The 263,347-nt window shown below is 38.8% G+C and overlaps 15 protein-coding genes and 2 long non-coding RNA genes across 28 annotated transcripts; 9 read left to right on the top strand and 8 right to left on the bottom strand.

Annotated features, from left to right (window-relative positions):
- Positions 1 to 79,287: 79,287 nt before the first annotated feature.
- LOC114151500 (uncharacterized) lies at positions 79,288 to 80,437 on the top strand. The gene is made up of 2 exons (XR_003596950.1): positions 79,288 to 79,803; positions 79,878 to 80,437. It is a non-coding gene; the product is annotated as an uncharacterized LOC114151500 (long non-coding RNA).
- A 350-nt stretch (positions 80,438 to 80,787) lies between these two features.
- On the top strand, positions 80,788 to 92,794 carry LOC114151019 (tripartite motif-containing protein 29-like). Its single transcript, XM_028027897.1, has 2 exons — positions 80,788 to 80,803; positions 90,807 to 92,794. Exons 1-2 carry the CDS (start codon positions 80,788 to 80,790, stop codon positions 91,769 to 91,771), a joined length of 981 nt encoding a protein of 326 aa, XP_027883698.1. The 3' UTR covers positions 91,772 to 92,794.
- Positions 92,795 to 93,668: 874 nt separating this feature from the next.
- Positions 93,669 to 101,784, bottom strand: LOC114151499 (GTP-binding protein Di-Ras1-like). 3 transcript variants are annotated; one of them, XM_028028758.1, is made up of 4 exons: positions 101,534 to 101,784; positions 96,385 to 96,541; positions 96,037 to 96,207; positions 93,669 to 94,883 (listed from the first exon to the last, which is right to left on the bottom strand). In XM_028028758.1, exons 2-4 carry the CDS (start codon positions 96,520 to 96,522, stop codon positions 94,593 to 94,595), a joined length of 600 nt encoding a protein of 199 aa, XP_027884559.1. In that variant the 5' UTR covers positions 96,523 to 96,541; positions 101,534 to 101,784; the 3' UTR covers positions 93,669 to 94,592. The 3 variants fall into 3 exon arrangements, with proteins under 3 accessions (XP_027884559.1, XP_027884557.1, XP_027884558.1); XM_028028756.1 differs by having other exon boundaries at positions 96,385 to 96,569; positions 101,534 to 101,783; XM_028028757.1 differs by lacking the exon at positions 101,534 to 101,784 and adding an exon at positions 101,359 to 101,517 and having other exon boundaries at positions 96,385 to 96,569.
- A 1,934-nt stretch (positions 101,785 to 103,718) lies between these two features.
- Positions 103,719 to 137,541, top strand: apc2 (APC regulator of WNT signaling pathway 2). The gene is made up of 14 exons (XM_028027588.1): positions 103,719 to 103,858; positions 112,063 to 112,224; positions 113,777 to 113,867; positions 115,478 to 115,856; positions 116,811 to 116,910; positions 116,990 to 117,097; positions 117,949 to 118,023; positions 125,493 to 125,591; positions 126,186 to 126,597; positions 126,782 to 126,880; positions 127,006 to 127,145; positions 127,541 to 127,735; positions 127,865 to 128,079; positions 128,189 to 137,541. Exons 2-14 carry the CDS (start codon positions 112,084 to 112,086, stop codon positions 133,716 to 133,718), a joined length of 7,584 nt encoding a protein of 2,527 aa, XP_027883389.1. The 5' UTR covers positions 103,719 to 103,858; positions 112,063 to 112,083; the 3' UTR covers positions 133,719 to 137,541.
- LOC114150860 (tripartite motif-containing protein 16-like) lies at positions 118,613 to 124,141 on the bottom strand. Of its 2 annotated transcripts, none has more exons than XM_028027589.1 (5): positions 123,029 to 124,141; positions 120,863 to 121,613; positions 120,559 to 120,673; positions 120,400 to 120,437; positions 118,613 to 119,448 (listed from the first exon to the last, which is right to left on the bottom strand). In XM_028027589.1, exons 2-5 carry the CDS (start codon positions 121,524 to 121,526, stop codon positions 118,889 to 118,891), a joined length of 1,377 nt encoding a protein of 458 aa, XP_027883390.1. In that variant the 5' UTR covers positions 121,527 to 121,613; positions 123,029 to 124,141; the 3' UTR covers positions 118,613 to 118,888. The 2 variants fall into 2 exon arrangements, with proteins under 2 accessions (XP_027883390.1, XP_027883392.1); XM_028027591.1 differs by having other exon boundaries at positions 120,863 to 121,609.
- Positions 137,542 to 138,101: 560 nt separating the features above from the next.
- Positions 138,102 to 139,909, top strand: c9h19orf25 (chromosome 9 C19orf25 homolog). The gene is made up of 3 exons (XM_028028944.1): positions 138,102 to 138,268; positions 138,727 to 138,905; positions 139,482 to 139,909. Exons 2-3 carry the CDS (start codon positions 138,764 to 138,766, stop codon positions 139,661 to 139,663), a joined length of 324 nt encoding a protein of 107 aa, XP_027884745.1. The 5' UTR covers positions 138,102 to 138,268; positions 138,727 to 138,763; the 3' UTR covers positions 139,664 to 139,909.
- Positions 139,910 to 141,093: 1,184 nt separating this feature from the next.
- reep6 (receptor accessory protein 6) lies at positions 141,094 to 150,125 on the bottom strand. 3 transcript variants are annotated; one of them, XM_028028941.1, is made up of 7 exons: positions 149,969 to 150,125; positions 145,645 to 145,738; positions 144,241 to 144,379; positions 143,141 to 143,309; positions 142,929 to 143,065; positions 142,297 to 142,319; positions 141,094 to 141,380 (listed from the first exon to the last, which is right to left on the bottom strand). In XM_028028941.1, the coding sequence occupies exons 1-6, from the start codon at positions 150,099 to 150,101 to the stop codon at positions 142,305 to 142,307; spliced, it is 687 nt and encodes a 228-aa protein (XP_027884742.1). In that variant the 5' UTR covers positions 150,102 to 150,125; the 3' UTR covers positions 141,094 to 141,380; positions 142,297 to 142,304. The 3 variants fall into 3 exon arrangements, with proteins under 3 accessions (XP_027884742.1, XP_027884744.1, XP_027884743.1); XM_028028943.1 differs by lacking the exon at positions 149,969 to 150,125 and adding an exon at positions 146,838 to 147,021; XM_028028942.1 differs by lacking the exon at positions 142,297 to 142,319.
- LOC114151615 (interferon-induced protein with tetratricopeptide repeats 5-like) lies at positions 145,575 to 153,931 on the top strand. Of its 2 annotated transcripts, XR_003596971.1 has the most exons (3): positions 145,575 to 145,712; positions 150,012 to 150,177; positions 152,469 to 152,599. XR_003596971.1 is itself a non-coding variant. In XM_028028939.1 (2 exons), the coding sequence occupies exons 1-2, from the start codon at positions 151,606 to 151,608 to the stop codon at positions 153,775 to 153,777; spliced, it is 1,383 nt and encodes a 460-aa protein (XP_027884740.1). In that variant the 5' UTR covers positions 150,572 to 151,605; the 3' UTR covers positions 153,778 to 153,931. The 2 variants fall into 2 exon arrangements, 1 of the variants encoding a protein (XP_027884740.1); XM_028028939.1 differs by lacking the exons at positions 145,575 to 145,712; positions 150,012 to 150,177 and adding an exon at positions 150,572 to 151,679 and having other exon boundaries at positions 152,469 to 153,931.
- A 360-nt stretch (positions 153,932 to 154,291) lies between these two features.
- On the bottom strand, positions 154,292 to 158,566 carry gpx7 (glutathione peroxidase 7). The gene is made up of 3 exons (XM_028026688.1): positions 158,320 to 158,566; positions 156,531 to 156,792; positions 154,292 to 155,100 (listed from the first exon to the last, which is right to left on the bottom strand). The coding sequence occupies exons 1-3, from the start codon at positions 158,473 to 158,475 to the stop codon at positions 154,937 to 154,939; spliced, it is 582 nt and encodes a 193-aa protein (XP_027882489.1). The 5' UTR covers positions 158,476 to 158,566; the 3' UTR covers positions 154,292 to 154,936.
- A 1,886-nt stretch (positions 158,567 to 160,452) lies between these two features.
- Positions 160,453 to 178,804, top strand: tut4 (terminal uridylyl transferase 4). Its single transcript, XM_028027980.1, has 30 exons — positions 160,453 to 160,599; positions 162,479 to 162,894; positions 163,490 to 163,632; positions 164,149 to 164,265; positions 164,811 to 164,988; positions 165,078 to 165,166; positions 165,299 to 165,350; positions 166,091 to 166,160; positions 166,239 to 166,365; positions 166,997 to 167,116; positions 167,440 to 167,634; positions 168,604 to 168,778; positions 168,851 to 169,236; positions 169,967 to 170,117; positions 170,193 to 170,279; positions 170,878 to 170,981; positions 171,063 to 171,120; positions 171,198 to 171,301; positions 171,398 to 171,487; positions 172,025 to 172,138; positions 172,212 to 172,289; positions 172,790 to 172,967; positions 173,044 to 173,091; positions 174,475 to 174,557; positions 174,635 to 174,750; positions 175,688 to 175,842; positions 176,568 to 176,665; positions 176,980 to 177,484; positions 178,034 to 178,204; positions 178,287 to 178,804. Exons 2-30 carry the CDS (start codon positions 162,513 to 162,515, stop codon positions 178,373 to 178,375), a joined length of 4,263 nt encoding a protein of 1,420 aa, XP_027883781.1. The 5' UTR covers positions 160,453 to 160,599; positions 162,479 to 162,512; the 3' UTR covers positions 178,376 to 178,804.
- An 11,649-nt stretch (positions 178,805 to 190,453) lies between these two features.
- Positions 190,454 to 196,997, top strand: LOC114150435 (uncharacterized). The gene is made up of 3 exons (XM_028026828.1): positions 190,454 to 191,310; positions 193,395 to 193,448; positions 195,956 to 196,997. The coding sequence occupies exons 1-3, from the start codon at positions 190,917 to 190,919 to the stop codon at positions 196,186 to 196,188; spliced, it is 681 nt and encodes a 226-aa protein (XP_027882629.1). The 5' UTR covers positions 190,454 to 190,916; the 3' UTR covers positions 196,189 to 196,997.
- Positions 196,998 to 198,528: 1,531 nt separating this feature from the next.
- Positions 198,529 to 214,103, bottom strand: comp (cartilage oligomeric matrix protein). Its single transcript, XM_028028914.1, has 19 exons — positions 213,935 to 214,103; positions 210,815 to 210,888; positions 210,549 to 210,600; positions 208,886 to 209,034; positions 208,175 to 208,312; positions 206,835 to 206,912; positions 205,965 to 206,117; positions 205,785 to 205,889; positions 205,583 to 205,690; positions 205,347 to 205,506; positions 204,324 to 204,442; positions 203,208 to 203,260; positions 202,926 to 203,119; positions 201,999 to 202,177; positions 201,864 to 201,912; positions 201,085 to 201,281; positions 200,313 to 200,485; positions 199,402 to 199,541; positions 198,529 to 198,679 (listed from the first exon to the last, which is right to left on the bottom strand). The coding sequence occupies exons 1-19, from the start codon at positions 213,999 to 214,001 to the stop codon at positions 198,621 to 198,623; spliced, it is 2,247 nt and encodes a 748-aa protein (XP_027884715.1). The 5' UTR covers positions 214,002 to 214,103; the 3' UTR covers positions 198,529 to 198,620.
- Positions 199,452 to 212,791, top strand: LOC114151599 (uncharacterized). 2 transcript variants are annotated; one of them, XR_003596966.1, is made up of 5 exons: positions 199,452 to 199,574; positions 205,550 to 205,676; positions 205,795 to 205,859; positions 208,189 to 208,354; positions 212,603 to 212,791. It is a non-coding gene; the product is annotated as an uncharacterized LOC114151599 (long non-coding RNA). The 2 variants fall into 2 exon arrangements; XR_003596967.1 differs by lacking the exon at positions 208,189 to 208,354.
- Positions 214,104 to 216,138: 2,035 nt separating the features above from the next.
- tmem38a (transmembrane protein 38A) lies at positions 216,139 to 227,536 on the bottom strand. Its single transcript, XM_028028790.1, has 6 exons — positions 227,142 to 227,536; positions 221,708 to 221,864; positions 220,463 to 220,647; positions 219,369 to 219,456; positions 217,424 to 217,541; positions 216,139 to 216,717 (listed from the first exon to the last, which is right to left on the bottom strand). Exons 1-6 carry the CDS (start codon positions 227,266 to 227,268, stop codon positions 216,511 to 216,513), a joined length of 882 nt encoding a protein of 293 aa, XP_027884591.1. The 5' UTR covers positions 227,269 to 227,536; the 3' UTR covers positions 216,139 to 216,510.
- Positions 227,537 to 228,736: 1,200 nt separating this feature from the next.
- Positions 228,737 to 230,811, top strand: smim7 (small integral membrane protein 7). The gene is made up of 5 exons (XM_028026687.1): positions 228,737 to 228,879; positions 229,080 to 229,121; positions 229,215 to 229,267; positions 229,402 to 229,492; positions 230,331 to 230,811. The coding sequence occupies exons 1-5, from the start codon at positions 228,854 to 228,856 to the stop codon at positions 230,344 to 230,346; spliced, it is 228 nt and encodes a 75-aa protein (XP_027882488.1). The 5' UTR covers positions 228,737 to 228,853; the 3' UTR covers positions 230,347 to 230,811.
- A 693-nt stretch (positions 230,812 to 231,504) lies between these two features.
- On the bottom strand, positions 231,505 to 248,815 carry LOC114151463 (FYN-binding protein 1). 2 transcript variants are annotated; one of them, XM_028028685.1, is made up of 16 exons: positions 248,143 to 248,815; positions 241,677 to 242,232; positions 240,479 to 240,581; positions 239,898 to 239,953; positions 239,767 to 239,804; positions 239,116 to 239,165; positions 238,655 to 238,787; positions 237,118 to 237,280; positions 235,207 to 235,360; positions 235,093 to 235,109; positions 234,653 to 234,713; positions 233,467 to 233,509; positions 233,212 to 233,374; positions 232,948 to 232,981; positions 232,144 to 232,181; positions 231,505 to 232,041 (listed from the first exon to the last, which is right to left on the bottom strand). In XM_028028685.1, the coding sequence occupies exons 1-16, from the start codon at positions 248,143 to 248,145 to the stop codon at positions 232,004 to 232,006; spliced, it is 1,650 nt and encodes a 549-aa protein (XP_027884486.1). In that variant the 5' UTR covers positions 248,146 to 248,815; the 3' UTR covers positions 231,505 to 232,003. The 2 variants fall into 2 exon arrangements, with proteins under 2 accessions (XP_027884486.1, XP_027884487.1); XM_028028686.1 differs by having other exon boundaries at positions 239,116 to 239,162.
- Positions 248,816 to 248,913: 98 nt separating this feature from the next.
- Positions 248,914 to 262,848, bottom strand: LOC114151464 (disabled homolog 2-like). Of its 4 annotated transcripts, none has more exons than XM_028028687.1 (11): positions 262,686 to 262,848; positions 261,268 to 261,506; positions 261,044 to 261,182; positions 258,987 to 259,120; positions 257,980 to 258,078; positions 256,417 to 256,548; positions 255,610 to 255,699; positions 255,477 to 255,524; positions 254,824 to 254,901; positions 254,474 to 254,567; positions 248,914 to 249,628 (listed from the first exon to the last, which is right to left on the bottom strand). In XM_028028687.1, exons 2-11 carry the CDS (start codon positions 261,280 to 261,282, stop codon positions 249,300 to 249,302), a joined length of 1,158 nt encoding a protein of 385 aa, XP_027884488.1. In that variant the 5' UTR covers positions 261,283 to 261,506; positions 262,686 to 262,848; the 3' UTR covers positions 248,914 to 249,299. The 4 variants fall into 4 exon arrangements, with proteins under 4 accessions (XP_027884488.1, XP_027884489.1, XP_027884491.1 ...); XM_028028688.1 differs by having other exon boundaries at positions 254,474 to 254,564; positions 262,686 to 262,847; XM_028028690.1 differs by having other exon boundaries at positions 254,824 to 254,886; positions 262,686 to 262,847.
- Positions 262,849 to 263,347: the final 499 nt, after the last annotated feature.

The following is a 263,347-nucleotide window of genomic DNA, read 5'->3' as shown; positions in this document are numbered from 1 at the left end:
GTTTGGTCAGTTGATCTTACTACTGTCTGTGCTGTACAATGGCTGCTGGAAAAGAAAAAGTGTTATGCTGTTGACTTACCAACCAGAAACCACATTCCACATTCTGGTTGGTTGTGCACGAGGCTCCACTTCTGCTTTTCAAAGATGTACGGTTGTATAATTGTGCATTTGTTTTCAGGCATTTTTCACGAGTGTGAATGTTGTGCAAAAAAACCCAAAAAACAAAACACAGAGACTTATCCTAACCCAGGGGGGTCCAAAGGCCCGGCGTCCTGCGTGTTTTAATTCTCTCCCTGGTTTAACACACCTGGATCCAATCATGGCTTGTTAGAGGCCTTAGGAGAATACTGACATGCTGAGAAGGTTGTTACTTCCACCATAACAGGTCACCATTAGAGAAGACTGCGAATGAACTGATGTTCCACACAACAACAAACATCTGACGAACAAACGGTTCTAATGTCGTGAAGCTACCGGAGACGTTTGGTGAGGCAAACATCAGGTGACATAAAAGTAAAACCTGCAGCTGTGAGCGTCTAACGTACTGAAACTTCCTGACAGGGATCTGAAGATGGAGCAAATCTGAATTTCAAAATAAGACAAACATTTTCATGCCAAAAAACCTCTTAATTAGTCTCAGAGAGAGGAATGGCCGAGTCAGTCACCTGGATGAAATATTTGAAAATTGATGAACAGCAAGAACGTAAAAACTCCAGATTTGACTAAAAATGTGTTAAATTCTCACCTGAGCAGAGAAAGGAATCATTTCACAGCATGAAAATATTTTCCAAGCTGATGTTTGTGTTAATTAAAGGTCAGATTTGGTTGCATCTCACTGAAAGTTGTCTGTTTTTGCTCGGATGTCCTGAAAACAGGTTTTATTATTCTCGGCTCTTCAGCTTTTCCAACGTGACATTTAGAATCTTTGATTGAAGCGACGCCTCAGACAGTGAAACCTGTCAGAAACCTGACTCACTCTCTGCCTCTGACAGCAAAAACAAAGGAACATTTCTGTAAAAATGACTCCATTTCTGCTGCTCGTCTGCTTTTCTGCCTTTGTTTCTTCGAAGCAGAAATCACAGAGCCGCTTCCCTCCACCTGAGCTGCTCAGTCACTTCTCACCCTGCAAACATGAAGCAAACATGAAGCAAACCTTCGCGAGGCCTTCAGGCGCAGCGCTGAGTCAGGGCCGACGCAGTACTTCACTTTCTCACCCAGAGGCTGACTCAGAGCGCTGATGGACGGATTTACATCTCTCTGCTGTGAATCAGACCGAGCTTCACCTTTCAGTCACTGCAGAGACAAACGAGCGAGGCGGCAACCGAATGTCGAACCCTGCCGTGGGATTTTAATCACTTTGGTTGTGAAACGCTGCGACTGTCGCTGCTGATGTGTTTTTGTTTGCATGCTCAGCTCCAGGAGGATTCTGGGAAGTTAACCAGCATGAACAATTCAGTCTTGGCTGGTGATTATAAACTGCTGCAGTCAAATCATTTCCAGATGATAAAAATTCAGTTTAGAAAAAGAAACATTGTTTTCTGTGCTAATTCATAAAGTTTTTGTAATTTAACAATGTGTTTGCATCCCTACAATGGGGTTAAGTTTGGAGTTTAACAGTTTATTCATGCAGTTATGTTAAGGAATCAATATCCTAATTATACGGGGTTTATTAGTTTGTGGTTATTTATTGCTCATGCAGGGTTCGAACCGAGAAGCTGTTGCTGCAACGCAACGTTTTGGAAAAGCAGGATGAAATTTTAGATTAATCTAAAATTAAAAAAAAAAAAATTCTCACAGATCTTCAACTTTTGGAGCCTACAAGTTTCAAAGATTTTCCTAAAAATAATTCTGAGATTAATTTTAAATTTTCCTTTTTAATTTTTTTTTCTTGCAAATTTTCAACTTTTTAACTCAGAAAATTCTAGAAAATATAAGTTTTTGCCTGGAAATCTTTTTTCTAACTAGAAAGGTCCTAATACTCGTGTGAAAGCTGTGGAGTTCAGGAAGTGGACTACAGCGCAGGGCATTCTGGGTAAATGCAAATAAATCAAACATGCTAGCCTAGCGCTAGCAGGAGAAATGACTCATGGTCTTTTACCAAAGACAAAAGAGAAATCCAGCTAAAATTTGATCCCATTCCATTTTTGCTTACATTTGGTGAAGAAGGAAGTTGCGTTAAGTGTCTTCTGAGGTTTTTGTGTCGCTTCCTTCAGTGGTTTTTGCCACAGTGCCCCCACAGGCCAGGAGGGGAAAAGGCTTTTACTCTGTGAGGAAGACAGAAAGAGCTGAAATGATGCAGTTTTGGTCCCAAATCAAAAACATTTTCTTCATGAAATGCAAACAGAAATGGAGTAACGTCAGATATTAGAGGTTGGAGGATTTCTCTTTTGTCTTTAGCAAAAGACCGACAGCCAATTCTCATGCCAGCGTTAGCGTTAAGTGTTTGTTTTGGTTGTATTCACCCAGAATGCCTGGGGCTGTAGTCCACTTCCTGCTTTTGGAGCGATCTCCTGTCTGCTCGGCATTCAAACCGAACCAGAGTTCACTTCAGCCGAACCCAGAACGACGTTTGTAGGCGGATCAGAACTGGAACGAAAGTCCGGTTCGTTCCTCCATAAACGAACCGGAATTTCTACAGACGGACTGGAGTTTGATTAAATCGGACTGAACAGAGGTGATGTGAACGAACCCTAACTGAGTCAGATCAGCTTTCATTGTGCAAACAGATAATATTTATAGGTATTCCTTGTTATCAGGCCATTCAGATGATAATATCTGGAAGCTAAATGATGGCCAGCTGGAACTCATCCATATTGACTGGAAGCAGTCATGCATTTGCTGCATTGTTGTTGCAGAAAGCTGCAGAGTTTTATCACCTTGCATGAAAACGTGATCATAATGTCTTCCCTCTCGGTTGTTTGAGGACACGTTTTTATTTTCCTGTTGTCAAACCTTGAAATCTCAGCAGAACTTCTTCTTCTTCTGGGATCATTAAAAAACTTTTTTTCTCCTGAAGAAAGTTGGAGTTGTTGTGTAACCGTCTGGCGGAGAACATCTGCCGTCTGCCCAGATGTTGGAGTTGTTTACGTGATTAAAGCTCAGATCCTGTCTGGTTCTGTGTTGTGTCTGTCCGGCCCGGTTCTGCCTTCTCTGACTCATCGGGTCTTTGCTGAACTCTCACTATAAGCCTGAGTCACAGAAAAACTTTGTGCCTGAGTTGTTTTCAGGAAGTCCTGAAGTGTTACGGCCCACCGGGAAGGAAAGAGGGAAGTCCTGTTTGGACTGCAGCTTCAGTTGACCTGAATATTTTGGGTTTCCGAGTCTCAGATATATGAAAATAGAAGCTGCTGACAAAGTTTGCATACTGTTTTCATGTCTCAGTGTCTGAACAAGAATCTAGACTATGACTCAGTTTTTCCACATTTTCTGCAGTTTTGAACTTTTCTGCTCAGAAAGACATGTTTCCTTTTTCTTCCTTTGTTGTGTTTTATCCAGGTTTTACTTTTTTCTCTTTATAGCTGCTCCTTCTCATGAAGGCAGTGTGCAGCGCTAACCAAAAGGATAGCATGATGCTAAAGCTCTGTACTGTATTGATCATTTTGCTCATTTGACCAGAAATCATGCAGGATATCAGTAAATTATTAACAGTTTTTGGTTTAATACACTCTGTAGTTCTGCAGTGATGTGTGGAAAAAAATAAGAATTTCATAGTAATAAAAATTGCAACATAAAACACATTGTTACCAAAAGCAGCACAAAATGATCCAAATTAACGAGCAACTGAGTAACTTTACAAACCCAACAGAGTGTGTTTGTATTTCTGCGTTGAAAGACGACAGACTGATGAGCAGCGATGGGCTGCAGCTGCTGGCAGGAAGGATCTGCCGTAACGCTGCTGCTGCGTTTCCGTTACAAATGTGTTCAAAACTTTGTCTGTAATCTGTTGCGGCGTAAAGAAACATAAATAAAATCACACGTGAAAAAGTTTGTTCACATGATAAATAAAACATGAAGAGCCTCAACCAACTACTTCCTGTCGTCGTCTTCTTCATGGTTTCTGCCAGTGGTAACATCCTGTTGATCCTGTGACTCGTGTGACAGGAAAAAAGTTTTTCCTTTCCAGTTTTGCAAAATAAACCAATTTAGATGTTTTTTTTTTTAAAATTAGTATTTCCATAAAATAGATTTTCAAAATGTCAAATTGTGCAATTATGTGGTGAAAGATGTGTGTGTGTGTGTGTGTGTGTGTGTGTGTGTGTGTGTGTGTGTGTGGTGACTCGTCCCGGGTGCAGCTGCAGAGAGCCCTGGGCAGGAAGCCAAGTTGAAGCGTTTGCAGTTTTCCACTGTGGGTCTTTAATTGTTGCATTTATTAAATTTCTAATAAATGCAACATTATTATTTTTCTGTCTCATTGAAATTAATGTCGTCATCATTTCTAGATATCTTGAATTACATGATGTTAACGATGTTTGTGTAAAATAAAAAGCTTTAAATAAGTCCTGAATTAATCCACGTTATGACCTGGAGCTCCTTCTGAGCACAAATATCAGTCAGAGGTCAGAGGTCAGCCAGTGCAGAAAGTTTCCACCGGAGGCGCAGTGAAACCGTCCCGGTCCTGCTGCAGCAACCGAGACGTTTTGATTCAGTCTTTATGCAAATTAGATGCAAAACTCAAATGAAAAACCTCAGCAGTTAAAACTGACAAATAAATCTTTTAATCATGATTAAATTTAAATGAGATCAATAATTTTCATTTGCATGATTGATCGTTTGGGGTTTTGGTCTCAGCTAGTCCAATTCTTCATTGTTCATTTTATTTGTTTTGGATATTTAAAATGTCTTCCAGTTCCAGTGTTAAATACTGGTTACAATTTAAAGTGCAGAAATCTCTGACAATGTGTTTTTCCATTATTACCACCATCTTGGTTTAAAATATTATATCATCGTTTATCGTGATAAAGCCGAACAATTTATCGTCCAGCTGCAGAAATGAATTTGAAACATTTCAGTTGTTTTAGTAGGAAACATTTCTTGCACAGAACAAGTGGATTAGCTGAGGCCCTGACCCAGTAAGAGCTGAACTGGATCAACTGACAGAAATGGTTTTATTAAACTCTGCACCTATCGTACAACGATGTGGTCGTTTGTTCCAGCTCTGCTCCACAATGGCTCCGCCCGTCTGCGCTTAAATCAAGCTGCTCTGGCTCCAGACGTGTGGTAAACCCAAACTCCAGACTTTAATCCGTCGCTGCAGAAACCGGAGGGGGACCACACAGACGCTGCAGACCGGATTCACACAGTCTGACTCCTACACAGCATTTACAGACAGTGATTCAGGCGTCTGAGAGGTGTTTCCACCGGCAGACTTCTCCCAGGAATCATTTGCTTTAACAGATATTTTAATCTCCAGTCTGCTCAGTTTTCCCTCCTGCTTTTTTTCTGTCTCAGTCTCAGTCTGGGTGTCTCTCTGCAGATCTCCCTTCAGGCCTGTTAAACTGTGTGCAAACCAAACATCAAACACACTTTCCACATCACAGTTTGCACAGTTCATCAAGCAGCAGAGCCTCTATATGAACGATTCTCTGTTCCTCAAAGAGCTGCTGGTGCTGCTGCAGCAGCTGCTGGTGTTTCTGCTGCTGCATGACGGTTTTCTGGGTGTTGGCCCTGCCATGCATTCCTGCGTCCCGAGCAGCCGGACAGGAATGAGAGGAACGCAGCAGACATGTGACAACGCTGACAGCGCAGGACTGTCTGCATCAACGTTGCATCAGACCGTTTATGATCCGCAGATCAGCAGCCGACAAAAAAACTGCCTCAGATCAGAAATCTATGTAGCCTGCGTTATATTTTGGGTTCATTCATTTCAATTCCTGTGAACGGTAAAAAAGAAAAAAGAAAAAAAGAGTTAAGATGTTTAAAAATGTTTAAAAAGCAATTTCCAAACACTAGTAATATTTCTATGTCAAATGCCTTTGTTATGTACAATTTTGTATTTTATTTCTGTATTTAATAATTGCCAAATTATTTTACTAGTTTCTAATTGGTTAAGAATACTGATCCTTGTTGCGCAATTGGAAGGGGAGGAAAAAAAGAGAGAGTTCGGCGGAGGGAGGTGAAGGAGACAGTCTGCTGGGTTGTTCCTCCCAGTTAGCATATGCTAAGCTAAAACTTTCCCAGCTAAGGAAAGGCAGCTGCAGTCAAGTGTTCGGCCAGGACATTTATGAAAGCAGTGGACTTTGGTTATGTGCGGTAGGACACTTTTCCTCTGTTTTATTTAAGAAGTCGCAGCTTGGACTGTTGTGAAAACTGACGCGACACACGTGAGAGCACGCTAAGTTAAAAGACGGTGAGGAGGGTTGGCTACCGCGTCGGGGAGCTACACGACTGCTGTTCTTTGTGAACTTAGAGGTGAGAATTGTCTTGGACACCGGAGGAGTTGTGGTTTCGTTTGGAAAAGGCGACCGAGATCGACTACACGGTGGGGACCGGGAGATTCAGTGCTGCGGGAGTCCATGCAGGAGGCGCGTGCGGAGCCACGAGCCACGACAGGTCCACGCTGTGAGCACGTGAGCGCTCTACTCTTCACTTCTAAACTCAACGAGTCAGGTACCGAGTCCATTTCTTTTGTTTGCTCATTGAGTGAAGCGGCCAGTGTTTAAGTTTCCAGGCCCCAACGCACTCAAGCGGCGTTCAGGCCTGCAACGGGTACTTTTTTGGGTCATTTTAGTTATTATAAAGCCGGCATAGCTTAGGATTTGCTAATGACTCTGATGATTTTGTTTGTTGTATTTGTTTGTTAATGCCCTGAAAGTGACTGATGTACACCGAGGGTTTGATTTTTGAACTTTAAAGGGAAACTTTAGTTGTAAGGTTTTGAGTTAATTCACATTCCTTATTGACTGTACATTGCTTTAAAGGTAATTTGAGTTATTTTAAGTTGTGCCCATTCCTTCGAATGTGTTTATGGTTTATTTACAAATGTAAGATATTTCATTTTACTAAATTCAGGGTAATTTCATTTGAAATATATTTTCATAGTAAAAAGAAGAAAGACATTTACTGTTTCAATTCATTATTTTATTAACAGATTCTATAAGGGAACTCATAACTAATCCGATAATAACTACTACAGATTATCACCTTTTAATGATAGCAACTCAGGGCACCCGTAGATCATAACTCATGCTCAACAACCCATTACTCCTGCTCCTGCTGAAGACTTTTCAGTCAAGTTGCAACGGTTTCTATCGTCAGAGGGAAAGACATTTGCCGATATTCAAAGCATGTCTTCCACTGATTAGTCAGTCTTGCGTGCCATGGTCGATGTGGTCAGCCGCACTACCAGAAGTCAAACTGAGAGCCATGGATACCGCCGCTTGCGGATTTTCTCTGGTATCACTCCCACCCCAGCTGGAGAAGAAACTTTAGAATATTGGCTAGAACAGGCGACATTGATGGTTCAAGAGAGTGAACTCACTGAACAAGAGAAGAGGCGACGAATCCTAGAGGGTTTGAGAGGGCCTGCTCTCGAAATTGTCAAGTCACTACGCCTCAGTAAGCCAGGAGCCACAGCCCAAGAGTTTCTTGATGCAATGGACAGCGCATTTGGTTCTGCTGAGTCTGCTGAAGATCTGTACTTTTCTTTCCGGCTCATACAGCAGAGGTCTGGTGAGAAGCTGTCAGACTATGTTCGCCGAATTGAACCTTTTCTGGCCAAAGTGGTGAAGAAAGGAGGGGTCTCAGCTAATGAAAGAGACAAAGTGCGTGTTGAACAGTTGCTTCGTGGTGCAATTGACTCAGACTTGATGTTGCTTCAGCTACGCCTGAAGGAGAGACGTAGTAAACCTCCCAGCTTTCTTGACTTACTGTCTGAAATCAGAACAGAAGAAGAATACCAGCAAACACGAAAGAAGGTGAATGCACGTATTCGGAATGTTGCTGCTAGTAAAGACTCAGTTGATGATGATGTGGGCATAGAGGTGCTAAGGGCTGATTTTAAAGCTTTGAAAACTCAAGTATTTGAAATGAGTAAGAGCTCGGCAAATGAAGGAGATAGGGCTCCTGCACCTATGCTAAGTCCGAGTCACCCAGGCAATGATAAGTCGGAGGCTGCTGCTTTACGAAAGAAAGTTAAAAGATTAAGCAAAAAGTTGAAGTCCAAAGGAGGAAATACAATTGACCCTTCGGCTACGGTAGCCGCTATCGGGACTAAGAGCCTAAGTCAAGGTTCTAGGCCAGCACAAAGTCCTGGAGGTGGTGAGCGTTTCTGCTACAGATGTGGAGAAGATGGCCATATCGCCACTCAGTGTTCATCTCCTAAGAATGAAAAAAAAGTCATAAAGAGACTCATAGCTTCGCTTAACAAAGCAAAAGGCAAGCAATTGAACGAGAGCAATCCAAACAGTGAGACCATCAACTGCTTCTCTAAAAAGCAGGAAGTATGCACAAACGCAAATGCCCCGCTTCCTAAAGGTCTCATTGGTCCACCATCTACAGTACAAGTGAGAGTGAACGGTAACCCATGTACAGCCATATTGGATAGTGGGTCCCAAGTAACTATAATTTTCCAGGAATTCTACGAGAAGCACTTGTCAGATATACCCATACAACCAGTGTCTGGATTGGCCATTTGGGGACTAAGTGATACAAGCTATCCCTACTCAGGATACGTTGTAGTTGACATGCAGTTCCCAAAGGAGCTGACTGGAAAGTCAGAGACATTGTCAGTGTTGGCACTGATTTGCCCTGGGCCTAACACACCAGATCAGGTCCCAGTGATCCTAGGCACGAACGCTAATTTGTTCCACAGACTTGCTGACTTGTGTGGTCATCCAAAGAGTGAGGCTTTAGCCCGTGTCTTGAGAATCAATAACACCAGACAGAAGAGAGAATTGGTACTGCCTAACGCCAATGACACAAACACTGATGATTCCGTGGGTTTAGTGAAGTACATGGGCCCTAATGACTTGACACTCACCCCACGGGAGAGTCGCTGTATACCATGTCAACTGGACCTCACGCAGCCAGTACCTAAAGGTATAATCGTGGTGGAGACGAGTGAAACTGTAGCATTACCGTACGGAGTGATGTTCCAGCCTGTAGTTGCTCCCGCTTCTGCCATTGATCCCAACTGCTTCTCTCTGTTGATTCAGAACGAGACCAGGAAGGAGATTACAATACCTCGAGGTACCCCGCTAGGTACAGTTCAGTCAGCTGATTTGGCCAGACCTATTGTGAAAAGTCAAAACACTGGAGAACTGGATCCGAGTTTGATAGACTTTGGGGATTCGCCTATCCCCAATGAATGGAAAGAGAGACTTAAGGGAAAACTCTGTTGTCGACGCAATGTGTTCTCAGTCCATGAATGGGACGTTGGCTTAGCCAAAGGCGTTGAGCACAACATTCGTCTAACTGATCCCCGTCCATTCCGTGAAAGATCCAGACGCCTGGCGCCTGCGGACATAGAGGACGTGCGTAAACATCTCCGAGAGCTGTTAGACGCTGGAGTGATACAGGAGTCAAGGAGTCCATACGCTTCGCCTATTGTGGTAGCACGAAAGAAGAATGGAAACGTGCGTATGTGCATAGACTATAGGACTCTGAATAGCAAGACAATACCAGACCAATACACCACACCACGCATCGATGACGCATTGGATTGTTTAACAGGAAGTCGATGGTTCTCTGTCTTAGACCTACGTAGTGGTTATTACCAAATCGCAATGGCAGAACAAGACAAAGACAAGACCGCATTCATTTGTCCTCTTGGCTTCTACCAGTTCGAGCGTATGCCCCAAGGAGTGATGGGAGCTCCGGCGACGTTTCAACGTCTAATGGAGAAGGCCGTTGGAGACATGAACTTGCTACAAGTCCTTGTTTATCTTGATGACTTAATTGTGTTTGGTGCTACGCTGGAAGAACATGAGGAGAGACTCATGAAAGTTCTAGACCGTCTTGAGGAGGTAGGCCTAAAAGTGTCTTTGGACAAATGCCAGTTCTGTCAGCCCAGAGTCAAGTATGTTGGCCATATCGTCTCTGCTGATGGGATTGCGGCAGATCCAGCTAAGGTCGAAGCTGTAACCCAGTGGCCACAGCCTACTGACCTTAAGTCACTGAGGTCATTCCTCGGTTTCTGTGGTTATTACCGCAGATTTGTGGCAAACTACTCCTCAATCGTTAAGCCCTTGACAGACCTAACCAAAGGGTATCCTCCAGTGAGGAAAGGCAAGAAGCCTACAATCACAAAAGGTCATCAGTACTTCAAGGAAGCTGAACCTTTTGGATCACAATGGACTGATACATGCACAAAAGCATTTCGTGACATTATCAGATGCCTTACCAATGCGCCTGTGTTAGCGTTCGCAGATCCTAACAAGCACTATGTGTTGCATACCGACGCTAGTCTCAAAGGGTTAGGAGCAGTCTTACACCAGGTTTATCCTGAAGGTCTCCGTCCTGTTGCATTTGCCAGCAGAGGATTGACTGCCGCTGAGCAGAAGTATCACATCCACCAGCTCGAGTTTCTAGCACTCAAGTGGGCGGTGGTAGACAAATTTCATGATTACCTATATGGTGTGAGATTCACGGTAATGACTGACAATAATCCGCTCACATATGTGCTGACAACTGGGAAACTCAACGCAACAGGTCACAGGTGGCTTGCAGCACTAGTCATGTATGACTTCGAAGTCAAGTATCACCCTGGAAAGGTGAACATTGGCGCTGACTTACTCTCACGTAACTGGTCTGATGTTGAAGCAGAACCCTGGAAGAAACTGTGCCAGGATGATGTAAAAACACTTTGTAGTCAAGTGCGTGCACAAGGTGTATGTATGGCTGAAAGACTGGGAGTTCCTGTAGAGGGTATTCCTGAGCTTTACTGTTTTGCAACCCACCTGAATGTTGGACAACTAGAACGGTTAACCCCTGAAGACTTGCAAAGGGCCCAGCTCAAAGATCCTGTCCTCAAAATAGCAAGGGAGGCCTTGAACACAGGTCGATGGCCTTCTCATGTTACTGATGCAGATGTTTCTTTGCTGAAACGACAGAGTACCAAACTGAAGATTGAAGACGGATTACTCTACCGAGTGAAAATCAAAGCTTCTGGTAAACAACACCGCCAGCTGCTTTTACCCGAAGAGTTCAGAATACAGGTGTGTCGTGCATTGCATGATGACATGGGACATTTGGGGGTAGAGAGGATTGTAGAACTAATGAGAGAAAGGTTCTACTGGCCGAAGATGAGTCACACTGTTGCAACGTACATAAGCAACTGTGGGAAGTGTGTCACGTGGAAGAGTCCATGTCCACGAACTGCTCCATTACACCAGATCACTTCTGCAGGACCTATGGAACTTGTATGTATCGATTTTCTCTCACTAGAGGCAGACTCCAGTGGAGTTACTAACATTCTCGTGGTGACCGATCATTTCAGTCGCTATGCGCAAGCATACCCGACTAGAGATCAACGAGCAGTCACTGTTGCGAAGGTATTGGTCGAAAGGTTCTTCGTTCACTATGGTCTTCCAGCTCGAATTCATTCGGACCAAGGGCGGGACTTCGAGAGCCGGTTGATTCAGGAGCTTCTGAAAACCTTGGGAATCCGTAAGTCACGGACGACACCCTATCATCCGCAGGGCGACCCACAACCGGAGCTCTTTAACAGGACGCTGTTATCTATGCTGGGAACCTTGAGAGATACCCACAAACGGCAGTGGAGTCGTCATGTGAGTCAGTTAGTACATGCGTACAACAGTACCAAGAATGATGCTACAGGGTTTTCACCCTACTACATCATGTTTGGCAGAGAGGCCAGATTGCCAATTGATGTATGTTTTGGTACTGATGACCAAGAACCAGTTAGTTATTCACGCTACGTGGAAGATCTCAAAAGAGACTTAAAGAGTGCTTACGAGTTAGCTACCAAGTCTGCAACTCGAGTTCATGTGAGAAACAAGAGGAATTATGAGAGAGCTCTACGCAATCAAGCCTTAGTCAAGGGTGATCGAGTGTTCTTGAAGAACTTGGGGTTGCAGGGGAAACATAAGTTGCAGAGTAGATGGAACTCTTTACCCTATGTGATCATGGAAAAGCTCCCTGATTTGCCTGTCTACAGGGTGAAGCCTGAGAGTGGGATGGGGAAGCTGAGAACTATTCACAGGGACAATATTTTGCCTATTGGAAGTTTGGTGAGGATTTCTGAGGACTCAGATGTTCAACCGCAAACCACAAGACCGGTGACTAGGAGTCAGAGGAAGTCAAGGACACGTCAACCACATGGTGCAAGGTCTCAAGACAATGTAGGTTATTCGCTGGATGAGGTGTCTAGTGATTCTGAGTCTGAATATCAGCCTATGTTCAGATGGAGGTCCGAACCTGAAGATCTTGAAGATCCTGTCGCAGAAAGAGATTGTGAGTGTGAAGTACAGAACACTGCTGTGCAGGACAGTGCATCTGATCATGATGAAGAGACTGAACATGATGTGATGTCAGAAGCCATTGCAGACTCTAGCGATGGTGAAATTGATGCTTCCGATGAGGTAGAGACGCCTGCTGAACTAGCAGGTAGTGCAGAGCTTGAAAGACCTTCTCCTGTTAGGATGGCTGAGGAAGTCCGACCTCAGAGAAATTCCCTTAGACGTGAGAAGAGGTCTATTAGGCCTGTTGTCAGACTGACTTATGATGAGGTGGGGAAGCCTAGAGACCAGCCTTTGACTATAGTACATAGGGGTGTAGTCATAAAGATTGGTTAAGGGACTTTTTGTTTCACTTTTCTGTGTTATTGAAATTATGTTTTCATTCATGTTCATGGGAATTAGGTTTCATAGGGACATGTAAACCGTTTGAGTGGGGGAGAGTGTAGCCTGCGTTATATTTTGGGTTCATTCATTTCAATTCCTGTGAACGGTAAAAAAGAAAAAAGAAAAAAAGAGTTAAGATGTTTAAAAATGTTTAAAAAGCAATTTCCAAACACTAGTAATATTTCTATGTCAAATGCCTTTGTTATGTACAATTTTGTATTTTATTTCTGTATTTAATAATTGCCAAATTATTTTACTAGTTTCTAATTGGTTAAGAATACTGATCCTTGTTGCGCAATTGGAAGGGGAGGAAAAAAAGAGAGAGTTCGACGGAGGGAGGTGAAGGAGACAGTCTGCTGGGTTGTTCCTCCCAGTTAGCATATGCTAAGCTAAAATTTTCCCAGCTAAGGAAAGGCAGCTGCAGTCAAGTGTTCGGCCAGGACATTTATGAAAGCAGTGGACTTTGGTTATGTGCGGTGGGACACTTTTCCTCTGTTTTATTTAAGAAGTCGCAGCTTGGACTGTTGTGAAAACTGACGCGACACACGTGAGAGCACGCTAAGTTAAAAGACGGTGAGGAGGGTTGGCTACCGCGTCGGGGAGCTACACGACTGCTGTTCTTTGTGAACTTAGAGGTGAGAATTGTCTTGGACACCGGAGGAGTTGTGGTTTCGTTTGGAAAAGGCGACCGAGATCGACTACACGGTGGGGACCGGGAGATTCAGTGCTGCGGGAGTCCATGCAGGAGGCGCGTGCGGAGCCACGAGCCACGACAGGTCCACGCTGTGAGCACGTGAGCGCTCTACTCTTCACTTCTAAACTCAACGAGTCAGGTACCGAGTCCATTTCTTTTGTTTGCTCATTGAGTGAAGCGGCCAGTGTTTAAGTTTCCAGGCCCCAACGCACTCAAGCGGCGTTCAGGCCTGCAACGGGTACTTTTTTGGGTCATTTTAGTTATTATAAAGCCGGCATAGCTTAGGATTTGCTAATGACTCTGATGATTTTGTTTGTTGTATTTGTTTGTTAATGCCCTGAAAGTGACTGATGTACACCGAGGGTTTGATTTTTGAACTTTAAAGGGAAACTTTAGTTGTAAGGTTTTGAGTTAATTCACATTCCTTATTGACTGTACATTGCTTTAAAGGTAATTTGAGTTATTTTAAGTTGTGCCCATTCCTTCGAATGTGTTTATGGTTTATTTACAAATGTAAGATATTTCATTTTACTAAATTCAGGGTAATTTCATTTGAAATATATTTTCATAGTAAAAAGAAGAAAGACATTTACTGTTTCAATTCATTATTTTATTAACAGATTCTATAAGGGAACTCATAACTAATCCGATAATAACTACTACAGATTATCACCTTTTAATGATAGCAACTCAGGGCGCCCGTATTTGGTTATTTTACATGGTTTTGGACGTTTAGCCAGTAATGTAGGCAAAGGGGCGCTACATCTATTTTACAAGAGTTACGTTATTCACGATAATATTGTTAGCAACAGTAATTATCTTCCCAAACTTTAGCACGTTAGCATTAGCATCCTATGAATACCGTGATGGTTTAGCACCGTAGTGTTAGCAGAACTTGCGTTTAAGATTAGCGCTCCGCGGTTAGCGCAGCTAGCACTGCCCACTGTGTGAATGATCTTCCTCTGAGCTGCAGTTCGTCCAGCAGACGAAGGTTTTCAGGCTAAACGTTCCTCCTACGTTGTGAAAATCGACATGTTGAAATGTACGGCAAGTCCATTAACTTTAGATGGAAACTTGATCCTTAATATTTGAACACACTAATGTTGGTATTGCAGCCAAATTGTGTTTATTTTGATCATTTCTGCTCTCCTCTCTTCTTTTTCAATAACAAGAGTCCAAAGTGTGGCCTGGGGGCCGTTTGTGGCCCTTAAAATGACTTTGATCGGCCCCTGACTACAAGTCAATGAAAGTAAAAATTTTACTTTCTATAACAGAATAGAAAGTAAATGTTGACCAAGACATTTTTAATTGATTTGTTTTCCAGTCTGAAAATGTTTTTATCACTCTGCAGACGGAGAGGAAGACGTGAAGACAGGATTGGTCAGAGACGTTTCCCTGGGGGTCACGGAGGTCACGTCTCACCCTCCTCTTCCTCCTCGTCCTCCTCGTCCTCCTGGAAGCAGCAGCTGTCTCTGCGTCCTCCTGCCTCCGTCTCTCAGGTTTTTCTGAACTTGTCGTGTTTGTGTGATGCTCAGGCTGAGCCGATGCTGCAGCTGTTCGCTGGCGCCCCACTCCGTTTCATCTGAGCGTCCGCCATGTTTCAGCTGAATGCTTCAGGTTGGGCATTTTCATCTGGATTCTGGTTCTGGATGACGGATCTTGCAGCTGACCCGGCGGATCCTCTCTGCAGCTGCTGACCGGCCGCAGGATAGATTCACACCTCCAACCCCCGAGAAACGGCAAACAGACGACACACTTCACCTCCCAGTGACCCGCAAATAAAGACGCCGCGTCTTTAAAATGCTCCGGACTCGTTCTGGTTTAGATTTATTTTTAATCTCCATCTGGTCCAAAATGTACAAACATGAAATCTTTATTCAAATAAATGAAAACCCAACAACAGATCCAGAAAACATTTCTGTTTTTGTGTCATCTTAGAGTTAACAGAAAAATATTCAACATTTTTAAACTCAATCAAGGCAACAAAATAAAAACCCAAAATACAGAAACAAACATAAACTAAAGAAAATAAATGGGGAAAAACAAGTTATAAAAATCACAAACAAACAGTTTTTCTGAGTAAAATGATCACATCATTAAATAGGAGGAAGAAAATGAAATAAAATTAGATAAAACATGGAAAAAATGATCAACTGTATAATAAGATTTACTACAGAGTTTTAGAGCCACACTAATAAAAATCACACTTTTTAATTCATTTTAACTGTATGAGAATAAGGTCAAAATAATACAAAAATTAAAATTAAGAATGACATTAGATTATCACAATGAAGTGATAATATTTGAGTTAAAACAGGAATAAAGTTGTAATATTACAATTTTATTCTTGAATTAATTCAACTTTATTCTGGTCATTTAATTAATTTTCTTCTGATTTTTAATTCTCCATTGTAACGTTTAGACAGAACTGGAGGAAATTGTTTCAGTGGAGTCGGTGTGTGTCGGTGTGTGTGGGTGTGTGTGGGGCCTCGGCCGCGCTCGGGCCTCACAGAGGTCACAGGGGTCATGGTGCCTGTTCTCAGGGTCATGACCTCCTCATGTTCGGACTCCAACATGTGGTCGTTTACCTGAGGAGGTGAGAAACGGTCCTTTACTGCAGAGGTCGCGACCTCCCAGAACTCCCAGTATGCTGACCGCGCACCCAGCAGTCAGCTGTCTGCGTTTAACACACACACACACGCACACACACGCACACACACACACACACACACGCATGCACACGCAGATGGAGCTGTCATCTGTGACATGCAGAGGCTTGAAAAAATTGAAAAAATAGAAATTAGGAGAATGAAGGGAACCAGTACAAACAGTTTTTCTTCACTGGTAGAACTGGCGGAGCAGGAAAACGTTTCTGTCCGTTTCTCTTCTCTTTACGACGTGAAATAAAACGTTTCAGTCGGTGGATTCGGCGGCTTCACTCTGTTGACTCTGCGCTGGTTTTGGCCAATCTGCATTAAAACCAGAAGCGTTAATAAGCGTTTTGCGGCTCAGACGTGTGTTTTGCTGCAGACACTGCTGGGAGGGAAACGCTGACTCAGCGCCAGACTACAGAGCACCTGAAGAAGACGGTCATTAGCTTTAGCTGCAGCTCAGGTGAAGCTACCTGAGCCGTCTGCAGGCGAAGCCGTTCATTTCCTCATGATGGGATAAAAATATCAGCTCAATTGTTCAGTGGAAGGAAGAACTGCATCCATCTCAATGTGTTTTAGGATGATTTTTAAATTACTGATTTTGTAGCAGGTTAAAATAAAAAAAAAGTTTAAAGTTAAAGTTTGTGATCATAACTTTCCAAAAAAGAGATATTTCAAATACAAATGCAAGTATTTTAATTTGATTGCTTGTATTGCTTGAATCACCTGTTTAGTTTTTTCAGTGCAGAATAAAAATAAAGTCAGAATTTTTGTGATTTGAAGGAAAACATTATTATTATTATTTTTATTATTATTTTTATTATTATTATTTTTATTATTATTTGGACACATGCAGGCCGGAAAGTGCAGAAAATGTTTTTGTTTTGTTAAAAAGCAGCATGGGTTCATGAAAGTTGATCATCAGATTCATCTGAATTATTTCTTTCATCATTTGGACCTTTAAGGTGCAGAAATGTTTTATTACGTTCATGTTTTTTCATGTTTGTGATTCATTTGGGGATTTTAACTCTTCCTGCTCTCTCTGGTTTCGCTTCAGCTCGGTTCTGGTCCCGCATCCTGCGCTCCGGGCCTCCGGCTGGCGTCACACCGCGCTGGCATTTGGACCGGGGCTATTTACAGCCACACGGCTCGGTTCTGACTCAGGGTTCGGTTCTGCAGGAGTGTTTGCGCGAGTGTGTGGGTCGGTGGTTCGGCCTGTTTACGTCTGTCGGCTGAAATCCACAGAGAGAGAGAGAGAGAGAGGGAGAGAGAGATGAAAGTGGATGAGTCACAGCGAGCTGAGCATGTGTTCATCTGTTCATGTGTTCATGACTTCACATGTTCATGTGTTCATGTGTTCACATGTTCATGTGTTCATGTGTTCACACAGCAGGGCAGGCGGCACAGTTCGGTCTGCTCCACCGTGTGGAAGGCTGCAGGACCACTGAAAAAAATAATTTTATAATTATTATAAAGTATTTCTGCTCTAAACTGAGTAAAATTTCTGGATTTTCCACCCATTGAATGACGTTTATTCTCAGAATTTTGATGTTAATTTTAGAATTATAAGATTAAATTAAGAATTTTGGGTAAAAAAAAAGTCAAAATTCTAGAAAAATGTAAAAATCTCTAAAAGTCGATTCTGAGGGGAAAAACAGTTTGAACTGAGACTAAAGTCAAAATTCTGACTTAAATCAATCAAATCAATTTGTAAAATCAGTAAATATTTACATTGTGTCTTTAAAGGACTGTTCTGTTCTGTTCTGTTCTGGATCCAGTTCTGTTCTGTTCTGGTTTGGATCCAGTTCTGTTCTGTTCTGGTTTGGATCCTGTTCTGTTCTGTTCTGGTTTGGATCCTGTTCTGTTCTGTTCTGGTTTGGATCCAGTTCTGTTCTGTTCTGGTTTGGATCCTGTTCTGTTCTGTTCTGGTTTGGATCCTGTTCTGTTCTGTTCTGGTTCGGATCCTGTTTTGTTCTGTTCTGGATCCAGTTCTGTTCTGTTCTGGTTTGGATCCAGTTCTGTTCTGTTCTGGTTTGGATCCTGTTCTGTTCTGTTCTGGTTTGGATCCTGTTCTGTTCTGTTCTGGTTTGGATCCTGTTCTGTTCTGTTCTGGTTTGGATCCTGTTCTGTTCTGTTCTGGATCCAGTTCTGTTCTGTTCTGGTTTGGATCCAGTTCTGTTCTGTTCTGGTTTGGATCCTGTTCTGTTCTGTTCTGGTTTGGATCCTGTTCTGTTCTGTTCTGGTTCGGATCCTGTTTTGTTCTGTTCTGGATCCAGTTCTGTTCTGTTCTGGTTTGGATCCAGTTCTGTTCTGTTCTGGTTTGGATCCTGTTTTGTTCTGTTCTGGATCCAGTTCTGTTCTGTTCTGGTTTGGATCCTGTTCTGTTCTGTTCTGGTTCGGATCCTGTTCTGTTCTGTTCTGGATCCTGTTCCCGGGTCGAGGGCAGGTCCAGGTTTCCTCTGAGGGAACAGGCGTTGCTCCAGACTCTCTGTTCTGCACATTGTCTCCTCTCTCTGCTGGGACTCGCCTCGTCATGTGACTTTTCACAACGTGCCAAGTGTTTCGGCGCTAATGAAGCGCGGAGAGGCGGCGTGACGGCGTGACGCCGCTGCACGCAAAGCCTTTGTGATCCAGCCGCGGCTTTCATCTGACTCGCCGAAACGGCGGGAGAAATGTCAGACGTTACGATGCTGCCTGAATGTTTCTGAGTCACACGGTTCATGTTGAGCTGCTTAAAAATGTTGATATGTTGGATTTAAAACGCCTGATTAAATCTGTTTAGTCTGACAGCAGGAATGATGTGATGCCACCTCACGTGTTGATGCTATTCAAACGATTAATTGTGATTATTGAAATAATCATCAGTTAATTTAGTAGTAAAATTGTCAGAACTCCTTAAATGGCGGATTTGGTTCAAATAATACAACAACATCTCCACCTTCTGCATCATTAATCAAAAATAATCTCCAGATTATTCTTACGCTCTTTGATAATAAGTAGAAACATTTTATTATTTTACTTTTTTTCTCTTGCTGCTTTACTACAAACGATCAAAGTTCACTAAACCGATCCTGTTACTGCATTTCAGGCAAGAACATTTTTATCCTCTTATTTAAATGAATTCTGCATTTATTTGCATTTTCTTACATATTTCTAATATTATATAATATAAGCCTCAGTGGTTAAGTTAGGAAGAATATGAATTTATTTAATCCGATTAATCAATCAGTTACTAAAATAATCAATAGCTGCAGCACAAATTAAAACAAGGAGAAATGAAATAAAATCATCTTTTTGATAAAGTTTTATACTGAAAGTATTTTGAAAACTGCGAGTACTTACTTTTTTACTCTGAAGTAACTTCTTGAATGGCTACTTTTTATTGTACTTCAGTAAAAATATGTTGAAGTATTTCTACTCTACTTTGCTCCTGCATTCCTGAAGGTTTTCTCCAATAAACATTTTTACTTGGACTCAGTAAGAAATGTGTAATGTTGCACATTAGCATCTTTTTTCTGTTACAGTTTGTAGTTTTTAAAACCTAAGAGCATTCAATCTGACAGTCACATGTGGGATTCCCCAAGGCTCCATCCTAGGACCCTCATCTATACGCTCCTATTAGCTCAGGTTGTAACAGGAAATATGATTAGTTACCATGGCTACACCAATGTTACACAGCTCTACATTGTGATGTCACCAGGTGACCTTTGACCCCATCCAATCACTGAACAGTTGAACAGTTAAATGTGTGGATGTGTCAAAACTTTCTCCAGCTGAACAAAAACAAAACTGAAGTTATTATCTTTGGACCTAAAGAGGAACGATCTAGAGTTATAGATCTAGAGTCAGCTTCAGTTCTTCCAGCTGGAGACTAGACATCAGGCTGACCTCTGACCTCTGACCCAAACCTTCAGAGCCACATAAAGCCGGTTCCAAAGTGGAACTTCTAGCAGCTGCAGAACATTTCCAGGACCAGAGGACTGAAGTCTCAGATCAGAGAAACTCCTCCAGGCTTTAGTTTCTCTTTAGTGGCTCTGATTCCTGCAGCAGAAATCGATCCTCCAGCTGCAGCTGATCCAGAACGCTGCTGCTGGAGTTCTGACTAAAACCAGGAGGATGGAGCACATCACACAGTTTATAAATCACTGAACGGCTTAAAGATCTGCTGCTGCTGCTGCTGCTGGATCAACCTCAGACCTCTCTGGTCTTCTGGTTCTGCATCTAGAACCAAACATGTAGAAGCTGCTTTCAGCTTCTATACACCACAAATTTGGAACAAACTTCCAGAAAACTGAAAAGCAGCTGAAACACTGAGTTCCTTTAAAGCAGGACCAAACCTGTTAGAGCTGCTTTTGAAACATTTTGATGTTTTACGAAGGTAAAATGTTTCGTTTCAATTGTTGATTTTTGTTTTTAGAAACACTTTAACTGCCTTATTACTGAAATGTTTGATACAAACAAACTTTGATTGATTGATTGATTGATTGATCAGCTACCAATCTATAGTTGAGATAACCACAGATCGAAGAACTGGATGGTCAAGTTGATCAGTTTAGTCGGTGCTTTCATGGACTGCAGCAGTAGAGTAGTTGTTCCAGATGAAGACGGTTATTAAAATGTGTTTGTTTTGCGCTCTGGCTGTGGTTTCGTTTGGGGAAGGGGCTCTGCGCTGCGGTTCGATCCCCGCCCTGTGGCACGGCGGCAGCGTGCAGGGAGTGTCTGTGGCTCGGCTCTTAACGGGGCTGCAGTGAGTCTGGGAGCTGCAGCGCTGCTCTGGGGAGGGGAGGTCTGCAGCGTGGGTGGGGGCCTCCTGGTGGTTTCTTGGGGGTCTTTATGAGACTATTTTTAGCTTCGCTCCCTTTAATGTCCAACCAGCAGAAAGCGCAGAAACAGAAGCTGGCTGTGTGGCTGCAGACCCTAAGTAGGGGTTTGATCTAATAGACATTAGATGGATAAAGGCTCGCTGGGATCTGGTGGCTTTCTTCTGGATCATTGTCCTGTTGGTGACCCGGTTGGGCCGAGAATCAGCTGGAGAACAGATGGACTCACATTCGACTCCAGAGTACAGAGGAGTTCATGATCGAATCAAAACCTGCAAGGAGTTCAAGTCCTGCAAAAATCAAGTCATCAACCCTCCGTTTGTAGCTTCCTTATTTTTTTAACCCTTCAGGGTCAACAAAATGTGACAATGCTAGCAAGACAGGCTACAGCTAAAACCACACAACTTAAAGCTGCAGGCAGCAGCTTTAATAAAAGATGTTTTACATATTTGATGAAACCATCTAGGAAACCATCTAATCACTCCTTGGTGTGGCACTGCGAGTGGTAGCAGTCATTTAGCAGCAAGTACATGTAGTTGATTGACAGCGCTAAGCCCCGCCTCCTGGCTCTGATTGGTTGTTTTTGATGCATTTCTTCAGACGGCAGCAGCAGCTCAGGGAGGAGATGATCTTTTCTCAGATTATCTGTTTCATATTATACTGACATGGTGACAGTTTCAACTATTATGTACCAAACATTTTAATAAAAGTTACATACTGCACATTTAAGGTGAGCCAAACCAATAAAAAACAATGACTGCAAGGAAAAAAACAATCCTCTAAATGCCAATAAATAATCAGAGTCTGGACTGTTCATGACTTTCATGATGCGAAAACTAAAGCTGATTTTATGATGAACAAATTCTAGCCAGCTAAGAGGCAATTATCCGAGACTAGCTAGCATAAAACGGTATTACACCAACACAAATCCTGCCCACAACGCCAACAAATGCACCAGTTTACTCTTTGATCGTTTTTCTTCTTCCTTCATTTTTTGTGCTTCGGTTTCTCTGTGCCACTGAACTTCGTTTGGACGCCATTTGCTGGTTTACTTTTCGGTAATGATTGCTAGCTGTGAGTCAGTCTGTCATTAGCCGCTACGCGCATAACAGTTCAGTCTGTCTAATATGACCTTATCATGGCAAAAATACATCAGTCTTTGCAGTTTATTTTATTTATATCCAATGTTTATTTTGTAAACATATAAAACCTGTTTGGAGCCCCCTGCTGGTCAGGAGGGCTCTAAGCATGCACCTAGTTTGCCTACAGCTAGAAACGGCCCTGCCTCCGCCATCTTGGTTGACAGCTGACGTGTTATTTCTGCTAGCATGTCGTGTTTAGTTTCCTCCAAACATGGAGGATCCTCTCTACTGGATGGAGCTCCAGAGGTCAACCTGTAGTTCTGCAGAGTTTTCCTGATTGTCCTGCTAACTGAGATCTGGAGAGTTTGGGTTGGAGCTCATGGTCTGAATTTGCTGGGTCGTCCTCTACTAGAAGAGTGAGATTTTTTAGGTTTAGAATCTTAAATTATATTTACAAACTAAAAAACATTCAGATAAGCACTTCCTGGGTCTGATTGAAATGTCATCAGTGGAACAGGAAGCGGTGTCGGTCCTCTGGCATGTGACCTCTGGACTCTTCTTGACCTCCTGCTGATCCTCCTGCAGGCCAGGAGCTGCTGCTGGTGGTCTCACAGTAAACCGTTAATTATGGGTCAAAGGTCAGGAGGAGCTTTTTACACCTGATCTGATGACTCAGGTAGAGTGACAACAAGCTCTGCCTCACACAGATCGCCTCTCTGCAGGTTACAGTCTTGGAATCATGTTGACTAAAGGTGCATTTACACAAAATGCTGCATTCAGATGTGATTGTAACTTTCTGCATCAGTCAACAGATTCATCTGGTGGCTGCCTTTAAAAAGTTAGAAGAACTCTAAAGTGGCACCACAAACTACATGACAGTTATAATTCTTTTGCATGTTTTTGTTCTTCCATTTTTGTCTCTACTGCTTCTAAAAATAGGCCAAGCACTTTAAAAAAAACCACCCTGCTGTTTTCTGGGTATAAGTTGATATTTTTGGTGTCTGGAAAATGAGCTGTTTCAAAAACCTCCAGATTATGACATCACAATCAGACTTCCAGCACAGTTGGTCAACTGGTTTTACCGCTGTATACGCTATACAATGGCTGCTGGAAAACACAAGAGTTTTGATGTTAATTCACCATCCAAAAAGCACATTTGGTGGGTTTGTGGGAGCCTCCACTTCTGCTTTTCAAAGATGTACGGTTGTATAATTGTGCATCAGTTTGCAGTCATTTTCACATGTATGAAGTGTAAACGTTGAGCTGGGGGCGTGGCCAGCAGCACCTTATTTTCTAAAACAGTTCAGTAAACAGAACGGACAAACTAAAATCTCATTACTTTAGAAAAACAAACATGTTTTGTATAAACACCTTTAATATGTGCTGACAGACTTAAAGCTCCAACTCTGGCTCCATGTTTGATGTTATAAACGATCTCCATCCAATCAGAAGGTGCCTTTAAATACTGACTGCTTAGACCGACTCAAGAGAACCACACTTACTAAATGAGATGCATTATGATGCAGAACTTTTCAATGTTTTAAGGTTGATAAATCTGATAAAAACCTAAACTACTGATGGTTTTGGGAACAATAAAACGCAGCTGCTGGACTTTTAAAAGCAAAAAGGTTCCAAGAAAACTGGGATGTTAGTCTAAACTGGTTCCCAGTCCAGTTCAAGCACTGGTCTCTCACAGACAGAGGGGCTGATGGTAGTTTTCACCCTGCAGACCACACACACGCACACACACACACACACACACACACACACACACACACACACACACACACACACACACACACACACACACACACTCTCTCTCTCTCTCTCTCTCTCTCTCTTTCCTTCAGGCCTCACAGCTTCCAGAACCAGTAAAAAAAAGAACCGAACTGGACTCAGAACCAGGAAGCTTGTTTCTGCGTTTAACGGGTCAGAAAACACCGACGGACCCGACCCCTCCGTTCCAGACCAGGAAACCCCAAACAACGCTCTGTTGCCATGAGAGACGCCTCCCTGCTGCTGTCCTGGTAATCCAAGAAGTAGGCGATCATTTGAAGTAAACAATTCCTAAATATCGATGATTTCGTTCCCTTTGGGATTAATAAAGTATGTTGAATTTCAAAAGCTACTAGTGGCAGATTATTTCAGTTATTACATTAAAAGTCCTATTTTTTTAATGATGCACAGAAAATGCATAATAACACAGCTAACGCTAACATCTGAAAGATAAACAAGATGAATATAATTTCCAGGCTTGTTTACTGCAAAAACACAAACTCTTACAAAGTATTTCTGTTTAGTTTCCAGGTAAAATATCTTTGTACTCTTGAAATAAGACAGAACTAATTTACAAGTAACTTTCTAGGAATCTTGTTTTAAGTCCATAATAATTTAATATTAATAAAACAAAGTTCTAGTTCCACTGAGATTATTGCAAGTGGAACAACTTCTTTTTTAAAATCAAGATTAAGGATTTATTCACTTAAAACAAACTCCTGCATGTTGCTTAAAAGTTACTTGTAAGTTAGTTTTGTCTTATTTCAAGTGTAATAAGATACTTTCAGTAGAAACTGGATCAAATATGTTTGGTCTGGTAGGATTTTGTGTTTTTGCAGTAAAATCCACAATCAGCTCATAAAAAGCGACTCTTTATCTTTGGTCAGTTCAATGTTGTAGGTGTGCTGGTTCTGTGACACCGGGCCTAATTAAACCATTTGGACCCAAACAAACAGCACTGGTTGCTGCAGTGATCCCAGGAGGCCGCTCTGTGACCCGAGCCTCCCTTAGTTACTGTCGCTACGCCGGTCAAACACACCGCCTCCTCCTGCAGGTCAGACACCGTTCTGACCCCAAAACCCGGATTCAGATCAAGCAAAGTCACCAGAAATGAACATGGAGTCACTCAGAAACAACCACTGCTGCTGCAGCTGCTGCTGCAGCTGCTGCTCCTGCTGCTGCTGCTGCAGCTGCCGCTGCTGCAGCTTTCCTTGGAAACTGAGGGTTGGGGAGGCTTTCCTTTGTGTTTCTGGCTGGTTCTCCCACTGAGGAGCCATATAAGGAGAGGAGCTGCTGCAGCAGCACGCTGTGCTGCAGATAACGGGCCGTTTTACTGGAAACATCCACAGTGAGAGACGCAGGAAGCGGCAGGAGCTCAAACACGACAGGAATGTTGGGAATGTCAGGAACGAGTGAGAAATCCCCCTGAGTCACGGTTCCATGTTCTCACCAACACAGATCAGTAAAACTCAGACTGAATGGGGAAAATATTTTCACTGAAATTAATAAAAGCAAAAATTAATGAGGGAAAAACCATATAATGCTTTTATAAAACTAAAACACACTGAAATTACAGATTTAATATCCTTTGTTTTCATGTTTATGGATCTATTTATTAGCTTTTCTCATGTCTATAAAAACTGCATCATGACTCCATTAAATGTTTGTTTACTTCAGGAACATTTTATATTTTAAATTAAAACATTATGCAAAAACATTTTACATACATTTTAATCACCTCCAAGTTATTCTAACATTCATTCTCATGATTTCTGTTACGGTCTTGCGCAGGATATTATTATTAATTGTTACCTAATTAGTTTTCTATTGTTTTTAATAATTATAAATTCTGTTTCTGTTCTCTAATCTAAGCAGCCAGTATGTAAACCTGAAGCAGACTTCAGTAATATTTTTACTTTTCTTAGTGGTTTTTAGTATTTGTACAGGTTTTTAAGGCATTTTTAGTCTGTGAAAACTTTTTATGCCTGAATAATAAGTTAAATTTATCTTTTGATTCGGTTCGTTCTGAAAGCCATTTCTGTAAAAACAATAACAGCTCTTAGTTCTGCTGGCCCTCAGTACCAGCATTTAATGATTTACCTCGCTGCAGCTTGTTTTGTGTTCCTAGGAGTGTGTGTGCAAACAGATTTATGATCCTCACCATAAATATATTCACTCAGGTACATTCACAACAATAACATGAGCAGCAGGAACAGGACGTCACCTGGCTGCAGGCCACGCCAACCCGGCAACACAAACCGCCTGAGCCTGAAAGGTCAGACACCCACAGTGACCTTTTCTCCGCTTTCCATGTTGTGCTGAAACTCGAACCTGAGGACGGGTCGTCCTGGAAAGCCGCCGCCGCCGCCGCCGCCGCATGTCAGGCAGGATTCCGGAGCGCACAGGACGACCCGCTGGCGTCCAGCAGGAAGAGCCGCCTCCCTGGCTGTTAGCTGTCCTGCCTGCCAGTATGAAACTTATTTAGGACAAAGTTTACGTTCTTCACAGTTTGACGCAAAACAAAATCCTGTCAGACCGAACGGAGAATTGACTGCATTCAAAGGTTTTAACACTAAAGTTGCTTCACTTCCTCATTCTTTACTAAACTACTTAAATATTTAAAAATAACGACAATGTTTTGATATTTTTTGTTAATTAAAGTCAACTTACGTAGATATAAATCCCCAAACTAGTGGGTGTTTTTATCTAGAGCATTAGCAAACCTCTGCTAATTTTTCGTATAGCACTTTAGCATCCATCCATCCATCCATTTTCTGTTCACCCTTGTCCCTAATGGGGTCGGGAGGGTTGCTGGTGCCCATCTCCAGCTACGTTCCGGGCGAGAGGCGGGGTACACCCTGGACAGGTCGCCAGTCTGTCGCAAGCACTTTAGCATTTTTACTAATTTTGAAAACGTTTAGCACACTTAGCTTAACCTGAATTATTTCTGGATGAATTATAAATCATGTATTTACTTGGTTGTTTTGTAAACTTTCAGTTGAATAAAGTTCAACATCTGAGTTGAAGTTTTGGTTACTGCAGTGGTTCCCAAACTGTGGGGCGCGCCCTCTAGAGGAGGCGCAGTGCCATTGCAGGGGGGGGCGCAGGAAGCGGTTTGGATGAATGAAAAAAAAAACAAGAAAAACAGTTAAACAAAAGTGGTTTGTTTTGTTGCAACCTGAAGTGTGAAATAAATGATGAGCCCAGTTGATTTTTCTTTGGGGGGGATTTTATTGTAGTCCATAGGGGGGCCCAGAAGATCTTTGGGAACCACTGGGTTACCGCCTGTTAAGAATTCAAGTATTTAGACATGTGTATGCTCTTATTTTGAAGGGGTTGAAGACTCGAGTCCTGTTTCCTGTCCTCGCTTGCTCACTCCTTTTTTTCTTATCATTACAAAGAAGAAACATACAGGAACAAAATAAAACATGAACAGTAGAGAACAAGCTTTAGCGTTAGCTTCACTAAATAACCTGCTGGTGTAGCGCCTTAGCGTTAGCAGAACAAACATTTATGATTAGTGCTTCAGGGTTAGCACAGTTAGCTTTTTAATTAGCTGTCCCCACCACTGTGTCCAGTTGAAATTGGCAAAGGTTTTATATATATATATATATATATATTCCAAGTAAGAAAATTAATTTAATTGTGATGTTTTTTGTTTTGACCTACTCAGCAATACATTAAACTTGGAATATCTTAATGAGTAAAATTAGACAAACCTATAATTACAGGTCTGAAACAGTTTTAGATGTTTGCCTTAACAAAAGAAAAACTGAAAAATTGAATGTTTCTTATTTCTGATCTATAATTGACAGCATATACCTAAAAGACAACTGCAAAAAAAAAACCAAAGTGGGTATTTACTATTGCATGTCTGCTTTAGAGTTTATGCCACCTTTTTTATTGCTTGTTTTTCTAAAATGCTGTCACATCCCAGTCAGGAGCCTTGCAGGGCGTTGCATCAGAGCAGGAGTTTTCCTCAGAAGCCCTCCGCCCTCCTTGGTATTCGGAGCCGTTAAAATGAAACCCACTCCCACTCGGTCTGTGATTTTTCCCGCCTCGCTCTCGGCTGTCCGTTATTTTCTGTCCGTTGCTTTCTGTCCCTCCCTGCAGCTCGGCGCTGCCCTTTTCCTTTCTCTTTGGAAAAACAACAGTTTTCCGCGGCGCTGAGCGTTTTCCCTGCGTATTCCTGTTGCATCACTGCAGCAGGGCAAAGCCGCTCTCACCTCTTACATGAGATCAGAGTCGCAGCCAAAACATGTGACCCTGCGGGCCTCAGCGCTCCGACTAATAATAAACAGTCTGCACTGATTTGGTAATTCTCAGGTCAGAAGACGTAAAACGTTCAAGCTGAAACTAGACGACGTTTTCATCCTATTTCCACGTAGCTGCAGAGTGTTTATGTCAGTAAACACGTTTGAATTGAACCAACTGCTAAATAAAAGTTATACAAGAGAATTTTACTGCAGATCTTCACCTACAACAGGGGTCTCAAACTCCAGTCCTGGGGGCCCGCTGTCCTGCAACGTGTAGATGAGCCTCTGCTGCTGCACCTGAACAGAATAATTAGGTCATTAAGGCTCAGAGATCTACCTGATCTACACCAGGAGGAGGAATGAAGCCGTTTCATTCCAGTGTTTTGTATCTGTGGCTCATCTAAAGACTGCAGGACTGCGGCCCTCGAGTTTGTTGTAGGTCAGGGGTCTCAAACTGGAGACCAACAACAAACTTTTAATGTCAATAGATGCGTTTACATTGATAACAAAAAGTTTCAATTTGACATTTTGTAAATAAATTTGCGGATTTAACTTAAAACTCACTTTTTCATCCAAAAGGTTATTGTTTTTTTTTGTAAAACTGCAATGAAAACACCTTTTTGCATCATAGAGTCACATAACCAGCAACAGGATGTTATTACTGGTGGAAATAATGAAGAAGTAGACAACAGGAAGTGGTTTGGAGGACGATGGCACTGCGTGTTTTTTAATTATTTATTTCGTGAACAAACATATTCACATGTGATTTCAGTTGTGTGTTTTATTTAATGGAAAGAGTTGTTTTTCTTTTATAGATTCATTTCTAATGGAAACAGATGCTGAGGCTTCCACTGAAACCCGACTTGTTCTTTTCCTATTTGAGGCGTTAAATAATCATCATGAAATCCTCTCCATTCATATCAGTTGGTAAACGGCCAACGTTTAAACCTGTTTAATAGCTTTGTGGTGTAAAAACTAGTAATTATCTGTGGTGTTCCTCCAGGTTCAGTCCTCGGCCTCCTTTTGTTCTGTAGGAACACGTCTCTTCTTATTGTTGTTATTATGCATTTTTATTTTTATGCAGATGATATAAATCTGTTCATGTACATAAAGGTTACACATCCAACCAGCTTTAGGATTTTTATAGCTCTTTAATTCAATGATATTCACTCAGTGATAATCGTTTTGTCTCCCGAACATCTTTAAAAATTTAAATTCTGTTTAGTTTTACAGGTTTAAGGCAGAACCAAAGTGAAAACAGGAGATTAGGATGATCATAGTGTGTTTCTTTAATAAACAATAACTGAGAACTTACAGGAGAAACAGGAATGGGAATGGATGGTATCATATTGTGCGTCTAATGAAGCACAAGAGAGAACTACCGGGGTGGAGGTGGGTGATGTGATTGTGATTGGCTGCCGGTGAGGCAGTCAGGTGATGGGGAACACCTGTGGGAGGAAACAAAACCCAGCAGGCTGGAGGAACTGATGAAGAGAGACAAACCATCAAATCTAAATAACAGAAGATTAGAAACTAAACGTACAAAGGAATAAATGTGAATGAAATGACCTGTAGTGGAAAAACAAAGAAACACAAACAAATGAAACTCAGATCCTAAAAAATGACTTGAGCTTAAATCTGGAAACATTCCTGCAAGTTAAATCTGTTCAGTCTTAACTGATCCATTAGTCTCTAAACTCACTGCAGCGTTAAAAGCCTAAAAATGTTCAACACAAATCCAGAATGAAAACCATGTTCCCATGTTTACGATGAGGCTGACCGTAACCGTGGCAACCACATGCTTCTTATGTTGACCAAATGCTGGAAGCTGCAACAGAAGAGCAGATGCATTTTTGTTGGAATTTCTTTGTTTTGATTTGGAAAGAGAAAAACTTTTGAATGAAGAATGTAATGATTAGAGTGTTACCTAAAATCAGCTACTTCCTGTTTTATTTCCGCAGGCTAAACGGCTAAATGGAGATGAATCATGTTGGAATGAAGCGAATGTTTCTTTGAGCTGCGATGCTGTGATGGATTCAGCTGCACAGTATCCCTAGAAACAAAAACAATCCGTCGTCCTCCTACCACTTCCTGTCGTCTTCTTCTGCGTTTCCTTGAGTAGTAACATCCGGCTGTTGACCATGTGACTTGTGTGATGCCAAAAAAACCTTTTTACTGCAGAAACTTTTACTCAAAAATGTAGAGTTTTTTCAAAAGAGGCGCTTTTAAGTGCATTTATTTGCATAATTTAAATTTGCAGCATTTCCTGCACCATCCTCTTATACTTCTGTGCCGCATTGATTTCCTATTTGTTCAGATTCTCCAAGTCCATCGTAACTCCTTCCCTTGGTTTTCAGGAGCTTTTTCAGCCTGAAATCTCCCATTTAAACCCAGGAACATGTTTAACTGCCTGATGAAATCTGACTCAAAGCTGCTCGTTTTGGGGAAAGTTTGAGGTTTATCCAAATGATCTAAAATTCATCCTGCACGCATAAATTAGTAACTGTAAACTCATCCCCTGTCAGGCTGATAAAAGAGGCTTTGCACTGTTTCCAGTGAGAAAATCTCCTTTGTTTTTCCTTTGTCTACAACTTAAATCACGATTTCAGAAAGAAGCCCACAGTTGTTTAATGTCTCCTGATTATGGCCTGCGGGAGCCACAAGCGCCGGCACGTCACGTCTCTGCTCAGGCACTCGGTGTTCTGAGCAGTTTATCAGTAGCAGAGTTATACAACTAATTTAAGACGGAAACTGGATCTGCAACTGCAGAAAACGGATGGCGGACTCTGGGTGTGGCACAAGATGCTGGAAAAAAACAAGAAGTTTACTTCAATTAAACAGAAACACAGCGTTCCTTACAGCTTCTTGCTTTTACACTGGAAAATCTGAAAGTTTTAATGCTGCTTGTTGATACAAAACCCAAACAAACAAAACAAATGCAACAGAAAAACACACATTTTGAGAAAACACTTCTGTTGACTCATACAAAGAAAAACGAGAAGCAGAACACAGAACGTGAAATAAAACACGCCAGGCCTTACGACAAACAGGAAGCAGACATTATAATAAATAAAATATTCAGTCTTATACGTTAATCTCTTGGAAATAGTGAATGAAAATAGCTCAATTTCCTTAATCAAAACTGTAAAATAAAAGTGCGAAGATGATGAAAATTAGCATTTGTGAAAATGAAATTTGCCAAATATAATTACATTAATCACCAATTTTCCAACCAAATAGTGAACATGTAGGATGAACATTAAAATTATAAATTTATTACATTGTTTCCAAACAAATGTCAGTATAAAATGCTGCAAACTCGCAGCACAAAGCAGAAGTCCTCCAGACCACCAGGGGGCGTCGAACAAATGGGACCAAAACGTGAGAAAAGGCAATTTAATGGGACGTCCAGAAGAAAGTTGGAGGAAGAAAGAAATGCTAAGTTATACTTTTTACAATATTATGCAACAGCAGCATATTTACATTGGTAGTTTTAGCGACTCCACACACCCCCCCAGTGGTCTGGAGGATTTCAGTTTTGTGGAGAGTTTCATATTTTTTGCTTTTCGTAACATTTTCCCTTTTGGTTGCATCGATTTGTTTAATTGATTGTATGTTTTTCTTTTATTTTCAGTGATTTTTCTGTTGCTTTTTTTGTATGTTTTAAAGTTTGAGTCAATCACATGTTTGCATTGCATTTTACCTTTTTCAGTTTGTTTCCCTACATCTCTCATAACGTCCCATCAAAACCCTGAACCTGTTTGAAACGCTCTGATGGGATGGCGTGTAACTGCAGAAACAAAACCAAAGTGGCTAAAATAAGTTAAAAATGAAAAAAAACAGACATCAAAATAGGAAACTACAGTCAAAATAATAGAATAAAACTGTATTTTTTGTCTATTTGTGCAAAAATGAGACATGAAATTGGTACTATGTGACTAAAAAGCACATATTGCCCCTTTAAAATGAAAAACTATCATGTGATAGTTAATTTTTAAGCTTAAACTATAAATGTTTTTGAAGGCGTGTTTTTAGTTTAACTAAAATATTAATGCAGCTGCAGTTTTTCACTTTGAGATTTTGTGTTTGGTGGATATAAGTGAACATGATGCTGTTTTTGTTCCCTTGGGAAGCGTCACTGCTGCTGTTTCTGTCTGCGTCTGCAGGGATTTGCAGACGGGCGGCAGCTGGTCCACCGAGGACCAGCTGACCCTGATGGGGGCCGAGGAGTTTGGGGGCCCAATTAGGAAGCAATCATGTGTTTTTAATCAAGCAGGCAGCGTCGGCGTGCTGACGACAGCTTGCAGAACGGACTCTGCAGCGTGTTTGTGCTGGAGACGCATTTCTCTGCAGCTCTGAGGAAGAAGCAAACGCTGCTTTTGTTTTTCAGCCTTTCACTCGTCTTACCATCTGCTGCCAACAGAAACACTGAACTAAATGAACGAAATTTCCTCAGCGATATTTCATCTGAACGTTTCAAGAGGTTAAAAACAAACCAAAGATTAGCTTATGGTTTAGTCAGAGGCAGACAAACATGTTACTGAGTGAGAGCAGCACTACTTCAACGTATTTTACTCAACTAGAAGAAAAAAGTAAAAGATACAAGAAATTACGCAAGAGTATAAAAGTTTACTCAGGTACAACCTTGGTTGTTAAAACGTCGTCTATCAAAATGTAAGGAAAGTTTGGTATGAAAGTAATTCATATAAATAACATAATTACACCATAAAATAATTTCTGGATCAGTTTCTTTCAGCATAAATTTTAACAAAAACTGGATGTTTTTTTCATCCAGTGGGAAAATAAAAACTTTTACTCCAGTAAGAATAAAAGGTACAGCAAAGTAAAAATATGGCTAAAAGTTTATTTTGTTCTGAAACGTTACTCCAGTTAAATGAAAATAGTTATTTTCTAGCAAAATTTAGACTTTTCAAACTGATAAATTTCCTTGTTTCTTCTAGAAATTTTCTAAAATCTGAAATTTTCTGAGTTTTTAAAAAAACATTTTTTTAGAAAGTTTACTTTTTTTTGCTCCAGTATGCCATTCAGAACTATGGTTCTGGTTCTGGTTCTGGTCTGCTCTGCATCCCCAGGACCAGAACCAAACAGCATTCAGTTTCTATGCACCACAAATCTGGAACAAACTTCCAGAAAATTGATGAAACTCTGATTTTGTTTACAGTAAATTAACATTTTTCAAAGTTGTTTTTTAACCATAATAAATAAAACATTGACCAACATATTTGCTGTGCTGATGATAAATATGATGCTTGTTTCTGGTTTCAGTTGGTGACGCTTTGATGTCTTTCCATGAAGCACTTTAATCGTTTTGTTCCTGAAATGTGCTGCACCAATAAACTTAAAGGGAAGTAAGGAAACCTCAGTGAAGGAAACCTGGTGTGAACTGAACCATCTGATAAATTTGTGTTTCTGCAGAAACAGCTGCAGTTTCTGATGAAAGTCGTTTTCCTCCATGATGACGTCAGATCCAGAGGTTAGTGCTTCGGCTGCTTCCTGGAAAAAGAAAAAGTGATCCGTGTCTTTAAGAAGACAGACACTAAAAACAATCAAACTCCACATTTAACATCTCAAATGCTTTTTTAATTATGTCGGAGAAACGATTCAGACGTTTCAGACTTTCTAAAGTCCAGTTTCTGAAGCCTGTGAGACACCAAACGTCTGTCTCATCTCATAATGTCTTCCTGTCTTTGTCCGGGTCAGAACCGAGCTCCACGATCTTTCCTCAAACTCCATCCAGACGTTTATTGTTGTCCCGCCGCGAAGGCAGACGACCTCGGTCGCAGCCTTCCTCACATGGAATCAGCTCACACAATAGGCTTTGTCCTGGAAACAGAGGACACTTCCTGTCCTCCTTCATGTCTTTACGGTCCGCTCTCTGCAGGACAAACAGGACAAAAGTCCAAACGCCTCCAGGGAGACAATGGCTGACTGCATCGCTGAATCATTTCGGTCTGAAAAAATGTTCTGAACCTTCCCAGCATTGTTTTAGTCCCACCTGCATTCAGAACCACTCCTCTGTTTCAATATTCCACTGTTGTCTAAAAAACACAACTTCATTAAAGAAACAAAATTCTAATCACATCTGAATAAGTTTGTTCATTATAAAACATCTTCCGACCACTTCCTGTCATCTTCTTTGTCGTTTCCTACAGTAGTAATGTCCAGTTGTTGATCATGTAACTCATTTGTGTTTCCATTGCAGTTTTGCAAAATAAATAAATTTTGATACAGCTGAATAATCACACCACTGCACTGCAAAAACTTTATATCAAAAAAGTGTTGTTTTTTTTCAACATTGGTAAATTTCCATTCAGCAAATTTGTTTTTGAATTTTCAATTTGCACAATTTTAAGGTCGAACCAGCTGAAACAAACATTTCTATTACAAATGCACACAAAACTTTGTCAACATTCCACTATTGCTGAAAAAACTATTTTGCATTTCCTTCCTTAAACAGATTAGGAAAGATCTGTGGCCTATACAAAACATGCTCTTTGTATTTCTTGCACAAAATAATGAGATTTCAGTCTGTTTAGGGTCTCTGTCACTTTAAATGCTGGTAAGCTGCTGTTGCCCCCCCCCCCCCCCCCCCCACCTCAACGTTTATACTTGTACATGGAAATGACTGCAAAACGATGCACAATTATTCAAAAGCACATCTTTGAAAAGCAGAAGTGGACGCTCCTGCACAGCCAACAAAAATGCAGCAAGTGGTTTCTGAATGTCAACAACAAAACTCTTGTCTCTTCCAGCAGCCATTGCACAGCACAGACAGCATGAAAACCAGCTGACCAAACATATTGGTTGCTAGGTAACAAGTGAAACTCTGCTGGGGTTGCTAGGTAACGGGGCAGTGCCTGCTAAGTTGTGACGTTAACATTTGGAAGGCTTTCCAGACAATTAAAAAATGAGCTTAAATATGAATGTAAAATGTGAATTTTGCATAATCGCCTTTCAGCTGCTGTTGTCAGACCCGGTGAGGTTGACGTAACCAAATGTTGCTCAAAGACACGCAGATTGACAGAGTGGAGAAAAACAGAAACAACTTCCTGGTTGACTTCAGGTTTTGTTTGCTTGTGTAAAACTGACAGGATTCCATGTTGTGCCCTTTGACCCCAGAGATTCCCTGGTGATTTCCCTCTCCATAACCAGGCGATCCAGAGAAAGACCCACGTTTGCATGTATTTGCATGGAAATCCCAGGGTGTGGGTGTCTGTGAAACCGACAGTTTGGTTTTAATAAGAAGCAGATGGAAGAAAATTGGGAAGTTAAAACATCAGATGAGCGTTGGGGTTTTATAGTTTAGACATTTTTCTGCATATCTGAACACAGAGCTCGCTCTGCAGCCCGACGTTTCCCCGCAGGCCTGCAGGACCCGGATCAGGAGGTTCTGCTGGTTTCTGGAAGGTCAGAATCATGAGGATCATCACAAACGTTTCCACACACCAAACAAACCCGACCGTCACCCGCCTTCTGCTGCTGTCACACCTACGGCCCTGTGAGGTCATCACACCTGCGGAGGCGTTTACAGACACCTGGGCTACCGGCGCCGCTCACCTGGTTTCACAACAGGCTTCATCTTCAGCAGAGCTGCTGCTCAAACCAAACATCCCAAAGTATTAACTAACCGCATTATTACAAGAATAAAATCATATGAAAAGAATAAAGTCATAGTATTAATAGAATAAATTCTAAATAATTTGAGAAAAAAGTCATAGTATAAAAGTAGTTATACTATGACTTTATTCTCATAATATTATGACTTTATTCTGATATTACTTTGACTTTATTCTGATAATACTATGACTTTATTCTTGAAATTTCTTTGTTTTATCTTTTTTTTCTTATATGGTCCTAATACTCTGCCATAGATTTCAACTCCATTTATAAGCAACTTTACATTATTGTATTTCCAGAAATCGCGTAAATTTGTTTTGTTCATATAATGATAGATTATAATCAAACCACTTTATAACCCAGTTAGGTCTCTCTCTACCATATTCTTTCCAGAAACAAAAAGTTTAAATGTCTAAACACTGAACACTGTAAAGGAAGAACCACATTTTACAGCTTAAAAGTTGGGACTTTGTGTTAATAATGAAGCCTGCTCTAAAACTTTTGCCCATTTTTCTGCCTCTGTGTGTTTTTGTTACCACCCAGCAGAAGTATGTCATGTCTTGCACTTGGAGCAACAGCTGCGCAGAATAACAACATGGCGCTGACCCCGGCGAGCTAAAAATAGACACCAACGTCTGTTCCGCTAAAAACACTAGCTTAGCCTGAGCTAACATGCTAACAGCGGGGCGTGAAGACATTCAGACCGGCTGAGTCACGGATGCTTCAGCTGCCGAGGCTGGCAGGGAGAAACCTGGAAGGTGGCATTTAGGTCGAACTGCTAAAGGTCAAAGGTTAGGAAACTCCAAAAGCCTCTGTGAGTCACTGATGAAAACGATGCTAACCTGAAGCAACATGAACATAATCATTAACAGAGGCGGTACGCAAAAGTTACACTCAATTAAGAGTAGCACCAATTTAACATGTTTTCAGTAAAGTGAAAGTAAAAAGTAAACGTCCAAGGAATTACTCATTAAGAGTAAAAAGGTATTCAGTAAAAACTCCACTCACGGACCGAGTAACTGATCAAATATCAATCATTTAATATTTAAAAATTACATCATTATATGGACCAAAATGTAAAACTAAGTGACAAATCTGTTATTTTAAAGACAAAAACTAAAAGGTAGAGCGTGCTAAAAACACTCGTAAAGACAGATTTTTTTCAAAAAAGTTACTCAAGTAAATATAATTGTGTAAATGTAACTAATTATTACCCAACTCTGTCAATAAAGTGAAATTTAGATTTAATTTGTTAAAATGTCACAAGAATTAAAGAAAACAGAAAAGATACGAAGCATAAAAACCAAAACTTTCATATGCAGTTCAAAGGAGAGGAAGACAAAGCTTATTAAATATGTAGTGAAAACATACAAATATGAAGAAAAAAAATTTAACTTTAATTTTGATGCTTCCAGAGGATTTAGGACACCTGCAGTCCAAACTGTGGCCCGGGGGCCATTTGTGGCCCTTGGACTGATTTTGTGCAGCCCCAACTGTAACTGAAGAATGATCCGAATTTCACCCATCCAGCACAGATGGTAGATTCAGATGGAAACCTTTTATCTTTCCTTTTATAATAAGAACGACTTTTACTGACAATTACTTTATTTAATTTATTAAACTCAGCTAAATGTAGCAAGTAATTTGAAAGAAAGACACAAACCCTGTTTTGTACTCTGAATAAATTTGTTCATCTTTCAGTGCAAAATCTGTTTTAGGTTTTGGATCTTCAGTAAACATTGTTTTCCTCAAAAAATAAAAAATAAAATAACCTGACCACTTTAATTGATTGATTTTATTCCTTTTTATTTCCCTGAGTTTGAATAGAAAATTAGCAGCCAGGTGCTTCTGATTAAATGTAGCTCGTGAACTGATTGAGCTACAGCTAACGAGCTCGCCGTGGTTACGCATAGTTATCAGCGTTACCACGGCGATAAAAGCAGACCTTTTGGAGGTTTACAGCTCTTCTTGGTGTGTGTGTGTGTGTCCGTGGGTGTGTGTGTATGTGTGTGTGTGGGGGTGTGTGTGTGTGTGTGTGTGTGCGTGTGTGTGTGTTAACAACAAGAAGGACAGAAAGCAGCAGTACCTGTCAGGATTGTTGGTTGTTTGAATCCAAATTCAGAACCACTTTATTGATCTCAAAGGGAAACTAAATGTTGTAACTCAGAGTTGCTGATGGCCGTGGGCAGAAAGAATCTCCTGTAGCAGTCTGTTACAGTGAATTTGAAGACGCCTCTGACTGAAGTCTCAGACATCATGAATGTGATGACATTTGTTTTTCTGTTGTCATATTTCTGTTCAGTCTGTTAGTTTATTATTTATTTATTTCTTGTGCTTCGTTTTTGTTTGGTTTTCGTATTTCCTGTTTGTTTAAAACTCCTCACAGCTGCAACCTGTTAGCCAATCAGCTTTCACGCTTCGTTTCTCTTCATGTTTACGACCCAGATTGTTTACTGTAAGTTTTGTTTATCATTTATTATTATTATTTTTCAACTTCAGTCGCTACCTATGGTTGTTTGGCATTTTGGTCACACACACACACACACACACACGCGACAATAACATCATTAATATGAAAAGGGTTGGGAGGTAATTTTCCAAGCTGTCGTGGAAAACACGTAAAACAAATCTGTTGATTCGTTCTTTGGTTTTTCACGTAATCAGAATTTTTTTGTTTCAAATCTAAATAAGAAAAATTCAGACTGCAAAAAAAAGAAAATGCTACATTCATGTTTGTTTTTGTCTTTCATTAATTAAAATGGTAAAAGCAAAGTAAAGCTTTATTTTGACTTTGTGCTCCATGTGGGAAAGAGCAAGTCTCAGATATTAGCATCTTGTTTCTCCAATTCAGGCTGAAATAAGATTATTAACATCAGGCCATAATTTCTGACTCCTTATCGGAGAAATGGGATTTTAATTGTTTCTTATTAATGGAAAAACCACAATTACTAAATAGATTTTTTTAACATGAGCTGAATATCAAAGGTTTTGTGCTCATTTGCAAACCGACATCTTTGAGTCATTTTTCTTTAGATTCTTCTTCTTCTGTTTCATTACATATTAAAAGATTATTTTGCAAGCAAAAATCAAACATTTTTATATTTAGGTTTTAAAACTGGACAAAAACACTTATTTTATTTCTGATTTAGTTTTGACAGGAAAAGCCAAAGACAACAGTGATTAGCTAAATTATTTATGCCAATTTCATGTATTTCTTGTTACAGACTTTGTTTGAAGTGACGTTGTGTTTTTGTCGCAGTTCAGATTCCTCTTTTCTAAGACAAGCTTCTCCGATTTGAGACAAATTATTTTAGATCTGTGCAGAACCAGAAGTTCTGAACCCGTCAGTGAAACAGAGGGAAGTGAATCGGTTCTTCTTCCTCATTAAACTCTGCCGCTGCACCATCTCACACACTGCAACAATTTAAATCACATCTTCTCTCATAAATCACTTCACAAATTATCTTTGATTTGATTTTCACAGTCATTGCAGTGTGTGTGTGTGTGTGTGTGTGTGTGTGTGTGTGTGTGTGTGTGTGTGTGTGTGTGCGTGTGTGTGTCGCTGCCTCTGAGCACCGGTGAAATTCCTGGCTGTATTTCTGGCTGTTTGTCGCTGAATCATGACGAAAAGAGCTGCTGGTTTTACTCCTTTCCGTTTTCTGCGCCACCTTGTTGCCATGGTTACGGACAAACCTAACCTGGTACGTTTTTGATGAATGAGTGTAGATTAAACACTCACACACACACACACACACACTGAGGTTAATTAAAGCGCTCGTTAGGATCAGTTTAAAGAGAGTCGTCTCGCTCAACTTTCTGGTTCCAGTTTACGGACCGGTCCGCACTTCTTAAAGTTACAGTTCCTAAAAAAATGCTACCAAGAAATGAGATTTTAAACAGAAAAATAAAATTACACTGGAAATGGTTGAAACTAGCTAAATCTCAGCTTTTGTGTTTTTTCATAGTCGAATACAAACTGGACCCAAAAATCAGACCAAAGGCTGAAATGATTAACCAGATTATTAATCGAGATTAATTAATTAATTATTAATTCACTGATTATTGAAATATTCATCATCTAATTTATTAACCGATTAATAGTTAACCGGAGTAAAGTATTGAGATGTAATTAGAGTAAAACTGAACAGAAACTTTCCACATTTTGCTGTTAAGGTTTGGTTTGTTCTTCTCCAGCAGATTTTGCTTCACTTGGTTGAAAATAAAAACATCTCATATGAAACATCTTTTGTTTTGGTTTTTTATTGAAAGAAGCTGATTCAGCAAAATTTTCTTTTGCCTGATTTTATTATTCTTTTGGTTCTTATATGAATTATTGTCACTTTTTCTTAAAATACCAACATGTCCATGTAACTTTATATTTTGGTCCATCTGATTATGTCATTTTTAAATATTAATTGATAATTTGATCAGTTTCTCAGTAAACCTTTTACCAAATACTTTTTACTTTTACTTGAGTAACAATATGTTGAAGTAGTACTACTCATACTTCAGTATAGTTTGGGTTGTTTTCCAGTCTAAGAGAACATTCATTAGTTATTTTGTCACTTGTTGCCTAATTTGCATCCAGTTTGTTTCCATTTTTAGCGCAGGAGTTGAAAACAGCTGCAGGGCTGATTGGTTCAGACAATCCTTTGTCTGCTCACACACACACACACACACACACACACACACGCAAACACAGACCAGGACTGATGAGGCTGCATGTGACTCCGTGACTAACCAATCACATGCGTTGCGTCATGTCAGCGCCGTGTCCCGTTTGCAGAGTGGGTCATCTGAACATTCGCCCCGCTGAAGGTCCAGTCACATGACTTCAAAAGACCCATTCACATGAGAAAACACCCTGATTTCATTCTGACAGTTTGTTTTCAGTGTGACAGAACCGAGTTTACGGCTCAGATCCTGGAAACGCCTCGCAGTTTCAGTCTGATTAAAGTCGCCCTGCATGTTTACAGGAAGGAGAAAACAAGTTTCTGTTCACTGACCAACGTGGGCAAATGAACGACCTGAAACCTCAGCAGGAGAGTCTTTCTGATTTGAAACAAGGAAATTATTTATCTGTAAAAAGAGCAGATCGACGTCCCTGAAGGGAAACTGGAGGAAAGCTACATCACACAGTAAAGCATGGTGGTGGCTGCATCATGCTGTGGGGGACAAAACCAAAAGATTTACATCTGCATCTTCAGCTCAAGCTGCTTCTGCAGATTATTTTCACTTTATGGGGGTGAAAATAAAATGTTTGCCACACTTTTCAGATGTTTATTTATAAAACTTTATCTGTATCGTTTGGCTTCAACGTCAAAATGATGAACTACTTGGTCTATCAGCAAAAATCCCAGTAAAACACAACGAAGTCTGAATATTTTCACACTTAAAGTGAAGAAAAATTAGAAACGAGATTTGATTCAAAAGTAGCAGAACTGGAAGAAATGGCGTTCTTCCAGTTCAAACACGAAGAAATTTACTTTTCTTGGTATCAAATGTTTCACCAAGTGACTTATCATGTTGGGTTAGTGATATTTACAGAAAACCTTTACTAGCTTATTTTAATACCGTCTGCTCCAAATGTTGTAGGGCCATTATAAATAGACAAAAAGAGCTAGTTTATGCCAAAAAACTCAGAAATTTTAAAATTAATCTTAATAACTTCCTGGAAAAGACAAGGAACCTTCTGAGTATGAAAAGTTTCACATTTGCTTGAAAAAAAAAGAGTTAATTTCAGAACTTTTCCAGAAAAAACTTGGAAATGTCTGAGTTTTGAAAATCAAAAGTTATTTCACTTTTTATCTAGAATATTTCTGAGATTAATCTAAACATTTCTGAGTTTTTTCTAGAAATTTCAGACAAATCTCAAAATTTCCTTCTTTTTTTCAAGCAATTTTTTTTTAGGTAATTTTCTCATTTTCTTCTATCTACAATGGCCCTGATACACATAAGCACAAATATAACAAAATTCTTTGCAAATATTTCTAAATTCGCACCACAAAAACTGTGATTCTGATTGTAAAAACAATCTCAAAATTCTGGAGTGACTGATCAATGTGAGAAGATGTTCATCATGATTTAATTTGAAGTATTTTAAGTTCAGAGGCAGCTATTTATGGCTACAACAGCCCTAACCTGCTATTGTAGACTTTTGTACTGTATTGAAGAATAGCAGCTAGTTTCCAGTTTGTTTTTGGATCATTTATTTTCAGTAATAAGAACAGAATTTGGGTCACTTTCTTCCAAAATGTTTTCTATTTTTAAGACAGTTCTGGTGCATGTTTTCAGTAAAAGTCTCTGAATAAACATGGTTTTACCTTTTGTTAAAGCTTGCTATAAAATACTTTATGTTCTACTTTACATTTCCATTATAAGAAAACTACAAATTAAAAGTCTCCTTCTGCATCTACAGGAAAAATTTGTATCATTTTTGAGTTACAGTTGGGGGCCGCACAAAATCAATCCAAGGGCTTCAAATGGCCCACGGGCCTCACTTTGGACACCCCTGCTGTGTGTTTATGACCTGAGGTGAGTGGCTGTCACGCTGTGACCTTTCAGATAAAAGTAAAGCCAAAAACCAGTTGGCTTTAACATCATAACCACGGGAACAAAGACGGAGTCTTGTGTCTGTCCGAGTCACGGAACCATGTGACTGCGGCCCATTAGCCTGGTTACTGTAACACTCGGCTCAGTGTTCACAGGGCAACACGCATGTTCGGGGATCACATGACGCCTCCTCCATGTTGGGCTCAGTGCCTCGGCGCTCAATGAGGCCGTTGAGCGCAGCGACGCCCCCACAGAGCCGCCCTTTATCCCGCCGGGCCGATCCCGGGTCAGCAGCGGCGCCATTTCCCTCCGAAAACAAACCGGGGTGGAGGGAGGCCCGTTGCTAGGCAACGCCGCCCCACAGAGGACCCGCTAATCAGACGGCTGACCTAACGGTGCCTGTGTTAAAAACACCAGAACAGCAGAAGTTCGGTCCTGCAGAGTTAGTAACTAGTTACATTTTACTCCATTACATTTACTGGAGTAACCTTTTGAGTATTTTCAGAGTATTTCTTCTACTGTACGTTTTACTTTTACTTAAGTAATTTTTTTATGAAGTATCTCTCTCACTTGAGTAAAATTTCTGGATTCTTTACCCACTGAATGAAGAAGAAAAATTCACCAGACACAGACCTGCAGTTTTTGTTAAAGTTTCATAAGTTTCATCTTAAAAATCTAAATTTTCTTTTGTCTGATTTTGTTATTTTCTGTTACTTATATGAATTATTGTCATTTTGATCCTTTCACCTTCTCTTTGTATTTTGATCTGTCTGGTGATGTAATTTTTAAATATTAAATGATTGATAATTTGATCAGTTACTCAGTACTAGACTAGACTTTTTACCAAATACTTTTTACACTTACTTTTTGGATGGCTACTTTTTTCTTGAAGTAGTGCTACTCTTACTTGAGTATAATTTCTGGCTACTCTACTCTGAGTTTCACTGATGTTTTCTGCAAAGTTCAGGTTTTTTCCTGATTTTCTATTTTTAGGTCAGAAAACCTTTGAGACAGGCGTCACACTCAGGCTATCTAACAAGGACCTTTTATTTGCTGAGCTTGGAAAAGCTGAAACTGCCTGTTTTACTACAGTTGTTGCTGTTACCGTGGCAACATTCCTACATGAGCGATGCTAAAGTCTGATTGGAGACCAAAGCTGCAACATTTGTTACATTTGTGGTTTTCTTTCACACTCTAAACAAACACAGTGAATATACAAAACCTTACTAAGTAATTTTACTCTAGTTTGTAGTGGAAATATCTTAGACAAAACTAAAAAAGACAAAACTAAGTTACAATAACTTCGAAGCAAGATACATGAGCTTATTTTGAGTAAATAATTCCTTAATATTCCGGGCAGATTATTTCACTGATACCATGAACATGAAGAAAGATTAGCTCTTTTGGTCGACTGGCGTTCACACCCACCCAAACGAACTGTTCTTTCTAGAAAAACGGACTGAAGTTTGATTAAAGCAGACTAAACAGGGCCGGTGTGAATGCAGCCTAAGTCAGGCGTCACTCTATCCAAGGAGAAACTTTTATTTTATGAGGTTACATGTTTTTCTACAGTTACCACATCAGCAATGTTAAAACCTTAAGAGTAAATTAGTAAAAAGCTGCTTTTTAGCAGGCAGCAGATAGGTTTCCAGCAGCGTGCCGTTTCAGTGTGATAGAGCCAAAATAACTAGGGTGTGTTTGTTGTTACACATCAAAGGAAAAGTGGTGTCTCACTAAACTAGAAACCTCTAAAAAACCTTGTAAAATCTGCAGGAGGGGAACTTTATAGTCTGAGAGTTTCTGTTTAAATTTAAAATCAAGAAAGAAATTCAATTTGTTTGTTTTAGTAATCATAGGATAAGATGGAGCCTTGCCATATGATCTGTATATATTTTACTTCCAAGCGGCTTCTGTTTTACAGTGTTTTCCCACCTGATAGTCCAGTAGATTCGATTCCACTGGAGACCAAAGTTGCTCCATCTCCAGCTGCTGTGGTTCTTTCTTTCTGCTGAGTCAAACCAACCAGACCATGTGAGCAACCTGTTCCCCCCCTGGCCTGTGGGGGCGCTGCACCAAGAACCACTGAAGGAAACAACACAAAAACCACAGAAGAAAACACTGAGTGCAACGTCCTTCTTCAAGAAATGGAAACCAAAATTTAGTGGGGTTAGATTTCTGTAGGATTTCTCTTTCGTCTGTGGTGAAAGACCATGAGCCATATCTCTTGATAGCGCTAGGCTAACATGTTTATCTAGGTTGTATTTACCCAGAATGCCCTGCGCTGTAGTCCATTTGGAGCGGTCTCGACATTCGAACCGCAGCAGGCTTCACTTCAACTTCACCTTTCCTTGGAGAAAGTGCAACAAAGTAAAGACCTGATGTGCTAACTCAGTGCTGCAAATGAAGTCAATTTAAATGAATCATGTTTTGTAAGAAATAAGGCTGGTCACCAGGTAGGCTGAGTGTAAAAACGACTCCATTTAGTCCATGAATGGACAGAGCCTGAGGTTTAAAGCTGCAATTCACCTGAAATCTGTGGAAAACCAGAAACAAAGTGTCTGTGATATTTGGGCTTGTTCTGCAGCCGCCAGAGTCAAACCTCAGACTCGGTTCCTAGAAGTGAGCGTTTGGAGCGAAGCGTTCTGTTTGGAATAAATCCCGGCTCCTTCAGCCTTCAGTGGGGCTGCAGGATGGCGCAGAGAGAGTGTTTATGCGTGCTTTGGTCTGAACGGGGGGCTCAGCTCAGGGATTTCTAAGAAACCCACATGGGTGAGGGTTCAGAGATTTCCTACTCTGCAGCAGAAAGCTTTCTGCTCGCCCAGCTGCACGCCGCTTCAGTTTACACTGAGATGTTCAAATACACGTTTGAAGGTCTGAGATAAAGCAGAAGGACATCAGTTATCTTGTGTAAGGTTCAAAATGTTCTGCATGTTCAGAGAAAAACTCCTGACGCTTCATGTTTCTGCACATCAAAGCTAAATGTTTTGATTGTTCAGCTGCAGAGACGTTTCTGTGCTTCAGGCTGAGAAGAACAAAAGAGACACAAAGCAAAGTTCATCCTGCACTGCAAAACCTAAACCACCAAGTAGTTTTATCTAGTTCCTGCTGAAATAAGACAAGACTAACTAAAAAGTAACTTTTCTGCAGGATTGTTTTACGTTAATAATTTCTTAACATTGATGAAAAGGTATTACTGTAGTTCCATTGGCTGATTATTTTACTGAAAATACATTTTTTCCATATTTTTAGTGAAATAATCTGCCAGTGAAACTTGTAATTTTTCATCAATATTAATGAAATATTTACTTAAAACAATCGGCTGTTTTCTGCAGAAAAGTTATTTGTAAGTTAGTTTTGTCTTATTTCTAGTGTAATATGATATCTGAACTAGAAACTAGATGAAACAATACTTAATAAGACTTTGTGTTTTTGCAGTGTATTTAGCTTAGCTCTTAAATGAACAGCCTGTTTGCTCCAAAGTGGGGTTCTGTGGAGTAGTTGTGTTGAGTCAATACCTTACCTGGTAACTAAACCTCCAATCAACCTTTTCTTTGCAGGTAAAGGGTTACTATTGTCAGGTTAATATGCAAATGTAAACATCTTTGTTTAAGTTTGTTTAATTCTGCAGCATTTCACATGATAAAAAAATAATCTTCTCAGTGTTGGATCAGTGACGGACACGTTCAGTCACTGGGAGTTTCTCCAGGATTAGTCGTCGCTCAGACAGGAAGCGCCCATATAAGGAAGCTGCTGTAACCTGGACGTCAACTGAACGACACGTATTCAGGAAAGTCTAATAGAGAAACAACTCTGCATATTTATCTCCTCTAATGTCTGCAGAATGCTTGAACTTTTAGCACAAATAAGGAAATGAGATCAACTGCTTTCTAAAAAAATGTCCTGGTTTTTACAAACACTTTGCAGGATGTTGAGATAGAGTAAGAGGGAGGAGTTTTTAAGAAATCATAATCTGACAATTTTTTTTTATGTTTTAAAAGGAGAAAGTTTCTCGTTTTTGATGCGATGTTGAACTTTTCTACTGCTGCTGAAACTCTTCTGCAGAAAAGACTGACATCTCTGTAATTCATCATTTAAATTTGTGATTTTGTGGAAAATGAAAGAAAAACATTACAAATATGTCAAAACTGTCAATATTTCACTAATGTCAAAATTTTTGCAATTGCAGTTTTTCCATTAAATAAGAAACATAATTAAAATCACATTTGAATAAGTTTATTAACATGATAAGCCTTAACAAACATGCAGTGACATCATCCTTCAACTACTTCCTGTTGACTTCTTCTTCATGGTTTCCACCAGTAGTAACATCCGGTTGTTGATCATGTGACTTGTGATGCAGATAAAGTGTTTCCATTGCAGCTTTGCAAAATAACTTATCCTGTGTTTTTTATTGTTTCTATTTTCTCCAGACTCTTATTAATGCAATAGGAGAAAAACTCTAAGTAAAGTTTGAAAACAAACTAAATTAAATTGGGAAATAAATCCATTTTGATACGACCATGAAAGCCACCTCATCATAAAAAACAAGTTTTTTTAAAGTTGCCGTGTTTCCATTTATTTTCAAAATGTCAAATTGCTCAATCTTATGGTCAATGAAAGTGCAGGAGGCCGGAGCATCAATCTCTTCATTTTCCTCAGTTTCTCGCAGGTGGAAACATTTTGCAGCTTCTCTTCCTCCAACGTTTAAAGGAAAGTAAAACGACTCCAGGAAGCTGAAAGTCTGCCTGTAAGCAAACCGTGTTCCTGTAAACACTCCGACTCGTTTATGTTACATAACCAGGAATGGTTACTTATCAGAGCTTCATGAATGAGGACACACTCTCTCATGGGGCGCCTTGTGTGTGTGACAAAGGAACCAGCGCCTTCTTCCTCTTCACTTTCCCTAAACTGGACAAAAAGCTGCTGTGGTGTCGCCTGTCCGCCTGCCAGACACCGGCCGCGCCTCGAGCCTTCCAGGCAGGAGGAGGCCTCAGCTGACCTGCTTCCAGAAAACCTGCTGGAAAACACACACCTGCATTACAGCAAGCAGAAAACACACACCCTTCTGCTTCCTGCAGCACAGCTTTATCTGATGCAAGTGCAAAATGTGAAAACTATCAGGTGAAGAAAAGCAAAAAAAGAAAGCAAAGATGCACAAAATGCAACTTGTGCATGAGCCAGATATCTAATTAATGATGCAACAAAGTCAGTTTGGTTGTTTCTCTCACTTAGCAGAGGGTCCATAAATATGTCCTGCTCTGTAAACGAATGCTGCTGCACTGAATCAGAAGTTAAAGAGCCACAGAACTCAGATTCACATAAAACATTTAAACCAGGGGTGTCCAAAGTGTGGCCCGGGAGCCATTTGTGGCCCAGAAAATGATATTATCTGGCCCCTGGCCATTAGGGACACAAGGTCATAGGGACATTTTAATGTCCAGAAGGACATGAAAAAATAGAAAACAGTTAATGACCAAACACATTTGGAGATTGTCAGTTTCTCTTAATGAGGCAACAGTCAGAAGGCCTTTTGTTTTGGATCTTTATTGATACACTGCAAAAACATAAAATCCTAACAAGTATGCTTGATTACTTTCTAGTTTCAAGTATCTTATAGAATAGAATAGAATAGAATAGAATAGAATAGAATTACTTTATTCATTACTTCGCAGATACAGCATAGAGACAAGACTCTTGACACTTTTGGATACTCTGCCTATAGAAGGCAGGACGGATGGTGATTACATTGACCTTTGACCCCATATCTGAATGTCTGGACATTCAAAATGACTCAACTCCCATTTTTTCCACATCTTGAATCTTAAATGCTTTGATTTCCTGCCCTCTGATTGGCTGATCCCCTGCTGTTTCTACCAGGCCAGAGAGCAGGTGTGCCTAATAAAGTGGCCGGGTGTGTAAATGTTTCTGAAGGTTTCTCCTGTGTTTGGACTCAGTGACTGACGGAGCAGCTGCTGACCCTCTGAGGTGACCGTCAGCCAACGCCGCCTGCCTCTGTTTCCATGCCGATGACGCGCAGTCGCAGTCTGCTGAGGTCAGTCTGCTGAGGTCAGTCTGCTGAGGTCAGTCTGCGGGTCGTCGTGAACCGCCGTCACCACCTGACCCCCGGCTGACGGCAGCGCCCTCCGCCCTGGCTCTGGCTGTTTCCTTACAGTCTGCTCTGACTCAACGCTCCAGAGACTTGAGCTGCTCTGGTTTTCCGTGGAATCCCCTCCCGTCCCTCCGGACCCGTCAACAGAATCGTAGCTGCGGCCAGATCTGGACTTTTAGCTCACGCTGCACTGACTGGATCAGAAAACTCACATTTACAGTCAGATATTTACTGTATCTGGGCCTTTAAGGTGATTTAAGGTTCAGTGAATTACTGTAAAAATGTGGATAAAACACTGAAAAACACAAATTCTTCATTAGCAGTTTTGGTCTAATTATAATTCCTCTGCCTCATTATTTCACCTAAAACATGGAAAAATGTTTTGTTATCAATGAAATAATCTGCCAGTAGAACTGAAGTTTTTCATTAATATGAATGTAAGTTAGTTTTTCTTATTTAAAGTTTACTAAAATATTTACAGTAAAAACTAAACCAAAATACTTGGTAAGATTTTGTGTTTTTGCAGTGAACAAACCTGGAAATTACATTTTGTTTATGTTTCAGATTCTGGTCTCCTTTCCTGCTGATGACACAGTTATTATATATAACTGTGTTATTATACATATAACTGTGTTATTATATATAACTGTGTTATTATACATATAACTGTGTTATTATATATAACTGTGTTATTATACATATAACTGTGTTATTATATATAACTGTGTTATTATACATATAACTGTGTTATTATATATAACTGTGTTATTATATATATAACTGTGTTATTATATATAACTGTGTTATTATACATATAACTGTGTTATTATATATAACTGTGTTATTATACATATAACTGTGTTATTATATATAACTGTGTTATTATATATAACTGTGTTATTATATATAACTGTTATTATACATATAACTGTGTTATTATATATAACTGTGTTATTATACATATAACTGTGTTATTATATATAACTGTGTTATTATACATATAACTGTGTTATATATATAACTGTGTTATTATACATATAACTGTGTTATTATATATAACTGTGTTATTATATATAACTGTGTTATTATACATATAACTGTGTTATATATATAACTGTGTTATTATACATATAACTGTGTTATTATATATAACTGTGTTATTATACATATAACTGTGTTATTATATATAACTGTGTTATTATACATATAACTGTGTTATTATATATAACTGTGTTATATATATAACTGTGTTATTATACATATAACTGTGTTATTATATATAACTGTGTTATTATACATATAACTGTGTTATTATATATAACTGTGTTATTATACATATAACTGTGTTATTATACATATAACTGTGTTATTATACATATAACTGTGTTATTATATATATAACTGTGTTATTATATATATAACTGTGTTATTATACATATAACTGTGTTATTATATATAACTGTGTTATTATACATATAACTGTGTTATTATACATATAACTGTGTTATTATACATATAACTGTGTTATTATATATAACTGTGTTATTATACATATAACTGTGTTATTATATATAACTGTGTTATTATACATATAACTGTGTTATTATATATAACTGTGTTATATATATAACTGTGTTATTATACATATAACTGTGTTATTATATATAACTGTGTTATTTTACATATAACTGTGTTATTATATATAACTGTGTTATTATACATATAACTGTGTTATTATACATATAACTGTGTTATTATACATATAACTGTGTTATTATATATAACTGTGTTATTATACATATAACTGTGTTATTATATATAACTGTGTTATTATACATATAACTGTGTTATTATATATAACTGTGTTATTATACATATAACTGTGTTATTATACATATAACTGTGTTATTATACATATAACTGTGTTATTATATATATAACTGTGTTATTATAAATATAACTGTGTTATTATATATATAACTGTGTTATTATATATATAACTGTGTTATTATAAATATAACTGTGTTATTATATATATAACTGTGTTATTATACATATAACTGTGTTATTATACATATAACTGTGTTATTATACATACCTGTATATAATAACACAGTTAGTAAGAAAACAAGACATTTTTCAAACAAGACATTATGAGTGAAATAAGTACTAAGAGATTATTTATTTAAAACAAGCTCATAAATCTTGCCGAAAAGTTATTTATAAGTTAGTTTTGTCTAATGTTAAGTGTATTAATGTATTGGAACTAAAGACCAGACAAAATGTACTGAAGATTTAGTATTTTTTCATTGTTGCTGCTTAAACCATATAATATTTACCCAGAAGTTTAAAATGTTGTTTTCTTCCATGTGATGCAAAACTTCACAAATACCTGCATGATGCTGGGTTTTCACTTTCTCCTTTCCCTGGAGTTTTTGCAGAATGAAGTCATGTTTTAAAATATAGTCTGACATCAGCTGAGAAGAGTGAAGCAACACACACACACACACACACACACACACACACACACACACACACACACACACACACACACACACACACACAGGCAGCTGGGTCAGATGATGTGTTTACTGGAAGAGACCATGGCTCTGATTGAAACGCAGATGGTTCTGATCTCATGTGATCAGTGACTCAGCAGCTGGAGGTGACATCACCGTCCTCCTTCACACCGCCGCTCTGATTGGTCGAGTCAAACTGAGCCGGGCTCAGCCAGCCAATCGGAGCGGGTGGAGTGAGAGGGCGGGGCCAGCGAGGCAGAGAGGGAAAAGGCTGACGTGACGTCACCGTCGGCGGGTTGTGTGTGAGAAAACAACGCAGTCAGTTTACTGAGGCTTGTTTCCGTCCTGCAGCAGGACTTTCTGCTGTCAGGCTGAGCTGAGCTGCTTTACTGTAAACTCCTGTCTCAGTAAAATGTGAAATGTTGGGGGAAAACGGGATTGTTTATCTTTATTTAATCCCCTGTGTTGCAGGAAGGATTCTAAAACTTTTATATCTGCTTCAAAACTTATTGAAAAGAATATTGATGATCCAATTCAGGTTGAATCTGACAGACTCAAAACTGCAGCGTCTGTTTCACTTTCAGCTGCTGTGAGAACCAAACGTTTTGAAAAACCTGTTCCCCTCCTCACCTATGGGGGCGCTGCACCAAGAACCACTGAAGGAAACAACATGAAAAAATGTGAGGGCAACTTCATTCTTCACAAAATGTAAACAAACATGGAGTCGCTTCAGACTTTAGTGATTATTTGTCTTCTGTAAAAAGAAATTCTCCTGCTAGTGCTAGCCTAGCACGTTTATTTTAGCTGTTTTTACCCAGAATGCCCTGCGCTGTGCTCCACTTCATGCTTTTGGATCGGTCTCTGGTCCACTTGGCGTTCTCATACTGATTCGAATCAAACCACAGTTCATTTCAACCAAATAGAGACCGGGTTTTGTAGATGGACCAGAGTTCAGTTCCTTGGACCGGTTGTGCGTTCACACCTCCCCAAACAAACCGGGCCTTCTAGTCAGACGGACTGGAGTTGGATTAAAGCAACTAAACAGGGCTGGTGTGAACTCACCCTTTAGCAGTCTTTTTAAAAGTGACCTGGCTGCAGAGAAGATTTTAAAAAAGCAAAAGCATTATGAATCATACATTTTTAATGACATTTTTTTAAATCAGAAAATTCAGTCAGTTTTTCAATCATCATCATAAGATTTATAACTTATCCAAATGTTAATGCTCATCTTTGTGATTGACTGCCGGTCAAATTCATCAAGCTACTTTTCTCCTCAGCTAGCAGAGCAAGTGCAAAATGACCATGTTGTGTCAAGATCAAATGAACCGTCCAGCAGCCCAAACAAAACCAGAAGGTACCACGCCAAACAAATGAAATTATTATTGAACAGTGAATCAGAGGGACAAAAACATTTATTCTGTAACATTGTCTGTGGTTCTGCACAGGGGCTCCTCATCCAGAAGCCGGTGCTGTTTGGGGGCCGTCACATGGAAAGGTTTGGGAACCTCTGCTCTAAACTTTACTGCCATAAATATTCCTCAGGTCTCAGAACTTTGTAACTGACAGCCATCTTGGCATGCAGTTGCTATGACAACAATAAACAAGCCACACTCTCTCGACTTGTTCCTGTCTAACTTATAAACAATAAAAGTGCATTAAAGCTATCTGAGTACTCTACCCACCTAAATGTAATACTGAGGTACATATCAGTGATATACAGTACTTACTGAAGAACTAGCAAAATTAGCTTAGCTAACAGTTTTTAGCTGCAAGCTAAGAGACATGTAGCCTCAGTTTATGTTACTACATGTACTTGTGTGCTGGTCACCAGAACTTTGTTCACACGAAGAGTTCGTATGTCTTTTAGAAATCTGTTTAAACACTGATTGTATGATCCATGGAGTTCAGGCCGCGAAGCTCCTCCATGTTGTTCGCACTCTTCAAGTTCACTAAGTGATTAGATTCAAATTCAAAAATACTTTATTGATCTCGAAGGGAAATAACTGTATCGTAGTCTGAGATCAGAGGCAGCTTGTCCACATCGTCTGACTTGTTTACATTCTCCGTCTCATCCGGGTCGATCCCGACATTTTGTTCATGTATCTTTCTCTTGCACGTTGATCAAGAGTGTCCACTTATTTTCTTTCTGTCAACATGGGTTCACTATGCATTGCGTATGCGTTTGCCTACCAAGATGGTAGAATCTCTCCCAGTCCAGACTTGTGGGATCGATGCGTTTTACAGCTAACTGAGCGTTTTTAACTCTTCCTGCTGGGGTGCAGTTTCCTCTCCTCTGTGAGGTAAAACCTGTTAATGCTCCTAACTGCAGGTTATTTGCTGAAATGAATTTTGCGCTGTGAACGCAGTCAGCTGTGGGGACACTCCCACAGTCAGTTCCCAGGCCTCTCTCTCTCTCCAGCCTTTCCCACTGTCTCTGTCGGTGTCTCTCGCCCTCCTCTCCCTTCTTTCTCACACTCGTCCCCCTCTACCTCCTCTCTGTCCGGTCATGTGACACCGGGCACCCTGCCGGCTCTCAGGCACAAACACGTACACACACACAGCGGTGTTGGGTTTCTGCATCAGTGGAGTGTTTGTTGTGTGAAGAGCTCAGCGACACTTTACTGCTGGGAAACTGGAAGCAGCTCGACGTGACGGAGGATTATTTGTAGTTCTTTGCTGCAGTAAATCAGCCTAATCACACAGGAATCCTGCAGACACAGGGGTTAGACTCCGCTGGCAGACAAGTCCAGATATTCGGTTATGGTTTTACAATTTTCACTGGCAAAAAAAAAAGCAATTGCAAATGGTCGTGTTAGCTTGTTTTCTGATGATTCAGTTTAAAAAAGAACGAGAACGTCTCGTCGGGGAGGGCAGACGGAGAAATGCTCTCTGGAAATAAAAATTATGGAATATGATGGATGAATGGATGAATGGATGAATGGAGTGACTGTTTTTGCTAATACAGCCGTGACTTCCACTTCTTCAAGTCGTGCTAATATGGAAATAACTCACCTGGTTGTTTCCTCTGACACCGGAGCAGAGTTAAAAACAAACAGGTCTAGATGCTAACCAGTTGTTTTTCTACATGCTAAGCTGCATTCTGCCGCTAATGATCAGGTTCATATCTTCTCCATAATGAAATATTTGATTTCATCTTATTAACCTGACTTAGTTTGATTCATCTTCTAACCTTGTAAAGTTACTTATGACTGGAGGTTTCAATCCATCGCTGTCATCAAAGGGTTCATGATAAAGTTTAGTTTGTATCTTATCACCACTTTTACACTAAATAAAATCAATGATTTTATGATCAACCAACTGAAGATTTACAGTAGTTAACACCCATTGTTTGTTTTCACGCCCGTCGTGGCAGAGCGTCGCTCCACGTGCAAAAGGTCCATGCAGAAGATTCTAGTTTGTTTGGTTGTGTGATTTCTTTATGGAGTACAAACAGATTATTTTACTGTAATCTGTACAGTGGCTCCAGAGGAAAGAGCTGCATGGTTTATCAGAAACAATTATAAAAAGTTGACATAATTTCTGCTGGAAGTTTTTCCCACAGAAAACAAAAGCAGCAGGTTGATGGTGATTTGAAGGATTTTGCTCCTTTTGAGGGATTTAAATGTTGCTTTTTGAGCTTTAGGCGAGGAAAGAGAATAAAAACACAGTAATGAGTACAGATTACATACAGACTGTAGCTGCTCTCACTGGGGCTTTGCTTATGATACATTATGTTTGCAGACATAATGATAGAAGAACAGTTCCCTGTGTCTTTGTTGGGATCACAGTGTTCTGGATAAGGTGTCGGTTTTCCTTCGGGACTGGAGCTTCAGGAGGCGAAACCTGTGGACCGGGTCCAGGATCAGGACAAACCAGTTGGACAGAGAGGACGAAGACGTCTGCTTCCATCTGCAGACGTGGTGGGATGTTAAAACTGGGATCTGTTTTAACTTGTGGCTGGGAAAAGGTTTCTCTGGGCTACAGAAAAGCATTGTGCATTAAGGGTGGGGCTCCTAATTTGAAGATATCTTCTGGGTTTGTCTAATTTCTGCAACCTTTTCCCACAGTGGTTTGCAGGGAGTGCTGGATGAGCTCAGCTAATGGGAACGCAGATCAGTTAGAGAATCTGCCCAGTATGAGACCAGCAGGATGCTGGGAAATAAAAACTGCAGGAACCTGAAGGATCCTGGTGAAAAAAAAACTCCAGAAGAGTGTTCATCACACCACAGTTCACCACAGAGTGACCCCAAACTTCACTCCAGCAAACACACACTGGGAGCACTGGGAGCGATGGGAAGTTCACATGAATCCAAGAGGAAACGGCAACTCAGCGCCCTGGGAAGGAGCCAGTTAATAACAGAGTTCACAGATCCTGCAAACATATTTTGGGTTCCCTCTCCTTCTGTTTGGGAGAGAACGCTCACAATTAATCATCTGAAACAATTAAACCAGGTCCTGCAATGGTTTGAGTGGAAAGTTTCCAAAAAATCACCAGTTTGTTCTCTAATGCTGATCAATTAAACATGCTCTGCAGCCAAAACATGGAAAATATGTCAATACTAGACAGAAAAACTAAAGTCTGGAAGGAAATAAAGGAGAAGTTGATGGTAAGTCAACAAAACGGACATTTGAACAGCAGCGGTCAGAAATGTTCTCATTACGGAGCTGAGGAAGACGAGTGTGTCACAAAGAGACGAAGAACCGGACCCAGCTGCAGGGAGATAAAAATGAAACAGTTTACTAATAAAATAAGAAAAACCAAAAACTCCAGGAGAAACTGAGCTGCAGCTGGATCTGAAGGAGACGGACTGACAGACGGGTTCCGGTCCAGTTCACATGCAGTAGGTCTGCCAGGCCCATTGGTGGCGCTGTAACTTTATCACAGAACGATGCAAAAACGTTTTGCTGCTAATTTTCTTTTATTGTTTGCTAACATCTAATTGTATGGATAAAATACAGCAGCTATTCAATCAAAGGTAACTAATTACATTTACTAGAGTAAGTTTTTAGGAGAATGTAATTTCATGAATAATTTTTCTGAACCATACTTTTTATTTTTACTTGAGTAATGTAATGTTGAATTATTGCTGCTCTTAGGAACTCAGGATTAAAGATGGAGGAAAATGTTTTGACCCAAATGTCTCACTTAGCTTAGTGCTAAAGTGAGACTTCCTGTTATTTTCTGTGAGCCTTTTGTGCCGTTTGGAGGTCAAGACTGGAAACGTTAAATACTTTGACCTGTTTTTACATATTTCACCTATTGTAGCTGCTCATTTTATACGTTTTATGTAGAAAACATGATTTGGAAATTTGATTCTTCTGCTTAAATTGGTCATTTTCTAATTATATGTATGATTTTTGTAGTGTTTAAAATATCAGAATTTGCACAAAACTTTATATTTTAATCTGTAGATGGCAGATACAAATATAAATCTAATGGCAGATTTTTATCTGCCATTAGATTATTTATTTCTAAATCATTTTTATGCTACAATTTTAGCATACTCTGCCCTCTTCTGTTTTTAGTTATAATCAAAGTTTATTAATAAAGTATATTCACAACAACCTCAGCTGACCAGACTGATATTTAAAAAAATAAGAAATAAAAATAGTTTTATTAAAAAATATCTAATAAACTTGTCAGTAAAATACCAATAAAATAATCATAAAATATATAAATGCACCAATTTAAATGACACTGAGATCAATTCTCCTGCAGCTGCTTATGTTCCTTATTTTTCCATCAAATCGATATTTGTATGAATGTTTTTGTGAAAGAGAAAGTGTAGCCATGGTAACGCAGGTACGCTACGTTGCCCCGGTGTTTCCGCCTCCATGTTGACCATATAAGGAGTTCCGTCCGAGCTGCGGGCTCCTTATAATCACTTAACTACGGAGAAGGAAACAGTGAAAATGAGTTGAATGGAGGTCTGAAGAGGAGCGGGAAATGTCAGGCAGGTGAGTGGGATGGTAACACCCCCCCCCCCCCCCCACACACACACACACACACACACCAAGTTAAAATCAAAATGAAGAGCAGAGCTGCTGGAGGCTGGAACTGCTCACCTACACAAAGCGCGGGAAGAGAGAACAATGACGGCTGGAGGTGATGAGGAAGAGGAGGAGAGGGAGGAAGAGGAGGAGGTGTTAAATTATTCCTGCTGCAAGTTTGATCTCCAGATGCAGCCGGTTGATCATCTTATTGATCATTTTCTGGTTTTAATGGAAACTGACACCAACTTCCATCAGTGAATGAGAAACTTCTGAAGTGATTCGTCTTTTAAAGGAACCGCCTGCTGAACGTTTCTGAAATCTAACAGCAACAAAATGTTTTCCTTCTCAATCAGTTTGATTCACTTTGTTTGAAGGTGTTTGCATCATAAACATGAGTTTTCATAAATGTTTATCACTGTTGCATGAAGTCAGTCAGTAAATTATGACACTTTTAATGCAAAGTTAACATTATTAACAGACTTTTAATGCAACTTTGCTTTAACATATAATTTACCAACGGCGTTTTTACAAAGCTAAATATTCTCACTAATAATGAACCTGAACAGACTTAATGAAATGACGCTTCATTCATTTGTTCCCGGATGTTTCCTGATCGTCGTAAACGATTATAATCATAATAATTATAACTCAGACAAAATCTGGTTTTTCAACAACATAAACTGAAAAAACACAAAATGTCAACAAGTATTTATGGTCTGGTTTTTAGTGCAAATGTCTCAGTACATCTAAAATAAGACAAAACTAACTTACAAATAACTTTTATGCAAGAAATAAGAGCTTGTTTAAGTCAATAATTCCTTATTACTGATGGAAGAGTTATTGTTATTAGTGAAATAATCTGCCAGTGGAGATAGTATTTTTCATCAGTTTTAAAGAATTACTTACTTAAAACAAGAACTTGTATCTGCCTGAAAAGTTACATATAAGTTATTTTTTCTCAGTTCTTAAAACAAGCTGTAATATTTTCCTGAAAAGTTACATATAAGTTCGTTTTTCTCATTTTAAGTTTATTAAGATATTTGAACTAATATCTAGACCAAAATACTTGGTAAGATTTTATGTTTTTGCAGTGAACAAAGCCTGGAAATTAAATTCATCCTGTTTATTTTTTAGAATTTGGCGTCTTTTTATGCTGATGACGAAGTTATTACACATTTATTTATATTTTTCCCATGGTGAAGATCTGGTAGTTCTTCACCAATATTATTGACCTAAAACAAGCTCTTATATCTGGTACCACATGACTTGGTAAGATTCAGTGTTTTTACAGTGTAAGGGCCGACAGATATGAACTGATATTATTTTCCAGCTGACCTTTGACCTTGCTAAAATCAAACCAGTCATTCTGCTGTTGTGAATGGCATGCTGCTGTTTTTGTTCCAGAGTGAAGCTCAGGTCAGAGGTCATGTTGTCAGGACGTTCTCCTGCTCTGATTCGTCGATCCCTCTCAGTTCCTCCCTCAGTCTGATCTGATCGCCTATATGGGACCTTATATGTTCAAAGATGACCGCAAAGCGCAGCTCGCATGAACAGATATGACTGATCAGAGCGTGATCAGCGCAGCAGGGTGTGTGTGTGTGTGTGTGTGTGTGTGTGTGTGTGTGTCCGGCCGGCCCGATGGGCTCTGCAGCCAGAGGAAGCTTCATTCAGGTAAACGCCGCCTGAACTGTTTGCTTCGCTCAAGTTTCTGCCTGTCAGCCTGATGCTGTTTCTGCAGAGCTGCTTATCTGTGGAGCTAAACTGTAACAGCTCCCAGCTGACAGCTCCGAGAAACACACACACACACACACACACACTTTACTCCCGCCTGCCTGGGTGTGTGTGTGTGTGTGTGTTCTGCTGGTTAATGTGTTGCTGGGACTGTGAGCAGAAGGAGGAAACGTTTTCCACGAAAAGGCTGAAGGCTTAATGAGAACTAACAGAAAGTCAGGAGCAGCAGAGAGGCCCAGTCAGATGGTTACACACACACACACACACACACACACACACACACACACACACACACACACACACACACACACACACACACACACACCTGTATTCTTAGCATTTCTGTTTTTAGAAAATCACACTCCGTTCTTTTAAAGGATCAACAAATTATTTTCTGCTCCATCAATAAATGTCGCATGACGACGCGACTCTCAGCTCATCAGACAAAACTCAGTTCAGTGAGTTTCAGTAAAGTTTCATTAAACTAACTTTCTACTTTTTATCAGAGCTGCTGTATGTAATTTTTATAAAAAATGTTTTTTACATATTTGTTGAAGATGGAGCTACGTCCATCCACAGGTTGCCATGGAGATTAAAGGATTTATCAAACATACATGAAAGAATCAAAGCAACAATCCAGGTTTGTTTTTAATGAGGGAATAAAGTTAAAACAGGATGAAAGAAGCAGCAGCTGCACATTTTCTCATCCATCTTCCTCATATTTTCTGTGGACTTTCAATCTGACCATTTCAGAGGAATTCATTTATTTTATCTTGTGTTTTCTGCAGAGTTTGAATCCCAACCTGGAGTCTGATCGTCTCCCAGCATGCACTGCTTCTCTCCAACAGTCCAGAAACGTGACTGTTGGGTTGACTGGTGTCTTTAATGCATCCTCACATATGAATGTGCACAGCTGGTTGCTTTGACTTAGTTTTCCTGACAAACCTTTCCAGAAGTTTAAACTCTGCATGGCCTGATACAAGGACTGGAGCGAAATGAGAGAAAAAAGCAAAGTCCACAGAAAAACATCTAGAAAGTCTCAAAATGAGCCTCAAGACTTTTCAAAACTACCAACAAAACTTGGATAGATTGAGGGAAACTAGAAAGAAAGAAACATTAATCCAGCAGATGAACATTTAGAGCATTCATTTCGTTAAAAGGTTTTAATGGGAAGTTATTTGTCTTTAAATGCAGGCAGAAGTCAGTAAATAAATGAAATGAATCAGTCTTGGTAAAAGCTGGCATCCAGAGCCGGGGGGCGTCCCAGACGTCACTCTGCCCTCCCCGTCTGAGACCCGCCTGCCGACCGCAGCTGAAACTGAGAGCTGGCGAACGCAGCCCGAAGCGCCGCGTCTGCAGAGTAGGAGGAAAGAGTGAAGTTTCACTTTGTGACGCAGCTGCTTTCTCTGTCATGGAAGAAACGCTGCCTGTCCGCAGGGGTTCCCCAAGGCGCAGAGCGCAGACCCCAGCCCTTTGTAAAGTCTGATTTTATCTGCTTTATCATTTAATTTGACGCAGATCAATTTATGACGACTCTGTGGAGACTTGAGGGGGGCAGAGGAGTAAACCTCAGATCCTCAAGACAAGCAAGAGACATTTTCTTTCTCTGGTTTGCAGTCGGTTCGTCTTGGTTCATCGTGTTTATACTTTACTAACATTTTCTAAGTTCACCAAACGGCACATGCAGACATGGAGAAAGAAAACAGTGAGGTTCATTTACTACTAGATTTCACTCATCATCATTTCTTCTTCTCCTTAAAAGCAGAACTGAGCTGATTGTTGCAACGGCAATCAGCAGTTTCCTCACATGAGCAACTATTGCCAAGCATCAGTGGAAAATGTTTAACAATCTAATGTCCAGTTAGTCCTAAACATGTTTGAATTTTAATGAAGTTGGAAAGTGTTGGATTAGTGCATTAATCAGATTAAAAGCTTAAATGTGTAAAACATTTTTTGCAGTTGAAACAAAATGTTGTAAAAATAAACAGACACATTTTGAATAAAAGTCAGACTGAACTTGTTTTTGGTCGGTTACGATCAATAAAATTATTTATATTTGCTAAATGCCAGAAGATTTTGTGTATTGTGTTTAATTTGTTTAGATTGTTTCAGTTTAATAAATATTTATTACTCCTATAAATATTGGCTCAATGATTTATTGATCATTTTATGTTTTTAAATGCCAAACAAAGTTATCAAAATTGGCGGATGTTTTTGTCGATGTTTGGTTCTCTGCGGTGTTGGAGAAAAACATTTAAAAAGATAACATTTTCTTATATCTTAGTTTGTGGACATTTATAGAATATTATCACAACACATATTAAAATAATATACAGGTATTATTGATTTGAATCAGTTTTTTTAGCTAACTTGTTTTTATCTCCTTAGTTGTGCTGAAAAAGTTTGAAAACTTTGTTTGAAAAGTTTCTGACTTCAGCGTTTGCAGAAATGTCTGAATCCTGGAGCCGGAAAGCAGAGCTGGACTTCCAGCTAAAAACATGGCTGACGTGTTTTTGCATATCTTTTTCTTTACTCCAAATCTAAAGCAATAAAATGCAAATCAGTTCAGCTGAAATTCCTCCAGTGATATGAGGAGCTGATAAAAGTCGTGCATGTAGCGGCTGCTGAGCTGCTGCTGCTACTGCTGCTGGAGCTGCAGCACCAGCTGCATCATGAAGCTGCTGCATCATGAAGTGGACCCAGTGTTTTATTTTTATGAGTGCAAACAGAAAGCATGATTAGAGGGCCGTAAATCACTGGAAGATCTGGGAAGTTCCTGTCCGGGTCAAGGCCCAAACATTTCTTCACGTTCAGCTAAACGTTTGCATTCAGAGCAGCGTGATAATAATCTGCAGTTGTGGAACAAAACGCTCTGAGGACGATGACAGACAGACAGACAAGCTTCTGATTGCTCAGAGTTTTCAAATTTGTGTTTCAGCTTCTTTAAAGTCGAACTTTTTCACACAAACGAAACGAGAAGCTCTCAGCTGACAGCAGGAACAGAGACGTCATGTGAAAACAGATGGACAGACAGACAGACAGAAGGGGAGGAAGAGGAGGGGGAGACGCATTTTATGTCCGTCCTGCAGGGGGCGACACCATCAGCAAGACAAAATGTGACCATATAAGGACAGAGACGCAGGAAGCAGGATTCTCTGCGGAGTCATGTTAGAGAGATGCTCTCGGAAAACCGACACACACACACACACACACACACACACACACACACACACACACACACACTTGCACTGTGTCCTAGATAGCATTTCTTCTTTCTGTGTAATCCAGTTTATCTGCTGTTTCAGGTTTTGGTTCTGTAAATATTTGTTCTTTTTGGTATAAACTAGTTGTGTTTTGTGGGCTGAAGCAGCCTGGACTCATTCAGCTGAACTTCCAGCAGGTGGATTTTACTGCATTATCAGTTTAGGCCAACAGCAGGAGGCTGGATTAACATAAACTAACACATTATCTGTTTGGTTTCAAGCAATTTGATTCAAATGGATCTAGAAAGACGATGATACCAAATAAAATGAAACATTGAGTCTCAGTGGGGAGTCCAGGTGCTGCAGCATCAAGGTGAATAAATAAACAGATAAAATATGAAAGACAGTAAAACAGTAAAAACAAATTTACAACATAAGGAAAATAACACTGTGCAGTTAAACATATCATGCTTAGGTTAAAACAAAAGTGCAACTGGATGCAATAAAGTTTTATTAGTTCAAAATCATCAGCTGCACAAAATCATATTTTTGGAGATTTTTCTTTTGACAAGGAAATGAGCAAAACTTTATTTTTATTTTGATCTACAAGAATTTATACATTTATTTCCTACAGATATCTAATCACTTTATTCTTTCAATTAATACACTGCCTGGCCAAAAAAAAGTCGCCACCTGGATTTAACTAAGCAAATAGGTACAAGCCTCCTATTGGATAAGTACTGCATAGGCGATTATCTTTCAGCTGGCAACAAGTTATTTAACCCCAGCTGATGCAATGAGTAACTCCTCATTTCTTAAACAACCATGGCAAAAGACACATCCTGTGGTCGTGGAAAAGACGTTAGTCTGTTTAAGAAGGGTCAAATCATTGGCATGCATCAAGCAGAGAAAACATCTAAGGAGATTGCAGAAACTACTAGAATTGGGTTAAGAACTGTCCAACGCATCATTAAAAACTGGAAGGATGGTGGGGAACCATCGTCTTCCAGGAAGAAATGTGGTTGGAAAAAAATCCTGAATGATCATGATCGGCGATTACTTAAATGTTTGGTCAAATCAAATCGAAGAAAAACAACAGCAGAACTCAGGAGTATGTTTAATTGTGAACGCAAAAGCATTTCCACACGCACAATGCGAAGGGAACTCAAGGGGTTGGGATTGAACAGCTGTGTAGCCGTAAGAAAACCTCTAATAAGTAAGGCTAACCAGAAAAAAAGGCTTCAGTTTCCTAGGGAGCATAAAGATTGGACTCTGGAGGAATGGAAGAGGGTCATGTGGTCTGATGAGTCCAGATTTACCCTGTTCCAGAGTGATGGGCGCATCAGGGTAAGAAGAGAGGCAGGTGAAGTGATGCACCCATCATGCCTAGTGCCTACTGTACAAGCCTGTGGGGGCAGTGCTATGATCTGGGGTTGCTGCAGTTGGTCAGGTCTAGGTTCAGCAACATTGTGTGCCCAAAGAATGAGGTCAGCTGACTACCTGAATATACTGAATGACCAGGTTATTCCATCAATGGATTTTGTCTTCCCAAATGGAACGGGCATATTCCAAGATGACAATGCCAGGATTCATCAGGCTCACATTGTGAAAGAGTGGTTCAGGGAGCATGAGACATCTTTTTCACACATGGATTGGCCACCACAGAGTCCAGACCTTAACCCCATTGAGAATCTTTGGGATGTGCTGGAGAAGGCTTTGTTCAGTGGTCAGACTCTCCCATCATCAATACAAGATCTTGGTGAAAGATTAATGCAACACTGGATGGAAATAAATCTTGTGACACTGCAGAAGCTTATTGAAACAATGCCACAGCGAATGCAGGCTGTAATCAAAGCTAAAGGCGGTCCAAGAAAATATTAGAGAGTGTGACCATTTTTTGGTGGCGACTTCTTTTTTGGCCAGGCAGTGTATATTGAACACTAAGACATTAAACAAATCACAGTAAAGTTGGTTTAATTCTTTATATTTCCAAATTTTAACTGAACCTCTGGACCCTGCTGCACCGACCCGGTTCATTCTTTGTGAAACTGTCATGAAATGGAGGTTTTGACCCAGAGTGTAGAGATAATGTTGGTTAAATGATGAAGGTCACAGAAATCCAGGCAGCACAGCTGAGCAATAAGCAAGGAGATCCGACTCTGGCAGCGACTGGACCGAACACGACTGGACCGAACACGACTGACTGGACCGAACACGACTGGACCGAACACGACTGGACCAAACACGACTGGACCGAAGACGAGACACAGACAGCCAGGGAGCAGCGACATGTGGGATAAAATCCACAGGGAGACAATCAGGGGAAACCAGCTGGGAACAATCAGGGTTGGACACAACAGGAACTAAACACAGAGAAAACCAAATCCTCACAGAAATATTGCAACACGGTAAATATTTATTCTGAAAAGCCACATAAGGTAGAAAATGTCTTTATTCTAATTCCATATTTCAGGTCCTGGTTTCTGGTTTAGCCTTGCAGAGATCAGCATTGACGGTTTTTCTTTACTTCCAGGATGTTTGTTGTAATAAAACCCAAACTTCTTGTTGCAGCTGCATCTCTTCCCCATTTTAGTTCTGATCTGTTTGCAATGTTCCGTTGGTCTGTGCGATGGATCCTGAATGATGCCACAACTTCAATGTTTCCAGCATGTTTAAATTTCAGATTCAATATCTTCACCTGCTGCTGTAAAGGTAAGCTGAGTGAGTCGGGTCGGTGATGTTCTGATCAACGCTGCAGGAAAACCCGGCCTTCAGTCTGACGATGCAGACGCGCCGCAGACGGCGCCTCCTCAGACGTCACCTTCATCCTCCGTTACTTCACTGCTGAGCTCCGACCGCAGCAGGAACTGAAACCGTCTCACAAACCGGATGCGTTTTCTTTTGCTTTGGTTGAGTTTCTTTTGGTAGACGTGAATTATCTTCCAGCTAGCGCCATCCTCAGGTTAAATGAGTTATCTTAAGTCCATTCTGTGTTTATTCTTTGTTTTGAAAGAGATCCATGTTATACAGTATGCAGATGACACTCAGTGGTACGTTGATGTACAACTCTGTGCTCTACTGTGAAAACAAACTGCATGATGCATTTATCTTTTTGTTTTCTAGGAGTTTCAATCTTTTATTTTCAGAACTGATGGCCAAACATTCATCTTAAATCTGCTCCTGGAATTAATTTCCAGTCTTGTTCTTCATAGCATGTAAACTTCAGGCAGATAAAAACTATTTCATGGAGGAAACCCTGAAACACGAGAGCTGATTCTCGCCGTGCCGCTTCGGTTGTTGTGGTGAAGCTGCATGACTGTCGTTTTCCTCCTTGGCTGCTTATGAAACAGAAACTATCACCCACAGTCAGAAATCCTCCTCCGCTTGCTGTCAGCTCCGTCCTGCGGCTTCTCCTCGCTGTCATGGTTCGCCATCCGTCGGCGTGGCGACCGAGTGCTCCTCCTGTCTGCACATTATAAAAGTTTTAAGTAACGACAACACGTTTTGTGGTTTTCTGCTGCAAGTTTCTGATGTTTAAACTTCTACTAGTAAACTAGTTTACTAGTAAACTCTGAATTCAAAGCCTTGTGTGTGTGTGATTAGGATAAAACATGGTGGTTGCCAAGGCAACAGAGGAGGATACCGGCCAAAAGGACAAACGATAAAAGCAGAATATTCAGAGTGTGATTCATCAGTGATTTCATTGAGAGAGCAGCAGGATGGTGGTTTGTAATAGTAATAGTGTGAATAAAACAAACATTTCTAACACCAATCCTCTTTTCAATCCATTAGAGGCTGTTTTAGTCAGAAAATCAGCAATAATACTCTTTTTTCATTTTCTCCCTGGAAACAGAACCTGGTAAATAACGCCAGGTCTTTACAGGATCTGAACGGTTTGACTGGATCAGTCAGAGACTGGATCAGTCAGAAACTGGTCAGTCAGAGACTCTGCTGTTTGTTATTAACATTGTTCCATAAATGACTCTGATCTGTGGCAAGAAACTAATCCGTTTAAAAACTGCCTGCATTCTGTCAGAAACGGGGATCAAACCTCCGGTCCGCAGCTTGTTGGTTTGGACGGATCGTGATGTTGAGGTGCAGCGAACTCAGAGAGCTGAAGGTGTATGTAAATATCTGAGCCTTTTGTTTAATTTGGATTAGAAAAAAATCCAGAAAAGTTGAATGGTGAACAGTTATTCTAATTAACATCAGAAGTGCACAAAGGAGCGTGATCACAGAAGGGTTTGGGTAGCAAATAAAAATCTAAAAATCTTTCCCACCAATCATCTCCTTCGGTTTCAGAGTGATGTCAGCAGGCCCAGGGCGGCCATCTTGTTTGAGAAGCATGTTTTACAGCTTCTATTTATTTAAACTTTGAATTAAGATCAACTATATAACAAAATATAACAGCCAGATTAAGATTTATTTCTTTTTCATTACTAAAATAAAGTTAGAATATTACAAGAGTTACAGAAATATGAGTAAAGTTTTAATAGGTGAATGAAGTTATGGAAACTCCAACACAAAATAACAAAAGCATTAATTATCCAAGCTTTTATTGTTAAAGCAGCTTTTTCTCATATTTTAAATTGTTCTTCTAGTAAACTTGTGTCTTTTTTCTGCTAATATTGTGATTATATTCCTGTAGTTTTGTCCTGATACTCCATCGTACAACTCATTGAGCCACTTTTTGAAAATGTTTTCTGTCATTTCTAATTTCATTAAGAAAAGAAAGTGAGAGAAAAACTGAAGATTGGAAATTGGTTCTGGTCTGAAAAGGTTTATGTTTAGCGCAGCCTGAGTTTGTCCTGGTTTGTTGCTGAATATTCGCTCCGTTTTTCAGATCATCATCAGAGGCAGGTGTGAAGCAGTGAGAACCTCTCACCTCTGGGAGCAGACACTGTGAGGTCAGAGGTCAGCTTTAACTACCGGGTTCACGACCTCGAGCCAAAAACCTCAGCTGGTCGCCAGCATGGAGGCCGGGAACCAAACCGAGTTCAAGGCCTGGAGCTGGAGTTTAATCCAGCAGCAGAAACTCAGGAACTCGTCCCAGACAGAAACTTTGTTTATATTCTGCTGATGTTGAAAACATTCTCACAATTGCAGTGTCACTATTAAACAAAAAACACAATTAAAATCACGCCTGAATAAGTTTCTTCACGCGATAAGTTATTTAAAAAACATGCTGCATCATCATCCTGTTACCACTTCCTGTCATCTTCTTCTTTGTCGTTTCCGCCAGTAGTAGCATCCTGTTGTTGTAAAAACTTTTTTACACTGTTTTAAACTTTTTTTTAAAAACTCTTCTTGCTTAAAAAAATTTTATTTTGTTTTTTTGTTTGTTTTTCTAAGCAAATGTTCATAATTCCAATTTGTTTAATTTTAAGGTCAATAAAAGCAGAGCTGGTGAAAGAACTGCACCAGACAATGTGTTACTTTTTGAGTTAGATAAGAAACTAATCAGTTATCAGAGAGGTTTAACTTTTCTGTCCCCACTTCAGAGAAATGCTGCCGGCTCGATCTGTGTTCTTCTTCTGCAGCGTTGAGCTGTGGGAGGCTCGGCGTTCCCAGAAGGAGCCGGACGCTCCGATCCACAGCAGAGACCAGGAGCGGGAATCTGAGCGCACATTTCAACTGCTGCACATCAGTAATTACAGAACCCAGGATGCAGCGGCTCCGAGCCGGGAGGCAGCAGTGAACGCAGCACCGACCACACTCATCTGACTTCAAAACTGAACTTCTGCTCCGACTACAAATTACAAAAAGGTCAAATAAACAGACTGAAGGTTCCAGGAAAGTAAGGAATTGTCCTCTGTGTCTTTAAAAAAGACGACCTTTAAAGGTCTGACCGTGGCTGCTTGTGGTCGCAGACTGAACCTCTGCTTGGTGTTTAAAGGAACAGGAGCAGAGAGACGATCAGGACAGGAGGAGGAACGATACGGACCCGATCCATATTTTTTTGCCTTTTTAAATCTGCTGTGCTGCAGATTTTAGATGCAACACGTCTGAATCAACGGAGCATCTGAGACCTGAAAACCTCCATGGCTGCAGACCTGCATGTGTTTATTTACTACTAAAACATCACTTAAAAAAGCTAATTTTTAATTTAAATTATATTTAATACATTTGTAGCTCAGGAAGTTTCAACACTTGATGACTTTTTGATTCAGATGATTTTCTGGATCATTTGTGTGCAGATGGGATTGTTATTATTACTGGATGTTTTTTCCCAGGCGTCGCCATGGAGAGGTCAGGTCGCCCCGCCCACCCCGGCCACAGGGGGCGTCAGGCTGAGCTGGTGTCAGACTTTCACACCTGACCAGCTGGAATCCAGCAGAGCAACAAGTTCATCCAAACTGCGGCTGCAGCGACAGAAAACGCAAACAATTCATTTTTATTAAAATCTGAGATGAACTGCAGAGTGGAGATAATCTGAGTCATTTTAGACGATAATGACATTAGAGTCAATTAATCACTGCTGAAGTAATGAGCCAGAGTGATTTAACGCACTGCAAAAACACAAAAGCTCACCACTTTATTCTCCAGTTCAAATATCTCAGTGCACTTCAGATAAAAAAATAACTTTTCAGCAAGATATAGGAGCGTGTTTTCTGTCAATAATTTCTTAATATTGATTAATTGGTAGATAAGTTCACTTATAACAAGACATTTTTCCCATAAGTTAAAAAATCAATCAATCAATATTAAGTAATTATTTTCTTAAAACAAGCTCCTTCATCATGCTTAGACATTATAATAACTTATTTTTGTCTGGTTTAATGTTCACTGATATTTTTGTACTGGAAACCAGAAATTCTTGGTCAGGTTTTGTTTTCCAGATTTCTTCCGTCTCGTTGAGTCGAGCGGTTTGAGGTCTGAGGAAGGTTTGTTCTCGGCGTGTGAGGAGAGCTTGAGGCGGCGCTGACCCGAACGCCCGGGCCGGGCCGCTGTTTGTGTGGTGAGAGGGAGGAAAACGAGGCGGCGTGACTTCTGACCCCCCGCTGGTGGAGGCCAGGTCAGGCGTGAAGTTCTCACACTGTCCTCCTGCAGCTTCACGCCTCCGGCACACACACACACACACACACACACACACACACACACACACACACACACACACACGGGTTTCATCAGGTTCTGAACCTGCAGGTGGAGGCGGGTCGGCCGCTCCAAACCTCACAACCTTCACAGACCCAGTTTGACCCGTTTCCAGCTCAGATCTAACAAGTAGTTTGTTTTTCCTGGTTTTTATTTTTCTCCTCGCTGTGAAAGCAAAACAAACATCAAGTAACAGAGAAGTTTTAAATGTACCAAATCTAAATAAATGAAAGTGGAGGAGTTTTTCCTTGACTTGAAATGAACTTCTGTATTTCAGGTAGACGTAAAATAAAAACGCTTAAAGGCAAATCTAAATGACAAAGATTGGATTTTTCTAAATGGAGACGGAGACGAGAGTCACTCTGCGTCCTGAAAACATTCAGAAGACGGAAACATGCGACTGGTCGTCTACAACTAAATAAATACAGCCAGCCAGCAGCGCAGGGCGGGTCAAAGGATCAGCATTTCCATCTCCATGGCAATGACTCACTTCAGCCTCATCAGCTCTCCCACCGAGTTTACTCCCTCCTCATCAGCTGACGTGAAGCAAAGCAGTGAGTAAAAGCTCCAGTAGGAGAGGCAGTGGGAGGAGAGGCAGCAGCAGCCGTGGCTCCCAGTGCAACCAGTAAGCTGCAGGCGGTGGGACCAGTGGCTGAATGAACCCTTTCACACATTAAAGGTGTGAAAACAACCAGCAACCAGCAACTGACCCACCGAGTCAGACAATAAACCCACTTCACGCCTCTGAGGAGGCCTGGGGGGGAGTTTAGTGAGGAATTACATGAGAGAGAAAAGAAAATAATAAAGAAATCAGACATAAAAAGCTGCAAACTGATAAATATTTCACATGAAGGCTGACAGGCGCAAATGTGCAGCAAACAGCAAGAATATGACGGGTTAAAAGTGACACAGCAAATAAATGGATCATTAAATAGTTACATTTATTCAACAAATGATTTATTAAAGATGCCATTAAATCATTAATCAACTCAAATCATTTCATGAAGCAAACTCAAAACACACAAATGCAAAAAAAAAACAAATTCAACAGTAAAACACTAAAAAAATAAAAAAAGTAAAAACCAAGAACCAACAAAACAAATACTTAAAGAAATGTTTTAACCACAGGAAAAAGAAGCAAAACGCAAAATGCTGCAAGAACAACAGTGAACACAAAACTGAAAATGGAAGTCCTCCAGGCCACCAGGGGGAGTCGATCAACACACCATATGGGACCAAATCTCAGTAAACATGTTATGTCATGATTTAAGGCAATATGTATAACATTATAAAACTGCAGTATATTAATGAAGGTAACATTAACTGCTCTAGACTCCCCCTGGTGGTCTGGAGGACCAGACAATATCTCAAACTGACTTCAAACTATTGTTAGTTTTTAAATTCAATGCATCTATTTAGCCTCAGTTCATCACACACATTACCTACAGGACACTTTAACAGACAAACAGAAGTTTGAACAGAATTTTAATAAAGAAATAATTTAACTCTTTAACACCAAAGCCTCAAAATGTCATTTCTGCCAGTTTTATCTATAAAAAATAAAATAAAAATGTCCATAATGGTTTCACCAAAAAGTCAATACGTGGCATTTTGTTTACAATTTACAGGACGATAAACGCAGTGGAGGACACTGCTAACTAAAGCGCTACAGCATCATAGTATTAGCAGAAGCTAATGCTAATGTGCTAAAGTACTAAATTCACAATTTATATAAGTGAATGCTTGCATGTATTTGTTGAGTTAACTGATCTTCTTGTCTGTATTGAACCTCATTTGTTCAATAAAGTTTCTTGACAAAAAAAGATGGAAGGACAGGAAATGGAATTGCTGCGTAAACAGACTTCAGCCACTTCAAAATAAGAGCCTTTCTCACGATTGTTTTTAATAAATTCATGCAAAGTAGTTTGAAGTTTGAACAAAAATCCGTGTTAATGAATCAAAATGAAACGTTTGGAAGAGAAGCTGATCGAAAGCTGTTTATTTTCTCTGCTCTGTTTGCCGTTTCCTTCAGGTACTTTCTCTTTGTGTTTTTCTCTTCCAGTGATTTGTTTATGAGAGCTTTCCAGGAGCCTTCATGTCCTCCCTCCGGCCTCCATGTTTGATCACTTTCTCTTTATTATTTCCTCATTATCCTCCCGTTTCCCACAGCCTGGCTCACCAGCAGCCTCCCTCGTTTACGTCCTCTCCTCCCTCTTTTGTGCAAACACAGTGATGACCTCCTCCTCCTGCTGACGTTAGAGGGAATAAATCTAACGCCATGAAACAAACCAATACGCAGCGAGGGAGGAGTGTTTGTGTGGGGAGCTGGGAGGAAGAGGAGGAAGAGGAGGAGAAGCTGTCTGGATGGTTTGGAAATGAATTCAGTCCAAGGACCTTTGATGGGAATTTTATTTTCCCGTCGAGATTTTTTTCCTGAGAAATTCGTGAGAAAAACATCAACAGCAGATTCCTCCCTCACTTTTCCCTCCAGGATTCATTTATCTTGGACTGACACTAAAATCTGTAAACAGTTTTCCCCGAAAGCAACTCTAGCTTATGATGTTTATCTACATTTTGGGGGATGTTGATGTTAATTCTGCTTTAGCCGCCAAATCCACTGTGTGTGTTGAGCAGCAGAGGACAGGATTTGGTAAATGTGAACATTGAACATTTAAATGGAGAAGGAAATTACTTGGTTGGGAAGAAATTGCTTGATCAGAATGAAATCAGTCAGTTTTAGGAAGAGAAACGACTGAAGCATTTTAGGTTTGCATAAAGCTGAGTGGTGAAGATTTTCAATTCTCCCATGTCAGCTGGTTGCATGATGTTTCACAGCAAGGTTTCAGAAAACTGGACTTCTGTTCTTGCCCCAGTTTCTGATGTTTTTATGACACCAGCTGAGTTTCTGTTACAAATAAAACTTTGTAGACATTTCACTAAAGTCAGAAAAACACAAGTGTGTTGTTTCCATTACAAAAAGAGAAACAATTAAAATCACACATGAATAAGTTTATTCACGCGACAAATCATTAAAAACATCATCCTCCTTCCACTTCCTGTCGTCTTCTTCGTCATTTCTGCCAGTAGTAACTTCCTGTTGTTGATCACGACTTTTGGGATGTGAAAAAAGGGTTTCCATTTGAGTTTAATTTTGATTCAGCCACAAAAATAAAACATCTCAGCCTCGCTGAGTTTTCTTTGTTTCCATTAAGTGAGTTTATTTTTGTAATTCCAAATTGCGCCGTTATGTTGTCAGTGGAAACTCAGCCGGTCTGAACAGCACAAGTCTGATTCCTTTTCAAGTCACTTTTCATATTTGGTCTGAAACTGGAAGCGTCTTCGATATTTTTTAAAGCGACCAACATCTCAGCAGTCATGCTGCTCTTATTCCTAATTTACCATTTTTGGACACTTTTGCTCAACAGGAATCAGGAAATGGTGGAGAAAATGTTGTCAAAAAGAAGAAAAAAAGGGAAGATGCAGATTAGCCGTGTTCTTATTTAACTGGTTTGGAGAGAATTAACATCTGAGCCAGCAGAGGATGGAGAAGTTCACCATGTAAGAATTTATTCACCAAATATGTTTTCACCCTGAGTATCAGGGCTGAGCTGAGAAACTATTAAAAAATTAAACTACGAGAATAGAGTTGTTGTATTATGACCTTATTGTAGTAATGTTATTTCATATTATTTTTTCTTAGTTTGGCTCCAATACGTTTATCGTATCATTTCCCCTTTTAAGTATTAAACCTTTAAAAGTTGAAAACTAAATCAACCAAAGCAGAAAAATATTGTAGGGGGAGGAAATTTCACACCCCAAAAACGGCAGATTCTGTCTTTTTCCAGTCAAAGTTGCTCTGCATGAATGTGAGTTTTGTGAAAACAGCAGAGGGCAGTCGGGTCGGCGAGAAAAACCACCTGCAGAGCGTGGAAACATCCAAATACCAGAAATATTTTCCATTGTTGTTGTTCTGCAGCATCACGCTGCAGCACATCAGCTGCTCAGCCTAAGAGTCTGCAGAGACGCAGCGCTGGTTCGACCCAGATGAGCTTCCTCTGGGTCGCACGGTTTCACGTTTCAGCTCAAAACAACCAGGATTTACAGCTAAATCTAAAACTAAAAGCATAAAACAGAAAAACTGCATCAAAAATTAAGTATGACTGTATAACCAGCAAAACCCACCTGTTTATTTGAAATGTAATCAATTACAAATTTATTGATGGAACCTGACTGAATGCTGTGTTTTGATTATTGATTCTATGTTGCTTTGTGTTTCTGTGTTTGTAATGATGTAAAGCACTTTGAAATGTCTTGCTGCTGAAATGTTCTATACAAATAAAATTTGATTGATTGATTGATTGATTGATTGATTGATGCAGCAAGTGGTTTCTGGATGGTAAGTCAACAACAAAACATTTCCAGCAGCCACTGTACAGCGCATACAGCAGTAAAACCAGCTAACCAAATGTGCTGGAATTCAGCTTGGATTGCTAGGTAACGGGCCAAGCTTTGGCTGGGGTTCCTAGGTAACAGGTGGAACTCTGCTTGGGTTGCTAGGTAACAGGGAAGTTCCAAATGGTTTTAACTTAACAATTGTGAGGTTTTTGAAACGGCTCATTTTCCAAACACCAAAAAAACTTATTCAAAAACAACATCTGGGTGTTTTTTTAAGTGCTGGGTCTGTTTTTAGATGCAGAAGGACAGAGCTCCTTTAAAATTTACAAGTTCTTGCTTTTCTGCCACACAATGACAATTATTTTTTGTCAAAATCTCCCACAAAAACTTTCTAACAACCTGCCAAATGTTATGAAAAGCAGCTCAAATTCCAGTAATCCACCTAAAATCTGTTTTTCCAGCCCAATGTGTTCAAAAGAAGCCCAACTGGACAGAAACCCGCCCAACCTGGCAACACGGATTGGTTTGCCTGCTTCATACTTGGCCACCAAGCAGCCAATCAGAGAGCAAGCAGCATGTAAGTGGAGTAAACAGACATGATGACATCAGCTCAGACGGAGACGATAAACGTCCTACTACAGAATCCAAATGCAGATCAAACCCGCCAAGCTGCTTCGCTTCCTTACATGGAGACGCTTCCTCATCCTGCAGAGATCATTCCAGGTCCTCAAGGTCACATCTGAATCACCTGATAAGCCCCAGATCCACAAATAAAACTCATGACGATACACAGATTCCAGAGTGAACCGCTTGTTTTCCAGCAGATTGTTTGGCTGCACAAAACTGCAGATTATTTTTAGCTTCTGAATTTATCCAGGGAGTAAAAACCTACGACGGCTTATTGGGACATTGTACATACATTTTAAAGAGAGAAAAAACATTTTGAGGATAATCCCAGCAGGTTTTTACTTTGTCTTTTTACTTTCCCAGCTCAGAAATTTCTGTGATTTTTTTCTTGAATATTTATGAGATTAATTAAAATTTTTCTGACTTTTTTATATCAATTCTTTTTTATTAATTTTGGAGTTCAGAAATGGTTATTTTTTTCTAGAACATTTCTAAAATTAATCTCAATATTGTGTGATTTAAATTTTTTTTTTAAATCTCCAAGTTTTTGGGGGGGGGGAAATTTGGAGATTAATCTAAAAATGTCTTCAGTGGCTGCAGGGCGCGGTCGTAAACAACAACAGGGAAATCCTGTGTATCAGTGAGAACAGGAATGTGCAAACAGGTTAGGAAATGTAAGTAAAAGCAAAAGGTGACGGCTTCATTCCTGCATGTTGTTCTGCACATTCCAGCCGTTGCCAACAGATCTTTTATTTTGGACTCTCTGTTCTGTAAAGGCATGCCTGTACATGTTCCTACTGCGCAGGAACAAGGTCATCTGGGAGCAGCAGCCGTTTCCTTTCTGCAGACGCCACATATTTAACATTCCTGTTTGCTTCACGCTCTCTTTGTTGAGCCTGAATGTCTGCAGAACCGAAACCGTCCTACATAATTTATCCCGCTTCAGTCCAGCTCGACTTGTAAAGCCTGAACACCTTTTCCCGGCGGCTGCAGAAATGCGAGCCATCGCCGGTGAGTCACTGTGAAACCACTTCCAGCTGGAGGGCGGCGGCTAATCAGAACATCACAATAAAAAAGCCTTTTATTCAGGGAGAACACAGAGATCCTGAGCTGTTCTGATTCAAACACACCCAGTTGGGCAGGTGAGAAGCTTTTCTCACTTCAATGAATAACCTGTGTTGTTCTTAATGTCTGTGCTGAGCTGATGAGTGGCTCTCATCTCATCCCCACATTAACATGCTGATTAAACTCTGCAGCAGCCTGAGCTGAAGCGTTTCTGCAGCCAATTGGAAACAAACCGTCTCAGTCCAACATGAGAAACGGCACCGCTCAGCTAATGAGGTGACGCTGCACAGGTCTGGAGTTAACAAACGTTCTGCACAACATCTGAGTCCAAAATTAAACGGTTTTATGAATTTAAGTGTCCAAAAAGTTGCAAAGCTAACATGCACAGCTCACTTCAGCTCTGGCAGGAAATGGCTTTAATAACGCCACTATTCGGTGCAGTAAACTCGTTTTTTACAATTCTTTTCAACTTTTCCCTGCCAGGTCAGGCTTCCTTTATCTTATTATAGATATATTAATCTTTATATTGAAAGATATGTAAGAAACAAAACAAAAAACTGAAACGCAGGTGTCAATTTAAAAAGAAAAATCACGTAGGAAGAAAAAGATGACAGCAAAGTCTCCAGCTGCAGTGTAAATTTACAAACTGAAGATTTATTTAGTGGCTTATCCAGTCAGAAACAGAAAGACAGGAGAAATGTTGAGTTGCAGCAGTGTAATTCCTCACATAGATTCAGGCAGTATTTAGACATTTGATATAATTGCTGCTCCACTTCTGACCAGCATTGTTACTCTGATGGGCTTAAAAGAAAAAAGTGCTTCAGTTGAGGCTAATTATAGTGAGAAAACATACAGAAGGATATTTGGATGTAGCTGCAACTGATTCGCTTAATCTGCTGACATCAGTAGATGATCCTCAATTAAAGAAAACACAAAAAATCAGCAGGAAACAGACTTTTTTTTTTTATGAAAAAAAATCTATCCTCTTTGTCATTTATTGTGGTATAAATTATCAAAAGTACTCCGTCTTATTTTTCTAGTTACACAAAGGTCAACATATTACCATAAGAGAGGCATTTTATATTTAAAATAATCAGTTTTTAATTCATAAACTAGAAAGTTTGTCAGAAAGCTGCATCTCAAAAGGCTGTCCTTGTTTTGACAGTATGCAGAAAAGCAGGCTGTGATTTATTTATGCTTCATGCTTTCTACGTATTGTTTTCTGACCCAGATAAGATGATGAGTGTGAACTAATATTTACTGCCGATAGTAGCACATAAATCTCAGGTCAGATTAGCAAAGCTTCCTCAGTTCCACCTGGATGTTAGGTTTTGTTCAGGTACTTAAAACCCTCAGATTTACTAAAACCTGCCTCACAAAAGGAGGAGTCACAGTATTCCAGTGTTTTTTTTTACTAAATATACTGAAGTCGACACTAAATAAATAACTAACATAGAAAAGTGAATGTAGAAGTGTTTTATGGTTTGATGCAAATAAACCAAACTAAGAACCTGTCATGTCTGCTGACGGGAAAACGAGGACAAACCCAGTAAGAGCAGCAGCCTGGTGTAAACAGGAACGACCAGGTGTTTCCAATCAGCGGCCAACTCCTTCCCATTTCCACTTCACCTGAGAGACGAAGTGAAACGTTACGGCAGGAAAAGGCCGGCATCCGGCCCTGCTGGCTGCCGAGGCAGACAACACGAGTCGGGGTATGCTAGGTGAACCGCAGCAAGTTCTGCACAATAAAAACAACTAAAAGCTGCTCAGGGTTTGAGTTTAGTGGAAACATCCCATCTGGTTGGAGACGTTCTGATTAGTGGGGTGGAAATAGATATTAAAGGGGCAGTATCATTTATTTCCAGGCATGTAGTGCCACTTCATAGCACAATCAAGTAACTATGTTACCTTCAGTTGTTGTGAAAAATATACATATAATTGACTTAAAAGAAATTTGACATGAAATTGGGCCTCTGTCTCTTTAAGAAGCTCCTGTTCGGTCAGAGACTCCACCTTCAGGAAGTCATAATTTTTTTACCACAGTTTTGATTGACCACACAATTGCACAAATTGGAGTTATGAAAACAAATTTGCTTAATGGAAAGTCAACAATTTCAAACAAAAAAAAATCTAATTGAAACATTTTTGCGCTAAAATGAGGTTGATTTTTTCAGCTGCATTAAAATTATTCTATTTTGCAAAACTGCAAATGGAAACAAGTCATGTGATCAACAACGGATTGTTACTACTGGCAGAGACGATGAAGAAGACAACAGGAAGTGGGAGGAGGATGACAGCGCTGCAGGTTTCTCAATGACATCACATGAACAAACTTATTCACGAGTGATTTTAATTGCTTTTCTAATTTGATGCAACAATGAGCAGAATAATTGCATAATTTTGCACACATTTTTAATGGAGATGTAGAAACTGAAAAGTAGTTTGTAAAATGAGTCATACTTCCACCAGGTGTTTGCTAACTGCTGCTGCCGCTAGTCTAGAGGAGCTGAATGGGTCTGTGAGGTTCGGTTGGAGAAACGTTTCTGCAAACAGAATGGTTGCCATGGAGATTAAAGGATTTCTCAAAAGAATCAAAGCAACACTAATAACCAGGTTTTTATCATTATTTCTGAATAGTTTAATCATTGCACTGTAAATATTTTGTCTGTTTTCTGTCGAGCTTTGCTCTGTTTAAATGTCTGTGTTGTATTTTCATGATTGCATTTAAAATTAAAATCATCTTAATTGTTGCTAAAGTGTCTTAATGTTTTCCTGTTTTGCATCGTTGCAAGATTCAGTTCTCTGCTCCACGTCCATCTGCTACCGAAGGCTGATGACTCAGAGCGTTGTCACAAAGCAGAGGTCATGCTCTGCGTGTGTGTGTGTGTGTGTGTGGGTGTGTGTGTGTGTGTGTGTGGTAAGGCCTTTATATGTGTAGCTCAGATGCTGAGGAGGAGTGTGTGGGAGTCACCAGGAGGAGGATTATCTGAGGAAGAGACTGAGATACTTTATGTATTCATGTGAAATATTTGTTGAATTATTATTATTTGTTGAAATTTTTAGATCTTTAAAGTTTAAGAACAGCATCACAACTTTTCTAAAAAGTTTGAATATTGTTGATAAAGTAAATTAGTTTTCATTCTTTTTTCTGTCGCTGAGCCAGAAGTGAAGGTCCTGCAGAGTTCAGCAAACTAATATTGTTTAAACCTTAAAGAGAGCAGAAACGTTTTCACTTCTGTTGAATCAGAACGGCCAAAACGAGCTCTGAAGGTTAAAATAAGAGTTGTAACAAAAAGCAGATGTTGGCGCTCCTCTGCCAGCTAAAACAAGGCAAACCCCGTTTTATACAACATTTATCGGCTCCACTTTACCAGTTTCAGCTCCACCATCACAGTCAGTTTCACAGAGTCATTTTCCCACAGCAGCAGCAGCAGAAGAAGAAGAACGGGGCGGCAGGAAGTCAGGCGGGGTTTCCCCTCTGAAGTTTCTGTCCTCTGCCTGAAATCCTGGTTTCTCCATGAACAGAAACGAATCTGCAGGAAGCTGAACGACAGCAGGAGGAAATACTGAGAAAGCTGCAGGACGTATTTATGGTCCTGAACCGTTTCTCTCTGAATTTATGTGAGGAAGAGGTTATATGATGCCTTTTTATGAGGTACAGCATGGACCCCCGGTAACAGAGTAGCCAAAAATGATACCCACGTCAGAGTAACTCTACTTCAACATATTCTAACTAAAGTAACAGTAAAAAGTACAGCATAGTAAAAATACTACAATAAGTGGTACACGAGGATGATTGACAGCGATAAGAACCTCCTCCTAGCTCTGATTGGTTGTTTATGAATGGAAGCGTTGCATTTCTGCAGATGGCAGTAGAACCACAGGAGATACAGGATCAGATGTTAACATCGTATGAGTCCCAGTACTGAACGAGATTCTAGATCGGTTGTTGGTGACAGTGTGCAGATCTATTCAGTCTACTTCTATGATTTGTGCTCTGATGTCATGCTTTATTATTTATTTCACATTATATGTAAAATTCATAATTGCCCTTTCTGAACCATTTGAAGCTAAATTTATTGCTGTTTATTTTTCCGTTGTTTTCGTCAGTTTCAGTTTCATTATTTATTTCGACTTTGGCTGTTAAATTCTTAACTGCGCTGAACAAATTAAAGCTGTTTCTACATGTTTGACCAAACTGTTTGCTGTTGGTGTGTTTAAGTGAGCTGTGCTACTGCAGAGTTTTCATTCATGTTTAACATTTATTTAAAATATAAAGAAATGTTTCAAGTCTTTTCAGCTGTTTTTCTGTATCATATCGGCTGATATTAAAGCTCAGATATCGGTAGTGAAAAAGTGGATCGGTGCATCGCTAGTAGAGGAACTCGATATTTTACTGTTTGACATTGTGAATAAATATGTAAAAAAAACATATTATTTATGAAGCATTTTACAAAGAGCAGCTTTAAAGCCTTTTAATGTAGATTTCTAATGTTTCTCTGTCTTCCTGTCAGCTGTTCTCCTGAAGTTTATTGTTGTTTCATCATTACGTTCTTTGACCTTGACCTTCCTCTGAGGTTGTTCAACTTGTGTGACTTCTTGTTTACTGAACTCGGAGAACAGAGAGTTTCTGCCCTGCAGCAGCAGCGTTTCTTTCTGCTGCTCGGTTCTTGGAAACGCTTCGCTGAAGTGTGACCAAGTCCATCAGAAACTCGACCTTCTCCGGTTCCTTTTCCCGCTAACGCACCAAGAGAGCGATCCCAGACCAGACTGCAGCTCTCACTTTTCCCGGGAACGTAAGAAAGCCGCTTCATAATCTGCTCCAGTTTTTTCACTTCCGACTCACCTCCGGCGCTGACGCCTCCTGCAGGAATGTGTGGCGGTGATCCCGGGCGGCGCTCCAGCTCCGATCAGCAGCAACGTGACCTGGTACGGATTGTGCAGGAAACACATCGACGTCCTCTAAACAAAACGCTGCATCATGAGAAGGCGACAGGCTGCAACAGGTTCAACCTGCAAGAGCGAAAACATGAGGAACACGGTGACCATAAACACAAACTGGAGAACATTTTAAGGGATGCCAGGAATCTGGAGTTATCATATCTGCTGCAGTTTGTTCTGCAAGAATCAAAGAACACAGAAAAGCATCGACTCGTTGTTCTGATAGGAACGTTTCTGACTGAACTGAGCCTCTTCTGCTCTTTCATATCTGTTTATTGTAAGTGAAACTACAAATCACTCTGAAAGTGATTCGATTGATAAAAACTGTAATCCTGGTCCTGTTTTTATCTTGGTTGTACAAATTGTTGCTCCTCATCAACATTGTTTGGTTTGGGCAAGAACTTCTCCTGCTCTACTTCCTCCAAAGATTGTTTTCATGTTCAGTTATTTTCTGAAGTTCTCAGAACAACAAAAAGATGCTTCAGTTAATTTCAGGAGTTTTGTTGCATCCACACAAGGTCAGAACCTGCATGCTGCCTCTCACAGGTGACAAACCCTGAAATAATTTCAAATATTTTCCAGCCTTTAATGTGGGATGTTTTCCTCAGTTCTACCAAAAAACAAGCAAATCTGTTCAGACATGAAATGTAGGGAAAAAAGCTGCAAACATCTGGTTGCTTAAGTCAACAAATCTAAAATTATTTACTAACCAACCTACTGATTCAGTTCAGTGTCAGCATTTAATATAAAATTTTAACAATTAATAGAAAGTTCAGCTTTAGAAGAAGAAACTTGCTGAAATCTGGTAATTTACATTATTTAGCTTAGAGGTCTTCAACATGGGGGTTGCGGCAGGTAAGAGGGTCGCAGAGGTACCGTAGCGGGGTCGAGAGATTTCTGATTAATTAGCCTTTTTTGTTTCAGCTAACTTTTCAGTACAACTTAAAGGGGAAGCAAAGAGAATTTATATGAAATCAGTCATTTCCATTCATCGACACGCTGATGATGAAAATGATCGTTTGTGTTTGTTGATTTAAAGAAACGTGTGTAAACAGCTGTCTGAGGCAAACTTAGAAACAAATGCTAAAGTTAGCAAAAATCAACAGCATGTGGGCTATCATAGCATGTTTACTGACATGGACTTACTGCAAGAGGCTTTTCATAAAAATGAGCTAAAATGCTAATGTTATCTGAAAACGTGAACATTTGCACAGTAACATAAAGATTGAACCCTAAATAAACTATTTACACACAAAAATCTGTGGATTTGGGCATCAGACACACTATAAATATGTCCGCCGCGCGTGTTATTGTTATTTCAAGTAAATAGAAAGTACAGAGCCACATTCCTAACTTCAGATTAGAAACTGTATCTGCAGTGCAGACAGGTCAATTCTGCAGCAGTGACAGCTACTGTTTATTAAAACACCAACTGCAGCGCTGCTCAGGTACTGGCAAGGCCTGGGTTCTCAGGAATGTTTGCATGCAATCACTGATGCACTAATTGTCAACACAGATTAACCGGCAAACATCAAGGTTACCAAAGCTCACACTATTCCAGCTGGGAAGGAAGTAGTTTTGTTTTTTTAAAGTATAAATGTGATTAGTCACTGTGCAAGGTGGGCAAAACACGATGAGTTTACTGCCATGTCTGCTGCTAACAGAGCAAAACCCCAGATGGTAAAATCAGGATTCGTTTAAGTAGAGACCGACTGCAGGGCAGCAGCAGCAGAAGGTGCTGAGAGGCAGAAATTATAGGAAAAACATCAGAGATGACACATCAAAATGCCTGTCTGAGAGCAGAAAATGGGGCAAAAGTCAGCGAGTGATTCCGGTAGAAGAAGAAGAAAACAGCATGACTCAGCAAATATCCTGCTCTCACACACAAAACACACCCTGATTGGAGGTTTGCAGGAGAAAAAAAGGTCTGCTGAGAACACAGCTGATCTGAGGTCCAGTTTTAATGTGCATCATGTTGTTGGATCAAATACCAGCTCTAACGCATCGGAAGCATAAACACAAACTGTTCCAGATCAACTGCAGAATAACATTCCTATCTGTCCGTATTTCCTATAAATGCTTTCCACGTAGTGAATGCAAAAGTGCTAAAAATACACCGTGACTCAAATGATGGAGAAAGCAAGACGTGTCATTTTGGAAGCATCGGCGTCTAAATCGGAGCTGTGAGTAAAACTAGACGAGAGAAAGTCTGAGATTTACAGACAGTGAGGAGGGCAGTGAAGCAGACACGTGACTCAGGTTGTCTGTCTGTGACTCACGCAATCCCATCAAAACAACCTGCAACTCACGCTGCTGCACATCTGTGGTCTCACTGCGCCCCCTGCTGCACAGAAACAGAACTGCAGGTTGATCTGTGGCGCCATCTGGTGGTCAACCACAGGAACTCATCTTCCCAGCTCACAGACACTGACTTGTTGCTTGATTTAAAATAAAAAACAGATTAAACGATCATTTCTCTTCTTTAAGAAATGTTGGAAATTTTCTCAAAGTAAAATTTTGTCATTTTGCTTCATAATGTGCCTTTAGAGTGGCTGTTTTTAAATAAATAGCATCCTGACTGTTTTATTTGGTCTTTATAGAGTTTGATAAAATATCATGTTAGTTGTGTAGATAAAAATAAAAAGTTTAGATTTTTTATTTTTATTTTTTTACAATTTTTAATTTAAAAAAAGATCATATTTTTCCTCGATAACTTCCAAATTGACAGTTTTAGTAAAATGTTGATCAGACCAATTTGTTTGTAATAAAATATTGTGCCATATTAGTCCTGAACATAAAAATAAAACATTTAGATTTATGTTTTTAAGTTTTTTTTAGTAAATAAAGAAAGAAATCAAACTTTTGTTACCCTCAATTACTACCTACTCTTTTATCTGTGCACTAAATATCAAATAATCCTTCATGTTTCCATCATGTTTCCTTCATGTTTTCATCATGTTTCCTTCATGTTTCCATCATGTTTCCATCATGTTTCCTTCATGTTTCCTTCATGTTTCCATCATGTTTCCTTCATGTTTTCATCATGTTTCCTTCATGTTTTCATCATGTTTCCTTCATGTTTCCATCATGTTTCCTTCATGTTTTCATCATGTTTCCTTCATGTTTCCATCATGTTTCCATCATGTTTCCTTCATGTTTCCTTCATGTTTCCATCATGTTTCCTTCATGTTTTCATCATGTTTTCATCATGTTTCCATCATGTTTCCTTCATGTTTTCATCATGTTTCCTTCATGTTTCCATCATGTTTCCTTCATGTTTTCATCATGTTTCCTTCATGTTTCCATCATGTTTCCTTCATGTTTCCATCATGTTTCCTTCATGTTTTCATCATGTTTCCATCATGTTTCCTTCATGTTTCCATCATGTTTCCTTCATGTTTCCATCATGTTTCCTTCATGTTTTCATCATGTTTCCTTCATGTTTCCATCATGTTTCCTTCATGTTTTCATCATGTTTCCTTCATGTTTTCATCATGTTTCCTTCATGTTTCCATCATGTTTCCTTCATGTTTCCATCATGTTTCCTTCATGTTTCCTTCATGTTTCCATCATGTTTCCTTCATGTTTTCATCATGTTTTCATCATGTTTCCTTCATGTTTTCATCATGTTTTCATCATGTTTCCATCATGTTTCCTTCATGTTTCCATCATGTTTCCTTCATGTTTTCATCATGTTTTCATCATGTTTTCATCATGTTTCCTTCATGTTTCCATCATGTTTCCTTCATGTTTCCATCATGTTTCCTTCATGTTTTCATCATGTTTCCATCATGTTTCCTTCATGTTTCCATCATGTTTCCATCATGTTTTCATCATGTTTCCATCATGTTTCCTTCATGTTTCCATCATGTTTCCTTCATGTTTCCATCATGTTTTCATCATGTTTTCATCATGTTTCCTTCATGTTTCCATCATGTTTCCTTCATGTTTCCATCATGTTTCCTTCATGTTTTCATCATGTTTCCATCATGTTTCCTTCATGTTTCCATCATGTTTCCATCATGTTTTCATCATGTTTCCATCATGTTTCCTTCATGTTTCCATCATGTTTCCTTCATGTTTTCATCATGTTTCCTTCATGTTTTCATCATGTTTCCTTCATGTTTCCATCATGTTTCCTTCATGTTTTCATCATGTTTCCTTCATGTTTCCATCATGTTTCCATCATGTTTCCATCATGTTTCCTTCATGTTTCCTTCATGTTTCCATCATGTTTTCATCATGTTTTCATCATGTTTCCATCATGTTTCCTTCATGTTTTCATCATGTTTCCTTCATGTTTCCATCATGTTTCCTTCATGTTTTCATCATGTTTCCTTCATGTTTCCATCATGTTTCCTTCATGTTTCCATCATGTTTCCATCATGTTTCCTTCATGTTTCCATCATGTTTCCTTCATGTTTTCATCATGTTTCCTTCATGTTTCCATCATGTTTCCTTCATGTTTTCATCATGTTTCCTTCATGTTTCCATCATGTTTCCTTCATGTTTCCATCATGTTTCCTTCATGTTTTCATCATGTTTCCTTCATGTTTCCATCATGTTTCCTTCATGTTTTCATCGTGTTTCCTTCATGTTTTCATCATGTTTCCTTCATGTTTCCATCATGTTTCCTTCATGTTTCCATCATGTTTCCTTCATGTTTCCTTCATGTTTCCATCATGTTTCCTTCATGTTTTCATCATGTTTTCATCATGTTTCCTTCATGTTTTCATCATGTTTCCTTCATGTTTTCATCATGTTTCCTTCATGTTTTCATCATGTTTCCTTCATGTTTCCTTCATGTTTTCATCATGTTTTCATCATGTTTTCATCATGTTTCCTTCATGTTTTCATCATGTTTCCTTCATGTTTCCATCATGTTTCCTTCATGTTTTCATCATGTTTCCTTCATGTTTTCATCATGTTTCCATCATGTTTCCTTCATGTTTCCATCATGTTTCCTTCATGTTTCCATCATGTTTCCTTCATGTTTTCATCATGTTTTCATCATGTTTCCATCATGTTTCCTTCATGTTTCCATCATGTTTCCTTCATGTTTTCATCATGTTTTCATCATGTTTCCTTCATGTTTCCATCATGTTTCCTTCATGTTTCCATCATGTTTCCTTCATGTTTCCATCATGTTTCCTTCATGTTTTCATCATGTTTCCATCATGTTTCCTTCATGTTTCCATCATGTTTCCATCATGTTTTCATCATGTTTTCATCATGTTTCCATCATGTTTCCTTCATGTTTCCTTCATGTTTCCATCATGTTTCCTTCATGTTTTCATCATGTTTTCATCATGTTTCCTTCATGTTTCCATCATGTTTCCTTCATGTTTTCATCATGTTTTCATCATGTTTCCTTCATGTTTCCATCATGTTTCCTTCATGTTTTCATCATGTTTTCATCATGTTTTCATCATGTTTCCTTCATGTTTCCATCATGTTTCCTTCATGTTTTCATCATGTTTCCTTCATGTTTCCTTCATGTTTCCTTCATGTTTCCTTCATGTTTTCATCATGTTTCCTTCATGTTTCCTTCATGTTTCCTTCATGTTTTCATCATGTTTCCTTCATGTTTCCTTCATGTTTCCATCATGTTTCCTTCATGTTTTCATCATGTTTCCTTCATGTTTTCATCATGTTTCCTTCATGTTTCCATCAGCTGCTGCAGCCTCTGATGAGTCATTCTCTTTGTCTGCTTTTAGGGGAAAAACTGAACTTCATCACGAGATGCAGCCACATTAATATCATGAAAAGATGACTCAGCAGCTGACAGCAAAGAACCCCCCCCAAAAAACGATGTGATGAATCGTGATGCTGCATGCAAAACACACACACACACGCCCACACACACACACACACACACACTTCCCGGAAACAGTGAGGAGGAGGAGGAGATGCTCGTACATCCCTGACTTCCCGGCAGTCAGACCCTCAGGAGATGCTTTGCACCACTTCCACAGAGCAAGCTGATTGGCTGCTGGGGAGCCTGAGCTGAGGGCCAATCAGAGAGGAGTTTCTTGGTCCATCAGGCGATGGGGGAATGAGAAGGATGGAGACTTCCCGTAACAGAAGGGAGGCAGCAGGATAGCGTCTGTTTGTGTAATGAAACCAGCTGTTTGGTTTAAATGTGGGAGATGAAGAGTTGGCTGAGTTATCAACCTGCAGCTCGGACATCATGCTCTCCATGAAAGCTAATCTTTATCCTGATGCAAACCTGAGAAACAACAAGTTAGCCAAAGGCAGAACAGAAAAGGTTGATATCTGGACGACTCTCTGTCCAAACAGCGGAAAGTCCTGCAGAGGGTTTTACATCCAGCATGTCAGCTTTAAATAAATACTTTAACTGATTCAGCTGCAAAGGATCTAAAGACGGTTTGATGTCGGGATGAGTTCTCAGATCCCTAACTGGAAATAAATGAGAACTTCACTGAGATTCTCGGGTCAAACAGCCAGAAAACATTCCCTCCTGTCCCTCAATGGCTGCGTTTCCATCACAAATGTTCGTAAAACTTTGTCAGTATTTCGCTAATGTCGAAAAAACACTATTTTGCAATTGCAGTTTTTCCATTAAATAAGAAACTAAACGTAAGTTTGTCCACACAGTAAATCATTAAAAAACATGAAGCATCATTATCCTACAACTACTTCCTGTAGTCTTCTTCTTCTTCTTTGTCGCTTCCGCCAGTAGTAACATCCAGTTGTTTATCATGTGACTTGTGTGATGCGAAAAAGTATTTAATTGTGTTTTGCGAAATAAACCAATTTCAATACGGTCATTCGACCGGCAAAACTAAAACGTTTTTTTTCAAAATTGCTGTGTTTCCAATAAGCAAATTTATTTTCAAAATCTCAAATTGTGCAATTATATGTGCAAAGGAAACTCACCTAATGATGTGAAAATTTATCTTATTTCTTCTATTTTTAGTTTTTGTCAGTCTTTATGTTTCAGATTATCAAACAGATACACATATCAGACAAAAATAACCCAAATAAATACAAGATGTAGTTATTAAATGATGATTTGGAAAGCCACAGCCTTGATGGATTGACGTCACAACTTTAAAAGCATTTAGCTCACGTAGCTTAACTTAAATTAAAGTGTACAGATAAATTCCAAATCGCTAATTTATCTTTTGTACATTTTCAGTTGAATAAAGTTCAACATCTGTGCTGCGTTAGCAATACTCGACAACAGGTATAAAACTAAAACTGTGAGTGAAAGGTCTGTTCTAAAGGATCACTTCCTGTAGCGCTAATGAGCAGCTAAGAATGAAATAACTGCTTATAAATTATAGAGAATGATTTATTACTTTGTAGCACAACATAATAAGTCATTGAAGTTAGCACTTTAGCATTAGCTTCCACCAAATACAATGTTGGTGTAGCATGTTAGCAGAGCTAATGTTTAGTGATCTGGAGTTAACATAACTAGCTTTTCAGCTAGCAAGCCCACCTCTGACCCGAGGGATTAATATGTGAACATTTCCTATCCAATAACTGAATATTTTCCTCCAGAACATAAATAGAGTGAGAAGAAACACCTTCTTATTTCAGGATTCCTCTGTAGATTTTAGCAGAGGAAATTGATCAGATCTATTTATTTATGGTGATTAGCGATATTAAAAACACCATCTAGCCTAAAAGAGAAAGTAAAAACCTGCTCCAGTTTTAACTGGGTTATAGAGGGCTGTTTTGAAGGTTTGTTGTCTCTGGGAGAAACGTACCTGCAGCTCGGTTGCTCTGACGTCACCTCCGTGTGACTCAGTCTGTTGATCTTGGACACCGTCTCTCTTTGTTGTCCAAGATCTGTTTGAGTTCAGCGTTCAGGGCAGCCATCTGAACACAAACAGGGACAAACATGAATCACATCCGACTCCTGCTCAGGCCTTCAAACCCTGTTTTATACCTGTAGCGGTCGAATCACTATCTGCAGGTTGGATCCATTAACTTCCTGTCAGCGCCCCCCAGTGGACAGTTTGGTGACCATCCTGGTTATTTGGACCAAGTTCACCCGAACAGGGACACATTTTATTCTGAACTTTGAACAGATTCCCTGCACATCTTCCTGCTTATCAACACATTGTTCTGTTCCTACAAACTCCAGCACTAACAAACCGGTTTTGTCTCAACAACAACAATTTCCTACAAAAAATATGGAGCTAAATTGGGGTCATAAAGTTTGTTCAAAAGAAAAAACAGATGAAACTGAAAAAATAGATTTGAAACTGAAAAAATGTTACAAAACTCAAGAAAAAAAATTCAAAGCTACTTTTCAGATTTAAGGATTTTTTTCAGCTTCTGATTTCTTTTTAAATTTCTTTTGAACAAACTTTATGGCCCCAATTTGGCTCAAAAAACAATAAAAATGTTATTAAAAGTTAGATTAGTTCTGGAACAGCATAATTAATGAAGTCTTGAGAAACCATACAGCAAATCCATATGGCCATCATATATTTAGCAAACATTAAGTCAAAATGAAAATTTGTTTACCTGAATATCCGATTAGTAAATAATAATTAAACCATGGATTTAATGTGTCAATATAATCTTTAAATGAACTCAATCAGGACTGAAAGTGAGAAGTTTTATATGTAATAATGAGTATTTTGACAAAAATATTGTAAAACAGCTGTACAATTTGGCTAAGGTTCTCTTTTATTTCATAATATACTAAAATATATTCAACTATATATATTATATATATTCTTCCATATATGTAAAATAATTATTACTGTTGCTCTGTTTGGTTTTCAAGAGGTTAGAAAATCTTGGAAGTCTATGCAGAAAACAAATCCCTTAAATGTATTAAAATGTTGCCTAGATTAAAATCTTATTTACTTGAAACGACCTGCAGCTGATTATTTGGATGCAGTTTGAAAAAATCTCAGCACACAAACCGGAGAGTCGCACTATCTGTCCTCTAGGGGGCAGCAAACAGACGGACGGACCAAACTTCCACCCAATAAACTAAATTAATCAGAATCAGATGAAAAAGCTTGTATTTTGCAGGTTTATCCTCATTCTTTCAGACGGAAAACGGTTTATAATTTTCTTTATTTATAATATCCGTTGCACTTTATGTTCCTATTGAAAAATAAACCAGCAAAAAGGGAAGAAAGCAAACAAGAAATATTTAATTTTCTAACTTTTACTGCAAATCCAACAATTATTTAAAAAAATAAATTCTACAGCAATAAAGTCTTTCAAACATCCATTTGTCTGTAACGATGAAGTGGAGATAAAATTCCTGAAATAAATAAGACTTTTCAATAATATTCTAATTTGTTGAAAGGGTCTGTATGAACGGGATTAGAATTCAAATTAAAGCGACATATTTTATGTCTAATTGTCCCCACTCTCAATGAAAGGTTTGTGAAATTTGCATAAAAGCAGCAAAAGTTCAGAAAGCCTGGAAAACAGCTGACTGAGTTGTAATGCCATAAGTTATCCAGAAGATGGCAACAAACTGGCGTGTTGGTCTGAGTCTGGGTTTAACAGCGGACTGGAGAAGGTCCTGCACTATTTACTGGTGTAAATGTTTGAATTTGATAATGGTCATATACATTAATCAGTGGGTAAGATGATGAAAAAAACATATAAACTATGCTGTATCAGTTTTTAAACATAACAATCTCACCAGATCAGAGAAAATACAAAACCTGCCCAGAAAAGTGGTAGGAAAGGATATTACAGTGGGGGAAAAAAACGCTGTAAAATACACAATAAATTAAGATATTCAGAAATACAGTCCAGTTTGTAGAATTATTTTTAAGCCAAACATATTGGAAAAAGTTTTTAAAAATAGTCAAATCTTTTAGATTTGAAAGGAAGTATTATACTGTATTCTGTATGCTGGTCAATGGGAAATCATTGACCAGCTAACAGCAATTAGCAATTCAACTGCAGAAACCTTGAAGTGTTTTTTTTTTTAACATTACATATGTTTTTCTGACTTGGGACCTAAAATTCCTAATTTCCTGATTAAAAAAACAAGTTACAGTTAAACAGCTTTGTTAATTTTAGCTTATAAGGTAAATTAAGCAGATAAGTTAGCTAAACAGATGAGTTAGCTAAACAGCTAAGATAAGTTAGCTAAACAGATGAGTTAGCTTTTTGGAATGTCATGATTCTTTTTCTGCTGAACTTGACAAACACCTTAAGGAGTTATGATGTTGTACTATTCCATTAAACCGTATTTAGCATTACATACTGTCTCTATACACAGTAGGAGTCACGCTGATGTGATTTGATTTCCCCTGGGATCAATAAAGTATTTCTGAACTTGAATTTATTCACTGAATCAGAAATCATTTAGAAAGACCTTGTTAATCTTACAAAGGCTGCTGAAGGTGAGTCTATTATACTGGTGGAAACTGATAAATATGACTTGAACACTGATATAATTGCATCATTTACTGCTTCAGCTTCAGACTCTGCCTCAGTACATAAGCAAGTACAGGCCTTCCCTTCCCCTGAAGTCAGGCCATGGTGACGCTGAGGGTTTCTGGGGAAATGTTGCTGAATAAATGTTGAAAGTCTTTAATGACAACAACACTTCTATAGAAAGAATTAGAGAGTTTTTGGCATCAACACACTGACTGACTGATTTAGGTTTAATAAAAAGAACAAAACTACATTTCATAGTTCAGAAATGGGACAATATCAAAGCTGGGGCTCACTATAAAGTTTTTAAATGTTGCCATATTGAAAAATCACATTGTTTTGGCTCAGCGTTATAAGAATTAGAGCATATTTATTTTCGTTCTTTTATACACAGCATTGTTGGCATTCAAGCAAGTTGCTGAAGTATACAGTATAAGGGCTATAAAGTAACACAGATAAGGAGAAGATTACAAGCGAATCCACAGCTGCCCTCAGTGCAGGAAAACTTTCATACCAAGGCCTGTCCTACAGAAGAACACCATGCTAGCAGCTTTAGTGGAGCAGCTGAAGAACGTGGAACTCCAAGCTGCTCCTGCTGATCACTGCTATGCTGGACATGCAGACGTGGCCTGTGATTTCTGCACTGGAAGAAAACTGAAAGCCATCAAGTCCTGTTTAATCTGTTTGGCCTCTTATTGTGAGAAACACCTTCAGCCTCATTATGATTCAGAGACATTTAAGAAACACAAGCTGGTGGAGCCGTCCAAGAACCTTCAGGAGAACATCTGCTCTCAGCATGATGAGGTGATGAAGTTGTTCTGCCGCACTGATCAGAAGTGTATCTGTCTCATTTGTTTACTGGATGAACATAAAGGTCACGACACAGTGTCAGCTGCAGCAGAAAGGACTGAGAGGCAGAGAGAGCTGGAGGTGAGACGAGGAAACATCCAGCAGAGAATCCAGGACAGAGAGAAAGATGTGAAGCTGCTTCAACAGGAGGTGGAGGCCATCAATCACTCTGCTGATAAAACAGTGGAGGACAGTGAGAAGATCTTCACTGAGCTGATCCGTCTCCTCCAGAAAAGAAGCTCTGATGTGAAGCGGCAGATCAGATCCCAGCAGGAAACTGAAGTGAGTCGAGTCAAAGATGTTCAGGAGAAGCTGGAGCAGGAGATCACTGAGCTGAAGAGGAAAGACGCTGAGCTGGAGCAGCTCTCACACACAGAGGATCACAGCCAGTTTCTCCTCAACTACCCCTCACTGCCAGCACTCAGTGAGTCTACACACTCATCCAGCATCAACATCCGTCCTCTGAGACACTTTGAGGACGTGGCAGCAGCTGTGTCAGAGCTCAGAGAGAAACTACAGGACGTCCTGAGAGACTCATGGACAAACATCTCACTGATGGAACTGAAGATGATTTAATAACAGAACCAGAACCAAAGACCAGAGCTGGATTCTTAAAATATTCATGTGAAATCACTATGGATCCAAACACAGCAGACAGATATCTGGTACTATCAGAGGGGAACAGGAAGGTGGCAGTGATGCATCAACTTCAGTCTTATTCTAGTGATCCAGGCAGATTCATTAAAAAGCCTCAGGTTCTGAGCAGAGAGAGTCTGACTGGACGATGTTACTGGGAGGTGGATTGCACTGACAGTTTATGTAGCCGTTGGATACCAAAATATGAGCAGAGCAGGAGATGGGGATGAATGTTTATTTGGAGGTAATGACAAATCTTGGGCTCTATACTGTTCCTTAAGCAGTTTTTATTTTGGTCAAAACAACATCTGGACCTCCATCTCAGGTTAGGTTTCTGTGTCAGTTGAGTCTCTGTGTTGTCCTGTCTACCCCTTGAGTGATCCCAGCTGTGTCCTGTTCCCTTGATTACTCCCTGTGTATTTAATCCCACTGTATCTATGTTCCCTCGTCTATTCTGTCTGAAGTCGACTTTATTCTCAGTTGCTACCAGTGTGAGTTTTTTGCCTCTGCTCACCTGTGCTGCCTGGATTTGTGTGTTATTCTTCATTAGATCATCATTTACTCTTCATATCTGGGTCCATCTCATCTACCTCACCTCCACATATGGTGACGGTTTCATAGGGCTGTCTATGGCCGAGCCCCGGGCTGGGGCTCATAGCCTGCGGTTTTTACAGAAGCCTGAAGCAGCTAGCTTGGAAACCGACCCGTACCTGCTCCATCCTGACATGTTGATCAAATTACCGACTTTGCCTGAATTCACACCACATGATTTATATCACCGTCATAAACAGCGGTTCCCCTTAAACCGGAGCAGCCTTAAAAACGTACAAAACACAAGATGCTAACCTAGCATGTTTTTCCAAACATGCTAGGCTACGGTGCGGCACTGTTTCCATGGTTACTGATAGTTAGACGTTTACCTTTGCCATAATGCAATATTTGACATTTTTCTAATCTAACTAATAAATGATATGAACGTTAATCTTCTTACCTTGGAAAACGTGTTCGCTGCAAACCCGCCATTGCACCGAGGGCTGCTGATTTACGGCTGCTCTCCAACGCCATCAGTTAAAAGTTATAAAATAAAATGACAAGTTTGGTTTTCACCCTTGTCTGTTTGCGCAGCAACCGGTGACCATTTTTACAGTGAAATCGACTAAATAAAAGCGATATTAGAACACCGCATGTGCGTTTTTTACGGCATTTACAGGAGCCGTAAATGCCACGGTGGAGTAGCTCTTCTGCCAGATCAGCATACGCGGTGAGTACGCATGCGCATTAAGAGGTCCGCGACATTTAGAGGAGCATACGCGACAAGAAACGACAAAAATAAGTCAATAACTTGTTTTCAATGGTAACTAGATGGATATACATGCATTGTCGTGATTTCAAAGTGTATTTAAAGCAGGATCTAGCTGTATCTTCAGTCAACTACAAAACACACGCCGAATATAAAACTCTCTTCCTGTTCCGTGAAGATGATCTGACTAGCTGAAAGCTAAGTCGGGATGTCATACAGCTGTTAATAACAAAGTGTCTGACGATCTAACTTCTACTCGTGATGTTATGTTGCTTATTAAATAAAAACATGTGCTAATGACAGATACAGCCGTCAGTTTGTGCTACTACTGTCTGACTACATATGGTGATGTGACAGAACACAGGCCGAGGTTTGAGAGTGACGTCATGTGCAAAGTTAGAAAGCATGTAAAGTTTCTTTACAAAAAAAAAAGTTTCTTTACAAACACAGAACATGAGGACAGGAAGTGAAGCTGCTGCATAAGACGTCAAAATAAGAGCATGACTATTAGAAACCTTAAGAGTGGATAACCAAAACTTCAACACAGACGCTGACCTTTATTCAACTGAAAGTTTACAAAACAGCCAAGTAAATTCATTCTTCTGGAAAACTTTATTTAGGAGAAGCTAAGTGTGCTAGATGTTTTCAAACACTAAACAAAAGAATTAGCTCGGCTATTAGCGCATTAGCGGTTATAGCTGTGCCCACCACTTGAGGACTGAAACTCCAATCCAAGGGAACTATTCCTGAACTGTTAGGTCCATCTCTGTTTCGGCAAAGCCAGATCAAATAATCAGTTCCTTAGCGAGGATTTGCAGAACTTGGAACCATGTTGATCAGGCGATGCACCTGTTTTATTCAGGTCTTAAAGTTCTGAGAGATAAATCAGAACTAGCAGGTCCAATCTCAAAAACAAAAAAAATAATAGAACAGAAATGTGTAAATCTCTGATGACACTTTTCCCAGATCCACACCAACAAAAACTTGTTATAGATACTACAGGACCTTTCTGCCAACAGGTGACCTTTGGCCTTCCAACCTTCAGCCTCTGGTCCCAGAAACGGTTATTAATGTGTTGCATCAGAATTCCCAGACTTCCTCCAGGATACCAGCAGCCAGAGAAGAGATACAAGCGTAGAAATGGTCAGTAATGAGTCCGCTGCAGCTCCGGCCTTCATGTTGAGGTGCATGCTGTAAAACCGACGGACTGACTCTGCCGTTACGGTCAGAAGGGAAGGAAAACACCAGATTGTTTAATCCTAAAGTATTTCCAGGTCCAGGAACGTTTAGAAACAGAAACGTTGGCGTTGTGGGTCCTTAAGGTCCAGATTTCCTGCTGTTGTTAGCAGTGGAGCTCATATGTACAGATCAGAGACCCAGTCCGGTCCAGGCCCGGCGTGAATGTTCCAGGCGTTTTGTTCGTCTGGGGCAGAGAGGCGGACTGCCAGCACCTCCCTCGCCCTACATGACGCTGCACTTCCCCTTCAGCTTGTCGGCTCGTTTCTGTTTCCCTGAGCGCTTCCCGTCGATGCTCAGGCTCATGTCCCGCTTCTTCTCCAGCGCCAGCAGCTCCTGGAACAGCTCCTTCACGTTGCTGTTCGTCTTCGCCGACGTCTCCATGAAAGCGCATTTCCAGGAAGTGGCCTGAGCCTCGCCCACCTTGGTCTCCACCTCGCGCTGGGCCGTCTCGTCGCTCTTGTTGCCCACGAGCATGATGGGAATGGACTCCACGCTCCCTTTGATGGCCAGAATCTGCAGATTAATCAGTTACTTATAAGTACAGTAGGTCTAAACATTGCTGTCTGCAGGCCTGTCACGATAAAATGTCCCAGAAATTATTGCGATAAACGATAATATTGTTGTTTTGAGACTATTTTCAAGTAACATAATGGTAATAATGGCATAATAATACATTCTCAAAGCTCAATAAACTTTAAATTCTAATGAATATTTAACACTGGAACTGGAAGACATTTAAAATATCCAAAATAAATCAATAAAACAACAGAAACAATAAATTAAAATTGTAAAGTCTCTGTTAACAAAACTGTCCTGCAAAAATAATGGCTGGTTGAGACCAAAACATCAGAATAAAGATTTTTATCATCTAGTTTTTGGTAAAAAGAGAGAAAAGGGAAAAATGATAATTATTGAGCCTGTATTAATTATCGCTACTAATGGATTTATGGCTTATTGCGATAGGCCTATTAATGAACCACATTAAATATTGCCCACTTTTAATACGAACACATTTTAATTGAAAAACAAATATACACTTGAAGTGAAAAAATGGAAAACTATAAAACAAATTGTAAAAAAATGTAGACTCATTATTATTCATTAAAGCACTTTTTAGTTAAATTTCAACATCTAGTCCTCCACAAATACATTTCTGTGGCAGTAGGATTTTTCTGGCATTTGTGTTTGGATTTTAAAAGTATCACAACATTGAAAATGATCCATTAGGAGTTTTATGATCTTAACTGTTGATTGGAAACAACAGTTTTTGATTCAACGCTGCAGAATCTAATATTCTGTTATCAACGCTTGGGGATTGTGGGGGCCTTCACTCCTTATGGACTAGTGAAATGTTGGTTAATCTATAATCAAGGTACTATTAAAACTACTTAGATATCAACCTAGTGGTCGAAGTGTGAACTACACCTGATTCATGGAAGTGAACATGTGAAAATGTGGTGAATTTTCACAAATAAATTCAGTAATTAATCTTAATCCTGAGCTTAAAACATATATTAATACTAATACTAATGTTTTCTACAACTGATATATCAAAATAAACAACATGTAACCACATTTCTAGAAGTTATTTTAGTTTTGGGTTTGAGGCTTTTTTGCGACACCAGGCTTCTCAGCCTCCTGCTCCTCAGAAGGGGCGCAGACGGACCTGTTGGTAGATGGGTTTGAGCTCCTCCAGGGACTGGCGGCTGGTGATGGAATAGACCAGGATAAAGGCGTGACCTTTGGAGATGGAGAGCCGCTGCATGGCGGGGAACTGGTGACTTCCTGTCGTGTCAGTGATCTGCAGCGTGCAGACGCTCTTGTCGCAGCTGATCACCTGCAGAGACGACAGACATCCACTTCATTCAGGTCACAATCTGGGTCAGCGGTTCAGTTTCTGCATGTCTTCATTCTTTTTAGCCAAATATGTTTTGGCCAAACATGAAGACATGATGTTTTGCCTCCTAGGAGACGTTTTTCCTGAACAATCAAGAATGACTTGTTTGTGTCTCACCTGTCTGTAGGTGTCCTCCACCGTGGGGATGTAGGTGTCCCTGAAGGTGCCTTTAACAAACCGAAGAACGAGCGAACTCTTCCCCACCCCGCCTGCTCCGAACACCACCACCCGGTAGTCGTTGCTCTGCTCAGGCATCCTGGGAGCTGAAGTCCTCCTGCCTCACCAAAACAATCACCTGTATGCTGATGAGCCCAGAACACGACCGGAAATACTTCATTATGTAAATGTTGCTTTAAAGGGAACCTATTGTGCAAAATTCACATTTTGTGCATTTTTATACTTCCATTTGGGTCTCATCTGCTTCTAAAACAGTCCTAGTGCTTAAAAAACCGGCATCTGGAGAGAGAGCCATTTCCAAAACCTCAATCTATGAACACTGCACGGTTGCCTAGCAACCAAAGCACATTTACTCAGCTGGTTTTACTGTTGTATGCGCTGTACAATGGCTGCTGGAAGAGAGAAAGTGCTATGTTGTTGACTTCCCATCCACTCTTGTTGGTTACGCAGGAGGCTCCACTTCTGCTTTTCAATGATGTACGGTTGTATAATTGTACATCTGTTTGCAGCCATTTTCACATGAAAACATTGAGTTGTGGGTGTGGCCAGCAGAGCCAGAGCCCCTGAAACAACTGAACTCTCATTACGTAATAATGATTTTGAGCAAAAAATGTAATGAACAGGCTTTGTATAGGCCATAAACCGATCCTAACCTGTTGAAGGAAGCTTAACGAAGAAATTATTTAACTTTCTTTATGAACTTAGAAAAGTATTTACCCTTCTCAAACACTTTTTCACATGACAACAAGAGATTTTCATTTTATGTGAAAAACCAACACAAAGTATCTAACTGAAGTAAGAGGAAAACCTTTGATGGTTTTCATTATTTTCACAAACAAAAACCAAGAACTACTGAAAGAAACGACATGAAAACCTCTGAAAAAGAAACGGAGCCAAACTTCCTTCTACACGAAACGTAAACAAAAATGACGTCGGATTTTAGTGGTTGTTGGATTTTTCTCTTGTTTTAGTTAAAACACCACCAGCCATTTCTCCTGCTAGCATTAGGCTAGCGTGTTTGCTTTGGTTGTATTTACCCAGAATGCCCTGCGAGTGTTTGACTAGAGTGGCCTAGTCAAAGCCCAAATCTAAATCCTTCTGAGAATATGCGGTGAGAAAGGAAACCAGAAAGTCTGGATGACAGGAATCCATTCAGAACCCGGTCCAGTTGGAGCCGGGTTCGGTGCTTCCGGTCAGTCCAGGGTCTCCTGCTCTGACGTCACCAACCGCCTTATCTGCTACACACGCGCACGCGCACCTCCCCTCCCCTTTACGCACACACACATACGCACCTGCCTCTTGATAGCATTTGTTTACAGCAGCATTACTGTGTGTGTGTGTGTGTGTGTGTGTGTGTGTGTGTGTGTGTGTGTGTGTGTGTGTGTGTCTGAGAGAGAGACAGAGAGAGGGTCTCCATGGTTACTGCCCTCCGAGGAGGCACTGAAGGCGACGGAGATGAACTGCAGAGAGATTTATGCACCGAGAGAGCAGCGCAAACATTTCATCACCAGCAGGGCCGTTGCCGTGGTTACCCGCCTGCCCCCACACCGCCTGATGTCACTTCCTGTGCGGAGGCAGGCGGCGGGGGAAACACCGGAGGAGGAGAACCGGCAGCGCCGGAGCTGCGGACTCACATCCAGCTCAGCCCAGCCGGACCTCCCGGGATTAACGTTCACATACAACCCGATGATTTTAATAATACATTTATTTTTAACACAAACAAAAGTTATGAAACATCAAATGTCACTAAAGTAAAATTAAATCCAATGGTTTACTCGACAGTTTAATAATAAAAACAAAGTCAATTAAAATCTTTGCAAATCGATAATATATTGTAAAAAAAAAATAAATTAAATAGAATAAATGATAAGATACTTTAACATCAGAGGTCGGCAGAGTACCCAAGAACTGTAAAAAGTAGAAGTAGCATTACTTCAACATATTTTTAATCAAGTAAAAGTAAAATCAGTCAAGAATAAAAAAGTATTTGGTAAAAAAAAAAGTACTGAGTAACTGATCAAATTATTAATAATTTCATATTTAAAAATTACATCATCAGATTGACCAAAATATAAAGTTAACTGTAAATGTTGGTATTTAAAAGATTAAAATGAAAATAATTTATATAAACAATAAAATCAGGCAAAAAAAAAGTTTCCAGATCATTTTCTTTCAATAAGAAATGTCTGAAACAAAAATGTATTAAATTAAAAATGCAAAAATTAATTTTAGTTACTTATTTTTCAGTTTTACTTGTTTGATAATAAACCAAAATTGTATCCATCCATCCATCCATCCATTTTCCGTTCACCCTTGTCCCTAATGGGGTCGGGAGGGTTGCTGGTGCCCATCTCCAGCTACGTTCCGGGCGAGAGGCGGGGTACACCCTGGACAGGTCGCCAGTCTGTCGCAGGGCAACACAGAGACATACAGGACAAACAACCATGCACACACACACTCACACCTAGGGAGAATTTAGAGAAACCAATTGACCTGACAGTCATGTTTTTGGACTGTGGGAGGAAGCCGGAGTACCCGGAGAGAACCCACGCACGCACAGGGAGAACATGCAAACTCCATGCAGAAAGACCCCGGCCGGGAATCGAACCCAGGACCTTCTTGCTGCAAGGCAACAGTGCTACCAACTGCGCCACTGTGCAGCCCCCAAAATTGTATGAATTATATAAATCCTTAAAGGCCCTTAACATAACAAACTTTGCCTTTTTAAAAGACAATCAGATATTTTCTAAATTTATTTGGCCAAATTTTTAATGTTTTTGGTTTGTGGTCGGGGGGCCGATCAAAATCATTGGAAGGGCCACAAATGGCCCCCAGGCCACACTTTGAACATCCAGAAACTTTAGTCAGGTAAAAGGAAACAGTACAGCGTAGTAAAAATACTCCTAAACGTAATCTTTCCCAAAAAGTTCCTGAAGTAACTGAGTGAATGAAACTACATGACTGTTTAACATCAAAGAACATCTGAGAAAACACAACAACTGAAGAACAGACAATTTTAGGTCATGTCACAGCGTCTCCATGTGATTTGAGTCCATACTTTGACTAGGCCCTTCCAGAAGGTGCTTTATTTTCTTTAACCCTTTCAGCGTTGCACTCATTGTGTCTCAGAACGACTGCTGATAGGAAATCCAACCAGTTTGAATCTTTTTGGAGAAGGGATGTGAAATCATACAGAAATGTTGGTTTAATTTGGGTTTTAAAAGGTTAAAAACAATCGTCTTCTTTTGTAAATTGTTTCTTTTTGGTTACGGGTTTTAAATTTATCAAAGTCAGAACTGGTTTAATAAAAATCTGAGACTTTTATCTCTTAAATTTCTCACTAAAGTGAAGGCTTTGAAGTTATTATACAGCTCCAGACAGCAGCCTAACAGGAAACATATTCACAGCTTATTAATAGAACAAAATAATTAGCACAAGTTATGTAATTTCCCGGCTCTCTAAAATGAGACGGGACACAAACAGCAGACAGTTCAGTCTCTCTCAGACTGGAAGCTGCTGAAAAAATCTAACATTTTTATGTGTTTGGGGTCCTGGAATGAGGCAGTCTGGACGTTTTCTGGCAGCTGGAGGGAATAACGGTTCTTTTCTTCTTTAGATGTGACCTATTATGCTTCCTTGAACAGGGTAGGGCATGTTTATGGCTTATATAAACATTTTTTTACCTTTGTGGCTCAAAATTGTTTTTAGATAATGAGATTTTAGCTGTTTTTTTTGTCACTTTAAATCCAAATAAGCTGCTGCTGGCCACGACCCCAGCTCAACGGTTACACTCACGCATGAAAATGGCTGCAAATAGATGTGCAATTTTACAACCGCGTATCTTTGAAAAGCAGAAGCGGGGCCTCCTGCATAACCAACCAGAATGCAGCAAGTGGTTTCTGGATGGTGGGTAAACAACAAATTACTTTGTCTTTTCCAGCAGCTGTTGTACAGTGCATACCAGCTGACCTAACATGCTGGAGCTCAGGTTGGGTTGCTAGGTAACGGTGCAGTGCTCATCTCATCTCATGTGACTTTAAAGGAGCAGTGTTATGTATTTTCCAGGCATATTTTAGCACAATCAAGTAATTATGTTAACAATAGTTGCCGTAAAAATTTATATTTACAACACAAATATGACTTGATATAAATTTGACTTTGTAATGTAAAATCTTGAAATTGGGCCTCTGTCTCTTTAAGAAGCTCCTGCTCTTTCTGAAGCTCCGCCTCCAGGAAGTCACCCCAACATGGCTTCTCTATTTACTGCGTTTTAACCAGTGTTGTTCTGAGAAGCAGCTCCTATAACGAGCTCAGCTAATTGCTGCTGGCTAGTCTGAAGGAGCTGAGTGGGGGAGGAACGTTGACTCCAAGGCGGGGCTTATTTTTGATGACAGAATAACATTATAATATATTATAATATTAAACACAATAATATTTTTGAAAGTTCTACATTTTTACAAGAGTGTAAAATAGCAAATTATCTTTTCTGTTACACAGAAAAATGTTTCATTTTTTATTATTGATGTGTAAAGGCTTCAAAGAAGATTCTTCATATTTTTATTTTCCAACTCCGGTTTACGTAAAGTGACGTAATTAGCACGGAATGATTAACAAAAAGGTAAATTTTCATTTTCAATGATGAGTGGCTAATTTGAATGAAACTGAAGGTATTCCACAGTCACTGCAGTTGCCTTCACACACGCACGCACACACACACACACACACACACATGCACACACGCGCGCGCACATAGCAGCTGCTTTGTTCTCGGTTTCAATCAGCTGCAGCTCACCGGCCTCATTATCTCCTTACATCATGTTAATCCGTGTGACTGCGCGCCATAGTAAGGAGGCCCGTGCACGCGCCCAGCTGGACACGTGCACCCACTCCCATTACATAAACACGCACACGCACCCACAGGACACGCACGAGACCGGTTCGAGACCGAGCCGGGTTTCAGATCCAATCCGGCCGCGGAGCTCCGTCCACCGGGCGCTGGCGGTCCCTCTGGCCGGGGATGGTGGCTGGATTTCGGGTGCGTGTCTGTGCGGCGCGGCCGCCGGTGTGGGTGTGATGGTTGCGGACTCACCGTGCGTGTCACCGCTGGATCCTGCGGGATTCTCCTCCTCTAGGCTCTGTGTGTGGGTCTGCAGGGTTCGGTTGGTTCGGAGCGTCTGTGAGCATCCCGGATCCTCCGCCTTCTGACTCACATCCCCACCATCATCATCACCATCACCATCATCATCACCATCATCACCATCATCACCGCCAGACCCGCTGCTGGTCGCTTCACTCCAACCCTCCTCTTCCTCCTCTTCCTCCTCCTACTCTCTGCTCCATCACCTCCTCCTCCTGGAAAACACAAGAAATAAGTTCGGCTGGGATTCTTTGGGTTTACTTCCAAAATAAAAGCCTTTTTTAAAAGTTACGTATGAAATAGAATAACATAAAATAAAACAATAGACACACAAAAAAATAATGAGAAAGTGATTTAAGACAACACAGAATAAAAACAATAAGTGTTATCACACAGTAAAAATCAAATAAATGTGCAAAAATTACACATTATTATTATTATTTATTTTTAATATTATTATACAGAACTATTGTATTAATATAATAATATTATAATTATATTATTTAAATAATTATATTATTTTATTCTTATTATTTTTATATTATTATGTTATTTTAATAATATAATTGTCATATTATTACAATAATATAATAATTAGTGATGTGTGCAAGGAACAAAAATATCCTCAAAATCAGAATATAATTACAGAGAACACGGAGTTTTGTACAACAACAAATTAAAACAGAATTTAAAAAATTGTTTCATAATAAATACAAAGAAGAATAAAATTCCTAAAATAAGATCGTTGATAAGAACTTAAACAGGACTCATTTTATGGATCTGACGTTACAGAATAACTTGATTAAAAGTTCAAATAAACTGGAAAAAAATAAAAATAAAATAAACATAAATGAGTCCTGTGTTTTTGACTTTTATTTTGAAGGCTGTGCGCTGCTGCCAACCGGAAGTCTCACTTTCACCATCCTCCTCTTTCTTGACAAAAATATATTTTTCCTTCACACCTTCACCTCAGTCAGCGTCAGCCAGACACGTCAGCAGGAGAAAAAATAGGAGAGCAAAATTATGAAACACATGAATCACAGAGATAAAAAAATAAAAACAACTGAAAGAGTTTTGTTCTCTAAATAAACAAATAATTCACTAACATCTGATGTTTCACATGAACTGATCTTTTGGTTAAATTAAGCGACGTTCTGCACATCTTTATTATTTATTTATCATTATTATTATTTAGAACTCCCAAATTCGCACAAACAGACGATAAATGAATCAAATAATAAAATAGAAAATTCTTATAAAAGCAAGTTTATTTTGTAAAAGTGCAAAAAAAATTAAAAATAGTTTGATTTTTGTATCAATAGTGCTACAATTTGATGTTGTACGTTTAATAAAATTTTGATTAATAATTGACATACTTTTCAAAGATTATTCAACTAAATAGAATAATTTGAATAAAAATAAAGACACATATATATGACTGATCGTGAATAGGTGTCAATAAACCTTCAGATTAGGAATAATCTGAATCCTTTCTCGTCCTCTAGTGGTGACAATGCAGAACTACAAGAGCTAAAGAACAGACAATAAACCCTCTTAGACTGCAGTCAGAAAAAGTCCAGTTTAAAGTTTAAAAATTACATCTGCATGAAGCACAAGACCTATTAGAAATGTCAATTTCAACGATGTCATAAAAGACAGAAAAATGTATTCCTTAACGTTTGAGACTGTCAGTCTCAAACGTTATTGTGAATCTTTTAGATTCAAAATAACTATAATTTTCCTTTTGAATGGTTTAAAATAAAACAGTATTAATAGTGGAAATAAAACAACATTACAAAACATTAATAATAAAAATTCAGTGAAAGTTACAAGAAATGTAAAAATCAAAAACAAAAATGTAACAAAAACAATTATTAACCCCAACAGGTATTTATAAAACGGCTTTTCAATGTGAGATAAACATTTTCCAGAAGAGTGTGTTTCACCATTTCCGCCACCAGGTGGCACTATTGAATGCCAGTACGTTGGACTGCAACACTTCAGTTCCCCCTGGTGGCGGGGACGTGACATTGCAATGATTTTTTTTTTTAAACAGCAGGTTGCTTTAAACGTTTTAAGGCAAAAATGATCCGATTTTTAAAAATCCGACTATATTTTTTATGCTTTTTGTGATATTTAGACATAATTGTATCAGATTATTTTAGTGAATAGCAGATTAAATAAATCCCCCCTCCCTTTCCACCCTTTCTTCATCCCTCCTCTTCTTCGCTCTCCTCCTCTTCGTCATTGATCTTCAGCTCTTTTTGGAGTCATGAGGTAAGGACAGACCGCTCCTCGTTTCCTTTCATTTCTCTCTCCTTTCCCTTTGAATTCCGCTTTTCTTTCTTGGTTCGGAACAATCCAGGTGGGCTCGGTTCAGTTCTCCTCCCTGAGGCGGTTCCGACATGAACTGAATTTGTTAAAACATTTGATTCGCACATTTAACGTGAAATTGTTTTCCTTAAATAAACGGGAGGAAAATGGATTCCGGATCCCGTTATTTAGTAAATTGCGGGTTTTTCCAGAGAGACGCGGGTTCGACCTGGTTTTCTCCTTCATGCGGGATGAAGGAGGGATGGATGATGGAGGGATGGATGAAGGAGGGATGGATGATGGAGGGATGGATGATGGAGGAGCTCATGAATCATAGATGTCGTCAGAAAAAAATCGCAGTAGCAGCTAAAATTAGGTCAAATATCCGACGCAGCTATAAGAGCAAAATTTGCCGATTCTCATCCGGTTCCGGTCGGATTCTGTTCGGTTTCAGGTTTTATCCACCTTCAGGTCACATTGAGCTGAATGCGGAATCAGGCCGGGTTTTTCCGGCTGGCTGGTCATATTCAGCCCCTGCCGTCTGTGCCTGGCGGTACTGGTCGGACTGGGTTCACTGGTCCGTTCTGCTGGTTAATCCTGAGTAATTCTGCTGCTGATTGTCGTTTCACTGCTGCAGATTAAAGCTTTGTGTGCAGGTTTTATGATTAATGTGGTTTTACGGGCCTTTAGTTTAATGCTGCTGTTTATTTGTTGCGCTAAATAACAGATTTGTTCGCTGCTTCAACTCTTTTCTTATAGATTTGTGATTATTTCTGTAAAATAAATGTAAAATTTCCTCAAAACTTGCTCATATTTTGCATTTTTATGATGAGCTTAGCGTCCATTTTAACATCATAAATCAATGCAGATGATTCCAAATTTAATTCGTTAAATTTTTCACTTAAATATTTTCATAAATATAATCTGAATTTAGATTTTTAAATATGATTAACTTATTTTCCGGGCGGGTCTTTGAGCAATGAAAGCAGAAATAAAGAGTCCATCATGCGCTTCTCCGGCTTTAGGGGGCGCTACTGAGCATCACTTTGCTCCATTTGCAACAATAAAGAGTCACAGCAGCAGAAAGAGGCCCAAGCATTAAATACACTGAAGTTTGCAAATCTTTACAAAAGCTGCTGCCACTTTCTTGAAGAAAAGGCAAAAAATAAATCAGTAAGCAGAATATTTTTCAATTAATTGAAAATCAATCAAATTAACTGTGATTAATCAATGATTGAAATAATCGTTACTAATTTAGCAATGGATTGACCGGAGTGTAGAGAATTAAAAAAGCAATTTGCTGAAAGAACAACACAGTTAGAGCAGTAATTAAGACAAAACTGTACAAAAATATAAACATTTTAATCTAAAAGGAATAAAAACGTTTTTTGTTTTGTAAATATGTTCTACCCAGAACTCCTCAGTTTTAGCTTCACGCAGTTCAGATTCGGTAACATTAAAAAATCTTTTCTATCCTGTTATTAATCAGTTAATCCACAAAATAATCAACAAATCAGCCAATCAAATGGAAAAAAGTTATGAGATTTTCACATTAATGTTAGATTCACTATTGAATGAAAATTCATCAGAATGTGGAATTTTTTATCAGATTAATTGTGAAAATAATTGATTACTGAAATAATTGTCGTCACTGTATTTTTCACCAAAAGACGTGGATTTTAACTATTTTGCTGACGGTCTACTACTTTACTTTATTCTGATTTACTCTTTGCTAACAGCTGGAATTCAATAGGAAGAAATGTAAATGTTTTGTTCAGGAATCTTTTGGTTTTAATCTGCAGTTTGAATCGAAAAAACACCAGAATCTGATCAGGTTCTGCAGAAGGTTTGATGGAGGTGGAGGGCGTGGCAGTCGACAGCTGCTTCTGTTTTCTCCACAAATATCAGGAAATAAATAAATGTTCAGTCAGAACTGAGCTGATCGACTGCATGTGGGAGAAATGGGGCCGGGAGCAGAGCTGATCAGACTCGGTGCGTCTGGAGGGGAAAAAGCTACAAACAGACAAAATAACATCCTAAAACATCAGACTGAGCATCAATTATAAATATTTCTGCTCAGGGTCTTATTGCTACGACTCATCTGCCTCTCTGCTGACAGGATTTCTGTTTTCTGTTGATGTTAGAAATCGATATCCTGCAGAAGCTTCAGGCTAACAGAGACAAAGTGATTCACCGAATGCTAACAGGACGAAATGAAATCAAAATACAGGCAAACATGATGATTCTAAAAGTTTATTTCAGAATCAAAATCAGCTTTTTTTCACCAACTTTAAGGTCTTTTTATGCTTAAATGATTCACAAGTCATATTTTTTTGTGGATTCTGGTCAGATTTAGTCTGGAAATCTCTAAAAAGTAGACAAAGATCCAACTCTGCTTGTCACTGTCACAAACATTCCTGGATGATAAAATGTCCCAAAGTTACTGTGATGAACGACAAAACTGTTGTTGTTGTTTGGAGACCATTTTCAAGAAATATAATGGTAATAATAATGCAAGAATTCACTCTTTACGATCAATAAACTTTAAATTATGATGAAAATTTAACACTGGAACTAGAAGACGTTTCAAATATCCAACAAAAATAATCAAAACAACAAATAAAATGAATTATGAAGTTTCTCTAAACTAAATTATACTCCAAAAAAGGATCTAGTTGAGACCAAAGAACCAGACTGAAGACTTTAATCATCCAGTTTTTGGTAGAAAGAGAAAAACAATAAATCATGCAAATGGAAATTATTGAGCTGGTTTTAATTTTTAGTAAAGCTATATTCTAACAGTGGCTTTAATTTATGGGAATAAAACAGTTTCATTCACATACAAAAGTGATTTTCTTTATTTTATTGAGTTTATAAAGTGGAAACTTATGTTGAATTATCCAGTGAGAAGAAGTGCAGTAGGTTGGAGACCCATCAATCCGGCACCCAGTGGAGGGATTTGGAAGCATTCTGTCGTGAAGTAAACTGAAGTACAAACTGTGACAAAACCTTCAGTTCAAAACACCAAAACTCTGGCAGCGTTCAGGTAGATGTTGTAATTTCTGTTCTGGTTCTGATCCGTGTTGATACTCTGAGGTTTACTAGCATGTTCCTCCCATAACAGTCTCACCAGACCAGCTATGCAAGTCTCACTTTTCTCCACATAATCAGTTCAAGTTGATAGTTTAGCGCTGTCACAAGGTAAACTGGTACCTGATAAACATTATGCTCACAAACAACACCAGTGTTTGCCTAAGTGCTCTGGCTGTTTACTCCCTGCTTTAGCTAACAGCCAAGTGGTTTTTTCAGTGTTGAGGGTTAAAAAGTGTATATATATATATATATATATATATATATATATATATATATATATATATATATATATATATATATAACTTACTTTTAAAGTCTATTTTATGATTTTCTTTCACCTTACACACTTTTAGTTTCCCTTAAGCTGCACTAAAAGCAATAGGAATGAAGACTGCGGCAGATTTTTATAACGTTTATGACTTTTATGACTCTATAACATAATGAGAACTATAAAGTGGTTAAAAGACAAAAACTAATAATCTGGAGGGAGCTGAGAGAACTCCAAATATTCAGACGTCGTTGTTCACACATCATGCTTCAGAAAATGAACATTTCTCTCTGGACTGTAAAAATGTTACATAACTGTCATATAAAGTGTGTCACCTCTGACCTTTAATCATCGTCCCTCCGGCCATTTGGGAGCTAGAAGGTCTGATCGGTGGTGTTGAATGGTTAGATAACAAGGAAGAGTTTTTAATGTGATGTTTCTGCATGACTGCTCACCGCCACAGCAGCTTCCAGTCAATCATTTCCATTTCCATCCGTTCCCTTCATGATTCAGCCGCTTTTTACTGTCTGACCTACAATATTATGATGCTACTGTTTATTATTTTTGAGGAAGGAGAGAGTTAGCAGTATAAATATTTTACTATGACTTACAATGTGGTCACAGTACATGATAGGCACTATCTCATAATGTGTGATTTCTATATTTCTGTAATAGTCATAATATTTGAGGACTGATGATACTTTTTATTCTTTGTCCGACTTTTTCTTTATTCTTATTTTGGCATTCTCCGCGTCTTCCGTTGTTGGCGTCGCATTGTGTTAAAATGAGACAGCGCCGCAGTATACGGTGGTCACAGAATATGGTGTAACACCGGAAGTTGCCTGCGCTGTAATCAAACATATTTCACAAGAGCCGAGCCGAACGAGGCGGCTGTTAATGTTAATTTAACATCTGGAAGAGTTACCAACACGGACTGAACGGCTTCGTTCACTAAAACTACAGGCTGACTACAACTCTAAAAGCAGCGCAGAAAATCGACGTCATCGTTCATAACCTCTCCTTCTGTTCGCTGATTGGCCCAGTAGAAATTCTGCCGGGAAGAATACAAATAATTAAGAGGAAGCCCAGACTGATTTTATTCTAGAAGATCGTAAAGGCCAGGCTAATACAAAGGCAAGCAGAAGTCTATAATGTAATGTCTATAAATATAGATTAGCAAAATAAACCCAAAAACCTATACATTACCCAGTGAAATAAAGCTACTTCCGGTGGGAACCGGAAGTAATACCCATAATCGTTTCCACACTAACCCAGATACGCCTCCCGGGAACACGGTGGATATGAGGCTAGTGCTACGAGAGAAAGACGCTATGCTAACAAGACAGCTAGCTTGACGTCTGGGAAGTCTGGTAAAAGTTCACGTCCACACATAGTTAGAATTTATTTGGAGGACATATTTCATCTAAATAGCATAATAAATATAAACATGTATTTTGTTTACTATCAGGGTAATCGACTAGAAGCCCAATAAGAGCCGTTTGTAAAGTTACACAGTAAGAAATTGATAGCAATATTTAGTTTTTAGCCTGTCATAAAGAAAAAAGGATGTTAAATTATCAGTCTTATTTTCACCAGTTTACTCATATATTAGAAATATTACAGTTCCAAACAAAATATTTAATTAGCAAGAAATATTTTAACGAACTAAGTAGTTAGCTTGCAAATTCAATATTTAGTTAGAGACCTAGATATTTAGTTCCCAAATAAAAATTTTATTCTGAGCTAAATAGTTAGTAGACATTTATTTTTCAAAAATAGCTAATTTGCATATTTGCTAAATATTTAGCTCGGACCTAAAGATGCTAAATATTTAGTTAGCAAGCTAAATATTTACCTAAATACTTTGTTTGGATAATAAATACTTTGAAACTACATATTTAGTCAAAATAAATACATAATTTGGAGCTAAATATTCAGTTTGTAGACTAACTAAATATTAAGCTCAACATTAAACATTTAGTTGAAAACTAACTAGTTTGTAACTTAAATATTTAGTTTCGAACTAATCAAGTTTTTATTTGAGCGGATTTGCAAAGAAAGGCAATGACCAGGCTAAGCAAACACAGGAGGAAGCGTGGGTTAGCTGCTGCAGATATCATAACTAATATTGTCCAGATATGAGGCTGTGAGATGCTGCATAATAAGCAGGATAGCTCATATTTCTGAGCTTGACATCTCAGAAATATGGTAAAAACTGACAGACCCACATGGTTAAAAATGTTTGGAGGATAGATTACATCCTGTAGAGGTAAATAAGATACTAAATGTGAAAAGTCGACCTGAAGCTGCAGCTCCTGTCAGGTTTCTTTTTAAGTTAGATGTATTACCCGCCTGCATTGCTGCTGTAAAGCCATGATCCATAACATTAAAAACTTGCGGTGGAACGGCGCCTTTAAATACGGTTTGTGACTCAGAAGGTCAGAGGAGTCACATGAATGCCTGGAGCGCTGGAGTGGTGCAAGCTGCAGTGTGGCGCAGTCTGCTAGCAGCTAGCCCAGACTCAGATCACACTTCTTTCTTTACTTAAACCAATCATCAATAAAACAGATCAACAAAAAATCAACACACATACACACATTCATAAATACAACATAAGGATCAGTCATTTTTGCTACTAGTTCAAAAAGAAGTGAGAAGTTTACACTTTATACTTTTGAGTTACTTTCCAAAGTAATAGTGTATAATTACTTACCAATACAATCAATACCTTACATCAAAAAGATAATTTTTTATACATATTTTTATGCTGTTATTATCTGAATTATCTAACAATATCCTGTACTATTACAAGATATTAAACATGTTTATGAAAATAGAATTTTTTAAAATCATTTTCTAGGTTTATATCTTTTATTTTCCTCCTATTTTCTACTGTAAAAATATATTTTAATATCAAATTTATTTAGATTTATTTGATCATTTTCATTCTTTCTTTTAAGTCTTCATGCGTTTGTCCAAAGAGTGTGGCTCTCCCCCTCCTGCTGCTCCGCCTCCTCATCCTCCCATCCTCCATCTCTCCTCTGTGTCCTCCCACGAGAATGCTTGGTTACCGTGGCAACTGCATCCAAAGTGGGAGATCAAGAGGAGTAATAGGAAAATGGCGCCACATCAGTGGGTTTAAGGCTGTCATTTGACTTCATTCTGTCTGCTGCTGCTTGCTTTTCTCTTAGACCTGCAGCTCCTTACTGGGATGTTATTGGGTCATACTGGGTGATACTGGGGTGATACTGGGCATGAATATGTTCAGATTTCTGGTGTTTCTGAGTGGGTGTGCTGCAGTGTTCAGTGTTTTCACAGCTGCAGCACCAGTTAATCTTTTTTATCCTGTCAGCAGATTACAGCGCCTCTCCTTTCATGTCTTTGTTTTCAGATTAAATTTATTCTCAATTTTTTCTGGGTTTTCTCTCCACCTCAGTGTAAGTGCTGACTCAGGATCAGTGTTAGTCCTCTAGGAAAAGCTGGTTATTCTCAGCTTTTTGCAGGTTAGATTCCAGTTTTGTTTTGTTTTTTTCATATCTGCCACTCAGACATTTTTGTTTCCATTTTAGCTCAGAATCAACACATTTTATGCTGTGAATCAAATAAGATTCTAACCTTTGATTGTTCCTTTAATTATGAACGCTTTGCAGCGACTGCAGCTCTGTGTGTGTGTGTGTGTGTGTGTGTGTGTGGGGGGGGGGGGGGGGGGGGGGGCTGGCTTGATATATACTTGTCGCCATAGTAATGAGACAAGGGATGCCGCCCTGTTGCCATGGCGATGGTGAACATCAATATATCTGAGTTCTTTGATGGAGGACTTAAAAGACACACACACAGACACACACCAGCTGAGCTCTGCAGTGTTAGGCACCCACATGGTAACAACTCTCATTCATAAGGGGAATTTTCACACGTTTACTTTGTTTTTAATGGAGATGCAAGAAAATTACAGCGTAAAATGGAGCAACTTGACATTAAATGAGACAAAACGTTTCATGTTTCCTGCAGGCCACAGAGACGCATTATCCTCAGTGAAACAAATATTTAGTTTACAAACTAAATATTTAACTCTGAACTAAATACTAGAGACACTTCGTTCCAAAGTAAACATTTACTTTCCAAACTAACTCATCTGGATATTAGCTAAATATTGAGCTAACTAGTTGGTTAGCTTGCCAACTAACTGCAGCTAGTTGCTGCCAGCTAACTAACTTTGCAAATTACTTTCCAAACTAAATATTTAGCTTGCTAACTACCTAAATGGCTAGCTAGTTAATTAGCTTGCGAACTAATGCTTTAGCTAACTATCTGCCAAGTTGGTTAGCTTGCTAGCAAGCTAGTTATTTAGCTAATAAACTAGTTAGATAGTTAGCAAGCTAAATATTTAGGTCTGAACTAAATATTTAGTTTGGAAAAGATATATCTACTCTGGAACTATTTTGATTGCCTTATTATTGATTGCTTTGTTTCAGCAGACCTATGATACACATAGACAGAAAAAAGAACAAATACATTTAGTATAAAATCCATTAAACATTTAATATTTAGTTAAACTAAATATTTAATTCACAAGCTAAATGTTTAGTTTGTAACCCAGATATTTAGCTTGTAAAATAAATATTTAGTTAAGAACTATTGACTTTAGAAGTGTATGAATAACATGATGAAAATGACTTTAAATAATGAAAACACTGAACGCTACTGTTAGTTGTTCACTGTGTAACTTTGCAAACGGCCAGTGATGAGCTGTTTGTCTAAAGCTTTTGTTCTGCATGTGTAAACCTGCCATGTTGCTGTTGTCCTGCAGGGGGCGCTGCAGTGGGTGAACATGGCCAACGCTGTGGTTTCCTATGACCATCTGGCCCTGCAGGTGGAGGTTCTCCGCAAGGAGAACTCCCACCTGCGGAGGGAGCTGGAGGACAACTCGCACCACCTGTGCAAACTGGAGACGGAGACGTTTGGCATGAAGGTGAGTCGACCAGCTGCTGCACCGCAGAGACTCACTGAGAATCATTCAGTCACAGTTTAAATAATCTAAACTAGTGACAAGCAGGTTTTCCTCGATTCTGACTGATTATCAGATGAAATACTGAAAAACAAACAAAAACTTAATAGAACAGAAATATCCTTGATACGTCGATTCACACAAAAAACATAAAAGTTACAGTATATCAGTGCAGTGCAGAAAAACAGATGCAATAAGAGAGAAATGATTTTATTTAAAAATTAGTAAAAACAGAATAAATGTTTGTGAAAATGCCAGCAGGGATACAAACATTTATTGATTTTGATATGAAGTCTGCCAGCTGCTGGGAGGAAGGATCTCCTGATTTTCTCCTTTGTGCACCAAGGGAGCTGCAGTCTGTCTAGGGCCAGGGGTCAGAGGTCATCATAGAACAGCCTGTTCCCTGACTGTTGTGACTTCAGGAAGAATCAGATTTAAGTTGAAATGAAGAGAGTCTTCTGATTTCTGCTGGGTTCAAACTAGTGACCATCAGGGTCAAGCTACTAAAAAAATTAGAAATAAGTCGGAATAATACGAGAAAAGAAAATCATAATACGAGAATGAAGTCATAATTTTATAAAAAATAAAGTCATCAACAAAAATCATTATAATGTGAGAATGAAGCTGTAATAATATGAGAAAAATCTGTAATATTACAAGAATAAAGTCAGAATAACATCATATGACAGTAAGTCAAAATAATACAAGAACAAAGTTGTAATAATACAACAAATAAAATCATAATGTTTCAAGAATAAAGTAATATTATTTAAATAAAGTCGTATGGTAGTAAGTCAAAATAATAAGAGAATAACATTGTAACAATATAAAAGTCATAAAACATAATAATAGTATGAGAAAAAAATTGTAGTATTAGTGGAAGAAAGTAGGAGTTTAATGGTAATAATTGAAAAAGTTAAAATCAGGAATGTTGAGCATCTTGGGATGTTATGTTTTGTATCGGCTTTACAAATAAGGAAATATTTCATCTTTTAAAAAATCAGCATCAAATTATTATCAGCAGTAGCTGCAAATCTGTGTTCAGTTCAAATTGAACACAGATTCTTATGTAAGTTTTCTAGATATTAAATGAAATCAGAAAATCAGAAAATAGTTTCAGTCAGTAAAATCATCTCAGTTCATCTGAACACTTTCAGCTTCAAGCAACTCAAAACCTCAAAGTCTTCCTGAGATTTATTTAAATTTGCACATATTTACTTCACAAATTAAACAAAAACATAGAATTAAAGAAATAATAAAGTAATCTATAAAAGCAGCCGTTAGTCCTGCAGCTCCAGTCACACCAGCATGCATGTGCGCAGTCACGTGTGCAGATGTTGAGCAGCTGGATTATCCAGCTTCGGTTTATCAGTCAGGATGTGCAGCAGGAAGATGGACTGATTCCATCTGATGAATAAAAACCTGTTTTTATGGATGGTTGATGCCAGGACTTTGTGTTTTAGCCAGATTAGTAAATATTTTAATACTAGTAATATTTTCCTCCGTTTGGATGCAGGAGATGCTGAAGCAGCTGCAGAGCAAACTGGAGCAAGAAGCAGGAAACCTGGCTTCATCCGGGAGAACCGACGTGCTGCACCAACTCAAAGGTAACGACATTTATCCTCATTAAACACGCCACGAACACACCACAAACACGCCATAAACACACCATAAACACGCCACAAACACGCCATAAACACGCCACAAACACACCATAAATACACCACAAACATGCCATAAATACACCATAAACACGCCACAAACACACCACAAACACGCCATAAACACACCATAAACACACCATAAACACGCCACAAACACGCCATAAATACACCATAAACACGCCACAAACACACCACAAACACGCCATAAACACGCCACAAACACGCCATAAATACACCACAAACATGCCATAAATACACCATAAACACGCCACAAACACACCACAAACACGCCATAAACACACCATAAACACGCCACAAACACACCACAAACACGCCATAAACACACCATAAACACGCCACAAACACGCCATAAATACGCCATAAACACACCATAAACACGCCACAAACACGCCATAAACACATCATAAACAGCAGAAACAGTGAGAACTCCTCCGGGACCGCTCTTCATTTCAACAGGAAGGGATTGACTCGTCCAGCTAATCTGATTGGCTGCCTCGTTATGACTCGGTCCAATTAAATCATCTGAACCTGAATCCAGTTAAGCTGAGCAGAGATTAAAAGCAGAGCGCTGTTTTCTGTCTGACGTAATTGGAAAGAAATAATCAGATAAATTAAACTAATGCAGCAACTGAGTTGAGTTTATAATTAAAGGGAATAAAAAGCAGCTGTTGTAACTAAACAGAAGAAATATTTTAGGAAAATACTTAAATTCAAACAACCAAAACGTACCAAAGACCGAGAAATAAAATTTGTTTTATTAAAAGAGTATAAAGTATTTAACTCCAGACATTATCTAGAGAGATCAAATCATTGGTTTTGTTTGTTTTCATCATCCTCACCAAAAATATGGGATATTTATTTAGAAATATTGATATAATGTTCTGATCTCCTGTTAGCTTGTGTCTGAAAGTCCTATCAGTTTTACAGTTGGGTTGTAACTAGTTACGTTTACTCAATTCCATTTTCTTGAGAAACTTATTTGAAAAAATTTACTTTTAAGAGTATTTTTACTACACGGTACTTTGAGTAATTTTATTGTGAAGTATTTTTACTCTTACTTGAGTAAAATTTATGGATTTCCTAACCACTGAAAAGCAAACATGTTTTATCCAAAACTTCACCAGACAGACCTGCAGATTAGTTAAAAGTTTCAGAAGTTTTTTATTGAAAGAAACTGATTTGGAAACATTTTATTTTGCCTGATTTTGTTACTTTTTGTAACTTACGTGAATTATTGTCAATTTTGTCCTTAAAATGCAAAATTTCCACGTAACTTTATGTTTTGGTCCCTCTGATGATGTCATTTTTAAATATTAAATGATTGATAATTTGATCAGTTATTCAGTACTTGAGTAGACTTTGTACCAAATACTATTTTACTTTACTTGAGTAAAGATATGTTGAAGTAGTGATATTCTTATTGAGTAAAGTTTTTGGGAACTCTACCAGCCTCTGGAATTAGCTAATGCTAAAAATAATTTCTCCAAATGGAGATAAAGGCATGGTTCCTCAGTCTTCTCCTCGTTCTTTAGAGCTCTACATGGATCTCACCAACTACTACGAGCTCAAACACCAACCTCACAACCTGAGGCTTCTGGCTTCTGGTCTGGGCGGCGCGGGCATGAGGGGCGTCGCTGGCGCCGGGCCGGCTTTGAGTGGCAGCTTGGATCTAGAGGATCACTTGGCTCTGCCTTCGTCCTCCTGCTGCTCCTCCTCCTCCTCTATGGCTGCCGTGAACCGAGCCAGGAGCCCGCTCCGAGCGGCGTCTCGCCAAGGCATGGTGTCCGGCGGGGAGACCGCCATCATGCTGCCTAATCACTTCCTGGACGGAGCTCCGCCCCAGACGGCGGAGATCTGTGTAGGAGACGGGCGGCTGGGCGACCATCACTTTGAGGAGCTGTACAAAGAAAGGTCAGGAAATCAACAAAAATATATCACACTTGTTTATTTTTCTCACTAAAATCTTAAATAGAAATAACCTAATATGATCACATGTCATAATAACAAATGTTTTTGGACGACAAATTGTCTCAGAAGTTATTCAGATAAACAATAATAATCCTGCTTTGAGACCATTTTCAAGTAATATATTGGTAATGGCATAATAATAATGGAAGAACATTTAACACTGAAACAGGAAGAGATTTTAAATAACCAAAATACATAAACAAAACAACAAAAACAGCAAATAAAATAAATTATGAAATCTCTAAACAAAACTTCCTTCAAGCTTCTAGTTAGCATCACAACATGTTAGCAACAAATGAAATCTGGAAAATTAAAAAATAAAAATTAAAGATGGGAGATAATAAAAATAGTGTGATTGAGTGATTAGATGCATAAATTTGTTGTAAATTACATAATTTTGTAGCATCTGAGGAGTTTAGACATAATATGGTTTTATGCAATCTGGCTACGCAGTTAGCATAGCAGCCTGTTACTAGCTAGCGAGTAAAAGCGCTTAATTAGATCAAATAACAGAATATGGAGAATATGGAGTATAAAAACAAAAACAACATCTGAGTGATTGACTATAAAATTAAAAAGTTAGTGGTTGGAAAACACAGGTTATTCACTAAGTAGCTAGCACGTAATAACTTTAACTATCCAAAACTGAAGAGACAAACTGGGATCAACTGAAAAGCTGACTGAAAAATTTACACGTACATAATCTACGTAACTTAAAAATAAAGTACATTTTAACTAGTTAACTAGAGAACTCCATTAGTAGCAAGCATAACATTTTTCAATAGCTAATGAAAATCAGTAAACGACATACTGTAAGCATCGTCTCAGTTCCTGTTTAAAGGTTTTATTGAATTATTACATGAAAAAGAGGCTAACAGTGGGATTTTGATCCTATAGGAACTTTTTGCTGGGAGAAATTGACCGAGAGGAGCGGGAACGCCTGGAGGTGCTCTCACATACGTGTCACAGGCTGGCACAGCTGCCGCGCATCGATGAGGTGAGAACGAAACATAACGTGGAGATCGCAGCTTCCTTACCGTCTTTAGTTAACCTCTGACCTCTGTGTGCTGCTGAAGATTTCCTTTCAGTTAGATTTAATCCGACAGAATTTGGAGGACAAAGTGCATCGGTCTCTGATGGCAGAGCGCTACTTAGCAAGCAACGAGATGGTGCACAGGACTCAGGTGAGGCCGCTGGCAGCTGCACTAATTAGAATAACAGAAAGGATTAACAGGTGTAATAAAAATGGAAATAAGGACATTTTATTTCTGCTGTCTGTGGGTTCCTTTAAGCTCTGGCTGCCTATAGATGACAGAAACGCTCCTTTTGTTGTCTTACAACCACCATCAATAGTTTGATCTTTTGTTCATTATTTCATGTTTATTTTTAAAAAATGAGGCATTATATTTTAATTGACATTTACATGCAAATGCTTGAGATAAAAGTGACTAATTTCCATTCCTTGTCCCATTGGCAGGTTGATGTATATGATGTTTAATAATAAGAAGAAGAAGAAGAAGAAAAAGCAGCTTTAGACTGCTGCACAAAATAACTCCTCATGAAGGAGAAAAGGAGGAATTAAACTATTGTTTTCAATTAGTAGTCTATAACGGTTCAATAATTTTCACTTTAAATTGATAAGTTGAATAGAGTCAGCATAACAGCGCTAAAAATAGAGTTAGGCAAGGTAAAGCTATGCTATGCTAAACAGGCTAATCATGTGACTAGAAAAATTAGCTTGTGTCCTAAACCTAAACAAATCTACTGCATAGTTTTAACATGATAAATATATAAAATAAAATAAATAATTTTACTATTCAAGTTTTGTCCTGTTACTGCTCATTGTAATCTATGACTTTAGTGCATTTAGATTAAATTGTCATTTTGGTGTGCCCCCTAGTTGTTCCCCTGCCTGGCCCCCTTGAGAAAAATAATCTAGATACGCCCCTGTAGATGACACAGTTTGTGTCAACAGTGAAAGTTGCTGGTATAAACAGCATTTTTAAGCTGTTTCAATACGGTTTATGTGTTGCAGATGCGAGCAGCTCGCCTGGAGCAGCTGGAAAAAGAGCTGCATGAGGCCAGAGGGGGTCAGGAGAGCCAGCTGCCGGTGAGACGGGCTGCACACACCAACACACACCAACACGAAACAGCACAGAAAGGGGTACAAAACAGAAACATAGGGTTGGGCCTTCTTTATCTGTGACCTATTATGCTTCTTTGAACAGGTTAGGCTAGAACTATGGGCAATACCAAACAGGCTCATTACATTTTCTGCACAAAATCCTTCTTTTGAGATTATGAGATTGTTTGGGGGCTTCTTGTCTCTTTAAATTCAAATAAGCTGCTTCTAACCAGCTGACCAAACGTGCTGGAGCTCCTCTTGGGTTGCGCAGGTGACGGGCGGAATTCTGCTGGGGTTGCTAGGTGACGGGCGGAACTCTGCTGGGGTTGCTAGGTGACGGGCGGAACTCTGCTGGGGTTGCTAGGTGATGGGCGGAACTCTGCTGGGGTTGCTAGGTAACAGGGCATTGGCTGCTGATTTATGAAGTTCCAATCGGAAGGTTTTTGAAACAGGTCGTTTACAGATGCCAGAAAACATTAACTTATCACCGTAAAGCATCTGGTGGTTTTCTAAGCACTTGTGCTGCTTTTAGAAGCAGTAGAAACCCAGTTGGAAGAACAAAAACATGTAAATGTGAAGTTTGAATAATAGGTACCGGCTTTATAAAGATTTGCATGAGGAGGGTACCATGTAAACACGACAGAATTCATTAATTACACTTAAATATTAAATTTTTATAGAGTTCATTTAGTCTTTGTCATGAAATCTTTCTAAAGTAACACTTCCTTGGTTCATACATATTGTGTCCTTCATGAGAAGATGTCGGTTAATGCCCGCATCATTCACTCAGCCGCAGCAGAAGACTGACAGTTTGGAAATCGTCAGCAGTCCTTCAGTCGCACCGTTAGTCTCACTTCAGAAGACGTTCCCAGCACAGCTCCACCTGACACAGAGTCACCGAGCCGTCGCTGGCCCACACCCAGAACCCGGGGTACAGCGGCTCCGTGAAGGTGCAGGTAAAGGTGTGCAGGTGAACCATCGCATCCTTGGAAACGCAGAAAAACGAGAGCGTCCCCTCTGGGCAGTTGAGGTAAACGCCGACCCTGTTGCTGAAGGGTTCAGGCGAGCAGGACTGGAATCTCTTGTTGTTGTGGCACGGCGTGTAGAACCCGTTGGAGCACTCCAGACTCCAGGACCGCTGGTTGTGACCCAGCAGGCAGCTCGCCGTGTCTCCGTCTCTGGAGATGTTGTTGTAAGTAACGCCGATGTCGGCGCCGCCGCTCCATGATACCTCCCAGTAAGCCAGGTCCAGCAGCCCCTCTCTGCACAGAACCTGGGGGCATTGCTCGAACCGCTCCGGGTGCTCCGCACGCTGAACTGTCAACCAGTCTCGACTTGCCTTTCGGTTGCCATCAGCTAAGCGAAGCTCTGAGTTGGCCGTGTTGGGGTCAAAGGTCAGATAAATCGCAGCTGTTGGTAAAACAATGACAAAAACATTTGATGAGTCTCAGATGGCAGGTAAACAACATGGAGCCGGATTTTACACCAGGCCTTCTTCATTCTAACACATTTGATGTTTGGTGTGAGATACCAAGTATTTTTTAAGTGAAAATAAAAGTGTAGAGTAGTCTAAATAAAGTCATAATTCACTTTGTGAAAGTCTAAGTGAAAACCCAAATATTTTGTAATTTTTATTATGTTAAGTGTTTACATTTATCTGACTTAATTCCCAGTTACAACTCAACTCTGCTAGAAAGTAACTTGTAAGCTTTCAGAAGGCAGATCTAACTGAGAAGGCTAACTAAAAACCTAGATATGCTAACGCTAAAGCACTACAATATGGTATTTAGTGGAAACTAATGCTAATGCTTCATCTCTAGAAAGTAAGCTGTAAGATCTGTGAAGGCAGGGCTTACTAAAAAGTTAGTCACTCTAACGCTAAATTGCTATATCAACATGGTGTTTAGTGGGAGCTAATGCTAAAGCGCTAACTTCGAATATAAACGTATAACTACTCAAAGAATTATTAACAGTTGAAATCCAAAACGTCCACACAGATGTTGAAGTTTATTCAGCTGACAGTTTATAAAACAGCCAAGTGAATTAACGCTTTAGAATTTGTCTGGAAATACAAATTTAGAGAACTCTAAGTACTCTTTCAAAGTTAGCAATAACGCTGAAGGGCTAATGTTGCTCTGGTGTTAGCAGAAGTGTCCCCACCACAGTGTAAAGTTAAGCTGTGAGATCTGGAAATGAACCTGCATGTTTCTGAAACGTTACCTTTCAGTTCTGTGACATGAATCAAGTCTGAACTAAAGTCAAACTGTATGCAGATGACACTGTGAGGTCTATTGAAAGAAGGAAATAAAGAGAGAAGATTGTAAGTTAAAAAAGAAGCATATAAAATCCATCTTAACTTACAGTTTTTCAGAGACCAGAAGTCTTCTGTTGGCTGATGACTGCAAAATAAGGGAGTAAAAACTTCAGATTACACCTGTTAAATGGGGTCTCATAAATGTTCACTGCATAGGTTTTCATTTCCATTCGGCAATAAACTAAACGTGACTTGCTTTAACTGACCTCAGGTTGGTTCTTAGAGGGATTAAACTGACTTCAGAGGACAGAACCTTTTCTAAAGGTTCATTTTCTTCTTTTTCTTCGTTCTCCCAGATTCTAGTTAGACTTTTTTCAGGAGCTGCAAAAAAACAGCGTTCCACACATTTAACAGAAGTGCAGACAGGTTTCAGAAACAGACAGGTTTCAGAAACACAGCCTGTAGGTCACATATAGGAGGTAACTTATCTATTAAGTGTCTGTTGTTTTTACAGAGATAATACAGCAGAGTTGATGATTTTATGTTTTGCTGATGGATTCAGAGCCATACCTGCTGCTGATGCAAACAGCTTCTCACTTTGTGGTTCTGGAGTCTTTGTCTTCTCGGTTCTCTTCTCTGAACCACAATCGGTCACCTGACTGACCCTGGATTTATCCAGACAGTTTATCGGGTCGTTAGATTTCTGTGTGTTTTCAGTTTCTTTGTTTTGTTTTGTTGGATTTATTTCTAAGTCTGCTTTGCTCTTTTTAGCCTGATTTGTTTGAGCCGTCTTCAGGAGAGGGTTCTCCCTCCTGAACAGACTCTTTGGCGTTTCATCTGGTCTCTCTCCTCTTGAGGCTTTTGTCCTGGGGTTGTTCCTGGAATCTTCCTTCTTTTCCACGTTCTTGTTCTCTCGATCTCTCGAAGGACCAAACCTGAAAACGTTGGAGAGTTCCTCTTTCAGGAGTGTCAGAGGGCCGCTACTCTTCTCCGCTGATTGGCTCGGTTTGGGATCCGAGTCTTTGTCCTTGAACATTTTCTTCATTTCCTCTTTAATCTGGTTGAAGTCCTCTTTGATGAGAGTCAGAGGATTGAACGCTGGTTTTGCTGTTTGAGTCGTTTTAGGGAAATCCTTTCCCTGCTCGTCTTTACCTTTCAGCTCCTTTGGCCCGATGTCGTCATCCTCCCGTGTTTCAGGCCGCTTCACCGCTGGCGGTTCTTTAGGAACACTCATTTTCCTCAGTGTGCTTCAGGCTTTAATTTTCTGATTTTCAACATGTTCCGATGTGCCTTGAAATCTGAATTCAGCATGGAGACCTATCTAACGGAAAATATGTGGAAATAGTGATTAACAGTGATTGTAAGTTGAAAGATACTATTTTACTGCGTTGAATATTTCAGTAATTAAGTTAAAGCAGCCTGATACACAATGCAAAACGGAAAATCTTACCAAGTATTTCTGGTTTAGTTTCTAGTCCAAATATCTTAGTACACTTGAAATAAGACAAAACTGACTTACAGGTACATTTTCAGCAGGAAATAGGATCTTGTTATAAGTTAATAAATTCTTAATATTGTTGTTTTTTTGTTTTTTTAAAGAGTACTTGTCCCATTGGCAGATTATTTAACAAATACATTTTTCCATGTTGAGTGAAATAATCTGCTGGTGAAACTAGAACTTTTTCATCAATATTAAGGGATTATTTACATAAAACAAGCGCCTGTTTCTTGCTGAAAATGTACTTTTAAGTTTTGATTATTTATAAAAAATTGTTAGCTTTGGATAGGCTAGTCACCTTCTAACTTCCTCTGCTATCCATTAGCACAGGTAGGCTAGCATTAGCATCGGCTAGGCTAGCTTTGAATGGCCACTCACCACTTGTACATTTTTCGTTAAAGAAAAATTTCTCAGGAAAAATGGTTGACATGCAATATCTGTAGGTGACTTTAGATGAATTCATGTTAAAAATAGAAACTTCTCCAACTTGTTTAATTATACAATGTGACATAAATGAATATTTATTGTTTTCAATAGTATAATTTAATTACCACTATTACTTCATTTTATATTTTATTTCCAATCTTATTGTTTTATAATTTTTCTTGTTCATTTAATATTTTTATATGTATGTTTTTAATGTATTTATATTAGTATGATTTGTTTTTGACAGTTTACTGTAATCCAATGAGTCATGAATCATAAACATAATGTGGAGCTGATGTTGCCCTCCATCTTTAATTAGCGCTTCTTTTAAAATGTCAACACTTAAGACTCTTCAAACATGGACTAAATTGTTTATTGTCTATTTAGTAGGTAAATATAAAATAGTTTTTGCTTATAATTGAGAAAAATGCTAAGAATGTTGTTGCTCCTGGAGTTCTTTCAAATTGAATGAGTTTGGACACCACTGCTGTAAATACTTTATCAGAAATAACCAAACAGATCAAGTATTTGCCAGGATTTGAGGCCATTTCATAAAAAGTAAGTCTATTTTTTAAATCACCTTGTACTGTATAAAGTCTAAAACATGTTGCTGATCATATCACAGTGTGACGTAACTTTAATAATCCATTCTACCAGCATAGCACCATGAAACTAAAAAATACCCCATGACATAATGAAACTGGGAAGCTGGCAGCAGAAGGTGTGTTCAGGGTTTTCCGTAAACCTCTGATCGTGTTCAGGCTTGTTCAGAGTTCAATTTCATCTACAGTAGGAGATCATCAGATACTCACCGCTGCCTCAGTCGCATTTTTCCCTCATCCTTCATTTAAAAACCAAACAACAACAGATCCGGCCTCAGAAAGGAACCAGCGTCTCCCTCAGAAACTTTCTGTCACTCGGCTCATCCTGCTGCCGTCCGACCTGTTTGACTCCATATTTCATTCACCGGAGGACGTGATTGGCTACAGGAAGCAGCAGTTCTGGTTTCTGCTTTGAAAAGAAGGAAAATCCAACATATGTTTGGGTCAGGGCCGGGCTTAACTCCTGAAGGGCCCCGGGCAGTTTCAGTAGGACGGTCCCTTTGGGTCCCGAATCATACGGAGAAATCTGATCAGTTTCAGTAAGAAAACAATAACTCCAGTCAGTTACTTTTTACATTTTTACATGTGAAACATGTTTCTATAGAAGCAGATATGCAACATTTCCTGATTTTCAGCATGGTTTTAGTTCCACATTCTTGATGAAAATTATTAACGTCTGAACTTGTTCTAATGTCCAAGACATTAGATTGGAGATTGGAGACTGGAACTAATTAGAACTGTTTTTTTTTAAACTGTTGTTAATTAGAAACTTTATTTGTTTCCTTTTTTACAGTTAAAATGATGCAACCTGTGTTGCATCCAATTTAATCTCTTTCTGCTCCTAGATTTCTTAATAATGTTTTGTAGATATTAAAAATCCCAAAGGTCTATGCCTTTACAGCAGCATGCAGCAAGCCAATAAAAGTAAAGATGCATTGCTAAAAAATAATATTCATATGGAGGATGGTTGCTGTCAAAATGGGCAATTAAAAGTTTGTTTATTTGATTTTCTGATGGTTTAAAAGGAGTGGCCCAAACAGAACTGCTTACAGAAATATGTTCTGCTTGGTCAAAGTAGTTAAGAATGATAGCAACAGATCCGCTTTCTCCATTACATTTTAAAATTGAAAGATCTCTTCATTTATTTACAAGTCTAGTATTAAAGGGGCAATATTATGAGTTTTCCAGGCACAGAGTGACATTTTATAGCAAATAAAGTAACTGTCACCTTCAATTATTATCAAAATGCTCTAGCAAATATGACTTAAAGAAATTTAACTTCCCAATTAAACGCCTTGAAATTGGGCCTCTGTCTCTTTAAAAACACCTGCTCTTTCTGAAGCTCCACCTACAGGAAGTTATCACAACATGGCTTCTCTATTAAGCCAGTTAAATGTTAAACGTTTTTACATTTAACGTTTAAAAGTTAAACGTTTTTACGCTGGTAAAAACGTTTAACTACATTTAACAACTGGTAAAAACGTTTTTACCAGCGTTGCTCTGAGCAGCAGCTCCTATAATGAGCTCAGCAGCCCCACCAGGTGTTTGCTAATTTCTGCTGACTAGTCTGAAGGATCTGAGTGGGGGAGGAGCTGCGATTCGAAGGCGGAGCTAGACTCATTCATTCATTCATTTGAAGTGCTACATTCATGAATGAGTCAAAGCAACACTCCAGGTTTGTTTTTGATGAAGGAATAGCATTATAACATGATGGAAAGATAAAAGAAGTCAATTTTACATGATACTGCCCCTTTAAGACCGAGGCTGTGGACCAGCGATCAGCGTTCTGCCTGGTTTCGCTTCCAAAACGTAACGCTAAATTTCAGCATAAAGAAAATTTCAGTTTATCTCCGTCTTCTGTCACAGACAGACGGACAGACAGACGGAGCCGGTCGGGGCAGCAGCTCCGCTCGTCGGCCTCCATTTTGTCGGCTCCTCGCCGCTTCCTGCTGCTGCAGCTCGTATTCTAATGGGGCCCGTTTGGATCGGAGCCACGGCGGATTCAACGCCAAACATCCACGTTTCCTTTGTTAAACAGGAGGAGAACACACAAACAGCTCTGCTCTTTGTTCATCTGCAGCTCTCGCTTTACACACGCTTCACAGCCGGAGGCGTTGCCATGGTGACGGGATGCAGAGAAGACGGGGTGAAGGCTTTGATATAAATCTCTTGAGGATGTCAGGCTGTGCATCCAAATGAAGTTGTGTTTTATTCCCGTCTGGAGCTGCTCTTTGGTCCTGAAGAAATGCGTTTTTTTGGCACACGGGTCTAAATGTCTGGATGTGAATCAGATTCACACAAAGATCTTAAAAATCTGCACCAGGATTAGCATGCAGGTGGTAAATCAAACATTTTACAGCATGTTTCTGTTCTCTTACAAACCCAGACACAAATATGTAGAAACTAGGTATTTTCAGGCCACATTAATCTGCAGATTTGAGCTATCAGATTTATAAAAACACACAACTCAAACTGGAATTAGTGTATTTACCTATTTTGAGTTTGTTTGTTTTTTGCATCAGTACCTTTCTTTTTAATAAAGTCCTGCAGTCTGTGGAGCCGCAGCAGCGACAGTTTCAATAAAACCTCTAAACCTCTTACAAGCAGAACTGTGACAGCAGTGAAACTGGGTCAGAGATTGTCTCACACTTTCTTCTTCCCTTTTCATGTGCAGCTGTCTGGAGCTGAGAAGCCCCCTGCTGGGGAACCAGAGAACAGCGGCTCTTCATCGGCTGCAGCCGCAGGAGCTGAAGCTGCAGACGGAGGCAGCAAGGTAACAACTCCTCGCTCACATTCAGGGTTTCCACCATTAAAGAGTCAGAAATACTGAACATATACACACAACAAAGGTTCTCATCAATTCATATTACCTCAACATTTAACCAGACACACAAATCTCTTTAGAGTAAAATGTTTTAATGGCTTTGTTGATTAATAGAAAATATCTTTAAAATCTACTTTTTTTGCTAGCTTTCCATCATGTTACATTGTTATTCCATCATCAGAAACATACATGGAGTGTTGCTTTGATTCTTTCATGCATGTCTGAGAAATCCTTTAATCTCCATGGCAACCACAAATCTAATTTTATTTTATTTAACCTTTATTTTACCAGAATAAAATGTGATTGAGACTAAAAGGCTCTTTTTCAAGGTAGTCCTGGTCAAGAAGCAGCAACAAACTCAACAGTTGTTTAGTTAATCAAACTCTGTTTGTCTAGAAAGTCCGGTTTGTTTCGGGAGGTGTGAATGCGTAATCGACTCTGATGCAGACCAAAAAAGCGAACTCTGTAACGCACCTGATTACAGTCACCAGCCCGTTTCTCTGTGCATCTCCAGTTTTCACTTTGTTTACGTTTCCTCCTCAGGTGGAGATGGTGTTCTGGCTGCTCTCCATGCTGGCGAACAGGGACAAGGACGAGATGTCCCGGACTCTCCTGGCCCTGTCCAGCTCTCAGGACAGCTGCATCGCCATGAGGAAATCCGGCTGTGTCCCCTTGCTGGTTCAGATCTTGCATGAAGTTCCCAGTGGAGTTCCTGATGGAGTTCCTGGGGAGACGACAGGCGGCGCCGCCTCAACCGGCTGCAGCCGAGACACCAAATCCAGAGCGAGCGCCGCCCTGCACAACATCATCTTCTCACAGCAGGACGAAGGCCAGGCCCACCGGGAGATGAAGGTCCTGCACATGCTGGAGCAGATCCGGACCTACTGCGACAGCGGCTGGGACTGGCTCGAGAGTCATGCCATGACGCCTTCACCTGGAGGCACCAAAACGTCTGGTGAGCCTAAAATACACACAAGTTAATGGAATTCAGATGCTCCAGTGAGACTAGTAGGACTTGATACAGAAAATACTCCAATCAGGGTGTCTGATTAGAGCACACTCCCTTTTTATGTATTTGATCCCACAAAGTTTTGATTTGGTTTAAGCTTACCTCCTTTAACTTTTTCTGTGATGTGCAGATATTCCTGAACCTGTGGACCCGCAGATCTGTCAGGCCATGTGTGCCATCATGAAGATGTCCTTTGAAGAAGAGTACAGACGCGCCATGAATGAATTAGGTTTGTGCCTTATTTTCTCATTCTTAGCATCTGGGAGAGAATAGAGGACTTATTCTAGCACTAAGCTAGCTTGATAGTTTAAGTTGTTGTGAGTTTTGGGTTCAGAGTGTGTTGTTCTTCCCCAGGTTGTCTTCAGGTGGTGGCAGATCTCATCCACCTTGAGCAGGAAATGTATGGCATGCAGAACGACCCCATCAACATGGCTCTGCGCCGCTACGCTGGGATGGGCCTCACCAACCTCACCTTTGGTGACGTCGTCAATAAGGTACGGTCAAACAGTGGAGGCAGGATCCAATACATCCTAGACTACATGGGTCTGAAGGGTTTCTAACCCAAAAGGACACAGGTCATCCATTTTATCTGTAAGAAAACAGACCTGGAGAGAATTTGACTTTAGTTTAAATGTGGAAAAATGGAGTCCAGAGAAATATTTGTCTCTCAAGACTTTATTCCCTATCTCTATCCACTGAGTCTGATTTCAGTAAGCAAACTTATGGTAAAATATTTATACTTGGGAGTGCTAATTTGAGTAAAGTAAAGAATTTGGCCATGAGAACTGTGTACAAACCTTAAAAGTTTAAGCAGTACAGTAGTGTTTAGCATATCAGAAGCATTAGCTTGTCTGTTACTCATGTCTGCTCCCTCATCGTCCTCCTGCAGGCCACCCTGTGTTCGAGGAAGAGCTGCCTCCAGGCTCTGGTGGCCCAGCTGTCCTCAGACAGCGAGGAGCTTCATCAGGTGGTCTCCAGCGTCATGAGGAACCTGTCCTGGAGGGCCGACATCAGCACCAAGAGAGTTCTGAGAGACATCAGCTGTGTGTCTGCACTCATGACCTGTGCCCTGCAGGCAACCAAGGTACAGAAAACTAAACTGGTGAAATACAGGTATTGAAATGGAAACTTAATCTGCAGAAAATGGAGCCAAGGGTTTAACATTTACTGAAGATTCCTGCTCTTGTGTTGAGAAAAATATGCTTCTCTACAGGAGTCAACTCTGAAGAGTGTCCTCAGTGCTTTGTGGAACCTGTCAGCCCACAACATTGATAACAAAGTGGCGATCTGTTCAGTTGACGGATCCCTGGGTTTCCTGGTCAGCACACTGACATACCGCTGTCAGACCAACTCGCTCGCCATCATCGAAAGTGGAGGGGGAATTCTCCGAAATGTGTCAAGTCTGATCGCCACACGAGAGGACTACAGGTGGGTGAAGTTCTGTATTCTGATACAGTAAAACACATTTTATGCTATATTTCCCTTCATTATCCATACAAATATAAGCTGAAGTATGTCTGTTTTTCTTCCTGTGCAGACAAATCCTGCGGGATCACAACTGTCTCCAGACTCTTCTGGCGCACCTGCGCTCTCACAGCTTAACCATAGTGAGCAATGCCTGCGGGACTCTCTGGAACCTTTCAGCCAGGAGTCCCAAAGACCAGGAGCTGCTGTGGGATCTCGGGGCGGTTAGCATGCTGCGCAACCTCATCCACTCTAAGCACAAGATGATCGCCATGGGTAGCGCTGCAGCTTTGAGGAACCTCCTCACCAATCGACCTTTGAAATACAAAGACACTGCGGTGCTGTCCCCTGGCTCTTGTGTGCCCTCCCTCTATATGAGGAAACAGAAAGCTTTTGAGGCTGAGCTGAATGCCAAACACCTCGCTGAGACCTTTGATACACTTGAGAAACAGAGTTCCAAGCATTTGAGCTTCAACAAACCTCTTAGGCACATTGAGAGTCTGGCGAAGGATTATGCCTCTGATTCTGGTTGCTTTGATGATGATGAAGCCCCCAATAACTCCAACAGCTTGGACACTGGTAGCTTCTCTATGCTGCCAATGTATCTCACCAACTCCAACTTTGTGCAAAATCAGCCCCATAGGAGAGATAATGAACCTGAGAGGGATACAGACTTGCCTCAGATTGTTGAGAAGAAACATGCTCCTCCTGATGACGTGGTCTCTGCTGCAGCAGAGAAACTAGCAAAGAAGATTACCAACACGGTGGCAAAAATTGACAGACTTGTCGATGACATCACCATGCACACATCCTCTGAGGACAGTTTTAGCCTCAGCTCTGAGGACCACCTGGCAGACTGGCCTTATGGACAGGATGAGCTTAACGAAGCCAGAGCAAATTCATGCTCCCCCTGCCGTCTGTCCGATGTGAGCAGCTTAGCCTACAGAGAACGCCTCAGCAGAGCCCACGCCCTTCTACGCCTCAAAACCGCCCACACAAGTGTGTCAACAGACAGCCTGAACAGTGGCAGCACCAGTGACGGATACTGTGGTAGCAAAGACCAGGTGGGACTTGTTCCAAAGGCTCAAGCAATCCAACAACAACGACCCAACCAACTTGACCTCAAAGTGGCTCATCAGGAACATCTCAATGTAGGACAGAGCGTTCTGAATCAGACTAACCAGCAGGATATTCCAGAGAGAGATTCTGTGGATAATAAAGTTATGGACAATGTGGAGCTCGGCAACACAGATATCGACAAGAATCAAGAACAACCAGTACAAACACCTGTCAGTGTGTCCACTAAAATATCCTCTGATGTAAGCATGACATCGATTAAACTTTCTCCTAGTTATCAACAGGTCCCACTCATCCAGAGTGTGGCAAAATTTGGAGTCGCAAAGACGGCCATCAATGTTCAGGCCGCCCAAGCGATGAGGAGGCAAGCATGGGTACCCACTGTACTGACTGGTGGAAGTATTACAAAATTTGCTCCAATGAATTCCACCAGAAGTCCAACCGTGGGAACGATGGAAACAGTCCAGAAATATTCTGTGGAAAACACTCCAATCTGCTTCTCACGATGCAGTTCACTGTCCTCACTCTCTTCTGGTGACGGCGGGCTAGATGGACAAAGTGAGAATGAGCTGGAGAGTGACTCGTCTTTAGAAATAATTGAGGTGGATGATGGCGAAGAAGTGAAGAAAGAGCAAGAAGATGAAACTTTAGAAGATCTGAGCGACAGTCAGCTGCTGATGACAGACTCAAAAACCCTCCCCGTCAAAGAGAAAGATCCCATTGAGATATCTCGTACTCCCAAAAAGGAAAAGGTGTTCCTTAGGGGTGCTTCACCTGCTATAAATGAAGACAGATCTCCATCAAGCTCTTCTGAGAACTATATCCATGATACACCCCTTGTTCTAAGCCGCTGTAGCTCTGTCAGTTCACTGGGCAGTTTTGAGTCTCCTTCTATTGCCAGTTCAATCCAAAGTGATCCATGCAGTGAGATGATTGATGGAACAATAAGCCCCAGTGATCTTCCAGACAGCCCAGGACAAACTATGCCTCCTAGTCGCAGTAAAACCCCCTGCTGTGTCGAGTCAAATGTACCAGAGACACAGACCACAGGGATGCCAGGACAGTGGGAAAACAGCCTGCGGAAGTTCATAGAGATCACAGATTCCAAGGAGAGGTTTAACCTTCCCGACCTGGAAACCATGATATATTTTACGGTTGAGAAACCCACAGAAAATTTCTCTTGTGCTTCCAGCTTAAGTGCTTTGCCTCTACACGAGCACTACATCCAGAAAGACGTGGAGTTGAAATTAACCCCACTACTCCAGCAAAATGATGAGAATCTCCCATACCCTGATGAAGATGAGGAAGGATTTGACAACGGGGAACGATACAGCGAGGGCAACTCAGAAGAAGACATAGAAATTCTGAAAGAATGCATCAACTCAGCGATGCCATCAAAGTTTAGAAAAGTAAGATCATCCCTGGTGACTGCCATTCCCTCCAACGTACTCAACTCCCAGATCCGAAAACCAATACAACTACAATTTAACATGCTTCCAAATGGCAAAACCCAAATTTGTCCTAGAAGGAGAAATATATACCCACAAAAAGACTTGAAGTTGGACGATTCTTCCTTCACCGACTCTGCAGAGGGAACACCTATTAACTTCTCTAGTACAACATCTTTAAGTGATGAAACTCTTCAGTATCCTCTAAAGAACAGGGGGGCTAAAGACTGCACAGCTAAAGGCCTGAGCAAACAGGAAGTGATGGACAATGATGCAAAGAGGATTGAAGACTTGCGGATATTTTCACACTTCCACAAACCACACGGGGCAACTTACCCACCGGAAATCCAAATGAGCCGAACCACCAAACATGTCATTCCCACTCAGAAGTTGCTGATGCAGAGCAAAGAGGTAGCTGACCGAGTAGCCAGCCTAAAAAATCGGGAGCGATCTCCAAATCAACAGAGGAGGCAACAAGGTCAAGGCTCCTACAGGAAGTTTGACCTGCCAGTTATAAAACAAAACAAAGAAATCAATGTCAACTCCAGAACACAAAAAGAAAACAAAATGTTTCGACAAATGATACATTCTTCAGAGGATAGTATCGATTTCTATGGTGACAACAATGAAGAAGTAATCAAACGAACAAGCAGAAAACAGATGAAGGAGGCAGCTAGAAGCACTCTCTCCCGAAGCATGACAAACATAGGCAGGATAGATAACTCCCAAGGAAAGCCCAGAGGTTTTCTGAGATTAAAACAAAATCTTTTACGGGATGAATCCCTGGCATGTTACTCACTCAGCTCCTCCGTCAGTTCACTCAGTGATGCCGAATTTGAGGAACATAAAGCAAAAGCACAGCAAATGTGGTACAAAAACAGACACAATAAAACCCTCAATATGGCACAGCAAACAAAGGCTGTTACTTTGCACTGTCAGTATGAAGAACAAAGCTCACCGAGCTCAGTGAGCATGGACTCAGAGGATGACCTCCTCCAGAAGTGCATAACATCTGCCATGCCCAAGCAGAGGCGAAAAATGGCTGCCAGGAAGAAAAAAACAGAAAACACTCATAAACACAAGGACTCTGACAGATGGGACATGGATGAAGAAATGGATAGTGATGATACGGGATGGGATAACGATTCAGACCTCAACAGTGTTGAGTGGAGAGCCATACAGGAAGGAGCTAACTGTGTTGTCACTGGACTGCAAGCCTCAAAATCTCAAGAGCCATCGTCCGAAGAGACGGAGTCAATTCTGTCTTTCATGTCCACATCTAGCTTTACACCTAAAGAAAAGAAATTTGCAAAAGAGAAAAAGGCTAATAAACCTTTAGACTTTGCACAACGCAAGCCAGTTCCCAACTTACCAGTTGTGTTTAGAGGCAGGACAGTGATCTATACACCACAGCAAGCGACGGCTCCATCTCAAAGACCTCCGCCCAGAAAAATGCCAAGCAAGACAGATGCTCCAAAGAATCCAAACCTTGCCCAACACAGGTCAAAGAGCCTTCACAGACTCGGCCAGCCCCAGGACATGGAGCTGTCTCTTCCAAAAAGGAGCTCTACTCCACCTCCAAGGATACCAAAAAGCTCATCCTCTGGATCATCACAGAGCTCCACACCATCCAAGCAGTCACAGAAGAAAACAGTGTCCCCAACTCAGACAGGTAAACCAATCCAGAAAAAGACTACCTCGTCAAGTAGTAGCTCACCAGCCAGTAGCCCTCCTGAAAGAAAAGGACGTTCTCCTGTTCTTAATAAAAATGAGAAATCTCCCCCACCAAAAACTCAGAAGTCACCTGTCCGAATACCTTTTATGCAGAATTCAACCCGGCAGCCCCGACCTTTGTCACCACTGGTAACTAACCAAACTTCACCCAAACAGATTAACGGGAAAAGAGTGTCACCAGCCAACCGATTTGATATGGTTAGGATGACGTCTGTCCATTCGAGCAGTGGTGAATCCGATCGAAATGGATTTCTGAGGCAGCTGACTTTTATTAAGGAATCAAGGACACCATTTAGACGTGATGGCTCTCCTCACAATACACCTAGATCACAAAATGGATCCCCTCGAAGGGCAGCTCCTGGAGCTACAGCTGTCTTCCTGTGCTCATCACGCTGCCAGGAGCTAAAGGTAGCAGTGCAAGCCCCAAAAAGGGTGCAGGTAAAAGATCCTGGAAAAGTTCAGCAAGTCCAAAAGCCAGCCCCTGGTCTTCAAAAGCAGACCACAACTTTGTCAAGAGCAACATCGAGCGAAAGAGATCTATCTGGAAGACGGCCAGCCCGCAGAACTAGTTCGGAAAGTCCTTGCAGGGTAGCCCAGCGAAGTGCTACTGGCAGAATCTCTGGGGTCAGGCACCAACAAGAACAAGATACCTTTAAGCGCCATGCTTCATCACCAAGCATAAATATATTGAGTCGTGTTACCAGCCGTTCTTCGCTACGTTCATCATCCTCTGATTCAAGTGGAAGAGCAAAAAGCGAGGATGACACAAAGAAGAAAGGACAGAGATCCACATCGCGGCGTAATACTGGAGTTACCTGGAGGAGAATCAGGGATGAAGATGTACCTCAGATATTGAAAAGCACGCTGCCCACCAATGCGTTACCACTGGTGCCTTCTCCTGATGGGGAAAAACCAAAACTACCTGCTCTACCAGGAAAACTGCCAACAGTTGTACTTGCATCTCGCAAGACAACGGACGCCACAGTCCAGACAGAAGATTTATCCAATGACAAGACTAACTCAAGTACTTCTCCAGCAGCTGAAACAGCTCCAGTGATCTCTGAGGAAGAGGCCAGACTGGCTCTCCTTAGAAAATTTACTGCTGTCTCTGGGAGTAACCATCAGGATGCAGATTCAGATGGTTCACTAAAGAGCCTCAGCACTACCGGAACATCAGACAGCCATGTTGGCGGAGTTGTCACTTTCCGCCAGGGATCCTGGAGCAAGGCTGCCAGAGTCACTCCATTTAATTACATCCCCAGCCCCATGGCTTGCTGCCTGGAAGACCCGCAAAGCCAGACAGCAACAATGACTGAAAAGGCTGGGGGGAAAATTGAACTGTAGGGTATTTGGTGGATACCAAACAGCATGAATGACTGCAGACTTAAGCTCAGCATCCTATATGGACATAAGTGTGCTAGTCCTATACCTCGATTATTGACCCTTTCTCCTATCCCATTCATTCCCTTCAAAGTTTTCTCTCTTTCTGAACAACTGATCAGATCTTCCATTTGTCGTTGCTAAAGAGTTGGATGTATGCATGGAGACAGAGTGGCCCGATTTGACCACCAAAAACTTTTCGTGATGCCCTTCAGAGAACATCTATCCAGGATATCGCATCTTTTTATACTTTTTTGTATTTGTAGATTAATCATTGCCTGGTAGAAATGTAGTCAAAGCATAAAAGACAATGAACTGTATTCCAGCACATAAGTCACAAACTGTTTCTTGGAAACAATCGAATTGAACAACATTATGCAACATTTTCAAGAAACTGCTCAGCTGGACTTTTGGCTAAGAAGGTTCAAATTGTGGTGGACTGTAGATGACTACAGATTCTCATCACATACACAAACAAACACACAATGACTTGTAAAGTCCTTTTTACGCACTAAAAATCAGAGCTTTGGATCCTTGCTTTACCACTTGACAACAAAGATGCTTCAAGACCATTAGACTTATGGAAGTCATTTGTGATGAGACATTTCTTCAAATAATGTATCACTACTTTTATTTGTATGCAAGCTGTACACAGGCGGATATTACAATGCTATTCTCGTCTTATGAATTTGTGGAATCAACCTTGTATGCAGGCGACTTAACATTGCCATGGTTTTTAGAAACAATTAAACATTATAAAAGGAGGCATAGTGCATTGTGACAGGTTCAAATGTGATTTAAGGACAATTACAACTTCTGTTTTTGAGGTATAACAAAATCTGTTTAAAAATTAGCTTTTGCCCTAATATTTTAGAATAGGTTCTCGCCTTATAAATACAAAGAGTTGGTTTCACAGTATTGGCATACATTGATCTTACGTCTTTGTATTGCACAATAGCTGTATTTACCAGTCATTTCAAAGCCACATTGTTGCTGGGATCAATAATTAACCTTGAAACTCCAAAATCTAAATTCTGATTTCAGTAGTATGATGTAGAGTAGCCAATGCACATCTCTTTATTTCTGCTTAGATTGGACTTCGATGATGACCATTTTAATTCAAACTAGTTTCCTACCACAAATGTTCTCAATGCTGCAACAGTAGTATCGGTTTCTGTTGCATTCTACAATCCTGTTTCTGATTTAGTATTGTACATAACACATCAGGTATACAGAAACCCTCTGGTGAGTGTTAACCGCTGACAGCATGCTCATATATTCACTGTGTACACACAGATGTAGACATTGTTGGTACTGAATAATGCTATGATGTAATTCAAAAGGAAGGATTTTTCAGTCCAATGCCATCTGTGTTTTTGTGACGCAAAAACGTGTAACAATGCAAACTGTGAATTGATGAACAACGCAGCCACATGCATCTGTTAATGCATTGAGATGTTTGATTTTGCTGATAGTCAGGTACTGTTTGCTATTGAGTGAGTCAAGAATATGTTATCAGTGGTGGTTTGGATTTTAGCACAGGAGAAGGTACAAAGTTAAGACTGCACAGTAAGCAGAAACTTCTTAGGTTGGACAATATCAGACATTTAATTTGTTTTTTCAGTCACCAGCCTCTGAAGTCAAGTGACTACCCCCTCTTGAAATACTGCGTTCTGGAAACTCACCTGACACAAATGAAGTCGTGTTTGTATATCAAATAACCATGGTGCGTATACTCTGCTGTGCTCTTTCCCTTGCGCCTGTTCTCCATCTCACTCTGCAGTGCACCAATGCAGAAGCTTAAGTACGCTACTTCAGGTTTCTCCAACCCTAGTCCCCAAGAGCTGCTGTCCTGCAGATTTTAGATGCAAGCCTGCTCAAATACACCTGGATGAAATGAAAGGCTCACTACCAGGCCTTTTCCAAACTTGATGCCATATTGAAGAGATAATTCAATTATTTGAATCCCTTGTGTTGCACCAGGGATTCATCCAAAATCTCCCAAAGGACTAGAGTTGGAGACCTCTGAGCTAGCATATTTAGGCTAATGATTCATTGGACTATACGTTCCCTAGGATGGACATTGCTATAAATAGGTTTTCAGTTAGTATAGCAATGATATTAGCTAGCATATTTAGGCTAATGACTCACTTACTACACAATCCCAAGACTAAGCATTGCCATAGACAGGCTTATGCCTTAAAGCAACACTAATGACTGTTTGGGCTCACATTCAACAGTATTACACCTTCCACATGCTAAAAAACATTTCCATCAATATTAGCATATTAATACTACAGCTAGCAAAGGATTCACTGGCTGACACTCTCAGTAGCCTTGAGGTTGTCATGATCAGAATGCTAAGGCTAATGAAACAGTGAAGTACACACTCCTACATTCTTTGTGTTGTGTGTGGGTAAAATTCGAAGCGAAAGTGTGAAATAATGTGACTGAAGTAATCGTTTGTGTTTATGCAGACATGATTAGCGTTGTTTCTAAAAAGTTTCCATCGTCTAACCTATGCATTTTTGTCTTTCCAAAACGCTGTTACCATGTCAACAAAAAGCCAAAATGTAACAAAGTATTTGCGTTTTACTGTCCTGATGTTGTTGTGTAAAGCGGTCGTCAGACTCACATCAGCTTGCATCACAATTAGCTGCCAATTTGTATTCTGAGGCTGAAACCTACAAAATCTTCCACAGTTTAGGACACGTAAGCTACAAGTACGTCATATAACCACTGCTGACTTTGTTATGGTCTAACTTTGTACCCACTGCAGGTCTTTTGGTGGTCTTCACAGGAGTTCTTTCTGCAACTCTGTACATGTTAATATCTGCTTAAATGTGTTGCTGTAAAAGTAGCGATAGGTGGTGAAGATTATAAAGACAATGAATATTCTCTGTAGTTGTACTTTTCCTCTTTCATGTGTGCTTGTAGAGGTCGATGGAGTTAATCTACATTAAGGGGCTGTTATAATAAAACCACCATGTTGTACTTCTGTAGCATTAATTAAAAAGGCTGTGTAACCTCCTACTTTTATCCCCAACAGACTTTTAAAGACCTACAGGTTTTGTTATTCTTAAATCCTCTCTTATCAGTGTCAAGAGTCAGCGTTTCAAGAAGCAAAATTGTAGAAAGAAGAAGTAAGAATGTCTGGATTACAATTATTATTCTAACACATCACAGGCAAAACAGCGCACACAAGTCTAGTTCTGTATAAGAATAATTTGGTGTAAAATCTGCTGCCTGCCCTTCATTTGCAGGTTTATATACTAAATATCTTCTGCAGATTGGAAAGGCATGAAACCCAAGACATTCAGTTGTTTTAGCGTATATATTAAACAATTATCCAGTAGTAAGATTGGTTGCCATAGCAATTTTAGGAACACAAGTCTGGCTTTTGCTCTTGCTTAATTTCAGACCAACAGAAAAATCCTCAAAATCTGAAATAATTTCCAAGCAACCAAAATTCCCGTAGCTGTAGGCTTCAGAATTATATTTGTCAGCTGCAGCTAAGCAGCTAGTATTGAAAAGACAATAAAGGCTGGAGAATCAACTCTGTTTGGGTTCTTCTGACCTTTTCTTCACCAACACCAACGGCCGTCTCGTTCAAAAGAGACGGCCTTTGGTCTAAGACCAGTTCGTAGCTGAGCTGCATTAAACTTTCTCAGTCTTCACCTGAACTGGGTCTCAGAAGCTTCACAGTGCCATGATAAACATGCAAAATAACAGAAGCGTGTTGTTGTAAATGTCTTCATTCCAATAAGAAGTGATGTGATTCCTTAAACTGCTGCATTGTCTTTATTTTAAAAGTGTCAACGTGACACTACTGGCTTTCTTGTACCAATAGATGCTGTCCAGAGAAGACCAGGAACACCCTTCAAATGCTACAGTTTTGAAGATGCTCTGACGCAGTCATCTAGTCATCACATTGTCTTAATAGCTAATATATCCCACCTATTAACAGCTGCCAAGATAAAAAGAATATTTTACTTCACCTGTCAATGGTCATTATGATATGCCTAATCAGCGCAAAGGAATGTTTTAAAGAAGCAAAGATATTGGTGCGAAGTGATCTTTTATTTGAAAAAATCAGAAGAGAACTTCAAGAAGATTTTAATGGCGTTTGGCCAAAAACAAAATGGGTCATTACTGCCAACAGCTAGTAAGGGTGTGAATCAAGATAAGAGGCTCAAAAACAAACAAATAAAAGTTTTATTCTTTTAAGTAAACCGGTTAACTTCAATACAAAAATCTGTTTTTTTCTCTTGTGATTTAATCGGTTTCTGACATCATGGCAGACATCCTCACCTTCTTGTTCACCGTACCAGTGACGTGGCGTGTGACGCCATGACGCACGGCTGGTTACCCTTGGCTTCCGGTGACGTGGTTGCTAACTTGTGTTGATGTATTTTTCTCGTTTTTCTGTATAAGAAAGTGGGAAAGTACGCCGTTGACGGAGTGAGCCAGACCCGAAACGAGTCGAAAAGCTTCCACAATAAACATAAACCTCGGTAAGCTCTGAAAAACATGGCTTGTTGTGGCGGTTTACAACGTAAACCAGAACCTCAATCAATTATTTCCAGAATTAAGCTATAATTTGTTGTTACCTAACGTAACGTTAATTAACGACACACAAAGTATCTCACAATACATTTTACTTCGTTGTAAACCATTCGGCTGAATATTTATCTTTTTAGCTTGTATAGATTTTCGTGTTTTAGCGGTTTAAATGGATAATATATTGCTGCAGGGGTGATATGTTTCCCTGGATATATTTTTGTTTAACAAACTCTGGCTTAAAATGATGTAGTATCTTGGTTATATTTGATATAAATAATTACTTTAAGACTTTAAAAATTATTCAGACTTCCTTATTCTGCAGAATAAAGAGAAAAATAGATCATTTTGATAATCAGGTTTACTGGAGCTGGAGGCACGGCTCTGTTTTCTAACTTCTTTATTCCTTCAGTATTTCAGGTGGAGAAAGTGTAGCATTGCTTGTGGAAATGAATATTGGCTCTAAAACTAAGAAACGGGTGGTTCTACCCAGCCGACCCGAGCTCCCCACTATGGGTCAGCTTCTGGAGGACATCCACAAAGCTGCTCCTGATGACCCGGTTTTCAGCATCCTGGAGAAAACCGAGCAGAGTGAGTCCACACCGGAGACAAGTTGGTTCATATTCCCATCACCTGTTCCATTACTCCCCTTTAAAAACATTTAATTTTTTTAATTAAACTGGACCTCTTAACAGAAATAAGAGGACATGTATCAAATTCTTTTTTTAAACATTTCTGCAACAACACGATTGTTTTGCTTTTGTTTCTGAAGAAATCCAACATCATTAATTCCCCAATCAGACAAGATAAAGAAAAGAGGATTTCACTCTCCACGGGAAAAGAAAACTGGATTTATCCGCCATGAAAGAAATGGGAAGACAGTTTTGAACTAATAATTCTGAGAATAAAAGTCATAAGATATGAAAGTTATAATTTCAAACTGCGCATCTTGTGATTATGACTTTAAAACTCAATTTTAATGCTCATAACTACAACTTTTATACTTTTAATTATTGCTTTAAATCTTGTGATAATGAATTATACTTAATTGTGACATGCTCATAAGTATGTCACATATATTTAGAACATGCACTTTATTAACAGAACAAAAGTTCTGTGTGTTTGGATCCGACCCGCTGACCAGACGTTTGGACGTTCTGTGTTTAGCTTCGTCCCAGCCGGCGGACAGCGAGGCGGAGCTGCGGTTCCAGCAGAGCCGCCGCTATTTGGATCTGAACGGCCGACTGGAGGAGGCGCTGGGTCGGCTGCAGAAACAGAGGGAGGCGCTGCAGACGGCCGGGGGACAGCTGGACAGGACGGTGGAGGAGGTCAAAGGTCAAGTCTGCTGACTCAGCACATCCCAAAGAGACGCTTCTTCTTCTCTTTAACTGAACTCTGCTACTGGAAACCCAGACAGACAGTGATGGCTGACCTTTGACCTCACCTGCAATCCCGCTTCATGGTCCCTGAATGTTTCTGATCATGAAAAGTGTTGCGATCTAAAGTCAGCAGTTTGACCGCGAAAATAAATGAGAAAATGTGCAGAAATAAAAATCAGAGTGGAAAGTAAAAGTGAGAATAAAAGAAAATATTAATTAGTTTGTTATTTTGTATATTGTGCAAAATTGTGTTATATTTGTTTTTGTGCAAAGCTTTATTCTTTATGTTTTTTTAAATAAATGTAAAACATAAAGCAGTGCATGTTTATTTCATTTTATTTCAAGGATAACCTCTTGAGATGTTTTTGTGGGGGTCCTTACAAAAACATAAATATTAAAGCAAAAAATAATAAAATAAAACGGTTGATGAAAATAAATAATATTCAGGTACCCAAACCTTTTCTCATGTGTAGATGTTCGCCCTCATTTATTTAAACCCTTAATCACAAATTAATATTTCATTTCACTCAAAGTGAAACTGAACTTTTTTTCCTCTAAATTGAGGGAAAGGAAACAAGACAAGCTTCAACTCTGACATTTGGTTAAGAAAGTGGAGTATTAAGGTTTCCAGTTGAACAAAATGTTCACATTTTCAACATGTATTCATTTGCAGAAACTGATCTGATCAAACTTAATTATTCCTGTGTTCGTAAATGTTCAATTTTTCCCCGTCCGCCATTTTTCCTGCTGCACCTAAAATATTTCTGTATTTCTGTGTCGTGTTGGCAAAAGTTAGCATCTCTATTTTCTATCGATGGAGTGAAATCATCAGTGCAGATATGACCGGGTTGCTCTTCTTCTACCCACCAGTAGATGGTGATGTAAAATTATCAATGAATAAGTTGCTCAGAAAATTCCATTCTATTCTATATTAACAACCCCTGGAGGAAAACTGGATCCTCATTTCACTTTTCCTTTCTTAAATTCTTTAAATATTAATAAATTGTATTTATTTAAAAACAACAAATTTCATATATATATTTAACAAAAAATTACTTTCTAAAAAAAGAAGTGATTTCACTGTAGCAACTCTAAAGTTTTATTTTGTGAGACTAAATAGAAAAAATGTGTCTTTGGTGTAGAAAAAGTTTTTAGTTTATTCCCAGAAATTTTTACTTTCTTCAAAAAATAAACTAACAGAGTTCAATGAATGGATGAGGCAAAGTTTGTTTTTCAGTAAAAAGGTCCTGGATGCCTCTGTGGTCTGACTTACAGTAAAAATAAAAGCAGAAAAAGTGTCAAATAAATTGACAGCATTTCAGAGGCAAATAAGAAACAGAAATTCAAAGTGAACTGGTTCATTTTTGTAGATTCAGTTCTGTAATCTGAACTGTTAGAACCTCCAGTCACAGGATTTTATTTTTTATTTTTTCCTGAACTTGTTTTGACATTTAGCTCGTAGATCAGACAGCAGCTTCCAGTATCTGTCTGATTTTCTAAAGACAATAAATGATCTCCAAATCATAAATTCAGATTAAATACATCACCGTTCTTCAAAAATATGGCCTTATAACCGAGTCTCTGTGACATAAGGAGCACTTTCTGTTTGGATCATTCAGGATAAAAACATCTCTGCTCCTCTTCCTCGGCGGAGCATCTTCCTCTTCCTCTGCTGCTATCTGAACAACTGTTAAACACAAACAAGAAATTTTGAGTTATTTTGTGGATTTTAAAAAATGTTTCTCATCAAGTGTTTACTAGAGGGAAAAACAGCCGACACAAACATATCGCTGTTTTCTAAACTACTGTTACCTAAAGGAGGTTTTTCTATTTTACTAGCATGAAAGTCAAATTTTAAAATACTTTAAAATTTGAACAGGGCTTTTCGGAAATGTAAAATAATCCAGGAAAGGAAGTGCGGACGTTCACCAAGCGTCTATAACCTGTTCATTCATCCAGCCTCCAGGGGGCGCTGTTTTAAAAGTGCGTGGTTCCCAAAGTCAGCGCTAGCTTGACATAGCACAGAACAGTCTGCGGTCGGTTTTCAAGTTAAAACTTGATGAAAACTTGATATGAAGTTATCAAATTCAAAGGTGAGTTGCTTGACACTCAGGTTGTTTGGATCCTTTGTTGAGGATTGTTAATTTTACCGCTAGGAGTTGTTTTTAGGTCCCGTTTGTGTCGATTTTATAACACCGTCACCGGACGGAACTCCATAGTGGAATGTGGTTATTTTTAATACATTGTCTATAAAATTCTGTAACTTCTTGAAATAGGACTAGTATTTATTTCAGTTGATACTCAGTTAATGTTTTAAGTTAAATAATTCGGCTAAACTGCCATTGATCAGTTTATTTATTTTTAGGGTGTTTTTGTCATGCTAATGCTAATCAATGAAATGCCTATGATGCCTGCCCTTGTTTTCTGTGACCAGTTGGGTGGATTTGGAGTTACGATCTACAGAGGAGAAATAAATGTTTTCAGGAGGAGGAAGGAAGTCCGTAGCTCAACATCAATAGAGAAGAAAACTACTCTGTTATTAAACCAGTTCTTTTCTTTTTTTATCACAACACAGGATCTTTACCAACAACCGGCTCACTTACCAATCTGCTCACCCAAGAAAAGGCTGCAACAGGCGACAAACACGTCGGGATTAGAAGATTCACGCAAAAAAAAGGTCCTACAGGTTGGTTGAGCAGTTCTACAGTCAGTACCAAACCCTGCAGGAGTAAAATCTACCAACCCAAACCACAAGCATGTAGGACACCACAGCAGGCCCATTGGAAAAAAATCTTTGAAATTTGCCAGAAAAAAACCCTCTAAAATATTTAGATTAATCTCTAAAATTAAAAAAATAATACAAATTTATAAGTTTCACAAGTTGAACATTTTTCTTGAAACTCAACTTTTTCAGGAAAAACTTGTACAGTTTTAAATTTCAAAAGTTGAGCATTTTTGACTTTTGAAAATCTCTGAGATTAACCTAAAATCCTCTGAGGTTTTTCTAGCAAATATTAAAATTTTCAAGCTCAGAAGTTTCCAAGTCTTTTCTAGAAAATTTCTCAGATTAATCCTAAACTTTTTTTGTACATTCTACGAATGTATTTTTTCTACAGTGGCCCTATAAACCTGTTCTCCTGCACTGAAGGAACTGTTCTCTGTTTTTCTGAAGCATCATTCCACCATAGCAGCTGTTTAAATCTGAGGAAGGAAGTCAGGAAACACATTTTCTTACCCTTCGTTCTTCTTCGCTCGGAGCAACTTTAGCGTTGGACGTTTCTCCGGTTAAACTTGGTAAACTCTTCGGTTCAGGCGGGGCGACCGGCGGCATTGGTGTCACCAGAGTTTTGTTCTTCACCAGAGTGGATAGAACTCAAGAAGAAGAAGAAGAAGAAGTGTTAGCTTCCTGAAACAGGAGCGCCTGGGTTTCTACTGGTGCTGGGTTACCTTCTCTGGTGAGGTTCTCGGCGGCGCTCATGGCCTTCCCGCTCAGGTCGCTCACCATGTTGTCCACCGTGGCCTCATGCCGGAGGAAGACGGGCCGAACCACTTTGTTGTAAATGATCTGGGAGCCATTCCACGATATCGGAGCCATGCACCACAACAGGAACAAACACTGGAAACAAACACCAGGAAAACATCCAGAACCATTTCCCACACTTTGTTGAATTTTACATTTATTCCCGAAAAGATACAACTGATACGACGCCACCTGCCAATCATTCCAGTGGGTTTGTCAGAAACTGACCAGTCGGTGGTCGCTATTTAAGTATATGCCCCTTATCTGGAGGAACCGAACCTCTGGCAACGTTGCCAGAGTTCGTTATTGCTAACGCTGTAACGGACAGAGTTCATTAGGAAAAAAAGGTCCATGTGGAACATGCAGCCTTTACCCAGAGCATTTAGAGTGTGGAATACAATTTATTACATTTCCAGAACCCAAATGGAGTCTGGAATAAATGGATCAAGGCCTGCAGCCGACCTCATGTCCTGTCCAATGAAACTGGTCAACAGCAACTACCACATGTTAGTCAGCATGAAGGTAACTGGCAGTTAACATCCAATGTTTTGTCAAAACTACACTTATTTATTGTCAAATCAAAGACCAATAATGCTCTGTGGCAGCATGAAAACTTGTGCTGCAGTAACTGCAGATTTATATTTAAGAAACTTTTTATTCTAATGTTTATTTTTAAGCATTTTCCTGGAGGCAGATTTTCACGAGCTGCTATTATTTAACCCGACGCAGCGTTCACACTAACACCCAACGAGACTTTCTGCTCCTCATTCTTCCTCTTGCTGAGAAAAACTCTGATTTTAACGATGATTTCTCCATTGTTTCCTGCCATCAGCCTCGCAGACCTGATGTACGACTCTGAGAAATGTTTTGCCTCAGTGTTGGCTGATAAGGCAAAAATAAGTCAGAAATGCTTCTGGTATCGCATAGAGTTCCTCTACCTCTGCCATCATAACTGTCTGTTTGTCGGAGGTCTGGGGCCGGCGTCATGTCAATTTTTGTTTTTTGAAAACTCTGGGTGTGTCCTCACCTTAAATGCGTAGTAAAACGGGAACCAGTAAAGAAAAATGTCGGAGAAGAACTCGCCCAGGCTGAAGACGCCGTACACCACCCAGTAGGTCAGCCATTTTGTGTCGTCTTCTTTGCAGGGACTTTCAATGGCTTTGATTCTGCAGAAAACCAGAACTTAAGTTCCAACTGAGACAGGACTGGAAACAACAGGCAGAAAATGAAGAAAACTTTCCACATCCGTTTCTGATTGACAAAAAATTATGTTTGACGTTTTCTATCAAATCCTGCAGATTTTATCCGATAAAATACAGATTTACCAAAAACGTTCAGTTGATATTCATTAGGAAAACCAACTGCAGTGAATAAATTGGACCAGATCAAAGGTAAGGTTTAATCACAGACACATTAATAACGGTATATTCATCCTGTAAAATGAATAACTGAAGTTTATTTCTGTTATTTCCTCTGACGGATTAACAGAGCCAGATGAAGAAAAAGATTTTCATTACAAGAATAAAGTTTTACATCAATAAAGTTTAAATAATATGAGAATAAAGTTGCAATAATACATGAATAAAGCAATATTACCAGAATAGTTGTAATAATATGAGAATAACATAAGATTACAATATTAAAGTCACAATAATATGAGAATAGTTGCACTGACTTTGATTTTATATTATTTAGACTTTGTTCTCATCACTTTATTCTGGTAATATTACATTTTGTATTACAAATTTATTCTTATATTGTTTTGACTTTATTGTCTTATTATTTCAGCTTTGTTTTTATATTATTTTGACTTGTATTACAACTCGTAATATTACAACCTTGTCATATTACGAGTTTTTGTCGTACGGCTTTATTCTGGTAATATTATTTTACATATTGCTTCTCGTATTACAACTTCATTCTTGCAGTTTTCAACTTTTTGGTCAGACATTTTTATTGTCGTATTACGACTTTATTCTCATATTATTTCAGCTGTGTTATGAGTCTATGAACATTTAATACTGAAACTGGAAAACATTTTAAATATCCAAAATGAATAAACAAGAAGCAACAAATAAATGAATTATGAAATCTCTGTAAACAAAACTGCCCTTCAAAATAAGGGCTGGTTGAGACCAAAACACCAGAATGAAAATCTTCTAAACAAATCATCCAGTTTTTGGTAGAAGGAGAGAAAATTAAAAAAAAATGATTGAGCTTGTTTTATTGCTAAACATTATAACTTTATTCTTATAATAAAACTTTTTTTCTTAGCCTGGCTCAAGTACTCTGCCATAAGATCTTATAATATAATATTCTAACATAAATTTAGTTTTTAAAACATACATCTGCTAATATTATTCACTTCTATATGCTTTCATTCCCACATGTTGTTGGAGCATCAACAGAAAAACGGAGGAATAAAACTCACGAATAATAAGCCGGATAGACGAAGCCGATCAGGTTGCAGAGCAGCGAAGCTCCATATCCATAAATCAGGTAAAGTCCAGTCAGCGAGACGGCGCCTGGACAGACACATCCAGTTTATATCACAACCATTCACAGCAAATTACGTCTGGAGACACATTACAAAAAAAACAGGAACTTTTCAGGGAATAAAGCCGAACTGCAGCAAGTCAAAATAAGAATAAAGTCATATTACCAGAATAAACTATAATAAGAGAATAAAATTGTATGACAAGTCATAATTCTATAATAAAGTTATAATAACATGAAAATAAGCTCATGATGAAAATAGTCATAATACAAGAATAATTTTAATAGTTCAGAAATAAAGTCATGAAAATGAAGCCAAACGACAAAGTTGTAATAATAATATAGAAAAGCAATAATAGAAAAACAGTCATATTAGAGTAAAGTACCAATAAGAATCAGACACAATAAAAAGTTATACTGTAAGAAAAAAAGTTGGAATAATATGAGCAAAATGTCGTGTGACAAACTCAGTAATACGAGAATAAACAAATGTCTTATTTGAAAGATAATTTTCTAGCGGGACGTAATCTTTGAGTTTAAGAGCATCAAGTAAAAAAATATTTAGTAAAACATTTACTCAAGTCCTGAGTAACTTTAATATTTAAAATTTACATCATCAGATGAACCAAAATATAAAATTAAGTGGATTTTTTTTTATTTTAAAGACCAAAATAACAATAATTCATATAAATAACAAAATCAAGCAAAAAAAAAAAAGAGTTTCCAAATCAGTTTCTTTTAATAAAAAAGTTATCAAACTTTAACAGAACCTGCAGGTGTGTGTCTGTTTGGTGAATTTCTGGTTCAAATGTTTGTTTTTCATTCAGTGGGTAGAAAATCCACAGAGTAGCAAAACTTCAAGTAACTGTAGAAATACTTCCTAATAAAAGTAAAAAGTAGTGAAAGGTACATTAAAAAAAAGTTACTCATGTAAATGTAAGTAGTTAGAACCCAACTCTGCACATTTACAAAACAACACAGAACATGGAGTGAGAGATTAGTATTTTAATCTCGGGTTGTGTTATTGCGGGATGATTTCATGTTAGTTTAGAGACTTTTTGTTAAATATAAAGTGACTCTGAGGCTGAAACAGTTTTAGAAACTCCGTCCCACCATAAATCCTCCTACCTCTGATCAGCTTACGCTGCTGTTCAGTCATGGAGGCCGTCCTGCTCTGCTGCCGGGATAATCTGCCTCCGCGTCAGCGCCCGGAGCGGGAGCAGCGGCCGCCTGGCACCGGTGACGTCATCGCTGCGTCACCGCCACGCTGCTGCCTGCTTACTGGTGTTTCCCTCGGCGGCCCGGCCTTAAAGGCTTTTATTTCAATTAGGGCTGCCATTATTTTAGTAATCGAAAATTAGATTTTTGAGTTAACCACTGAAGCCATTTTTTTAAATTAAACATTAGAAATTCACTAAAAGATGCAAATAAACAATTCAACTTTTAAATAAGAAACATTTTAATCCCTAAAATGAAACAATATTTCTGTAATCTAGTGTTTCTCAAACTTTTAACTCATTTAACAAACACTAAACTAACTTTAAATTACCCTGCAATAACAACATCTTAATCCGACCTGAAGTGGAAATATTCGCCTCTTAACTCACTTATTGTTATGAACTCAGGATGTTTTGAGCTTTTTACAGTTTCTGAAAGTTCAATTCTAAGCTTTCCAATTATGTCGAACACATAGAAATAAAAAAATAATCTATTTACTACCAAGTGTGTGCATTAGTGACATTTTAGGTCCATTTGTAATTTAGAAGCACAAAAACATAAAGATGTGTATTTATCTAATGTATTTAATCGTGTTTAATTAAATAAAAGTAACGATAGCTGTTTTAACAGTCCTTTGGTAAGCTAGCTGTAGCGCTGCTGTTCTGACGATCTGAGCTACCGCATCAGATTTTCCTACAGTAGCACGGATAGATGGCTAAGTCTGTCTGTCGGTGCTACCCGTCTAAAACTGCTACCGTCATGTTTACAAACAGAAACTACAGCAGGTTGTTATTGTTATATATATTGGATAACATTATTCGAGTGACGGGACTGAAGTGGAAGCTTAGCAGTTATGGTTAGCTTAGCATTGGAACAATTTATATCCATGACGAAACCACAAGAAGATCACTTCCTTCATCTGAATATCCTACCTGTTTAAAATGAAAAGCTGTAGATGTTTGACCTAATCCTTTATTAGAATATAATACCTGTTAAAATATATTTTAAACACAAAGGTGTTTGTAAGAATAAAACAGTATCCGACAGGGGAAACGGGTTTTTATTGGAATTAAATTAAACACAGACTAATACAGATCACCGCAACTCTTTTTTGCATATTAATACGTTGTATGACAGACTTTATCAAATGCAGCCACAATGTGTCACCGAACTGCGAAGGTCATTGTGTTCCTGAAATGATAGGATATGATTAATATACACTAATATTACACTAATATTACACAGCTTCAGTCCCACATCTATTTAGCAAAGTTTAATAATAAAAAAAGAGTGTAATTAAACTAAAATATTTTGAAATATAGGGACAAAATAGCCCAAAACAACATATTTTGTCCTGATTAACCACCAAACTATGACTTGTTTACAGTAGCAACGACTTTGCAGACGGCAAACTAAAGCCATTTATAAATAAATGTATAAGCTACCTGTCATGTAAAGTAAAGACATGAAGTAATACAGCAGCTTAATGACAGCCAAGTATAAAATAAATTAAATAAAGCTTACCGTAAACTTCGATGAAATAAAACACATGAAACAAAACTTCCACAGGTAGGACGGATTTATAAGAAATCTGCTGAGTAATCAGTATGTGATGTAGCATCGACGTGCGCATGCGCATTGCTGCAAGGAAGGACGGGTTTAAGGGTAGCGCAGATAAACAGAACAACGCACTTTTTCTTTTGGACTTTTTTTACTTTGACTGCAAATAAACGGTCGTTTACATGCAGTACCCTGCTCACCACCAGGGGGCGCAGTCTCAGAAAGACCGCCCTAAAGGCTTCACTTTTAATTTCAGTTAGGATTATTACGATCATTTTAGTTATCGATTAATCAGGGGTTTTTTTTAAAGTATATTAGACCAATTTTTCAATTAACTACTTTAGGCTCTTTTATACAATATTAGAAATTCATAAAAGATGCAAATAAACAATTCAACTCTTTTTAAAATAAACATTTTACAATAAAGCTCCCCTTGTAGAAAGCTAATAAATACTTCATAGTTATGTTATTAATTAAGCTCTTAATACTTTCTAAATAATTAATAACTGTTTATTATGCATTAATTAAAGGTGAGAAGGAGACCAAATCTACTGGTTTCTTGTCAAATAATGAGCCAGATCTATATATTTAATCTAGAGTTGCTATACTAAACATTTCAGATACATTGAGAGAACAATAAGCAATTGTATATTTTTTACCATACAGTCAAATTCTCACCCTTACTTAATGCATAATAAACAGTTATTAATGCTTTATAAATTCTTTATAGTTGACTTAATAACATTTATAAACTAGTTATTAGCTGTCTGCAAGGGGAGCCTTATTGTAACGTGATGCTGAAACATTTTATTGCCTAAAATGTAATAACATCATTCCTTTAGTGCTTCATAATTAACAGCTAAAAACACTTTGAACGTCAACATGTGAAAAACTGAATTTTTCTGTTTGACTGAACGTCAATGCAGTGCAAGGTTGATTTGTTTGTTTTTATTTATTTAACCGTTTAATTATTGGGAATTAATAGGTGCTTAATAGAACATGTAGGTGAAGCTAAAACTGTTTGTATTGTAGTTTCTTAGCTCTACCTTTTGATTTGCTCTTGAATGATAATTTTTTTTTTGCACTTTCTTTAACTAGGAAAAATTGACACAGATCATGCTAATATGATATTAAAGTATTTATAAACTGTCCAAATTTTGTCCTGCCACAAATCTACAAAAACTGCTGAAGCTCAGAAGTTTGACGATACAGTAAACTAAATAAAAAGTGTTGGTATCGGCAATACTTGGTATCGGATCAATACCAAAATAAGCATCCACCTAGCATGCTTATTTAGCATGTAGCCCAACTAGCAGGCTGAGTTGTAAAGTGTCTTCCTGAAGTCGGTTCAGAAACACTGGATTTCAAACCGTCTAACCTGCTGTTTGACGTGTTCAGGTTCCGGTTTTCCTGCGCCTAACGAACCGTAATACAGAACCGTCAGCTGAACAGACCAGATTACTGAATCGTTTCTGGTTTACCGAGGGCGATGACCTTCTTCTTGATTCCCGTCTTCTCCTCCAGCTTCCCCAGAACATCCGTCACCACGTTCTTCTCGTTGAGAAACTTTTCTGCTCGGTCCTTGATGGAAGCGAAGACGTTCCACAGCCCCATTATTCCTCAGTGACCCGGAGGCGGCCGAAAGCGGAGAGATAATCCTCTGACAGAAGCAATCTGATTTAATCAAGAGGTAAAGCTCTGCTGCAGGGAGGTGGAGCGCCTGGGCGTTGGCAAATAAACTCAAAAGAGAGACCCGTTTCTTTAATCAGACTTTTTAATTTTGAAGAAATTAAAACCAGTTTCAGATTAGTTTGTGCAGCAGGATAAGTCTGCAAGTGGCTCTTTGGGCTTTCCACAGTAAAAAATTAATAGTTATGATTAAAAATTCAAGAGAACCAGATAATAACTAATTCAGGTTTTGCATTTAATTTAATTTCCACAAAGAATGACACTAAATGTAATTTTAGATCTGTTTCCTGTCCAATGCATGAAAAGACATTATTCCTCTTTTTACTAAATTTTATATTTCTTTATTTTAAATCCTAAAAGTAGAAAAAAACTGTGGATTTTTAATAACTATAGTAATAATTTCCTACTGTAGATATTTATCTAAAATTATAAGTTGTCTTTTTTTCAAAATGTGACATTTGCCTGACAGTAAAACTGGCTCTTTAGATTACAGTAGATTTTTATTTTTTATTTCTTTAATATTAAGGTTGATAACCTTCCCACATGCTAAGTAATCTAGCATACACCTTAGTTATCATGTAGCATCTAGCATAGTTATTTTGTTGGATTAGCATTTAGCTTTGACAGCTTTTGCTTGTAACAAATTCATCATGCTTAATATTTCATTAATAATATCATGGTGAGTTAGCATGTCCAAAGTTATATCTCCTCGATAGCATGTAGCATGAAGAGCTAGCATAATTTGCCTAGTCACTATGTGGTAAAGTTAGCTTACTTAATTAGCATTTAGCATACATAGCATTCTTCTTTGTGACAGAATAAGGTCACTATGCCTGCTTTGCATGTGCTATGGTGTACGGTGCTGAGTTAGCATGTCAAAGTTATGTTAGCATAAAAAACATGCTTAATTAGCATGTAGTAGATTTATAACACTTAAGCATTTAGCTAGGTTATCAGGGTTAGTCAACATAGCTAGCTGGAAAACTACAGAGCTGAATATGAACGTTTGACCTTGAATTATCTGAGCACAGTGGATCCGTTTATTTAGGGAAATCAAATTATTTCTGTTGAATTTGATTTTATGGTGCACCTTTTCCTGTTGGACTAAAAATAACATCTTTTTGCTCTGATTCATATTTCTATGAAATATTAAAGTGAACTGTGGTGATGTCATTTAGAGCTGACACAGAGAGGACTTTGAACCGGGCATTTACAGCTCTGCTTGAACTTTGACCTTTCATGTCAAAATGACTCGATACGTTCGTTCGTTCCAGGATAAAAACTGTTCAGTCAGATTTCATTCTTCGTTAAACTCAGCAGCTTCCTGTAGCATCAGATCAGTGCTGAGTTAGTTTCTCGTTCATTAGAAAAGAGAAACGTCTCGACCAGTGAGACTTTATTTACAGGAAATTAAACATTACTGGTTTTTATGGTGCCGCGCCTGAAGAGCAGAACAGAAAGATCCAGAAAGCCACAGAATCCGGACAACGGCTGCAGGATGAGGTCCGTTCCCTGAAACACTTTCAGATTTTTGCTTTTTCTCGTTTCTTCGTAAGGATTTCTCTTTCCCTCTTTGCTCATCTATACTACCTCATATCAGGGCCATTTTATATTGAACATGTATATTTCTGCCAAAAAGCTCAGAAATGTTAAGATTAATCTCAGGAATTTTCCAGAAGTAAAATTTTGAGATTTCTGAGCTTTTTGAGCTCAGAAATGTTGATTTTTCTAGAAAACCTGAAATTTTTTCACCATTTTTTTCTAGTAGATTTCTTCTGTCTGAATATTTTTTACTTTAGAAACTCAGATAATTTCCACTTTTTTTCTAGTAGATTTCTTCTGTCTGAATATTTTTTACTTTAGAAACTCAGATAATTTCCACTTTTTTTCTAGAAATTTTTAGATTAATCTCAGATTTTGTCTCACAATTTTCAACATTACTAACTCAGATATTTTCTGGGTTATTTTCTAGAAAATTTCTGAGATTAATCTCCAAATTTCAGATTTTTTTCCCCAATTTTCAACGTTTTGAGCTCAGAATTTTTCTTTTTTTTTTTAGAGTAACGTCAAAATTTCTGAGATTTTTCTAATTATCAAATTTTTGATTTTGAAATTTTGTATTTTCCACTTTTTTGAGAAAATTTTAGTTTTTTTGGCAGAAATTTCTTTTTTCTCTTCTTATAGGCCATTGTACATTCATCCCTCTGCTGCTCTTCATCCTCCTTTTTCTTCCTTTTCTCTTATTTTGTTCTTCTCAGTTCTGTAGTTTTAAACCTTTCATCGATCTTCCAGCGCCTTTCGGACTCCGTCACAGCTGGAACCTGACCTGGAATCCCACCTGGAGTCTCTGGAGTGCCACTTCACGTGGGATCTGGACCTCAGCAGGTCCAAGCTGCTGTGTCTCCGGGATGCGCTGGAGGACATCGGTCCAGAGTTGGGCTACTGCTGGCTGGGCCACATCTACAACCTGCAGGGCTTCGTCCACCATCAGCTGGGCCTCCTGGAAGACGCTCGGCGTTTCCTCTGCAGGGCGGCTGAGACTTTCCGCCAGCTGAGGAACACCGTCTCAGACGAAGGCCCCTGGTTGGTGGTGAACTACGGGAACATGGCCTGGCTGCACCACCGGCTAGGGGAGTGGGCGCGTAGCGGAGAGTACTTATCGAAGGTTGGAGCTCTGATGACGGAGTACCCGTCTCCGTCTGCAGACGATCCGCACCCGGAGATCTGCGCCGAGAAAGCCTGGACTCTGATGAAGTTCAATCAGAAGCTGCTGGCTGTAGATTATTTCCAGAAAGCCATCAGGATGCAACCAGACATGGTGGAGTGGCACACCAGCCGGGTGCTAGCGTTGGTCGAAGCCTCAAAAAAACAAAACCTGGACTCTGACATCCTGGAGAAGGTGAAGATCGCCAAACAGCACGACCCGGAGAACTTGTACCTCGTTGCTCTCTACCTGGAAGCCCAAGCTCAGAAAGGAGCAAGGATTCACGATGAAGCACAAAAACTGGCGAGGAAAGTGCTAGCAAAGCCGGTTAGCAGTTACAGCGGCGTGACACCGTTGCTAAGGCTCTACCGGACCCACGTCTCCATGGACGAAGCTGTTGATTTAGCAGAAGAGACTCTGGAGAGACAACCCAACTCGCGATACATCAAGAAATGTGCCGCAATCTGCTACAAAAGGAAAGTCTTTTCCCAAAGTAACAAGCACCTGGATCGCAGCCTAATGGACAGAGCAATCAGTCTTCACAAACAAACCATCGCTCTCTACCCTCACTCCTCCCTTAAGATGCAGATATCTTTGGCAAACATGTATGTGAAATCAAACCAGCGAGTTGAAGCCGAAGATGCGTTCAAGGAGCTGCTGAGAAGAAACTTGGATCCCGAAGAGGAGCAGATGGTTTGCAGCTTCTATGCTAAATATCTGCAGTACAGCCAGAAGGAGAGGAAGAAGTCTGTCCGGTTCTACATGAGGGCAGCAGCGATTCCTCACCACAGCTTCTACCGGGACGACAGCATCAGGCGGCTGGAGAGGATGAGCGAAGAGAAACGGCAGCCGATGAGCGGAGACATAGAAGACTTCCTGGTTCATTTGTCCATCTGAAAGCCTGAAGTAGTGAGAGATTCTGCCATTTTATAACATAGTCAAGTAACAATGTAACCTTCAAATGTCATAAAAATGTTACATATATAAAAGATGACTTTAAAGAAATTTTATTTCATAATGTAACACCTTAAAATTGGGCCTCTGTCTCTTTAAGAAGCTCCTGCTCTTTCTGAAGCTCCGCCTCCAGAAGGAGCTTACACGTTTTACCAGCGTTGCTCTGAGCAGCAGCTCCTATAATGAGCTCAGCAGCTCCACCAGGTGTTTGCTAATTGCTGCTGGCTAGTCTGAAGGAGCTGAGTGGGGGAGGAGCTTTGCCTCATAGGTGGGGGTAAGTCCACCCAGGCGTTTTGCACAGTTGAATGGTTGCCACGGAGATAAAAGGATTTCTCAAACATGCACGAAGGAATCAAAGCAACACTCCAGGTGTGTTTTTGATGATGGAAAAACATCATAACATGATGAAAAGTTTAAAACTGTCAATTTTATGTCATTAATAAAATGGTCCATTACATAAGATTTGCATTTTGTGCATTTTTATTCTTCCATTTGGATCTCAGTTGCTTAAAAAACAAGTATAAAAAAAACACCCAGACTGTTTTGGAAATAAATTCATGTTTTTTTTTAAATGAGCCGTTTCAAAAACCTCCTCATTTGTTGAGCCACAATTGACGGGCACCGTTACCTAGCAACCACCGCGGAATTCCACTCGTTGCCTAGCAACCCAGGCTGAGCTCCAGCACCTTCGGTCAGATACATCCATAAATCTGACGCTGAATGGATATAAAAGGACTTTGCACTAATTTGATGGTTAAATAACAGATTAAAAAGTAAATATCTGTTATTGAGCTCATTTATTTTTTCATTTATTTAGCAGGAAAAGGGTTTCTGAATTGAAAACGTTGCTTTTTGTCAATGTAGTCTTCAATTAAATTGCGATTAATGAAAGACTCTGCAGTCGAGTCCCAGCTACCAGTGAATCACAGTGAAAGTTTATTAAAAAACAAGCTCTTTGGTTCAAAAGTGTTCCTGAAAACATCCGATTTTTTATTTAAAGAGTGAATGGTGTTGGATCAGTGCGCTCAGAAAGTAGCCGGAGCTGCTGCGGATAAAAGTGGAAATGTAAAACTTGTGTTCAGTTCATGGAGGAAACGAAGAGCTAAAGCTCTTCCTTCTTCTTCAGGATTATCTGCCGCACCATGTCGGCGATCTTCGGCCGGATCTCCGTGACGGGAACCTTCGGGCCCCAGGCGTCCACCACTCTGCCATCAACGTCGATGAGGAACTTCCAGAAGTTCCAGTCAGGCTCTTTTCCGGACACGTCTGCACAGAAAGAGACTTTTAAAACATTTCCTGCTTTTCTTTGTAACGAGGAAAAACACTGAAAATATTTAGATTCCAAAGAAACGAGACGTTGGTCGCTCCACATCGGACTTTAAACAATTATTTTAGTAATTTATTGATTATTCTGACAATTAAGCAAATAGAAAAGTATTCCATTTGTTAGTAAATAAAGTCAGTATAACAAAAGAGAAAATGCTATTAAAAAATATTTATTTATTGCTTAAAATACAATTAAAATATCACTTAGTTGGGAAGTATTTATTTTTATGTGCAAACATTTCATTTTTCAAAATTAACACTTATTTTTTTACATGAAGCAATATTTTTTATATGATAATTTATTTTCAGTCTGAAGTTTGAAGTATGAAAACGCTTTTCTTTTATGAGCTAGCTGTTTCTAATCTGAAATGATTTTTTTCTCAAGAGAGAAAATGGAGCAGGAAGATATTAAATATGTCAGAATATGAGGTCAGACATTTGGGAGTTTTTTAACTGATAGTCTAAAGTAATGTATCGGGATCGTTCAACTGCAGTTAATTAATCGGCTTGAATCGGGATCGGACACAATGTTTACATATGTAAACGTAAACAAAAGGGGAAAAAACTTTAATTTCTGCCAAAAACCTCAGAAATTTGTAGATTAATTTCAGAAAATTTCTGGAACAATTAAGGATATTTATGTTTGAAAAGCCAAAATTTTGCTAAAAATACAGAAATTTTGAGGTGATTATCAGAAATATTCTAGAAAAAACAGGAATATTTTTGTTTCAAAAGTCTAACACTTTTTACTTTTGAAATGCCAAAATTTCCAAGTTTATTTCCCAAAAATGTCTGAGATTAATCTCAAATTTTCAGAGTTTTTTTCAAGCAGATTTTTGACATTTGAAACAGAGAAATGTACAAGGTTCCTTCTCGAAAATTTTTGAGATTAATCTAAATACCCGAGTCTCTCTAGAAAATTTTTAACTTCTGAAAATCTGAAGTTTTTTTCTAAAGGATCTCTGAGATTATTTGGTTTAATTTTACTCATTTTTCTTCCTTACTGTATCTAAACTGGCCCAAATACAGTCATATTTACAAACTTTGTTGGATTTTTCTTTTTGTAATTTTTTTCCAGATTATTGTTATTTTATTAGGGCTGATCTAATATCTAACGTTTCCTGCTGAGGCATTGTGAAACACCAACTCTGTTTTTTACGCACTGAGTTGTTTGTCTCTTTCTGAGCGTCGCTTTGCTAACTTCCGTAGCTGCTAACAGCAGTTAGCATTGTCAACATTACCGGGTCAAAACGTTCCGCAACAAAAAATACAAATCATCCGCCTGGAACTCATGGCGTTAAGTGATGAAACATAATTAATCGAAGCTTTGATCAAAAATCGATGTCCTGGAATCGATACTCGGGACTCACCTGCCAGGTGTTTGTAGACATTGTTGGCTCCTGTTCCAACCACGGCGATTTTGCTGAATAGCGGGAAGGAGACTCCGTACACGGTTCGCACGAAGCTGTCGATGTCCTTGTCGCTGCCGGGCTCCTGCTGGCCGAACTGGTTGCAGGGGAAAGCCAGGACGTTGAAGTGAAACGGACCGAAGTCCCGCTGCAGCTGCTGCAGGTCTCGGTAGTGCTGGTCGGTGAAACCGCACTCGCTGGCGACGTTCACCACCAGAGACACCTGAGTCCGCAGAGACACCAAATCAGTTACCAATGTAAACACTTACAGAAGCTTACGGAAACTCATTGGTGCCAAGGTTGTTGATTCAAAATTGACTAAAATGTGCATCTTAATGGTTTCTGGACAAAGTTTTTAATGGTCAGAAGTCTTCAGATCTAAGAAAACAAGCTGTTGCAGAGGTAAACATATTTCTGCTATTAGTGGAGCTAAATGTTTGATTAGTGCCAAAGCGTTTTTGCCAACTTTGCTAATGTTTAGCACACATAGCTTCCAGTAAATTAATTTTTCCAGATAAATTCTGAAGTGATAATTTACTCGGCTGTTTTGTAAACTGTCAGTTGAGTAAAATTTGACATCTGTGTTGAGGTTTTAGTATCGACTTAAAGATTTTGTGAGCAAGCTACATATTTAGCTAGAAAAGTGTTTGTAGACAACTATATATTTAACTAAATGTTTAGCTTGACAGGTATTTTTTTTAATTGATTAAACTAAATATTTACCTAGCAAGCTAAATATTCCAAATGTTTTAACCAAAATAGTTCGGCTATCTAAGTAGCAAGCTAAATACTTAGCTTGAAGCAAAAATATTTAGTTTGAATAGTTTAGTAGTTAAACTAAATATTTATTAACAAAATAGTTTTTCTTGAAGTAGAAATACTTAATGCAGTATTCACGTTGTAAGCTAAATATTTAGCATGCTAATTACATACTCAGTTTGAAACTGTGACGTTTATAAATAAATTAATATTATGGTTAAAATGTGACTGTAAAATTAACCCAATTTTTTCCTGTTAGGCTAAATAACCCAAATCATTACTTTTAATTTTTGACTGTAACTTTACAAACTGCATCCCATATTAGACAAGAATGTGGCAAAGATGAGCCACTTAGCAAGAAAGCTATTGAGGTTTGAACATGCTGACTGCTAAAAACTACTCCATACAACCCCGGACTGAAAAAATGATGTTTTCAGGCAGGATTATGAACAAATTAGTTCAAGCAGCAGCAAAAACAACCAAACCGCAGGAAAACAAATCAGACTCCAAACGTTATTACACGTCCAGACAAAACAATTGAAGCTTATAACAATTTTATTTCTTTTTATGTTTACTTCAAAAGTCTTAACATTTTTCTACTTTTAAGTTATATCCTATAATAAAATATTTTTGCCTTATATTCCTTAAGTTTCACTCATCATACACTCCAGCTGGCATGAAAAGCATCTTTTCACGAAAATCTAAAAGTTTAATAAATAAAAAGTGCAAAACGTAGCCATGCAAAGTGAAATATCCCTAAATGGTCATAGGAATGTGTTAGTTTTGTGTTTTTAAGTGACGGTTAGACAGAAAGTGATGATCCGTACCTGGTTAGAATGAAACCTACGGAGCTGCTGCAGCTGCAGGCCTCCTGCCACGTAGGCTGCAGCCAGACATCCCGAGCAGAGCCGCAGTTAGCCACATCTACACATATTAGGAGGAAAATTCACATGCAAGCATTCAGGCATGCAGCTAAATGAACCGGACTCACCGAACCGCGGTACTTCTCCAAAGAAACCAGCTTCCCTCTGCTGTTTACCACCTTAAAAGTGTAAAAGTCTTTTTGTTTGCTCTCTGTCAGGCCGATGAATGATATTAGTGACAATAATAATGTTGCCGATGTAACGGAGAACGCAGCGGGAAGCATCTTAAAAAACAAACTGCCAACTCAACAGAGAGAGAGAGAGAAGCGTCAAAACTCTGAGCCGCTGTCGAGCTGCAGCAGCCAGGACGAGACTTCCGGTGCCCGTTAATGAATGGAGCTAGATTAGGGCTTTGTTTGTCCCCCCAAAAAATGAAAGCGGGGGAAAAAAAGTTTTATAATAATTTTAAAACTGAAAAATAATTTTACACTTGAAAAAGATTTGAAACCCAAAAAATAATTTTGAAATTTTTGAAATTGAAAAAGCTTAAAACTGAAAAAGATTTGAAATTGAGAAAAACTGAAACTAAGAAAAAGTTTGTACTTGAAAAAAGATTTGAAACTGAACAATTATTTTTGATACAAAAAAAAGTTTGAAACTGAAAAATTAAAAACTGAAAAACAGATGTTTAAACTGAGAAAAAAAAAGTTCAAAACTACTTTTTGGATACAAGTTTTTTTTTTCCTTTGAACAAATTTTACGGCCCATTAAACTCCATTTTAATGCCTTCAAAATAAAAGTATATTTAGGGAAAAAGCTTCCCATAACAATCATTTTTTGTTTTTCATTTAGAGGTATCCACCTTCTCAGTAAAATAACACAACCAACACTTTCTTTAAAAGTAATTATGCTGAGTTATTAATAAACTGGTCCGTTTTTCAGCCGACTTAAATAGAGGTGTGATGAATGTGTCCCCGTTTATTGTTTTCTCTTTATTGTGACACAGTTCTATTTTGGCTTAAATTTATCCAACTTCTTTTGTAATTCTGAACCAACCCGGGTCATACTGTGATAGAAACAAGTTGCAGTTGTTCGCATAAACAAAACCACTCCAGCATTAAACTTTAAAGTGCTGCTTATCGTTTTGTCTTATGATTGAAAGTAGGAGTTGTTGCAGTAATTTATTTTCCGAGCGGTACTTAAACGTAGCGCAACACACGCCCCCTTTCGTCATCACCAATACGCCCTCTATTGATGGGAATTTCGCTGCTTTCTTGGGATTTGATTCATTTAGCTATGATAACCAAAATGTTTCGCTTATTTAGTCCACGTTTAATTCTATTCATCTTTAAATCCAAAATACTTAATAAATGTCCTTATTTAACAAGCCTTTACTAGAATTTTCAAAATTCTATTGGTAAAAGTCCAATGAGAAGCAGGCATCCTGATATCTACTTCTGAAATTAAACTAATTTATATCTTCATAGATGCAGAGCAGAGAGAAGGATCAAGTTCAAACCATCTCTTCCATCGATTGTATCCCCTACTCCAACATCTCTCTGCCAGACCTTCCAGAAAGGAGCGCGTGATGACATGTATTTGCACAGGTATTTACAGTTTTTCTAATCTGAAATACAATTTTTGCTTGTAATTGCAGAGTTTTATTTTCATATTTAGTAAATAGTCTGTTTATTGGTTTAAAAAAAAGTCATTCATTTGCACATTCCTTTGGATCAGAGTATGTTATATTTATATGTTGTGCTATATGTATGTACAGTATATATATATATATATATATATATATATATATATATATATATATATATATATATATATATATATATATATATATATATATATATTCTCATACCCTTGATGTGATGTGATTTTATTTTTTTGGTATGATTGCATTTCAGAAATTTATACGGATTGTATACTTGGATTACATATTTTCTATACTGTTTTTTTATATCTGTATTTTAATTTAGCTAAATGAACTAAACTAAATTTTAAAAATCTATTCAATTCTCTTCTATTGACCTGAAGCTCATCTATTAGCATGTCATGCTAGTTATAAGACCGTCATACAGCAACAGCCTTCAGTCAACAACTCTTTGAAGATAGTTGGGTGAAATGAGTAACGAAAACATTTAATTTCCTTTGGGATTAATAAGGTATTATTGAACTGAATTGAAAAAAACGAGTCAGCTCCTTAACCGAGTGGGCACATCGAGCCGGCTCGGTCATGAGTAGCACAATGCTAACTCCCACAGTGCAGCGGGGTAATGTATTAACATGGCGTCAGTGGTCGCTGTTCGGATCAGGGCCGTGGGATTGGAACAACATCATGTAAAACAGAACTATGGAGCCAACTGAACAATAATCCCGGAGCAGCTTCAGCGCCCAGAGTGAGTTATTTTCCCGCTCTTTAGTGCCGTAATGCTGAGAGGCTTCCTGTTCTCAGGTGACCCGATGCTCTGTGGCATTTGGGTGCCAGTGTTATTTACGACCCGGGCATAGCAGTTAGCATTGGCTAGTCTTCAGCTAACTCGGCTACGCAAAGAGTCTCCAAGAAAGTCAGTTGAAAGTTGAAACGCAGCCAGAGGAGCAGGAAACCTTTCCTGATTTTAACCCGTTCTTTTTAATTAAACTTGTTGCTATTGCGGACCAGACGTTATGTGAGCTCCACCATCTCAGTCCTCCCTTCCCCCCGTCTGGAAGTTCTTAGTTTCTGTCCTAAACACTGAACATGAAACCCAGGTGGTGCAAAAAATGAAACTTAGCTTCACATTGATGCTTTCTGGTGATTCAGTCTGACATTAATTGCTGCCAGTTTCGTTTTTGTTTCTATTGAAGGATCAGTTTCAACCTCACATGAAACTACTAACATCCCTTACAGACAGTAAGTTTATTTGTATTTATTAACAATAATTACTACTATTATTGTTGTTGCTATGGTTGTTTGTAATATCTAATTGAAGGGCATAACTAGGGATTTACTTCCTGTTTTCTTTGAGTTCTGCGCTGCCAGTTGCAGTTTTATTTCTGAAGGCTTTACAATCTAACTGGTGTGAAACCAGTTCACTGTCTGCTGCACGCAAAACCTGAGAGAGAATAAAGAGACAAAAGGGGAGAAAAGGGTTGATTTTTACTAAATGTTTATGCGAATTTTCGAAAAAGGTTGATCACAAATGAAATACATTTTTATTTTAGCAGTTTGGCACTTGACATCATGAAGTGAGAAAACTTTTATGTTTTCCACTTCATAATGTAACTTTTTATTCTTTCTGTAATCTTCTTTTTAATTGTCTTTAAGCAATGAATTTGGCTTTAAATACTTAAAATATATATTTCTATATATGTTTTGCTAGGCTGTGGCATGATTTTGTTAGCAAAACCAGAGTTGAAAAACTTTAATTGAAACAAAACCCAACATATTATTCACTTTAACTGTAAAGAAAAAAACACATTTTGATCAGATTAAATTTGGATGGGTCAATTTTTTTATGCATATTTAATACGGAGCCCCCAAGGAGACATGAGGGAAAAACCTTTCTTTTGCGTTACCTGGCAACAAGTTTTGCATTCCCTCACAATACGCCTGCTGCAATATTTGCTGGCCTATTTTATATACAGTGACTAATGTCAATTTAAAATTTCCGACATATACACATTTAAAGAGGCTCAGTGTTTATTATTACGAACTTTGGTGCAAAAAAATGTAATGTGAAGCTTATTGAATCATCAGTTTTGTTTTTCTGTAGTTGTTTCTGCATACAAATGTCACAAATGTTTTCTTTAAATTCAATAGTTTGATTTTTATGTCCAACATGATCCATTTTAATTATTGTTGTTTTGTTTGTTTAATTTGCATTTTTAAAATGTTTCCCAGTTCCAGTGTTAAATCTTCATTAGAATTTAAAGTGCATTGATTTTTTAGAAACTGCATTATTATCTCATTATTATCATTATATTACTTGAAAAATGTCTGAAAACAACAATATTGTTATTGCAATAACTTCTGTATCAATTTATTGTCCAGCAAAACTCATTAAATAAATTGTAAAACAAAATGGTCGCCCTCACTCTGGACTATGGAAACACAAAGAGTTCATTGGTGGAAAAAATCCTGACTTTCTAAAAATAATATTTTCAAAACCAAAAATGTGATTATTTAATAAAATTGATTATGGCCCAGCCCTAGTTTGGGATCATATTAGTAATCGATGCTCCGGTAACGATGATACCGAAGACGATACTGATGTTCTTCCTGGTTCTGATGTTCAGGTCCGACTTGGTGGGGAGCAGAAGGACCGGAGCGATGGACGAGTCTGTCAGTTCAGTGAAAACGGTCAAACCGTCCCAGTCCAGAGGAGCCAAGGTGTCGTCCGCTCAGAAGCCAAACAAAGATGGCGTCAAGTCAGCGCTGCGCAGCAAGGAGAACCTCACCGCCGCCAAAGATGAGCGGAGCGGCGGCGGCGTGGCGAGCCGCACGGCGGCCGGCGCTTTCCCAGAAAACTCCCTGGAGAAGAAGAAAAGCCGTCCGTCCAGGCTGAGCGGCCGGACCGGTTCTGGGGAGAGAGGCAAAGGGAAGGCGGCCGAGTCCAAAACGGCCCAGCCAGCAGAGGGCGCTCCGGTCCCGCCCGTCACTCCTGAACGGGCGAAAGGCTCCACAGGGGCCACAGCGAGAGAGAAATCCCACGGTGGGTCGCTCGGTTCCCTTCACAACGTTTATTAAATAAATATGAGTTCAGCTGCAGCCGAGTGACACGGACAGAACTTACAGTCATAACTCAAGTTTTATACGAGTTTTAAAACATTTTTAATTTCCCATAAAAGTCTTAAGATTATGGAAGAGAATTAGAGCAAAAATCTGACTTTTTCTCAGAGTTCAGAATTCGGAAAGAAAAAAAAAAATCTAAATTCTCAGAAAATTTTTAAATTATGAGACGAAATAGTCAAAATTATAAGAAGTAAAATTCTTTTCTAGTCCAGTGGGCCTAATCTTCTTCCATACTAATCTGCTGAGACGTAATTAGGTCTGCAACTAACTATCATTTTATTAATCAATTTATTTTGTCATAATGTTGGTAATTAGTAGCCCTGCGTCCCTTTGTCTTTTACGTATCAGGTGTACATTTAATATTTATCTCCTTATGTTGATAACAGTGAAAGCTGATGCTAGCCGTCGTTAGCCGGCAGCTTTTCCCCTGCAGCAGGAATCTGGATCGTGTGTGTGTGACGTCACGCTGCGGGGGGTTTATATCTGATGTGTGTGTGTTCTGTGTGTTTCTGCAGCGGTGAAAGCTGCGGCTGCGGCGCGCCCGTCTGCGCAGGCGGGGGAGGAGGCGCGGCTGGCGGCGGAGGAGGCGGAGCAGCAGCTGGGTCTGCGGCAGGTGGAGGAGCGGCTCCACAGAGATCACATCCACCGGGTCGCCAAGGTAACGCGCTCAGATAATCTGACAGGTTACTGATCCATCTTTAATCAGCAACGCAAAACTAAGAAACTACATGCACCTTTACTTATCATTAAAAACTGATCCGGTTACTATAGAAACGGTTCTGATGGGTTTGAAGCTGACGTCAGCAGTGAGCTCAGACAGGGAGGAAAACGCTGCTCCTTTCTTTCACACGTTTCCTCCATGTTTTCCCTGTTTTACGTCACAGAATCGTAGTTTGGACTTTCCTCCTGAGTCGTATTGATCCGGTGTTGATCGCATCTTTTTTTATTATATTCTGATCAACTAAATCTCAACATTTTTACAGAAGGTGTACTTTATTTTTTTCTGTACAAGACGCAAACTTCTGTTACTCAAAAAGGTGTTCATAAAGCTAACGCTAACTAGCCTAGAAATGTGTTTCTAGATCAGTAACTCTTTCTTTTTAGACAACATATTGATTATTTCCTTTAAGCTGGAAACGTTTTTGTTTGCTAACGAAGCCTCCCTGTTCCCCAGCCGTCCCCTGAGTACCCAAACTACCAGTACTTGTGCAAAGTTTGCTCTGTGCACATCGAGAACGTCCACGGAGCCTACAAGCACATCAAGGAGAAACGCCACAAGAAGAACATGACGGTTCGTACCGCCTCTTTCCTTCATCTCAAATGTTAAAGTCCTCATATATTTGCAGCATTGAACTTTTCTTTCATTTGTTTTTTGAGAGGAACGATGTAAACATGCAGGAACTGATTTGCCAACATGGATCACAAAAGTCCAAAAATGGAGAATTAGTTTCTTGAAACACCAAAAACAAAGTCACTCGTTCGCAGAAAACTGATTTTACGTTAGTTTTTGTTTCGTTTGGTATTTGTTGTGTCACACTAAACATTACAGTTTATTAAAACTAATGAAAACGGAAATAGAGAAAAGATTTTTATTAACTGAAATAAAAAAAATGAATGAAGCTACATCTACTGACTGAACGACATCGATATGTTTATAAAACTAAAACACACTAAAATTATTGATATCCTTCGTTTTCGTGTTTATTAATTAACTTATTACTGTAATTACGAAAGTAACTTATGGGCTGAATAAATGAAAACAGTTGAAAATCGTTGATGCGTCATTAACTTCGCCCGGCCTTCCTGTCTGTGTCGTTGTGGTGGCGCCCCCTGCAGGAGAAGCAGGAGGAGACGGAGCTGCGGGCGCTGCCGGCGCCCTCTGCTGGCCAGCTGCGGGCAGTGGACGCCGCCGTCGTGGAGACGGCCAGGCAGCAGGGGATCTCAGAGCGGGACTTCGAGGTGCGGACGTCCGTCGTGGCGCGGATGGAGGAGATCATAAAGACGCACCTGTCAGGTTGGTCTCCTGGTTGTGACATCATCAGCTGGTTGTGACATCATCAGCTGACGCTCCAGCTCAGACTGAGATCTGATGTTTCTCTGCAGCCTGTTCCCTCCGGCTCTACGGTTCCTGTCTCACACGGTTCGCCTTCAAGACGAGCGACATCAACGTCGACGTCACCTACCCCTCCACCGTCAGTCTGAGTCCAATTCTGTTTCCGTTTTTATTTATCTTTCATCTTCTGTTTATATTTTTATTTAACTTCTGTTTCTGTTTTTATTTATCTTTCTGTCATAAATCTCATTATTTACCTTTCTTTCTTCAGATGACACAACCTGAGGTTCTGATTCAGGTTCTGGGAATCCTCAAAAACAGACGTAGGTTTTTCTTTCTCTGCTTCATTTTATTGTTTGTTTCTGTGAAATTTAGACAAATAAAATATCACAAAGCAACAGAGTCAGATTAATTTTTTATTTTTATTTTGAGAATAAAAACATTATCAGAATAAACTAAAGTGTAACTTAAGATGCTCAGCGTTCCTCATTTGATTTTAAAGTTCATTTCTCCTAATATTTAGACTTTATTTTGGAATTATTTAGACTTTATTTTCTTTTTTTTTTACTTTGTTGTGTAACTTTATTCTCATATTATAACAAATTTATTTTCACGTTGTTGTCATACCACTTTATTCTGGTAATACGACTTTATTTTTGTATTTTTATTACTTTTTTTTATTCCGCCTCTGTCTTGTGACTTTATTCTTGTATTATTGAAATTCAATAATACTTTAGAGAATTGTTATGACTTTATTGTAATATTAGAATCTTATTCTTGAGTTACAATGTTATTCTCATATTATTGCAATTTTACTTTACGACATTTTTCTCGTGTTTTTCTGACAATATTATTTTGTATAATTGAAACTTTTTGTTGTATGACTTTATTCTCGTATTTTGAATTTAATCTGGTAATAATTTGAACGTGTATTATTATTGAAGTAATATTCTGACATTATTCTCATCATTAAAAATGTTTCTTAGTTTGTCCCGTTGTCATAGTTTTTAATGACTCCTGTTTCTTTTGAACATAATTCTGATGTTCTCTTGTTTCCTGTTAGCTGAATATTCAGAAGTTGAGTCGGATTTTCACTCCAAAGTTCCCGCTGTGTTCTGTCGGGATCGCAGCAGGTCAGAAAATCTTTATTTTTATGATCATGAGCTTCCAGGCTGACTGACTCAGTTTTTCTGCTTTCTGTTTTCGCTCAGCGGCCTGATCTGTAAAGTGAGCGCAGGAAATGATGTCGCCTGCCTCACCACCAATCACCTGGCTGCTCTGGCTAAACTGGAGCCCAGACTGGTTCCACTGGTCCTGGCCTTCCGCTACTGGGCGAGGGTAAGGATGGCGCCCCCTGCTGGTGTTTCTGAAGCAGAGGAGGCCAGAGATCTTCATCTGCTGTAAGGTGGAGGTCAGCTGGTGCAGCTGCTAGCTGTTAGCATTTAGCTGCTAGGTGTTAGCCTTTAGTTTCTAGCTGTTAGCCTTTAGTTTCTAGCTGTTAGCCTTTAGCTGCTAGCTGTTAGCTTCTCCCTGTTAGCAGCATCCTGAGGGCCAGATGCTGAGTTTCCTTAGAAATGCGTTTCCATTCTGAGTGAGAAAGAAGCTGAAGATAAAAACATTTACTTCATTTCTTTTTAAATTTCCTTCTTCCTTCCTATTTTCTTTCCTTCAGGATGAAAAACAGACAGATTTGAATGTTTTTGTCTCAGTATAGCTCTACCTATCAGATGTTTTGGACATTAAACTGAAGTTCAAACAATTTTTTTCCTTTAGTGAAAATATTTTAATCAAAACTCTGTTTAGTTTAGTGATTTATATTTAACAAAATGAACCACTAACACTAAATCCTTATAGTGAAGTCACTAAAAGCGGCACTCTGTGCTTTAATTCAATAGAATCAGTTTAAAACCAGACAATGACAGAACAGTTGAATGAGAATTTGTGTTGTTTTTGTTGCTTTTCTCTCCAGCTGTGTCACATCGACTGCCAGGCTGAAGGCGGCATCCCGTCGTATTCCTTCGCCCTCATGGTCATCTTCTTCCTGCAGCAGAGGAGCGATCCCGTCCTCCCCGTCTACCTGGGATCCTGGGTGGGAGAATCACAAAAATACTGGATCTTATTCAATATTACAGACAGGAAAAAGAATAACTATTAAAGAATAATTTTCTCTAACAGAGGAATTCAGCAAACCTGCAGCAAGAAGGTTGATTCTCATATTATGAATTTATTCTCAAAATATATTGTCTCTAGCCTCATAATTAAAACATTTTTCCCTTACTTTGACCTTTAAACTCCGTTGTATTAAGCGTTTAGCGATTTTGTTCTTGCTGTTAAACCGATTCATGCTGAATTTAGCAATCCTGCAGAGTAAAAATAGATTTTTCTGAAAAGCCTCTGAATCGTCTGTTTCAGATCGACGGCTTCGACGTGAAGCGAGTGGACGAGTATCATCTGACTGGAATAGTTCTGGACATGTTCGTCAAGTGGGAGCAGCGACCTCCGACCTCCACGGAGGGACGAGGGGAGAACCGGAACGAATCCAAAGCAGAAGGAGCATCAAAACCGGAGCAGAAGAAGTCTGATGACGCTCGCCACACAGAGGGCCTGGTGAGTTTCACTCCTGATAGTTCGGTAGATTCAGCTCAGTTTGGGACCAAAGCCGTTACGTCTCCAGCTCCTGTGGTTCTCTCTCTCTGCTCTGAGTCAAGCCAACCTGTTCCCCTCCTGGCCTGTGGGGGCGCTGCACCAAGAACCACTGAAGGAAACGACACAAAAACCTCTGAAGATGCAGAACACAATTTTCTTCTTCAGAAAATGTAAACAAAAATGGAGTAGCGTCAGATTTTAGCGATTATTAGAATTTGCCAAAAGATCACAGGTAATTTTTCCTGCTAGCACTAAGCTAGCATGCTTGTTTTGGTTGTATTTACCCAGAATGCCATGCACTGTAGTCCACTTCCTGCTTTTGGAGAAGTCTCCAGTCCGCTTAGCGTTCACATATGCATTCAAACTGCATCAGAGTTCACTTAAACTGAACCCAGACCGAGGTTTGCAGGTGGAGCAGAGTTAGCTTTTCAGGTTGATTAGCATTCACAACTCCCCGAATGAACCGGACTTTCTAGACAAACGGACTGGAGTCTGATAAAACCGGCCTAACTTAGTAGCGTGTTTCAAAGTCCATTTGATGCCGTTGTGGTAAGATTAAGGGTTTTTATTAATTTATTGCCCAGTTCTACCGCAGGGCATTCTGGGTAAAAACAACCAAAACAAACATGCTAGGCTAGTGTTAAGACAAAAAATGAGTTGAGGTCTTTTACAACAAAGAAATCCTCCAACCAATTTCATGAAGAAGGAAGTTGCTCTCAGTGTCTTCAGAGGTTTTTGTGTTGTCTCCTTCAGTGGTTCTTGTTGCAGCGCCCCCACAGGCCAGGAGGGGAACAGGTTTCTCAAAGGGTTTGGTTGGTTTGAATTGGAAAATGTAAAGAAATGTTGCAGTTTTGGTCTCCAATCGGACCGATTCTGCTGAATGTGAGGTGTGAATTCTCCCTCAGTCTGACTCTGGCTGCTTCCTCTCAGAGCCGCCTGACGCTGGGCGAAGGGAAAGGCGCTTCGCTGGGCCAGCTGTGGCTGGAACTTCTCCGTTTCTACACGCTTGAGTTTCCTCTGGAGGAGAACATCATCAGCATCCGCCTGAAGGAGCTCCTCTCCAGGGACGCCAAGAACTGGCCCCGCCGCCGCCTCGCCATCGAAGGTGAGAACGACCCGAGTCACAGAACCGGTTGGGAAGAAGCACAGGAACTCACGATTTGTTTTCTGGTTCCAGATCCGTTTGCCTTGAAGAGAAACGTTGCGCGGAGCCTGAACAGCCAGATGGTGTTCGAGTACATCCAGGAGCGTTTCCGCAGCGCCTACAAATACTTCGCCTGTCCTCAGAGGAGAGGCGCCAAGAAGACGAGAGGAGACGAGGTTGGACGGATACCGGAGGGACAGGAGGACAACAAGAAATCTGAAGGAAGTCAGAGAGAGGACGACAGCGGGGACGATGAGGACGGTTCAGATCTGGAGAAGAGTCTGGATGATTTGGTTCTGAACGATGGAAGCAAACCGTCGTCATCGGCCAAAGGGCTGCTGGACAGCGAGGAGGAAGAGGAGCAGGGGCCTGCTGACCTGCACTACGTGTTTGATAAGATGATTTTCACTGGTGGGAAGGTAAATCACACGTTCAGAACAACCAGGATGAAGAGCTGGACAAGATGGCTGAAAATCACCATATGAGATATTTAAGATGATTTTCAGTCCCGGTTTTAAAATGTACTACTATCAAAATGACGACATTATTGTTTATCTCAATCATTTTCAGCAAATAATTTTGCTTTATCGTCCAGCAAAGTAAATTATGACAGCCCTGCAAACAACAATAAAGTCATAAAATTACCAGAATAGAGTCAGATTAGGAGAGTCGTTGAAAAAATAAAAATGTTGAGCATCTTATGAAGTCATACTTCAGTATAAGTTTTACAACTAATATTTAAATCTTTTAACACATCAAATTATTATTATTAGTAACAGGACTTTGAAACAATCATGCAAACAACTATTGTGAAGAATTACAGGAACTGAGCTAAACAATTTTACTTATTGAAACTTAAAATCCAAACTTATTGGAGCTTCTCAATAATTTCAATGATTTTTCTGGTAAAATTATGTTGTTGTTTTTTTCCGAATATTATGACTATGTTCTCCTAATTAAACAATTTTTGCTCGTATCTTGATACTCCGTTGTACAACTAGCAGAAGGGATGATTTAAATAAAAAACACTTTAAAAAAATAATTTCTATAATTTGTAATTTCTATTTGATAAAAGAAAGCCAAAAATAAATTTAATAAAACCAGATTTTCTCTCGGTACGTGACTTTTGTCCGGTTTTTGTGTCTCCAGCCTCCGACCGTCGTCTGCAGCATCTGCAAGCGGGACGGCCACCTGAAGGACGAATGTCCCGAAGACTTCAAGAAGATCGAGCTGAAGCCGCTGCCTCCCATGAACGAGCGCTTCAGGAACATTCTGGACGGACTCTGCAGATTCTGCTACTGTACGTACGGCCGGCTAACGCTAACAGCAGCGAAGCGCTGAGGCCTCATCCCTCCGTGTGACTGAATCGTTGCAGATAAACTGTCGCCGTCGCACTTCGAGCAGCAGAACAGGGAGCAGATCCTGGCTGGTCTGGAGCGGTTCATAAGGAAGGAGTACAACGGTGAGGAAACGGCTAAATCCACAGCTACTGCTGAAGATTTGTCCTTCAAAAATTAACAATGAAATAAATAAAAAAATGTAATTTCATTAATAAAATAAATAAATGAAATAAAAGTAAAATGCTTCCTTTTAGATCATTGACAAAAACTTACAAAACTTGCAAAAACGCAAAATCTTACCAAGTAATTTTGGTCGAGTTTCTAATGCATTTATCTAAGTACATTTTAAATAACACAAAACTAACTTATAAATGACTTTTCATTAAGACGTGAGAGTTTGTTTTAAGGCAATAATTCTTAATGTTGCTGAAAAAGTTTTGCTTTACATAATTGAACATAATTTAAGAACAAGAATTTTGATTTATTATCGACTCATTAAATTCCAATTTATGATGTTAAGAATCCCAGACTGACAGGATTATTATTATAGGAAATGTTATTTTTACTGTTAAAACTCTTGAGTTTCTCCTTAAACTTTGAACTTTTTCTTCCAATTAATCCGATTAGAAACTTGCTTTTTGTCGCCTTCTGTTTATCAGCGTGTCTTTGAATGTAAATAAAACTATTTGTCTGATGTTTTCTGATGTCTTTCTGCTGCAGATAAAGCCCAGCTCTGCTTATTCGGCTCTTCCAAGAACGGGTTTGGTTTCCGTGACAGCGACCTCGACATCTGCATGACCCTGGAGGGTCACGAGACGGCGGAGGTGGGCGGGTTCAGAGCAGACGTTTTATAAAACGAGCCGACCGCGTGTCGTAACCTGGTTTTATCTTTCATTTCTGAACAGAAGCTGAACTGTAAGGAAATCATCGAAGGCCTTGCAAAGGTGCTGAAGAAGCATGCGGGTGAGTTCAGCTGATTGGATGGTTGGTTTTTATTACATTTTCCACTGATGTTCTTCCATATTTCTCTCCCTGCTCAGGTCTGAAGAACATCCTGCCCATCACCACAGCCAAAGTGCCTATCGTGAAGTTTGAACACAGACAGAGCGGTTTGGAGGGAGACATCAGCCTCTACAACACGCTGGTCAGTGACGGACGCTTTCCCAGCATCCTCTGCAGGAACTCCCTTCCTCTTCAAAAGTCTCCATTTTGAACTGATTTGGAGAAATTGTTCGTTTAGGCTCAACACAACACCAGGATGCTGGCGACGTACGCAGCGCTGGATCCCCGGGTTCAGTTCCTGGGATACACCATCAAGGTGTTTGCAAAGGTTTGTTAAGAAACGCTCAGCTGTTTAAATCAATTCAGAAACAACGATTACACTTTATCTACTGAGCATCAGAGTGACATGATGCCTAACATGAAAGAGTTTATGACTGTTTATGAAGTGTCATTCGCTAAATAATGTCACGTTTAATGCAACTTTGCTTTAAAGGTGTCATTAATTACCAAATAACGCAAAGTATTCACTATATAATGACACTTCTAATGTAAGTTTTAATGCAACTTTGCTTTGGTAGTGTCATTATTTAGTGAATATTTTTGCATTATTGGTAAATAATTAAACTTTTAATATAAAGTTGCATTAAAAAAAGATTGAATAAGAAACATTTTAGATCAGTTCAGCTGTTTATTTTGGATTGGATCAGCTGATACTGGACCTCAGATTTCTTTAGAAATGGATCGGTGCGTCCTTCGTTGCCTGGATTTCACGCTGTCTTCCAGAACGTGAAATCCAGACGATTCTCAGTTTTTTCTGCTTAACTTTAGTTGATTCTCAGAGTTTTTGGGTTCTGTGTCTCCTCAGCGCTGCGACATCGGCGACGCCTCCAGAGGAAGCCTCTCGTCTTACGCCTACATCCTGATGGTTCTATACTTCCTGCAGCAGAGGCAGCCGCCGGTCATCCCCGTCCTGCAGGAGGTAAAACCCTCTGATTAGTGACTGTGGGTCTGAAACGTGAGCTTGCCTTTGAGCGCCAACGATCCTTTTCCAGATCTTCGACGGTCAGACGGTTCCCCAGCGGATGGTGGACGGCTGGAACGCTTTCTTCTTTGATGACCTGGACAAACTGGTGAGGATTATCAGACATGCGCTCTGATGTAGGGCTGGAAAATAAATCAGTAACAATAGACATCTGATAGAATATTCACTAAACTTCGATCCAGAACCGCACAGCATTCTGGGGGATGTAGCTGGGTTGGTGGAGTCGACTAACTCACTCACTCTCTCTTTGGTTGCCTAGCAACAACCTGCTGGATAAAAAGCAGTTTCAAGTTCCCTCCAACTCCGGTTGCCTAGCAACGGCCTTCTGGGTAAAGTGCGCAGCAGCAGTTTCATGTTTCCTCACTGTCGCTTGTAACTGCTTAAAAATAAAAAAACAGCATCATAAAGTGAAAACTAGATAAAAGAGGAAAGACACCAGTTTGACTGAATTCCAGATATTTAAAACAAAAAAAAACTCATCAATAATTATCGATATTGGCTGATGTGAAACGCTTACATGGCGGCAGGTTTCTCAGCCATGTTGTCCAGCCCTGGTTTGTTGCTGTGATGCTTGTTCTTGTTGCGCAGCGCCAGCGGCTGGCCGACTGGCAGCCCAACACCGAGTCGGTGGGGGAGCTGTGGCTCGGCCTGCTTCGCTTCTACACCGAAGAGTTCGACTTCAAGGAGCACGTCATCAGCATCCGGCAGCACAAACGCCTCACCACGTTTGAAAAACAGTGGACTAGCAAATGCATCGCCATCGAAGGTGATCAGGCGGCTTTGCTTTCACCTGCTGCTAACCTCCTCCCGGCGGTTTACCTTCCCATGTTTTCTGTTCCCAGATCCCTTTGACTTGAATCATAATCTTGGTGCTGGAGTGTCGCGTAAAAGTAAGTCTGAAAAACAAAAATACGGGACTCATGTTTATTAAATCTGCATTTCATCAAGCGTACATCATCTGAGATACTTTAGATTCTGGAGTTCAAGTAAAACTAAAACTGACCCAGCAGATACAGTTTGATGTGTAAAAACTAAAGATTTATCTCACTGAATGAAGCAAATATGTTAAATATTTGTCATAAATCCAGTTTTAAGGCGATTTCAAGAATAAAACAAGAAAATCCAAACATCAACACCAATAAACCAAATTTAAGGTGTCTATCTTCTTATTTGTCACAAGTTTCACTAATTTGACGTATTTTAGGAATAAAACTGATAACTGGCTTATATCCCTTAAAGCTTCTGTTTGTAACTTTTATCCAAAATATGTTTTTACTTATTTGTTAAAACTTGTCACCAAGTTGTGACAGTTTATGAGAGACGATCTGTGAAAAGATCGATCTCCTTCCGGAGCTACTGTTACTGAAGAAATGCACCAAAATCAGCCAATCAGAGCCAGGAGGCTCTGATTGGCTAGCGCTGTCAATCATCCTCAGGTATATACTTCTAAATATGCTAATGGCGGATAATAAAAAAAAACATATATCTGCTGTCGTCAGTGTTCATGCTAACTAGCCTTAGCATTTACAACAGGAGGATGATTGACAGTGCTAAGCTCTGCCTCCTGGCTCTGATTGGTTGTTTCTAGTTAGCACTGGGAAAAGACAGAGGAGCTATTTATTTTTCTTTTCACAAATCATCTGTCTCATATCAAGCTGTCATCACATGGAGCAAATACTTAAAACCATATTTTTATAAAAGTTACACTTTGCAGCTTGAATGTTTCCGGTCTGTTCTCACAGATTTTAGCAGCACATTTTTCTATTTTTTTGACTGAATATATGGTTCATATTTAACCATTTTTATATATTATTTGTTTATATTTTCTATTATGTCATCTTTATTACAATGGAGACAAGCCAAGTTTCTCACCATGTACAAGATGATGTTAGAAAAGCTTTAAATTAAAACTTATTGTTAAAAAAAAAGTTATTTCAATTCGATCCAGCATAGAATTAATTATAGTTATCAAAGAATATCATAAAGTTCAGTGCATTATTCAACGTTTCTGCATTTAGAGTTTGGTAATCAGTGCTGGGTTGTAAAAAAACAGATTTTATTTGTTGTGCATGTAGAATGAGAGCGGCCTGAGGATTGAGCCTTGAGGAACCCCACATTCATTTCCAAACACATGAAATTTCAACCAGTTCAGATCTATCAGAAGTTTTTTTATTGATACTGTAGTTCTGCACAGACTTATTACAAAAATGTGAGAAGTTCTGCTTTCAAGATTTAAAGCTGGATCTCAGGATGGATTTTTTTCCACTCCTCAGTGACGAACTTCATCATGAAGGCGTTCATCAACGGGCGGAAGCTGTTTGGAACGCCGTTCATTCCCATCCCCGGCACTGAAGTGGTATGTTCCTCCACGGCTTTTCCTCTGAAGCTTCCTGATGAACCGCTGGGTTAAATCTGCGCCGCCTTCCTCTGCAGGAATACTTCTTCGACTCGAAGGTGCTGACCGACGGCGAGCTGGCGCCCAACGACCGCTGCTGCCGGATCTGCGGGAAGATCGGACATTACATGAAGGACTGCCCAAAGAGACGCAGGTCGTCCTCTGTCAGCTTGTCCTTTACGCTAAAGGCAGAAGGAGGAAGAACCACATGCTTTACCTGGTGTCCAAAGTGTGGTCCGGGGGCCATTTGTGGCCCTTGGACTGATTGTTTTGCGGTCTCCAACTGTAATTCAAGACTGACACAAATTTGATCCGTCTGGTGTTGGTGCTGATGCAGATGCACTGCAAAAACACAAAATCTTACCAAAGACTTTTGGTCAATTTTTAGTGCAAATATCTTTTTATGATGGAAATAACACAAATTAATTTACAAGTAACATTTTAGGAGCTTGTTTTTAGTCAATAGTTTTTTAAAATATTGATTTAAAAAAGTACCAGTTCCACTGAAACTTTGTTTCATTTATAACTTGGGAAAATGTTTTGTTGTAAGTGAAATAATCTGAAGATGGATTTGGTACTTTTTCATCAAGATTAAAACAAGCTTCTGTTTCTAGCTGAAGTTACTTGCTAGTTAATTTTGTGCGATTGTGTACTAGGGCCAGTTCTGGGTAGAAAATAAAACAAAGAGAAACAATTCTGCCAAAGAAATCTCAGAAAGTTTTCTTGGAAATTTGGGAACTTGAAAAGTTGAAATTCAGGAAAATTTACAAAATTCAAAAATATTCAATTTTACAAGCTCCAATAATTAACTTTTTTCCCCTCAAATTTCTGACATTTCAAACTCAGATGTTTTCCTTTTCTGCTTGCTTTTCTTTTTCTTTTCGACTTTGATGCACCAAAATCAGCTTTTTCTAATTAAGTAGCTTTTAAAGCAAACACTTTGAAAGAAAGTGACCCAAACCCTGTTCTTATTCCGAGAATAATCGCAGTAAAACAAGCATTTGGTGTCCATAATGCAAAGTTTTGGACCCTGACCCTCACACACTGCAGGTTTTTATTTGTCTTCTTGTTTTCTCCGTTTTTTCCTTCAGGGTGAAGAAGAAGGAAAACGAGAAAGACGAGGACTCCAAGGAGGACGAGCGGGAGCCGAAGGACAGACGCTGCTTCCAGTGCGGGGACATGGGACACGTACGGCGGGACTGTCCCGAGAACCGCCACCTCAAACAGAGGAACGCCGTCGCTCCCAGTAAGCAGAGGGCTGTGCGTCAGTAAAAACACTCCCCAGGCCAAGCAGTTTCCTTTGTGCTGCTTTGTTTAGGCGCTATTTGTGAAAGCTAAAGGTCAAAGGGTCAGTCAGACCAATTTGGTGTCAATCAACTCATTTTAAAGATGTTAATGAAATAGCTTCCAAATTCTTCCATCCTGGGTAAAAACAACCAAATCAAACGTGCTAGCGCTAGTGGGAGAAATAACTGATGGTTTTTAGCCAAAGACAAACGCTAAAATCTGACGCCTCCATTTTTTGCTTACATTTTCTGAAGAAGGAAGTTTAGCTCAGTGTCTTCAGAGGTTTTTGTGTCGTTTCCTTCTGTGGTTCTTGATGCAGCGCCCCCACAGGCCAGGAGGGGAACAGGTTTTTGATAGCGTTTGGTTGGTTTGACACAAGAGAACCACAGCAGCTGAAAATGTAACAAATGTTACAATTTTGGTCCAAAATCAAACTGAGTTTATCAAATGGTCAGGTGGAAAAGCAATCTGCGATATAAGCAGAATATCTGGAAAAGTTCCTCATGCTAACTGATTGATGAGTTGCAGTACCTGTGATGCTGTGGGCCTCTTTCTATCCAAATGCTCTGAATCTGAAAGCTTTTGACCAAATAGAAACCAACACTGATAGCTGTGGTTGGATCCTGCAGGGTTGGACATGAATGAAAACTTTTATTTCTGCTTTTCTTTATTTCTGCTTTTCAGCTCCTCTGATGGTGCGAAGTGTGGCGAACTCCCAGTCCATCCCGATCCCTCAGACGGCGGCCGACTCTCCAGGAAGAACCAGACAACCTTCTGAATGTGTGAGTTCAGCAGCTGCACCTTAAACTGTTTCAGTTCGTCTGCTTCAGATCCTGAAAAATGCTTCATTCGGTGCTTCAGTTTGAATTTTTTTTTCAAGTTTTTTTCAAGAAATTTCTGAGTTTTTTCTAGATAGAGATTGAGTTTTTTTGTCAGATTGACAACAAAAAAGCGTCGGATTAAAAACGGTGCTGATGTCATCAGAAATCAGCACCGTTTTTCTTCCTGTCTCCCCCGGCCCTAACTCTCCATCACATTAATGTTTATGATTATTTTGTCATTTATTTATCACGGTTCTCTGTTTCTGTTCTTTCAGTCGGACAGTCGTCAGACTCCGCCCTACTCCCCGCAGCCCGCCGCCGTCCCTCACGGCTCCCCGCTGTCCTCCGGCTCCCCCCAGATGTCCCACAGTAAACCCGGCTGCGTCGGCCCCCCCCAGGTCCCGCTGTCCCTCTTCAGCTTCCCCTCCTCCCACCCGGGCCAGTTCCACCCCGCCGCTCTCGGCGCCCTGGGGCTGCTGCCCTCCCATCAGCCCCACATCGCCTCCTCCTCCTGGCCCATCCACGGCCCCGTCCTCGCCTCGCCCTCTGCCGGCGGCCCGTCGCCGCCCGGCCTGACCTTTGCCCTGCGCTCCGTGTCAGGGAACGGCAGCCCCACGGGAACGGCCGGCGGCTCCGTGAACCTGAACGACCCGAGCATCATCTTTGCCCAGCCGGCAGCGGGGCGGCAGATAGGCATGGCGGCGGGTCGGGACGGGCAGTGGCACAACCACATGGCGCAGCCTGGGTCGCTGATGGGAAACGGCACGGTGGTGAAGTCAGGTACTTCCTGTTTGCTGGCTCAGCAGCAGCTTCATACTAATCTAACATCCGTTATGCTAACGGTGCATTCACACCTGCCCAGTTTAATCCGGTTTAATCCTAGAAAGTCTGGTTTGTTTGGGAAGTTTGAATGCAAAATCAATTTTATCAATTCATCAGATTTTTAGTATTTGAAGGTTTAATTTTTGGAAAATCTGGATTTTTTTCTGCCAATGCACTCCTTGATTTTCTGTAAACTCTGCATGTTGTTGATTACATCCGGAAATTTTGCCCATGCACACAACGTCGAAGGGCAAAAAGACCTACATCTTCCTAAAAATTATGAGTAAGTTCGTTTTGTTGTTTCAATGGTACTAAGATATTTGCACCAGAAACTCAACAAAAGTACTGGGTAAGATTTTGATTTTTTGCAGTGTAGTAATTAAAACAAGCATCAAAGAAACATAAAATTGTTCCTTTCATTCCTGGATTATCCAGATGTTCACTTCAGAAGATTACAGGAATGTCTGAGAAATAAAAAAACATATTTTTTTATGTTTTTCTGCACAGAACCGGCCCACCAAGTCCAGTTCGAAGGTTTGAGCCAAGGCTCGCGGCTGTGGGAGCACAACAAACCCCCCCAGTTCAGCCTGTCTCCATCCTGGCCCTACAGGATGCCGCAGAACTTCATCCAGCAGGGCAACGGCGACTTCCAGCCCGGGAAAACCTTCATGGCTCCAGGTCGGACCACAGGATGTGGCTCACATCGATGGTCTGGACGGGAAATGAGCTGTTTTACTGATTCTGTTTTCCTATTTTAAAGGTTCTGTGGTGCATCCCAATCCGAACTTCCCACTGGTTCCTCATGTTCGGCATCCAGTCAACATGAATTACATCCAGCAGAAGAAATGATTTTAATTAGATTTCTTGATCAGTAATAGAGCAAAATAATGTACTATTTGCATCAATTGATCACATGGACAATTTTAAAAAAAATGAAATGAATTTTATCATTTTTGTACAGTTTTTATGGTTTTAGTTTTTGGGTCTCATTACATTGATTTGTGATACAAATGTTAAATATTTTAATGCCCCCGTTTTTGAGGGGGTCTGAAAAAAAGTGTTTTTATTTTATGTGTAAAGTAAGGAGGATAAATTGTAAACCTTTATTTTTGTTAGCTGTATTCATACTTTGCTTGCTGAAAGATGAAGGCTTTGAATAGATGTTTGTTTTTAAAGCAACCTAACGTGTCAGTATGTAGTGCCAAAAGCAAGAAAAAAGGGGGAAAAAAGGGAAAATACAAAGAAAAAGCTGCAAAAAAATAAAGAAAAACCAAACAACTCTGGTGTTGCTCTTTATTACTTATAAGCAGACAAGAAAAGCTGAAACAGTTTTAAAAACGCAGCCTAGTAATAATTACCAGTGGTGTTTAGTTCAGGATCTGGTAAATGCTAAGTGGATGCTAACTTTTAGCAAAAACTTTTGCTAGCGTTAGCACACATAGTTTCCCCTAAATGAATATTTCGGGATAAATTCTAACTGCTAATATGTTTTGTAATATTTCAGTTGAATAAGGTTCAACATCTTGAGTTTTGATCATCGCATGTTAAGAAATCTGCCAGTAGTTACATGGTTATATTCATGCTCTTACTTTGAAGTGGGTGAAAACTGTTGGCGCATCACTTCCGTTTCCTGTCTTCACGTTTTCCCTCTTTTTTTTCCCATTCAAAACTATTATAAACAGGAAACATACAGAAACGAAGTGTAACACGGGCAGTTGAAAGTAAGATGAAAACATAAATATATTAGTTAAGGTTATAGAACATGTAGTAGTTGTTGTCCTTCAAGGATAGATATTTAGCTAACGCGTTAGCGCTAGCTTCCGTTAATTATTGTCTACTGGTGTAGCACTTCAGCAGTTGGTTAACGTTGCTCATCACTGGTTTTCATGTGATATTTCACTACATGCTTGGTAAATCGATTCCAGGAGTGTCCAAACTGTGGTTGAGGGACAATATGTGGTCCTCAAAATGAGTTTTGGTGGCCCTCGAATCCAATTCAAGTCTTTTTGAAGAACAAATCATGTTGCTGCTTAGAATGGGCTCTTTGCACCTGCTGCGCTGACGTCACAACCGCATGCGCAAATGCGGCTCTCTTTTTCGCGCTTTGAGTTACCATGACAGCTAGAAAAGACAAAGTCTTATTTCAGACGTAGATAAAACAATACTATGAACATTATTGTCTTCCTAATATAATGGGCTTTTAAGTTTTCATGGATTTCCAAACGATCCTGAATTAAGAAGACGGTGGCTTGTAAATATTCGTCGCTACCAGTTAAAGCTAACGCAGCACAGCAAAGTTTACAGCCTTCACTTCACTCCGGATCAGCTTCTTCAGCCTAAAGGTAAAGGAGCCTCCTGTGTTATTTCCATGGAATCACTTCTGTATTCAGCCTGAATGATCGAGTTTATGGGAACCAGAGAGCAGACCAGAGCCAGACAGCCGAGCTACTGATCCGCCTGAACACACTGCTGTAAACACCGTCCTGCTTCACAACAACATGCTAAACTAATAAAGCGAAATAACACGGAGACCTTAAGGAACACGGCCATATTTTTCTAAAAGCAACAACTGAACCTGAACAGTCAGCTGAACTAGAACTCCGACACCAGAGCTAATGCTAAGCTATGGGCTCGTTGTGCTTCAGAAGCAAAAAGCCTGAACCGTAAAATCCCCGTTACTTGGTCTCTGACACTAACGACAATAAACCACGTAATATACTTGAACATAAGGTAAAAACATTGTCCGTTAATGAATGATGAAAAATGTTTAGATACTTAAATAGCACATTTTTACAAGAAAAATGTCTAGCATAAGCTAAAGCTAATGTTAGCCACAAAGTTTAAAGAAAGTAAAACTCACCTTCGTATCTGTGTAAGGAGGCGAACATCTTAAAACCTCTCCAGCTTATTGTTGGGGTTTCGGATCGATGTTCATCATTAATTGTTACCTTGGACAAGCCCTACAAATACTGAGTGTAAAGAGCCTTTTTCAATAGATCGGAAAAGATTGAGCCGCTTTTCCCCAAACGCGGAAGCTGAGGTGCAAAGAGCCCATAGCCAATGATAATTGGCTCACCAATGTCAAAAATTACATCCTTTTCCTTTAATAAGGCCAAAGTTTAAGACCTTTTTTATATTTCACATGCAAAGTGAATTAAAATCCAGCCTGAGACATGTTTCCACCTGAAATGGATCCTGTAATAATAATGAAATTAAAAAATACAGAAGACTGACAAGCTTCAGCTTAGGGAATTTTAGTCTATAAAAACTTAAGTTTTTATTTCTATATGGGGATAAACTTACATTTTTGAGAGGAAAACATTGAAAGACTGGGTGAATGATCTCAGAGTGGCTGAATATCCGCCGGATGGAGGATCAGAGGACGCTTCGTCCTGTGTTGACCTCCGGTAGATGAGCTGCCACTCAGACATCAGCTCTGACAGCAGAGGATCAGATTTCTGTCTCAGGACGGCTTTCTTGGAAAAACAGGAAGAAAGGGAGAAGTTAAGGTTAACATCCATCATGTCCAGCTTACATCTGTATCACAAATGAAACAATGCAGAGTAGATACAGGGTGGCGTTGGTAAAGTTACAGTAAAACATTAACAGCAGTAATGTGGTTTATTTAGTCTACAATTACAGAAAGTCAGTCATATTTTCACCATGTTATTATGTCACAGTTTCAAACTAAATATTTAATTAGAGCTAAAAGTTTAGCTCCTAACTACATTAGCAAACTAAATATAGTTTAGAAATGAAGTACTTAGCTATAAATTAATAATTATTTTTATGCAAAAATGTAGTTATTTAGCTTGCTTACTAAATTTTAGTAATATTTAGTTTTTAAATTGAATATTTAGCTTCAAACTAAATAATTAGCAAATGAAGTATTTACCTCTAAAATAAATATTTAGTAACTAAGCCAAATATTTAATTTACAAATTAAATATTTTGCTACAAACAAAATATTTATTTAAGAAACTAAATATTTAGCTACTAATTAATAGTTAGCAAGCTAAATTTCTAACTTAAAACTGCATATATGTAATTTGCAAGCTCAATATTTAGATAAAAACCAAATACTTAGCAAACTAACCAAAACAGTTTTCTAGTTTAAGACAAAAAATTGCTGCACCTTTTTATTTTTTAGTTTTCTTCAGCTTTTAAATGTGTCAAAAATGTTTATTACATTTCAAATGTGGCCTCAGTAAATACTTTAGTTCTCTGTTTTTATGCGTTTTTGTTCAGTAACCATTTTGGTGACAATTATCAGGTATGAACTGATTAAACATGTATTTAGGTTTTAGACCTGAATGAATATCCTGAAGTACCGCTGTCCACCACTAGAGGGAGTGGAAATGGAAAAAGAAAAATTAATTCAGACTTCCCTCCATCTTCGTCCTAATATCCAACATTCTCAAAGGGAAATTGGTCACTTTTTAAATATTTTCTGCATTATTTGACACCACAGTTGACTCAATCAATGTGCTGATAGTAAAACTATGAAACAAAATGTGGTGATATTTGTGTAATGAAGTTAAAGAAGAATATCTGATGCCATTTGTAACAGGATTAATATGGGTTTAAAATCACTGGTTCAGGAGAAAACCTTAAACCCCCAGGAACTTACCTTAATTTAGTGAAATCTTAAAGTTTAGATCCATTTGTCTCTGATCAAAGTCCCATAGTTTGTTATTCAGGTATTTGCAAACGCAGGTTAATCTCACCAAAAAGCTTAGAGCAGTTAATAAAATACAGTTTAATAAGTAAACACTTGATAACAGAGTCTATAGCACAGATATGTGATTGAAGTGGACTACAGTGCAGGGCATTCTGGGTAACTACAACCAAACATGCTAATCTAGCGCTAGCAAGAGAAAGGGCTTTTGGTGTTTAGCCAAAGACAAACCACCGCCAAAATCTGACGTTACTCCATTTTTATTTACAATTTGTGAAGAAAGTAGTTGCGCTCTGTATCTTCCTCGGACGTTTTTGCGTCGTTTCCTTCAGTAGTTTTTGGTGCAGCGCCCCCACAGATGAGGAGGGGAACAGGTTTTTCAGAAGGTTCGGTTCGTTCGGCTCACTGCAGTGTGAAAGACAATCACAGCCTGAGTCTGAACGATCTGGTTTGAAAACTCTCTTAAATGGCAATATATGTGCTTTAAGGAATATAATATTTAGTTGAAAATCTTGTGACTAGCATTACCTCATCTGAAATCTAAAACACCACTGGAGGTTTATGAAACCTGATTATCCTGACAAGAAGATAAATCACCAAAAAATGAAACAATTCCTGCGCTGCTTCAGCCGAACTACTGAGCTGTAAAACACATTATCTTCTTATAATGTTGTTAAGCTAATATCTAGTTAATAATTAGCATAATTTTGACGGCACACTTACATACTTTAGCTGCTTAAACCTCATTATGTTCTCGACTCAAACAACAACTAAAGAGTCATCTGGTTGCTGTAATTAGAAGGAATCTCCTAATTAAATTTGCAGGAGTGATAAGGAAACAGCTTTGATGAGGCGCGCGGGTTGAGATAAACTTCCTAATTGCATTGAACACCTGAAGGAGAAACCTGAGTCCGTAACGTCTGCAGCTCTTTAATCTGAAGCAGGAGGTGAAGAACGGCCACAGGAGAGCGGATTCTCCACGTTTGATTTGCAGAAAATGAAGTTATTAAATGTTCCTAAAGGGCGTGGAAATGACCAGGCGCTGCTCTGGACCCGTCAGTCCCAACGGCGACCCGCTCTAAACGTCCCGGCGCCGATCAGGCGTGAAAGTCAGGAGCAACAAATCTGACAGCAGGGAGAGATTTTAATCAGAGCAAGTACTGATTAAAGACCTTCCTTCCTTCTTTTCTTCCTTCCTTCTTTTCTTCCTTCCTTCCGATATTTACACACAGACATGTACATGTTAGATGTCCTGTATGGAAGCACATTCTGGCCTAAATGCAGGAAACGGGATTTTCTTTCTGCTTTCCTCTGTTTGACCCCAAACTTTGACTTTACAGCAACATTCACAACCGAGATCCGACAGAACCGACTTTATGCTGAGTCAGCATTTCACCTGGAGAAATGAAACAGACTGCATCCAACCATTCATCCAACCAACCATCCAACCATCTGTTCATCCATCCAGGTAAACTGGAAGTGTTTACCTTCTGGTCTCTCTGTTGCTCTGTTATTCTTGTGTCTTGTTATTTATCTGCTGTCAGGCGGCGGGACAGCGGACCGGACCGACTTGGACCGGACCGGACCGGACCGGGCCGTGTGTACTCTGTCTGCTCCTGCTCTGGTAAAAAGGTTAACCAGGACGTGTTTCTGCTGAAGCGACGGCGCCGTCAGCTCGTCTTCCTGGAGCGACTCTCTGCCCCACGCAGCGCCGGAATATTTTTGAATAATAATTGCTCACTTAGTATGCTGTTGTCATGTGGCGTTTATTAGCATTCCATCGAGTCACGGAGGCGTGAAAGGGCCAGATGCTGCGGCCTCATCTATCCTCCCTACATTCCTGCCTTTTGTCAGTTATTAGCGCGGCGAGCATCAGTCTGATCGTCACTCCAGCGATCCGATGTCATGTTTTTATTAACTGGACCAGTGAGTTTAAAATGAATTAATAACACTGTGGTCTACATCAGCAGACTGCTGGACCTTATTGTTACTGCTGCGAGTCAGTTACTCTACTTACCTAACGTCTTAAATTTAGTATTTATTTTTTTAAAAGTACGTTTAAAGGAGGTTGTCTGGGTTCCTTTAAACCCAGACACTCCTGTCGAAGATAAAAGAGCCGCTCCAACATTAAACAACTGTATTTATTCACAAGTAATTAAATGTCACAACAGGCTGTTTGTAACTGGACCATAAAAAATCCAAAGGGATCTAGTGAATCCACAAATCTCATATTGTCTTGAGTCATAACCTCTTTTTATCAGTTATTTATTTTCCATCCACTCACTGAGAACTTATGGTTCCTAAAGTATGAAGCAGATAATATCCTGCAATAAAGGCGTTGATTCGTAAAGTTTTCCTGACTTCTGCAGGTTCTGGGATCCTGGTGATTTATGTCTTTGGAAGTGACTTTTATGGCGCCGCTGGAGGTGAGAGGCAGCGAGGCGGACAAGTGGAAATCTCCAGTAAGGTTATAACTCTCTATAACGGCTCTGCAGGTTGGAGCTGGTGGCAGGGAGCCAGGCTGGAGGGGCAAAGCTTCAGCTTCAGTCCAGTTTCTGTTTCAGCTTCAGTCCAGTTTCAGCTTCAGTCCAGTTTCTGTTTCAGCTTCAGTCCAGTTTCAGCTTCAGTCCAGTTTCTGTTTCAGCTTCAGTTCTGTTTCTGTTTCAGCTTCAGTCCCGTTTCTGTTTCAGCTTCAGTCCCGTTTCTGTTTCAGCTTCAGTCCCGTTTCTGTTTCAGCTTCAGCCCTGCTTCTGTTTCAGCTTCAGTCCTGTTTCTGTTTCAGCTTCAGTCTCGTTTCTGTTTCAGCTTCAGTTCTGTTTCAGCTTCAGTCCTGTTTCTGTTTCAGCTTCAGTCTCGTTTCTGTTTCATTTTCAGTTCTGTTTCAGCTTCAGTCCCGTTTCTGTTTCAGCTTCAGTCCCGTTTCTGTTTCAGCTTCAGCCCTGCTTCTGTTTCAGCTTCAGTCCTGTTTCTGTTTCAGCTTCAGTCTCGTTTCTGTTTCATTTTCAGTTCTGTTTCAGCTTCAGTCCCGTTTCTGTTTCAGCTTCAGTCCTGTTTCTGTTTCAGCTTCAGTCTCGTTTCTGTTTCAGCTTCACTTCTGTTTCAGCTTCAGTCCTGTTTCTGTTTCAGCTTCAGTCTCGTTTCTGTTTCAGCTTCACTTCTGTTTCAGCTTCAGTCCTGTTTCTGTTTCAGCTTCAGTCCTGTTTCTGTTTCAGCTTCAGTCTCGTTTCTGTTTCAGCTTCAGTTCTGTTTCAGCTTCAGTCTCGTTTCTGTTTCAGCTTCAGTCTCGTTTCTGTTTCAGCTTCAGTCTCGTTTCTGTTTCAGCTTCAGTCTTGTTTCTCTCCAACATTCACACCTTCAGTATCTGCATAGCGACACCAAACAGGCCCAAAGGACTGTGAGACACATTTTGCTTCAACAATCCAAAATAATCAAAAACAGAAAACACGTCGTTATCTGTTGCCCTTTCTCGATAATTACCTTCTTCACTAGAAAAATACGGAACTATTTGAGTTGAAAAGTAAAAATAATTGATAGAAAAATCAAAAATATTAAGATTATTAATATTTTTATAATATTAAGAAAAACTTGAAAAGTACTGAGAATCAAAAGTTTTAAAAAATCTGAAAAATGTTGAGATTATTCTCAGAAATATTCAAAAATAAAAAATCTGGTAGAGAAAAAATAAAGTTTGAAATTTATGATTTTGAGAAGTTAAAATGTTTTACTTTCATCTCAGAGTTTTTTCTTCCACTTTTCAAACTCAGAAATTTTCAAGTTTTTTCTGGAAATTTCTGAGATTAATCTCAAAATCTAAGAGTTTTTTTTCTTTCTTCAAACTAATGTTTGACGTTTCAGTCTGAAAAAGTGAAAGTTTTTCTCTGGAGCATTTCTGAGTCTTTTGGAGGAAATTTGCTCCTGTTTTTCTACCGAACGATCGTAACACGCCACCGTGAAAAGACTTTGTGTTTTCTGTTGTTGATCATTTCAGATTGCAGGTCGAGGAAGAAGCTCTTCACTTCCAGGTCAGAACGGTTTGACTTTCACTTTCGTAACTTTCCGACCTCACAGAGAGTTTAGAAAAACGGTGGCCAACCAGCATTAAGATGCTAATGGCTGCAGGATGAGTGATTTTCATTTGGCGTTGGCTCGGCGGTGGGGGAGGAAGACGTCCCGTTTTCGTTTCACTTCAGGTTGCAAGGTCAGCGTCGGCGTCAGTCCCGTCCCGGTTATTTCCATCAGCGTCGCTGTAATAACGTTACAGCGATCTGATCGTTGGCAGTAAATCTACATTACTGAGCTTCATTTCTTGGTGTCCTGACGTCCCGCTGCGCGCTGCCTGGCTCACATCCTCCACGTCGCTGCTCTGCTGGGATTCAACCAGGCAACACAGGAAGGTTAGATGATAATCCTGAAAATAGGAGTACACTTTGAAACTCCTGCAATTATTGTAGTTAATAAAAACTCCCTGGACAGCAGCAACAGTCCTCGTCCTTACTATGATGAATTGCATCATTAATAGAACTGATTATGGCTAATAAAGCATCTTTATCCCATGGATTAGCTCCATTTGAACTGCAGTCTAACCTCAAAATAACTCAGATATTATCCTCGTTTCTCTGCAGCTGGTTTAATTTGTGACAGATAAACATTTTCCAAAGGCTCCTGCAGAGGTTGGCTCCAGTTTTACAGCTCATCCCATCGTTTCATTACCAAATCCAGAACCGGTTTGTAATCTCAGCACTTGATGGCAGACTCTGAACTTCAGTTTAACTCACACATCTTTATTTAATGCCAAGGCACAAGAGTTCAAAAGTGACGATAAAATCCACACATGCTGGTAAATCTAATTGGTAAAAAGCGCAGAGTAATTTATGCCTTTGTGCATTTAGCCATAAAAGATAAAGAAGAGAAAACAAAATGTTCTCGCTAAATTTTCTGGCAAATATAAATAATTTTGGTGATTCTAACTGACCTAAAACAGTAAAAGTTTCATCTGATTTAACTTCAGACACAGAAAAAAATTAAAACATTTTATCAGGTGTATGGAAATATCTGGTTTCATCTGTAGACGTTTTCCAACTTTTGGCTTTTTATGAAAGAAATCAAGGACTTTCCAAACCTTGAAAACATTGAATTGAACTGATGTGTCACATGAAGGAGAGCGCACAAGGAGAGTTCATTAATCATTAATTGGTATTGATCACCGGGACGTTGATGATTCGTCAGCTGAGACGAATCCATGAAACTGGAATCTGTTTTCACGTTTATTGCGCTGCTCATATTAGTCTCGATGTTTGCGGTTTTCTGAAGCGCAACGCGAAGCTCAACGTTGTTCACAGGTAACATATTAACATTCACAAAGACCCAGCGGGACGGATCAGGAGTCTGACTAAAACTACCTGAATGTCAGACAAATTCTGGGGTTTATGTCTGTTTATTTCCAAAAACTGCAACCGCGACTCGTTGAATCTGCAAGCGACTTTAGAAAAAAAAAAAGCCCAAAGCTGCTTATAATAATCGGACTTTGCGAGTGAAACTCAAAATAGTTTCTGTTTTATCAGCAACAAAATGCGCCTCTCTCTCTTCCCTCCATTGTTTACATTTCTGTTGCTGCTGATGCTGTCGCATAGAAACGGCAGAAACTCCCCAAAAGGCGTAGAGGAAATAAAATTAAATTACAAAATAAAATAGTAACGCAAAGTGATTTCGATAAGTAACTGTAGTCTGACTACTGGATCTGAAATATCAACGCGTTAGATTACTGGTTACTGAAACAAGTGGTCCGACGTCAGTAACTGACATCACTGGTTTTGGGCTCCATATTTCGTTCTTTTTTGTGAAAATCCCATCCAGCAGAGTTAAAATGTTCTGGACACAAAGCTCAGAACAACCCACCAACGTCACAAATGGCTCCACTAAATATATCCATTGCTTTCCCTCGTTTCCATTGTGAATATTAAGATCAGAATGTAACAGTGAAGTCCATTTTATAAATTAATCTCCATCTGATCCGTCTGATGTGATTAAAGCTGTGGACTTTTCTGCTGCTGGTATCACAGGATCGTCGGGTTAAATCCAGATTTAGTGTCACCTGTCGCTGTTCAGACTGAGACGATCAGATCAGCCGCCAGAATCAGGATGTGGTCAAAAGTTATTCAACTCTGCAATAAATAAGACGGATCACTGAAAACTGTCAAGATGTCAGGAAACCTGGAAGAGTGAAATCATGATGAGTAACTTCCCTCTTTAATGTGACAAATATTCTGCACATTTTACCTGACAGACAAACAATCTGCCCCAAACCGAGTCCATTCAGGGCTAAACTGAGAGTTTGACGTATCTGTTAGTTTCACTCTGATTGGTTTCCATGCATTCGCAGAGCGGACGTCGATACACGGGGAAGATTCTGCTTCAGTATCTCTGGGATCTGCAGGATCCCAAAACCTCCTGAGCCAATTTCATCTCTTTGGAGGAAAATCAGTAACGTCCCATTTACCTGCAGAACGACCAGGCAGTGGAAGACGGGCCGAACAGAACCATCCGCACGGCTCAGGCAGGTGAGCCGGGTCCAAAAACGAAACATTTACTTTTTTAAACATGCAGGGATTTAAATTTCAGATGAAAAGTCTGTCAGTGATATACAATTTCACTCAGTTTGTTATTATAACATGAGGAAATATCCTGTAATGGATTCACCAGATAACATCTCATTAAAATAATATTTCATTACATTTAATCAAATTAAAACTGTTCCTCTCCATGAAGGATCAGTTTGATCCTGTTATCTTATTGGACCTGCACTTTTCTGCAGCTTTTACAAGCAGATTGAATCCAGTTTGTGTTTCTAGATCAGCTGTTGATTTCAGGATAATCCAGTTATGGGATCAAAGCTAAGAAATTAACAGCAACAATTTGGGTTATTTAATCAGAAAAAAGTCACATTTTCAAAATGTTTATTCATTTACAAATATCACGGTTTCAAACTAAATATGTAGTTAGCAAGTTAACTATTAAATAAAAGATTAAATATTGAACTAAATAATTAGTTAGCTAGATGTGGCTGACTAAATATTTAGCTCCAAACTATTTCTTTAAGAAGCAAGCTAATTATTAAGCTCCAAATTTAATATTTAACTCTGAGCTAAATATTTAGCTTCAGACTAAATATTTAGTTTACTTACTAAATATTTGACTTCAAACTAGGTACTAAGCATGTAGCTAAATATTTAGCTTGCTAGCTAAGTATTTAGTTTGAAGCTAAGTCTTTAGCATGCTCTCTAAATAGTTAGTTTTTTCCTCTTACAGACTAAATAACAAATTATTGCTGTCAGTTTCTGTCTGTGTAACTACAGGCAGCGCCCCCTGTGGGCCGCATTGATATGAATCAGTGAAATGTTTTCCACAGGAAATGTCATGAAAAAGGTCAAAAGGTCGCAGATTGAGGAGCTTCTGAGCTGAGAGTGAATCTCCTCTCTGAGGCTCAGCTTCGGGTTTCTGAGGATTAAGATCCGACCTGAGGGTGAAACAGACAGACGACCTAAGGTCAGAGGTCAGGACAGAGGTCAGGACGGAAAACGACTTTCCTTTAATATCCTGTCAGGCAGTGAGGATGGAGGCTGACAGTCGATTTGATCTGTTCTTCAGAAAGTTTGAATAGAGCAAAGAGTCTTACAGCCACAATCACCCTTTGCTGTGTGTAAATGCTGCTAAAAAAACTAGTCAGTTCATTGAGTGCTGTATCCAGAAAAAGGTTGAGTGGAAGAAAAAAATGTGGTCAAAACGTACAGATTGTCAGGCTAGTCATGATCATTCAGATAAAAAGCTAAAGTTTTCATATCATGCTGACCTCAACATTTTGTTTCTTTTAGCACATTTTTAACTTTTCAAACTCAGAAATTTCTTGTTTTTCTTTTTTTCTAAAAAGATTTTTTAATTCAATCTCAAAATTTCTGTGTTTTTTCTGGCAAAGTTTAAACTTTGGAAACTCAGAATTGTATTTTTTTGCTATAAAGTTTCCCAGATTAAATTCCAAATTACCATTTTTTTCTAGCGACTTTTCCATGTCAGAAATTTTTGATTTATAGAAAAATTCTCAGATTAATTTCAAAATTTGTTTTATTTTTCTAGAAGTTTTTGACTTTTCAGAAGTTTTCAAGTTTTTTCTTGAATGTTTCTGAGGTTGATCTCAAATTTCCTGATTTTTTTCTTGCAAATATTTTTCTGTTTTGAAACTAGAAAACAATTTTCTTTTTCCCTCAAATATTTCTCATTAATCTAAAAATTCATGAGCTTTTTGGCAGAAACTTACCTCTCCTTTCTATGTATCTTCGATCCTCCACCACATATTTTAGGTAAAATTATCGGAGCGTCTTCCGGAATCTCCTCGGAGTTTTTCTCCATCTGGGATCATTTCTGACTCGGCAGCATCTCGTCCTGTTTTCATCTCCGTGTTTTCTTTTCTCTTCTGCAGTCTGGTTGCCTTCCTCTTTTCTGCTTTCTCATCTGTTACGGTTTCACTTTTGGAGATGAAACTGTCGGTGAGTGTCTGTGCGTAAAAGCGGCGCGCTCTCCGCTGCATGACGCGCAGTCAGAGAAAGTAGGAAAACGACTCGGTGTCCGTCTTCTGCTCAGACCTGTTGGGTCACCAGAAACACGCCGGACTCCTCCGCCCGTTCGCGCAGTTGGGTTTTGTGGATTTCCTCAGCGACCCTCATGGAGGATAACATGTATTTGTGCAACGCCAGTGCCATAAAGGACTGGAGCTATTTCCTGTCTAAGATTTTGCCTCTGGTGAATAAAACCACCGGCTTGGTGAACATGGACAAACCGGAGGCGGTGACCGCCGCGGTGGTGACGTCTCTGCAGCCGGACGGGGCAGTAAGCAACCTGCCGCCAAACTCCGACCAGACCTCCGGGATGGAGCACATCTTCCAGTACTCCTACTCGGAGAACGACCTGCTGCTGACGGACTACCGGACGCCGGCCCGGGACTCCATCCCGCTGCCCAAGGCGGTGCTCTACCTGGTGATGGCCGCGCTGGTGGTGGTGGCGGTGGCGTACGCGATAGTCGGACATCTGGTCAAGGATGTAGTGAACGACTTTGTTGGTAGGTGACCTCTGACTCCACGGCGCGTGTTGAGTACATGCCGTCCCCGCGAAGCTTAAAGCGACATGTTGAATTCATGCGAAGGGAACAAACCAAGATTCTGGACACAGAGAGGAAGATTTCAAACATTTCTGTTAGTTTATGATTGTTTACCTCTAATCCAGTTTATTTAAAAATTACAACAGTAATGTTCTGAACTGATTTTTATTTGGGATAAGTATTTAGCTCCAAATTAAATATTTGGTTTGCAAGCAACATATTTAGATCCAAGTTAAATAGTTTGTAGTTTACATGTTAAATATTTGTAAACTACCAATAATCTGTAGTTTGCATAAGGTAAATATGTACTTTAGATCTAAATATTTTGTTTTTAATCAAAATTTTTCGTTTTAATCTAAATGTTTAGCTCCAAGCTCAATCAAACAGCTTGAAGCTAAATATATATTTACTACATATTTAGTTAGCAAGCTAAATGAAGCCAAACATTTAACCTGGAGTTAAATATTTAGCTTTCTAATTAAATATTTAGTTTGAAACTGTGACATTTATAAATGAATAAGATGGTGAAAGATGATTTTTAGACTAATTAAATTAATTTATTGCTGTTAATTTTTAACTGAGTAACTTTATAAAAATCGACTCATTATCTTGTGTTTTCATTAGATTTAAGCCTCCATCTTAAATAAACACTTTAAATGAATCACCCTGGATGTAACCTGCAGTATTTTTGGTTTTTTAAAGTGAATTAAATGAAGGTTTGATGATTTTCTAATTAACAGAGATGCACACTGAAGTTTCAGCTGCTTGTGCTAAAGCCTCTCAGAGCTAAACCTCCTTTTCTCCAGAGTCAGAGGGAATAAAAAGCTTTTCTTAACACTTTTAATCCTAATTTAATGAGTGGAGCTGCTTGGTGGCTCCCTGGCAGCCTAATGGACGACGTTTTCATCAAACACAGGAAACTCTCCTCTCTTAGTGTAACCTGAGTGATTGTGGCGTACAGCGGATAACCTTGTGAGTGACCCCGGCTGTCAAACTACAGCAGCAATAACAGAGAGCTGTTATTGTATTTTTAAGGAACTTCCTGTTAGAAATGCATAATGAATGAGAGAACGATGAAATGATCTATTTTTAGTGGCGGCGGTGCTCGATAGGGCTGCCTTGGCCGGACTGCCAAGCCGATGAGGTTTAAGTTGAATGTTTGACTCGGTGGTGGTTCTTTTGTTAGCGGGTCCGGACAGACGGGAACAGAAAAGCACTGGATGTCCAGGCAGAACATTATGACCACTGCTGGAGGCCATGGAGAGACGTGTGAGGCAGAAAATGAATTATTTCTTATAAAGTTGATGCTCAACACGTTGGTTGTGATAAAAAGTTGTTACATTTAATAATGGTGCAGTTTTTTAATAACTAGACGAGATGCTCATAATGGCTCCTGTCATCATGAAAATGACCACGCCCCTTTTAATCTATCATGTGATTAATTGATTGATTTATTATTGCGACAGGCTATCATGCTAACAGATCAATTTGCGGCTACCAGAGTCAACTCCACTCTGCTGTTTTTTTATTTTTAAGCAGTTTTGAGGCTCGGAGGCGAAACCTGTAAACTGCTGCTGCGCCAGTTACTGAGCAGTCTGTTGCTAGGTAACCAAAAGTGAATGAGTTGCTAAGTAACCAAAGAGTGAGTGAGCTCGTTAAAGCGACCAACATAGCTTAGCTGTCTGTGATATTGATCATGTCTAAATAGATCTCAATGATTACTGATTTATTGACCAACCCTCGTCTATAATTATTGAACAATCAGAACTTGGTCACTTTGGGAAAAGATTCTTTAAAGAGACTCACTTTGTTACTGGGCTGGGTAGTGATACGGAGGAACACATATGTCAAGAATCTTTAATAAAACTTTCCTTTTTAAATGATTTCTAATCCAAAAATGCTGAAAATGTAGCTTTGTTGTGTCATGTTGGGTTTTATTGAGGTTGTGCAGTGAATCCACCGCCTCACCTGTCCACTTGTGTTCGGACAGCGAGTTTCTGCTGCCAGTTCGTCCGACTGAAACGTGTCCGTTCTGCTGCCCGCAGGTGGAGGCCGGTCGATTGTTGCTGAAGGCGACGGCGGCGAAGCCAGTGAGCCAGGTAAAACAGCGAGCTGACGCGGGTCACGGTCGGCAGCACTTAGCTGTGCCACAGAGACGCCGCCGCCGTCCCCTGCTCGGCTTTAAGAGCTTGTCCTCCTCCCTTCCTCACCTACATTTCACACAAACACTCGGAGGAGAAGCTGCTCGGCTCCTGGGCATTTGGTGGAGGTGTAAATGTGGAGCGTCTGTGTTTTCCCTCACACCGGAGGAAGGTTATAAAAAAACACAGGCTGTCAAACCAAAACAAAATGCTTCCCTCTTCATGCATACAACTGTTAGAACAGGAACAATGATTGCATGTATTTATTTAGTTAAAAACTCACATTAAAACCAACTTTTGCTCTATTCAGTTTTAAGTCTTCATCATAATAATTTTTATTGTTAGAATAATACAATCTGTGAACGATCAAATTCCTCTCCACTTTCCCAAAGATACAGAAATACATTCAGTCAGAAACAACAAATCGCATATAAATTTATTCTCATAATATTTAGACTTTATTCTTGCCCTGTTATAACTTTATTCTCATAGTTAAATGATTTTATTTTCTAACATAACGTTGTACAAAAACATCTAAATGTCAGAAATTTGATATATCAAATCATAGAAAGTATTGGTAGCGCTAACCAGAGGTGGGGACTCGAGTCACACGACTTGGACTCGAGTCACATGACTTAGAAAATTATATGGACAATAAATAGATCGTTTTCTGCATTAAGTCTACTGTTTTTTCAGTTATAACTCTTCAAACGGCGGTGTGATGGTCGTTGCACAGAACCCATTTCCAAGTCGTAAACTTTTGTCGTAAACAAATCAACACTCAGTAATTTTGCTATCCTTCAGAAATTGCTGTAAAAGTAAAAATTGTACAATTGTAAGGATCCTGAACGAAACGCTGTGTGTAGTCCTGAGTGTTTCTGGATGGAAATGCAGCACATTATTCTGTGTCTTGGTTAGTGATTCTGACAAGCTTGATTCACGCAACATGTTTTTATCAATACTGATGTGAAATTGACTGTAGATTTAACCCCAGTTGGACTGACAGATATTTATTTTACCATCACATCCACATTCAAAACCACTGGGCTTTATTTGCAATGAGTGCATTGAGTGTTTGATTTAATAAAAAACACATGGTCTATTATTTACATTCAGCATAATTGGAACATTGTTTAAAAAAACGACTCGAAAGGACTTGAAAGTCCAAGCTTCCAACTTGACTCGGACTTGAGGACAAAGACTTGAGACTTGCAAAACAGTGACTTGGACCCACCTCTGCGGCTAACACTGGTCCTGTATTTATAATACATGTATCATTGAAAACCTCCGATGCTTGATGGAAAAAACCTATTTATCATCAGTCTGATAATCAGATAATCATCATAACAATACACTTTTTTTAAAAACTTGCTGAGTGACTTTATGTTTCCCTGTAAGTGAGCAGATCCTCACCGTTTCAGACGGACCTGTGTGGGTCGGAGGAACCCCGCGCTCCGTCTTATTGTCACCCTCAGCTGTCGGCGTTAATCTCAGCTCCCCGTCTGACGGACAGTGATTGATGCGTCTCTCTTCAGAAAGCCTCCATCACGGCAGACGTTCGCACAGAAACAATTTTATGCCGCTTTGCCTCTAATGGAACCACAGAGGCTGAACCCACAAAACTTTATGCTGAAAACGTTTTTTTAATTTGCTGTTTGGGTCCTTGATGCTACAGTTATCTTAATATGTTTGCTAACTTGTAAACAACTGCATTGTTATTATTATTATCCAAGATCAGTGGTGGGCACCGCTAGCTAAACAGTTAGTTATGCTAACCCTCAAGTACTAATCCTAAACATTAGTTCTAATCCTGATGCTAACACACTAATGCTAATATGCTAATGCTAAAGGGACAAATTCAATCATACTGATGTGTTAATGACACAACATATATCGAGCTCATCAGGGTCTAAGTTGTCATTTTGCTCCTGTCTGCACAGTTTGTGCTTCAGAAAGTTTTTTTTTTTCTCAGACTTTATTCATGGTTTCAGTTTTTCGTTGCTGATTTTTGCTAACTCTGTAGCTCATTTGCTGCACCGCACCAACGGTGGAAAATCCACCACTGTCTAAGATAAATTAAAAATAATACCTTTAAATTCAAATATTTGACGGTTTGTTTTATCAATCCTAAAGTCTGCTTGGATGAGGTTGTAGAAGCGTTCATTTAGCAAAATAATCAGTTACGTTAGCGCTTTGTAATTTATCTAGAAAAAATTTAATTAGCTTTTTCATAGACAGCAGAAACGCTAAATTGCTAGATGAAAAATTAGGCCTACTATTAGCACATTGGTGGAAGTTTGCCCACCTTTGTCCAAGAGAAATTAAAAATAACACATTTAAAATCCAATATTTAACTATTTGGTTTTGCCAACTCTCGAATTTCCTTTATTCAGGTCTGAAAACATTGCAGGCTTCGTTTTGGGAAGTTTCCACCATTGCTCTTCCATTTTTTCATCTCTCTTCAGATTGGGTGTTTGACCCGCCTCGATCCTCTAACCGCAAAGAGATGGAGATCAGCTGCATCACCAGAAACATGCATGAGATGAGCGACCTGTCCGAGGGGCCGCGGCTGCTGGAGATGGGTTACGTATCGCTGAACCACACCAGCTGCCTGAACCTCAGCCGGCCGGAGGAAACCGTCTTCACTGTGGACGAAACCCTCCAGCGCCATCTTCCCGACTCTCAGTCCGGGACTTAAACTTGTCTTCCTGTTGTTGTCCTGAGAGAAACAAAGCAGCATTCTCCCTGTTTGGGGTGGAATCACCAGTTGGTTGTGAGTGGAAGCTTTAATCCTTTGCGGCATCGCCTGCAGGACAGCAGTTGAAGCTGCGTGACGTTGCACCATGTCGATGTCGCCGGATGCTGGTGTTTGTTTTAATGGGACTCCTTCATGTCAGGATCAGTGAAGAGAAGCAGCACCAGTTTCATTTGGGTTACAGATGGACTGTCCCGCTGGCCCCCATGTTTCATCCCTGTCATCATGACCTTTTCAGTACCAAGCTTTAATGTATTACACTCTATTCACATTCATCACCTGAAATATGCACCTCAGTTGCTCGGTAAATTAGTGTTAACTTTACATCAGACTGGTCTTTCTGTGCACAACGTTGTTATTACTGAGGCAAAAAATATCCACCTTGAAAAGCCTTTTTGTAACGTCATGCTATTAGCTTGATGTAAAAAAGTGCTAAGTCACCTCTGAGAGCTTTGTTCCACCCAAATGCAAAAAAGCAGAAAAGCTTAGGCGACTGTTTTACCCCACTTTTAAGGGCTGCATGCTGCTGCTGACACAAAAAACTAAAACCTGTGCATGCTGTGATCATCCCCCCCAGTACATATGGCAGCTGTAAGGTAAAATATTATAAAAATACTGTTTCCACTGTTTCCTGTTATGCATATTAACACCCAGTGAACAAAAAACCCTGAAAAAATGTCAGTTTTTTACTTGATGCTGTCAGTCACTGTAACCTTTTTCAGATTTATGAATCAATAAAGTTGTAGATGAGATGTTTTTGTTACCATTAGATTAAAAAAAGTCCCATGCTATGTCTAGATAAATAGCCTTGAAGCTAGCTAACTAGTTAGCTACGAACAGTTTCTTTGTTTATCTAGCTATCTAGTTAGCTAGCTCACTGTCAAGATAGATAGCTATCAATCCAGGCTGCTATCTAGCTAGCAGCATAACTGTCTATGTAACTACCTAAATAACTACATAGTTAGCCACAGTTACATAGATAGCTAGCTCACTAGCTACAATGAACTGTTTCTGTGTTTAGCTAGCAAAACACAGAAAACTGTAGATATTTAACTATCTATGTAGCTAGCTGTATAACTATCTCTAGGTAGCTAGATAGCTGTCAATCTCTGTTGCTATCTAGCTAGTGACATAGATAGCTATCTATGTATCTAACTACAAAGCTGCATAGTTGGCTAAACAGATACACAATAAACTACAAAGATATATATATATAGGAAGTTTTTGTTTATTTCTCAATGTAACTAGCTATCTAGATACATAGCTAAATAGCTATGCCGCTAGCTATCTATGTAATTAGGTAGATAGCTACATAGCTAGCTAGACACCTACATAATTAACTTGATAGCTGCCTAGATAGCCAGCTAGCTAGCTACATAGAGGTATCTAGCTAGATATACACATAGATAGCTTGAGAACTTTGTTGATGTGTGGATCAATATATGTTTTCTACACCCAGCCATTCGTTGACAACTTTGCCGCCTTCAAGGTATCTTCTAACTCTGACCAGCTGCTGTCCTCTGAGGATGCAGTGAAAATGCAAATGAGTAGAGCCTGCAAATCACACGTGTTTGATGTGAACTGAATATAAAATAAGGCTATCTGTGTGACCTGTCCAGGGTGTACACCACCTCCCCCGGGGATCCTGAAGACAATGACTGGAAGGATAAACCATGTTTACCATTCTTAAACCAGGCCAGTCTATACTTCTTCCACAGTTATAGTAAATTTGTAGTTCCTATAGCTTCCCACATAGAAATGAATGCTGCCAAGATAAGAGCCAGAATCTCTTCTATCATTGTGTCAAACTTTTATTTGTACATCCTCCTATCACCTTGCAGCATGTTGGTCTTAGCATAGCTATTTGTCATACAGACCACTTACAGGACAAAAAAAGAGTGCTGTGGATAAAACGGATGGACAGCTATCAATCTATGTCTCCGTCACTGGCTATGCTAACTATGTTAAAGCTTCAACATAGTTAGGTAGACAGCTGTATAGTTAACTCAATATTTACATAGGTAGCTAGCCCCCCAAATTTATTTTGTTGTCAATTTTACACACTTTATGTTTTAGATTTGTCTTGCTGCCAGGCAGAAGCGCCACCAACGGATACAGCAGCCCCAGACATTATTCTGATTAAAAGAATATGCATCTTAATATAAATGTTTATTGATATACATTTTAAACTACAATTGTGTTTTCATGATGCAGCGACTTTCTCCACATCTATAAATTACTTAAATCATTATTTATGTATTGTTCACGAGACTTTGCAACGGCTTCATTTAGGACAGAGATTTATTTTCAGATTCAACAATTTGAATACATTTCATAAGGCCGGTTTATTCCTGTTAGTGTTTGTTTTTTAGACCTCAGGCCACCAGCTGAACCTGCTGGGTTCTGTAGGTGTCAAAGTCCCCAGGAAGAGTGTCTGAAAAGATTCAAAAAACAACGTCAGGTCAAGGTGAGATGATAATTTGGCTTATTTTAAGGCGTCAACCTGATCTAACTGCAAATATATAGTCTGAACCGGAAGTGATCCGCGCCACTACTACATATCCGCCTTAGCTAGCAGATAAAAGCTACATTAGCTCAGCTAATTTTGCTAGTTCCACAGTAAGTACTACAGTAAATATCACTGTATATATTAGTATTATACACAGAGGTCGGTAAAGTATTAAAAAATTGTGATCGAGTAACAGTTGTAATGTACAGTACTTATTGTTTATAGCTTAGAAATGAGGCTAGAACTAATTTTTCCTAAGCTTGCGCTTGTTTATTGTTGTCATAGCAACTGCCTGCAAATATGGATTTTCTTTTCAGCTTTCGCTTCTTTTTCGTCATTCTCTTTATTAATTATCTAGAAACACACAGAAAAAAAACAAACATAAAAACTTCAAACCTAAAATTATCCGCCTGGAAATCCAACTAGCCAATCAGAACCAAGGTTGACGTTCAAAAACATCCAAGATGGCTGCCAGTTACACAAGTTCACAAAAGTCTGACTTTACATGAGAACTGTATATTAAACAGCTATACCTGCAGAAGTTGTGAACACTTTTAAAGCGAATTTTTAGTGAGTCAGATTTTTTTTTGTTTTGGAAAATGCATAAAACTGATGGAAAAGGTGAAAACTCTCCGGTTTCCGCTCACCGTTGCAGCGGTACCGCAGGTTGGCCCAGATGATGTTCTCCTGGGAGAAGCAGAAGACGCCGAGCCGGCCTCCTCTCATCGTGGCGTCTATGATGACGCCGGTGTCTGCCACCATCTGAGAGCCCTCATAGAAACGGACTCTGCAGCAACAGCAGAGGGCAGCAAAAGCAAAGGTAAAATAACCTCATTGTGTTTGATCACACAATGTAGACGACATAAAGAAAAGTTGATTTGTTTTCCTTTAATTTACATTTTACATTAAATTAAAATTTCTCGTCAGCAACTAGCAAGGAAAGATGGTCCAAATAAATTCTGACATCCATACCTGCAAAGATGCATAACACTGACTAGTTTGTGAATTAAATATTAAGTTTGGAAATATGACATTTATAAGTGTATGAATAACATGGTGAAAATATGACGCAGTCGTTCTGTTCCCTCTCCTCACGCTTTCTTTGTTTAATTTTAAGAAACTTCATTAAGCAAGCAACAAACAATCAAATAGGTAGACAGAAGAATACAACACTTACATTAATAACCAGGGGTGTTAATTTAACAAATACATTCAGATATTCACACGTGAATTGTTTTGAGAGCCTCAGCAAAACTCAACAATTAAAACCTGAAATGTCTGTTCAAAAGAATCACTTCCTCAAGCCCAGAATGTACGGAAAGGTGTTCAGTGTTGAATTGGACCCGTTGAGGGCGCTGTACTGTGTTGTAGCAGATGATGAATTTAGCTTATTAGCTTATGCTTAGTGCCGTACTGCTTTAGCACTAGTGGAACCAGTGTTTATGATTCATGCTTTAGGTTTAGCTAACTAACTTTTGTTTTTGATTGTGCAGTTTTTATGTAAGAACCATCTGAAACAGTGAAAAATTTCCGTTCCCGCGTTGACCCCAGCCTGTACCTGATGTAGCCATCAGCGGGTCGGTGCTGGAGGAACCAGCGGTACGACGTTTTGTCCTTCCAGCCCACGTTGCGAGGATCTTTCCACAGGAGCTTCACCTGGTCTCCGGTGTCTCCGGTGTGCCACAGGGCGTTCCTCAGGTTCTCACCCGGTCCTGTGCTCGACTTCACCGCCTGATCACAAACAGAAAGAGGAAGCAAAGTTTGTTTGTTTATTTAATCTCTTTGAGCAACAAAAATGATTCTCTTCTTTTAGAGCCTCATTTTAGACAAAATCTTGAAATGAAAAGATGAGTGTAACATGGGAAAATGCCAGTATATGTGAAATAATCTGCCATGGAACTAGAACTTTTTCACCAATATTAAGGAATTATTTACTTAAAACAATCTCCTATATCTTCCTGATTTCTGCTCTAAGCCGTAGAGCAGGGGTCCCCAAAGTGGGTCCTCGAGATCTGGCATCCGACATGTTTTAGTCTCTCCCTGGTTTAACACACCTGGATCAAATGATGGCTCGTTACAGGCCTAAGAAGAACATTGACCTGCTGAAAAGGTTGTTGGTGCCACCAGGGAAAGAACTAAAACGTGCAGGATGCCGGGCCTCCAGGACCCACTTTGGGCCCCCCTGCTGTACAGTGATTTGAGAAGTTTTAAAAATGTATTCGCTGACATTGTTGCAGTAATCAATGCGACTCAAGATAAACGCATGGATGAGTTTCTCTAGCTGAGACAGAAAAGTTCTTCAGGTGATGGAAGGCACAGGAACTGCGTGCCTTGAGCTGGATGCCTTGCTGTGCCACGGCTCTGAACGGGTTCGCCTGCCAGTAGATCTGCTCCACCTGCTTCCACATCACCACGTAGAAGCTGGAGCTGTCCTGGTAGCCGAAGATAAACCCAGCGTAGTCGTCGTCTGTTACTGTGTTTACATGAAACGTCCCTTCAAAATCCACACCACTGAACGCAGTGTAGCCTGGAGACATTAGTGAGAATGTTTAGAAAAGGATCTCACAGACAGAATGACCCAAACCCAACCCTGTACTCTTTCTATACAAATGAAATGTTAATCAGCGATGGGCACTGCTAACTGAAAAGCTAGCTGTGTTAACCATAAAGCACTAATCAGAAACCTTGGTGCTGCTAATGCTAAAGCGCTACAACAACATTGTGTTTAGTGGAAGCTAATGTTGAAACAAGCTGTGTTCCCATTACACACCTGATAAGCAAAAGTTCAACACTCTATTCAACTGAATGCTAAAGCGCCAAATCCTTAGTGCTTTAGCATCAGCTAAAGTTTACAAAACAATAGCACTTCGGTTTTATCCAGGAATATAAATTTAGGGGAAGCTAAACAAGCTAAACATAAATGTAGCTTCCCCTAAACAAATGGAATGGAAACATTAGGTTTGCTATTAGCGCAATAGTGGATCAGCGGAAGTGTGCCCACCACTGAAGTTAATTTTTAAATTCTTATAGAAACATCACGTTTATGGTTTCTTTACTTGCCACTTTCATTGGGGAAAAAAAAAGATTTTCCCAAAATTTCTGTTCTTACCAACAGCCAAACCAGGGTCACTGTTCATAGTCTGGACAATTTCTCTTCCCTGCACACAGGAAAATGGATTTTAAAATAAATTTTAGCTCCACAGATCATTTGGTAAATAAGACAGCAGTTGAAAAGCTCCCTGACCTGGTTCAGCACCACCCAGTTGGGGTCTATCTGTGCATCTCCTTCCGGGTCCAGAACGACCGTCTGGTACTCCCTGAAGTCAGTAAGGGTAACTTCTGCATTTTCAGGACAGGCATCAATGGGATCGATGATGGTGTCGTTATCAAAATCCTTCTCACACACATCACCCACACCATCACCTGCAATAAGGAACAGAGAGGGTTCTAAGAAAAGAAAGTACACCCTCTTTCATTGATATTTATGATACAAAATATAAAAGCTATGCTCGGAAAAGAATGTAAACTCTTTTCAGCATCAGTAACTTTCAATCTTCCACACCAATGTGATGGAATATCAGCCCACTCTACCTCAAATGGACATCAATCTATGCATACGTTCCTTGAATCTGCAGTATGTAACTATTAGAAAATGTTGGGGTTTTTTTACATATTTGTTGGAACTGTCGCTACGTTATGAAGGTATGAAATAAGACAGATAATCTGAAAAAAATCTAGCTTCTCTGAATTCTCCCAGTGCTAAGAAACAACCAATCAGAGACAGGAGGTGGGGCTTAGCGCTGTCAGTCACATATCCGTGTGGCAGTGCTAACCCTCTCCTCCCTCCTTCCTTGCTCTATACTAACTGCAGCTAGCATAGCCTGTCATGAATGCTGAAGCTAGTTAGCATAGCCACCACTGACAGCATTAACATTTTCTCTGTTATGGTACGCTGTTTCTCTACCATTAACATATTTAGCAGTGAGTGTATGAGTTGATGGACAGCGCTAAGCCCCTCCTCCTGTCTCTGATTGGTTGTTTTTGGTCAGGATGAATCAGGAGCGATACATTTCATCAAACACCAATAGTAGCCAATAGTAGCTCTGGGACTGTAGCTTATTTATTAGCTTAATAGTGACATGCTAATTGATTTCAGAGTTTTCTTGCGCACCATCCAAGTCCTCCTGCAGAGGGTTGGGCACCAGACGGCAGTTGTCGGGACCAGGCGGCAGCAGGTCAGGGATCCCATCATCATCATCGTCGTCATCACACTCGTCCCCCTTTCCGTCTTTGTCTGTGTCCAGCTGAGAACTGTTGATGACGGCCGGGCAGTTGTCCCGGGAGTCTTGGTGTCCGTCGCCATCACTGGAGACGAGTTAAAAATCTGAAACTCACACTGAAATACTCTGTCAGTTAATATGGTTGATGTCATTGATGAGGTCACGAGCCTTACCTGTCCTTGTTGGTGTCACATGGATCTCCAATCAAGTCATTGTCTGCGTCCATCTGAGAAACATGGCAGGAGTTGTTAGTGTGGCAGAACTGGGTAAGGGTCTGTTGTGACAGCAACCAGATGATCCATAGGTGGACAAACAGATCTGGTTGTCTTTGGAGACTCCTGAAACAACCGATAAGGTACCAGGAGGCTAGAAGGACCATGTCTTCTGTGACTGCAGAAGAAAAACCTTGGGATTTGGAAAAGCTGTGGTGAAGGACTTTCATTTGCCCTTTTGGAGGTTCTGGAAACCCATTGGAAGGGATTCCACCAGGCTGTTTGTCTGTTTGGGAGACAACTTAGTATGATGATGTTGTCCATTGGAGAACTCTGGGCAAAACAAGTCCATCGACTTGGGAGAAGTGGTTAAGAGGTGGACAGGATTTCTTCTGAGTTCCTGAAACCTTGGGACATTGTGGACGCATCGCTGTTGCTGCACCTCTTCACTGATGCGTTGATTTGGGGGCAACATATACAGACCTGGGCGGTGGTTTTGATTTAGTTTGATTCAGTCCTCTCATCCTGGAAATGTTCTGCAGGGGATAAAAGGCCGACTTTGTAACTGTCTTTTTGTGGCTCTGAAGGTTCAGGTCAGAGTTCATCACTACTCCCAGGTTTCAGTCTGCTCTCTAGTTTCCAGCTGTAGTGACTGAAGCTGTGTGCACACATTATTCCAAAATGGCCACAGTGGTGCTGGTAAGAAGAGCTTTGTGGTACTAAAAGGCTTTTATTTTATTTATTTATTATAGTTCAATGGGACAACTCAGTCTTTCCAAATCTCAGGGTTTCCTGTTTTGCCAGATCCTTATTTGGTCTTTCTTTGTTTCATATCAACGCCTGTCTAGAACAGCGCTCCGCTGCGTTTTCAGGTTTATGTTTCTGGACATCTGGTGTATGCAGCACAGTGTGTTGCATAATTAATAAGGGTAGTGAGCTATCTACCTGTCTGCGGCCCTGTTGGAGCCCATAACTACCCAACCATGACAGAAACACACTCCAGAAGTGTCAGTGTTTCATGTTAGAGTGCAGTTGATATGCAGGTCATAAAAAAATGAAGGAAAAGCCGTTTTTCACCTGGTCCGGGTTGGGAACGTAGGGACAGCTGTCGCAGGCGTCTCCAACTTTGTCTCCATCTCTGTCTTTCTGGTCAACATTGGGAACCCTTTTGCAGTTGTCCATGGCATTTATGATTCCTGGCAATTTTAATAATACCAGTAAACATGAAACAAAATGAAATTATAAGTTGTTGACTAAATATTTATGATTTCTTAGGTGTTTTTTGTAAATTTAAACTGTCAAAAGTATGAATAAATCGGGTTATTAGCCTGTCTGAAGATGGCAAAAATTGGGAGGGTTTTTTTCAAAGTCATATTTTCACTATATTCACTTATTTAAAAATGTCAATTTCAAACTAAGTATGTTTAGCTTCAAATTGAATATTTATTTAGCAAGCTAAATATTTAGATAACTCAGAGCTAAAAAGTTTTCTAGGAAAATAGTCAGTTAGTTCAATACATATTTACGGAGTTAAATAGTTAACTTGCTTACTAAATATTTAATTTGCTAACTAAATATTTAGTTTGGAAATAAATATTTAAATTGGAGCCAAATATTTTGTTTGTAAACTAAATATTTATCTTGAGGTTAAATATTTATCTCCAACTAAATATCTAACCTGCTAACTAAATATTTAGCTTTCTAAGTAAATGTTTAGTTAGAAAGCTAAGTATTTAGATTTTAGCTAAATATTTCATTGGCCAGTTAAATATTTATTTGCACAAATATTTATTGTGCTATAACTATTATAACTGACTCTTTAGTTCCAAATTAAATATTTGTCTCTGAGGTAGAAAACTATTTACTTAACTCTCAGGTAGCTATTTAGCTAGCTAATTAAATATTTAGTTTGATGCCAAGACTTTCATAAATGAGTAACATGATGAAATTGACTCAGGCATGAACCTCCATTTTTTCTCTAAATATCCCAATTTATTGCTGTTATTTTCTGACTCTTTAACTTTCCAAATGCCACCCAAATGAATTATGGTTTCCATTTTTTAGTTTTACGTTTCTGTTATTGGGGTGGCAGGTTCCTACCATCTCCATCCATATCGTCATCGCATTCATCACCAAGTTTGTCCAGATCCGTGTCTCTCTGGTCGTTGTTTTTCACCGCTCTGCAGTTGTCGCACGCATCACCAAAGTCGTCCTCATCAATGTTTCTCTGATCAACGTTGGGCACCAGCTTGCAATTATCCTGTAGACAATAAAATTTAGTCTCTTTCTTACCAAATCAATAGAAAACTTGAAGGTCTTTCTGTTTGTGTGTGAACCTGTGTGTTTGGGATCCCATCCCCATCTGCGTCGTCATCACAAGCGTCTCCAATCCCATCGTTGTCGGCGTCCTCCTGGCCGGAGTTTGGCACGGTGAGGCAGTTATCCTGTAAACACAAACTCCTGTTAGAGTTTCTTGCACTAAACTAACCTAATAATGGGAGACATATTTACTGAAAAGTAGTGATCTTGGAAACTCACCTTGTTACAGGTCAGGTCAGGACAGTTCAGCTTCTCGTCAGGTAAACCATCAATGTCAGTGTCCGTTCCACACAGGTATCCATTACCTGCCCATCCCACTCCACACTGAATTTCAGACATTATTAGGAGCTTGTTTCATAAACTTATCAGCTGTCCAAAGTACAAGCTGAGATGCGTCACCTGACATTCGATTGTACCCTCTCGGTGGACGATGCACTTGGCGCTGGCGTGGCAGGGATTGGGTTGGCCGTTCCCACAGGCTCTCTCAGGCTTACAGCCAAGTCGTTGGTCCCCAACATAGCCGGGCTTACAGGGACCGCATCTGAACGAGCCCTAAGCACATTCAGAAACTTAAAAATCAAAGCCTCCAGTCCTCCTGAACGGTCTCCCGGTTCAGTGACATCAGAGAAGGAAACAAAAATCTAATTATTTCTGTATGGAAATTCCCAGAGAACAAATGCTTTAACAAACACATCCCTGATAGTGAGACAGGTTTTTGTGAAGTGAATGACTTGGACCGCTTTGGATGCTGTAACTATCTATGTTAAATAAACATACATGGCCTCTAATTAACCTATTGAGTTGAGAGAAAAATGTGAAAAATAAACAAGGGTGTTTATAAGCCTGATAGTCCAGTAGATTTCAGATTTCAGTATATTTTTAACTGCATGGATTTTATTTGAATGGAACAATGCAAATTAATGAACATATAATATTGCTAATATTGCTACACCTGATTTACCAAGACTCTAATTTCCAGCCATAGTCACGTAAAACAAATGCACCATACGAAAATAAGATTAAAACAATTTAATAAGTAAAAATAAGAATTACAGTAATGATAACAAAAACTATGTAGCTATATCCAGTATATATATATATATAATGGTTTTGTTTGGTTGGCTTCACATAAGAAAATCTTTACATTTATAAAAATGTAAAGTTCTACAAAACCTTTGAGTTTAATAAAAGTAAGTCTTAAATCCTTTCCTTCAATGATCTACTTTGTATATTTGCAGGAAACTGATATAAAATGTAATTTCTACTCACAGGAGTGTTCAGACAGGCAGAGTTTTCCACACAGCCACCATTGCTGGAACCTTCACACTCATCTATATCTTTGCACACCTTGAACGGAAAAACAGAAAAATATTCAGAAACCGACTCAGACAGACACATCGTATGTTATTGTTGACATTCGTAAATTTCACCCATGTGAACAACGCTGGAGGGCAAAAACACGATTCATTCATAGCCGCGCCGCTGCAGTAGAATGACTCGGTTAACTAAATGAAACCTGGAGATGGAGGTATTATTAATTTAATGCAGTTCAAAGGGAAAATTATCCAAAGAGAAAAATGACGCTGAAAAACTGTTGAAGAAAAACTCAAAACCACTCGTGTTCTTTTTTTTTCTCGTTCTCTGTGACGGCTATAGTAGATCAGACTCGTTGCCATAGCAACTGACTAACAACAGCTCCACTAGTGTATCAGGATTCAACACTAAAGATCATGGGAACAATTCCCACACAAAGAATTCAATATTCAGTCATTTACAGCTTTATGTGTTCAGGCTTGATGTTTATTTTACAATAATTAAAAAGTCATCATATGAACAAAGTGGTGATTGATTAGCTAATTTACCTGATTATTGATTTTCTGTCAGAGTTGGTGTGCGGATCGCCTTTTAAAAATATTTTTGACAAAACTGAAACACACTGATTCTGCTGCACATCTACATGTTAAGGTTGTCATAGTCAAGCTAGCATAACTGACCTACTTCCCTCTCACTCGCTAATTTTTCTTAATTAAAACTTTTTCCTGACCTTATCTAGTTGTCATGGGGTTGAGAAGTAGTAGCGAAGCACTGCGTCCCTTTTCCTTTTAAATATCACACCTACATTTAAGATTTAGCTCCATATGTTGATAACTTGAGAGCTAAAAACAATGCTAGTCATGGTCAGGTAGCAGGAAGTTTGGGGGTGCGACCTTGTAATCGTTACATTACGTTGTAAATGGAAATACAAAGATTTAGGTTGATTAATAACATCAACCTAATAATACTTTGTAAGCGCATGTGTAGTCAGGTTGTTGTAATATCTGAGTACGTTAATAATCAAAGTTTTGTGATGGCCAGTCGAAAATATTGACTTCCCCCCTATTCCTTTTTGTCACCTCTGTCATAGTCCATTAGGAAAACCGCCAAGGAGTTTGAGCTGTTGCGTCAGTGTTCCCATGTAATGTCCTTCTTCACCCTAATCTTTGACTTAATATTCTAGTCTGTTCTCCAAAATGTTAATGTTACTTACAGATGGAACAATAATGTAGATAAATTACTTTAAATGTAAATCTGCTTTGGGTATGAAAGCTATGGACTTAGCTGATCCTGACCTGTTTGTTGGCAGTGGCGTAAGCGAGTCCAACCCCCTGGACCTGAGGTCCGGTGTATCCTGCAGGACAGGAACCGCAGCGGAAACCCGGGGACGTGTTGATGCAGCGGACCCCCATGTGGCACGGCATCACCTTACACTGGAAACAGATTAACAACTCAGGGAAGAAGATAAGATGATGGTTGGTTTTGGTCTCTTTGCTCAACTTTTATGTATTCGGATACTTTAAACTCTCTCGAGCTTCATCCATCCATCTGTTTGATCATCCAACCAAAGGCTGGACAATAAATCAATAACAATATACTGTATGTTGCAATAGACATGGGATCAATATCCATAGATAATATGTCTGCAGGCTTGGTGGAGTCAACTAACTCATTCGCTCACTCTTGGTTGCCTAGCAGCAACCTGTTGAGTAACTTGTGCAGCAGCAGTTTCAGGATTCTCCACTGCACCTCATAACTGCTTAAAAATCAAAAGCAATGGCTTGCAGCGAAAACTGGATAAAACAGGAAATGTCACGCCTCCAGTTTGGCAGCATCTCAGATATTTAAAACGGAAAACGAATCAATAATTATCAACATGTGCTGATAGGGAATACTTTTATCATTATATGTTTTCCAGCCATCTTGTAAAGTCCTAATCCAACCATCCTTTCCTCCATTGGTGAGCAATAAAAACAATGTATTTTCCTAATCTTTAAGAGTTCTACCTCGTCCACGTCCGTGCAGCGCGTCCCGTTGCCCTCCATGCCATCAGGACAGGCGCCACACTGCGGGCCCTCAAGGGACTCTGAGCAGCTCACACCGGGGTGGCAGGGGTTGGGCTCACAGGGAGAGACGGGCTGGATGCCCCCCATTCCTGGGAGAGACGCCATGATGTAAACATTACTGCTGGGGAGTGGAGCCCAACATCCAACCAAACATCCAACCAGCCAACTAAACATACAACCAACCAAATGTACAATCAGCCATCCAACCAACCAATCAACCAACCATCCAACCAACCAAACATACAACCAACCAACCATACAACCGGGGCGTGCTGTGGTGGCGCAGGGGGTTAGCACGCCCCACGTTTGGAGGCCTTAGTCCTCGACGCGGACGTCGCGGCGACCTTTACCGCATGTCTTCCCCCTCTCCTCACCCTCCTTCCTGTCTGCCTACTGTTGAAAAAATACGAGCCGCTAGCGCCGCAAAAACTCTTCGGAGAAAAAAAAAGGAAAAAAAAAAAAAAGAAAGAAAAAAAAAACCATACAATCAACCAACGTAAAATACAACCAACCAAACGTCCAACCAACCTAAAATACAACCAACCAAACGTCCAACCAACCTAAAATACAACCAACCAAACATCCAACCAACCATCCAACCAACCCACCATCCAACCTAAAATACAACCAACCAAACATCCAACCAACCAACCTAAAATACAACCAAGCAACCATCCAACCAACCATCCAACCCACCAACCAACCTAAAATACAACCAACCAAACATCCAACCAACCAACCTAAAATACAACCAAGCAACCAACCCACCATCCAACCTAAAATACAACCAACCAAACATCCAACCAACCAACCTAAAATACACCCAACCAAACATCCAACCAACCATCCAACCAACCAACCCACCATCCAACCTAAAATACAACCAAGCAACCATCCAACCAACCATCCAACCCACCAACCAACCTAAAATACAACCAACCAAACATCCAACCAACCAACCTAAAATACAACCAAGCAACCAACCCACCATCCAACCTAAAATACAACCAACCAAACATCCAACCAACCAACCTAAAATACACCCAACCAAACATCCAACCAACCATCCAACCAACCAACCCACCATCCAACCTAAAATACAACCAACCAAACATCCAACCAACCAACCTAAAATACAACCAAGCAACCATCCAACCAAACATCCAACCCACCAACCAACCTAAAATACAACCAACCAAACATGCAATCAGCCAACCAACCAAACATCCAACCAACCAACCAACCCACCATCCAACCTAAAATACAACCAACCAAACATCCAACCAACCAACCTAAAATACAACCAGGCAACCATCCAATCAAACATCCAACCCACCAACCAACCTAAAATACAACCAACCAAACGTGCAATCAGCCAACCAACCAACCAACCATCCAACCAACCTAACATCCAACCAACCAACCTAAACTACAATCAACCTAACATCCAACCAACAGCTGTCCATCCATTCATCCTTTTGACTCTGTTCATCCATCCATTACTTCAATCCATTTATCAAATTACGTGCAAACACATTGACTCTAATCTGAATATTGAATATTTTAGTACAAACATCATTATTAATTAATTTGACTAACTCACCACAGGCTTCACACTCCATCACTGTGTTCTTTAGGAACACTATTTCTCTGACCTGTAATAATCAACGAATCGATTGATTAAATGAACATCAGCTGCTCCTTTAATAGAAACAACAGTTTTGGTGTAATCCAGTTCCAGTTTATCTATGGAACTAAATTGGGGCCATAAAGTTTGTTCAAAAGACTTTGGACTTTGTTCAAATCTGAAAAAAAAAACAAACACTTTTTTGCCAATGCAACATGTTTAGGACAATGAATGAGGTTTACCTGTTGCTTCAGCAGCTCTTTAATCTCGGCCAAAGCGAGGTTTGTCATTTTAATCTGACTGATAATTTCTCCATCTGGTACAGACAGAAAACACATCAGCTGCAGTCCATAAAAATATTATCACCCCTTCATTTAAACCTTTACAGATCTTCTCTTAACACACAGTTATGACGGCAAACTGGGGTCATTGTGGGTAGAAAAAAGGACATTTCTACCAAAGAACTGAAGTTTTGAGAATAATCTCAGAAATGTTCTTAAAAAACTTGATAATTTCAGTTTCAAAAGTTAAAAATTTTGACTTTTCAAAATTTTTGAACATTTTAGATTTTTTGAAACTTGGTAATTTCCGTTTTTTCTAGCACATTTCTGAGTTTTCAAACAGAAATTTTATAGTAAACAGATAATGTTAATAATAAACAAAAAATAGAAACAATAATTTAACAAAATAAATCAGAAACACAAAAAACAAAATATAAATCAACAATCAAGACAAAAAATAACTAAAACTAAAAGTCTAAACATCAATTTGTCTTCCAAATCTCAATTTATTGGACAGTAAAACATGTTGTAGTTTGGGTTTTTTTTGTCCCTGCAGTTACAAAGTGACTTTTTTGTATTTGTCAGTTCCTAGAAATATCTCTGGCTCTGCCAGCTGGACAGGCTGACGTCCCGCTGTGCAAACAGGGAGAGCTGAGGGGCGAATTTTACCTTCTGATGCATCAACTGTGTCAACATCACAGCTCTTTGTTAACAAATGGTGGAGCATCTGAAAACGGCCAGTCTTTTTTCAGATTTACTGCCTCTGCGGTCACTGCTGTGTACGTTTCTCCCGGTGTTAACAGTCAGGAAGCTCTGCTTGACAGATTAACTCTGGTCGCTTGAGAATTCAGTCATGTAAGCCTGAAATTTCTCAGGCAGCTTCTGTTCAGCCTTACACAAACATCAAAACGGCTTACAAAGCAGCTCTGGGCAAACATTTCACATTTCTGTTAAGATTTTATTTTTTTTAACAAAACTTCACTGAGATCTAATCAGGGAGACTTTATATCAAATCAGCCTGGCCTTTAACAAATGGAAAATATGTTTTCTCAGAATATTTTGCTAACATTCAATGTAATAATATGGTGAAATGGTTAAAATTCTCACTTTTTTTACAGCTTTGCTTGGAAAACTGCATTTTTGTGGCATTTGTCAGAATATGCAGTGAAACTGATGTGAGCGCATATATCTATGTAAACAGACAATTTGTGGTTATGAGCGTTTATATCTCAGACGCTAAATTAACATCCGACACACTCTAATGTTCCTGCTCCTCATCTACGGAACCCAAAGAATGTCAAAACTATGCATAGTACGTCGTTAACACACAAGAACTGAACCACACCACCAAAAAATTATTGTTTTCATCCAGTCAGATCACAACCAGGTTAAAATACTTCAGGAAGTGACAGAAATTACTAAACAAAGCAGCAGGATTCAGGAAAACACAGGGAAACGTAAAACACTTGAATGATACATGCCTACATCCCTTACATATTTGACATGTTTGCTACTCCATTGGTTATAAAAGTCATCAGAAATGTGCAAAATGTTAAAAACAAAAGAGGATTTTAAAATTGAAGACATTTTGAGTTCACTTTCCAGTTTTTAGACACTTTGTTAGTCTGGGACTAACAATCTGTAGGAGTCTGAAAACATGATTTTAAAGTCCACAGATCTTTTTTTTTTTTTTTTTTTTTTTTGAACCAGCTCATTCATCCAATAAAGTCTGAAATGTTTTGTCTCCAGCTCCAAAAGTGATTTTCCAGATATGGAGAAGATGGAAGATTTTCTGGAAGCTGCATTTTCCAGCCAAACCGCTGGAATGAAAAGCAGTGGGTGTCGGAAAGTGTCAACAAATGTACTGAGGTAGAAAGACTCTGTTTTTCATGAGTCCTGGTTTATTCTAAATTAAACTGCTAAAAAGAACACATTAAAGTTCATGTTTCAGTTTGTTTTTGTTCACTAAAACATTTTTTATGACTGCCAACAGATCTAAGGCCTGTTTTTCTTTATTGATAACCCAGCAGTTTTCAGTACCATTTAGTAAAATAAATGCTATTTTATATCATCTTAAATGGATTTTGTGATATTTTATTGAAAATGATATTTTATATTTATTAATATTAAATATCATTGCATTACATTGCGTGTAATATAATAAATTAGTTATGTTTTGTATATTGCATATCGGCGTGTCTCTTGGAATCAATATTCTGCTCATGTAAAAAATAAATTGCAATTGCGAAATAAAAAATCGCAAAAAAAGTTATTACAACACATGATTGTTATGTGTAAATTTTAATCCTCCTCCTGCCACTTCCTGTCGTCTCCTTCATCGTCTCCAGCAGTAGTAACATCCGGTTGTTGATCATGTGACTTGTGTGATTCTAAAGAGTGTTTGCAATTTAGATACACCAAAATAAACCAATTTTGATATTGATACGCCTAAAATAAACTCATCCTAGTGCAAGATAAAAACATTTATCCAGAAATGTCTTTTCAAAATTGCCGTGTTTCAATTGAGCTAATTTATTTTCAAAATGCGCTGTGTTATGGTGAATGCTAACGCAGGTATTGCTGAAGTGTGATGAGTTGAGAGGTTGTTGCCTCCTGTGTTTAGCGTTTCCTCTGTCTGACCAGCAGATAAATGATCGGGATGAAAGCTGGACCCTCCTGAGAGCGAAGAACAGGAAACATGTTCCTCTCATCAAGAACCCAAAGAATCAGCCTGACTGTTTTCCACAGCGACTGGATTCCACAGCAGAAAGAGACGCAACTAAATCACAGTCCGTTTCTTTAAAAAACGGGCAAACTCTGGAGCCTCACAGTAATTATTTCCAACTAATTATTGAGAGAATTTGAAACTTGCAGGAAATATCCACATGCTGTATGTAGTCTTTATTACAATGAATTTTTGTTTTACATGATAATAATGCAACACTTTAAATAAAACATCAAGATTTAGCTTATTTATTTAGCTTCGTCAAAGTTTATGGAGTTTTAATTTACCATATCTTATATTATAAAAACAATAAGCAACAAACTGTGAATATTAAATATGAAGCAGGATCGGTTTACCCCTCTGTCCCGTTACAAGGTTTCCTCCCAAGCAGAGGACGCAGGTCAGCGCTACAAACCGCAGCATGATGGGCGCAGCTTCGTCTTCGCTCTCCTTCCCTGGACTCAGCGCTCCTCCTGTTAGCCTGACTTTATGTCCCTCCTCTGCTCTCTGCCCCCGTCCTCCGCTCCTGATTTGTACCTCCAGCCCTTCCTCTAAAGGAGATGGAGCGAAAAAAACTGATTCTGCACAACACACACAAACAAATAAGGTTACAACGGCTCTGTAGTTTGGCTGTGATTTAACTTTACAGACAAAAATAAAATTTAAATGTTGCAGTTTTGTAGACCGTGATGAAAAGCTAAGTTAGTGAACACATAAGAAGGTCTGGTTTGCACAAAAATACTTTTTTATGCAAATTTTTGTCCCGATTTTACCCTTTTGTATTAAATCCACAACCCAAATACAGACTGGGATAATACCAGTTTCCCCAATCTAAGGGTGTTTTCACACCTGATAATCCGATAGACTCTGTTTGATTGGGACCAAAACTTCATCATCTGATCCATCTCCAGCTGCTGTGGTTCTTTCTCTGCTCAGAGTCAAACCAACCAAACCCTTTAAGCCACCTGTTCCTTCTCTGGCCTGTGGGGGCGCTGCACCCTACTGAAGGAAACGACACAAAAACCTCTGAAGAAGACACTAAGCGTAACTTCCTTCTTTACAAAATGTAAATAAAAATAGAGCGGCATCAGATTTTAGCAGTTGGCTAAAGAGAAAAAGAAATGTTGTTTAGTCCGCTTTAATCCAACTCCAGTCCGTTTGCGCAGAAAGTCCGGTTTGGTTTCGGAGGTGTGAACGCTAATCGAACTCTAAAGTGAACTCTGGTGCACCTACAAACCTCGGTCTCAGTTTGGTTGAAGTCAACCTTACTGTGGTTTCAATCTGAATGACAAGCAAACCGGAGACTGCTCCAAAGCAGGAAGTGAACTACAGCGCATGGCATTCTGGGTAAATAAAACTTAAACTAAGACGCTAGCCTAGTGCTAGCTGATCTGATGGCTGATCTTTTACCAATGACATAAGAGAAATCCTAGAACCACCATTTTTGCTTACATTTCATGAAGAAGGAAGTTGTACTCTGTGTCTTCAGAGGTTTCAGGTCATTTCATTCAGTGGATTTTGGTGCAGCGCCCCCACAGGCGAGGAGGGGAACAGGTTTTTCATTTGGTTTGGTTGGTTTGACACAAGAAAATCACATCAATTTAACGAATGTTGCAAGTTTGGTCCCAAATTGAACCGAATCTCCCGGACTATCAGGTGTGAAAACACCTTTAGAGTTTGATTTTTTGGTTGATAACACATTCACACCTCCCCAAGCGAACCAGACTTTCTAGGCAAACAAACTAGAGCTGGTTGGTGTGAATGCACACTTAGTCAATGAACTGTTTTCAAGAAACTGCAGAACAGACAACCTGTGTAATTACCAAAAATGATTGAGTCAGTAAGGAGTCACCATAATCAAAGATGGACAATCTCCAAAAGTTAAACCTCAGGCTGAAAAGTCAAAAATATTACACTGACATATTAATCAGTTAGTAATAGTTGTTTTCTCCCTCGCGAACAAAAAACACCATAACACAATATTTCTCTTGATTTCATTTATTTATAGAAATTTGTTTTCGTCTCAGAAAACAGGAAGAATGTTAACCTCCATAACAACTTTAATTTCCGACGGAGAGTTGAATAAATTTGTCCTTTTTTAATTCTTTCTGAATAACAAAAGTTTTATGGAGCTAAAATGGAGCCGTAAAGTTTTGTTAAAAAGAAAAATTATTGTAACTGAAATTATTTTGAAACTAAAAAAAAAACTTTGAAACTGAAGATAAATGAAAATGAATAAACTATTTGAAACTGGAAAATAAATTGAAACTGAAAACAAAGATTTCAAACTGAAAATGAAGGATGTGAAACTGAAAAAAATGTTCAAAACTATTTTTCAGATTCAATGTTTTTGAGTTTCATTTTTTTCAGTTTGAATTTTTTTTTCTTTCAGTTTAAATATTTTATTTTGGTTTCTAATTTTTTATTTCTCTTTCAAATGTTTTTGTCTCAAATATTTTTTTCAGTTTGAAATATTTGTTTTTCATTTTCAAATCTTTTTTTGTGTTTCATTTTTTTTCAGTTTAAATATTTTTTTGATTCAAGCCTTTTTTTCCAGTTAATTTTTATTCTTTTGAACAAACGTTATGGCCCAAATTTAGCTCCATACAGTTCTAAGGAATAAAAATATTGATGCGGCGCCATGGCCTCGCTGCCATGCGGCTCCTGAACCGCCGCTGGATCACCAAGCAGCGCTGGGCAGAGATGCAGATTCTCCCAGACTCATAAATGATCAGGATGTCCAGGTTTGGCTGCTGTGTGAAACGTTTGCCTTGGTATTTTCAGTCCTCCAGCTTTGTAAAATGCAAAAAGCACCATGTTGCTCCAATAAAAAGGGTCTCGTCCAGGGAGAGAGCAAACTGCTCCTGTCCTTACGGAAGGAAGGGGAAGTCGGACAGCATCAAGTCCGATGCAGTTTCACCAGAGCGACGTCTTACTCGGCTTTCTTGGCCTTCCTCTTGCGAGCGCCTTCGCTCAGCTCCTCTTTGCTTTTGAGCGGTGAAGACGGAGCGGCGCCGGCGGGAGGATGATGGTTGTCCTCCTCGCCGCCGCCCAGAGGAGAGCCGAACAGCAGGTGGCAAGTCCAGGACTCGACGAGGCTGAAGGGGGAGCCGTGAGAGTGGCGGGCCGTCATCACCACCTGGAGGACAAGAACACCCAGAAACTTCAGTTTTATCTGAACTCTGGCTTCAGTTTGGTGTCATGGCCGTCAAACTGCACACAGCTTCCTGTTACTTAGCTCCTCCATCACAGACCATCAATCTAATCAAGTTGGGTAGCAACCAGTTACATTTACTTGAATAAACTTTTTAAACATATACTTTTTCCCTGGGTTGCACTTATTTCTGCTCTTACTTGAGTAAAATTTCTGGATTTTCTGCCCACTGAATAAAAAACAAACATGTTTTAAACAGAAATTCACCAGACACAAACTCACACCTGCAGTTTCTGTTGAAGTTAAATTAGTTTTTTACTGGTAGAAACTGATTTAGAAAAAAATTCTTTTGACTGATTTTTGTCATTTTTGCTTATTTATTTAAATTACTGTCATTTTGGTCCATAAAATACAAACATTTCCACTTAACTTTATATTTTATTCAGTCTGATGATGTAATTTTTAAATATTAAATGATTGATAATTTGATCAGTTACTCAGTACTTCAATAGACTTTTACCAAATACTTTTTTCCTCTTATTAAATAATTTCTTGTGTGGCTACTTTTTACTTTTACTTGAGTAGAAGTATGTTGAAGTTCTGCTGCTCTTATTTGAAAATAATCTTCGGCTACTCTACCCGCCTCTGGCCGTACATAATATGATGTCCTGGTTTCCAGTGAGGGTTTTACCTTCGTCGTGGCCATGAAGAGGGTGAAGACGAGGATGAGGACGCTCTTGGATACTGGCAGCCAGTGGGACTCTTGCAGGGTGAACAGAATCGCTCCGTACAAACTGGCTTTAGTCGGGCTGCCGAGAGCAAACAAAAGTTGTGATGTACCTGAGAAAATGTTTCATCAACCTACAAAAATTTAAAGGTGAATTATTACGCTTCCTTGAACAATCATACAACCATACAAATTTGAAAAGCAGCAGTGGAGCCTCCTGCACAACCAACAAGGATGCAGCAAATGGTTTCTGGCAGGGTACTAACAGTTTTCGGTTTTCCATTGTTGTTTATTTTTATTTCATTGTGACTTTTTGTTTTCCTAATTGACTTAGTTTAGTGTTTGCTAGCTTGCATAAGTTATTAGTTAAATATTTCATTTTTATTACTTATAGTAGCAGTTTTAGTTATTTTATACTTTGGTTCAGTTTTAGGTTCAGAAGTATTGTGATTATGTATACAGTGATTGGGTAATAAATACTTAGCAGAAGACATAATTTCCAAAATAAAAGTATTCAGTTTCTGTTGAACAACTAACTGGCTGGTTTTTTCTCCCAAATGCATTTTGCAGACTAGCATAAGCGCTACCAGGAGGAGCCATAATTTGATGTAGACTGCTTATGTTGGGGGAAAAACTTAAAATTTTACATCAGTTCGAGGAAACTGATTCATTCAACAAAGAATGTTATATTTATAATTCCAGTATGTTTTAGTTAGTTTTATAAATGCAGGATGTAGTTCCAGTTAGTTGTGGTTTTTCCCCATTAATTACCCTTTTTATTTATTTCAATTTATGAAAATGTCTTCTCAATTTCAGTTATCGATATTTTGTTAGTTTTAATGAACTATAATAACCTAATTTTCTGGATGGTAAGTCAACATCAAAACACTTTCCAGCAGCATAAAGCTGTAAAACCAGCTGACCAATCATTCTGGAGTTCCGCTTAGGTTGCTAAGCAATGGACCTTACCACAGGGGCCGTGTTTCATTGGCTGATTCCCATTCTACGTGGTCACATGCGTGGCCGTCTCACAAACACACTTAGCTTCCCGTTAGCTAAGTACAGCATAATGGCAGAACTGATACAACTTCTACACCTTGAAGCCTGTCTGCTACACAGTCTGACGTTAGCTAAACAGATCAATATGCCGCTGTAGTTTCTAACCGTTGGACTAATTACCTCGTTCGTTTGTGAGTTTACGTCATTCACAACAAACATCAAATAGAACAAATATATTTCATAAAATTTTAACAAACAAATGGCTTCTACCGCGATAATTATGTGAAATTAAATTAATTATATCCCAACTTCAGAAGATTTGCCTTTACCTATACAGAGCTCTTTGGTTCCTCCTATCAGTCTGTAGCTTCTCATATTGAGGTCAAAGTTCAGATCTACCATAACTGACTGACACCTGCTGGCCTCAGGTTTGCAACCAGCTTGTGACTGAGAAACCAGTAACCTCCTCCCAGTTGATGACATGAACTTGTTGGTTCCTCTGTCCATTTAGTAGCTGATTTATTGTGAAAATCCAGTAGAAATGATTCACTAATCAGTCATGTTTCCATAGAAACAACCAGGCTTTGTTTGTGAGACTTGGGGTCACGTGGGTCGGTTGTGGGCGGAGCTTGGTAAGGTCCATGAGGCGGGGCTCCACTGGGGTTGCTAGGTAACGGCTCAGTGCCCTTCTATTTTGAAACTATTTTCAGACACCAGAAAACATGAACTTATTACTACAAAAACTGATGGGTAGTTTTCTTTACAAGCAGATGAGACCCAAATATGAAACAGAACTAATTTAAAAATGCTTATTACTTTCCTTTAAAGCGCAGTTTGAGGTGAGTGAAAGCTATTTTTATACACCATTTAAAATTAAAAAGACAGTAGTAGTTTTCACACTCTCACTTACAATGACATGCTGAGGATCTCATTCGTCTCGGGCCTCCACACGCCGCGCAGCAGCTGCTCAAAATTGGAAATAAGAGCCACTCCAGACCCTGAAAGGATAAAAATAGCATGAAAAAAATGAGGACCAGAGAGAAAAGGTCTGTTTTCCTCTTTATCATGAGCCTGGACAGCAGATGAAATAAATACTTAACACTACTTGTTATTGACAAGAAAGAAAAGACCGACGAGTATGAAGGGTAAAAATCACAATAAATAAACAGGCCACAGATAAAATCTCAACAAATAATCCTTTAAAAATCTGTTTTTATTACTACGCTCTTAAACGACCGCATTTTAAAAAATGTTGCTTTTCTGTTTCATATAAAACTAACTGGAAAATATGTAAAAATAGTGAATTTAGTCAGAAAAGTGAAGAACTGTGACATCATGCTTCAGATTTGGACCCATTACTGAAACTAACTGAAGTTAAACACAATTTGATGTTTGCAAGGATTTTTCTTGTTGATTATGTTAAGTTTCCACATATAGCAAATGAAAACATGTCATTTAAAAAAATAATATTCCATCAGAGCAATAAAAATGAATAGTTTTTAACACAGAAATTTGAAAAATGTTATTTTCATTAGGAACTTTTAATCAGTAAATTAAACTTTTAATTTACTGTTTCAACGGTAAATAATGTTTTCCAAATTTTGGCTTTATTACAGTTTAAATATCAAGCACTTTTAAAGACTTTATAAAGAAATTAAGCACTTTCCTAATTGAAATTCAAGCATTTTACCCACATTAAACTGTCCACTAAAAATGTACAATTGATTGTTCATTTTAAGACTTTAGTCCAAAATATTTAAGCTGGCCCTGCGACAGACTGGCGACCTGTCCAGGGTGTACCCCGCCTCCCGCCTGGAACGTAGCTGGAGATGGGCACCAGCAACCCTCCCGACCCCATTAGGGACAAGGGTGAACAGAAAATGGATGGATGGATGGATGGATATTTAAGCTGTAAACTATGAACTAATCCTGTTTTAATCTGGATCTAAAGAGGTGCTAAACTCTGAAAATGTCATTTAAACACAGTATGATCAGTTAAATTGCCTTTGACGTATCCAACGATCACCATGATGAAGTAGCCGTGGTGGTAGGCGTGGTGGGCGTGGTGGACGCCGGCGGCGATCTTACGGGTGCGGACGACCTCCTTCAGAGCCACCAACACCAGCTTGACCGGCAGGAAGGCCACACACTTATAGAAGAGGTTCAGGGGGCAGTAAAAGATGAGGTACCTGTTCAGGTTTAACCGAGGAGATTCATCAACGACACTATCACTGCAAAAAACTAAATATTACCAAGTAGTTCTGGTCGAGTTTCTAGTGCAAATATCTTGGTTCACTTTAAATAAGACAAAACTATCTGACAAGAATCTTTGGAGCTCAGCAGATTATTTCACTGCTAACAAGACATTTCTCTTCCCATGTTATAAGTGAAATAATCTGCCAGTAGAACTAAAACTTTTCCAACAACATTAAGTAATTATTGATTTGAAACAAGCTTCTCTGTCTTGCTGAAAAGTTACTTACAATTTAGTTTTTTTATTTTAAGCGTACCGAGATATTTACACTAAAAACAAGACCAAAAATACTCTGTAAGATTTTGTTCTCTTTCAAACTGCACTGTGTCAAACAAACTGAACTCTTTGAAAAACTTGTTCCCCTCCTTGCCTGTGGGGGCGCTGCAACAAGAACCACTGAAGGAAATGACATGAAAATAATACAGAGCGGAACTTTCTTCTTCTCAAAATGGAAACAAAAAGTATTTTAGTGGTTGTAGGATTTTTCTTTTGTCTTTGGTAAAAGAACACAAGTCATTTCTCCCAGTAGCGCTAGATTAGCGCATTTGTTTTGGTTGTTTTTACCCAGAATGCCCTGCTCTGAAGACACTGAAGATAACTTCCTTCTTCACAAAATGTAAACAAAAATGTAGTGGCATCAGATTTTATTTGTTTTAATATTTCTCTTTTGTCCATGAGCCATTTCTTCTGCTAGCGCTGGACTAGCACGTCTGTTTTGATTACATTTACCCAGAATGCCCTGCGCTGTAGTCCACTTTCTGCTTTTGGAGTACTTGCATTCACATATGCGTTCAAACTGCATCACAGTTCACTTCAGCCAAACTGATACTGAAGTTTTTACATGGACTAGAATTCGCCTTTTTGGTCCAAATCAGAGAATCGGACTGGAGTTCGAATACAGCGGCTGGTGTGAAAGCATCCTTAAAGTCCTGAATATTAACTGATAAATCTCCTAACTTGTATCATCTATCTATAGATGATGAGTTTGCTCTCACCAGACGGCTGAGGCCAGCAGGATGTGGCTGTTGTATTGGAAATAGTCGAGTGGGCTGCTCCCGAGCATGATGTCTGCCAGGATGTAACTACTGAAGCAGTACAACATGGCGCAGAGCCAGGAGGCCACAGGACTCCTGCGAGACACCTCAACCGAGCCTGCAGAGGAAAAAATGTTTAAATGTTTCACAGCACTGAGAAAAAATATAAAACAGGGGTTTAAAAACTCATTCAATTCATTTTAACTAAGAAAGCAAATAAATGGAGGGACAAAAGGTTTTACTTTGGGGACTCCTAGTGGTAACATGACAACATGACATGTCCAAAGTCCAAACCAGTCCAAACCAGTCCAAACCAGAGGTTCCTCAACTTTACAAATTGTTCATTTGACCTCGTAAAGTATATATAATTATTTCACTCTTTATTTCGTTACTCATTTATTAAACACAACGTGACATAATCACATGCATTTTTAAAATTATTTTTAAAAATTACATTGTATTGCTTAATTTGATGATTTAAAAGGTGTATTCAGTTATTAAATAGAAATGTATTGGTACTTTTTTATTTAATTGTGCATTTACATTGAGCTATCTAATGACAGTCATTCATTTGGTGTTTTTATATTTTGGCCCTCCATAAACATCATGATGAAAATAAAAGTCATATTTGACCCACACTTGGTGTCCTGTGCCCTCTCAGGTTATCCTGCCCCTCACTTTGAGAACCACTCATTAAATATCAGTCTTAATAATTAGATATTAACAACCCAGTAATTAGTTCCTTTTTCTGCAGGTTTTACACATCAAAAATAAAAGACAGTCAGTGTTTACAAATGATTTTTATTTTAAATTGCAGTAAAATTATGAAGTTATATTGTTACTAAAAACAGTATAAACATATTATCAGTGGTTTCTTGGTGTCCATGTGGGCCGTATCTTTGTCTACACCCAACCTTGTGTTTCACGTCACGCCCTGATAATCAGTTCATGATCCTGGAATAAAATATCCTTCAGCTTAGCCTGACCAGAGTAAAATAAAGAATTAAAGCTAAAAACTAAGAGAATATATGGAAAACATGCAATAAAATAAACCTAAACTATCCTTTGCTCCACTTTAAGTTAGAGTGGTTTAAAAGACAGTTTCCCTAATCCTCGCCAAATATCTATAGAACATTAACAAAAACAAGTTCAAGTTTTCTAGTATGTAGTAAATAGAAATAATTTTGGTTATTCTAAATAAGCTAAAACAAAAACAGTTGGGTCTGATTAAACTTCAGTCAGTGAGGAAAAAATGTTTAAGGTGCAGAAATAAAACTGCTTTTTTTTCTTACTTTTCTGATCTTTAAAGTTTTTAAATCTTACACAACAGAAACAAAAAATCTTTTTACACACAAAAGATTAACTTAAAAATAATATTTCAGCAAAATATTGGAGGTTGTTTTCAATCGACAGTTCCTTAGTATGAATGAAAAGTACCAGATCGACTGGCAGATTTAAAACACAGCATGTTGTTTTTTATGTTTTTAACTTGTTTTAAGGAGGTTATTTTTGTTGCAGTGTATTTTGTTTGTTAGTTTTTGTTATATTCCGGCCCCTTTACCTCCGTTTGTTTTTATTGTTGCTGTTTCAGCACCAAGTAGATAATAAAAGGTTTCACCCATATGGAAAAAATAATTTCCAAATTGGTTCCTGGTGTGGCGTATAAAAACTAAACAACATGGAACAAAAGCAGATTTATACAAGGCAACAGAAGGCAAAACATGTCAAATTCATATTTAACACAAAAACATAACTTTGCTCCTGGAGTAAAAGAGTTAGAAACTGAGTGTAATTTATTCTCTACACAGTAAAAACTTTCTTTGTTTCCTGACGGTCAGATTATTAATAATTAATACATTTGATTGAATTTAGTTTCAGTACAGATTAACTACAATATTTTCAATTGTTTAATAATTAATGAATTTCTCAAGTTACAATCTCATGCTACAAAATGTTGTTTTCATTTACATCCCAATAAATAATCGATTATCCCCGATTGATTTTAGGCTGAAAAAATCAGCCTAAAATATATTGTATATTTATATAAACAATATAAATATACCTATATTTAGGTATAAATATAAGTATTTATACTTGTATAAATACAAGTATATTTATAAACAATATACTTATGTATATAAGTATATTATATGTATATTATATATTATATGTTTAATAATTAGGTTGGATTAAGGCAAAAGCTAGAGCTAAGCTTGTAACTTTTTTATTGTTGTCATAGCAACAGTCATGGCAGTTATATACGGAGTTACAAAGTTCCCAAAAGTGTGACGTCACATGAGAACTTTTATGTATTGATAAAATCCATTAACAAACTGTTAAAATATTAATAACTGTTTCTACATTTGATGAAAACTTGAAGTTAAATAAAACTGAACATCTTTTCATATCAGCTCCTCCAGGGTTTTGTGATTGTTTTTGTGATTTCTTTGGCAGTCAAAATTATTGATTTTGTCATAGTAATTATAAATAATTGCCAGAAATGTTGCTGTATTTGCATTTATCCAAATCATTAAGTTGAAAGCAAATGGGGCCACAAAAATTTTATATTTTTGAAATACCATTTTTAAAACACACTTTCGGTACCTTTTTTTAAATTATTATTTTAGCTGCTCAATAACAAACCAAAGAATTAAAATTTCGTTAAAATGAACAAAATAGTTTTATTTATGTTGAGAACAGATTGTATATCATTGTTGGATTGATTGTTTTTTTATATAAGAAGTTTTGCTTTTGAGAAAAAGTGGGTCCAAAAAGTTTATGGTTCCAAAATTAACAAGGAAACAAAAAACCTTGTTAATAAAGGGGAAAATATTTTGTGTACCTAATATTTTTATAAGTTGTTGTAAAAGGGCCTCAATCACCTAGGCTCAGATTAGCAGATCACTTGGGCCGGCCCAAACCCTCCAGAGGGCCACAAATGGCCCCTGAGCCACACTTTGGACACCTGGTATACCAAATAATGTTATTTTGCAAAATAATATCAGACAGACGAATGTTTATTGGTAATTGCACCATGATTTTAATTAAATCTGTGCCATAGGCCCATTAAAATGCTGTTTACATCGTGTTAAACTGTGTGAGCGTGAGTGGGAATAAAAATAGCAGCAGGTATTTTGTTCCATATAACACAGTAGGAGTGTAACAGGTAAACCTTCTATGGATGCAAACTCCACTAAAAACCCACCTGTATAGGATTGTATTTGAAACGTAATCAATTACAAATTTATTGATGGAACTTGAATTAATGTCGTGTTTTGATTATTGATTCTATGTTGCATTGAGTTTCTGTGTTTGTAATGATGTAAAGCTCTTTGAAATGCCTTGCTGCTGAAATGTGCTATACAAATAAAATTTGATTGATTGATTGAAATCTGGATGAACATGCACCTTCAGGAGGAACCACATCTTAAATGGAATAACTTTATAATTACGATACGGATAATAATTATAGATTTGTTGGAGCGCCGACATTAAAGCTGAGCTGCAGGAGCAAATCTCCAGCAACAGGTGGGTGGGGGAGTCATGGGCCGACTGGCGCTCGGCGCGAGAGCAATCTGATCTTTGAAAATGCTGCCCTGCCTATAAATACATCCAGCATGACTTCCTCGCAACTGTCGGGCCTGACCTCTGACCTCTGACCCCAAACTTGCCGGTCTTCTCTCCCTTCAGCCTGAAAGACTCATTCATGATCTCACACATGCTGGGTTATCAACAGAAAGCATTTGACTGTCAAATTATTGGTATGAAAATGAGCTCAGGTTCAGGACAGAAAACAGCCGCATGCTGGAGTTAAACCTAGAAACTCAATAAAATAAAAAAACTCTTTAAATGACGCGTAAAACCAACATTTACTCTGTTTTCTGACATTTTGACAGCATTTCTTTCCTTGTAATATGTCAAAGTGAAACCTACATGTAGCTAGCTAACAAATGTTACATTAGTTAATGAAACAGGAAAGGGCGTTAATTCACTGGAGTAACTTTGTTTTGGAGCTACAGTTAGCTGGCTACATGTAGCATCTCTACAGGGCAGCTAGCTCCAAAGATAGCTTAGCTTTCAGGAAGATAACTATCAGTAGTGGGAACTGCTAACTTTAAACTAGCTAAAAACTTTTTGTTTTAAGTCTGTAATTGTATGATTTTGCTACTAATTTCCTTATTATTTTATGCTTCCTGGCTTGTTAAGTAGAGTTTATATTCTAGTTTTGTTTAAGATATATTTGTTGAAACTGTCACCATGTCCTGTTTGGTATGAGACAGATCATCTGTGGAAAGATTTAGCTCCTCTGCCTTCTCTGAGTGCAAGCTAGATACAGCCAATCAGAGCCAGGAGGCGGGTCTTAGCACTGTCAATCACAATTTCCTTGCTGTCTGCTGCTGCAGCTATCACAGAATGCTAAAGCTAGTTAGCATAGCCACCGATGGTGGCAGACAAACTGTTCTCCTGCGATGGTAAATTCTTTCTCTGCCATTAACACACTTAGCAGCTTGTAGACGGGATTAATTGACAGCGCTAAGACCCGCCTCCTGACTCTGATTGGTTGGTTTTGGTGCATTTCTTCAGATAACAACAGCAGCTCATGGAGTAAGTGGAAGAAATGTATCTTTTCACAGGTTGACTGTCTCATATTTTATTGTCACAACATGGTGACAGTTTTAACAAATATGTAAAAGTGACACTGCAGCAGCTTTAACTGTCATGATGACTTACAGTACATGTAAACATCATAAGGGTGACAGGAACAGAAAACATTTTGCAGCTTTTATTGATTATTTGGGGTTATAAAAGGTTTGTAAAAATTCAAATTGACTGAAATTTTACCCCAGAAACGAAACGGAAACACAGAGGAAACCTTTCCCCACAGTACTAAATGATTACGCATCATGCTAATACATGCAAACTGAGGCTAAAGACAACTGCATGTTTTTATTAGTGTAAAATGTTCCATAAATAAAGCAGACAATGTCATGACTTTCACTGCGATTTAGTGGAGAGGAAACTCTGAGGCCTGGAAAAGTGCAACACTGGTCTTCAGAGGCGCACTGACTCCGTCTATTTCAGGCTCTTCTATTTATTGCTGGCATGCACAGGCCTCCTCTTCTCTCAGGTTTCATCCTTCTGCAGACTTTCTTGCTCAAATAAGCCGAATTGGAGAAAACCAACCCGGTTTAACTCAGTCTGACAGAGTTCAGCTGTAGAGCCACAGCTGCAGTTTATGTAACAGGTCATGCTTTATAAGGAAAGGTTACAATGTGACTCCGCACTAAAATAACTGAGTGAATTTTAAATGACTCCAAAACGCAGCATTTAGACACATTTCTGCAGCTAGATTTACTCTGCGTTTTATTGCTTATTAATAAGTGAAAACACTCACCTGGCTCGTACTTGAGGTAGAGGATGGAAACGATGTAATAGGCGACATCAAACACAGGAAACATTCCCATTTTGGAAAAAGCCTGGGCAAAATCACCCAAATTCAGAACCGCGAGCACGTTTTCCATGTTGCCAAGTGAAAAATCTCTTATTTTCTTGTTTTGTTTTTTTAATTATTTTTTATTCCGACTGCGCAGTCTGGATGAGAAGCTCGCCGAGCCTCCACCAAGCCCCCCAGTCTCGAAAGTAACGCCTGCGACACTCAAGCGCTCCTATTAATACCACCCGAAACATCCGCAGGCTCTCCACTGCATCTTCATCCTCCTTTACGCGCCTCCATCCCGCAGCTGCTCCGCTCTCCAGGTGACCGGGACGTTTTCAGGAAAACTGGGGCGTTTAAAGGGTTAAACCTCGCTGAGGATCACAACAAAACGCCGAGACACGTGGCCGAGCTTAATATGGACGAAGGTTTTATTCAGTGGGGCAAAAAATAATCTGAAAAAAATCCCAAATCCGGATCAGATGATTTCCGCCTCACCAGCCATTAACAGATCCAGAATAATCCAAACCGTCGCTGTTTATGTTATTCCGGAAGATGATAATCTAGTCAAAGGCACAGAAACAGTAAAATAAAACTCACCTATTCCACTTGATATTATCTGAAAATGAATTCATTTTGGTCGTTTATCCTTTTTTTTTTTTTTTTTTTAGGAAAAAGAAAATAGCAGTAATATTTACTCTCCACCAGAGGGCGACAAAACATTTCTTGTTTCTACCGAGGCCGAAAAGTGACTCATTTAAGTGTAACTATAACGCATAATTTGAAATACATATATTAATTAGATAATTAGTTTAATTATAATGTTCCAATTCCGTATAAAATAATTAAATTTGAAAATATTTTAATAAAATTAGCATTTATTGTGTTATATGTTAAAGCATACTATTTTGTCTTCTTTTATTTATTATTCTATTTATTTATTTTTGCTTTTATTAAGCAACTATTTTATTACGTATTTTTTCAGTTCTGTTATATCAAGATAAAGTACTACAATTTGTCACATCAATGTCATTTATTGATAATTATTACCTTTTGTATAATTAAACATAAGCACAATAAAAGTTTAAATATGTATACATTTTGCATCTTCCTTGCATTGTAAAGATTTTTCCATTTTATCTGCAGCTGAAAACAGAAACATCCTAATAAAAGACTGTAAAATGTGAGAGAAAAAATATAAAACATTCTTTTATTATACTGCCAAATAATTTAGATATTGATTTTAAAAGATAGGTTTTGATTCAACTTGACAACATGATTTCTTAAGGATAAAATAGTCTAGTTAAAGTGCTGAAAATTAATCAATTTAACGCCGTTAACACAGTGTGACGTCATTCACAGCCCGTTCTTCTCTATTTTGTACCCTACAGCATGTCTTAAAGGTACAAGTTAACGTTTTTTGCTTTGTTTCATCTGCTTCCGTCTTTACACTGACGACAGATGACACTCAAATTATTCAAATCACATTAGTCGAGGTACGTCTCGCGTTTTTTGCAACTATTTGCGAATGGTAACGCCTTCTGTGCCTTACAGTCTAAATCCAGGGCAAATAAAACTGTTATCCGCCGTAATAGCATTCTAAAATCTTATTGGTTACGTTCCCGCGTACGTCAAGAAACCAGGAAGTAAGGTGTTTCTGTGATGTGGAGAAAATGCTCGGGGATCTGTTAATATTCGGGTAATTTATAAATGTTTTTATTTTGGTTTACAAAGCAGAAAAGTTTCTACTGATTGATTTGTTTTGAGTTTGTTGCCGTTTCCCAGTTTAGCGGGAAAACATCGTGAAAACATCGTGAAGCGTTACTGCCAGCACAGCAGCTAACGCTGGCCTTAGCTTTCTGGTTAACAACAACATTTCTGTCTTTCTGTTCTCTTTAGGACGCTGCTGGTGAATGCAGGAGCTGTGCTGAATTTCAAGCTGTGAGTTTTGCCACCACTTTAACTACGTTAAAGCTACTTTAACAACCGGTTAGCTTCAGGCTAGCAGCTGATGGATTGTTTGTTTTTTCTCAGAAAGAGGAAGGAGTCCCATGGATTTGCAGATGAGTCCGGAGCTCCAACAACAGGTCTGTAAAAGTGGAAGTTAAGAACTAGACTGAAACCTTTAGGTTTTTACTAATAATGTCTATTTACTAAAGAATCATTTTATTTAATTGAATCATCTGGACATTTCTGCATACATTCTCCTGCCTGCTAATAGGTGAAAACATCAGAGAGTTCCTCCTCAGCCTGCGGTACTTCCGGATCTTCATCGCTCTCTGGAACGTCTTCATGATGTTTTGCATGATTCTGTGAGTGATTATCTGCTTGTTTGTTTCTGGACTCAACAGCTGACGGGTTAATGTTACTGGCTTAATTTTTACTGCTGCAAAATCCAAAAATGGTGACATAAAATCGAGGATATTGACCCAAGAAGTGGGTCAATATTATTTTCTTAGCGTGGCGCTAATACTCTGTCATACATAATGATGGTTTGATGTAAACACGAAAAAGAAACAAATTCACTTTAAAGTTAATCATTTTCATTTTACTTGAGCTAAAAAACTTTCTAAATAAAATGTAGTTATAATTTTATAACTGAAGGCTGTTTATCTTGTTATAAAAGAAATAAAAACAAAGTTGTTTGCTTTATTTTTCTGTACAAATTAAAAGTGACTCAACATTAAGTTCTTGTTTTGTGTCAGGCGGTGCATTTTAAATGGCTGTTTGTGTATTTAATCTTTTACTGCCAAAATGTATTCACAATTGTATGACAGCAACAATGTTTGCAAAAAGTGTTTCCTTATAAACAGATTCTAAACTGTAATTTGAATAAACAGCATGTGTTTGAAATTAGGCTTCTGCAAATTAACTAAATTAGGTATAGTTTCCTGTAATGCGAACCAAGAAATGGTAGCAATGAGCTTTCAGTATAATTCTTTGTGTTGAAAGTGCAACAACAGGCATTAATGGTAAACATGTCCCACATTGGCTGGTTTTAGGTGACTTCACAAGATTGGTCAACTAGGGGTTAACAACATTTCCTAACTGGTACTCTGCATTACAGTGTTGGAATGAGGATTATGATCATTTTGTCTTTCCATATTTACACCACTTATATTCTGCTATTGTAAATCTTGTTTTTTCCAGACTCTTTGGCTCGTGATCGGCTGAATTGCACATCCAGGATGTAAACGTTTCAGACAGATGCTACAAACTTCTCCATGGCTGGACACTTTGCCCCTTTTATCCTTTTAAAATCGCAATAATGTTTAATTCCCCAAAGTTTCACTGTATTTCAGGCTCGATCTGATTACCTGAACCATATTTATTTTCTTTCAAACTATGTAAAAAAAATGTTTTAATTTAGCTTCAGCTATAACGTAATCTGTGGTCTTCAGATTAAAAATCAACATAAAAAATTATCCCCTTTATCAGGAATGTCACTTCTTGTTTATATTTCACAGACATGACACATTCCTAGTTTTATTTATCAGATATTCTGTGAAAAGTATCAGATTTAAACGTCTTTCTTTAAAATCAGCTCATGTGACTTGTAAGAAAAAAATGCTGTATATACACTATATTGTAAAGGTCCGTATGCTTAATAAAAATAACTATTCCTACTGTTTTCAGATGTTATTTGACTATTTAAATGTATTTAAAAAGTCAATTGATCACTTTGTCACTTTGGTCTATAAAGGGAGACAATATCCAAAACTTTGTTTAAACCAGATTTTAGTTAAATTTGTTTTAACCACATGCAAAATATAGCTTGTGTGTTTTTTAAAAATAGATCTGAAAACAGGCAAGAGGGGTAATAAACTATGGTTTATTCAAACTCCAGTCCTCCAGTCGCTGTCCTGCAGTTTTTAGATGAGCCACAGGTACAAAACGCTGGAATGAAACGGCTTCATCACCTCCTCCTTGTGTAGATTGGTTCTCCAGAACCTTAATGACCTAATTATTCTTTTCAGTTGGTGCAGCAGAGGCTCATCTAAACGTTGCAGGACAGCGGGCCCTGAGGACTGGAGTTTGACACCCCTAGTTTATGGTAACAAACTAAACAAAATTCACATTTTGCATGTTTTTGTATTTTCATTTGAGTCTCAACAAACAGTCCAAGAACTTAAAAAAAAATCATCCCGACGTTTTTTTCAGTAAGTTAAAGTTTTTTGGTGTTTGGTGGAAAAATGAACCATTTCAAAAACCTTGTGATTAATTCACAATGCACTGTTACCTAGCAACCCCAGCAGAGTCCCAGCATGTTTGGTCAGCTGGTTTTGCTCTCTGTGTGTGTTTTGTAAAACAAAAACACACACACTTCAATCAGAAACAGCTTTATATTTTAAATTATCCTGGATGCTGAGAAACATAAAGCAACAGAAATAGTGTATTAAATTTCTATACAAGCATTTTGATAAACAGTGCAATAATCGGTTTCTATTTCTCAGTGTGGGTGTTGATATGTTGCTTTTATCAGAAAATATGTTTGGCTTAGTTTGTTCAGTGGGGAGAGTTTGGTTATATGTCTGTAGTTTGAGTTTGTTTTTACTGCAGCTGATTAGTTTGACTTGTTTACATCACAGTTTGTTTGTTTGAAAGAACCAGACAGAAAATCAGTCCTTTTCTGTCCAGCAAAGCTTAAAATAACAAAACTTGTAGAAAGCGCATGGTTTTTCTGAACCAAGTGAGGCGTCTGTTCCCATGTGGATCTCTGTCAGAGCTTGATGGTGTCATAGTTTGAAACTCCTGAAGTTTTTTGTTTTTGTTCTGGATAGTTTGCTCCCTTATGTTGAAGTGCAGAGTTAGTTTGAAACGTTTCAGTGATCCATGTTCAGATTGTCGTTGTCGTAAACATCTATATTTAAAAAAGACAACAGAATAAATAAATTAATAGATTTTAATTTTGTTAAAATTTAATACAAAATATGGAAATATTAGGAAAAAAATGCCAGCTCACCGTCGGGGTAATCCACATCATCATAAATGTCTCCTTCCCTGAAGAAAAACAATTATTCAGCAACGTTAGTTTTAATTCTTTAAATCATTCAAACAATAACTAAAACTGCAGCTCACTTCCATGTGTGCACTTCCCTGAACCTTGTAACTTTATAACTGCTCTTGGTAGGCAGTTGCTATGACAACTCCATAGCAACAAGACCCAACCTTAGAACTAGATCGGGTGCTGTGGTGGCGTAGGGGCAAAGCACGACCCACGTATTGAGGCCTTAGTCCTCGTGGTGGTCGCAGGTTCGATTCCCGACCTGGCGACATTTGCCGCATGTCTTCCCTCTCTCTCATTATCCTCTTTCCTGTCGAACTACTTTCAAATAAAGGCCATTAGAGCCAACAAAACCTTTAAAAAGAACTAGATCTCGCCTCCTTCCTAACTTATAAACAATATAAGTACATTACAGCTGTTACTAGATTACAATTTGAGTACTCTACCCACCTTTCTGTAGAACTAAGACTAGTATCGGGAATATTTTCTGTAGTAGTTACTAACTAGCAAAATTAGCTTTGCTAAGGTAGCTTTTATCTGCTAGCTAAGATAGCATGTAGCCTACGTCTCAAAGTGCAAACATAAGACATTTCCTTAAAGCACATCTAGACACTGAAAATAAATTAATTTTTGACAATAATTTAATGTTTTTCTTTGTTTTTTATAAACAAATTACAAGCCATTATTTTTAGACCTAAATAATTACAAAACTGAACTTGATTTACACTAAATAATTATTAAAAGAAGCTGAGATTTACTCACATTGCGAGAAGAATAGATTTTGACACGTATCCATCTGAAAAACAAGATATAAACAGAACCAAATTCACCCTGTGCTCTGAGACAAGTGCAATTATTTTTGCTACTTATAAAATCCTCCCAAGTTAAAGGATATGGTACATTTGAAAAGTGGTAAAATAGTTTCTGTAGCTTTTAATTCAGATTTAATCATATAATAAACTTCTCTGATAGGTTGCCGCTCACTGTTCAAAAACGATCAACAGGGAAGTTGGACGGTTTACGTACATTTTCCAAGCCGGTTTCGACACAGAAACTTCTTGCTGTTTGTCTCTTCGATGACATCAACGACTTCCCCCTGAGTCACCTGTAGATCCTTCCCTCCCAGCTTCTTTATGACACAGCTGGGGTCCACCATCATGCTGTGCAGCACCCGCAGAGGCCCGTTATACTGCCAGGAAACAGTCGCTTTTATGAAGAAATAATCCAGACAGATACAAAGTTGAAAACAAAATCTACAAAAGTGAAGGAAAAATGTTTCACCTTAAATTTTTTTCGTAGCTCTTTTTCCTCTTTGGGGTTTATCCTGAAAGATAAATAATCAGAATTAATCAAAGTATCCCTGAATTAGCGAGGGACAATAAATCAATAACAACTGATTGTTTGCACAATATGCAAACAATCAATATTAACACAAAGTTTTCATATGGCATCACACCTCCGTGAACTCTGTAGCTGAAAGCCATCTTGGTAGGCAGTTGCCATGGAGTTGCTATGACAACAATGAACAAGCCATAAGCTTAGAACTAGCTCTTCCCTCATTCCTATCTAACTTATAAACAATATAAGTACAATAGAACTATTACTAGATCACAGTTGTTGACTATGCTACCTACCTCTTTATAATACAGATAAATATCAGTGATATTTGCTGTAGTACTTACTGCCAAACTAGCAACATTAGTTTAGCTAATGTAGCTTTTAGCTGGACATGTAGCCTACGTGTTTGTTACTACATGTACTTCTCTGCCAGCAATAAAAAACAAAAATCAAAGGGTTATAAAGTAATAACTTAGAGCTGTCAATGAATATGTGGTATATTGTCTTGTCAAGTCCATAACACATTTACTTAATCTCATAAAAGGTGTGATTATTATAAAAATAAAGGTGTTTTTTTTGTCTGTGAGTCCACAAGAAGGCGCTACTAGCTAACAGTCCTCTGGGTACAATGTTCTACTAAATTATAATCTTTCAATTAAATTATAACAATTAGTATTCATTAAGAGAATTGCAACATTATGTAGTAAAACTGGTCATTTTATAACAATGAGTATTTTTATTAATATAAATAAATATGTTACACTTTGTAGAATTTAAGAATAATCCGAAAGAATTTCTTCTGCAGAGGGATCAACTAACCCGCTCACTTTTTGGTTACCTAGCAACAACCTGCTGGGTAAAAAGCAGCTTCAAGTCCCGCCCACCCCAAGTTTGGTTGCCTAGCAACAGCATGTGGAGTAACTTGTGCCGCAACAGTTTAAGGTTTCGCCTCATAACTGCTTAAAAATAAAAACCAACGGTGTGGAGTTGGTCATGCCTCCTCTTTGGTAGTATTTCAGATATTTAAAACAACAAACTAATCAATAATTATCAATATCAACGGATATGTTTATGTGGTGATATGTTTTTCAGTTAGACTGAGTGCTAAGTGAAGACTTAATAAGGTTACCTGATCTCAGGTGGAGGAGGAGGGAAATCCTCAGGCAGCGGTTGAACGTCGTCATATTCGTCTAGGAGCAGAAAAATAATATAACTTATTAGTTTAATTTAATGAAAACAGTTTAAAAACATGCAAAAGCATCAACTTGTACACATTAAATAGGATAGATTCTGGGAAAAAAGCCAAAATAAAATTCCTCTGATCGTATGTAACCACTGGTTGAAAACCTCATCATCACGTATGAAAAAATCACTGCAGAACTATTTAAAAAATTTCCAACTAAAGTTAAATTAACAAAACTACAGATTGTCAGAATCCAGAAATTTTACTCAAGTAAAAGTAAAAAGTACAGCGTAGTAAAAATACTCCTAAAAGTTCTAAAAGTTACTCAAGCAAATGTAACTAGTTACTACCCAAATCTGGTGTCTGTGTAGTTTTATGAAACTCACCATCATCTTCAAGAAAGCTACAAATCAAAGAAAAAAACAAACACATTGTTGTTAAAGCAAGCAGCTGAAGCTTCACATGTGAATCTAAAAATAGTCCATCCTCCGTCTGGTCACCTGTTCCTGCTGTCGGACTCCATGTTTGGCATCATGGGCGGGTCCGGCGGAGGCGGCGGTAAATCGAACGTATCCATTTTTCTCAGCGGTGATATTCTGAATTTTTTAACTGCTTCATAGTCGATATCCACGCACGAGTTGCTGATGTATCCGTCTGTAAAAAAATAAAAAACAACGTAGTGTTAGCGTGACCTTTAACACTGAACAATGATCAGTATTTATACATGAGATTATTTTTGCTGTTTTTTTAGAGAATGTTTGATTTTATTTCTCAAATTCACTGTTGGAGAAAACAGATGGATGAAACATATTTCATGAATATTGTTTGCTGCAGAGTTATTGTACTGCAAACTCCAGGAAAGAAATGTAAAAGAGAATTTTTACTTCCTCTAATTACCTTGGCAACCATTAAAGAAATGAGACATATTATTGTTCAGTAGGTTGGTGACTACATGACACATTTTTCACAGATTTAAGAACCACATTAAATGGCAAATATGACATTTTATAGCCATAAAACCAGTCAGTCTTTAACCTCTTCACAACAGGAAGTTTGGACCATTTAAGGATGAATTTAATATAGTTACATGCATACATCAAATAGAAGCGTGGCCACATATTGACAACAATAAAATTGGAATAAATGAGGCATTTTGATTCATCTATACAGGAAATGTGATGATTTAGTCCTCACTCATTACTTACATTCTTTAGATTTAAAACATTTTTACGATTGGGTTCTACGATCAAATCTAAGATTTAACGGAAGTAACGATCCAAACCTGAAGGAAGATGATAAAATGTTTTGTATCCAATGACTAGTCCATGTAGCTTGAGCCGGAGTAAACAGCCAGACCACAGAAAGGACTGCTACTGTTGTTTGTGAGCATAAAGTTTGTAAAGTAAGAAATGAGAAATATTCCAATGGTTCTGACTTTTATTTGTTTGCTATCGATACCAAACATCTGTTGGCGTAAGCAGATGGAGTTAAATTAATCTGAGTTCTGTCCAAACGATCCTTTTGGATTATTAGCCACAATAATTAGCAACATTTCTGCTCTTCATTCTTAGTGTTTGAGCCAAATGAATGAATACATTTGGCTTAACTTTCATTCAAACCAACCTGTGTGTAGTATTTGCTTTGAGTAACTTTCTAGGGACAAACAACATGCTGTTATTCTGGGTAAGCTAGCTGCTGAGGGACTGTTCGGGTTTAGCTACCACATAAAAGCTGATCATGCTAGCAGGAAGAACTGAGGAAAAACATTTTAATTATTAACATGTGTCACTTGAAAAAGGGATTCACAATCTCAGTGGTGACTTCATGAAATAAAGGTTAAATAATTAAAAATATAAATATCACTTTGTTATTGGCAACATTTGTTAGTAATGATGATATAAACTATTTAAAAGACTGCATAAAAGCCTGGGAAGAAAAGTAATGGATCACTAGAGACTTTTGCACGCTGCTGCAGACACCAGTAACCACAGTAACACTCTTTGTTCGCCACCCTGTCTGAAACCAACATGTTCACCAGCCTCCATGCTGCCATAAAAGTCGACAGCTGAAACCTATAAGTTGGTTAAGGTTCATTTCAGCTTTCTATCCTTGCTGCACTGCAGAAGGCAAACAAGCAGAGATGCAACTCTACCAAACTTTTGTTACCCAACATATAGAGTTTAGTGTCATCTGCATACAAACAAATTGCTGTATTCTATAGTCAATGTAAAGCAGTACAAAAACTTTTCTTTAAGCAGCAAGAATAACACAAAATACCTCACAAAGTGGTAAAGAAAAACTGCAAAAATAAAATTTATCTGCTTCTCCTCATCAAACAAAGAGACTTGGATTGGAAAACTTTGAAACCTTTGTTGTTGTTTTTTTTTTTAAAGTTTCAGTCTGAGACTCACATTGTCCGCTGAGCGAACGGGCCAACCATTTGCTCCTGGGGTTATTCTCCACGCGAATAATCTCCACGCTGTCTCCCTGTCGAACGCTGAGGTCCAGTTTCCCTTCGGCCTGCCAGTCGTACCGAACCCGGGCCGTATGCAGAACGTTCACCTCACCTTGTAGCTACAGAGGGAAGAGCGGAAAGAAAGCTAAGCGGATCAAAACTCTGGTGAATTATGGTGTTTTACACACAAACTTGCAGCATTTGTTACATTTTCAGCTGGTCTGGTTCTATGTAGTAACAGTAATGTCCTATTCAGCTCATGTGACATTTTGAATTATTAGTCTTTCTGCTACAACATAAGGTTTTTGTAAAGTTTTTCGATATATGTAGTCTGATACCTGCACTTTTCTATCTTTTTCTTTAAGATACAAATACAGCACAAAATTATGTACAAAATGCAAAAAGGGTCAAACATGGATGATACATTATTTCTAAGACATAAAAAAACCTTTCCATTAGATGGGAAGGAAGAAAAAAAACATTCTAACTATACTTTTGAGTTATTTTTATGATACAATAAACTCTTCTGACAGTTTTGGTTGCATCTTTTTTTGTTGGCATTCTAGTTAATGCGCCGTCCCATCTCAAACTTACACAAACAAACATAAACATGCAATAATCGATTAATTTTCAATCAGCTTTTTGCACCAAAGATTTAAGAATGCATAAACACATTTTCACTGAGGCTCTTTAAATGTATTTGCAATTGTAAATTGACATTTATTATCACTCTGATTGTACAAAATAGATCAGGGTGTATTTGCTAATTTATTGCGAAGGAATGCAATACTTTTGCGAGATAACGCAAAAGAAAAAAAATCTACTTTCGCACTGCGCTGTCAAACAAACCAAATTATTTCAAAAACTTGTTCCCCTCGTCACCTGTGGGGGCGCTGCACCAAGAACTACTGAAAGAAATGACGCACAAACCTCTGAAGAAGACGCGGAGCCCAACTTCCTTATCCAGGAAATGTAAACAAACATGGCGTAGCGTCAGATTTGATCGGTAAGACGATTTCTCTTTTGTTTTTGGCTAAAGACCACGAACCATTTCTCCCGCTAGCAGCTGGCGCTAGGCTAACACGTTCACTTTGGTTGCATTTACCCAGAATGCCCTGCGCTGTAGTCTACTGCTGCAACAGCGGCGCCCGTAAACATTGTTCGTAGCACCTCTAACAAACATAATTTTAAGCTTTATTGTCCATAAGCAAGCAGCGCTTTTAATTTGCCCAGCTTAGAGTTACAGCCGCTGCTTGTAACATTAACTTTAGCCACTCTTTCATGTGTATCCGGTAAAATAAACGTTTCCGCCTCATCTTACTGTCGATGCGAGGAGCGGCCATATTGAAACACTGAATCCACATTACAAATCCTGAGTAATCGGATTTTCTCCCAGTTTCGACTTCAGACGGCGGTCCAGTTGATATTTTGTCGACTGGGAAGAAGGACTTTCCCAGTAAAACAGTAACGCAGCGCTAGTTTCTCCTCTTTACCTGAAAGTTTCTCTTCAGCTCAGCCAGTTTCTTCTGACGCTCCAGCTGCTCCTTCATTTCTTGTTCCTGCTGTCTTTTCGCGTCCTTCTGGTTGTTTTTTTCAGGAATTGAATGGTTTGCCGACACTTGTTCCCTTAAAAATGACCAAAAAATATGTTTTAAATTAATTTCATAAGCATGGTTTACTTTTGTCTGCCTTTATGTTAAAATGATGCTTTAAAATGTATCGGATGATGTTGCTTTTTTAGTTAATCTAGATCGAATTTACTTCAATTTTACTGGTTAAATAAACGTGTGAGCAATATAAAAACAGAGCTGTATCTGTTGAAGCATCACAAGTCACATATATAAATAAGTTTAGTGACAAATGGCTCTGAGGCTCATGCAGCTGTAACCATAATCTACTTTTGGACATTAGAGAGATTAAAAAAACAATGTGGAGACAGGAAGTTTATACTTACTCATCAATAAACTCATACACATCATCATCGTCATCATCATCATCATCATCCTGTAAGAAAAAAATGGTTTAATTTCTACTTTTAAAACAGCAAAGAGTTTTAGGTCAGTAGATAAAAAGGATCGTCAATCAAACTGAAACTCCTATTTATTTATTCATTTCGTTCTCAACTACATTTCTACATGATCTTCTTTTGGTCTGAGAAATCGATGACAAGTCTTATTTTTAACTGCTCCTAAAGAAAATCGATTCCAATCTTTAATTTCAGATTCTCTCTTGAAATTTAGTTTAATTTTTGCATCATAGTTTCTTAACTCTACCTCAAAAAAATTTTTATTTTTATTTTATTCTCAAATGATAACTTTTGCACTTTGTGTATTCAAGGAAAACGCACATAAATAATCAGTATTGATATAATTTAATGATCTGAAACCTAAGAGATGCTAAATGTTAAATGTTTGGAAATTAATGCAATGAAAACTTAAGTCATGTTAATCAGATCCATTCTGATTTAAATAAAGTATTGGGTGAAAAGTCTAAATACTGTTTATATCTCTTTCCTTACTTGTTTAATTATGCAGGAAAATGTATTTTAAAAGGATTTCACACCAAAAAACAAACATTTTTAACAGTTTTAAGAACCTGTACTTACTGCATCCATGCCGTGGGAATTATTATCGCTGCAGGATTCTGCAAAGACACAAAGCAAATTTATGTTAATTTGGTGTTGAAACATAAATGATGTGTTTATTGTTAGACGTTTTTCCAAAGTGTTCAGCGCACCGTTCTTTTCAAAACTTCCAATGTCGTCATAGGTCTCCTGTTCATCTTCAAAGTCTCTGAAATCAGGAATTAAATGTGCAAAAATTAAACTTTAATGATGAATCAAAACAATGCCGAATCAGAAGAAAGTGAAAGTGACGAGAAGAATAAAAAAAACAGCTAAATTTATAATCAAATATGTTTAGAATCTTTTTTTTAATTTTCTGTTTTCATCCTAAAACACAAACTAAACAGTTAGAAAGAAAACAAAGGCTTTGTTTCTCAGTAACAATTTAATATTTAATACTTTAATATTTTCTGATCTTCATCTGAAAAAAACCTTCAAAAATGAAGAGTCTCTGATTTCCTGTCAGCAGCGAACGCATCTCTTTCATTATTTATCTTCTAATCACGCTTCATAAGATTTGGTTTGAAAGTCTTAATCATGGAAACAGCGCTGAGGGTTAGGGTGTGTTTTTAATGCTGTTTTCTAAGATTAAGAGTCTTCTGCGCTTTATTTGATTATATGGATGTATTTCATGCGCTACATGAATAAAAATGGCTCTGAAAGCTGCATGCACTGTAAAAACACGGGTTCTCACACGGAGGCGATCTGCCGCGGCAGCCTGTTGGGTTTGCTGGATCGCTGTGGCGGTTTGGGCGGACTCATCACCGCTGGAACCGGCGTCCTTACATCCGTGGAGTCTGGACCGCAGAAAATATGAAACAAAAAACAGAAATTCATTCAGTTTCTTTTGAAATACTGTTCAGTTTGTCTCAGGTTTTAGAAACGTACAGATTTCTGTTAAAAAAATGAACTCGCTGCAAAAAACATAAAATCTTACCAAGTAACTTTGGTCCATTTTCTGATCCTATAACACTTTAAATAAGACAAAACTAACTTATAAGTAAATATTCGGCTTGTCAATAATTCTTTAATGTAGATATTTGAAGATGATTTAACATTTTCCTGTTATAAGTGAAATAATCTAGTAGATTTTTGAATGAAAATTAAGGAATTATTGACTTTAAACAAACTCCTATATATCCCTGAAAAGTTGCTTGTAACTTAGTTACTTGGTAAGATTTTGTGTTTTTGCAGTGAAGAGCCCTTCTCACCTTAGTTACACTGCAAAAACACAAAATCTTACCCAGTTGGTTTAGTTTGTTGTGGTTAGATTTTGTGTTTTTGCAGTGTACCCACCTCTGCTGCCATGTTGGCCTGTCACAATAACATTATTTGCTGGACAATAAATTGTGGGAATTATGGCGATAAACGATAATATTGTTATTGTGAGACGTTTTGAGTAACATATCTTCGCCTTCCTAAAATAATGCTGTTTTTTTCTAAATGTGATTTTTGTTTGGTGATTTTTCATATTGATATTTGCATAATAATGCAAATTTGTGTCTTAAAGATAAATAAATGTAATTTGTTATCAAAAACTTCACACTGGAGCTGGAAAAATATTTTAAATAACCCAAAAAGTAACAACAATAAAAAGAATTAAAAAAAATAATAAATGAAATAGAAATAAAAACAAAAAAAAAAAGAATAGATTATTAAGTCTGAAGACAAAATATTAAAATTAATGACCTCATTAACATTAATTATGCGATTAATTGTGACAGACATGCTGTCACGCATTTAACTATTTTCTTCAGTTTTGTGTGAATATTTAAGCAAAAATGATATTTATTGAATCAAACCTTTTTCTTTTTTTTTTTTTTCTCTTTGACTTCTGTGTGGAAAAGTAAAAAATATGACAGAAACGATAAACATTATTGTTATGAACTTACATCTCCTCTGGTCGCCTCCTCCTGCTCTCCGGGTCTTCCTGAACGGCTCCAGGTTGACGTTCGGGGGCCGTTTGGGCTTTAAGGGCAGCGGGCCCTCGGGGGGCAGCGGCCTGCGGAGCGGGGTCACCTCTCCGGAGCTCTTCTGCCGGGCCTGATGGCGCAGCAGCAGCGGCGTGGTGGCCGGAGACGGACCCAGGACCGGAGACCTGGCCGGAGACAGCGACGGCCCCGGAGCCCTCTGGTGCGTCAGCATCATCTTCTGCAGCATCTCTCCGGTCTGCTTCACCTTGTTGGTGGCGTCTCCGGACTGAACGGACGCCCGGTTCGAAGGTCGGTGCAACGAAGCAGCAACAGGTGGGGGTGACTCTTCCTTCGGAGGCCTCGCCAGGCCTTGGTAAGGTCGCAGAGGAATTGCTGCTGATATTTTGTCGTTCTCCGGCCTCCCAAATCCCGGCCGTGGAGATTTGGGTGAGCCGCTGTCCCGGCTGCTGGTGTCGGAGGCCCGGGCCTGGCTGTTGAAGCGGGCCCTCAGTGCCTTCACGTCAACACTGTCCTCCTGCAGAGAAAACACAGCAGTTCATCTGCTGCTCTGCGTCTGCAGCAGGAAGTCAGCAGCGCAGCACGGAGCAGGGCATAACCCCCACGCACAAACTCACTCTGCAAACTCCCACGCTAAGCTTTCACAAGGTGCAACATCTCCGCTTCCTGGTTTGATTCTCTCAGAGGTGATAACTCTCTGTGCAGAGTAAGAAACATTTGTGTGTTCTCTGAACTGCAAGGAAGCAATAAATCCCAAGGAGGAATCACTTCATTCAGGTTTCACTGCAAGAGCATGAAATATCACCAAGTAATTTATTTCTAGTTTCTAGAGCAAATATCTGAGTACACCTGAAGTAAGACAAAACCATCTTAAAGGTTACCTTTTAGAAGTTTATTTTTAGTCAATAATTCCTTTATATTGATGAAAAAGTTAAACTTTCATTGTCAGATTATTTCACTTCTAAGTCCCAGGTTAAAAAAGAAATAATCTGCTAGTCGAACTAGAACTTTTTTGTCAATATTAAAGATTTACTGACTTAAAAAAGCTCCTATATCTTGCTGATAAAATAAAACAACTTACAAGTAACTTAAGTGTACTAAGATATATGGACTAGATTTGGTGTTTTTTTTGCAGCAAACAAGCCTGGAAATTATATTCACGCTGTTTATTTTTTAGATTGTGGCGTTTCTCTATTCTGATGAAAACAGACTTATTTCATTATCAGGTTACCTAATATGTAACATAGGAAAATGTTCATAATGAAGCACAGAAAAATGTGTAATAACACCATCATCAGCATAAATTTAATGTAAACCGAAATTTATTGGTGTCACATTTTACCGTTTTTTTGTCTTTGCTAAAAGACCATGAGCCGTTTCTCCTGCTAGCGCTAGACTAGCACATTCGTTTTGGTTGTATTTACCCAGAATACCCTGGGCTGTAGTTCACTTCCTGCTTTTGGAGAGGACTTCTGTCCGCTTCACATATCCATCTGCACAAAGACCAGGGCTTGTAGCACGAAAAAGTCCAGGGATCTACAGATTTTACCTGAATTTACAGGATCTCAGGATCAACTGATTAATCTGATTTACCCGATAAAAACTGCTTTCATTTGATAGATAAAATTACATTTAAACACACAACTGTTATGTTGTTATGTATTTATGCGTCTCTCTGGAGTCTAGAATCTAAAAGCGTGCCGCATTAGTTTGCTTGTTAACGTGTGAAAGATGATAGATACATGAGAATCAGGAACGTTAGAGGGTAGTGAGTGTCGGACGACTCAAATGATCATTGTTTTAACCTAGACTTGAGCTCACATCAGATTAATTGGATATTCAGATTGGTTGAACAAAGAAAACAACAGAAATGCAAGTTTTGAGCAAAACTGTGTGAAAAGAGGATTAAAGCTAAAAGTGGGTGTAACACTGTATGCATAAACCACTGACTTACATTTATGTTCAGTTAAAATGAGGCCACCTCCGAGTGACATAATAATAATAATAATAATAATAATAATAATAATAATGAAAATCCTCCTGAGAAACTCCAAACCTCTCTGGTTGTTTCTGAGCAGCTGAAACAGCAAAAACTGCTGATGTTCAATGTGTTTCTATAATCCCACATAATCCCATCATCCCTCCACTGACAGCAGCTCTATGCCCGTCTGCAGACGCGTTTATTTACACAGACTGAGACATAATTAATGGGAAAAGCCTCCCTGTAGCTCAGAGAACTGACTTTAAAATCCAGTTGTTAGTTTGTAAATCACTGAACGGCTCAGCAACACGATCCATTATAGATCTGCTGCGGTTGGATCACACATGGAGAAGCAGCATTCAGCTTCTAGACACCACCAATCTGGAACTAACTTGAAAACTACAAAACAGCGGAAACACTGATTTCCTTGAGATCAAAGATAACTTGGGACAAATGTTTTATTTTAAGTGAAATAATCTGCCAGTTGAACTAGTATTTTTTATCAATATTAAGACATTTTTTACTTTAAACAAGCTCATATTTCTTCCTGAAAAGTTACTTCTGAGTGAGTTTCATTGTATTTTAAGCTTTCTAAATTATTTTAACTAGAAACTAAACCAGAAATACTTTAAGACTTTTGTGTTTTTGCATAAAAAGCATTTTTTACAGACAAAGGTAAATATGTCTGTTTTAAAAACAAAGATAAGTACGATAAGTAAAAGTTTATTTATACATTGTAAAAACACAAAATCTGCAGTTCAAAATCCTAATCAATGGATTCATAAACACAAAAGTGAAGGATTTATATCTATATCTGATTTATATCTACAATTTTAGTGTTTTAGTTCATTTTATAAACACAACATAGTTCCAGTTATAGATTTTTCCCACTAATTACTGTTCTTATTTATTTCAGTTAGTGAAAATGTTTTCTAAATGTTAGTTATCTATGATAACCTAGATCTCAGAACAACAGAACACTTTGCCTTTTCCTGCAGCATAAAGCAGTAAAACCAGCTGACCAAACCTTCTGGAGTTCCACCTGGGTTGCTAGGTAACGGGGCTGGGCTCCGTTACCTAGCAACCGGGGTTGCTAGGTTAGTGAAAAACCGGGGTTGCTAGGTAACCCCAATGGCCCTTCTATTTTTGAAACAGTTTAATTTCCAGACACCATAAAACATAAACTTGTTGCCAAAAAACAGCTGGGTAGATTTTTTAGGTACATTTTTATTAGCAGTTGGGGCCCACATGTAAAACCAAACCAATTTTTAAAAAGTGCAGGTTACTTTGTTTTTGTTGTTTAGTTAACTACAATAACCTAGCCTCATCTGCAGCTTGCACCACATCAAACCCAGCTGCAGACGGGTCACACCTTCAACGTTGATGATATCGATGACTGTGACTCTGAAATGTCTGTGGTGTCGACGTTGAGGCTGGAAACGTCGCCGTCTTCGACGCGCAGCCCAACATAGTGCAGCCCTTTTAAGATCTATATAAAACAGAACCATTTGGTTCTGTGACAAAAGGACTAGTTTCAAAACAAAAATAAAACACTTTGCTCATATAATTTAACGTTATAATGAATGCACAACATCCATTAATTACATAACCTTATATTTGGTTTTTATACGCATTGTTTGCATGTGTTGATGTGGTTTTCCAGCCTGTGACAAGATCCACAACAATCAGATAACAAGAATACAATTATAATTTGAATATTTTATTTTAGTCATGCATCATTTCCACCCAAAGCTAAATTCCATCTTTTTATAGCTTTTGTTTACACAACATTTACTTCCACTGGCAGATTATTTCACTTCGAACGTTTTTCCCATGTTACAAGTGAAAGTCTGCCAATGAAATAAATATTTTTTCATCAGTGTTAAACCATTATTGAGCTAAAACAAGCTCTTATAACTTGCTTAAAAGTTACTTGTAAGTAAGTTTTGTTTTAATTCAAGTGTACTAAGATATTTGCACTACAAGACAGTAAGTTTTTATGTTTCTGAATAAATAAACTTTTACCTGCTTACCAAGTAAATTTGCTCAAACTAAAAGTTGATTGAAGTTTCCACTGTGTAATTATGTTACTACAATAAAATAATAATCTGTTTTAAGACTTTTAACACGTTTTTACCAGGATAGTAACCGTGTGCTGTGATAATGTTCTTTCAGAGAGTTTTGTTCTGTGGCCCAATATTTTAAACCATTTCTCTTTATTCTTATAGTGGTGGTGATCAGATGTCGTGTCCTGCTTGGGATTCCTTGGGGAACAGAAAGTGAAGTGTTTTTTCTTTTCTTAAAGGAACAATTGTTATTTGGGGTTCATAATTTACGTCAGTGTTTTTAAAAATAACTCATATTTAGGATTTTGAGTCATTTTCAGCTGGAGAGAAGCTCAAGCAAAAATCTTTTTGGTTTAGTTGAACAAAAACAGACAAAACAACTCGTTCAAAATGACATTGTTCTACTTACTGTAGGGCTGAAACAATTAATCAAATTAATTCTGATTAATCAATTATTGAAATAATCGGCAGCTAATTTAGTAATCGATTAATTAACTGGAATATATGGAGTTGAAAAAGGACAATTTTCTGAGAGAACAACTCACCCAGAGCAATAGTTGAGCCAAAACAGTGTAAAAAAATATTTACATTTTGCATTTAAGATGGAAATATTATCTACCCAGAACTTTTCATTTGGCAGTTTTAACTTCACCTGGCTCACATTTTGGAAAAAAGAAAAACAAATCTCCTATTGAGCACTTTTCTACTTTTATATCCAATTATTTATCCATAGGCAGAATTTATTTTGGTCTGAACTCAGAGATTCAGTAAAGAAAAGCTGTCATTGCATTTCAGGCAGTAGAATTTTATTTACTGTTTCTTAATACTCTTATTCCCGTATTTTAATGCATTTCAAATGTTGTATGAAATAAATGAAACATCGGCACAGTGTGCCAATTTTATTATTGATTAATTGTCAGAATAATTGACTACAGCTGCAGCCCTAATTTCATTAGCTGTTCTGCCTAAATCTGTCTCTGTAAAGAATTTTGTGATTTTATCCATGAAAGGTGCCAAAATGTTTGCGTATTTATTACCTGAAACAATTAATCGGTTTAATCAATTAATCGTATTGCAGTAACGGTCAACACATTTAGTCGTCAATTAATCGTTAACATACAGACTCAGAAAAAGCCATTTGCAGAAAGACCAACACACAATAATTAAGACAATAATCGTTTTGTTTTTATCAGCTGTTCTTATTTCTGTAAAACTTGAGATTTTATCTGAAAGTTGTCGTGTAAATAAACTATTTTAAATCCGATTGAATTTCAACAACAACAAAAAGCTTTGCTGCAAATAAGAATCAAACGAAGGGAATCAATATTTTGTCCAATGTCAAACAAAGGATGAAGAACAGGAAATGCTGCAACCGCATGCCTCTACCTCAGCCAGCATCCTGCGCCGGTTGCCATGGTAACGCCCCCTCTGCACCAATAAGCTGCAAGCTCTGCTCGCTGCCAATTTTATACAACGCCGCTGACTTTCATAGTCACAGGGAACAAAGGAAGCATTACAAAAAGGTTTCTGCACCACAAAACGAGCATGCACCCGAAGCACCATTTTCAGTCAGACTGGGAGAGAGAGCAGAAAAGGACCGGTGGAAGTGTGTGTGTGTGTGTGTGTGTGTGTGTGTGTGTGTGTGTGTGTGTGTGTGTGTGTGTGTGTGTGTGTGTGTGCAGACAACGGCCTCACCACAGACTATAGCTGTGCAGGTGCAAAGAGAAAGCGCAGAGAAATTAGATCTACAGACCAGGGCAACAACAACAAAAAAAGAAAATGACTCAATCGCGGTGAAAACTAGCATGTAGCTGGAAGGTTTCGACATGTTTGATGTGTTAAAATTAGGCTTTTCTTTAATGATGTAAGTTCTTAATAAAGCTAAATAAGTAGGACAGAAAATACTTCGAACTACAGCAGCCGGCATAAAGAAGTAATTAAATTTTAAGAGCTAATGACTCGGTTTTATAAAGCATTAAAAGTCATCAACGTGTAAAATTTGAAATATTTTGTATCTCATCAACAGATAACAGAGCGAAGAAGGAAAGCAGCCCTGTAAATAATTAACCGGTGACAACAGTTTAATAGAGGCTTCCATTCATCAGCTGCAGAGTGGACATTTCTCCTTTTTTAAAACCTCAAACTTCCCCTTTGAATAGTCTGGAAAACATACACAAGTTTTATGTTTTCTTAGTTCAAAGAAGGAAACTGAGGTTAGACCAACAGAGAGGTGAGAATATCCTCATCTTTAGACTAAAATTAGCCCTCAGTGGCGTGGAGGAAGTGACCAGAGAAGAAGAGTGAAAGGTGTAACTCTGGATTAACCAACAAACTGGTTGGATTTTTAAAGATAAACTGCTAAAAAAAATGAGTTTCTTACCATTTTGTCTTCTGGGTTGACTCCTTAGTGTGTGAAGCGATCCATGTCCGGCAGTAATTCCTAGTTATCCCGGCCGATGCTGCTGCTGCTCAAACAGCCATATGACCTGTGTGACTAAACTTGCAGTAAAGGAGGAAATGCTCTGCATGTCAGCGTGGGCAGCTGTCTGCAAGCGTCGCTAAATGATGTCAGTCGGGGGGTTTCTTTCCTCGCCTACCGACCTAATAACACGCAGAATCACTCAAACCAAACGTTCAAGTCAAGCAAATGGCTCATTTTACTCTGTATTTATTAGTGCTGAAACGATTAATCGCTTTCATCATGATGAATTGAAATAACGGTCAACTAATTTAGTCGTTGCTTAATTGTTAACTGATACAGTCTGAAAAAATGCCATTTGCTAAAAAACAAACTCCTCAGAGAAGTAAATAATATGAAAGGTACTATATGTTAGTGTATTTATTAGCACTGTGGCAGCCATTATTCAAATAACAGCTAATTTAGTTGTTGACTAATTGACAGCAGTAACTGACCCAAAAATGTACAAATCTTTTGGCATTCTAGATCCGAAAACCCTTTTTGGTCCATTAATATTCTGCCCAGAACTCCTCAAAAGGCACAGTTTAGTGCAAAATTTCTATCCGATTAATCAATTATTCGTTATAATAATCGATTAATCGTCTGAATAATTAGTTGCAGTTCTTGTATTTTTGGAATTGCCAACGCTCGGCAAAAGCAAAGAATCATAAATTAAAGATACAGCATCAAAACTCTGTTTTCTCAGGCGTCATTTAATTCAATAAAAGATCTAATTTAGTTTAAAGTTTGTGCAGCAGAAAACTCCTTAAAAACACAAAACAGAACATTTTCTGATCCCGAATTAACGAATCATCATATCAGTGATTAAGAGTTTTAAAATCAGCAAAAACAGAAAATAAGCAGAATACTAAATGTGGTTTGCATTAAATGATCTCTTTGTATCACAGATTAATAATTTTATGATAACTTTTAGTTAACTTTTTTTTTTATAAAGAATTGTGTTTTCCAGATGGAAAGTGTTAATTTAGCAAATAGTTCATTAAAGTCTTGAATCCTCATCAACATTTAAATATTTGGGGACATAAATTGGGTCGGCCAACCGTTCCCGTCCTGCCGGTTCAGAGCAGCGGGTTGTTGTCCGGTGCAGGAGCGCAGCCCGGCGGGTACGCGGGGTGTGAGGCGTTCTGGTATCCGTCAACTAGCGGCGGCATGGCTGGGTTCACCGTCATCATGAATCCGGGTGGAGGCAGGACAGCAGCAGGGGGCGCTGTAACCGCCACCGGTGGCCCGGGTGGGAACAAGGGCCACTGGTTTCCAGTAAGCCCCTGCTGATTCCAGGGCATTGAACTGGGAGACACTGGTGGGGAGATGTATGGAGAGCCCCCTGGTGGCTGGGTGGGGAACATGGAGAGCAGCTGAGCGGTGGACAGGATGGGATGTGGAGACTCTGACGGAGAAGAAAAGATCTAAACGTTACTCTGCAAACCCACTGAAAACAGAAAAGCTTTGGTAACAAAAACCTGAGCATTTTGGTTTATTGGTAAGTGAAATAAGTTTTTAGATATTTCTTTAGTGACGCCGACTGACGGTCCAGCTTCCCAGCAACTCTACATAAGAATATTAAGATTTACACAACTAGTTACATTTACTTGAGTAACTTTTAGGATTATTTTTACTGTGATGTTCTCTTTACTGTCACTTGAGTAATTTTATTATGAAGCATTTCTTCTGCTACTTGAGTAAAACTTCTGGATTTTCAACCCACTGAATAAAAATCAAACATGTTTTAACCAAAGATTCACCAGACTCAGACCTGCAGCTTCTGTTAAAGTTTTATAAGTTTTTTATTGAAAGAAACTGATTTGGAAAAATTTTCTTTTGCCTGATTTTGAAAGGTTTTTGTTATTTATATGAATTATTGTCATTTCGATCCTTAAAATACCAACATTTCTACTTGACTTAAAATTTTGGTCCGTCTGATTGTGTAATATTTAAATATTAAACGATTGATAATTTGATCAGTAACTCAGTGGCCCGGCTGGTCAACTTTTTACCAAATACTTGTTTAATCTTGAGTAATTTCTTGGACAGATACTTTTGACTTTTTCTTGAGTAAATACATGTTGAAGTGGTGATATTCTTACTGTGTATAATTTCTGGTTATTGCTGCGTTGCCACTTTAACAATCTGAGGAGAAAGTTCCCCGTTATTCATCCATGCCACCATTTCTGTTTTCGCTGAAGCTCATAAATGATGATGGTTTCTAGCAACACACTAATCTATAACTATAAATAATCCCATTGTTTGGAAAACTGGAACCTTATTTAAATATAATGCAGTAGATGCTAACCTGTGTTTCCTCCTGTGTTTTAGTCAAAACAGCCGACATGATAAAAACACAGATTCTGCTTTTCATTTTACATAACGAGGTTGTTTTTCTAAATGCAGCATTCCTATTTCACACTACTGGCGCAGATTAAAGAAAGCAGAGAAATCTGACTGTATATCAAGGCTATTTTAAATGGTACGGTGAAGAATTTGGAAAAATGTTTCCTCTGTGCCAATGTGTTACATCTAATGCAGCTGGTGGCAGAAATATTCTGCAGACTTCCACAAGTCAGTCAGTGAAAATACAAAGGACTTTTACAAACATGGGTGCTAAAACTAATTTAGTCTGAACTGAATACCTAATATTAAAAAAAATGTTACTTAATCTTTTGAGTACTTCACAAATTCACATTAACTGGTTAATGCTGGTAAAACTCAACGCTAAGCAGGTTGAATTATAATAAAAAGATAAATAAGGAACAATTGAAATTTGTAAAAAAGACAATAACTACAGAGAATAAAATATAATTTGGCATTTAGACTGCTGATATAAAATTTCATTGGTAATATTTGAAATGCAAAATTATTAAATATTTGAGTTAGATCAGAAAAAATAAGAATTAGTTACAACTTTACTTCATAGTGATATTTCTTACCAAAATAAACTTGCTTTATTGTTTTATTTCTCCATTTATAATTTAGTGTGTTGAGATAAGAAACTTTACAACAGCTGCTCTCCTTACAGAAAAAGCAAAAGTGGTTCTTTTTTGTCTTATTTTGAAGGAGACCAGGGAAACTTGTTACAAGTCACATGTGATGCGGTGTGCTTAGAGTCAGAATCTCTTAGAGCTCCAAATCGTTCAAAAAATATTGTATAAACGAAATCAATTTCAGAAAAGTTTTCATTTACATGAATCTACACAAATACGGCTCAGAGCGTTGCAGTAAATATGCCAAACCCATAGGGGGCGGCGTAGTGCAAAGTTAAAACCACTGTCAGTCAATCAGATTGCTTCAAAACAACCACGACTTCCTGTTAGGAGTTAAATATGCTGCCACAAAGTTCATCTGTGTGGGTTAAACTAGTTTAAAATAGCATATTAGAATATAAAATTTAAAAAATACAAGTCGATGTTGATTGGGAATAATAAGTATGTGGATATACTGGCGTATTATTTGTCGCAAACTGCAACAATCGAGATCCCAAATCTCAAGTTTCCTCACATGTAAACCTAAATATGAAGTTTTCTCAAATCTCCACTTTGGTCTGACCTTTTAGTAAAATTAAAGGTAAATATGCATAAAAATGTATTAATTTAATGAGACACAAACCATCAGAAGTGATAATAAATGGCTGCTGTTAATGTTCGGAACATTCCGGTCAGCGCTGTTGCTATGCTACAGTGTGTTGCCATGGAGACACCAGACACAGACAGGAGGACAGGCATTACTGATCAAGTAGTCATGAAGCCTAGGCGCAAGTTCAAGCTGGAAGACTTCCGCTCCACCCATTCCATCTAATTACTGCGTCATCTTCATCACTGGACCTCGACCCGCCTTCTCCAATCTTCAATCAAGCTCTGTTAAAAGGCTCCACACCCACGCCGCCAGTTGCTTTCCAGCTTTGCTCAACCCACCTCCTCCCCTTCTCCACCAGCATTTCAAGACGTCATCTTTCCCAACCTCCACCACCAGTGTCGGGCCCCGGGGGGAGTATCCCTATTCAGCGTTGATGGGCTCATCTGAATTCGCCGGAATTCACTGCTCAAATCTCCAGCCGGGGCCCGAGCGCCAAAGAACTGTTATTCATTTTTTGTCAATAAATTTCCTAATCGTTTATTCTTTTCTGTCTGAGTCTCTCCAGATTGAAATCAATTTAGAGAGAAAAATGTAAAATCAGACGTTTATCATTCTCTGCTTCTTAAACCAAAAGTTTCTAGGTTTTTGGAAACGCAGTTAGTCAGAGCCACATTTCTCACTTCTTCTTCATCATCATCATCTGATGGTAGTTCCTTATTGCTGCTGTGCTGTTTAATACAATGCGGTAAAACTAAATATAATTTAGGGAAGTGATGCTCAAACTAAAATACTTCAGATTAAGTTCATGAAAGATCCCCACACAGCACTCCAACTGGGATTATTGGAATAGATGAATCAAGCAGTGAAATGGCTGGAAAGGCAGATAACTGTTAAATTACTGGGACATTTTATTACAAATTGTTCATTTATGTCTGACTGAAGCTGCAATTTTTGTTTAGATTTAATTAATTTACTCATAATTAAGAAGATGTTCACTGATTCCTCATGTCAAAGTTTACCAACTCTGGTCATAAGTAGCTCAAATTCAATTTCAAAAATATTTATTGATCCCAAAGAAAATTAAAGTTAAATTAAATTAACCATGACTTTTGAACGTCGTACCATCTACATAGAGCTGTTTTATGGCCATGTGATATTTCAGTTTTTCTTTTTTAATAAATTTGCTAAACATTTCTAGATTTTTGTTATTTTCTGTCAAGATGGGGGGCTGAGTGTACATTCACAAGAAATCTTGACTTTTTTGATTTTAGCAAACGGCTGCAATGAAACAAAGAGTGAAAGTTTAAAGGGATCTGAATACTTTCCGTACTCACTGTACAATGCTAATTACAGGACATACTTTAACTTAGCATCTCATTATTTTTGTCCTGTTTCATTTTTTCAATGATTCTATTGAACCACATTTAAAAACAATTTCTGATTTTCATTGGTTCATTTTCAGTAAATTTTATTTATCATTATTTCTGTCAGTTTAAAGGTTTTTTGGTCATTAACAGAGAGGTAGCAGCGGTTTGTATTTATTTATCTGACAGAATGTCAAGCAGATGAAATCTGAGTCTGATTTGAATCCTCAGAAATGTCTTCAGGTTTTCTAAAAACAATTTTGTTTTTAACTGGTTTGTAAACTCCTGGGTTTTTTGTGCAGTTTTATATCATCTCCATGGACTTTGTTTTATGCTCTGTCAAGTCTTAAATAAAACCTCTAAATAAAAACGCTCTTTGCTTCCCAAACATGGCGACTAATCGTCTCACTGTAAAGGACGACATCCCATCCGTCCTGAGGACGCTGTTCTGTTTGGGTCGGCTTTAATGGTTTTTAATCCAAAGACTGCACCGAGCCATGGCACAAGATGTCGACTTTAACACAGACACATAAAATTAAAACATTTTTAGACGTTATGTCTGCAGAACGAGTCTCTGCTGCCGTTACATAAACAGGTCAAAGCAGATTTTTTCCAAACTTTTTGCTCCAGAATCCCAAAGTGGAAACGACTCTGGGGCCATTTTGTTTTTCCAACTGAAAACACAAAAGTAATTTGGTATTTTTTTAATGGGCTCAGTACTCAGGAAAAGGGAAAAGGCACTAAAAGAAAATTCTGACTTTTCCTCAGGATTCTGGCTTTAAAGTCAGATTCCTTGTTTTGCCAGCGGCACTGAACCTTTTCCGCAGCTCAGCAATAAATCAAATATGCAATAATTTAATGAAACAAAATGGCTATTATTTTTTTTTGTCTTAATAAAAGGGCGGACAGTTTCCAAACCTTTTGGGTAATTTTGGAATTCACCTCATTTGATCTAATTAATGTTTTAATCTATTATCAGCACCAAAATAAGAACTTTAATCTGTTAACCATTTTAATAGGAGAAATGATGTGCTCTAGTTTTTGTTTTGAGTGAAAAATTTAAATTTACTTACCGTGAAATTAAAATCAAACACGAAAATACCGTGTGCCTAACACTGTGTGTTAAAGACAAATTAAATTAAATGTGTAAATGAAATTTTCATCCTAAAAATAACAAAAGTTTCCACTTCAGGGCCAGATTTGTACCATTATTACCTGCAGCTGGGGGCCACACACAATTGTTCCAAGGGCTACAAATGGCCCCTGGGCCACAGGTTGGACGCCCCTGGGTTCTGACTCACCTGGCTGGCTGACAGGTGGGATGTTATTGGGAGTCAGAGGATCTGTCAGTGGCGGAGAAAATATCTCCAACAGTTCATTACTAGGAGACGTCTGCTGACGGAAAACAAGAAAAAACAATTTATTTTCTTTAATATGAGACAGGATGTCATCTACTCTCACTGCACATATAAGATTTTACTCTCTGACAAACTTTTAGCTGATAGTTTCTCAGTTCATAGATTTTTTTATTTATGCATAAAATCCAAAACCCAGGAAAGCTGAAAATAATTTACATTTTTTTGTTAAAAGTGTTTTTTTGCTTCTGTTACTGATTCCCTGAACGTCACGTCATGTTTTGTGTTTTATGCACCTGATTTATTTGTCCTGATGATGATGCAGGTGGAGGACTAAACATATTCTCCACAGCTGCTCCCTGAAACAAAAAAGGCTGAAACGATTAATCAGATCGGTCATGATTACTCGATTATTGAAATAATCGTCAACTAATTTAGTAATCGATTAATCATCAAGTGTAGAATAGACTCAAATAAACGCCATTTGCAACATACTCACAGCCGTAATTAAACCAAAACTGTACAGAAATATACTCATTTTGCATTTAAGATGAAAAATCTTCTTTATTTTTAAATATAATCAGAAATCCTCAATTGTAATGTTTAGCTTTACCTGCTCTACATAAAAGAAACTAAAACAAATCAACATATTAGTAGACGGTATTTTTTTATCTGCAGATGCATCCTTTGCTACAAATAATCAAGCATTCGCTAAAGGAATGCTGTCATTGCATTTCTAGAAAAAATTTTTTATGTTTTTATTTTTAAAAAGTAATTGAATTATTTGCCATTTGAATCTTTTAATATATTTCTAATATTGTCTAAAAAGACTCAAATGGTTAAATGAAAAATGTGCAGAAAGAGACAATTTTTTTGTACCTGATTCATCGATTAATCAGACTAATCAGTAGATTAATCATTTACTATAATTCTTAAAATGCTTATTTACCATTGCTGGAGAAGCCGGATTGTCAGTCAGCATCACTAAAGAGATATTCTGAAAATAACAAAAAGTAAATTAAGGTAAAAAACGAACAATCAGAAACAGACTGATAAAAGATGTAAACTGTATTATGTCTGACTTGGCTTGCCGTAGCCTGGTGTTGCTGAGAAGTTTCCTGTTGCTCCACACGCTGACAAACCTCCATGATGTCCAAAATTATTGGATCCGCCTGCAATCGATGAAGTAAATAAAATCACAACCCTAAACAAGACCCATATCCTCTTCTTATCCCCACATGCGACTCATTCTGACCTTTTTACGACCCAATTCAGATTATTCCAATTAATGGTTCAAGTACAAAAATCAAAGATAATTTGCAGGAAATCAGCAAAAAAACTGGAGCCACAGCTCTAATTGGTTTAAAAACTAAATAAAAGATTAAAAATAATAAATATCTTTGTTGAGTTTATACGTCTATTTATTTTAAAAATTAGCAGAAATTGGTTTTTGAATTGGAATTGTGTTTTTTGTTGATATTTTGTTTTTGTTTAAAATTTTATTAATTAATTACAGACCCTGCAATAAACTCAATTATAAAACAGAATAGAGTCCAATCACTAAATATAATTAATTCAAATACATTATATTATATTATATTATATTATATTATATTATATTATATTATGTCTTTATTCAATAATTTAGCAGCAAAAGAGGTTTTTGAATTGAAAATGTTACTTATTTCGTCAATTAAAATGCTATTCGTTATGTTTAATTACCGACGCTGGAATTGTCAATTCAAATATTTAAACGAGTCAAACTATTTTATATGATCTTATTGATTATGCTCCTTAAAACGACATCATGGTCATGTGGGAAAGGGTGTAAATCTTCCAAAGTGATGAGACTTGGTCACATTATCCTCTGCAACGCTGAGAGTCGTCACCTGGTGTCCCGCCTTGATGTAGAACAGGATGTACGCGTCTTCCTGTCTGTAGATGTAGGCCAGCGCTCGCGGGTCCGACTTGTCTTTGGTCACCGAGCTGATCCTGGATCTGTCATGGTCATGAAGAACAATCTGAAAACAAAACAAAGACAGAACATTAGAAACAAGTTCGGCTTCAAAACTACTTATAGTGACCAGGTAGTTCCAGTTTATACAAGAAAACATCAGAGCTGATAAAACGGGTCACTGGTTAAACTTTAGCTACACTGCAAAAGCACAAAACATTACCAAGTAATTTTGGTCTGGTTTCTAGAGCAAATAAGAGAAAAATAACTTACAAGTACAACAATAAAAATGAGCTTGTTTTAAGAAAATAATTCCTTAGTACTGGTGAAAAAGTGGCAGATTATTTCTCTTATGGGAAAATTACTTGTAAAGTTAGTTTAAGTTAGTTTTTTCTCATTTCAAGCATGCTCAGATATTTGCACTAGAAGCTAGACCAAAGCTAATTTTGTGTTTTTGCAGTGCAGGTCAAATACTTGGTTTGAGTCTCTTTACTTGATCACTTATTGTTGGTATGAAGCTAACAGTAAGGAGAAAAATCCAATAAAATGCAATAAATTTGCCTTGAAAGCAGATTTTTGTTCACTGCAGTCTGAACATTAACACAGGGCCGAAAAACTTTGAAAAAATGTTTACGGCGGTAATGTCATTTTTACTCTCCGAAGCATTTGTGTGCCATCTGTCTGATTTGCATCAAATATTTCACCCAGAGGTGTCCAAAGTGTGGCTCGTGGGCCATTTGAGGTACGTGGAGTGATTTTCTGTGGCTTTCAAGAATCATAGAAATTCAGATCCCAATGATCCAGATAGAGTCTCTTTATTTACTAATTAGAATAAAATTATTCCTGACGTCATTTTCTTACAGTGCAGAATGTTAAGTACAACATAAAATATTTTACTTTTTCCAGATACTCTTACTGAAATGCTGACTTTGCTATAGTCAAATCAGCTTTTATTTAATTTGTTAAACAACTAAATGTAGCAAGGATTTTGAAAGAAAGTGACCCAAAATTCTGTTTTCATCAATTTGTACAATTTGATAGGAATGCACGATATGTCGGCACCATATATTATTAGCTGATATTAGTCATTTTTTGACATATTGATAAATAAAACTGGTCCAACACAAACAACCGATTTTTATTCAATCTGTTTCTGGTTAGGTTCTTTTTCCAAACATGTCAAAACTGTAGTGAGATATTATATAATATTGGTAAGTACAAGTTACCAGCCATAACAGCGATACAAATATCAGATATCAATATCGGTCCAAATATTGATATCCTTTCTTTTAATATAACACAGGTGAAAAGTCCTTCTAAAGTTTTGGATCTATGATGAATAACATCTCTTTCTGACAAACAGTAAACATAAATTGACTGATAAATTGCTTAATTTTAGTTTTTATTTTTCTGGCTTGTGAGAACTTTTGGTCAAACTGTGAGGAGAAAAAGCGGAACATGTGTCACGTGGCTGTTGAACCTGAGATGGCTGACTCACCCCGGTTCGCTCATCCAAAATCTTTAGGCCACTGGAGGAAATTTTCAGCCAGATCCTCATTTTGTGTTGTCCCCGTTTCCTCGCTGAAACTTCAAATCCCTTCAATACAAACAGGAAAATAATCGCAAAGGAAAACTTCGATCAGATCAGAAATACAGGAAACCGTAGCAGAGTCATGATGTGAAGGTTTTGTGTTATTTTAACACGTTTGATCAAATGAAACACTTCTGCTGGTCTTTTTCGACTGCATAGATATAACTTAATATCATTTTTGATGATTTAATTAAATATTTCATGTTCCTAAATTCATTAAAAGTGCAACAACCCCCAAAAATATAGATTTCTGCTGATAAACTGTCTAATTGGGCTATTTAGGCTTCTATCTATTATTCTGTGAATTTTTTATATATTTTTTTGTTTTGTGTGTTTATTTCTACATTATTTTACCTAAAACTGTTTCAGTTCTGGCTTCCAAAACAACTGAATTCTTCTATTGTTGTGTCCTCATGTTGTTTATAATGGTGTAGCTTTTTATCACAGACTACCACATTCAATAAATACTTTAATATATCAATAATATTATTCCAATTAGATTCCGTTATATATATATACTGTGTATATACAGTATATATTTATATATATATATATAAAAATTATAATTTTATATTATATTTTAAGGATTGAGAACAAAACACTCCCTTGTTCATTTCCAAGACAAATCAGAGATGACATGTTTGTGTCTCACTAGCGCCCCCTAGATTCAGGAAGCTCTAATTGAGTGAAGGAGAGCAGCAGCTGTCAGGACGGACCAAAAGTCACAAAGCAGCTGACTCAACATTTCATAACTTCCTATTAAAACCACTTTTATAGCTAACAGTAAAATAAAAAGTACTAATTCCAAGTCCAACTGACGCCATTTTTATTCATCTACTTCTTCAGTGTCATTTTCTGATGTTTATATGAACTGTGAGAGAAATAGATTCATTTACCTGCTTTTAACAGATTACCTTCAGTTTCATCATGGAGTCCAGCAGCATCTTCTCTCCCTGTGGGTCCGGCAGCGGGTCCACGCCGATCAGCTTGGCCTTGTAACGGACCCCGTCCCCTTCGTACCGGGGTCCAATGGGGTCCAAAACCGGTCCTGACAATCACACAAAAAAAACTAAACCATCAGCAGAAACAAGACCACAAAGAGCTGCAGGAGCAGTAAAAGGTTTTCAGCTTTGAAAAGTGCATTAAAATCTAACCTCAAATATGATTTTGTTGAGTTTTTTAATTTATTAATATAAAATATAAACATATTTTTCACTTTTCTACACATTTGTTGCTCATTTTACTAACAAAAACTTGTCAAATCATCAGATTCTCATAAGCTTTTTATAGTGCTTACCTCAGCATGTTCTCAAAGTGACTACTTCAGGAGCATTTGTTTTATATTCTCATAAAAACATAATATCCTTGTAATGGTTAACATGTCAGGAGCGGATTTTCTTTCCGTTTGGTGGCCAAACACAGAGAATATCCCAGGCTGAGCGGGACGACTCACTCACCAGATAAACAGACATTAATCAGCTCGACGTAAAAAGCTTCCTCTAGTTAAAAAATTGTTTGAATTGTTTCCAGTGTGTGTTTGTGATGTCTCTAAAACAGCTGGAGCAGCTGGAGGACTTCCAGAAGTACACAAAGGAAAGGACAGAGAAGAAGAAGTTCTACCTGCTTCCCATCAGGAAAACAAAACGCGGCGTCCCACGAGACGCCGCCATGTTTAGGACGTCTGTGTTCACTCTTACCAGTTAAAACCTCTGACCTCCGTCAAACTTATTTTAGCTAAAACTAACAACATAACAAAAATTGAAAAGACGTTTTTGTTATTGGAAATAAATTAAAACTGTAGTTAAAGGAGAAAAATGATAGCTAACTGGAACCATATCGAGCGTTTATAAAACTAACTAAAACAGATTGAAATCATAAATGTAATATCCTTCGTTTTCGTGTGTATGAATATATTTATTAGCTGATGTGAAGCAGTTTACATCAGCTGTCAGCAAGAAAAGGCCAATCAGCAGGTTGTTCAACATAATACTTTTTTCAACATTATGTCTTCTGTTGAGTATTTATTACCCAATTGTTGTATACATAATCATAGCACTATGACGTTTTTAAAATTCTGCACTTATAATGAACCAAAGTATGAAAAGTATGAAACTACTACCACAACTAATAAAAACTAAATAATATTTAACTAATCAGAGGAGAGCAGAATACCCCAAAAATTGTACTCAAATAAGACTAGCAGCACTAGTTCAACATATTTTTACTTAATTAAAAGTAATTAGTATCCGTCCAAGAAGTTACTCAAGTAAGAGTAAAAATGTATTTGGTAAAAAGTCCACTCAAGTACATAGTAACTAATCAAATTATCAATCATTCAATATTTAAAAATTACATCATCAGACGGACCAAAATATAAAATTAGGTGGAAATTTTGTTATTTTAAAGAACAAAATGACAATAATTCATATTAATAACAAAAATAGCAAAAGAAACTGTTTCCAAACCAGTTTCTTTCTGTAAAAGCTTATAAAACTTTAACAAAAACAGCAGGTGTGTGTCTGAGTCTGGTGAATTAAAACATGTTTGCTTTACTTCAGTGGGTAGAGAAACCAGAAATTTTACTCAAGTACGAGCTGCAATACTTCATACTAAAATTACTCAAGTAAAAGTGAAAAGTACAGCGTAGTAAAAATACTTCTAAAAGTAAATGTTTTTCTTAAAAGTTATTCAAGTAAATGTAACTGAGTAAATGTAACTAGTTGCTACCCAACTCTGATAATAAAAACTAATAAAACAAGCAAAGATGCTCTAAAAACTAATTAAAACTGACTGACAGATAAAAAGTCACTACAAAATAAAACTAAACTGTAATGAAAAACTCAAATTTTTCTACCCTGGTTTCCATCCTGAATCTGTACAGCGCCCATCCCTTAAACTGCAAATATAGCAACACGCCTTTTGCCTCGTCTGACGTTCTCCTGAGACTAAACCTCAAACTAAACTCTCATACCTCTTGTCAAGTATGGTGGCAAGCTTCTGACAGCCTCTTGGCCCAGTGCGAGATAGCCCGCGGCCGTTTGCACCGTGTCGGTCACAATGTTTGTTTCTTTAAGATTCTGCAAAAGCCTGGAAGCTTTCAGATGTTTTTCCTGCCAAAAATAGAAACTTCTCACCATCAAAATGCAAGGAAAAACCTGAAAATGTTTGCAGAGGAGAGTGCCTGCTTTGACTCACCTGCAGGGAATCCATCTTCACTTTGACCCAGCTGCTTGGCCTGTCCCACTGACAAAGCTGCTGGGGGGTCAAAGGTCAGGCTGCAGACTCACTGGTGATATATTAACATCCGCTGGGAGGCCCACATGCATGGGAATGTTTTCAGCAGAACAAAAAGGCAGCAACAGGGAGGATCTCCCTCAATGGTGCATCTAAGGTCATGCATTTCCCTCGACGACCGGCTCTTTGGTGGCATTTTCCTAAAATAAACCAATTACAACCAGAAAAAAAACAAACCAAAACGATTGGAGCGTCTGCAAAATACTTATAACAATTTTTTTAAAAAAGCCTACATCTACACACTGTGTGTTTTATTTTTATATGACGTCAGGTTATGTAAGGTGACCATTGAGGTTAATATATAATAAACACATGAAGGGAAAGCATTTTATGATGTAATTCAGCGTCTCGGATAAACCAAAAGCAATTAAAATAGTTCCAGTGTCAGCTTGGTTTGTCATTAAAACTGTTAAATGTCACTTGTACATCTTCAAGAAGTTTTATTTTTTAAATCACACTTGTGCATAGTACATAGTTCTCATGTGACGTCACTCTTCTGGGAACTTTGTAGCCGACAGCCATCTTAATAGGCATGGGCTATGGAGTAGCTATAACAACAACAAACAAGCCACAAGATTATAACTAGCTCTGACCTTGCTCCTATCTAACTTATAACCAGAGGTGGTAGAGAAGCCAAACGTTACACTCAAGTGAGAGTAGAACTACATCAACATATCTTTACCCAAGTAAAAGTAAAAAGTAGCTGTCCAGGAAATTACTCAAGTAAGAGTATAAAAGTAATTGGTAAAAAGTCTACTCAAGTATTGAGTAACTGATCAAATTATCAATCATTTAATGCTTAAAAATTACATCAGAAGGACCAAAATATAAAGTTAAATGAAAATTTTGGTATTTTAAGAACCAAAATGACAATAATTCGTATAAGAAACAAAAAATAACAAAATCAGGTAGAAGAAAATTCTGTGTGTGTGTCTGGTAAATTTCTGGTTAAAACGTGTTTTTCATTCAGTGGGTAAATAATCCCCCCAAACAATTTACTCAAATAAGAGTAGAGATACTTCATAATGAAATTACTCAAGTAAAAGTGAAAAGCAAAGCGTAGAAAGAATACTCCTAAAAGTTTTTAATCAAAAAAGCTACTCAAGTAAATGTAACTGAGTAAATGTAACTAGTTGCTACCAATAGAAGTACATTACAAATGTTACTCGCCCACAATTTTTGAGTACTCTACCCACCTCTGTGTAGCATTAGTCATATTTACAGTAGTACTTACTGCCGAACTAGCAAAGTTAGCTTAGCTAATGTAGCTTTTATCTGCTAGCTAAGACAGGCATTTAGCCTACATGTATGTTACTCACTCAGTGACCAGAACCGCGTTAGTCACACGAAGAGTTCATTACAAATCCGTTTAAACACTGAATCCATGCAGCAAGTAGTTTCTGGATGGCAAGTCAACAACAAAACACTTTTCTTAAACCAGGTGATTAAACGAGCTGGAGCTCAGCTTGGGTTGCTAGGTAACTCTGCTGTGGTTGCTAGGTAACGACGCAGCGCCTTTCAAATGTTGGGAGGTTTATAAAACATGAACTTATTGCCTGAAAACGGCTGTGGGTTTTTTTAAAGCGCCTTGAGCTGTTTTTTAGAAGCAATTGAAACCCAAAACGTGCAAAATGTGAATTATGCATAACAGGTAAATAAATACTTACGTTTACAAATTTCTTTATGGATTGGCACCAAAATACATTAAAGAGCTCCGGTCTTCTGGTTCGAGTCATCTGTTGAAACCCGCTTTCTAGATAAGTGTTAATTTGTTGAGGCCAAACAGCTGATTATTTTTCTTTTCTGAGCACAAAAAACATTTTTGTAGAAGACATTTTTCTTACCCACACAGGCCCTACGCCAAGTCTTTAGCTTGGAAGTGCCCGTTTTCAGGTTGTTTCTGAACATCCAAACCAGTTTCATTGGTTGGGTCATCTTCCAGACTACAGCAAAGTTGTGACACATCTGAATAACTTGTACA

The sequence above is a fragment of the Xiphophorus couchianus genome, chromosome 9 (genome assembly GCF_001444195.1).
Source record: "Xiphophorus couchianus chromosome 9, X_couchianus-1.0, whole genome shotgun sequence".
NCBI classification, from domain to species: Eukaryota; Metazoa; Chordata; class Actinopteri; order Cyprinodontiformes; family Poeciliidae; genus Xiphophorus; species Xiphophorus couchianus.
This window is presented reverse-complemented; position numbering and strand designations above follow the sequence as displayed.

Excerpts from the sequence above, each read along its gene's own strand:
- LOC114150860 (XM_028027589.1), bottom strand. The coding sequence starts at position 121,526 with ATGAGTGTTCCTAAAGAACCGCCAGCGGTGAAGCGGCCTGAAACACGG. Across the intron at positions 120,674-120,862 it reads GCTGTTTGCATCAGCAGCAG|CTCCTGAAAAAAGTCTAACT; the intron begins GTATGGCTCTGA and ends GTTTTTTTGCAG. Across the intron at positions 120,438-120,558 it reads CCTCTAAGAACCAACCTGAG|TCATCAGCCAACAGAAGACT; the intron begins GTCAGTTAAAGC and ends CTTATTTTGCAG.
- apc2 (XM_028027588.1), top strand. The coding sequence starts at position 112,084 with ATGGCCAACGCTGTGGTTTCCTATGACCATCTGGCCCTGCAGGTGGAG. Across the intron at positions 113,868-115,477 it reads CGTGCTGCACCAACTCAAAG|AGCTCTACATGGATCTCACC; the intron begins GTAACGACATTT and ends CTCGTTCTTTAG. Across the intron at positions 126,881-127,005 it reads ACGCGCCATGAATGAATTAG|GTTGTCTTCAGGTGGTGGCA; the intron begins GTTTGTGCCTTA and ends GTTCTTCCCCAG.
- tut4 (XM_028027980.1), top strand. The coding sequence starts at position 162,513 with ATGGACGAGTCTGTCAGTTCAGTGAAAACGGTCAAACCGTCCCAGTCC. Across the intron at positions 167,635-168,603 it reads CTCGCCACACAGAGGGCCTG|AGCCGCCTGACGCTGGGCGA; the intron begins GTGAGTTTCACT and ends GCTTCCTCTCAG. Across the intron at positions 172,139-172,211 it reads TCATCCCCGTCCTGCAGGAG|ATCTTCGACGGTCAGACGGT; the intron begins GTAAAACCCTCT and ends ATCCTTTTCCAG.
- gpx7 (XM_028026688.1), bottom strand. The coding sequence starts at position 158,475 with ATGCTTCCCGCTGCGTTCTCCGTTACATCGGCAACATTATTATTGTCA. Across the intron at positions 156,793-158,319 it reads TGGAGAAGTACCGCGGTTCG|GTGTCTCTGGTGGTGAACGT; the intron begins GTGAGTCCGGTT and ends CTGCGGACTCAG. Across the intron at positions 155,101-156,530 it reads TGTCTACAAACACCTGGCAG|ACGTGTCCGGAAAAGAGCCT; the intron begins GTGAGTCCCGAG and ends CTTTCTGTGCAG.
- LOC114150435 (XM_028026828.1), top strand. The coding sequence starts at position 190,917 with ATGGAGGATAACATGTATTTGTGCAACGCCAGTGCCATAAAGGACTGG. Across the intron at positions 191,311-193,394 it reads TGTAGTGAACGACTTTGTTG|GTGGAGGCCGGTCGATTGTT; the intron begins GTAGGTGACCTC and ends TGCTGCCCGCAG. Across the intron at positions 193,449-195,955 it reads CGGCGAAGCCAGTGAGCCAG|ATTGGGTGTTTGACCCGCCT; the intron begins GTAAAACAGCGA and ends ATCTCTCTTCAG.
- comp (XM_028028914.1), bottom strand. The coding sequence starts at position 214,001 with ATGCTGCGGTTTGTAGCGCTGACCTGCGTCCTCTGCTTGGGAGGAAAC. Across the intron at positions 210,889-213,934 it reads CCTTGTAACGGGACAGAGGG|ATGGAGAAATTATCAGTCAG; the intron begins GTAAACCGATCC and ends TGTCTGTACCAG. Across the intron at positions 203,120-203,207 it reads TGTGACACCAACAAGGACAG|TGATGGCGACGGACACCAAG; the intron begins GTAAGGCTCGTG and ends ACTCGTCTCCAG.
- smim7 (XM_028026687.1), top strand. The coding sequence starts at position 228,854 with ATGCTCGGGGATCTGTTAATATTCGG. Across the intron at positions 228,880-229,079 it reads GGGGATCTGTTAATATTCGG|GACGCTGCTGGTGAATGCAG; the intron begins GTAATTTATAAA and ends TGTTCTCTTTAG. Across the intron at positions 229,122-229,214 it reads GCTGTGCTGAATTTCAAGCT|AAAGAGGAAGGAGTCCCATG; the intron begins GTGAGTTTTGCC and ends GTTTTTTCTCAG.
- LOC114151463 (XM_028028685.1), bottom strand. Across the intron at positions 239,805-239,897 it reads TGGAAGTTTTGAAAAGAACG|AATCCTGCAGCGATAATAAT; the intron begins GTGCGCTGAACA and ends GTGTCTTTGCAG. Across the intron at positions 235,361-237,117 it reads CCGTTCGCTCAGCGGACAAT|ACGGATACATCAGCAACTCG; the intron begins GTGAGTCTCAGA and ends ATTTTTTTACAG.
- reep6 (XM_028028941.1), bottom strand. The coding sequence starts at position 150,101 with ATGGGGCTGTGGAACGTCTTCGCTTCCATCAAGGACCGAGCAGAAAAG. Across the intron at positions 145,739-149,968 it reads GAAGAAGGTCATCGCCCTCG|GCGCCGTCTCGCTGACTGGA; the intron begins GTAAACCAGAAA and ends GTGTCTGTCCAG. Across the intron at positions 144,380-145,644 it reads GTCTATCCGGCTTATTATTC|AATCAAAGCCATTGAAAGTC; the intron begins GTGAGTTTTATT and ends GGTTTTCTGCAG.
- LOC114151615 (XM_028028939.1), top strand. The coding sequence starts at position 151,606 with ATGGTGCCGCGCCTGAAGAGCAGAACAGAAAGATCCAGAAAGCCACAG. Across the intron at positions 151,680-152,468 it reads GACAACGGCTGCAGGATGAG|CGCCTTTCGGACTCCGTCAC; the intron begins GTCCGTTCCCTG and ends TCGATCTTCCAG.
- LOC114151464 (XM_028028687.1), bottom strand. Across the intron at positions 258,079-258,986 it reads ACTCCATGATGAAACTGAAG|GGATTTGAAGTTTCAGCGAG; the intron begins GTAATCTGTTAA and ends TTTGTATTGAAG. Across the intron at positions 255,525-255,609 it reads ACCAGGCTACGGCAAGCCAA|AATATCTCTTTAGTGATGCT; the intron begins GTCAGACATAAT and ends TGTTATTTTCAG.
- tmem38a (XM_028028790.1), bottom strand. The coding sequence starts at position 227,268 with ATGGAAAACGTGCTCGCGGTTCTGAATTTGGGTGATTTTGCCCAGGCT. Across the intron at positions 220,648-221,707 it reads CTGCTGGCCTCAGCCGTCTG|GTACCTCATCTTTTACTGCC; the intron begins GTGAGAGCAAAC and ends AAACCTGAACAG. Across the intron at positions 219,457-220,462 it reads GATCGTTGGATACGTCAAAG|GGTCTGGAGTGGCTCTTATT; the intron begins GCAATTTAACTG and ends TTATCCTTTCAG.
- LOC114151499 (XM_028028758.1), bottom strand. The coding sequence starts at position 96,522 with ATGCCTGAGCAGAGCAACGACTACCGGGTGGTGGTGTTCGGAGCAGGC. Across the intron at positions 96,208-96,384 it reads TGGAGGACACCTACAGACAG|GTGATCAGCTGCGACAAGAG; the intron begins GTGAGACACAAA and ends TCGTCTCTGCAG. Across the intron at positions 94,884-96,036 it reads TCAAACCCATCTACCAACAG|ATTCTGGCCATCAAAGGGAG; the intron begins GTCCGTCTGCGC and ends ATTAATCTGCAG.
- c9h19orf25 (XM_028028944.1), top strand. The coding sequence starts at position 138,764 with ATGAATATTGGCTCTAAAACTAAGAAACGGGTGGTTCTACCCAGCCGA. Across the intron at positions 138,906-139,481 it reads CCTGGAGAAAACCGAGCAGA|CTTCGTCCCAGCCGGCGGAC; the intron begins GTGAGTCCACAC and ends TTCTGTGTTTAG.